Raw genomic sequence first — 284,361 nt, 5'->3', positions numbered from 1 at the left:
AAGACATCATCTCCAGCAACGAAATGTCTGCTAACATCCAGCCAGGGCTGGGGTTCAACAGTGACTCAGGCAGACGGGAGTCTCACATCTTGAGTCACCATTGACGGTGCCACTGAAGGCATCCTTGTTGCTGGGAAATCTGCCTGGGAGTGGGGGCCCGTCCACCCACTTTGACTTAAAAGGGGCAATGGCCTCACAGCCTGCCATGGTGTGGCTGCAGCAAAAAAAAACGTCACTGCACAAGCCAGCAACAGCGAGGCTTGAAATAAAGAGAGAAACTGTCCCCTGGGATGCTGACTCAGCTGGAAACTGTAGCCAACACATGCTTCCAGGAAGAGCAGAGAAGGTCTTCAAGGCAACCAATTTTGTTTAGGTATTAGGACAAGATGTGCTGAGAGTCATCATTCCAGAGTTGCTCCTTGCGACATGTGAAACACCTTCCTCTGGATTTGCTGATGATCCTACAGGAGACGGTTTTCCCTGCATGGACTGCCCAAAAGACTGGCATGACCTGGCTCGGGTGGTGCAAGCACCCAGCGGTACCTCGCCATGCTACCAGTCAGTGATGACTGGCTCTCTTCTAGCTTCACAGGATCTAGTAATTTTTGTCATCAGTGAATCTTTTTTACCCTTTGAGGTGATTTAAGGGTAATCTCTGAATTTCTTAGCCTGGTGTTTGCAAATACTTCTGTTCTCCCTGCTTCATCTGTATGGTGTACACACACACATGCACACGCACATACACACACACACAAACATGCAGGGGACTAGCTGCTTTGATCTGAAAGCTGAATTTACCATGAACTTTTCCTGCATGGGAGGAGTCAGGTTGGACCAACATTCAAATTAGGGCTTGAGCCTAAGAGATAGCGAAGAGCCCTGCACAAGAGGAGCTGAAGCCAAGGAGAAGGAGCACCGGAGACACAGAGCACTGCTGTTTTTGCCGGAAACACGAAGCAGCCTTTGGCTGTCCTGGCTGCTGTGTGGCAGGTTTGCAGGCTTGCATCACTGACTAACATACACTGTTTCCCATGCACTTTTTGATGTTTCATTAGCCTGTTACTCTTGTGACAGCTGGAATGAACATGCCATGGTTCAGCACTATTTTTATAGTTTTCAAAGGGTTTCTTTTTTAACCATTTTTTTTCTTCCTTCTATCCGTTGGAAGAGAAATTTTCCAGACATCTGGCAGAGCTGGTTCAGGGCTTCTTGGAAATGAGGCAACCTGCATCTCAGTGTCTCCAGGATGAGGGCTGAAGCAGCTTGGTTGGAGGCAGCAAGGCTAACCTTAGGGCACAGTATAGCTGAGGAGGTGGTGGGATTTCAGAGTGTTAAGGAGAAGATGCTGTAACTCCTTCTGCCTGGTTTTTGTCCTGCCCTCTTTGATCTCCATTTTGGGGTGTGGGATCTCTTTTCTGACACGTCCTTCCCTGCTGTGGTTACATAGGATGGTGTTTTGGGGAAAAGGTGTCCTGGCTCTGCTGGGCGAGCACATGGATAGGGATGCCCCTTCGGTGCTGAACCTGGTCCCTCTGCCTGGCCGTGCTGAGAGCAGGAGCTCACCTCCATCCCTGTACTCACAGCTAGCCTGGCCTCCAATGCATTACAGTTTTGGGGTGATTTGCTCCCTCTGATCCACACATGCAACTCAGTGTACTGTGTCTCCATAACCTGTCCTTTGCCTACACGTTCCAGGTGTCGTACTACCAGTCAGTATCTCTGCTCTGGACTATCCCCTTTGTTTTTTTCCAGCCCTTCTTTTCGGACACTCATCCTCTATTCCAAAACAGGCTGTTTCCCCTAATAGCAAGTGCTCAGCTGCCAGCAAATGAAGCAGTTGCTTTTACTTATGCACGAAATCTTCCACTTGTGCTTATTGTCCATGCAGGAAATGTCTGCCCTCCTGTGTTCAAAGTCCCCTCCAAAGAGAAGCAAAGGGTGCACTGACCTCACGGGGTAAATATTTTCCATGACTCTCCTCCACGTCCTTCCAAGCTCAGCACCTATAGCTGAAAGCCAGCTCCATGTTTGAAGCTGGCTAGGCTGAACCTATGGGCCCTGCCACCTGCTCCTCAGTCGTGGTGAGTGTTTGCAATAGGGCATCAGGCTGAATTTTGCCCTCTCCTTGTTCCTGTGCATGCTGCAATGCCTTTGCAAAGACAAGCCCGAAGGCTTCAGCCACCCCTCTGCACCCCGCTCCAGGGACTCTGCTGGCAAACAAAAAAGCCCACGGGCCCTTGTGCAATTCCTGAGTGAATACTGAATCCTGCAAGCTTGTTGTGATGGTTCCTCCAACACCTCCCCAGCCCAGTCGCAGGCTAAGGTGTGCTGTGTGGTTATGGGGTGCTGCCAAGCCAGCCGCGATGCTGAATGCAGCAGACTCAAAACAGGCACCAACCAACCATGGGCCAAACGTGGGCTGCAGCGGGGTTGTTCTGAACTGGGAACAAATTGGTGAACAGCTTGTCACCAGGCAAAGGAGGGGACATTTATTATCTCAGCTGAATGAGGATGGGCAGATGATTTAACAGGTATTTCCCACCTCCAGCTTCTCTGCTTCTGCTGTTGCTGGAAGGACTGTTCTTTCCCTTGCAGACTCCTGCCCCTGACAGCTAGAGCTGAGGCGCAGAGCTCTTCTCGAGGAGGCGGGGACACTAACGCCTGGTGCTGATCCCCGAGGGGTTTTGGCAGCTGGATTTACAACAGCTGGCTCTCACAGGTATTGCAGGGGCCAGGGCCCTTCAGGGACAAGGTCTGTTTAATTCGCAGCCACAAAAAGTCAGTGGTTTTCTCCTGCCACCGCTTTGCTAAGAGGGGGTCCTGTGGCTGTTCTCCTCCCCGGACTTTTCAAACGACATGCTCCAAGCGCCTGCAGTGGCCACGTCCCACACACAGCGGAGTCCCCGGGGCGGATCAGCCTGCTTCATGGTGGGGCTCATAGGGCTGGGTCTGTACCCCCCCCCCCCGTGAAGCAGGGAGAAAACACACTGCCCCGCCAGAAAGAATGACCAGCACGTGTCACACACTGGGAGGTGTCGAAAGAGCCCTGTGCGGGCCTCGCAGGCAGCCCTTGCCTTCTGCTTTGGCCATGTAGGGAAAAATCACTCGAGTAATTTGCTCTGGGCAGTCTAAAGTCCTTTATATCTAGGGCCAGGCCTCACCTACAGCAAAACTGTCTCTGCACATGAGGCCAGGAGAAAGCTATGATCTTCCTTCCAGGAGCTCCTCCTCAGTTTTTATGTGAGATACCAGTGTTTCCCAGTTCTTCTCTGTTGGAGAAGTGACATTCTTATTTATAGGTTTATTAATGCTAGAGAAAAAAAAGGTTTTTTTTCACCCAGAAAATATTAAACAACCATTCATGTGTCTGTTCTTTGGGGTTTTGTTTTCATTGCAATTTTTAGAGATCTGTTAAAAAAAAGATTGTTTTCTGGCAACCAGTGAAGTCTTCTCCACAGCTCTCCTGTTGGTAGCTTCATGGGGATGTTTAAGCAGGCAGTACCATGATTAGCTGGATCTGGGCTCACGGTGAGCCTGTGACTTCCAGGGTTCGTCAGGTACCTGCTGCAGAGCAAGTGATGGGCTCCCTCCTTCCCATGCCCTTGAAGAAATGTGTGTGTGTGTGCATGGTGCTGGGCACTGCCCTACAGCTGCAAGCTTTAGTGCTCTCTTGCAGAAGCATCAAATGTGCAGGCTGCTTGCTACAAGTGGGGAAGGAGGACAGCCTCTTTGCTTGCCCGTGCACAGAAGATGCATGTGTTGCTGGCATGTCACTGCATTTAAGATGCACCTATTTTTGTCCGCTCCTTGTGGAGGATATGTATCTTTGCACTTAGGCAAGTGCTGCGTTCCTCCTTGCAAACACCAAAATGTATCTTTGTGCTTGGGCAGTTGTGAAGACCATTAATTGTGCATCACACCTGAAGGCAGGGAGGCAGCAGCTCAGTGTCCAGGGAAATAGCGCTCTGCTGGAAGTCATCTTCCTCTCAGAAACTGGGACGGGGGTGGGGGGGGGGTTGCATCATCTGTCAGAGGCTCACTTAGCTAGATATATAAATCTTGCCTTTCCTGGAGGCCTGGGTCTTCCCTTGGGCTGCTCTTCTATCTCCTCGCATTTCTGGGGAAGGGAAGCTGCGGCTAACCTCACTGCAAACAAAAATTAGTCGGGTTTTTTTTTGTTGCTTTGGGGTTTTTTCATGCTCAGTTTGAACAATAAAACATCTGTTCTTGAGCCCGGCAGCTGGGCCAAAATGAAATGACGTTAGCATCAATTATCCTCCAGGATGGAGAGTGTGACAAGAGAATGGTGCAGACTTCCTTAGCACTGAATAACAAATGAGCACAGCGGCTTGGATAGGTATTTCACATCCCCAGACAGTGTCCAAACAACAGGACTGCTCGAGTCCCTGAGTCGAGATGCCCATGTTAGGCACTGCTGCTCCAGGTACCTGAACTGCCAGTCGTTTGTGTTGCTCCCGTGCCTACACCTCAGCCCTGGGGTCCGTGGGGGGAGACACCTGTGCAGCAATCAGGGAATAGCATCCAGGTTGGTCGAAGGGCTTGCACCCTGCGGACGGCTGAGGCTGCCTCGGCTGAGGCGCACTGACCCGGTGGTACGTGCACCTTCCCAGGGCGCCCGCGCAGAGTCCAGCTCGGATATCGACCGTGGCGGGAGCGGGCAGGCCAGCCTGGAGCCGAGCGGCTTTCGCAGCAGGATGGGATGATAAAGAATCACGTTCCCTGTGCACAGAAAGGGCTATTAACGGGGAGGCGATTTAATACAACAGCTCTGCTTTGTTGGCAGTTGCAACCTGCAGTCCCTGGCAGCACCGCGGAGCAGCTGTGCAGTGCCAGGCAGGCAGCGGCGATGCTTTAGCGTGTGATGGATTTGCCCGGCCCTGGTTCAGAGTACTCGGGAGACCAGGCGACTTGCTCTCAAGGGCTTTTCACCATCCCATCTGCCCTGAGAAGGGGCCTGGATGTCACCTGTTACAGGACACCAGGCTGTCCTGTCTGCCTGGAGGAGGGTGCATGCCATCAGCCCTATGGACGAGGTGGTATCAGGATCCAAACCAAGGACAGACTCACAGGCACTGTGGGTGTGTGAGCGCAATATCGGTGGAAAAAAAAAGAAAAAGAAATCTCATTGTCCCTCCCAAGCAAGTTTCTTTGAAGGAGGTTGTTTCTCCACACTCCAGGAGCACAGAGAAGAAATGTAGCCATGGGAAAACTCACAAAAAATACCTTCGAGGAGCATTTTTATGAATGAGCTGTCTTATACCTGTGTAGCCAGATGCCCGAATAACTTAATGCAGGCATCAGGAAATCATTCACACTGCTGCAGTTTTGAAGCCTCTCAAACAGCTTTCCCTGCTCCCATGGGAGTTGCGAATTTTTAGGCCTGACAGCTTACAGAGCCCTGGGGGCTAGATGCAGCTGATCATTGCAGAAGATCCCTTCATGAGGCAGGGTCTGGGGATCTAACCTTGCTCACTGAGAAAAAGCAGGGCTTATGAGTCTCACTAGCTCACGCAAGGCTTGCTGTGATTTTGGAAGGAAAGCAAATGTTTGGGGTGAGCAGCAGGGGAGAAAGAGCCTGTCTCAGAATAACAGCTTGCTTTGAAATGCCGACAACACCCACCCCTTGCTTCCTGTGCGATATCCGACTATTCGAAGGGCTCAGCTGGCTGCGGGAAGGCAGCTGAGCTGAAGCAAATTGCAGAAGAAATATGGGCACTACAGGTATTATATATGTGTTTCTCAGGGCTTCTTCCATGAATGTTGCAGCCAGGCACCCCATATACCTGCAGCCCATGGTGTGCTCCAGCTCTGCAGCTCTCTCGAGGCCAAGGAGCATCACCCAGCAAAGACGCACTGAGAAAACGCCCTCGCTTACTTGCCTGACCCATTTTATTCCAATCCCTTGTTGCCTTTGGCCTCCAACTTCAGTTATATTGAAAAGCCAAAGCCTCCCCAGCCATCACATCCCATGTGTATCACCTCTCTTCCTGGAGTCTGGGCTCTGCAGAAACTCCTGCACTGTCCTCTCCTACCAGAAAATTGAGTCAAAGAGGGAAAATCTCAGAAAACCTCACTCAGAAGAAACTTGGTAGAATTAGGAGGATAAGTAAAGCCAGGTTTAGATTTAAAAAAGAAGATCATTTTATCCAAAACCAACTGGAACGACCCCAGTACGTCTATCTCTCTCTCTCTCTTGTTATTTTATGTACTTTATTTTAACCTGGATTCTTCAGCCTTACAAAAGTAAGTGTGTTGTCATTCTATTTGCTTGTCCCTTCCATTAATAACATGCTGAATTGGCTATTTCAGCTAGGCCTGGGAGAGGGATAAATGCCTCACCAATACTCAGGTCCTTCTAGCTTCATGAAAGTAGGTGTCTGCACTGGATGACAGGATAATCTCCTCGAGAGAGCCGTTAGCAAGCTGGGCTTTTTGGTTCCCCGATTTCCTCAACTACTTGCAGGACTTTCATTTGCTTTTCGGTGTGTGATATCTGCTTGCAAAACAACTGATTGAGTTGGCTCGTTTAACATGGTAAAGAAATAAGCCCTTGGCCACATGTTTGGATGCAGTGTCTCAGCCAAGTGTCTGCAACGCCAGGGCAAGGGGCCGGTTGGGGAAGGGCCGGGATGTGCAGCACCCACCTATGAATCGGCACCCAGAGAAGGCTCCAAAGTGCCACAGAGGGCTGAAAGAGCAGTGAGATGGAGATGTGTGGTGTGGCCACCTGCGACAGCAGGGGAGCGGATGTGAGCACTTTGGCAGCTCTTCCCACCCTGGGTTTTCTAAGGGAAAGGAGGTGGGGGCAGGAGAGGAAGAAGAATGAGCAAAGAAGGGGCAGTGCGTTGCCTCCCTCTTGCACCTAAGCTGCTGGTGGCCTGGTTCTTTTGGGCAGTTTACAGCAAATAGGTTGGTTGGATGGGGAGGGATCCACAGGGACACACGGCTGTCCTCACTCTGGTGGCACTGGCGTGTGGCGTAAGGCATAGCTTCAGGCCAGAGCTAAAAGCATCGTAACAACATCTGTGTGCCTGCAGCTGGGCTCTGTAGGATGTTTGCTGTCCATGCGGCTCCTGCACTGCTCCGAGCCTGCCCCACGCAACCACCCCAGCACAGGGGGTCCAAAGCTGGCCCCGCGGCAGCAATGGCTCCAGGGTGACCGCAGCTCTCCTCCCACCGGCCCCTGTGGGCAGCCCCCTCAGCCCATCGTTTCAACACACACCTCCACCTCCCTGTTTGCACAGCTCAAAATGTTCTGGGCATTATCAGTGTTTGCACTTTTGCCACTGTTTGGGCTAGCTGCACTTTAAAGGCAATAAAGTCGAGCTTTGTTTGCTTACAAGGAAATGGTAATTTTCCCTCATTAGACAAACCATCACTGTCTGAAAAACACAGCATGAACCATCTCTGTAATCCCTAAGCCTGCTTGGGTTCCTGGGCCTGGATCCTTCAATAGATGATGTCCCAAGAGCAAAAGGTGCCCTATGGGTGTAAAAACACCTGGCACATGCCATGCACTGCCTTCCCCCCCCACGCCCCCCCCCCCCCCCCCCCCCGGCCAAGCTCCCTGACTGCCTTAGCTTGGCTCCTGCTGATACCTTGCATAATGTAATGGGCAGCTATGACTGAGGCAAATATTGCCTGGCTGCCCCACATCTGCAAAGAGCAGCATTGCCCTGGCCTTCAGGGAGCCAAAGACATGCTATGCTGTCCCTTGGCAGATGCACAGGCTCGCGCTAGCCCCTATTCTGCTTTTTGGGGGGGAGGGGTGTGTGTGGAAATAGAGAATAAGCAAGATGTGCTGTTGCAAAAGGAGAAACACTGCAACCTTCAGTGGCTGGTTAGCTGCACATTGTCCTTGCTTTTGGGGGAAAACCAAAGTTCTTATAAATTCTGGCCCCAGCATCTTTTCCAAATGGACTTGAATCACCACTGGCAAAGCTGCTTCACCTCGACCAAGCCCTGAGGCTTAAGGGAGAAGTGTGAGAGCCACGTGCTGCTGGCAGTGCTGAGCCATGTAGGTGCCAGCAGCAGCAGCAGCAGCGCAAGGAGGTGACCTCATGTGCACAAAGCCTCCCGCTGCCATCCACCGTGGTGACACTGTCTTTGAGTAACACCCCTCTTGTGACAACACCAGCAAGCTTGTTCCTGTCCCATGGATGAAAAATTAACAGGTTATGGCCAGCGCAATGCCAGATGAGACTCAGGGGTGGCTAAGGAAAGGATATTTTTTCTTGAGAAAGAAAGGATCTGATTGCCAAGAAAGTGCCCTTCTCTCTCTCCTGCAGTCACTGCCAGTCCATCTGCTGAGTGATGCTCTCCGACCTGGCTGCTTCTCCAGCCCTGCAGCAGTGCTGCATAGAGTGTGACCACCCAAGGAAAGCCCTCCCTCCATCATCTGCCTCATCTCCTTGCCTTCCTCCCCATGTGCTTTCTCATTCACCTTTGGGCTGTCCAGGAAGAGGTGCTGGGGTGTGCAACAAACCAACCCCTCAGGGTTAGGCCATCTCTGCAGCTGGCCCTGCTGCTCTCCAGAGCAGCTGATATTGCTCTAGTGTCCTTGCGAAGGGATCAAAGCCCATCACAGTGGGCATGTACAAAACCTGGGCTCTGCAGCCCTCGAGGCTCGGTGGCTTGAGAGCAGACTTAGTTGTCTGCTTTCCTGGAAGGGCGACTGTTCTTGCAGGCAATCATTCAATTAGCGCAAGGTGTTTTCTCCACCCTGCTGGGTAGACGTTGGCTCTGGAAAAATCAGCTGCGATGGCACGGCACCAGGAATGCTGTGCAAGCAAGGTGTCTGCTCGTGCCCCCAGTCTCGAGGATCAGCCTGGGGCTGGAATGGGCCAGAAAAGGAACAAAACACGCTGCTTTAAGGCTCTACAATTGGGTTTTAAGCTCCCAAAGCAAGAAGGGCTGTGGAAAAGGCAGAATCCATCTACTGAGCCTTGCCTAGAAATAATGGCACCGCATGGTCCCCACTCTCAGGAAATGTCTTTTTTGTGCTGTGCTGGCTTGCGTGGTATCTAACCCTGCCCTCTTCTGGACACAGGCTGTCTGGCAAGGGGCGGCATTTGGGAAATGTCCTGAATTTTAAAGTGTTTTAGAGAAAAGCAGAATTAGCTATTTGAGGGCTTCAGCTAAGGCAAGCCTGTTTGGGCCAGAGTGGCTGGGGGAAGATGATGAAATCTAGGAGCAGATTTATAATGTGAGCCATACTCCGTGTAAAAACAAGAAGCAAATGTGTTAATGCAACCTCAACATTACCTCGCAAGCACGAGGAAGCCCTGAGACAGAGCAGGGCAAGGGGAGAAGCCCTGCAGTTTTCTCAGGGGGTCCTCAGTGGGCTACTGACACTGACCACAGGGGAAGGACAAAACCCGCTGAAGCTGCTGAGACCCCGCTGGTGTGCCAGTGGTGCCGAGTTAAAAATGGCCCCTTCCCTTGCTGCTGCGGTCGTGAATTTTGCTTTTCCAACAAGGGCTGAGGAGTCAAAACACCTCATCGAGGTCTGATTTATTCACAGCACTTGCAGCCCAGAGGGCAGCCAGGGAGAAACCTCAACAGGACCATCCTTGGCAGCTTGGTGCCACCCATCGGTTGGTTGTCACTGTGTCCCCAGGCCAGTGCTGTGGGTACCTGGCCAGCATCAGCCGAACTCATCAAGTGCACAAGACTCACAGAGCAATGCCAGGGACTCAGCAGCGAAATCCAGCTCAAAGATAGCAGGTTCCCTTGTAAAAACACAGCAACACTAGAGAGCAGAGAGGCTGAGCAGCCCAGGGCAAAGAGATCCTGTTTTTTCAGCATAAGACCACAGCTCCCTTGAAACAACTCCAACAGCAAGCGATACATGGACCCCGGCCACCTCGTAGCAGGTAGCCACGTTCCTCAGCTCTCGTGTTAGACTAAGGAGACAAATATGGGCTGCTAGCTTTAATGCAAGGTGCTGAGCATGTGCATTTGGGTGCAAGGTGCTGATCATACGCATTCAGGGCTGTGCTGTTAGTAGTGCCCCAGATCTCCTGTGCAGCTCATCAGTTTGTCCTGTTTGAGGTAAAGCCTGGCATACCTAGGCAAAATGCAGAGGGCCTGTCTTCCCAATGTCTCCCGCTTGTGCTTTGGTAGCATTTTCCAGCCCTGCTGCCTGGAGATGAACGACTACCACTGGCGTGGAGGTGCCAAGAGCTGCACGGGCAAGGCGTTAGGAAGATACCTGCTGGCCCACCGTGCTTTGGCTCTACAGATGGTTTTTGCCTGGCGTTCCATTTATTTTTAATGGTTGCTGCTGTTACCTATAAATAAAATAAAGAGTGTGCCTGAGTCATCTTTAAATCCATGTACTCTGTTTTTTGAGACGGCCATGAAAGTTTGGGATCTCAAGTCAGGCCAGGGCTGGGACTCAGTAATGGGAAATACAGCTGGGGCAGGGAAGTGTGCAGTGCTTGGTGCATCCTGATCCCTCCTTGGCAAATAAGCCCTGGCAGCTCCCTGAATTTCCAATTCTCTTCTCAGAGAGGGTTTTCCAAACCAAGACTGAATGGCCACAATTTACAGTGTTGTAAACCTCCTGGGAAGAGCCCAGCCATGCTCTTTGGTCTCTCCATGTTTTTCCAGGAAAACACCTCACTCCTGCCGCTGACCAGAGGCTCCTGCAAAGCTGAGCTGGCTGCGGGCACAGCACTGCGGCCCTCAGCTTCTCGGTGAGGCAGCTGGTTATTTTGCAAGCCAGGGTGGATGCAACTTGTTGTTACAGGGAGGTACCTACTGCAGCCTCTGATAAACACATCCAAAAAGCAGCCCAGGATGTGCCCGACGCTGCCTGCCCTGCAGGCTTGGAGCACAGGGAGATGTAAACATACCTGCACAGCTAATTGTTGCCTCTAATCTCAGGATTATGTTATACTGCTCTTTATATTTTTCTTAAAGCTCCCAAGTCTGTGCCTCCCCCAGGCCAAACCAGAGCACAGCAAGGCTTGGGACCATGTTAAAATCCTCTTAATTAAATGCTGTTATGTTTTTACATTGCATTTTTAATGCAATTTGAAATACATGACATAAAAATCCTGCTCGACTCATAGTTACGCATTCTTCTGCCTCCCTTATAATGCCTCCTTCTTTCCAGCCTCCAGCATATCCCAATTACCATCAGCAGAAAGCTCCTGCAGATAAATGTCCCAGCTGAGCAGACATCCCAAAGTGCTGCGAGCAAGACAGCCCAGCTGAGAGCGGGGCATTCCTGTGCCACCGCAGGGGTAAGGGGCTGGTTTGGCCCAGGCGGGCCATGAGCCCCGTGCAAGGGTCGCGCACACTTCCAGCCCAGACAGAGGCAGCCATCTGCCAAAACCAGCAGTATCTGTCAAAATGAAGACAATATCTTGGGAATGGCCATACTTCATCCATGGCTCCAGAGTGGTTTATGAAATTAGCAGAGCTATATGAATGGCAATTTTTGTTTCAGCAGACACACTGCACTCTGGACAACCTGCAGAAAATAAACCTGGTAATTGCGTTGCTGCTCCCTCCTCCTCCTCCTTCTACCTCCCTGGCTTCAAATACATAGGTTTAAGCTGGTATTAACTCTCTGAAGTGAAGGTGGTAAGAGACAGAAGGAGAGGGAAGAGAGGAGGCAAAAGCCTTTCTGGCACGTCTTTTGGAAGGTGAGCTGATGGTCTTACGAAGCTTTCCTGAGCAATTTCCCCATGACCCCAGATGCATCCAGGGCGCCACAAAGATTGCATCTGTTCATGCCCTTCTCTATAGCTCTCCCTCCTTCTCACTTCTATAACAGACTGTCAGCAAGAGAGCAAAGCTCAAAGGGAGCCTGCAGAAGAGAAGACAGAGGGGCAACGGTCTTCGAACACAAAGGAAATTGTTAAGAGGAAGGAAATAAATATCTTGTCCACTGTGGCCAAGCAGGGGAACAAGAAAGCATTAAGACAGAGATCTGTCTGGGAGGACACCAGATCTCCAGGCTTAAAAGCAGGGAGAATATGGGATCTCTGGGTATATAAGAAAGAGAGAATCAGGGAGGATTTGATTTATGTGCAAGTTGCTGGCAATGGCATATAATATAGGCTTGTTGGGACAGACACATGGTTTTGGTACCATTGCGGGCAGCTGAATGTAATGGCCCAAGGTTCAAGCACTTCTCTAAAAAAAAAAAAAAAAAAAAAAAAAACCTATGCATTTGTATCTTTTACATAGCAGTCAATGCACGTGAGCATTAATTTTACAATCAGAAAGGCTGTTAGGGTAGATACCCACTCCCTCTTCCTGCATGTGACAAAAAAGCATTTAAATTCTTCTCATCAACTCTAATAGCCAGATATCTAGTCTTATGCTTCATTGTCTGATGAGCAGATGCATCTCTGGCAGGCATTTAGAAAAACACAAAATGAGCATGTTTTTCTGCTTCTCATATCCGTGCCATTCCTTGGTGTTTGCAAGCGCATGGTGTAATCATTTACAGCTTGTTTCTCCTGCTGGAGCTGCAGAAAGGCAACAGACAGGAACAGAAGCAAAAGGAAATTCTGCTCCTGCTGCTGAGCCCCTTGAGGAAAATGCAGAAGAGAAGGGCGCAGTTATAACTCTGTCTCCTTGAATTTTTCTCTTCTAAGCTTTTCTCTTTAGGTAACCAAAACCAAGTAGATTGGGATCATTATTTTGCAGTAGCTCTTAATAAAAAGAAGTTGGCCTTCTTTTTTGCAGCACAGCTTACAAATGGCTGTGTGTAACCTTGTACCAAACATGCTCATGTAGTCTATAGCAAGGAATGGCCTCCTTTGACTATTTTTAATTGTTCTTTGAGCAATCCTTCCTAGGGACAACAGCTTTGCACCTACCTGTAACAAGTGCCAAATGTCAAAGTCACCTACAGGTAAAATCTTTACGCTGGAGGACAATCATAGACATTTGCTATGCTCTTTACCATTGGTGAGGTCAGACTGGTTCTCCAGCTGGTTTACTTCATCGGCTAAATATTTGGCCCTCCCTGAGTTCCTGTCACCTGGAGAAGCAGTTGGTTGGGAAGAAGGCTGTATTTGCACCTACACAGAGAGCTAGATCCCCAAAAGCCTGGGAAGCATTGGCTAGGCTTTCAGATACTGCCTCCCGATCCCCCAAAACACAAGAGGGAAAGGGATGGCACAAGTGCAGGAGCACAGAGTGAAAGATTTCTTGCATGGAGAGTGCCAGTGACTGGAAAATGCTTTAAGAAAACTTGTATTTTGTTCTTGTTGAATGATTTATATAGTTCCCTTTGGGACAGGTAACAACTGAACATGGATAGAGAGTGATTGTGTGACCCTAGCACTGAGGACATAGTGCAAATATTGAAAGAGCGCAAGGCGGGGTGTCCCTCCGCTGACTAATACCTGCTCTGTTGTGTTTGCATAACACCATTTACACTGTGATCCCTCTCTCTGGATACCTATGGACTAGCTCTTTGGACCAGCTCCTCATAACCTTCCCAACAGGACTGACGAGGAATGTGCAGTGATTTGCTCGTCCTCTCCCAGGAAAGACACAGAGGACAGAGGAAGGACCAGGAGACCCATTGCTCCAGTTTCCCACTTTCCAGCTCTCGGCTTTACTTGCAAGCCCACTGTATCCTCCCCATATTAAGCCTCCTGCCATGATGCTCCCCTAATTAAAGGGTGAAGGAAAACAGCCATTAACTAACATGTCAAGCCTCTGCTCTGCCTTCCTGGGAAGTAAAAGCACTACACTTCTCTTTTCCTTCTTTTCTCTCTCCTCTGCCTTTGCCTTCTGCCCCCTCTTCATGATTTCAGCTCACTGCTTTTCAAAGTGAGCAGGATGACCAACCTGGCTTGCTTGTTCTGAGCTCACAACATGCAAAAGTTTCCTTGCAACTTCCACTAAAGCTCATGGGGCTGCAGGACTTCCATACAAAACACACTGCCAGTTAATGCACCCCAGTATTGGTCCCAGTGCTTTGCCTGCCTTCAGGACCCTAGAGCTGGCTGTCTCCAGGCTTGGGGGTACAGGACTAAAACACGGGGAGGAGCGAGCTGCTGTGATTTACAGCCAGGAAGAGGAGGGGGGACAGGTCACGCTACAGACAGTGAGTGACAGGGTCCCGTCTTGCTCTGAGCTCTTGGAGAAACACAGTGAGTGCCGGCGCTCTGCTCCCTCCAGCTCTCCACCATCCAGCCGTGTAAGCCCACCTGAGCGAGACTGTGCAATCTGCCCTGGGCAGCAGCAGCGGCTGCTGTTCAGACAAGCTTGGCGTGTTGGCGAGAGCTGAAAGCCAAGCCCTTTGCAAACACAGCCAACTTCCTTGTCCCCTGGTAATTTATCTGCAGAGGGAAAGGCTGCACTCAGGGTTGATGCTCTGCTTTTTATTGTACTCAGTCTTCCAGCTGGGTGAGCAGGGGCCCAAGAGTTCAATTAGAGTAGCCAAGGTCAGATCACAAATTAGGGCTTAGTCAGATTTAGCACACTGGATCCTCCCGTCTCAGGCTTTCTGCCTTGGGCCCCAGTAATTTATTTTTTGCCTGCTATTTCCTTATTTTTAGTCCATGTGCTAGAGTTTGTCATTAGTTCACAAGAGCTTATCTGGGGCTTCCTGTCCTCTTTAGCATGTGGGAGTGCCCAGTCATGCCGTTGCCAGGGCAGGACGGCCCTCAGCATTTGTGCAGGGCTGTGCAGCAGGGCTAGAAGATGCACAGGCTCTCCAAGACTGTCCAACAGAGATGTCCATACCTGGCTTTGCTTTTCCAACCATCACCCACAAGCATCCAGGCACTAAAGGAAGGACTGGGGCTGAGTCTGCTGGGTGTCCTGTGAGGTGCGCCTTGGAGAGCCAGTCCTCACCCTCCGGGGCTGCAGCGAGGGGAGGAGATGAGCTCTACAAGCTCGTGTGTCCAAGGTCTTTGCATCAACCATTGCACAGCCTGGTCCTTCAGGCAGTTTGTTTTGCCCAGCTTAATCTCCAGGTGGGATTCCTTCGCAAAGGCACAACTTTGGGGCGGAAGTGCCCCAGCACACCCCTATCTCTGGCCATGCACTAAAATGTGACAACCAGCATCAGCAGTTCATAACTGAGCTTTCTTCCAAGCACATCTCCTGCCACAGAGGCATTCAGCCTTGCAGTCGGGTTTGGGGCTGTACCTGGCGCTGCTTGCTGTGGCTGAACCTGTGACAGTGCTGGAGGGGTGTTATCCCCCTGGGTTATCCTCCCTGGTTAGGACAGGCAGAGCTGAGGCTTTGCCTTGCTCTCTCCGCAGGCAGGGTGCCGGCGCGACAGAAGGAGGACGGTGATCCCGATGGCCTGGAGCCCGCGGCAGGGCCAGCTGCAGGGGAAGGCAGAGGGGCTGCTGCAGGGAGGCAGCCCCAGCAGCAGCAGCAGGGCCCCGGGGTGTCCGTGGGGCACTGGCACAGGGAGCTGCTGCTTGCAATGGGGCTGTGGTGTGCATGGGCTGGGGGGGGGGGGGGGGGGGCGCTTTTGCACTCCCTTGTGCCAACCTGCAGCGTGCAGCAAAGCTTGCCCAGCTGAGGGCAAGGGCAGTGCTCTTGACAGATGTTGTGCCTTTTAAATCCCATCCAGCATGTCAGGGCCTGGGGAGGCTGAGTCTTCCAGTTCTGCTGGGTTTTGATAGCTGCTACAGCTCAGTGCCTCTGGGTTGCTCCTGTATCAACAGCTCCACAAAAAAAAACCATCCTCTGCCTTGTTGCTGAAGGAGGAACAGATTGATGAGGCTGGAGGACTGGATTTGTTTGCCTTTTTGTGCTACGTGCACAGGCATATGTGTGTGCATGTTGGGGGGGTGTCTGCGGCCAACATTAATGCAGAGCTGGCGCAGAACTGTTTTGGTGATGCTGATGGTACAGCATGACCCCAGATCCAGTGTCAGAGACATGCTGCAACCAGTCTGGCTCGTCTCAGCCTTTGAGCACAGCTTTCCTTGCACTGCACACTCTGGGGCAGCATAGCAGTGCCTCTGCAGCACAGCAAGTGCAGGGCTCCCACCTCGCTGGGTGAGCAGAAAACCCAATAGCTGCAGATTTATACTGGGGACAGCAGCCCAGGCTGTGACAGACAGCTTCCCCACATCACTGCTTCTGAAGGGCTCCAGCCCAAAGGCCTTGACCCTTGCTGGCTTGGCTACATCATGATGGTGGTGCAAAGGCAGCCAAGCAGCCTGCTCCTGATGAGGCCTGGAGATGTGGGCTGCTGGGCAACACTCTGCCTAATGGAGCCCAGGATACCACTGGCCACCTTTGCCACAAGGGCAAACTGCTGGTTCATGGGCAATTTTTGTCCACCAGGACCCCCAGGTCCTTCTCTGCAGAGCTGCTTCCCAGCCTGGTGCCTGGGGTTATTCCTCCCTTGGGGCTGGACTCTGCACTTCCCTTTACTGAGCTTCAGGAGGTTCCTCTCTGCCCATTTCTCCAGCCTGTCGAGGTCCCTCTGCCTGGCAGCACAGCCCTCTGGTGTATCAACCTCCTAGTTTTGCATCATCTGCAAACTTGCTGAGGGAGCTTTTGGTCCCATCGTCCAGGCTATTAATGAAGACACTAAAGAGTACTGGCGCCGGCATTGACCCCCCTGGGGACACTGCTGGTGATCAGCCTCCAGCTGGACTTTGTGCTGCTGATTACAACTCTGAGTCTGGCACTTCAGCCAGGTTTCATTCCATCTCATTGTCCACTTACCTAGCCCAAACTTCATCAGCTCACCTGTAAGGAAGTTACGGGAGGCAGTATCAAAAGCCTTACTAAATCCCACGGCTGTGGCATGCAGCTTAGTTGTTTCCAGCAGTAATAAGATGTTTTGAAAATGTCCTTTTTCCATTCCTGGGCTTGCAGGGACTGATGGCCTTGTCAACTACCCCCTCTTCAGGCAGAAGGGTTTAAGGCCTGCTCCCCAGCCCCATTTCCCCAAATAAGATTTCCATCTTCTATCAAACACAAGCTTGCCTCTTGGGGTGTGGGGAGGTGGGTTTGCTACTGGCTGTGCTAAAACACTGTCCTGCAGAGAGCATCCATAAGGGCCCTCTAGAAATGACAGTAGTGGTGGGTGAGGCTTAGGCTGAGCTGCTCAGCTAAACCAGCATTGCTTTATTTGGGGCTACTTCAAATTACAGGAACCAGGGCTGCAGCCCTTAAAGTTGTAACTTGATTCTGCAGCCCTATAAATACAACCAATGCAAAATAGCAACGGTAACTGCAGTAATAGTGTCCTCTAATCCAGTTAAATATAATCACTAATCCAGCAGATTAGCTGACTGTGGATGGGGATTTGTAACAACTCCAGCAGCGCATAGGAGGAAATCTCTGCTCAGTTCTCACTCAGCAGTGAACAAGGAAGATCCTCGGCCAGCATGATGCCAGAGCAGGACAGCACAGACCTAGGTTGTGACTTTTTTTTTTAATGCTATGAAAATACACTGTTGATTGAAGATGGACAGTGACTGTCCACTTAATCTGGTTCCTAGAGAGGTTAATGGGAAATTTGCTATTGGTCCCATTGGGCACAGAGTCAGTACCCACATGGGTAAAGCTTGCTCTCCAATTTTACAGTGCAGGGGTTGTCCTGTATGTGTTAAGAGCACAGTGCGTGCCGGGCAGATCATTGGAGAAAGACTTCTTTCTGAAGCAATTGTGCCCTGCCACGTACCAACCCAAGCTCGTTAGCTGCTTGGGATTCATAAAACATGCTCAGCTGGTGCCTCCCTGGCACGATCCACTCATCATGTGGGTTTCTTACTGGGAAGCCGTTTCTTCCCTTTATATAACCCGCCTAAGCATGGATTCCTAGAAGAGCGATCAGATGACAGCAGGAGCAGGGACAAAGGGCTTGCAAATGGATGTTTCAAAGCCTCTTTCTTTTTCTGCAAGAAGCAGTAGCCACAGACAGAGCGAAGCAGCAGAGAAACTACAGGCAGCAGTTGTTTTCCAACCGTAATTGTCCCTCTGTCACTTATCTCCCTCTTAAGGTCTGTGCTTGCCCCTTTCTGCTGGATTAGCTTGTGCTAAGGCTCTGACAGGCTTCTGCCTGCAAGGAGATGCCATCCTTCATCAGAGGAGTAAGGACAGACCCTCACAACCCCCGTGAACACTGGGATGGAGCAACCCGATGTATGACGACCGTTCTGCCCATGGTTTCTGGCTTCCCTCCTCCCTTTAAGGCTCAGCTTGCTGCTCCTTACCACCCACACTTGGTAGCTTCCTTAGACAGGAACTGGCAATAGCCACTATTGCTTTGCTGTGATTTTTCCCTGCAAGTGATATGCCCATGTACTGGGAGGAATTGATACCACAATGAGAGAAGAAAGCTGGGGAAGCCCTTGGCCTAGGAAGAGAGAGGCTGCTAGGAAGGGAAAGCGACTCAGACTTGATGAGGAATTGCATTGCTCAGCAACTGCAAGGCATCCAGCCAAAGATTTAGCATCCAGGCTTCCTTAGCAGTGCAAGCACAGGCACACAAGCCTGACCGCTAGTGCCTGGAAGCACACGCTCTGAGCTGCATCGAGAGTGGCTCTGTTGGGGAGCTTTGATTCTTCCTCTGGGGGTCTGAGGATGGAGATCTGCAAAGGAGACCTGGATGAGAGCAGGGCTGTCATGCATGCATAGCGGTGGAGAACCCCGACCCAAGGACCACAGTTTGGAGTTGATGTCAGTGAGGGATCGGGGGAAGCTGAGTGTCATCAGCTTCTGAAAGCTCCTGTGGGCACCTGTCTGCACTTTGAGGAGCCTAAAGACCTTTGAAAGGCTGGCTCTAAAGTATATCCACCACCCCCAAAACTGGCACCTCACAGCACTCTTGACAGATGTGTTCAAATGCCAAGTGTCCCCTTCCTGCAGCAGTGGGAAACGTTTCTGTTTGCCAGACCCTCTCCTCTGGCATGAAAACTGCTGCTGGCTCTGCCATATTTCAGTACGAGGCAGGACTGGAGAAATGCCAGACCTGGCAGTTGTCAGAGGGGCCCCTGCTGCAGGACAGCTGGGGAGGGGCAGTGTCTCCAGCCACCCCCATCACCTTGCCCAGGTATTAGCCCATTAGCAAGGAGACTGGAGAGGGAGACTAACTGGGAATGACTGGGGGTTTTGGCAGGCTTTGGCATATGTACCTGTTAGAGATAACTACATGCTCCCAGGGACGATGAGCACTTGGGGTAGCTCCTCAGGGTACGGGCATTTCTGGCTTGCAGCACAAGCCACATTTTCTCTTTTTTTTTTTAACCACGGTAGGGAATCTCATTTGGGAGAAAATCCTGGAGCACAATCCTGGACTGGCTTTACAACATGAGAAAAGCAAACAGGAGGGATGAGAGCGGCAGGCAGATCAGAGAAGAAGCTCACCTCGGACAGACTGGCAAAAGGGCTGCAAGAAGTTCTCTGCATGCCATTTGCCAGGGTCATCTTTGCAGTCTTGGAAATGCTGCTGGAAGAGAGGGTGCACCATGAGCTTTGAATGTTAGGCAGCCCTGAAGAGGCAATAAATGCATTGCCCATGCACATACACATGCCCACTTTCTCATCTCCTCCCACTTTGATACGCAGCCATGGTACTTGATCTCTGGGCTATATCATGCCCCATAACCAGATGCCCCACACGGGTCCTGTCCAGCTTGTAATTCCCAAAGTTCATGCTCCTTGTAATCTTATTACCCTCCCTGATCATCCTGCCATGCCCAGGTTGGCTCATGTCTGAGTGTCCAGGATAAAAGATAGGAATCAGGAGGATATTCCCAAGACAGGAATTATGGGACCAGGAGCAGCAATTTATAGCATACTGTGGTGGTTTTGAACTGAAGGAGTGGTGGGAAGGACAGCTTAATGAAGTGCAAAGGAATGGAAGTATGAGATACTGAAGCTGAAAAAGTACCAGCCTACCTCTCAAAAGTTTTATTTCACTAGGCATGTCCTGCAGTCTCTACATCCTTACTTCCCCTGGGTTTAATAAATCCATGTGCAGGTCACCCAGAAGAGTATGGGTCCAGCCTCACACGTCCCCCACAGTCAGGAGCAAACAGGCAAGAGCTGGCCCTAAAACCAGGTGGGTCCTTGTGGGTCCATCACTGGAGCAAGCAATGTCCAGAGAGGGTCACTGCAGCAAGGCAGGGGGTTGGAGATGGAGGAGCTGCTTGTCTGGCTTCTGAGTTGCTTTGCAAGAGAACTGGGATGGAGATGAAAAGCTGGTGATATGAAAGCCCTGTGGATACCATATGCACCTTTGGGCCAACCTTGCTGCCAGCTCCCTGAGGCAAACGGTCTGGCACACACTGATGGGGTTCCTCTCTCCTGATCAGCTTCTCCTCATCCTGCTAAGCCCATAAACTGCATTTGATCTCATAACTGCAGACAGCAGTCTCCAGGCAAATTTGACAGAGCTGACACCCCTATTCTGAGCTTTGTGTCTGCATTTGTAGGAAAGAAATCTTAGGATCCTTCCCACCTGTTTGCTGCATGAGGAGACAGGGCAGGTCTGCCCCGGGATGGGGAGCAGAGATGGTGGTGCCCTCAGTGTCCCTTAAGAGCCTGAGCAAGCAGAGGCCATTGAGCCAGCAGGCATTTGGCGTGCTAGCAGTGAGCATGGCCGAGTTCGGACTGCCAAACGCCGTGGCAGGGGCAGGGCTGTTCCTGGCGCGTTGCTCCTGCTGCGTGCCCCTTGCCTGGGCCTTGCTTTATGCCTTTGATTTGAAAAGATTTCAAAGCACTTGGCACCGCTTCTGAGGAGGCACAAAGACCGGGCCCCGCAACAGGGCTGGGATAAAAAAGCAGATGCTATATCACTCCTCTTTGCTGGAGGATGGCTGGGAAGAAGAGGCCCAGGAAATAAGGGTGTATTTCATGTCGACTTTGCTATTTGGTGAAAAGCCAGAGTATTCAGAAGTGGCGGAGGAGGGGAAGATTATCTTTGCTGCAAAGAAAATGGAGCCAATCCACCACGGAAATCTCCTTTGAGATTTGAAAACTGATGTGAAGGTCACTCTTGATTATCCGATTGGTGTGCCCGTGCCCTGCTACAAGGTACCTGCTGCACCAGAGTATGTACCCATGAGGGGATGGAGCAGTGAATTTGTTGTAGGAACATTTATCTTACCTCAGATCATCTCCTACCTAAAGACTGGGTCTATCCTCCACCCTCTGACATCGGCCTTCTTCGTAGCCCTGCTTTACAAGCCGTCTCTGCTGGCAGGGCCGCCGGCTGCTATTCTGTTACCTCATAACGTAACGTTGTCACGGCTGTAATTCAAAAGGGCTGTAAGTGCTATGAAGTCTGGGGATTTGAAACCTCAAATGCTTCTCTTTTGGCTTTGTGCTCTTAGGTGTGCAGAACTAGCAAGCAGCTGCTGGTTTTGATTATCCATGTGAGATACGTGCTTTTAAGGCCAGATACTGTGTGCTCTGATATAATTTGACCGAGTCAAAGAGAGAGAGAGATGCTGAGAAATGAGTGAGGGAAGCAGGACATAGGAGAAAAAGACCCCAGCGTCATTTCACTAAATAACATCCATGCACCTATATACGCAGGCCCTTGCTGGTGCTATCTGCCCCATCCCTAGGGAAGGAAGATCCGGCAATGGTCTGGCTCAGCGCAGCTGTGGCAAGCGGCAGTCCCGCTCCCCCGGCAATGCCCTCGCCCCTCGGATGCTGCACGACAAGGTGTTCCCCATGGGCAGGGACAGCCAGGCCCTGACGCGGCTGGGTCTGCACAACTCTGGCAGCTGCTGCAGGAAAGCTGCCACAGGACGTCCCGAGCTGTGCTGTGCCTCCAGGCCACGGCTTTCCTCACCCTGCGCAAACAGCTTATGCAACGCGTGCTGGGCTCGGCGGGGGGGTCCTGCCCAGCTGCTCCCAAAGCCAAGCACCACAAACACGCTCAGCGACATCACTCCCTTGCTTGTCTCCCACAGCCATCTCCACAGATTGGTACAACTCTGTCTGTCATTCCCCAGGCTGTCTGCAGGCAGCCTGCAAAGCACTGCTGTGCAAACGCACCTTTCCCTGCGACCAGCCTTTTGTCTGCGCATGAGTTCCCGTGAAGGCTGTGAGCTGCCCGTCCTGCCTCCCTGCGCTCCATTTCCAGGGTAAGGCACAGCTTGCACCCTCTCGCAGCAGTTGCTGTTGTCTACCCTGATGTTCAGGTCTCTTGGTGTTTGCATTATCCTCCCTTCAGCCAATACTGTGTCACGACACCCACATTGACGAAAGGATACTCCTGCTGAAGTGGCTGCAAAACACAGGGAAACATTTGGGTTTGGATGCCAGGACAATCACGCCTTGCTGGCAATACTGCTAGCACCGATTCCCCAGCAAGACGGAAAAGCCGGGGCATTACCTGGCCGCCTGCTTTCTGCCCTCTGCAACAAGTCCACTACCAGCAGCCCCCAGTCACTCAGCTCCCATACTGATTTGGTTGCATTAAGCCCAGCTCTGCTGTGAAATGGCTGAGGTCCTTCAGTTAAACCACCCGAAACCCCACCCGTTAGATGCTTTTTTCCCCACCAGCACCTACACCAGCCATCTCCCGGGGAGGCTGGGGAGGGCAGCAGGCTGGAGCCAAACTGGCAGCTCCTGCAAATCAGCTCGAGTGCCTTAGGACCGCTCGATTTACACCAGCCCAGCCTCCTGCACTGCAAATGCATGCAGCTGCTGCAAGCGAAGTCAGAGACAAGGGAAAACAGCAAAGCAAAGGGGAGGGAAAAAACCCAGGAACGGGCAAGAAAGTCTGAAAAGATCTGGTTGGGCCTGGGGAAGACCAAGCCCTGCTTTCCTTTCCCTGCCCCCCTCCCTTTCTCCCTTGTCCCACCCCAAGATCTCTGATCTGGCTTTGCTCCCTGCCTGCGATTAAAAACAAGGTTTCCTTGAGCAGCAATGAAATCTCGCCGTTTTTTCAGGAGGGGCTGCGTTACTGGGAGAGAGTGCGCGTGCAAGAGTGGGGGCTGAGTCCAAACTCAGCCCCGCACCTCCCCTCCGTCGCGGAGAAAAACAAGCAATGCCGGAGGATGAAGAAGAGCGCGCACAAGACTGAAAACATGCCGTTCCCTGCAACTCGATCAACCCCGTGCAAAGCGCCTGCCCCTTGCATCGCCGCGGCAGAGGCCCTGGCCTGCTGGCAGCCAGCAGATTGGCTGCCGGGAGGAAAGGGAGCCTGGTCCAGCGTTGCCGGGCAGATTTGGAGATCCTGGGGGACGGAGGGAGGGAGGGGGGCGCGCGCCTGCCTTGCAGAGGGAGCATGCACAGTGCTTGTTTTGTGATGCTGGATTCCAGCTCGCCTCCGCCGGCGTGCTGGGACACGGCGTCAGCTGCTTTGTCTCTCACCATCGCTATTTGGGAGACGGCGATCGGGGGGGACTTGGCTGGAGGTGGGGGGAGAAAGGGGGCCTTCTCTCTCTCTCCCTTGGGGGAACGAGCGGTTTGTGTTCAGCTGAATGTCCCCATTGTCCCGCTGGGGGGGGAGCAGGAAGCACAGCCCTCGACCCCGTGCGCGCTCGGCACCTCCGCGGCCCCGCGCCAGGCCAGGATGCGCCGCGGGAACGCAGCAGGGGCCCGTTCCCGGAGGGGAGCTGGGGGAGGGAGGGAGGGAGAAAGCGAGGGGTCAGGAAAGAGGAAAGAAGGAAAAAAAAAAAAATCAGGCTTTGAAAGTGGAAATGTCACCCTGCAGGGAAGGGGGGGGGGGGGGTGGACACAGCCCTCCTTGGCAGGAGCTGCAAGGCACAGGGCTAAAATGCCGCCTGAGATAGGTAACAGTCCTGGCGCTCAGGGGCTGCCCCGCAGGCCTGAGGGTCTGCAAGCTATGCCATGGCATAGCAGTCCATACCAAACCCTCATATATGTGCGTTTTAAACCAACCTTTCGTGCACCTGCCAAATTTTAGCTGTGCTGAAGGGCCTTGGTTCACCTTGATGATGTCTCCCTCCATCACCACTGCAGGCTGGGAAACTTCAAAGCTGCTCAGCGCTCCCACACAGCTTGACAGGATGAAATTAAACCCTAGAGCAGCAGACAAAAACTTAAATGGCAGCAGGAAAGGATTTTTTCTTAAACATGTAAAAGCCAATTGATTTGTCTAGGCCACAACCCAAGTGAAAAAGACAAATCCTTTCCCAGCTCTCTGCCAGACCTCCACTCCATCCTCCTGTGCAAGGACCGGCTCCCGGGTACCTCCGGACAAAGTCTGTGCCGTGCAGGAAAAAAAGTGCACAGGAGTTAAGGCTCAAAATAAGAGGGACTTTTACCCCCAGAAGTTGCTTTACCATTTTTTTATTTAAGAAGAACACAAAGATTTCAGAGAAACATTCTGAAGAGCTTCAGGGCCCTGATGCCATGTTACCGGGTAACTTCGGCTGCTAAGAACCTGGTGTTGTCCTTCGAGGGAGAAGGTGTGGGGCTGGCACCCATTCAGCTTTTCTTATTTCTTAAATTTGCTTGCTCATTAGAGGACAAATCAGAAAATCCACCACCCTATCCTGTGCAGAGGAAATATAAGTAGACCCAAGGGCCTGGCTGCCATGTAAGCAAGTGTGATTCATTCCATGTGAGCGACATGGGAAGCCACAGTATTTCCAGTTCCCTGGAGTTTATTACATGACTCTTGCATTAATTTAATGGAATTTTATAAGGAGAGCAGACACTCACTTCATTAGAATATCACTGCAGTTATAGCATTCTTGGGAAACCACATGCACTTTTGAACATGCTTGTGCTGAAACATGAAGTGCTTCCAAGCAGAGGCGGGGGGGGGGGGGGGGGGAGTGCCTATTTCTCCAGAGTCCAGCATTTCCCAGGTAAGTACATGGAGGGACACTACACTAGCAAGGGAAACTCCCACCTGGGAAAACATCTAGGCTGTGCTGGCAGCTTTATTCAGCAACCCCAGAAGGTCCAGAGAACCCATGAGTTCCCCAGAAGGGATATTCCACCCCCCGCCCACAGTAAGTTACTTCACTTACCTGGGCAGCTGCCCAAAGCACAGCAGGCATCACCTGCGCTGTGAGTCCTCCCCGGCAGCCCAGCAGAGTGACACCTTCTTGGAGGCCACCTGTGAGCAGAGGGGACAACAAGGTACTTGCCAGTCGGCCCAGGGCCGCTTGGAGGTTAGCCTGAAAGATGCAGCCTAGGGCACCTCTGAAAGCCAAGCAAAATCAAACACAAAAGCTCTTCAAGAGCCATGCTCATTAGAGAAGAGGGCGAGGTGGTTTTGATTTAGGTGTGATCTGAGACTTCTATTCATGGTTCCTCATTAGGACTCAAACGACCAGTGGACCTGTCCCAACTTTTGGTTGGCAGTATCTGTGCTCCTATCAGCTTGCAATCAACTGCTGGGCAGGTCACTCAAGGAAGGAAAAACAGCTCATACAATTAAAAAGTGGGTTCTACCTTCCCTGCCGCCTCATCTCAGTGGGAAGTCTCCTGGGTTGACCCAAGAGACTGACCTGGGCCTTCTTCCCACCTCTTCTTCACTCTCCAGTCTGGCCCATACCAATGATTTTAATTAAAACCTCTTTTCAGCCACAGTGGCAGGCATTTTGCGTGTTAATTGCAGAACAAACAGCTTCTCAGTGAAATAAATGACTGTCCAGTTGGCTTCTGTACTCTTCCCAAGACAAGAGTTGGGAACATTAGCACCAAGCACATGAACGGTCTTTCACAGTAAGGACATGTACAGATTGAGAGATGAATAGTGATCATCATTAGGAGCAAAAATGAGAACATTTTCTGCTGCCTGGGATGAGCAGTACTCACAGTGGAGGCCAGGCTCAGAGCCTGTGGTCACCAGCTTGAAAAACTAAGCTGGGAGAAGAACTGTGCCTGACCCTCACATCTATTTCACCCTTCGAGTGGTCAGGCCACTTGTTTTGCTTCAAAATGTGTATGTTTGCTCATGTTCTCTTGGAGGTAGGAGCAGGCTCAAAGCAGGGGTATTTTGTAGCCCAGCTCGCCTTGGACAACCCGTAGCTAACTGACCACAGGGAAGGGCCTCCTGCACATCTCTGCCACTGGTGGAAAGCAGACTGCTAGTCTGCCCTGCAACAGCAGAGACAAACGTCTCAGCATTGACCTTCCCCAATATGTGGGAAATGTCTGCTCACACTGCTGACAAAGTGTGTACAAAACCAAAGGGGATCTTCATAGCAAGAGCATTGGAGGACTGTACAGATCCTCAGTGGTGCAGAAACCTCCTGAATAGTGACCATTCTCCTCCCTGCAGGCTTACAGGTCAAAATGCGAAAGCAATTCTGTCTCACCACTTGGACAGCTCCTGGTGGGATATTGGAGATCTACTTTATTTTAAAGCTGAGTTTTAGCAGTAATGAAAAGCTGCTGACTGACCAGTCTGGAGAATTAAGCTGTGCCCAGAGTAGGTTCTCCGCAGTACAAGGAAAATCAGCACTAGCCCTGAGACCATCTCAAGGGGTGAAATGGCTCTGGGCCCCTCTAGTGCTCCAGTTTGTCTGCTCTCCCAGCTGTGGCTGGGATCGTGCATGTTTAAGACAACTCAGCAGAAGAGTCCCACACCACTTGGGACCAAGCACAGCTCTCCATTCACCTCACCACCTGTGTAGTCTTGCTCAGCACTTGCTCCAGTCTGGCTTTTCTTGAGAAAGGGTGATCAGATTTGTTATTCCAGTAGAAGCTTTGGCACTGACTATTTTAACATAAATGGAGAGGCATTGCCACAAAAGCACCCTAAGAATGCATCTGCCCTTTGCATGGGTGCATTCAGTCAGTGGCTCGTAGTCACTGTATGATCAGATGATAGTCCAAGGCCCTTCTCTGTGGCCTCCAGACAATGAAGTCCTATCTTATTTTCGGTTGTTGCTTCAGAAGCTCAAAGACCTTGTGTTTTCTCCTGCTGAGCTTCATCTCTTTGCCATCCCTCTCATCTTCCAAGTCATCCATTTCTCTCTTTGCAACACCTATAACCTCCTCTGTACTTTTGATACCTCCCAGCTCTGCCTCATGCACACATTTTACAGTTGCTCTCCTACTTTTCTGAATCATTTTTTAAACTACCAAACAAGAACTCCAGAAGAAACTTCTCCTTTGGCCTGACACTTCCCCTTGCAGCACCAGTCGTGACCACCTGCTCTTCAGTCAATCCTGGACACTACAGTTCCTCTGCCAGGCCCCACCCTATGCAGTTGCATGAGTAACTTCCCCCAGAACATCACACCAAATGCTCCACTGACATCTAAAACAGATGAAGTCTACCACAGTTCCTATCAGGTCACCAGGAGATACCAAATAATTTAGTGCCATCTGCCTTTAGCAAACCAGACCAACCTTTATCGCATGTTCCAACCACCTCCAGAGCATTCTTTCTTTTGTCAAAATCCATTCTAGAATTTGCATGCAACGATGCTCCCCTAAAGGGAACAATTTGGCTCCTCCAGCACCATCCAACCATCCACACCAAGGATGGGCATCGTCTGCATAGGAGGAAAGACTTTCCTGGGGGTGGATATGAGATCAAAGGAAATCTTCCATCTGTGACATTCCTCTCTCTGAAAATAAGCTAAGACAAACACATGATAAAGGTTAGCCGTGTTGGTTAAGACAGTACCTGGATCCCACAGCAAGGATCAGTGCACAGAAAACCCACACCATGCTCCACCAGAAAGAGCGTAACACCGTTCACTGTAGCAGCCCACCTGGGTCAGGTGCTGCTCTGCTACTAAACCCACCATCTCCAGAACCGGGTCCCTCAAACCATCCTCTCCATTACCCTGATTATAATTACCTCCCAACCTAATTGCACCCTTTCCTCAGGGAGAAGTAAGCTCGGAGATGCTGCTGATATAGAACAGTTAGAAATTTAGCAGTGCCCTAGGAAGCTACTGGTAATTAGAGAGATATTTTTATCACCTACAGAAAGTGTCTTAAACCAAGACAGTGGATCTAAGCATGCAAAAAGAGTTGGTGCATATCCAAACCGTGCTGCTCATACCCCTTGCAGATAATGAATGCCATTAGAGGCAGGAAAATCCAAGTGGCTGCCTTCCTGCTCTGGAAGGGCCATAGTTTAAAATGTGACACAATTTCACTTGTGTCATGAGTTGGTTGGTTGGGCTGCTTATTCAGAGTTCAAATCTAGCTTTGCCTATAAGCTGTAGCACAGAAAAGCAGCGTATTCTTTAATTGCATCAAAATTCACCTTCAAGATTAAAAGGCAGGCTATGTCCATCCCTCCTCTCCATTTTGTAAACATAACATCTGCTTCAAGAAGCCTTATCTCAGTCTTTTTTACCCTAAAATCATTGCCAACTTTCCCCTTGAAAACAATACTAGATTATTTGTAATTGAAGGATGTTGGCTGGAGGATGAAAACAAGCTAGTAAGAAAACAGTTTTCGCTTTCAAACACTATGGCTTTGCCGTTTGGAAACATTCACGTTCCCACTTGCAGCCAATTCACATTTTTGCTTCAATCTCCACGGCATCAGCCAGGCACTCCTATGCGGGTTTGTTGTTAGCGTGTCATGGAGAGCAACGCATACCTAAGGGCAGTAGTCAACAGCTGTTGGAAGTGGGCCTGGCTGAACTCCCTTTCCCCCCCCATTCCCAATGTCCCCCAGCTTTGGAAAAGTTTGCCTCCAACTCTGAACTCGGCTGGCCCCGCTGCTATAAATAGATGGAACAAAAACCTCCTGGGCCAAGTGCCCCGAGTGCTCAGAAAGCTTTGATCCTCTCCCGCTTTCGAGCTCGGGCCCTTCCTGCTAGCGCCGCTGGGGAGCACGCCGCGGCTCGCGGGGACCCGCGGGAAAGCCTCCCCTCGGCTGCCGCCGCCGCCGCCTCGCTCTCCTGGGACGGGGCCTCCCAGCCCGGGCGGGACGGCCCGCGGAGCCGGCGCAGGGCAGCCCAGCCCTCCCGTCGTGGTGGCTGCGTTCTTCCCCCCCTTTCTGCGGGCCGAGGCAGCTTCGCCCCCCTGCGCACCGCGCGCTGCCCGGAGGCGGAAGTGGAAAGACACAAACATCAGGGGGAAAAAAAACAGAAAAAGGGCTGCCCTTGCAGTATTTCCAGCCCGTCGAGCCCAGAGTGGGAAACCTATGAGAAAGCCAGCGCTCGCAAAACCCCAGGCCAAGAAGTTTGGATAAGCAGCCCCCATGCTTGGCTTTCCCCTTGCCCGCGGTCCCGTGTGGGTCAGCGCTGCCTCCCCCAGCACACGCGTCCCCGGCCTTCATACAGCTCCACCAGAGACTTGTCTCCAGCCGCCAACTTGTTCCCTCCATTTTGGGACCCCGAAGGCCACCCTGGCCTGGCTCAGTGCCACAGTGGGCAACCCCTGACCTTCGTAGCTCTGCATTTCCACTGGGTTATCACATGCGCAGCTCACAGCCCCCAAATCCCTGCCAGCAAAACAGCTTCTTTCCATCTGGAAGGCTTTTTCCCCTGCAAAAGTTCTTCCATTTGGGAGGAGAAGTCAGCAATGCCATCTCACGCAGCGGCAGGCAGCCGGGGTAGCGCATCTGCCAGGGGGCTCAGCATAATGCACACCTGCAAAGCAGCAACTTCGTGCTTCTTTAGTAGCAATAACATTTGCAGGGAGCATTGCTGCAGTCTAGCACTTGGCCAACGCCTTTCTCCAACCAAACGACTTCACGGTAGGGTTGCAGGAAACACGGAGCTACCATGGGCACCAGAGCAAACCCCACATGAAAAGAAACCCACAGAAGTGTTTTAAACTGCCGCAGCAAGCAGCATTTGCTCTGCCTCTTCCTCACCTCGCGCCGTGCAAAGCCGTGGTGGTGAAATCGCGGGTCTGTGGAAATGCAGGGGAGCTGGCACCCGCTCATCCTGCTGCTGGGCTAGGGAGGACCGGCCCATAGCTGCGTCCCTTGGGAGGGGGATTAGCTAATACTGCATTGGGAAAGAGCTGAGGTCAGCACCTTTGCCCTCTGCCACTGACAGGCGTCCAGCACCGGGGTGAGACAGAGTCAAAATTAGTCCATGAGGGTGACCAAAAATAAGGAACCCAGATTTCAGGGAGCAGAGAAAACCTGCGCAGGGAACTCATGGCCAAGGGAGGACGGTGCAGGTATTGCAGCGGGCTGCAGATTGCTCAGGACACAGCTTACAGGCCACGAAGGCACCGCTTGGCACCCGAACGTCACGAGCTGCTTGCTGGGGAGCTTTGGCCCTTTTTTCCTGCTCGCTCCTCCCCGCCACCAAGACGCAGCCCTCGATACAGCCGCGAGCACAGCGCCAACGCCCGGAAAAACCCCAGCTGGCTAAACGCAGCCCCGGGGGCTCCCGTCGCCGCTCTGCTTCCCAGGCCGGGGCACCCAAGACAGCGCGGATGCTGCCGCTGGGGCCCCCCCGCTGCGTCTCTCCCTTCCCGGGGAGCGCGGAGGACAGGCCGCCCGGGGGGGTGGCAGCATGGCACCTCGGAGGCGAGCGCTGCCTCGGGGCTTTGTTTTATGTTCTGTTTATCCTGCCGCGAGAAACAGAGGAGTTCAGTGTGCAGGAATCTCGCACCCTCACCCTGCTCCCCCGCCACATGAAAGCTGCTGAGCAAACAAGAGAAATCAAAGATGACTGCGCCCCACTGCAAGCCCGCTGTGTCTCCGCACGGCTGGCCCCGCTGCCAGCTTACATAAGCAGCAGGCTCAGCTCGGTGCTGGGCTCACAGCTTTTTTTCTTCCTCTCTTGCAAAGCAAGCAGCTGCCCGAGCTGAGCCTGCAGCTGCTCTGCCCCTCCGCTCGCCGGGAAAGACCCCTCTCCAGGGCCAGGCAGCTCCTGGGTAACTGCTGCCTCTCTGCAAGCCTGGTTTTTCTTTTTTCCAAAGGGGATACGAAGGTTGGGGAGCCCCATCCTTCAATACACAATGCTTCCCTCCCCATGCCAGATGCAGTAGTCATGCTGGCCAGCGGTGCTTGGCATGGCAGGGCTCGGACAGAGCGAGACACCAGAGCACGGCTGTCCCCAAGGCATCTGCGGCCCCCAGACTCAATGCTGCGAGCTGCCACCACCCCTTCCCCCAGGTTGTTCCAGCCCACCCTCTCTCAAGACCCATCACTGTAGCACCCTACCTTCTTCTGCCAGACAAAGAAGATGCTTTGGCCCAACTTTGAGCTCAGTAAAAACAGATCTTGCTTCTTCTCCCTGCCTCATACCGAGAGCGTTACATGACTGGTCACAAGAAGTTCGGCATCCATGGCATGGACATGCGCCCTTCCACCAAGCACAGCCTGAAGAACCGTGGCAAACCGCCCTGCTCTTGCACCAGAGACCAGCTTCTGTATCAGTGCAGAGGCATCTAAGTGGCTCAGAGCTAGGACGGAAGAAGTATTTAGCATCACTCACATTTCTTGAATACAGGATTCAGGCACCTGAACTGAGCAGGAGCATAGCCTCCTGCAAGTCTCTGCAGCCCAGCACAGGAGCTTCTTTGCAAGGGCACCTCAATCCTGTCACCTTCCACTTTCAAACCCAGGGCCCTGGTACGCTTAGGGCTCTGCAGTGCACACGTGGTTACCTGCTCTGCCCCTGTGCCCTCCATGGGGTGAAGAGCACCTTAGACCCCTCTCTCCATCTTCCTGGGACCCATTTTAAGCACACAAAAAGCAGTTTCCAAAAGGACACTGGTGGTGCAGGTTAAAGAGACTCATTTCCCCAGCTCTCTCTTGCATGACTGTTCAGAAGAAGAATGAAAATCCCAAGGATATAAAAAAGCACAGAAGAGAATATTAAATCCTATATGTACAGTCCCACCTCACCTTCAGGCAAGGCCTCACCTTCCTCTCCAACAGAAGGTCATTCTCTGATTTTGGCAAGCTGCTGAAGAACGACAAGCCAGAACCATGTTCTCTCTGCCATTTCTTTTTATCCCTACCCCTCGCTTTTTTTTTTCTTTCTTTCTTTCTTTGCAAGCCTTCCACTGTGGAAAAAGGAAGAGAGCAGAGTTTCTTCCTTGAAGAGGTCTGCTCTCCATGCTGCTGGGAGCCAGCTCCTAAACAGAAGCTCTCAAGGGCCCTACACTCTCCCCCAGGAACCCCACTTGGCTTTGTCAAGCTGTCACCTCATGGAGACAAGCAATACTTGCAATACTGCTCTCCAACAAAACCTCTGCAGGTATCTTAAGTGGTTCAATGAGGAAATACCTGTTTGGTAGAGTTCAACATCACCTTCTGCCATTAATGCCAACTCTCTCAGGCTCTTCCACAGACAGAGTGGATCTTGCACTTGTCCAGCAACGCAGGTCCTCAGACCATGGCATCAGCAGCTTCAGTAAATACTGCTTAGAACTGCAATCCATTGCTCTTTGGCAACACACTCTACCCAGAAAAGGATTCTTACTTCTCTAAAGATTTTTACTCTATTTCTGATTAAAAGCAATAAAAAAAGACCAAAGTGCCAGTTTCCTGCATTTTATCATCTTTCAGGCCTTTGTGCTAATAGCATGGCAGCCCTGTTCACCTGTACGCTCCCTGAGGAACTCTGAACCATACAGCATGCACAGCACAGGGATTGTATCAAAGTAATTCATACTTGGAGCTGTGGCAGAATCAGGCAAATCTTGGCTTGGCTATCTCTCCTTAGGCTACATCTTGCAACCAGAAGGGCTGGAAACAATTTTGCTTTAATTGCTTTTTAAAATGCAGCCAGCAGATGGTTTGGTAACCTGAATTCATGACTCTTTCCACAACTCTAAGCTGTTGGCCTGGAAACCAAACCCAAGCTTGACCTAGGTAGCAAGGGACACATCTCATTTGTTTACAAAGGCACTGTCCAAAACATCTCAGGTACGACTGCCCGGCTTCTCCAAGAGGAACACTGCAAAGCCGCGGGCCTTCAGCTCCTTTTGCTTCATAGCCTGTCTGAAATCCTCAGCCACCAACGCTAATGGAAAGAAGTCTTCATTTCCGGCTCTCGGATCCCAGTGCAAAAACTAGCCAAATGGCGCTGGCGCAGCCCAGGACTGGCAGAGACATGAAAGCATGCTGGTCTCCTGTCCCAAGTGTTATTCTTGGTTGAAGGAGCTCTTGTCAACATGATGGTCACTGTTGAAACAATCCAAAAACACAAAAAGATGTTACTGTCCTGCACACACTCAACATGGGAAAGACAGAAATAAGGGGCACCTTGAAAGGGCAGCACAGCATCAGGTATCAAGGCCACCATGCTCATAAACATCCAGGTAAATCTGGGGAGCCCATCAGCACAAAATATAGCTTGCACAGCTTCTCTGGAGAGCATATCATGTTCTCTCCAGAGCACAAGGGATGATTTGTCCTGCGAACACATCCCTTCATAGACCTGTGTGCTACAGTAAAGTTTTAACAAATCCTGGCCAGCTCTTCTGACCTGTCTGGTTCATTCTTCAGGGATATTCCCTACCCTACTACGAATGCCTAGGTGTCCAGTGTCCCACGGTAAGCAGCCACTGAGTTCTGCCTCCAAACTGGCCACATCACAGTGCAAAGGAATTAATACTGCCCCAAGAACCTCACAAACATCTTATGAAGCAGGCTTGTTTTTCTGTTACAAAGCAATTTGAAATTCTTGGAAGGCAATCAGGAAAGTACAAAGTATTCCAGCTCAGGACAGCCTGGGACTCATTCCTTAGAGGCACAATGGTTGTTTACTCAATCCTTCATACATTAATATCTAAAAATTCATGAGTTCAATTGTAAACAAGAAGTCCTGGCTTTACTGGGTTGTCTACTTAGCAATAGTGGTTCCAGCCTGAATGCTGATTTTGTTGTTATCTGTCTTTTAATCTTGCTATCAGTCAAGATCTTGCAAAATTGTGGGAAATATTTCAAGACCATTTATTTCTGGTTTTGAAATGCATCCCTCTGAAACCCAAGGCCAAAGAAAGACTATTTCAAATCAACATTGAAGAGTACAGGCAGGGAGAAGAGCTGTTTGTGCCAGCACTGTCCTCTGCCTCAAGAACAAATGAGTAAAAAGCCGGCCACAAATACATTTGTGCTGGAAATTAGCAGAAGATTCCTAACTACTGAGACGGAAGGTCCCTGAGGCAGTCTCCTAAGGGGACCAGTGGATACAAAATAGCCCAGACCCAACCTGTTTCCAGCAAAAAGCACAACTGGTTTCTGAAAGCACTTGTACCATGGTGTTGCCTGTGGTGAGCAGAAGTCTCATCTGCATGCATCAGCCCAGGGACTCTGCAATCCCTCCAAGCCCAACAGCCAAGGACTCTTCCCAATATTACATCTGAAGAAACCCTCTGAAACAAACATCTGCCTCCCGCCAGCAAGCCAGGCTCTCCCTCCCAGAAGGAGCCCTGGAGGACAAAGGTAGATAGTCCAAAGGATGGACATGGTCCAAAGTCCATCAGAGTTCACCTCCTCTCTCATCCATGCTGGCTGGCACACCAGCAGGACAGGCAAGAGCCTGGGGTTTGGGAGGGTGCCGCCGCAAAAGCAGTTTGGCTTTGTGCTTCACTGTGGTCACCACAGGTGGTGGTGAGGACTGCCACCCTGCCAGCAGTGCGCAGGATGGTGCTCCCAACCATGCCTTTGGATCTGATGCTTGCCAGGAGGCAGCTGGCTGAGCTGCAGTTTCTGGCTCAGGAGGTTCACCAGGCTGTTCACAGCTAGGCTGGCGGTGTTTCCAGCTTCTTCGTAGTCCTGTATATACATGCTGATGTTCCAGGCATTATTTTGCCAGGGAACATGGATTTAGCTCAGCTTTCTCATCTCTCCTCCTGAGGAACAGCTAGTTGTTCAGGTAGCCCATTATCTGGCATGGGTGAGATCTAGATAAACTCTTGCTTGCAGTGTCAACACAGAACACCTTGTCCCACCCACATGTTTTCTTGCACCTGTGCAAAGCTCAGACACCTCCACACAAGCCCTTGTTTCTACTGTAGATGCCACTCCAGGAACTGTCGAGAATGGATTACGCCCTCTCCATCCCTTACGCAGAGGGGATGCAAGTCCACAGACAATATGGGAGCATGAGGAATGTGGGCATATTTCATCAAGCCTATGTGATGCAGCAGGCACCCAGGCCTATCGGGTACCAGGCTGTGATGACAATGCCTCCTGCACTGCAAACACCAGGATACTCCAGTCTTGTGCGGGCTCTGCCTCATGTGGACTCAGCTCTCTCTGCTGGGGCTGGACTCACACAACAGACCCCGATAGTCACATTGCATGATGCTCTGAGGAAGCTGTGGCTAGAAACTTCCTGGCAACCAGTGAGGAGCAGGATTTTCTTAGGTAGGTTGTTCATTCTTGTGGATCTGGGTGGTCAAAGTGAAGAGTGAAGAAATAGTACTGGAAAGAAAAAACAGAGAGTGCTTGGAAAAAGGGCTGAAGTGAGTGAGGAGCAATGAGTCAGAGGATGTTCATGAGTGAGTAGGGATGTGTGTGAAAACCCAGGTCCTTCTGGGGACAGAGCCTCATGTCACGAAACAGCAGGCTGTATGCTAATCTTGTTGAACCTGTGCAAGAAGAGGAGAGCACTTCCTTGAGCAGGAGGTTCATGTATCTTATCTTTGGTGCTGTCAAAGGGCAACAGCAGAAACTGCCACGTGTTGGAAAGCCTCCAAGCAGATTCTCTCTCACAGATATCAGCAAGACTAGAAAGTTACCTTCACTCTCTTGATAAAAGTTTCAGTGAAGAAATGAACTCCGAGGCCCAGACAGGTTCCTAAGGAGCAACCATTACTACTAGCTAGAAAAATATTGGCTTACATTTGTGCAAAGCCTTTAGCTTGCTCAAGCCACAGGTACAGCCTGGAGACACCTGAGCCTGCTCTTCCATTCAAGGTTCATCACTGTCAGCTCTAACTTCCTGCCCTACCTTGCAGGAACCAGCCAGAAGAAGGGGTTTATGAGGTGGTCATCCAAGTCCTGCTAAACCACTATTCAAGGGCAAGAGCTCTCAGATAAGCCCAGATTTCAACCAGAAAAGGAACTGGAGAGGAAATGCTCCACAACTCAATCACACTCACTTCCCACCCTGTGAAAACCAGCGGGACATGCTATCCCAGAGTCCATGAGTCTTTGATCTTTACTGCTGTCTCTTTAACCAAAGAGGCCTCCACTGAGGACCAGTTACTCCACCAAAGCCTGGGGTGCTCCAGCAGTACAGGAGGCAGCATCCATCTCCCTGCTCACTCTGGCCCCCTTTGGGACATTTGGCTATATGTCTGTGCATGAATATTCTCCTTGGAAGAGCCTATCTCCAAAGGCAGGGTCCTAGCCCGTGCCACAAAGGAGGGCATGGTCTGCACCGAACCTGGCTGGGACCTCAGCACATACTGCAGTGCAATGGCATCTCGATTCCCAAACGTTTGCTCATGCTGGGTCAGCCTTCAATTGCATGGGAAGCAGCACCAAATCCATTCACGTCTTGGAGCATTTACAGAGCCTCCTACAGTACCGCAGGACCTGAGCCCAGGAGCAGCCACTAACGAACAAGGGGCCTGTACTGGCCTCTAGCAGCAGTGTGCTGATGCCACTCAGGCCGACAAATGTCCCACTCTGAGCAAAAGAGTTAAATCCGGCAGACCGCCTCGGGCTGTGGTGAGAAAGGCTCCTTCCCCTCCCTGCATGGTTGGGAGCACCGTCCTGCGCACTGCTGGCAGGGTGGCAGTTCCTCCCCACCGCCTGTGGTGACCACAGTGAAGCACAAAGCCAAACTGCCTTTGCGGCAGCGCCCTCCCAAACCCCAGGCTCTTGCCTGTCCTGCTGGTTGGCCAGTCTGCCCCATAATGCGTCTCCGTGTTTCTCTTGGATGACCTCCAGCTGGACTGGCGCCTTCCACAGAGCGGCTCTTCTGCGCAGCCAGAGAGTGGATTTCCTGCCGTTTGATCTGAGTTTGCCATTCATTTCCCTGAGGGCTTCCTGACTGCCTTCATCAGCCCCAATCTTTCCATCACGGAGGCTGTCCTGCAGCCTGGGGCTCTTTGGCAAGGAGCTGGCGGAGAGGCCTGGTGGCCAGAGGGCAGTTGCTCACCATGTCCCCTCTGCCCTGGAGCTGGACAAATGGAGGGGACCTTTCCTCCCTCCCAGGCAGATCAAGCACGGATATGCAGTGCCCTCTGCTGATTCAGCCATCAACGGAGACGCCGGAAGGAGTGGGATGCAGAGCTTGGCGGCTTTGCAAGCCTCTGAACGGGCAGCCAAGCCTCTGGCTCCAGCCTCCGTGCTCTCTGCCAGTTCTTTACAGGCAAGGCAGGGAAAAGACCTTCCTCTCTGCTAACAAGCTGCTATTAATCACAGCTCTTTGAGCAGCTGTTTGAAAAGCAGGGCTGGTGGAACAGGCCCAGCAGTCCCATCAGCCAACTCCATACCTGCAGGGGATGATTACCTGAAGGAACCAGGACAACTTCACACTCCTCCACAGTCCCCCAGCTCTCTATGCCATGCACATCCTGCCAGGACTGAGCAGTGTTCTCCTTCCCCATGCGATGGGGAGGATGGCAGCCCAGCAAGAAGGGCAAAGCAGCCTGACAAGCCAACTGGGAAGGCAAAGAGAGTATTAGGGACAAAGAGCGAAAATGGGGGATATTCTAATGCTCCCTTTCCCCCTTCCTGGAGGCACCCTTTACCAGGCAGATGAGGAATGAATGGTCTTCACTTTATCCTGAAATAGTGGAGGGAAGCAGGTGTATGGGGAGGACAGGCTGGTGGTCCAAACTGTCCCAGAGAGGAGAAAAGCCTTACCTAGAACAGCACAGATCGGGTGTGAAACAGAGATGCTGTCATTGCCAGGATGTCAGAATTACTGGTCATGCTGCAGAAGCTGCTCACAAGCTGTCCTGGGAACACAAAGATGGACATGAATTAATCAAAGCTGCAGAAAGGTCCCTTGTGATGTTCTGCAAGCCAAGATGCAACTCCTGCTTGCAGAACTGTATGTGAGGTTAGCTTTAGCCCAAGAGTGTTAGCTGCAAGTCCATTCCTGGTGGACCAGCAGCTGAGGTGCGCTAAGCATGCAAGTGCCTCTGCATAGCTCTTCTAAACCAGCCAGGGGAACTGCAGAGTGAGGGCAGCTTTCTGTTTCAAAGCCCAGAAAGAGCATTCCCTCCTATAACAGGTTTGACTGTGTCAAACTGGTGTCAGCAGAGCTCTGCTGAGCTGAGAGGGTGGTTGGCCCTGCGGGTGCTCACAAGCCAGGGTAGCTAAGAACACAAGAAAGTCCAGCACAGCCCCAAGCCACCTGGGTCCCCAATATCCTGGACCACCAGAGGCACCTGTGGCTGCTCCTGGAACAGCACCCATGGGGTCCTAGCAGGACACCCACAGCCCAGAGCTGCTCATGTTGGAAGAAAGTACCTTGTTTTTCTTTTCCAACATCCTGTCGAGTCCTCTTCAATTCATCTGGGTGAAAAGAACCTAAAGGGATGTTTAAAGAACATGATACAGGCAGCAAAGTCCACTCCCAGTTAACAAGATTCACTTTAAGAGATAAGGCCTAGTGGCTTCTGCAGCCTGATAGAGGTTTATGTCAGCAGTAATGTGACTGGCAGCAGGTTTACGTGACGCAGGGAGCCTCCAGAGAGATAGTCATCTCTTGATCCTGCAGTGAAATTTGCTCCTTCTCCCAACTGCAAAGACTGCACATTTCTTATCTCCACTGGAGGGAAGGGTTACCACTAACATGCAATAAATTCAGTTTTTGGTTGATAATTTTTTCCTCCCCATCGTTAGCCATGGCTTTTCTAGCACTGGCATCCCCCCTCTCCAGGTACACTGTCTCCCTGCCTTTGGCCCCAGGCTATGTACTGCCTTACCATCCTCTAGGGCAGAGACTGCTTTTGTGCATTCGCACCATGCCCCAGCCACCTTGGTGATGCTCCAGCAAAGATAAACGTCTTAGCTAAGGCTAAAAGAAAAAGCCAGACCTTTTGCACTGCCCCCCCCGTAATGCCAAAGGACACTTTCAGTGGGGAGCAGCACATGAAATTGCACATGGCATCAAGTCAGAGCCTGTCTTGAAAACCCGGCACCTATCTCAGGACCTTTTCATTCAGATTTCTCTCTCATGAACACTGTTTGCAAAGTTTCATGGCTGTATCAGCCTGGGACACAGCATGGCAGTAAGTCAGGGCATATTCTCAGTCTCCCCAACGAACAGTCACTTGCATGCTTGGGACTCTCACCCTCTACCTTATTTTCTGCATGTCCCTTATGCAAAGACCCCTCTTATTCCCCACCCAAATTTCCCTTCCAGAGGTGCCCCTTTCCCCTGGCCACGTGAGGAAAGGGGAGTCCTGGCTGCGAAGTCTCATCTGCTATGGCATTTCATCCCCTGGTGCCAAGCAATGGTTTGGAGATAGGGCTGTTCTGCAGGTGCTGACCCAGCTCTGGGATGGCCCCGGGACTGCAAGAAGGGGCACCAATCTTGCAGCACCAGTTTGGGGGCTTCAGCCCCACGGCCACAGCCCAGAAGCTCTCTCTGCTAGGACAAGGCTGTGGGCTCCCTCCTCCCTCACATGGGGCCAGCACAGTGAAACCGTGCCAGCACAATAAGGTGAGCAGGCTCTTAGTGCACCCACACTTCAGACCTGAACTCACCTCCAACAAAATGGCCAGGAATAAATACACAGATCAGAGCTTCACACCTTTTTTGGTTACATTTTCCCTTCCCATTTGCCAGCAGGGGCGATGGAGAGTAATCCAAGATGCTCCTCCTACCTCCAAAATCCAGCCACCTCTGGAGTGGAGCCTGGCAGGTGTTTAACAGATGACAGTAACATCACATTTCAGGTAGATGCTTCATGCAGGGGATGCAGCTCAGGGCTGTGACACGGAGACTCCAGACTTGTGCCCGTTTCTGTGACCCACATACCCTTTCGATAACCACCATGTATGGCCTCAGCATGCTGAGAGTGCACAGCCCGTATCGCTGTATTGTGCCTAATTAGGAGATAACGCGGCTGGGATCACCAGCACCCTGTGTGCTCATAGTGTCTCCTTGTTATCTCACACTCACTATAAAGCACTGGCAACAGAAATGCTGAATCAGGAGTGCTTGCCTGGAAGCAAATACGTGCTTTAGCACTAGCCCGTGCTGATTTGCAGCACTCTCACCTTGGGGAGCAGAGGACAGCCCAGATAGCTGGATTCAGTGCCCTCTCCCCAGGCCAATGCAGAAGTGGAAGGAAACCCCAAGGAATAGTTTCTCTCCAAACTGGGACTACAGCCAGCAACTGCAGGCACCTGTAGAGGTGCAAAGGGGAGGCAGAGGCAACCCAGGGTATAGCTTCGGGCAGTGCAAAGCCTGTTGCGGATTATTTTTTAACATCTTCTGGCCTGTCCCACAGGCCCATGCTGGCACCTGACAGGGTGCCTTGGCTGCTGATGGCAAAATATTCTCCAGCTGCAGTGCAGAATGGCAGCAATGACCCTGGAAGCTGCTGCTGCGCCAGGCAGGGCTGTCACCAGCCCCATTTCTGTGCCGCGGATGTGACCCTGGGCACGCTGCTAGCGCAGGGAGCAGAGAGTGAGCAAAGCCTGCCACGGAGCAGGCCAACAGCTCCTATTTCCCTGAGCTCAGCAGCCCAGCCTGATAAAAGATGGAGTAGAGCTGCTCCGAGAAAAGGGGAAGAAAACACCCAGCATTGGCTCTCCTCCCATCCGATTGAGAGCATGTAGCCGTGCAAAGTCCCCAAGGCACAGCTCCCAGACAGCCCCGGGACACAGCCGGTCCATGCCACGCTGGCTGAGGGGAAGGGACCGGTCCTCCATCACCCCAGGCTTGCTGGGAAGAGGCGGCAATCATGGCACAGGGAGCAGGAGACCTGGCCGACCAAGGCCCTAGCCCCTTGTACCCACCAATGCCTGCTGGCACTGCTGTGTCAGTCCAGGAGGAGGTATGGCACCCCGAGGCTCTCATCCGGGCCAAGGTGGGCCTTTATCAAGTCCAGCTGTGGCAGCAGCTTCTCTCTGCTGCTGGAAAGGAAAACAAACCAGCTCCATGGTGTCTCCACTACCAGTTCACAGGCCGATTCCCTGCCTCAGTTTCCCCAGCTGTCAAAATTCACCATACAGGACTGGAAAAAGGCCCCTGGGCTATTTACCTCCTGTAGCTACTTAAACTACAATCAGACTGGTGCGGGCAGCCCTGGGGAAGGCTGACAGCAGCCTCTGCACCAGGCAGGGAGGGAGGAGAGCAGGTAGAAAGGGGGTGTCCCTGCCTGCCCCCCTCACTTGTCTCTCCTGCCTGGGCAGCTGCACTGAGCATTGAGCTGAGCAAGCCAGGTGCCAAGGAGCACCTCTGCCAGACACCCTGTGGCTTTTGGGCCTCTGCAAAAGAAGTTGGACCCACTGCAAAGAGGGGCCTGCACCCATGCCCCCAGCACAGAGCACAGCAATTGCCCACTGCCCCCCAGGCCTCCCTGCGGGGCCCATCTGGCTGCTCCTGGCCGGGCACTTGCTCGCCAGCAGGGCGACATTGCCATCTGCTGCCTGCTGCTTGGCAGGACACGCCAGCCATGCTCTGCGCCCAGCGCTGGCCGTGCCTACCCCTAGGTGCTGGGGGCTGTCCCCAGCAGTGCCCTCGGGTGCCCTCCAGCCCCGAGTGCTGCCAGGGCACAGGGCAGCACCCACACCACCACCTCCGTGCAAAGCCACATTTTGCAGACATCTCAGATACAACGTGGCTGATGTTTAGCCAGCAGACACTCTCGGGTATCACCTACGATATTTGGTAGAGCACACGGTGGAGCCCAGCTTGCTTCGCCAGCAGGCAGAAGGGGCTGTCATGGGATAAGGCTTGCTATTGCCAAGGAAGGCAGGGAGCAAAACTCCTCTCTGCCCTGAAGGAAGCAGAAAGGGAGGGCGATCAGACACAGTCTACGCTAGTCGCAGGGTGGAGCAAAGTCCATCCTGTGGGCCAACCATGTGTCCCAGCCCTGAATGCTCCTGCTTTACCCAAGGGAGCTCATCACGCACAAGCCCTGGAGGCTCGCTCTTCCAAATGAGAAGCGGATGCTTCACGGTGGAGTCAGGGGATCATGCCTGTGTCTGAGGGGAGAGAAAGAGGAGCCAAGCTGTGAAAGTTGGTCACTCCCAGGGATGAGAGGTGTGCCAGGGTCAAGGAAGCGCATCTCCAGTGTTGGCCTAGATGGGTTCAGACTATCAAAAGTGCCCAGGAATGGCCACAGCACACCAGCCAGTGGTGATCCCCATGCCTCCCTCTGGCCTGACTGAAGTTATTCCTCTGGGTCCCAACCACTGTTGTGCTTGCAGATCTACTTGTTTAGCAATACCACTCTTCCCATGTATTTATATATTTTTTAAAACCAGGAATTCTCTTCAGAATGTTTTAAACATAAAACATCTTTCAGAAAACCACAAGGCCAGAAAACTCACCTGCAGAATTCATCAACAGTCTACCAGCACTTTTTAGGAGAAGGATAAATTACTATCCCATGCTTTCTGGCATATTCAAAACTGGCAACTAAATTTTTGCACTTAAAATCAAAAAGTAACATCCTCAGTCATGTGAATACGCTATTGCCATTCCTGATTTCCTGTGGTGTAATATATCTGCAGGCAGCTTACATCCGACATAGCTGCATGACTAGCCAGGATGAAATGATCCTTTTTGTAGAGCCTATTTTATGAACAAACAACTTGCCAAATACTTTAGCAATTGATCTGGATAAAACCCACCACTTTTGGGTCAAATCACTGCTCCAAACTACCCCAGAGCAAGACCCTGGCAGCCAGTGCTGCCCTCAGCTCTGCTCGTGACTCACCAGCTGCACGTGAACAAACACCTCCAGCTCTCTCTGCCTTGGTTTAATCATCTGGAAACACAAAGATGTTATTTTTTAACTCACAACCATACCAAAAGACACTCATTTATTTTAAACTTTAAAGCACCTACATATTGTCTCTACAGCTTAAGATAAAAGATGCCATAAAAGGGAAGAGAAAAATGGTAATTATCTGCAGTTCAGAAGTTTAACCTTTAGAAAGAAAGAATTGGGCTTCAAGCTATACTTGTTAAATGCCTTTAACCTTTTCTTTTCCAGCAGGCTATGCAGTTCGTAAGTGAGCTTACGCACCTGAGATAGGAGGTTTCCACAAGTGGGCTTGGGTTTAAAGGCCCCCCCAGGCAGACCAACATTGATGACGCCCTGACCTTCAAGAACAGAAGTAAAGAAGACGGCAAGGAAAACAAGCTGCTGGAGAGAAGCACCCGAAGAGAAATGTGGATTCCCCTTCCCAGTGGCTTCACCTGACAGTGAGGACCATCCCTGAAGCCTGGTCAACAGGAGACATCATGTGATGGGGCCTTTGCGGGGATCTAGATGGCTTCTTATATGAACATATACATACAGTAGTGTTTCTGTAGGAAATGGTGCAGCAACATTATTCCCTAAAATAATTGGTGGCGAATGCTAGGGGGAGCAAGTACAAGCATTAATGTAAGAGGGGGAGGGTGTACAGCAGGCTTAATATGCTCATGTTTTAGGATGTAGAAAGTGGTTGGATCCTAGGGATTGCTAACTATTATCTGGAACAGCAGTGTGGGCTGAGAATGGCTCTAATTCAAATGGATGGGATCTTCATTATCAGTTCCCACTAAGTCTGAAGAACAGTTTGATCTACTTAAGTGAGGACTGCCAAGATAGGGAGTAGCTGGGAAGCAGTCAAGCCTAGCAGGTCCCGACAGGCTAAGAACTGCATATGAAAATTTATGGATAGTATCCCAAACAATCAATTGCTGAGAAATACATTCAAAAAGACAAGTAATCCAAGATGTGGGACCCAGTCCCTGGACAGAGGGGCTTTCTTTGTAGGGCAGTTGCCATGTCTGAAGTTAGAAACAAGAAAGGAACTGGGACAGAGCAGGAGTGTCAATACCGTAAGAATAATAAGGAAAAAACTAATTTTAAGGTGTTTCTCCATCTCCAAACATGAGAAACTTCCCGTCAGTGGGGAAGGATGTGTCTCCTATTATCAAAAGCGAGCACAAGAAAAGTGTGTCTGCCTCTTCCACCTTTAGGATTGTGGGAAGTTATTGCTAGGGATCAGTAATGTTCACACATCAAGATGCTGAGAGTAATACTGTGCTATTGCCTGCGGTTTCTGAGCTCAGATCGTCACCAGATCCTAAATGGTATAAAAAGGCAAGATCAAAACCAGCACACAATCACCAACCTAAAAGCAGCCCAGGAGAACTTGGCCATTGGTGTCCCTTATCCTCCCTGTCATCACAAGGTTTCTCGGACAGATCATCCGGCTACAAGTCTTGGTGCCCGACTGCTGGACAGGCCACCTGGTCACACATGCCTTGGTGCTGGCAAGTAGCTGGGTATGAGCGAGTGTGAACAAGTGAAAGCAATTTTGTCTGGAAGTAAAGTCACCTTCCCCTCCTACCAGGTCTGGCACTGAGACTTGCTGCACTGCCACAATATAATTTCCTGCATTTTCTCTTTCCAAACAGCAGAGCGATCACACAGGTCATGACGCTGTTCAGAGAAGCAGGTGTTTCTGGGGGATCAGACCTGGAGACACATGAAGGTGGGGGACTAAACTCCTCCAAAAAAGAGCTGGTTTTAAACAGCCATCACAAATCCCATCTCAGCCACACACCCTGTATTTACTAAACCCTCTGTTTTGTAAATCCCAGGGCTCCCGCACTCAAGGAAATATCAAATGCTATCACAGCAGTATGGTCCTTCTGCTCCCCTAAGCACACATCCCTCACACTTTTCCTGGGGACAGGGCACAACTTGGAGGGACCATGCAAGCACCACCAGCCATCTCCACACAGCCCAGGCTGCCTAGGAGCCCCCTGATGCACATATTTCTTATCTGGAGGAGCAGGCAGGCCCCAAGAGTCTATAAGTCAGCCTTAAATAGCCAGGGGAAAATGCTGTAAGGGTCCCCCTGCTTGCACCCAAAGGCTGCCTACACCTTCTGCCTTTCCACCTCCAAATGGCAAGGGCAGCCCAGGACTGCATGCAGCTCCAAGGACCTAGGTCCAGACTTCACCTCTCCAGGAAGATACAGTGGATTTAGAAGATGCTGAGGCTTTCTGGGGCAGCTGCGACCTGTCCAACTGTCACCTCCTCAGGTCTCTGCAGGGGACACACCGTTAGGAGGGTACTGATGCTCTTGGGAACCCCCTTGACACCCAGACAGTGTAACACAAATAGGCAATGTGTCCACATTTGAGGGACTCACCAAGTGCAGTGGTTGCTGGAATTATTCCTGATGGGAGGAAGGAGGCACCTTGTCCACCCTGCTCCAGCAGCCAGGACTCTGTCCTGGGTAAGGGTGAACATAGTTGGAGAAAGCTGCAATTGGTGCAGGCTGAAATCAGGGCTGGTAAGCAGTATAAGGAAGGGGTGGATCTCCGATTGCTCCATGGACAACCAGGAGAAAGGCAGGACTCAATGAACACACCCGTACCTGTATGCTGTAAAATGAGGAATTCATCTCACACTCATTTCCCTTTGGCTCCTGATGGCCAGAGAGGCTTGGAGTGAGCAGCGAGCAGCAGCACAGCTTTTCCTCATGGCATTCAACACAGCCAAGGTGAGAAGGAGGAATGGAGAACCCCAACTGCTGCGACAGAGGAAGTCGCCAGGCAGAGAGAGTGCCCTCCTGGACACAGGCCAGCCAGGACAGGGCTGGGGCCAGCCTCATGCCTGCAGGCACAGGCAAGCTGCTGCCAGTGCCATGGGGCCGCAAGCCCAGGGACACCTCCTCCACAGCTGCCATGACAGCACTGCTCTGCTTTGCAGGACAGCAGACTTCAAGGTGCACCAGGTGCGTCCATGCAGGCAAGAAGCCCCATGAGTGCTCGTTTTGCTTGGCCCAGTTTCTCAGCTTGGCATGAGGGGCATGGGTCTGCCAGCTCCTGCAGGAGATGTCAAATTGGAGTCCTACCTGCTTGTAGTCCTCCCCCTCGTAGAGACCCCTAGGCACTGTGTGTCTTGGCTCAGCCTCTATGCAGGAGGTTTGAACTTCTAGTGTCCTTCCTGCATCCCTTCACTGCCATCATCTCCACCGACATGCTTCACATCATACCCTGCATTACAGCGAGGAATCACGCCGATTTGTTTGGTAGATAGGCAAAGAGGTGTTTATCTGCTATTTGTAACACGTCAAAGCCTTCCCGCACGGGAAGCAGCAACATGAAGTCATCACTCAGTACTTATCCTGTCTTGACATTGATCCAAATTGTTCTTTGCCCCCACACAGCGCTGTTGCAAGTCCACTTGGTACCACAACCCCCTGAACTGGTAAATACTGGGGGTGGGGGGAGGGGGCAGAAATCATCTGATGGCTGTGCCAATTCTGGCTGCAACCCATTTTGAGTTAATTTCAGAAGTTATTGTAGTAAATCAGTTAGCTGTCAGGATTATTTGCAAGAACAGCATATTTTAAATATGTTGCTGATCAGCCATGTAAAACAAATTTTAGATACATCCCTGGACACATACTATGAGCTAGGTTCCCCCAGGGAGAGAACAGGAAAACCCTGCAAGGCCGCATGTCCCCTTCATTACTCCACAGGTCATGAGTCAGGGAAAGAAATCTTGTCCATGATTCTAAAAGATTATTTCAAGAAAGCTACAATTTGGCAAGAAAAAGGAAGAGGCAAACAATTAAAAAAAGTTAGAGATGTTGGAATAACAGAACAATTGCGGGCTAGTCTGGCTTGCTAGTTGCTGGTGATCACTCCCTGCCACGTGCACCCACACAGCCCGCACACACGCAGGTCTCTTCAGCAGCTGCAGAAGGGCTGGGACGCACGGCCCCACCACCCCGCGGTCCCCACTCTCGCTGCTGGCGCAGAGACCCATACTTGCTCCCGTCTCTCCTGTTGCTGGCACTGACAGCATGGGCCCTGCAATCCATGGTCCGACTCCAGTTACTGGCACTTCGCTCTCCATACATGCAGAACAGAGAGCCCCCTGCCCCAGGAAAACAGTCAGAAATAGGGTTTAATAAAAAGGCAGGGCAGACCATGCTGATGAGGCCCAGGGTACGGCCAGACAAGCAGCAGCTGTCCAGCTACCTGTTGGCTGTCCCTTTTTTCCCCCTTATTCCTCTATTTCCGTGTGCGTATCTCTGTTGCTCACCAAGGCACCATTCACTCTCCCAGCCCTACAGGGCCACCTGCAGGGATTAGGTTTTAAATAGATACCCAGACAGCTCAGTTTGTTGCTTGCTTTCATTTCTTTCTTTTTTTTTTTCTCTCTCCTCTCCCCCAACATAGCTGCAACCCTCAGGACAGGCTCCCTAGCTGATATTTCACAGAACAGACATTAAATACTTTTGCTGCAAGACTGCGAGAAAGAGTGATTTACCCTTCCTTTACTCAGGGATTTTGTAACATCTTTTAAATCACCACTTCCTCACCCAGGGTGTTGGGCTTTGCATTTTTTTTTTTTTCCGTATATGGCATTTTACAAGGCTTTCTGCTCAGTCGCATCTTCAGTACAGATCGCTGTTGCAGTTAGAAATTAGCTCAGGAGAACTCACTACCTGAGAAGGAGGGGAGTTTCTTGTATTTTCCCCTGACAGCATGTTTGCATCCCCTCCCAGGGGCATGGGATGCAGTCAGGGTCATCAAAATTACCTTTTTCTTTTACAACATTTCCTTTCTGGCTGGCTGCAGCAGCACAGCTGCCCAGGGCAGGGACAGAGGAGGGCATGGGAAAGGGACCCATGGGCGAAGTCCATCCTGCTAGGCAGCTCCCAGAGAGACAAAGCAAAGCTTCAGTACCTCTTTCAGCAACCAGGCTTACAAAGGGAGCCCCACCTCTTGCCCAGCTCCCTTTCTAGCTCCCAGATTGGCCTCAGCTGGCCACAATGATGCTCCTCTGGATGCTGTAACGAGCTGAGCCTGTGTCCAGTCTCTGCAGCCTCTTCCAGGGACTTTCTCTTGCCCTCTGGTTTTTAAACCACCTCTTGCTTGTGTTCGGTGACAGCTTCCCTAGAGTTTTGAGTCCTAATGCTGTTTCCCAACCCACGCTAAACCCCAGTCCTACCAGACCCCAAAACCTAAAACAAAGTCCCAGCCCCTTCGACTTGCCAGATTTGGTCTTTTAAAAAGCACTAATTCTTCCTGGAGTGGGAGGAACAGGACAGAGAGGACTTGGGTCCTCCGCCATCCCTGCTCGCCGGGCTGGGTGCCGGGTGCCCCGTGCCGGCAGCGTGCCCTGGAGCGTGAGCCTGCTGCTGCCGGGGCACCTGGCCGGGGCAGCTCCCGGCTCAGCGCCCGCGTCCCTGCGCCACCGCCAGCATGGCCCAGGGAGACCTCGGCCAGGGCATGGTGAAGGAGATGGGCAGTTCCAGCCTTGCTCTCCCACGTTTTTTTTGTGGGTAAAAAAAAAAGCCTTGCACATGATAAAAGGCTTTTCAGACAAAGGGAAAAAGCGCCTATCTTTTGCTTTTCTGTCCCAATTCCTAGCAACCTTTAACACAAATAATAATCATAAAGCTGTATTTTTTTCCTGGGAAAGGCTTTCTACTCTGCAGACCACCTAGGGAGCACCCATGGAGCAAACTGACTCCTGTGGTGACATGGCAGTGAAGGGGGACTTTTAAAAGCCACCGTCCCAGAGGCGTTTCATCAGGCCAGCTGGAGCATTTGAAGAGCTTCCTTTCAATCCACTTGTTCATTGCCTTCCAGGATTTGTTTGACATTAGTTTGCTGCAGGTAACTGTGGAGAGAGCAGCATGATGGCTGGAAAAATCTCTCTGGTATCTGCTGGCTGAAAAAAAAGAAAGAAAATCCCAGGGAAGTGCGGCTGATAACACTCACGGTGGAGTCATCTGCGTCATGCTGGGAGCGAGTGCAGTCATGTCTCTCCATGCAGTGATACCATCAGTACTGCTATAATTTGTACAGAACATAGGATGTAAAAACCAAAAGTATTAGAGCTGACTGGAAATTTCGGGGTGGACTGCGTGTCTGCCGTCTCAGCTGGGGTCTGAGCTGAGCTGGGATGTTTGATGCTGGGTATTGTGGGCTGGTGCTATGAAAATGGTGGGCTAGTTCTTCACCCTGTGCAGGGCCCCATGTAGAGTTTTTTAATAAGCTATTTATTTAGTCAGTCACAGGGTAAAAAAATACTACTTAGTGCTGGGATTACCAGAGAGTCAAAGTGATCCCGCATCCAACATCTGAATCCCCAGGACCTCCATAACTCTCCTAGACCCCTTTACAACACTCCTGGCTGTCAAAGGCCTACGCACACCTGGTCTGCGGGCTCCTCGGTGGCTGGATGCCAGGTCCTCGCGACGGGCACTTGCAAGATGTGCAGGCGTGCCCGTGGGGTGGCTGGCTTCCCATCAACCGTCCTGCCCTCGCTGCAGGATCAGTTGTTTGGGAAGCCAGCTCGTTTATATTGGATCCCTGCAATAAATAATGGTTTAAGCCTCTAGGAGAAAAACTCCGTCCTGCTGAAACAGCCTGTGCACTGGGGCTTACATACACCATTGCTCGGCAGGAGACCCCATAGTCCCATTGGCACCGACTCCAGAGAGAAATGTGTTTGTGTGTCTCTGGTTTCCTGTGCATTCCTGAAACATTAATTCCTTTGAGTTACTGGATCTAGAGCACCTCTGAGACATGTGTTCTCATTTACTGCCTGTAAGGTGTCTGAGAGAGGAAAACCACAGGAAACGAGAACACGGAGAGGAGGCAGCATGATGGCAACTGCTTTGTCATGTGTCTGCGTGGTCAGTGGAATTTTGCTTTGGACCATCTTCACGGCAGTCAGTGAAGATGCTCCGAGTGGGGTGTGGGATAAGCCACCCTTCCCACGCGCTCCGTGTGTTCCTGAAAGCAGGCTCATCTTCCCCTCTTGGCAGGGATTATTTGCACTTGCTGCCAAGCCCTAATCAGCAGTGTGGGACCGGAGACTGCTCCATAATGTTGTGCTGAAATAGTGCCTGCTCTAAGGACTTTTGCAGTTTCTTTTCTTTTCCTCCTTGCCAAGACTGTCTTGTTTATGCAGCTGTCTTTGGGATTCAAGAAAATGATCCATTAAGATCCTTTATATACCAAAAAAAGAAAAAAAAAAACCAATCAGCTGCAAATGGTATGGCAGCTAGGATACACAACACGGGCCTTGGGGCAGGTTGTGGCCTCACGATCCGAGACAGGGACACAGGCTCAAGCTAGTCTCATCTTCCCCCCACCCATCCCTTCCCTGCTCCCCAGTTTGCTGCCCTGGGCTGTGCCAACACTGGGGCTCAGCACGCTCGCAGGTCACAGGGCAGCCAGTAGCATCTCTAACCCAGGCTCCAGTCTCCAGGTCCCATCCAACCCACTGCATCTGTAAAGAAAAATACCAGTGAGCAGCAGCTGGGAGATGGACTTGTTAAGGCCACTGTGGGCTGGACAGAAACATGGACTGTTTACTTTCCAGATGCAAGGCAGCAAAGCAAGTCTGCTTCAGCTAATCTCAAATAAAACAACCATATCCAGAGAGTACACAGTGCCGAGATGGTTGATGAAGTGAGTCAGCTTAGAGCAAGGAGAAGAGTTTTGGAAGTTGATTCTGATCCCAGAGGGCGGAGAGAAGTCCCCGCAATGAAGGATGGAAAATTAAGCAGTGTGTGACACAAGCAGTAAGAGAAATAAGGAGGGAATATTGCTGCGGGAAAGCTCCCACACTGAAGAGAGACAGAAACACACAGGTTGGGCTTGAAGGGAGGGAGAAACCGCTCACACAATGGCCAAGAAACAACCAGATGGGGACAAAACAAGTCTTGAAAGGGAAGAAAAGCAGTGATTTAGTGCAAGGCACCACAGTCAAACTGAAGGTCATAGAGCGATGTCCTGGGAGGAACGGGGGGAAAAGCAGCCAGACATGAGCACTATTAGCCCTGGGCACTCTCTCCCAGCAGAAGTGGAAATAGCATCTCAGAGGCAGGAGCGGACAAAAGCACGCTGGTAGGTGCTCCGGGAGGCACAAGCTCGCATGGGCAGAGGGGAGGGAGCCCAGGGCACTCGGTGCCCTCCGTCACCGGAGGCAGAGATGGGAGGAGAGGCAAGCGGCTCAGGCAGTGAGGCAGGGCAGCCCTGCTGCATTTCCCAGGCTGCTCTCTGCGATGCAGGCAGCAAGGCTGGGGAGAGGAAAGAGGCCCCACCTCCAGCAGCTCTGCAGCTGCTCCGCTGGACACAAAAGGGTGAGACATACAGGCACGCTCTCATGGTCTGCTCTGCACCAGGCCCCCTCGTCCCCTACGCAGGGCCCCAAGCGGCTGTTCCTGCCGGGGACGGCTGCCCTCCAGCCCTGCTCACCCATGCTCACCCAGCAAGGTAAGGCTCTGCCAGTTTGACCTGGGAGCAGTGGGGGAGGCAGGCCCAAAAGCGATGGGAAGTGCAGGTGGGAGATCCCAGGGAGAGCACAGCCCAGGGGCAGCTGGGGTCTATCCCCTTCTGCAAGGATGCCTCCAAAAGCCCCAGGTGTCACACTGTAGACCGAACCTGGATTATTGTCTCTGGAAGGCTGCTAGGGCTTTGGAGAACAGGTTCATCCTCGCGCTGTATGTGAGTAGCATTAAGTTTTAATGCAGGTCTTCTTCCATCCCTTTACACCATGTAACTGTGGACTGCGGCACACTAGACAGCCTGTATGTCACTCTCCATAGCTTTCCCCCGAAGAACAAATAAATAGCTCACAGCAGTCTTGGCATTTCCCAACCCTTGCAACTGCTAGCTCTAATAGCAGGCTTGCTAAGGCTGAGCCAGCTGGCTTGAAATTATCCAGTAGTCTCTGAACAAGGGAGCTGGGGAATACTAGTAAGTCAGCATCCAAAGAGGAATTCACTGCATCTCCTGTTAGTTAGAGTAATGGTGCTTTTCCCTTTCCCTTCTGGGGTTTGCAAGTATTTTTGCCTTCCTCAGAACTGACTGCTCAAACGCCCTCACCTCACACTCACCTCCTCGGCCTTGCAGCACTGTGGGGGGCAGGACGCTCTTTGCTCTTTGGACCCCTCATGCAGTATGTCCTTCACAGACTATTTTACACAGTGTTCATGAGAGCAGGTCAAAGCCCAGTGACCTGCCCATAAAACTGCAAAGAGCACTGGTGAGAATAAAACAGATGTTTTTTCAAAGCATCAGTCCATTTGACCAGTGTGCTGAGTCCTTGCTGTCCCAGCAGCACCAGGCTTGCAGTATGATGATGGGGATTGTGACAGGCCCAGCCTCTATTCCTGGGCTCTGCACATCCCACAACACCAGGGCAGTGAGCAAACCCACCACAGAGTGCTGTCTGCATCAGGCTCATGGTCAGGGTGTGGTTTTTCTTCTCTTTAGATGTTCTGCAATAAGCCGGGGAGCAGAAACGTGATTGAGCTGCTGCTTCTGTGCTTAGAAGCAGGAGGTGGCTTGGTGTGCCCACACCCACTGTCGGCAGCACGCAGGGCATCTGCTCTGCATGACCCAGCCTGGGGGACCTAGCAGGCAGCCTTCCCACCTTCTTTGGCACAGCTCCAGATTCCTCACTCTCTTACTACTTTTATTTCTCTGGAAACATTGAATGGCCTGTGACCTTTATTAAGATCACACTGTTTACACTACATTATTCTCCATTAACATCAGGGAGTTGATCCCCAGCTCTTTCCTCTGTTGGGCCTTCCAAAAATAGGAGAGGCTGCTACAACTCACCTGGCATTGTAACACATTCAGTCCTTAGCCATCAAGAGAAACAGCTGCTGGACTTGCAACCTGCCAGATCGTCAGGGCCTCTGTGATTAACAATGTCTGCATTTTGCTTCCTGGTGGTTCTGTATTTAAGAAAGCAGAAAAATAGTTGTGAAAGTGCAGAAAAAAGCATCCTTGCTTTCAAATAGGCATTGTAGCCATTAGAAGAAGGAAAAGGCAGACGAGATCTAACTGTAAATCAGTGTGACCAAAAACAAAGGAGGTTACCCTGAGAAATACTTTCCCGCTTGCTTTCTGCTCCTCATGTCTGTCCTCTCCTGTTCCAAAATCCAGGTCATTTGCATCGAGGGCCCCGGTGGTGGAAGGACCTTAGAGAGGGCTGTGCCTGATGCAGACGTGGAGCATGGCAAGCCCGGTGTGACACAGCTGGCCAGATCAGGAATACCCCTGTGGCAGCTTGGAGGAGAGGACAGGGAGCCTGCACACACCGTGTGGGAGGGAGGCTGACGGCAACACCGATGAGGAGGAGGAAGCCGAGGAATGCGACCACAGCGGTTTGGGGAATGGCTCGCCAAAGAACGGCAAGAGGGAGAATGCACCCGAGGAGCTGCCATGCCGGGAAGGCGAGGTCTTCTACGAGACCTTCACCCTCATCAACGCCAATGGCGTGGCCAAAAAGCTGAACCTGCTGGTGAGCCTCCATGCCCCGGGCGGCGAGCCCAGCTGTGGAGAGCCGCCATGCCCATGGTGCCCGCCCCGGGTGGTGAGTGGGGATGCGGGGGCCTGTGCCTGGGGGCTGCCCGGCCCCAAACCGTTCGTGGACACCATGGTGACTTTGGAGAGTGACTTCGAGGAGGCATCCGGAGACAGCCTCTCTGGCCAGGTGGCCTTCTTGAGCACGGAGACCAGCCAGCCCACAGAGAGGCCCGCGGCACTCGGGGAGACCCGAGGGGTGGCTGGCATCACCCGGAGCAGGCCGGGGTCCGCAGAGGAGGAGCGGCCCTACAAGTGCCTGCAGTGCAGATGGGCCTTCAAGAAGTCCAGCAACCTGCTGAGCCATGTGGAGACGCACAGCGGGGCCAAGCCCTACGCCTGCGAGCTCTGCAGCAAGGCCTACTCGCACCAGGGCACGCTGCAGCAGCACCGCCGGCTGCACACGGGCGAGCGGCCCTACAAGTGCCCCTTCTGCGTCAAGGCCTACACCTGGTTCTCGGACCACCGCAAGCACATCCGGACCCACACAGGCAAGAAGCCCTACCGGTGCGCCGAGCGCAGGAAGGCCTTCGTGCGCTCCTCCGACCTCCGCAAGCACCAGCGCAACATGCACTGCAACGACAAGCCCTTCCCCTGCCCCGAGTGCGGGCGCACCTTCAACAAGCCCCTCTCCCTGCTCCGCCACCAGCGGAGCCACTTAGGGGCCACGCCGTTCCCCTGCCCCCACTGCGGGAAGGCCTTCGCCGTGGCCAGCCGCATGGTGGAGCACCAGTGAGTCCACACCGGCGAGCGGCCCTTCGCCTGCGCTGTCTGCGGCAAGGCCTTCGCCAAGTCCTCCAACCTCTTCGAGCACCAGACACTGCACACGGGCGAGCGCCCCTACAAGTGCCCCGAGTGCGGCACGGCCTTCGCCCAGTCCTCCCGCCTCGCCCGCCACCGCCGCACCCACACCGGCGAGCGCCCCTTCGCCTGCGCCCGCTGCGGACGGGCCTTCGCCCGGGCGGCCACGCTCAAGCAGCACCAGCAGGTCCACGGTGGGGAGGGGGCCCACGGCGGGCCGGCGCACCAGCCCGCCGCCCACCGCCACCTCCACCAGGCCCCTGGCAAAGGGCAGCCCCGCGAGTGACTCCGCCGGCAGCCCCTCGGTGCCCACCGAGCCCTCGATCTGGGCTGCCGCGGGTGAGCGGGTGCAGGAGGAGGAAAACCCAGCTGGGGGACCAGCAAGCAGCCATACTCCCCAGTGGCATCTGCAGCGGGCAAGGAGGAGGCAGGGAAACTTTTACACCCTCCGCTGTCTTCCCAGGAGAGCCCCTTTCCAAAGCAGAACTGCACTAAGTGTTTTTACTGCAATAAGCTGCTTTCTGAGACTAAGAACAGGGACTAGACAGTTGGTAAAAACAGCTTTTCTCAAGTACCTGATATCTGAGGCAATTAAAAAAAAATTAAACTCACATTTCTAACTTGCCAAGTGAGAGAAATGTGCAATGGTGAAACAATTAAAAGTTAGTGCTGAGAACATGCTGTTCTTACCAGTTTGTTGCAAAGAACAAAAGGACAAAAAGCATCTCGGGCCTTCTTTTTTCTTTTTTGGATAATTAATCAATAGTTATTGCTGCCTCCCCAAACGTTGGAGCCCAAAGGTTTTCCAAATGAGGGCATAGATATTTAGTGGTCAGTGTCCGGCTTATCAAGCCTCACTAGTGACAAACAACATTTCGCCAGTCAGATCCCCTGCTCAGTTACTCACACGAAGTGCTCAGAGCTTCCTGTTTTGGTTTACAAAACTTACCTGAAGGGTCTTTTCAGCGCTTGCCAGGAGCGGCCCCATGACGCAGCTGCAGTCCCATCCCAAGCTGGCTCTCACGGTTGGCACCCCCCGGTTCCCCCATAGCACTGATGTGCTACGGCGGCTGGGGCCAAGGCTCTCGTAGGCCAGGGAGGCATTTGGCTGAGCGGGACCCAGTTCAGGCGCACCCTTGTGCTGCTGGGGCTCGTGCTAGTGTCTCTCATGCTGAGCGAAGCTGAGGATGCCCTGGGCTGGCATCCAGCACTGCCCTTCTGGAAGGGAGCAAAGGGCGTATTTTAGGATGAGCATCCCCTTTCCACACAGCATGAGCAGGTGAGGGGCAAAGCCCAAAACGGTAGTGGGTTTATGTTGCTCCAGCCTCTGTATTGCTCTGCTTCATCTTCTCATCTTCTCCTACCTGTAAGCTCTCCTAGGAAGGGTTTTGGGGTCAGCCTGGAAAAGAAAGGCAAGGGCATGCCAAGCTGACTCCAGTCATTTCCACTGGTAGGGGTGGGGGTCATGCTTCACAGGTCTGTGCACAGCCAGGAAAACCTTTACAACACAAGACAGATAAGTTGCTTAAAACTCTTCCTCAAGGGAGTCTGCTGATGAGGGAAGCAAAAAAACAATTAGAGCCAACTGTGAACTAAAAAAGGAAAGGTCAAAAGGCAGGACAGTTCACAAGGCACTCAGCATCACTCAGTCACTCAATCAGACTCTGCACTGGAAATTACTAAAATCCCCCCAGGTTTCCTTTCCCCTTTTGAGAGTATAGATAAAACAGATCGAATCAGGCTTTTTCTTGCTCAGAGCTGGCTGTCTTCCAAAGCAGGTCTTGGACCTTCTTCCCTTAGTGGGTCAGACCTTTGCAATAATATTGCTGCTCACGTTATACCCCTGTTCTTTGGGAGGATGTCCTGCATAGCTTGGATGTTGCTTGTGGATTTTTCATTGTCCTTCACAGTGGTGAAAACCTGCTGTAGATCTGAGCCCAGGTCCCAGACTACCAGACTGTGCTGTGCTATTGAAAGCATGTAAACAGATCTGTAAGTGATATATAAATGTGCTTGTATTGAATAGTATAGCAGCTGCCAAGGACTGACCAGGCTAGCGAGAGTCTACCTTTATTTTTCACTATTGCAATGTTTACTATTTGTGATCATTACAAATTGGATGCTGTGTTATACTATGTGAACGGAGTAGGAAATAATGTATTTAAAATTGGGGATATTGCTTTGTGTTCACATAAACTCCCCAATTCTGGAGCTATTTTAAAGCTGCTGTTACGTCTCAAGTGAATACACTGGAAATAAATACTCTATATCTACTCATGTATGCCATGAGACATCTAAAATTAACAATCTCTAGTGCTTTCAGTTCACATGTGCCACTTTGTGCATCTTGAGTAAATACAGGTATCTGTACAGATGCAGTACATTTTACTGCCTATTACTGTATGCAGTGGGTGTGAATCAACAAATGTCCAGAAGAGAAGCAGGACATGAAGTCCTGCAACTACTCAGAAATGTCTTTCTGTGTTCAGAGGCCAAAAACCTCATCCCAAGCCTACAAGTATCGCTAGAGCTGGGGTTTGGTATGCAGGATGCACAGGTCTGATGGGAGGCCGTCCTGCCTCAACACGGGTTTGGCTTGTGGGACCATCACCACATTCTACTATGAAAGTACCAGGGCATAAATATTAGCAGTCTTCCTAAGAGGTTCTGCAAGGAAGGCCAGTTAGATTACACTTCAAATTTTGGGGCAGGGGGATTGAATGCCATGTCATACCTTCTGATTCCCTTTTCCAACCCATGGAAACAGGTCATGCATCATCACAACACTTACCAAACAAAAGTCTTCAGACCAAGTTCCTTAGCTCTGTAGTAACTCCTGACACTCCATGTTTTTTGTAACCCTTCTTTCCAAATCACTGTCAATCCACTGGGCAAACCAAGTGAACCCACTCAAAAGTCAATAAAGAATCCCTGCAGTGGCTGCCAATATCAGCAGTATTTTCAGGATAACAACAACAGCGAAGATCTGAGGAAAAAGAAAATTGGCACAAGCTCTTTCAAACAGGAAAACAGAGGCTAGACTCCATCTCAGTAACCAGGTCCGTAAACCACGCTGACTCTCTTGGAGTAAAACTTCTCACACTTAACAAAGAACATCTTTGCATTGAGGAAGATGTCTCTTTTTAAAAGGTGCTAAATAGCTGCTAAATGGCAAGTTGATGGCCAAATTACCTTGTTGCTACCTGTGCATGGCTCTGAGCCCAGGAACCTATTTCTTAGTGTCCCTTGCAGCCAACAAGACCTGTGCTGTTAGCTTGTACAGAAACAGACCCACACAGAGCAAATTACTACTCCTGCTTTCATATTTAAAGACTCTAGATAACAATTAAGATACAAACCTTAATGAGAAAAGCAGTTGATAGCTGTGCTGTTTTCTTCTACCAGATAAACAAGAGGAAAGGCATTATATCTGAACTGCACAAGCACATTCACTTGAGCACACTCTCCCCTGGGAAACAACGTTCCCAAATGGTTAAGGGGTGGTTCAGAAGCATGATCACCCTACAGCGAATTTATAAGCGAGTTGCACTCTTGCAGAGATCTGTACCTTTTGTTTCACAAGCCAGTTCCCATCCAGTGATTGTTCTTTTAAGGTGACTCTAACCTTGCACAGGCCCACAAATTCTTAACTTCTCCAAGTATCTGACACAGCCAGAATCATCACAATAAAAATACCACTTCCTTTCTGCTTCCGTTACCCTAGTGAAATGTTATTGATCTGCTGTTCTGTTGGTGAGATCTCAGCCTCTGCTTGTTTTCAGTCTGCAAGTGGGAAAACTACAGTAGGGGCTCCTTATGCCAACAGAAACTTTATTTTACAAGATCAGAGGCAGACCATCACATGATGAAGCCTCACTTTAAATATAAGGTGCCTGCTCCAGAGATTTCAGTCCCTTTTGCTGCGATTAGTTTAAAGCTGATGGATTGCTTTGTGCTCCCTGCTTATATCAAAGGCTCCTGCTTCAGACTCCTCCACACCATGAAAGGGCAAACACTGTAAAAGGAAAAAGATGGTGTGCGTAGGAGCGGAAAGACGGTTCAGAACTAGCCTTTCCTTTGTGCAAGGTGCTACACCCACCCACAGCCACAACGGCTCCTGGTGCTTAGCACACTTCAGCAGATGGCAAAGGTGTAAGGCCACTTTTGGATTTCACTCCAAAAGCATGGGAGTATTTACCGTGCAACACATTTGTTAACAGAGTGAGAAAACAGTTTTGTAGCTGCCAAGGGCTGGCCGGTGACTCCAGGTGAGTGAGTGCAGGACGCCCCAGTGCTGGAGCTATTTTAACTTACCAGTCTTGTGATAATTTTCCTATGATGGAATGAGCTGGATGGGGAGAGGACAGGAGAATTAGCAAAGGATACTTTTACATTCCACCGTTCATAAGCACTAGCTAAAGACCAAGAGCACTTGCATGATCAGGATCCCCTGCTGATCTCGGAGCTCCAGCCCTGAGCCTGTGTCCATGGTGCTTCCATGAATGCCCGAAGACGAAGACTTGCGAATGAGTCCGCCTCACAGCACAATATTAGCAAAAGGAACTGCTTCTTCCATGGCTTTTAGGCACAAGTGAGCTAAGAGATACCGTGGCTAATCTGCACAGAGAAAAATGACTTCTGTTGAAACCACACGTGTCAAAACGTCTCTAAGGAAGCATGGCTGCAGACAAATTACATTTGCTCATTAGCTCCCTTCCCATTTTAGCTAGCTATCATCATGACTGGCTATGTCTGCTGTGGTCCACCAGCAACTCGGGCTGCCACTATGACACACTCAGGGCCTGGGAGAGGCTTCCAAGCCTTCTCAATTTACATTAAAAACATAAGGTGTATACTGCAGAAGGGACGATCTCTGGTTGCAAGGGATTTCCTGTAGCTTGTGTAGGAGTTAGTGGAAGTTTCTTTGAAGAGAGTTCAACAGCCTTTTCCTAGAAACCATCACACATTTTAATTATTCCCTTCACACATTCAAGCACTTTACATCCAAGTCAACCTTCCAGGCAAGTATCTTTTTAATAACCTTTTAGTTAAGCCTAGTAGTTTTCATTTCACCAACCATTTAATCTTCCCATTAAATAAGCCTTTGTTCAAAACACTTTCAACATTATGCTCTTACAGGTATGAATTCCACCAACAGCTAACCCCAAACAGCAGAATACCTAGATGTCCCCAATTAGTGGAACTGCCTAATCGGAACAGTCACACAACATAAAGGCGTGCATACTGGTGCAATTTAATTGAGTACTAAAACCCCCTACAGGAAGAACACTGAATATCCAAGGGAGAAGGAAAGGGGACTGCTGGAAAGTGCACACTGTAGCTAACGACTTCAAAATGGGTTTAGAGGACGAGGGTGAAAACTGAGCACACGGTAGCTTTGTCATTGCGCTATTCACCGTCTCTCCAGGTTGTTAAAGATTATGTCGAACAGCATGGCCCCTGCAGAGCACCACTGATGACCCCTCTCTGTAGATCATTTCCTTTTGGCCAGGAATTTTTCCATGTGAAGACTTCCCTCTTAGAGAGGCTAAGCATCCCTCAGTTAAGAGCCTCTGGTGAGGGACTCAGTCAAAAGCCTTTCGGAAATCTAAAATCATACTGGGACTATGAGAATGGTCCCTCACAGTGGTAATAAATGCACATGACACGCAAGGTCCAGAGCTCCCGGGCAGAGGCACTGGAGTTACAACAGCACATCATTTGAGAGCCAACATAACATTTCCCTAAGAACCGGCATACAGATCAGTTCCCTAATCCAGAGACTCCTTTGTGGAATGAAGTTAAAACGATCCATTAGTGAGGCTGGGAGAGCTGGCCTTCCATCCATGACAAGCTAAACTACTGCTGAGGACAGTCATTCAGCTTGATTTGAACCAAGGTCCTCACACCACATACTACAGTGACCACACTTGTAAAACACTTGCTCCACTGTTGCACAGATGGAGGGTGCTGAGCAGACATCACCCCACCATTAATCCAAGTTCTGAGACACGGCGCTTGGATTTTATCTCTGCATGGGAATCCAGGGGAACGCAACAGTTATTTTTTACTCTATTAAATATGCAAACACAGTCAGTACTTTACATTAAACAGCCCGGTACTAAATGTAAAGGTACATTACCCCCAATTTTAACATTCAGTGTGCTGCAGAACTTCATGCTGAAAAGGCACAACTCATTAGAAAGAAATTAGTGAAATTATGGTAGCTGGCAGCGGGAGGAAGCAAAGTTTTCTGACACTGAAAGGAAACCAGGGCTGTGACTTAAGGACAAACTGGTTGATTCTACTACAGTGATTAACTGTAGACTATTTTAAGTGTCATGATTAAGTTTCAAATGTAAAAATCCCACTGCCATAACTGAGGCAACACATACGTCTTCAGAAGCTATAGTCTGGGTATTTGGCAACATCTGCCCAAATCTGGAGAGCTAGTTTCTGAGGGAATCCTTCTCCACTAACTGTTTGAGTCCAAATTAAAGCAAAGAGTCCAGCAGACACTTTGGGTAGCACACAGACACCTGTGTACACATCACAGAACATCTGAATCAAACACAGTCCTCCTACGAGATATTTCCTTATCTCTGAGAAAACCAAAAAAACTTTTAAATCAAAAAGATTCCTATAAAACGATTAGCAAAAGGTGACTTAAATTTCATCTTTTTCCTGCTCCTTGTGTTTTATGTTTTCAAAAATTTGCTACTGTAATACTCAGCTGGACAGAGTTAGAGCACACAGTTCCCTCAGAACACAAATCTGTTCAAATCCCCCACCTCAACAACAGGCACTATCATAGCCAAAATAAAGCTCTCTTTCCACCATTAACAGTCATTCAACTAATCACATGAAGGTGCATAAGGGATCAGTGCACCCTTAGATAAAAACATTTATGAAATACAGCTGATAATGGTTCAATTTATTATGGAACTTTTTTTTAAAAAAAAATAACTAACAAGATACTTCCCCTTCAAATAAAAATACCTACTAAAAAGAAAAAACTCAACAGAATGCGTGGACAGAAGGGATATGTGGTCATCTCTGGACTGTTCTGTCTTAGCAAAGACCTGCAACAACAGGTATCCAAACCCAGTGCTGAAGAACAATCTTGCTCCAGAGAGCAGGGACAGTTTGTTCGGTGACCAAGACTGCAGAGGAAAGCCCCATGGCCCACACATGCCTGCAGAAAGCTCAACCTGATGCACCTCCAGTTCAGCTAATAAACACAGCGGTAATGAAGTTATTTCTTCATACAATGCCAGTTTAAAGCCAGGTAACACAATCTCTGTCAGTACAAGTTGCAGAGCTCCCCACGATGTAGCATTCCCCACTGCTAGGAAGTGGGATCCAGGCTGGCTGTTGCGCATGCGATGGAGTGCTCTCTTCAGCCCAGCTGGACAGGCCTCATTCAAGTAAGAAGCAATCAAGGCGACCATAATCGCAATGAACTAACTATTAAGATTTGTCCAGTTTGTGCGTACGCTCGTGCCTCCGTAGGGTTCCAGACTCAGTGAAGGAATGACCACAGTAAGCACAAGAATAGGGCTTCTCTCCAGTGTGGATCCGCTGATGGCGCTGGAGCGATGCCAGCCGGGTGAACGTCCCTCCACACTCCTCGCAATAGAAGGGGCGCTCCCCAGAGTGAGTCTGCTGGTGTCTTTTCAGCCTGAGCAGCTGGACGAATGCCATGCCACATTCTTGACATTTATAAGGCTTGTCCTGTCGGTGGATCACCTTGTGTTTGGAAAGCAGGTTAGGTTTATCGAAACCCTTACCACATGTCGGACAGGCGTAAGGTTTATAGTCTTCTTCCTCAGACTTTTGGTTTTCTGCACAAGGCTGATCTGTGTACTCCACGCTGTGTTGGTTACGGTGCACTACTGACCACGGGTTCCTAGCCATGCCATTTCCTAAGATCACCATGGAACGCTCTATCTTGTGTACGTTGCGTAGGTGCCTCCAGACATCAGCTGTGCGGATGAAACCCTTGTCACATTCTGGACACTTATGTGGCCTGTCACTGGAATGAATGAGCTTGTGCATTCGCAAATTTGCAGCACGGAAGAACTCTTTGCCACAGACAGGACATCGGTAGGAGTTTTCCACGAGATGGATTTGCTTGTGTTCCTGCAGCTCACTCCTACCCTGGAAAGAGGCACCACACTTCTTGCACAGATAAGGCAAAGGTTCCCCAGAGATGGGCTCCAGCTCCTCACCAAAAACATCAGTAAGAACAGTGTTTTCAGCATCATCACACAGCCTGCTCTGTGGTTTCTTGGAGCACTTAGAGGAACTGCTCTCTAAATCCTCATCTTCACACTGCAAGTCAAAGTTGGTACTGGAGGTGACAAATATCCCAGCTGTAGTCTCACCTCGTTTTTGGTAGTAGGTCTCACAGGTCTCTTCATCTTCACACTGCAAATCTACAGGAAGCTCCTGTTTACCTGAAGGTCCAGCAGGGTTGCAATGAGGAGTGGATCTCTGTGAGTAATTCATGTCTACCTCCTTCTGGAGGATAGATTTGTAGCCCACCCGTTTATTGGTCTGTCTGAAATAATTTGAACGTTTCTCACCTGTTTCACACATGTTATTCTCAGAGTCCCAGTCCGCCTTCACATCCATCTTCTGATGTGTATGCTGTGTTTATCTGTGTATACCAAGATCTTCAGGTCTTTCATGGTAAGTACATCTCATTCTCAGATCTCTTCAGTCCTCCCTAGAAAGCAACAAAAAATTGTATCAAGTGATTTTCTGATATTAACAGAAAATAAACATATATCATCACAGTAAAGACTGTGTTATGATTAAAAGAATGGAACAGATTATTAGTAATGCAGTGGGAGAAACAGAATCATCGTCTATCATACATGTAGAATACGTACATTCAGCATACAGAATACACACAGCATACGCTTTAACAAAATTAAATCCTCTATTATAATCCAGTCTTTGCTAGAAATGTGAATTGTTAAAGAATTTCCATTTAAATTCACCTAAAGACGAGAAATCTTAAAAACTTTGGGATCAAAACACTTTAGGCTAAGTCCTACACTTATCCCCCTAGCTGACTCACGGCAGGTCTTTTTCCCAACAGTTCACTTCTAATCCTTGTTTTTAAATGGCTATATATGAACTAAGGGTAGCAGTCACAAGGTGTTTTCTTGAAGGAGCTGGTAACGCATTAGGTAATGCAACAAGACCCAGCGACTGTGTTAACCAAATGGCCAAATCCAGAGCAATCAAAGGCTCTGTATGGAAGGTGGGGGGACGGCTGATTTTCATGTGTGGCTCACCGGGAATGGGAGCGCTGTGAATGCCTTTAGCCTCTCATCCCAACCACATTATCATGAAGTTCACAGGGGTCATTCAGGTTCCCGTGCAACCATCAGCTGGCACCACACAGTGAAGAGAGATGTGCTGGAGCCATATGTAAGCAAAGGCTTAAAAGAGCAGTCTAGTAAACTCATTGGTCAACCTTCCAGACTTCAAAGCACAGCTAATAACCCGCCACGGCTGACCCAGCAGAAAAGCTTCAAATTCTCTGGGTAAATTCCCTTTGCAAACCAGCTTTGCTAGCAGAAAATATGAGCAATGGTAATTGCTCAGGAACGCCTCTCTGAGTCGCAAACTTTCTTCTGAGGAACATGCTTTTGCTTATGCATACCACAGAGCAGGTCTGCAAGAGGTTTCTGAGATTTGTCCCAGCAGCTTCTGTTGACAGCAGATCCACATGGAGCTTTCAGTCACCCAGTTTTAAACCTGAATTTGGCTTGAATCGCTAGCCTAACCTTAGAAAGTGCATTTTACCCGTCCTGCGTTCTGACCACCATCTTTCACACCCACTTTTTTATATTCCCTTTACTCCTACTCTGTCTCCATTTTCTCTTGGCTGCTTTTGTTTGGGTTAAGACATCTCTGAATACAAGCACATATATATGTATATATAACATGTGTGTGCATGTAAATATGTAGGTCTGCATATATTTCTGCGTTTACATGCGTATGTAAATATAAAGATTGCCTATTTATTTTCAGTAGGTTTAACTAGCAATAAGGACATTACAGCAATGTACTTTAAGTGAAAGGTCTTATTCACATCTCAGAAAGGCCAGTTTCATTCAAGATACAAACTGAGCTTTCTTCTCCTGCGGTATCGAAAACAAGTCTGAATTAATCTTCTTCATTAGTCACTGTCTGGAAAACAATGGGTCAAGTCATCCATGAGCTTCAACTATTCCCATTAATTTAGTACAGCACCTGCATGACAAGAGGAACTATTTTTCCCCGCCAGCACGGGGCTGAGTACCGCCAGGAGAACGCCTTCAGCTTCCTAGCAGAGTAACGGGTCGGTTCGCTATTTCTGTTGCTGAAGATAAACTTTTCGGGGAAGGCTTGGCTTAATAAAACTCCCTGAGAAAGGCCATTCATTACCAGCCCAATGCAAGAGGACTCGTAAGCGGGAAAATGTTTAAATGATGATGATGTAAGCTGAAAGAAGCGGCGGTTTTTCAGGCGAAGACAGACAGACGGACGGACAGACCGACGGGTAAGGCAAGCCCCCGGCCCACGAGCCCGCCCGCTCCGCGGCCCCCCGCACGCCAGCTCACCCGTCGCGCCGCCGCGGAGCCAGGCGCCCGGCGCGGAGGCTGCCGCAGCGCCGGGGCGGCCGCCGCCGCCCCGCGGGGGACGGGACGGGACGGGACGGGACGGGACGGGACGGGACGGGACGCGCCGCCGCCCGCGCTGGGGCTGGGGCTGGGGCTGGGGCTGGGCCGCCCCCTGCGCCGGCGCTCCCGGCCCGGCGCGGCGCGGCCCCGGCCCCCGACGCGGCGCAGCCGCAGCGTCGCCGGCAGCGGGGCGGCGCCGGCGCCGCTTTGCCCGCCGCGCTGTGCGGCGCCCGCGGCCGAGCGGGGGTGGCGGGCCCCGGCGCCCCTCCTCTGCTGCTGCAGAGCCAGGCGGGCCTGGGGAGAGGAGGAGGAGGAACCCGGGCGACACAGGGCAGCGAGGCCGACAGCTGCACAGAAACATGCAGATGCACCGAGCTGTTCTTAAAATGAGCCGGTGCCCTCCCCGCACACACTCCCACTTCAAGACTTCCAAAACCTCGATCCTCCAGGGGCTAGAAGCCGTACTCCAGTTCACAGTAATTCACAGATTTCCCCCTCCCCAGCAATAACTCTTCTTCCCATGGAAGCTTAGGCAGCCATTGGATTCCCTTTGAAGCTGCGCTTGGTCAAAAGACATAGGCTCAGCTCCTGTCAGGCTGTCTTTCCACACCCCTGACTTCTCTGCTTCACTTCCAGCTTGAATGATATTTTCTTCAACTTGAGTGTCCACAATCGCACTCAGGCCCTGGTGAGACTCCACCAAAAATACTTGCACCAATGGCACTATTTCTTCACTCCTACTGGAAACCCTTTGCCTGCAGCATTCTAGGATCCCCTTTGCCCTTTCCAAAGCCACAGCACAACAGCAGTCCCTAGGCATTCTCAGGCTCTTTTCCTCCCCCAGGTACAGCTGATAAGCCACCAGTTTGGAGTATGAATTTCTATCTTTTCTATACCAGTTTCAGGAGGACCTCTCACTCTTCTTCTATGGTTCTCCAGCCCTGCCTTCTGTTCACACTCCATCTTAGCACATTTCATTCCTACATATCCATTTCTACATTAGCATCATTAACATAATCATTCAACAGGAAGGGTCCAAAGTCCAATCTTCTGGGAGCTCTGTCACCAGTCTCCCAACAGCTTCTGTTCCATGACAGCTAGTGGTCCCAGTCCCCTTTATGCTCTGCATTTGTCCTCTAGTCCTTGCACTGACCAATGTTGTACTTGCTGTGGTTACAATTATTCTCCAGGATTACTCTGCAACTTGAAGAGCAGAGATTGCTCCCACTTTTAACACCATATTTACTTTGCACACTGGACAGCTATGTTGTTGCTGTATTCTGCTAACACAATTCTCAAGGATTTTGAAAATGAGCATCTACCAGTAACAGCAAATATAGAACTGAGATTAAAAATCAATGGAAGAGTGTACATTATAGCATTTAAATACGGTATAGGAGAAGGCTCAAAGTTCCGCTTTTATGTGATCTTACAGATCTTTAAAAATAAACATGAAACCAGAAATTACTCTTCTGGAAGCTGAGAGTGGGGAAAAGAAACATAACTACTCCTTGTTCCTAACTGAAAAGCAAATTACCTTTGAAAGCACAGTAAGTGGCAGTTGAGTTTCTTCCAGTTAGCCAGTTAAAAAAATAAATTGGTAACACCTCCTTAAAAATGGTCCTTGAATCCAGTGAGAAATCTACACACGTTGCTTAATATGATGAACTTGGCAGAGAAAGAACCATAATTCCAACTCTCACAAACTGGGGAAAAAAAAAAACTCAGAAGATTTTCACCATTTTTATTATCATTTTTTTCTGAATTTAAAATTCTTAGACATCTCTTACAGTAATGCAGTAGAAGGCCAGGCTAAAGGCTTGCTTCTACCTCAACTCAGGATGCACAGAATCACATACTCCTTCCTCACACATTACTGGAAGCCAAGCACACAACCCTCTCTTCATTCATCAATATTCATAAGGAAAACTCTAGTAATATATATGCACATGAGGGACCAATACCTCCACAGGCAAGTAACAATTGCATGGGGTACAGATGATAAATGGCCACTTAAAAAAAAATCCAAATCATGGATTATTACAATTAATACAGTAAAAGAAGACAGCATGTATGGATGGAAGGGATGGATGAATTGTTCTGGTCATGTGGGCTGGGCAGCCTATCAGGACAGTTCTGCAAAACCAGCCCCAGAGGGTGGTGATAATCTAGACAGTAATATCATAATTTGGAGATCACATGTGCACAAGAGCTCTAATTCAACATACTTAGATGCCCCAGATGAGTCCAGCTAGTCCTGACAACGCTCAGCAACTGTGCATCTCTTGACTTCAACCTGATACAATGGCAGTGGAAGCATTTCCTCTTGCAGCTGCCAAGGAATGGTGTACCACCAGCAAACACTGGTCTTCCCTGCAGGGACCAGAGTTCCTTAAGAATCATGTCATCTAGCCAGAGTTATACTGGCTGTCTTGCAGACAGTGACTGGGGACAGACCTTTTTGCACCTCTATTTATGAGCAGAATTTTTCAAATCAGAATGTACAAATTATGTCAAAAGGAAACAATGTAGCCACCAGTGCGCAGAGTTCCGGAAACTACGGAGTTTTCATTTTGTGTGTGCGCTCATGTCTCCTCAAGGAACCTGACTCAGTGAAATCCTGAGCACAGTAAGCACAAGAATAGGGCTTCTCTCCAGTGTGGATCCGCTGATGGCGCTGGAGCGATGCCAGCCGGGTGAACGTCCCTCCACACTCCTCGCAATAGAAGGGGCGCTCCCCAGAGTGAGTTTTCTGGTGTCTTTTCAACCTGAGCAGCTGCACAAAGGACTTCCCACATTCGTGACATTCATAAGGCTTGTCTTGCCGGTGGATCACCTTATGTTTGGAAAGCAGGTTAGGCTTATGGAAACCTTTGCCACACGTTGGACAGATGTATGGTCTACACTCTTCCTCTCCAGGCATCTGGTCACCAGAACACTGCTGATAAACATCCTTCCCACCATTCTGGTTCCTGTGTACCGAAGACCACAAGTTCCTAGCCACGCCATTTCCTAAAATCTTTGAACGCTCTATCTTGTGTACGTTGCGTAGGTGCCTCCAGACATCAGCTGTGCGGATGAAACCCTTATCACATTCTGGACATTTGTATGGCCTGTCACTGGAATGAATGAGCATGTGCATTCGCAAGTTTGCAGCACGAAAGAACTCTTTGCCACAGATAGGGCACTGAAATGAGTTCTCCACGAGATGAATTTGCTTGTGTTCTTGCAACTCACTCACATCCTGGAAAGAGGCATCACATTTCTTGCTCCTGTAAGTCAAAGTACTTCCAGAGATGGGCTCCAAGTCCTCTTCCTCCTCCTCCTCAAAAGAATCAATAAGAATGATGCTTTCATCATCCTCGCTTATCCCTCCTTGAGGTTCCTCAGAGTGTTCAGAGGAACAGCGCTCTAAATCTTCATCTTCACACTGCAGGTCAAAGTTGGTACTAGAGGTGACAAAAACCCCAGGGGTGGCTGAGTTACGTTTCTGGTAGTAAGTTTCAAAGGTCTCCTCTTCTTCACACTGTAGTTCTACAAGGATTTCTTGTCGGACAGAAGGCCCAGCAGGGATGCACCCAGGACTAGAAGGTGGTGAGTAATCTTCCTCCACCTCCAGCTGGAGGCTAGTTTTGCGGCCTACCCTCTCGGAGGTTTGTCTGGAATTACCTGAGTATTCCTCACCTGTGTGACAAGCGTCATTAACAGAAACCAAGTCCACCTCCATCCTATGGTATCATATAGTGCTTATTTGTTAGTGTTTGTGGAGGCAGGCAGTACAAATTCCTGTGACCTTTCATGGTTACCTTCTTTCATCGCAGCTTCCTTAGAAAAGAAACAAGAATTTCATTAACTGCCAGACAAAGGTAGCATTTGAGATGTTACTTTAATTGAAGAGAGTTAATTAGTAATACATAATGCAAAACACTCCAAATAGTAATTCATGGGTTAGATTGAGGATCTAGACCAACTCTATTCAGTACACCGTGTTTTCTTTGTTGGTTTGGAAGATACAGAAAAGGGTTTGTGTGTCAGGGGAGTAAGACCAACATGCACACGCACCAACACTCAGCCCCACAAGTTGTCAACACACTCATATAGTCCATGAGTGTGGTCCCAAAACTAGCCTCTTGCTCTCAGTAATGAGAAGTGGGCCACCTACTAATATTTCCCCTTTAATCCTAAAATAAAAGAAAATAAAAGCCACAATTCGGAGGTCTTATCTCACACATTGGCCTTCCAGACTCTCATACTGGACTCTATCATGTTCTGCCATGTTAATACTTCCTCCTAATACTGAGGTACTTCAAAATGCTGTCTGCCTTCTATTTCATTCCTACATATGTTGTATTTATGAGCACATGATTTCATTAAATTCTAACCCTTTTCCATCCAGCACACAAAAGAAGCTCTAATTCTCAAGGTAAAAGAGGCAGAAAGGTAAGTGAAACACGTTTCTTTACAACATATGGTACCCATTAAAACTGCATTATTGAGGCTGTAACACCCGTCCCACATTTATATTCCCAACACACATATATTTATAATTTTGCAAGATAACCGGACAGGACCAAATCAACAGAGAGATTTAATGACTTACTAAATCTTGGAAAGGAAGTCTGCATGAAGCAAGACTCGATTCCAAATCCTTCTCCTTCTTTATGCTACCTCATTTTTATACACTTTATATGTGAAGAATCTGTCAGAACAGGTAAGTAGTTGTAATTTGCTATTTGTCAGTTAGATCTGCTTTGGATTTATCTGCTGGGGGGGGGGGGAGTTATTTGTTTAAGGATTAGACTCTACACTCTCATGTTTCTGTTCAAGTTCCCTAAAAGAGACAATCTTGCCTGCTGTCACAATGGGGGCTTATGTATTTATGAAAGGTTTTAGATCACATTCAATCAAACTTGACCATAAAGGTTTTTCCCCCAAGTCTTGGCTACTTTCTGTTAGGACTGTTATAAATACTTCAAACATCTGAGAGCTCCAGACTCTTCGGGGGGGGGGGGGGGAGGAAGAAGGAGAGGGGGGAGTTTCTCTTCTAAGCAGGAGCAGAGTCAAGACAAACCAACTGATATTTGACTGCAGGTTGAACCTTCAGTTCCTCAGGGAAAGAGAGGCTCCCTTTAATGCACAGAGCTTTGCTGCAAGACTAGCAACAGCAATTTACTCTTAAGAGATGCTGAATTTTGCAATAACATCATCAAGTTATCCAAAACCAGGTACTCTCCTACCAAAGCTGATTATATAACACATGCTGCATGCTACAGCCACAGTAAGGGAGAGAGACAAGCCAACCCTACAGCAGTACACAGCTGAGAGTGCAATGCAAGAGAGTTCAGGCCCTTCTGACACCCTCCCTCCGGTCACCAGGAGCAAGGAGCCTCTGTCTCTAGCCAGCTCCAGCCTGGTGTCGTAGCACGCTCTCCTGTGGAGCTGTCCAGGAACTTCTAGGTCTTTGGACCCCAGTCAACTGGCATCTCCAACACAAGACATTCAAGAAAGGAACATGTTGAGAAAACAAGTCCTAACCACAGCCAAAGTCAGATAGAGTCACAAGGTCTAGAGACAAGCTTTAAAGAACATGGGACAATTGACTAGGGGAAAATAGGTGAGGACTGCAAAAGGCACGTTAGTCCATGGCCGTTCTGGTACACCCTTGCTTCTCAAACTTACATTTTCCATTTCAGACACTGATCTGGATGGTCTGCAGCTCTCTGTGTGAAACCCTCAGCTGGTTTTGCCAATATCCCCAGTCCACCTCCGCCCCATGAAGCGCCACATGCACGAGGGGCAGCAGAGCAACCAGCCCAGCTCCCCAGCCTTGCGGCGCAGGGAAGGGGTGCCCGCGCGGGAGCACCCGCACCCGATGGCTGCCCGTGGCCACGGGCTGCACTTCCAGGGGGACGTTTCTGTTACCCGCACATCCCACAAACCTTAGGCATATTTAATTTCAAAAACCCGCATAAAACACATACACAAAGAGAGCTACATGAGAAAGTTGGGCCGACTGGACAGCTATCGCAACACCCTTGACCCGTGCTTGTTTACTTTCACTGCAGCTGCCGGATGGATCGGCTGACTCAAATAACCTACAAACAACCGCACTGCCTAAAGGATTTTTCCGAAGCGCCCGACTAAGCGCAAGCGGGATATTTTTAACGGTGTCCCAAGGAAACAACCACTCTTCGCAAGGGTTGTTTTTTTTTAAGCGCTCAGCCGCACTCACAGCAGACGCGATGAGACCGGAGGAGCAGACCGCACTTGACACCGCGCCTCCCTCCAGCAGCGCCGCGCCCTCTCCCGGGGCTGCTGCCCGCCTCTCCGCGCCGCGCCGCGCCGCGCTGCCCAGGCCGCGGGCGGCCGCCGGCCCTGGCGGGGCCGCAGCCCCCACCGCCCCTCAGGTCGCTCCGCGGCCGGCGGCGGCCATGTTGCGCCGGGACCACCTGCAGGAAGGAGCAAAACAAACTGCGCCGCCGGCGGCCCCGCCCCGCCCCGCCCCCGCCGGCCGCGCCGCCCCCCGCCCCCGGCCGGCAGCGCCCGCCGCCAACCGCCGCTGCCGGCGCCCGGGCCCAGCCCGCACCCGGCTGCCCGGCGGGGCCGGAGACCGCCCCTCACCCCCCGCGTGCCTCGCGCGGCCAGGGACCGGCCCCTGCCACACCTTCGTGTGACTGACACGGCCGGGGACCGGCCCTCTCACACACACCGCGTGAGACTGACGCAGCCCGGGAACAGCCTCTGTCACACCGGCTGTGTGACTGACGCACCCAGGGACCAGCCCCCTCACGCCCCCCCAGTGACTGACACACCTAGAGACCTGCCCCCGTCACACCCTCAGCGTGACTGACACAGCCAGAGACCCGCCCTCTGTCACACACCTCAGTGTGATTGACACAGCCAGGGACTGGCTCCTCTCACACCCCCAGTGTGACTGACACAGTCGGGGACCAGCCTCCATCACGTCCCCTCTGTGACTGACACAGCCGGGGACCGTCCCCATCACATCCCCAGTGGGATGATGCACTCCTGTGTGACTGACACAGCCAGGGACCCGCCCCTGTCACGCCCCTAGTGTGACTGACACAGCCAGAGACCCACCCCATCACTCCCCTCTGTTTGACTGGCACAGCCAGAGGCCAGCCCCCTCACACACCCCCAGTGTGACTGACACAGCCAGAGACCAGGCCCTGGCACACCCCTAGTGTGACTGACACAGCCAGAGACCCACCCCATCACTCCCGTCTGTTTGACTGGCACAGCCAGAGACCAGCCCCCATCACACCCCCTGTGTGACTGACACAGCCGGAGACCAGCCCCTGCTCCAACCCCCAATGTGACTGACACTGAGATCAGCCCTCCCACCCTGCCCCCAGTGTGACTGACACCCTTGGAAACTCGCCCTGCCACACCCCCAAGGAGACTGACACAGCTAGGGACTGTGCCCATCCCACCCCCAATGGGACTGACACCCGGAGACCAGCCCTTGCCACTCCCCCAGTAGGACTGGCACAGCCAGAGACCGGCCCTTGCTACAACCCTCCAATGTGACTGACACACCCCCATCAACCCGAGTCCTACCCTGATATGACTGACAGTCCAAGACCAGCCCTCATCCCACTCTCAGAGTGACTGACACCTGAAGACTGATACCTTCCCACAGCAATAGCACGACTGACACCCAGGGCAACCACCCGTTAGCACCCCTCTGTGCAGGCCTGGGGAACCTGAAGGCAAAAGACACCTGCACACCCACGACTCCTTCCTCTTACCGGTACCCTGATGGGGATGAGCTGCTTCCCGCAGCCCTGCACAGTCGCTGCAGCCCGTTGTCCCCCTTCTCTTGGCACAGCCGGTGCACGGCTGACCCGGCCAGCCCAGGCCTTGTCCCTGCTGCCTGGGCTGAGGAAGTCAGAGAGCAGCCTCAGCTCACAGGGGGCCTCACTGGACATCCAAAAAACACAGCAGGAGACAGCACCACCGATCCACGGGAGGAGCAGGCTGGTCTGTAGGGCCCTTAGTCATGGGTAATGCCCCCTCAGTAACACCACAGTGCAGAAGAGCCCTTAAAATGAATAAAAACGTTTGCCCTACCTCTATTTTGTGCTCAAGACCACCCGCTCGTTCCTGCTCGGGAACACACACTCATCAGATGGGAAGGGTATTTGCTGGAGATCTTTTATGAACATCTGACTTTGCTATACACTGGGGCAAAGCTGCATCAACGAAAAGCCACATAAATGCCCACTAATTCCTTAGCTGCTGGGTGAAAATCATCAGCATGCAAATGTAAGGGGGTTAGAGGCGCTGAGGCGCGGTGTGACACAGCCCATTTTCCTGCATCCCAGCTTTTCAAGATTTTTTTTTTTTTCAGGAGTCTTGCATTGACTTAGTAATTCTAGGGACAATATGTCTATGGTTCATGAACAAAAGTCACGGTATTTGGAAGATGAGCTATTAAACCCCTTTTTTGTGGACATTTGTTCCACCAGTTTATCGCTACAGTCTTCACCACTTCATTGCTGTTACATCCAGCAATGCAAAATTTTTCACATAAAGTTTTCTGGGCTGTGTATTAACACACATATTTAACAACGCGGGCAGCAGGGTGTTTGGATACAGGGAGCTCCAACACCAGCGCTGAGCTGCAGTGAGTAATCCCCCAGGTGCACTGAGCCTGGCTCCCTGCATAGCCCCCCTGGGCCGGTGATCCCAGCACCCACCTCCCCGGGCAGGAGGATGCAGACCAGCTGCACTCCGTCCTGGCAAGCGCAGTGGAAACCGCTCCGATCCTCAAGGCAACGTCCTCGAGCTGGGGTCCAGCAAGCCTGTTCAGATCCTCCTGCTCGTATGCTGTGATTTATTCATAGATCACCTGAACTGCCCACAGATAGCGGAGAAATGATGGTGCGAGAAAGTGTGAGCACATACCGTGTGTGCGTATATGAGCAATCCCCTAAATATATGGGCTATATGGGAGAAGCCTGCAGATCCAGGACTCTGCTAAATCAAGGCAGGGGTATGATGCCTGTACTATGCAGATGAGCTGTCATATTCTCTCCCACACAAGAGCGTCTCCAAAGGAACCTACACCTACTACAAATATCCTGCAACATATGGACATTTATAGGTCAACCTGGAAAAAGTGAGAATAATGGTTGTCCAAAAAAAGCAGGAACCCAAATAATTTTCAAATGTTATTTTGGAAAATGCAGACATGGAACTGGTTGTATCAAACACACCTGAGAGCCATTAGAAAATGTCAGGTTGCCTTTAAAATGCATTAGAAGAAAAAATGCCTAGCAGTTACTTCTGCAGTAAGAGAAGGCAGTAGGTAAATAAGATTCACTAATAAAATCAGTGCTGGAATGACTTAGCAAACATACTCGACAGAGGCAGTCTGGGGTCTAATCCTAACAGCCAAAAACATCATCAGGCCAAAACTCTGACAAAAGATCTGCATCTTCACTGCAGGAGCCGCCGTGATGTATAATAGAGGAACTCCTCTGGTAACAATTTCAGAGCAAAGCCAGAATGTTTGTTATCCTTCTCTAAATTGAGCTAGAAAAAAATAACTTCTGCTGCCAACTCTGTGAAAACAACACATGTGTCTTGACAGCATAGCATCAGATGATTTAAAAATTAAGACTGAACAACAACACAATATTCTAGGTGCTGGGGTGGGACTGGGTGGCAGACCCGAAAGTCATTTACATACCCAGACTCTCCGTGACCACCTCCGGCACATACCTGCCACGTCTCCCGGTTGTATGCACCGTCCTCAGGAGAATTTCCAAAACTTCTGTCTCTGAAAAGAGCCAAGTCCTCTCTTGACTGACACTTCAGCTGGAGAGCTGAGATTTCTATAATTAGCATCATAGGGAATTTGGGGAGAGAGTTGTATTTTCTTTTATTTTGGTAAATTTGGATGCTGCACGTTAAAAAGAAATTTTACTTACACATCAGAACATCAGTCTGTAATTGCAGAGCTGGGGAAGCAGAGCACGTCTGCAGCTGAAAAGACATTAGATTTGCAGGGATGTGACTGAAGCAATTGCACAGAAGGGGGCAAATGGAGATAAGACAGGAAGCTTTCTGCCTGCATCCAGCTGTCAGTAAACTCGGACAGAAAAGATTTTTTAAAGGGCTTGGGGTGGGGGTAGGAAAACTATAGAAATGCCAGCTTTTCCCTTATCTCATATCTGTGTGATTTAGTGTGATCTGTGTCTCTCTCATTAGATGAATTTTTGCACCAGGCGAGGTTGATCAACGGAGGCAGTCCCTTACCACCAGAACAACCCCCTTTCACGTCTGTGTTGGGAGCTGCCCACTGAGTACAGTCTGCAGGACTATACTGGGAACGGTGTTGGCAAGGAGTGCATCTCTGTAAGGCAGGTCCAATGCCTCAAACGTTCTGGTCACTGCTGGGGTGACCAAGGCTCCCGTCTCTGCACATTTGTATGAATGCCCTTTCATTTCTCTCCCTTTGGGCTTTCCTTGTGGTAATCCCCAAGAAGAGTCAAGGCATAAAAATCCCTTGCCAATAGGCAAGACAGGCCATTTTTTAGCTGCTTCAGTCTGTCATCTCCCACAGAAGAGACCTGCAGTGAAGACAGTCGCATGGGGCTGGGCACCTCGGGAAGTGCCGCAGAAGCACGCAGGGCATGGGCGAAGCCAGACTCACCGTGGGGCTTTGGCAGAGTGGCAGAAACACCGAGGGGCTACCAGTGACCTGCTGCCATCCCCGGAGCCACAGGGCACGGTGTGGCCCCACGCGCCCGCCAGCCCCACAGAGCACAGAGCTGCTTCTTTCCCTCGGCAGCACTGGCGCCAACCAGACCTTGTGCTGGAGAGGTTACTCACATCTGCCCCTGGGCACCACGCTCTGCTATTTTATAAGTTGTTTCCCACGGGGTTTTGTTAAAGGTTTCCTTTGCAAAGACCCTTCATCTTAGCACTCTGCCTTCAGCTGTGCAAGCCCTCCACAAATGCCCTTCTTCGACAGGGAGCTGCGGCTGTGTTGTCCCACTGCTACAAGGTGGCCATGGCAGTACTGGCAAGGTTCGTGCCAGCATCATAGCTTTTCAGGCTGGATTGCCCAGCAAAATCCCTTCGTACTCCCCACAGCATGCTTCTGAATGGAAAAGAAAGACATCCATATATATTTAACACACGAGCATGCCAGCAAAACCCCTCTAGCCTATGAGGCACTAAGGGTCTGCTCTGATTTGCATTTGGCAGAATTCCCACCTCGGAGATAACAAATGCAGCATCATCCGCTTACACTGGGGAGATATCACAAAACGCTTACCTGAAATAGAGGCATCTATTCTCCATATGGTAGGAAAACAAGCCTAACATTTAAAACTGTCTGCAAACGATGTCTTGAATGAGTGCATAAGGGAACAGAAAATAACGAAAACTAAATGGATAACCACTGATAGATTATCTGGAGACACATGCTAATGCAAAACAAACCAGAAGAGATAGCTTAAAAATAAATGATAGCTGACGCATTGCTCCAGTACAGAGTGTAGTAACAGGCAATCTCATTCTTCACATCTACTTATTTGCTTTTTTTGAAACTCTGCAATTATTCAAATGTTAAAAATCACTTGCATGAATCCAACTAACATTATTCACACCCTTTTACACATATATCCTGTACAGATGCTGCTGTGACTTTGCATTGAAAGTAAACCTTATTTTATATAAAACAATGAACTTGCCAAGTAACATTTAAGTTATATATTATGCATATTTTATGTTTTTTTTTTCTTCTTGGAGAGTTGAAACTTGGGCTAAAGAATCAGAAAGAGTAAAATGATAGAAAACAGCTGGAAAAAAAGTTAAAATAGCTCTTCTTATTCAGCTGAAGCATCTATTGGTTATCTGGCCTAGATTTAATTAGAGAAAATCACAAGATTGTCTAGCTCAGCACAAAGCTTCTGACTTGAGCCAGTTTCACGTTTGACAGGATAAAATACTGCTACTTATAAGAGGCAGCTATATAACACCTACTAAGTGTGCATGCTGATGAATTTTCAAAGGGGAAATGGCTTCACAAATCCAGCCCCATTTTGATGAAAACTATTTGAGAGATTCATCATATGTGAGAAGTAAACAGTGAGCAGCCTTAAAATTAAAATGGCTGGTTGCCTTTAAGTACCCAGGATTTCCTAAGTTCTGGCCGTTGTACCCTTTTGGGTGACTTCTAAACCAAAGGACCACAGGCAACACAGAGCAGCTAACACAATCAAAGCCACTGCAATATGTAATAAGTTCCAGCCTTTTACAAGTACATGGCAACCACATAAAAATTAATGACCCAATCGATTGCAACCAGCAAAGCGCAAGACAAAACCAGACTTGTTGATGTGCCTATTTGCCATTCTCTGCCTGTCCTCATGCTAAAAATGCTTCTGGTAATGGTTACTGTTAATCACTGTTTATCTTACAGCGGAGCAAAGAGGTTTCAGCTGAGGCAGGGGCCTCACTGTGTTAGGCAACTACAAAAACACCAAAAGCATAGAAAATCCCTGCTCTGTAATCTAAAGAAGTCAGAACACGTAGAGTTCCCTCAGTCCCAAAGAGAGGTTTCTGATTTGGAAAAAAAAGTCTGAGTGTCCGAGGAACCATCAGGGAAGGTGAAAAAGTGAATCACTGCCTCCTTGTGCTTCATCTGCTACAGCCCACAGATTACAACTACAGCTATGGTTGCCTGAATTTTAACCCACCGACAGGAACACACAGAAGCATTCTATTTCCAAACACACCACCTCTTCTGAAGACACTCCTCCTGAGGAGGGCTTCATGCGCAGTGTCATTATCTCTGACAGATTTGCTTTGGAAATTTCCTCCCAGGGCTCCTCCAAGTTGACAAGTGAATTCTTTGCATTGGAAATATTTGTTCAGAGGCTGTCAGGCTCATCAGTCACTTCCCCAGGAAGAAGGGGTCCAGGTGGGATTTTTCTCCCCCCCCGCTCCCACCGCCCTGTAGAAACAACATTATTGAGGAGACACTCACCATGGAGATACACCTGGAGCCACTTGTCTCTCTGTGACACAGTTCATTTCTCCATCTGCATCCTTGGTCCTCACAGTCAAATAACAAACACGCCGAAGGCGAGAGAGTAACTAGGACTGGCCTGAGCAGGACCTCCATTTGCTAGGGACTCCCTCGCTCTGGGAACCACGAAGGATAAGATGGCCTTGCTGGCTGCCATCCACTGGCACAAGGCAAATTATTTTAGACCTATGCAGCCAGAAGTAGAAAACATACATCCACCTCTGCATGGGAATGTTTAACGCATACCTTTGATGTGATAGTATTTCCCTGTAGACTATCCCTGAGTAGCATCACGGATGGACCAGGAGAGGACAACTGGATCTCAGAAAGCATCTAGATTGGTGGGTCACCAAAGGACTCTGACAGCTCCTGATCTACTTAGCAGAGAGCTGTTTCCTACAATTCTGACTGCTGCTTCATCATTCATTATTAACAAAGCACTTATGTGTCTTATCTCTGAACAGTGAGATTTCTTGTGTACACATAAATCAGCTTTTCTCTAGCAAGAAATCTCAGCTTTCACTTAGCCAGCTCTTTTGAAAGTGAAGGCTTTGCCACAAGAAGGAAAATACCTTCACATTTTCATTCTCAAAGAGCTATGCTACATTCTTTTCCCTTTCAAGTATTATTGACTATTTTTCATTCCATGTTCACCACTTATTAAAATGATTTTGCTTAGACAGAGACAAGCAAAGCACAGTTTAGCTTTTTCATCTTATTTTTATCTTCTGTGTTTTTGTCACACAACTGTAGATTTGATTTGGTCTCTTTGAAAGAGAGCTAAGGACTCATTTATCATAATTATTCCACTTTTAAGCTTGTGCTATTCTGCTACGCATCTGAAACCGGAGAAGGCCAGTGGTGAACATGTCAAGTTTTGAAAGGTGCCACAAGAGAAAAATTCCTATTACTTCATCCTGCTAACAAAGGTATCATGCTGGATTTTCAGCCTCACCATTACTGCTGCATCTATTGTTTCTGAAGACAAAAGATGATAATTCATTAATCAACAAAAGAAGCTGAGAGATAATCTTGTGATTAAGGCACTGCAGTGGGACCTGGGAGAACTGGGTTGATCTCCCAGTCCTGGACTGGTTGCTGTGTGGTCTTATTCAAATCACTGCATGGAAATAGACACAAAATGCTGGTAGGTGCCAGTTCCTCACAGACTGCAATCACTGTGGCCAGGGGCTGTTTCACTTTTTTTTTTTTTTAATTATTACCAACCAGAGTCTCTCAGTTTTGCTGCAAGACAAATGGGAATAACCCCTAAACTCTAAATGCATTTCATGTTCTACAACTGGCCTTTTCTCAAGCTTGCCGTTTCTCCAGAATCTCCTGTGATTGACGACATCACTCCTTGTAATTTTTTTATCCCTTTCTTCTATTTCCTAGTGAATCTTTTTACCTTCTGTCTGTTGCAAATGTGAACAGTTTTAATTAGGTGCTGTTGAAATGTCTTTTGCAGTTTGGCATCCTGTGCGGTTTCACTCCTCTCGTTCTCTTTGCAGTTCTGTTCCTTCCCACATTGCTTATGTTTTGTTGTTTGTGGAAGCTCTTCTTTATATGCATAATTTAATCATGCTGCACTCCAATTTCATCTCTAATAAGTATAAATAGGGAAAAGGCCATGTGAATCTCAGTTCTCCAACTGCTCCCTAAATAGGCCTCCTTTCCTACAGCATGTCCCTCAAATGTTACAGGGTTTCCAGTTGAATTCAAGGACAAAGCACCTCAGCCACTAAGTTCAATAGATTTTTTCATGCTTTCAACAATTTTCTTAAATGCCTCCATTTCTTCTACTCCTTTATATATCATTCTGAGCCTACATCAATGAAGCAGGAAACTGTCCAACAAAGTCAACAAAAAGTCAAACCCCTGGGGTGGTGTGTTAAAGCCATTCCCTTGTCCCCTCCTTTTACTGCTCTAGGGTGAAACTACTGGATTTCATTTTTGCTCAAGTTATCCTTGTTGTTTCAGTAGTAAATCTGCATGTTCTGCTTCCCTCACACAGATGGACTATCGTCCTCTTGGCACACCATCCTCAAGGCTCTGATCTGTGAGCACTGGGTATCACAAGTCATTTTTCTGTACTAGTCAGATCCTTGTTGATCTAATTACATCTGGATTATCTAGGGAAGCCAGTAATTTCAGTGAGGCTGCACTATGCATTTGCTTTTGGGTTTTGTAAGAGAAGACGAGTTCCACTTGCATACTTGCTTATCTCCAACCACAATAGTATAAAAGGAAACATCCTAGAAAATAGGGCTGAAGTGAGCTGGAGAGGTCAGGCAGCTTGCCTCTCTGACACTCAGGCATGGTCACCCATGCCTAAATCCACTCTTGACAGAGATTTTCAGGAGCGAGCTGTGCAAACATGAACCTTTTTGAAGCAGCATCTGTAACCTCTCAAATAATCTATTCCAGCATTTACCCTTTACCTGTCATGACAAGGTTTTCATCTCCTCCTCTGTCATGTCCAAACTGCATCTGCCTTGTGATGATTTAAGCCTACTACTTCTCCTAGCCAGACTGGGTGTGGAGAATGTGACTTTTACAAATGTGAAGCTTGCTATCAGACCCCCCCACCACCACCCCTCACACTGCCTTCCCTCGGGTGCTAAGCTAGGGCTGTCCCCTCTAGTGAAGCGGCAGAGGGCAGGTGATGTGCCCTCTGAACAGCATAGATTTGGGCTGTCAGACTCCCCAAAACATATTTGAGAAACAGGGATTAGCACACTGCAGGCTGCGAGAAATGACATGGATGTTTGGAGAAGAAAAGATGACTTTTACAAGAAGTGGATAAATTAGTAGTGACACTTTAAAATTCATTTCTGTGAGGTTTGGCATGAGCTACTCACACAATCACCTCCTATCATGTTATCAGGGATGACTGCTTTGCTGTGATGAAATCATTTAGTCATGTGTGGAAAAACAGAGGATTAGACAGAAGAAGACCCAGTGTGTGATGAATGGGATTTACAGGTGAGCACGCAGCACTGAACAGTCCTTGTCCTACCTCCATCCATGGGTGGGTGATGGATATGATGCTGATCCCTGGGGTGTTTTGTCCTGGTGCTGATTCTGATCAAAAGGCGAATGATACTGCCAGCTTCTCCTTTCACCTTTGAGGTACCAACAAAACCCTTTGAAGATGCTCTGGGGTGGGATACTTGGCTTTATCCTTTCCGTGGGGAAAACACAGACATGACTCTTCTCTCATTCCTTCTTCATGGGAAAACAGGCTGCTCACAACTAACCGAATGCATTGAATCCATCTGCACATTTAGCAATTCTGTTTTAAATCTTTCAAGCACAGGTAAAGAAACTATTTTTACTCTTGTATAGTCAAATAAGCTGAATGAGGACACAGAAAATTAGTATCCTGTAGCTATATTCCTAGCTTTTCCTTCAATGGGCAGTACCCTATTCATCAAGTGTTCCTAATTTCATCCTGAGGGGATACTTGTTGAATTCAATAAGATTCTGCTTTTAACAAGCTATTGGAAAAGCAGCCGCAATGCACTAAAAGCTTAGCGATCTGTTTTTGGCCCACCACAAAAGACTACACCATTAACAAGTAAACTTTCAGTTACAGCAGATGCAATCTGTGCCCTAAAATCAATTTCTTCAGCTGCATTTTTTTAGGCTCCTTTTGGCCACACTGGAGGATTCAAAGCCTTGCTCTGATCTGTGGTTTGAGTGCTCCTTCCCAAACTCTACACACGATCTTTTCATTTCTGGTCTCAGGCAGAGACAAGAGATGCCAGAACACCAAGAACTGCTCTACGGATGAGATATCTCAGGCAGAAGCAAAAATCTTTCCAAGGAACCCTCCTCTGCACAGCTTCCTGCCCAGGTTTTCAGAGCAAGCATTGAAGAGACTTCTGAAAATTACTTAAAATGTTGTTTATCTAACACTGGCTTTGACACATTATAGGTTTGCTCATGCTTAATTGAAGCGAGAGAAGCCCTGAGTAACTTAGAGCTCTGACTAGCACTATGACATTTTCCTTCTACTAGGGAAAACCTCGAAGACATTCATGCCTGATAAGGTCTGACTGTATCCATGGTTCACATTTATGAAGAGAGTAAGTAAAAACATCTATAGCTACTGGAGAAGAAAAGGAAGTCTTTTTCTGTATGGAGTGGAAACCTAGCTTCAGAATTAAGGCAGCAAAAATCACTAGTTAGTTTTCAAAATCCTGGCCAAACAGCTGCTCTTTGACATTAGTGTGAGCAAAGTTACCACACAAAAAGGAGGAAGGAGAGATGTGTTTAGAAGAGCAGCAGTAGCCATATGCAGAGAAGACATGTGTCTCCTTCCAGCCTGGACTGTGTCATTTAGTATACGTCTGGATGGGGGATTTGAAGGAATCGCATCGGACTTGCTCTCTGGCACTTGAAAAAACACCAGAACTGAAACAGGGCAGTAGCCTTAATGCTAACAGTGGGGGCTGCTGAACTACACTAGCTTTCGGTCATCTCACGCACCTCCAGTCGGTAGAGGAAAGCTCAAGAGAGGGTGTCAGTGTGGTATGGACAAGTCTTACAGCCTTCTGGTCCTGGGTCAAAGCCAGGGCTCCTCCAGCCTGTTTGGTGGGTCTGACCAGCACCATCACGTCTTCAGGACTGGGTTCATTTGCAGCAGCATTTGTGCAAAGAGTAGGCTCTAATCTGATGGAGGCCATGAAATGTTGTGCCACAAGGAAATCCAAGACAAGGGTGGAAAGGAGAAGGATGCTAGCAGTGTTAATATAACGGCCAGAAAATCCTTATAGGTGAAGGTGACATGGTTAGATAAATTCAGGGTGGTACTGCAGATGAAGCGCATGCCATGAAGCTAATGAAAGTGCAGCTGATGTCTAAGAGGGCCTTTCTGCAGTGTCAGCAATCAGTTCATTTTTCTGGTAGCCAAGATAATGATAATGATAGGGCAGCTGAAAATAAGATGCCAGCGAGCAAGAAATACTTTGAGAAATGATGCTAGATGATTTCAGGAGAGCCTTAAAATAATGCTAAGGTATTAGAGCCGGAAGGGATGTAGACTAAGCCATTAAGCTGACCTGTTGGATCAAGCCCATTCTCCACCATTGCAGTACATCCTGCAGTCACTGAGATGTTCAGCCACAATGAAATAAATGTGATAGGAGCTTAATTAGAGCGAAAGATGAGGAAAAATAATGGATGAAACCTTTTAAATGGAAGGACAGCAGACCCCAGCAAGTAGGGCCTCTAAACCTATGCAGGAGAGATAGCAGGCACTGCTGAACTGGCAGTGGAAGGAAAGCAGAGGAAAGGCAGGCAGGGCAGAGCTCTAGGTACTCTAGACATACCACCACCTTGCGTCAGGCTTTTGCTGCTGCATTCCCCAGGATATCACATACATTCGCCATCAGGTCCGGGACCGGGGCTTGTCTTGGCAATGGGAACAGTGTGATGTGACACTCCAGCCAGCTGGGCTGCGGGCTTCTCCCTTCCCTTAAAAGTTATCCCCATGCTGCCAGCTAGAAACCAGACACTGCAAACTCCTTAGCTGATTCACCTTCATCAATATTTTAATAGATATTGGTTTTTACTGTAAGATACATCACTTCTTGTTAATTTGAGTGCTGGAATGGCACTGGCAGGCAGAATACCTTGGCTCCAAACAAACCCTGAAGGGAAAAGGGAAATATATTCCTAAGAACAACAATTGGAAAGAATCTAATTCAATAATAGATTTCGTTTGGTATCATTCTGGCACCAGCAGTCTTCTTCCTGTTATTTTTAGGTTCCGATGACGCTAACAGGGTTTTTTGTGGGGTTTTTGTTTTTGCTGTTATGAAAAAATCCCAAGGAGAATTTTTCCATAGTTTAATCACAGTGAATGAAAACAGTATTATTTCTACAATTCAAAAGTTTACCTCTCCAGATCCTTTGCAAAATATATAAAGGTTTGCCTGAGTTGAGGGAGGAGGACAAGGACCTCTTGGTTGGCATCTGGGGAAGGATGGAGGGATGAGACAAGGACAGAAAGCAAACACACATTTTCCTGACAGGATACTAACAGGGTTTTAGATGAAGCATATTACACAGCCCAGAAGGCAGAATGTAGGTTTATAAATACAAAACAAACATCAAAATCACTTACTTTCATGTGACAGCTTCATTCTTTGGGCTTTTCTTTCCAAGGGATTAGTCACAGAAGTATTTATTTGGCAATATTAGCTCCAGTAGTTATACAAACTAGATACCGAATATTACAAATGCCTGGTCCACTATTGTTTGTGATTTCCACCAGGTCTGTAAATTCTTGATCTGTAAAAAGTGCGTGGTTTGAAGAGCCTTTTCCTGCGACTCCCTTTGCTTTTTGCATCAGAAAGACTTATTTTCTGTGTGCTAAGTGACTTGATAGCAGGGGACTTGATAGCAGGGCGCTGAGTGACTGTAAAGCTAGGTTAACTCAGGAGGGGCTCCCAAGGAGAGAGGGTGAAGGGGAGAGTACCAGCATCAGCTGGGTGCTGTGGTGGGGAAGAGGCATGCCTGTTGCACCTTTCCCAGCCCCCTTACTGTTGTGGCCTGAAGAGCTCCTGACTCCAAATTCAGGAGCTGTTGATGCCTCCTGCAGCTGGACACAGCCGATTGACCACGACAGGGCCATGACACTCCAGCAGTGTACTGCCTGGCACACAAGCCCCTTCACCGGGGTGCAAAGGGATGCTAACCTAGCGGTGAGTACACATGCAGCAGAGTTCAGGGTCATGGTCCAGCTGAGGTATCTCTGCCTTTTTTCCAATAGCTGTACATTTCTTATTCTTAGATGGAAATGCCATTCCTCGTGTTTCATTATTTCCCACTGTGGTTTTGGGGAAGGGACCAGCACAAACCTGTTAAATTGTTATCAGACTTACTGGTAAACATGAAAGGGAGCATCTACCAGAAGTGGGAAGGCCTTTTAATGTGAAAAGGCATGAGGCAAGGAGCAAATGGCAGGGGGAGGTTCACTGAACCTCTCCCTCTTCCCAGGAGAGGAAAGCAAGAGGGAAGCAAAGATCATCGAATAATTCACTTGGGAGCTGGATGTCCTATTTCAACAACGACAACAACTTCCAGACCAAGAACGAGTGTTTTTGTTCTGGGGGTGGCCAAAATGCTAGTGAGACCACAGCCATTCCAAGGAAAACAGCCAAGACTTTAATTTGGTACGTCAGGGTCAGAGGGAGATGGGAAGCGAGGGGACCTCAATTCCTCACTGTGACCAAGTCACCGTCCTTTGTGCTCTCGTTCAATGCCTGGAAAAGCAAGGCATGGCTCCACCACAGGCTTGGCAAGGGAATGAGCGTTCTTGTGTAGCACAAACTGCTCCACAAAATGGTCGGTATTACAGCAGCTCCAACGGCAAAGCACCTGCAGGTGTCCATGGCAGTACTGATAGGGGATTACACCACAGAGAGCTGAACACAGCTCACAGCAGGCTGTGGCCTCTGCTGCCCTTTTTACTGCCCAGTGACGGGAGAGGATGACGACTGCGTTGGTGGAAGAGACAGACCATCCCTCCAGTGCAGGACGCCCCTCCGCCACTAGCCCTGAACAACACTCTGCTCAAACAATTGCTTCAGAAAAATGAGTATATGACATCAAGCAAAATCTTTTGTAATAGCAAGGCTGTGAAGCCAGAGCCTGGTTGGGGAGTGTTTTTAAGCGCGCATACTTTTTTAAAGAGTACGACCCCCCCCGCCTTCCCATCCCCACCCCAAATAATTCTCCTTGTGGTCCCTCTAAACCTGATTTTCCCATTCACCCTCCAGTGCTTCTTAGTTTTCTGTAAGCCCTGAGAGTCCTGCGCTCCTGAAGACGTTCGACGTGTGGGAAGCCAGAGAGGGTTACTCATTCGGCTTTCTCTGGACTACACGCAAGCCTGCGTACACTCGGCATTAGCCGCATCGTGATCAGAGCTGGGTCGCTGAGGAGCCACACTAACGCTGCCTTAACACCAGGCCAGCTCTGAAAACAGAGCATTTTCCACAGAAACACTGTCCCCTGGCAGCTATGCTTCCATCCCCAAGCGTTTTGGAAGTCATATTTCACAATACAAGGCAAGGGAGACCTTCAGTAGCAGGGAAGGAGGTCTGCTTAGGAGCATCTGCTATCCGAAATTGCTGGGTTCCTGCCCACACCTCCTCCCAGTTGCTGGGTGCCTGCTGCCCAGCCTTTTGCTGCTGCCATTGCCCCTCTGCGAAAGCCCTCGGATACGGCAAAGATGACGCCACACCAAGCCATTACGAAGAAGAAGCAAATTTGTACTTACAGACAGTAAGGTCCATAGCCCCTCGTCACATTGACTCCTGGGCCTGAGGCATTTTCTGTTCTCACTTGAGCATTTGGGCTGAAGAGACATTGGCTATAAAAGTGCTTAGTTATGAGGAATAAGATACAAGTTATAAATTCATATTTTCTAGAGTTTGTTTAGCTTACATTTCACTTCTCTGAGTTATACAAGATGCCTTATTTTCCAAAGGTTAAAAAGAAATAACTGCTAAAGTCTCCTTCTGTTTTTTTCTTTTTCTTTTTCTTTTAATTCTTACAATTACAAAAGGTATTTGCAAAACATTTTTTTTTTCCGGATAGCTTCTGGCTGCTTTCAAGCTGAAATTTGGCAGTCGGCATGCATTTCTTATTGAATAACATACACAGATTCTGCACTTTAAAACTTGCAGTGGGTACAGACCCAAGAGATTTTTTTCTTTCAAATCTGCATTAAAATCACACATGACTTTTTTTCCTTTTTGAAAGCAAAAGCTACAAGTGAAAACCCTAGGAAGCATATTCACAACATTCAAGTTGCCACACGTTGCCAGGGCAGCTCCTGCAGAAAGGGCTTTATCAACAACAAAGTCCTGGAAGGTGATGGATTTTACAGGGGGATGATTTTATATTGGGGAACTGAACTGCCTCAGATGCAAAACCGAAGTAAGGATACAAGGTTTTGGGCACCTCTGGGGCACTTGTCCAAAGCCAACTCATGTCAGCTCTGCCTGGCAGCTTTGCTGTTTACCAGCTGATTGGGGTTTGATGACTGGTCCTCACAGGCAAAGGGTTTGGGCGAGGGACTCCTCACTAGCACTGCCAGAGGGGACCTCTTCTCTGATCCCGCTTGGAGGAGAGCTGCCTCGGGGCTAACGCATTCATCACCTTTTTCCCCAGCAGGAGTTACATCAGCGAAGAGGGAAATGTGCGCATCTAATTTTAACTTTGAAGTGGGGGAAATAAGGTGGCGGGTTTTTGCCTGGAGTGCCTGCTGCTCCCCCCTCCCAATATCTTCACAGACTTTTTTAAACCTCCTCCCATCGGTAGCTGGTTTGAATATGCACAGGCTTTTTAGTGTTTGCTCGGACCACTGCCTTTGGGTAGCTTTTTGAAAAATACGAGAAATTAGCATTTGAAAAGGTATTCCCACACACTCTTTGAGCAGGAAATGTGGCTTCCTTCTCCACCCACTTCAGCACTAAGCAGCGCTGAGATATATTATGGAGGCTTTCATGGCCGTTGTGGTTAAAAACCATCACCCAGGCTAAGATAATCTCTCAAGTGCGTCTTTGCTGAGCAGAGCAGTTGGACAGGGAGCACCTAGACAGCTACATATTGTCTCTCAGTTATTTCAAATGGTCTTCCGTAGACCTCTGGTTGGAAGATGGTGAAATGGAGGATGAAGTCAAGAAAGCTAGCTCCAGAAACACTCACCTTTCAGCCAGTGCCAGCCCTGCCAGGTCTTTGTCACTGGACACTGCAAAGTCACTTGGTGAGGCTGGAGAATATGTTTTGTTTCCTAGCAACCTTTCCTTCTTACGTGCATTTTCGGGTTCAGACTCACAACGAAGTTACGGCAGATTTCAGCTTCCTCCTGGCACCTGTATGGGCAAGTCTTACCTGCTCCAGGCAGGGCAGTTTATTTTAAACTACCATCCCTCAGGACAGCGTCACATGAACATGCCTAGCATGAGTCTTAATCGGCCTGTATGTCCCTTGCTGAGAAACTAACTTGCACAGAGCTAGCCTAGGATAGTAGGGGGAAAGGACTAACAAGGCGCAGTAGGAGTGACATACCTTGACACAAGTTCAGAAAAGGGTCATCAGAAAGTCTTACGGGCAAAATGCTAGCAAGTGTTTTACTGCACCAAACATGAAAATGAAACTTAAACTGCGAGAATGCAATAACTAGGAGTCAAATCCCTCCTGAAGGGCACATTTCAATGCAGCAGTAACCAGGTAGCTGAGAGCAGCACCTTTGTAGAAAAAGAAGGAAAAACAGACCCTATTTGCCATCCAGGCCTCAGTGTTTTCTTGCCCATTTTTGCATGTGCACCAATCTGCCAAGCCAGATGTACAAATGTTTTGTGTGGGCAAACAGGCACTCGTATGGGCAAACATTGCCTTGACGCGCGCGTTCTTGTGGGCATGAAATCAGGCGGTGCACAAAGGCGGCGAGGAGAAATGGGACCGGCCGCTCTGCCTGGGCACAAAAACCCTTCCCCTATTCCCTACCACAGACACTAACCAAAAGGGCTAGCCCTGATTAGCCAGGCACCACAGGTCCATGCTTTGAAAGGTGGGCAATGTCACAGGAGATCCTTCTCACCAGTTTCCCCAGTGGGCTGAGCCATCCCAACTCACTCCATGACAGCATTACCATAGGGTTTAACAAACTCCCACGGCTCCCACAAGAGCCAGGCTTGACTCAATCACAGCCATGCAGGCTGGTGAAGAAAAAGGAGTTAATGTATGAATTCCTGTTCTCCCCAGTCTAAAAAAGGATGCCCAAGGAAGCAGGAAAGTGAGATACGCAAATCACTTAATATCACATACATAATGGTTTATCTTCTACTATCTATGAATAACCTTGTACAAGTCATTAAAAACAGGTGTGAAGCAATGCATTTGTTACGCTTTCACAAGCTAATTGGGAGCATTACAACAAATGACTAGGTAATTAACCAGTGTTTCAACCTCAGTAATCATGTATTGTAATTCTAGCAGAGCTACAAAAACTCTGTAATATTGACTCCTTTTGGGAGAAAGTGCCATTAACATTATATCTGGATCCCTGTTCTCATTACAAATATCATTCTCCCAGAAACAAAAATGAGAAACAAGCACTTTCCATGCTCAGTGCACTTGAAGTGACTTGGATCTGGAGATCTCCAAACATCAGCCCTGACAACTCCAGCTGAGCAGCCCCTGGGCTCTGCCTCTTGCTGGAACATCCAGGGAAACATGCTTGAAAGGGAATTTGTTTGAAGCAAGCGCATAGCTTCAGAGCAGCTGCACATGGCTTGTTTGATCTGAACAAAAAGAATTACTCAGAAAAAAGTGGGGAGAGAGAGGGACCTCTTACAGCATGCCCTTCCATCCTCCACAGGCCAAGGAGCCCCTGGCCAGCACGATCTGCTGGGTACAGCTCTGGATGAGAAGAGGTCCCCATTTCCTGGTCGGAGTGGAAGACTCTCCCTCCAGATCAAGAGGGACAGGTGCCAGTGTGGGCTCCTCTTTGCGTCAAAGCCAATTTACAGCCACTTTAAGGCCCTGTTCACTCTGTCTGGGCAGAAAAGAGAATAACAGCTTAGAGTGTGCTAAAAACACCCAACATCCAAGTATTAATCAACTGCAGATTCCTCTGGATTTCAGAGACACACCAGATGCCAGCCCTTGGCCAGTGCACCTGCCTGAAGGGCCCAGGTATACTGAATATCAAGGGTGATTTGCAGCTGAAGGCACTGATAAATACAACTCCCTCACCCTGCAGCTCTGAGCACACTTTGGTGTGCTGCTCTGTGTGATACAAAGAAGATGCCAATCTGGCACCAAATTCCTCCTTTAAAACATTCTTCTCTCAGCTCCTTAATCAACCCCCTCCCTCCCAAAAATAAACAAACAAGTTAAAAACCCCATGAGCCTGGGAATGGGCTGCAAGCCGGAAGCTCTCCGCGATGATGGAGACCCTTCATCCCACGACGGTGGGGGCTTGTGCATCCTCCTGCCTGGTGGCGGTTTCGGGCTCCTTCCTGCAACATCACCACCTGCGACTCCTGCTATCCCAGCACTGGAGCTCGTGCCATGGGCACACCACACGAGCTGCTTTCCCAGGACACGTGGCACCTGAGGCCGTGCTGCCTCTGCCACGAGCCATAAACGTACATTGGCCCTGTCACTCTCACTCCATGAGTGCTGCTGGTACACAGAGAGGGAACTAGTCCCCGTGCTTGCATTGGTGACCTTCTCAGCAGCCGGGGTGCTACAGGGACAGCAGCTGGCTGGAGAAACAGTAAAGCTATGTTACTAATTCTGGGCAAGAATGTTTTTTTTTTCTCCCCATTTAGCACCACAATGCTCCCCTACGTATTACTGGGACAGAGTCAAGGGCTGTGAGAGCCAGGCAGTGAGTCCTCCCCAAAATCAAGGGAGCCAAGGAAGTGCCTGGCTGAACATAGTCACCATCTCCCACCAGCAAGGGCAGGCCTGGGGGAGGCTATGGCAGCTCCTGCCTCAACCAAGGGCAGCAGCAAGGAGGAGCTGCAAGTTGAAATGTCTCTCCTCTCCTGCCTAAGTCTCAGCTTCCCTTTACAGGTCTTGCCCTCCCCCTTCCTCAAGAGCAGCAGAGCAAAGCGAAAAACAGAAGATTATTGCAAATAGTACCTGTTGCCATAGAGATTTACTTAGAAAATGCAAGAGACAAGGATGGAGGTTAGCGAGGAAAGCACAAGGGTTTGTCCCTGTGCTTATAAGGAGACGTTGTGTCAGCCTGATACATTCAGCAGCTGTGAGCAGGGCTGAGCACGGACGCGTAGCAAGACCCCCACGCCATCCTCTCTGGCCCCTGAGAGAGCATCCTTGCAGCTTTCCCTGCCACAGTGCATGTGCTGGCGGGTCCTGGCACCCACATCCAGGGATGTCCCCATCAGCCATCTCCAGATTGCAGGGGTAAACAAGAGCTCAGGTGTGCAACAGCAAGAGTAGAAAAGGTAGCACAGTCTTCCCGAGTGAAGGAATGAAAGCAAAAGGGTAGGAGGCAGCTGTCTTCCCACCACCCCATGAGGGGCACAGGGCAGTGTGAGGCCTGCCAGTCTGGCAGACCCCACCACTGCTGCATTGCCCTGTGACGCATCAACTGCTGAGAGAAATCTTCTTCCACCCTTATCCAGCCAACATCGCCAGCTGAGCAATACTCATCTGGTGATTCACCGAGCCACGCTTGCTATTCTGCGTGGGACGGGACCGCACAGCGCTGGTGTTGGTGGTTGTCTCTGCTGAGCTCCCCCTTCATGGCGTATCTGCTGATGAAAGGTTTGCGGATGTCTTCTCACATGCTTGGTACAAACCAGACCAAATTCAGCCCTGGTGCAACTCTACTGAAGCCAGCTGAGTTATCAGCACAATGAATGCTGCCTCTTCTATCTAATGAGGGAGATCAGACAAGTTTCCTTGACCCCATGGAATCCAGGATTTTCTTGTTCCTCCTGGCAAATCATGATGCCTTGGGAGGAAATAAAAGCATGGATGCAATTAGATTCTCCCCTATTTGCCTTTAATCAGCTATCTGAGGAAACAGGCGTTCCCTAGAAAATTGTTACAAACTCTCGATTCTTTCCACAGCTTTCCAAATTAAGAAAAGGGTTGCAAGATGGGCAGACAGGGCAGCTGACCCCTTCTGAGCTGACACACAGATATCTGCATCCCGTGCATTAGAGGAATCACAAGGAAAGAATTGGAAAGGGGCAGGCTTGCAGGATCCTACACCAGTTCCTACCACCAGTACGTGATATTGGCTCAAACTACTAAGATGTGGCTACTCCCCTCATAAGGTAGAGTGGTAGAGAGTTACAGGAGTCCCACACATTCAGTAAGGTACATAAAGCATGCAAGAAAGACAAAATAGATCAAGAGGCTTTGTTAGACCACAGGATGCCATCTTGAGGAGAGCACTGCCAGGGCTATGGCAGCTGGGTCAGGCTTGGGAAGGCTGGTGTCAAGCTAGCAAGGCTGTGAGGGGTTGGCTCGGCCATAACACTTTACACACATGGGAGACTGGATTTCGGAGACACCAGCCTGGGACAATGGAGAGGGGCATTTGTACAAGGACGGGGTCATAAACTACACTGCTTTTCATCTCCACACCTATCTTTCTTAAGACCAGAGCACAGATAGCTCCCCTGTGCTTTCGCTGAAATTTTGGAGGCCCATGGGATGGTGTAAAGGCCTTGAAAAGTCCCTGCTACTCTGATGGAGAACCAAAGGCCTGGTGTCATGGTCACACTCAGCTGCTCAGCTGTAAAAGCATGAGTGGAATCACACACGAACACACACACACACTCATACGCAAGCACACATCCATCGGGCTGACCCATGAGAGAAGGTGTAACATTGCCTTGCAATGCTAAGTCCCTGGGGAGAAGCAGCCATTTTTACGAAACAAGGGTATATGAATGGCTCAGCTTAAAGAAACCCACAGATTTACAACAGGAAAAATACAGCAGCCTTAGGAAGGGGAAAGACCGTTTGAGGGCTAACGAACCTTCTCCTTGAACAACAGCAATGACTCAACTCCATCAGCCAAGGAAAGCAACTACACAAAAATGGGCATTTTGTCCGCACAGGAAAGCCTCAGCATGGAGGGTGCGGGAGGCGGCCGCGGCTCATCTCCAGCCTCTGCAAGAAGCCAAGTGGACAGCTGTGTCTTCCAGCTGTAGAGCGGTGGGTCAGCCTTCACTGCCACAACAACAACTCTCTCCCAGCCGCCCTGGAGCCATCCCTGGAGCCCTCTGTGACCCTCAGATCACCAATCCCAGCAGACAGAGTGGCCCCAGGGTAAGCCAAACCACTGCTAGCACTACCCTCTGCCAAGCATGTTCCCAGCCACACACCACCCACAGAGCCAGGGAAAACAGTAGTGTATCAGCCTTTCCCAACGGGGCTGAGCAATTAAAATGCAAACAAGATTATTTGGTATTATCTTAGCTGGGCATAAAGCGCATTGAGAAATCATCTGGCTTTTGCATTCCTGCAAAACAGGACCTGCACTCCACTGGCAGGGACTATCAACTGCCTCTGCATAGCTTCTGTTTAGAAAGAATGAAAGTCATCCCCCCTTAGCTCCATCTGCAACATCAGTGCCCAAATAGACATGTAACGATAAATACCTACAGAGTGATTGAGCATCACTGGGGAACAGGTAAGGACAAGCCACTCTGCACATCCGCACAGTCTCTGGGGACACTTGGTCCCCCCTGAGAGCGCCTGGCATTCCTGAGGGATAAGAGCCATGGGCCTGCGTTGCAGCAGTTCTCCCCATATGGAGTCCTGGCACTTAATAGACATGTGGGGACAGCTGGAAATGCTGAAGAAACACTACTGAAGAGCCATTAGGGATCCCACGGGAAAGGCTGATGTCAGACAGCCGTGGCTTTGGCTGCTGCACGGAGAGTTTAGCAAACACTGGAAGGCCCTTCTGCAGAGATGCAAGCTGCACCTTAGCCTGTGGCGAAGGCAGCAGATCCTTGTGCTGCTCTGAGAAGGCACCGTTTGGTATGCTGATGTGGCCAGCCACAGCCCTGCTCCAGCACCTCAAGTCTCCTCTTTTTCAGCTGAGAGATGTGTGCTGCAAAGCCACTGCAAGGTGGAGATGAGAGACATCTGCTTCCCCTGTCAGTCCCTCACAGCCCTGGTGTGATGCACAGCCACAGAGCAGAGCTCTGCAGCCCCATCCCTGCTCTCTCTGCTTTGCTAGCGAGGATCTGCCCCTTTGGCTCCTTAAGTGACATATATGTGCCCTCTCGACCTCCAGTCTGCTCATCTCGTTGATGTCTGGAGAACCTGCTGAGCATGGCTTGGTGAGCAAGCGCTTAGTAGGTCTCTCAGGGAGACAAAAACCACCTGGGAGGCCTCGATGGGGAGTTGGGAAGCCAGGCTGGAGCAGGCAGTGTGGGATAGCCAACACGTGCCCAGGCCCCGGGGCGGTGCGCGAGGCAGAGCAGAAGGCTGGCCACGGCAACCGGCAGATGTCAGTGATGCTCTGCTGAACTGGACCAGTCCCTAAAGTGGGGTGCTGGCCTCTCCCCAGCACTGCTGCTGCCTGCCTCCGGCTTTAGCCTCTGGGCATAGCCTCATCCCCCCACTGAGCCCTGCTGGCTGCTGAGCCCTTGCTGATGCTGGCTGGGGTCAGGGCAGGAAGCACACGACTGAGCGGTCCTTCCTCGGACCCACTGTAGCTTTTGGCCCCAGGGAGCCAGGCAGCTCTGCGGCACCTCCCTGCCCACCATCTCTGCCAAAAGGAGCCAGCAGCTCCTGTTCCCCTGAGCGAAGTAAACAAGAGCTCAATCCCACACCCACAAGGCCCCAGCGGGTGCCAACACCAGCTTGCAGCCAGCGACTGACCATGAGCAGAGATGAGAGGGGAAATGCCAGAGCCAGCAGCAACAAGTTCCTAGGCCAGGTGAGACTTGGCTGCTGTAGCAATGTGGGGTGTCTGGGTATGCCCAGTACAGGAGGTGGAGATTATACCATGTGTCTCCAAGGGCTGGTCTCCATGCACCAGGAATTTCTGTGACACTTCCTTGGTGCCCTGATTCCCTGTGGTGAGCCAGAGGCCAGGATCCGCCCTGAAATTCAGGCTGGAATGTGCCACATGCAGTCGTCCTGAGATGCCAACCTCCATGGCAGCCTGGATTCAGTGAAATCATGCAGTGTGGGCTGAATCCTGTGAGTGGTTCGATTATCTGTGGAAGGATTTTTAGACTTCATCAAAATCTCTGCAGACGTCCTCTCCCCAGGGAGCATCGCACCAGTGAACACAAGGCACAAGCAGCCAACCACACATGCAAACCACCCCGGTCTGCGGGGTGCCAGCTACGTGCCAAACGCTGTCAAGGCAAGCTAAATCTGCAACAGGCAAGCGACACAGTGAACCACCGCCTGTACAATGAGTGAGCAAGCTGCCCATGGACATCTGCTGTCTCCACTGAAGGTGCAGTCTTCCCTCTCCACTGCCAAGACCTCACATCACTGGGTAACTCATGCTCAGAGCCTGGATATCCAGGACTCAAATCCTATTTTATGGGGGCTTTTGTAGCTGCACTGAAGTTGGAGCAAGGAGGCTTTGCTAGAGATGGATATTGTCTCTCCCACCCCTAAATGACATGTTTCAGGGAGCAAGGACTGTCTCCTCCTGCATGCCCAGATGGTACCACTCCCCAGGAGCCCATCTCTGCTGAGACGCAGGCTGTTACTGTAATGCATGGCAGCGGCAAGCTGGCGACATGGTCGACATTATCGGAAGAGCAGTGAGGGAGCTTTTGGTACAAAAGTTACAGCACCTTGCAGTTGTCTGTCAGTGCAGCCATGGGAGCACTATGCATGGCCCTTGCGGGTGCTATGAAGGAGCGTGAAGGGGTTGCAGCTCCCTCCTTTTATTTTCTCCATGAGCGGTTCATCCTCACTGCCCTGTGGATTCTGTTTTTATTAGGACAGAGTCTGCCCAGGTCACTCTAGCCCTACTGCCTTCTCCTCCCCATTCTGCATCCGACCTCCCCGTGTCCATCACACATCTGATCACACAGTGACATTTGACTCTGCTTTGCAGCCCCTTCAACAAGCAGCACCGAAGAAGTCAAGCCAAGCTGAGGTTTAGAGAAATGGTCTGAAACAGACTAAAAATATTCCAGCCTGCTGGTGTATCCCACTGCTTCCTGAGCCCCTGCTTGAACCCAGCACCGCTGTGTTAACCCCAGGACAGCTACGAGGCCTGCCAACTGCCCAGATTGCCCCAGCAGGTCGGCAATGCAGAAACGTGAGGCCATTTAGTGCATCCACTGCTGGGTGCTCCACAGGACCCAGGTTTCTGCCAGAGCCCTGGAAATACAAATTAAAACATCGCAGTTCAAGGGAGGTTTTGCTATTCCCACACTCTAAATGGGACCACATTTCACATCCGTCCACAGTACCACGTACTGCAGCATAAGGCCCAAAGCATGGTGATAAGCACAGGATAAAATTCAAGATACATCTTGAAGTAACACCCTCTCCATTTTTACAACTTGCTGCACAGTTGTTCCCTTGATCCTGCTGTGGACCATCCCACTTCTCCTACTGCCAGAAATGAGGCCAGATGGTGGAAACTGCCAGAGAACGAGAACCGACCGTGTTCAGAAGTAAATCCAGTCCCAAAGGGTGCCAGCAGGGCTGCTGGAGCAAACAGTGAGGAAAAGGGGAAAGAGGCTGGCTGAGGAAAAGGGACTCTGGGGACTGAACTGAGCTGGGGGAGGAAACCCAGGGTCGCCTGCTCGGCCCTGCAGCACAGCCTGGATGGGTGCCCGGCACCAGCACCCAGCCAAGTGATGGCTCATCATGGCAGGGGGGTTGGAGCAAGCCCATGCCAAAGCACATCAGACAGCTCAGTGGGGTCCCAAAAACACAAAAGGTAGGGGGCAAAGCGACCACCTCCCTTCCACAGGCTCTCTGCCAACACACACGCACTGGCAAGAGCTCCCTGCTCCAGCCCCTCTGCTGTGGCCTCTGCCCCATGGCATTTCTAGAGGTGATGCAGAGGCAGAGCATCCAGCAAACGTTTTAGTTAACAGCCTCCGTGGCTCAGAGACAGCATCACCCCAGGAGCCCGGCCCAGGTGCTGAGGCTGCTTTCTAGGCCAGGCCAAGGCAACCCATCCAGCAGGACTGCAAATTCTGCTGTCAGGCTCTTGCTGAGGTTCAGGCAAGGATGAGACAGAGGCCCTGCTCTTTTTCTGCAGCTGTGGGAAATACCTGTGAAACTCGGGGACAATTAAAACACCGTCACTGGCAGGGAAGAGCCATGCAGACCCTTCTTCCCCCCCGACCTCCATCCTTGCTCCAGCCAGGCCCCCTGCCCACAACGGTGTGCTTCGGGCAGCCACGGGGGCTGCCGGGGGTCAGCTCTGCCCACGCGGAGGCCTCCCGCTCAGTCAGGCAGAGCCAGCTGCATCCCACAGATCTCTGCCGCGGTTTCCATGGAGCTGCCAGGGAAGGACAGCAGGAACCCGGCTCTCCTGGCATGCGAGAGGGACCAGATGAGAGCAGCAGAGCTAATCCCCTTTGGCAGGCGCCCAGGGCTGGGAATAGCAGCTCTTTCTGCCCCAAGCCCCAGGCAGCGGCTGGCAACCGCTTTGGGGTAACACCTCACAGGCTGCAAATGGTACTTGCAGCCCTCCAGAGCCTCCAGGCTGGCAGTTTCTCCCCTAAATCTGAGGGTACAGCTCCTCCTCACCAAATCGAAGGTGCTCAGTGTTGGACACCCACAGGACACTTTCCAGTGACCTTCTTAAAGCTGTAGCGCTGCAAAGCACAGTCAAAAGGAACAGCAAATTCAAGCAGGAGGAAGAACAAGGGCTGGGGTCTGAGCTGCATCCAGGACCAGGCAACCCTTGATCCTCCCAGCCCAGATGCCCTACAGAAAAATCACCGCCATCCTCTCTGCCCACCCGCCCACCCTCCTGTGGCTGCATGGCAGGGATGCTAACCCAACATTGCTCCATCTCCTCCGCTGCCCTACCAGCTCCTTTGGTGAAAGGACTTGCTATTTCTGCCATGCACACAGGAGCCCGAGCTTTGCTTGGGATTCTGGAGGTTACTCTGATCTGCAGAGGAAGAGAGAGAGAGAAACTCAAATTTATGGAAAAACACAAACACTAGAAGTACATCTCCCCCTCCCCCCCATCCCCGTCTAAACCCCTGATTTATATGCAAACTATTTTGACAGGCATTTGTCAGGAACAGAGGATACAGTGTTCCCTCTTCCGCAACATGGCAGTTCCTTATGGCAGCTCTAGTAAAATCAGCTCCTTGTTCTACTCAGGGCTGTGAAACTTTCCACCACCCTGGGAGGTCTGTCTAGCCCTCCTGACCTCTGACTTCCCAGCTAAAACGGTTCTCACTGTTGGAAAAAGCACCATCCCCCTCCCCAGCATGCATCAGATGAGAACCTGGTTCCAGTGGCTCCTCTGCCCTCGCCTGCTTGCTGCTGCAGCAGCCGCAGCAGCCGCCCCACCTGCTTGCAGCACATGCTGCAGCACTGCATGGGGAGGGGGCTATTTAAGGCTATCATGGCTATTTTAAGAGGAGACTGATAAAAACACACCCAGTGACAGCAGCACCTTTCCCCTGCTGGGTGCAGAGCCTCACCCCTACAGCCCTGGGAACGGGCGTTTGAGGCCAGAGGCGGTACCAAGCCCTCTGCAGATCGCCTCACACGCAGCCCTCGGGCACGCTGGACACCAGCAGCTCCGCTCCGAAGCCGCGCGCCCTGCAGACGGCACGAGCCTCACAGCCGGCTGGCCACGGGGCTGCACCGGTGGGAGGTGTGGGCCTACAGCAAGTGCTAACGGGGGGGTCTGGAGCGGCCTTACCCCAGCAGGGGCAGCAGATGCGGTTTGCAAAGGCTCCTTCTCTGGCTGGTCCTACTTGCTTTGGCTGAATATTTTAAAGGGGGGTCCCTCTAGCCACCAGCATGGGGATGTCATGGAGATAGAGAGCCAAAGCGCAGCAACGGCTTTACAGGCAGAGGTGATAAACATAGAACAACTCCACACCAACGTTAACCGACGCGTGGCAACCAGAGCTAGCTGCTAATGCCCTGCTTTGGGCCAGCGATCCCTCGACCCCTTTGATCCTCTCCTCCTAAGATTCCCCCTCTTATTCAGCTGCAAAGAAAGAGCTCAGGGAAAGAAAGAAGAGGAAAAAAAAAAAAAGTAGGCAGAGAAAGAGAGAAAAGGTTGGCAAATACCCAGTCGCTCGGAGATCAGAGATTCCCTTCAGCTCAACAGAGAGGAAAGCCAGGGTGAGAAACTGCTTGTGTCAAGCATCAAATCGGTGCTGCTAGTGCAGTCTGAAAAGCCACTCAAGGAGAGTTAATGTGGGGAAAAAGATGGATAAAACAAGAAGAGAAAGGCAGCACATGTGACTGATAATCCCATCTGCCTATTTCACTGTCACGCGTAGGTCTTTATCCCCGCTAGCACTGCTGAAGCATCACACCCGCGGGAGAACAAGGTGCTCCTTGCCAGTCTGGCGTTATCGTTCTCAAGTTTTCTGAAAACACCACGAAAGACGAGGCCCACAAGGCGCGTGCCTTCCTCTGCCCACGCGGATGCTCTCAGCTCAGGGCAGCCGTGCACAGGCACCGACGAGCCCTGAGCCGGCTGCGACCAGGAACCATCTGGGACACAGCTCGCTACTCCCTCCCAGCTCCCAGCGGGCATCTGCCAGGCGAGCGCGGGGCAGAGGAACTCCTGCGGCTTCACCTGACACCCTGGCCAGACCTTCCTCACCAGCCCCTATCACGAGCATGAGGAAGAGGACGCCCCACACCCAGGCCTGGGGAGAGATTGTCACTTGCGTGCTGAGCCAGTGTGTGTCACAACAGCTCTGTGTCACATTTTAGGCTATTCAGGTCCACCCGAGGACCACGGGAAGGTGCTCCTGGCTCCTGCAGGTGCATCTGCTGCAGTCCATCTGGTCAAGGCAGCTATCAAATCATCGGCAAGTTGTGAACTGGTCACTGCAACCGCTTCTTACACACTTGCAGTGTGTGGGTTCAGCTGGTGTTTGCACTGGGGAAGGAGCCCTCTGAGCCTGGTTTTCCAATTTGGTCTCCACAGCCTGAGCTAGCACGTCCCTTTGAACAGCAGGGGAATGACAACAGGCATCTTCTCTTACTGGAATCAATCCACATCGCTACAGGTGAGATAAAGGCCACAGGGTGCAGAAGAAACACCTCACACCTCTTCTCTACTACTACATCTCTACACCAAAGCTCTTCTCACATCCACCAGGTCTGCCTGAGGAAACTCGGTGGAAAACCAGCAGCAAACGTCTACCATCCTGAAGTGTTGGCATCACCATCCTGTCCCCTGTTCCTTGTCCTGCCCACAGCTGGAAGTGCACACCTAGCTTTTTATCTGAGTTTGCTGAGCTTTGTCTTCTGCTCACTGGATAGCATCTTGCCTTCACCTGTCTGGCTAGAGAGCCAAGGCCTTGCAGCCAGCCAGCCAGCCAGCCAGCTGCCCTGGGGACACAGAGCCCAGGACGGGGACAGCTCTGCCCGGGTGGGAGCCAACACTGCCTCCCCGCCTGCACAGCTGCTCTCCTGGCAGAGTCCAAAAATAGAGGGGTTTGGTCTCCAGGGCTGCAGAGTGGGCCCATTTTACTGAAAATATCTTCCTTCCATCCTTTTGCAACAGGATGCTTTCAAAGGACTATCTCCTGGCAGGGACCTGGGGGAGAGCAGCCCTGCAAAGAGAAACCCTGTGGAGAAACAGCGGCCTCCCTCCCCCCCTTTCAAAAGCCTTTTCGTGGCTCTGACTTCTTTTTCCCCTCGGCTTTCTGCAGGGCACATGTGTGGCTTTGCCCCCAGGCTCTCCACCATTACCTTCTGCTGGCCACTGACTCCTCTGGTTTCAGGTACAAGGTCTCCCCCCACGTTTCTCTCTTTCAGTGCCCAGCTACCAGACCTAGGAGGACATCTTCCATCCATAAGTGACCGTACAGCCCTGGGGGCAGCTCATCCCCATGTTCACTCATGCACGGTGCTGCTGACAGCAGCTGTCCTTGCAGAGGGTGGTATCTCCACCAGCTGGGACGTGCATGACATCAGAGCCACCAAACAAGTTGGGGATGTGGGGGCTCACACCCAGGCACAGCAATGCCCTGGTCCCAGAAGCAGTGTCAAGAGCCAGGGCTGTCGATAGCAGATTAGCTGCGACCTGAGTTTTAACTTGAGAGGATGCAAGGATTCACAGCTTGTCTGGTCCTAGCCTGTCCCATTGTACCCCTCTGTCTCACACTCAGCTGAGTGACTACTCACTCCCTACCTGATCTTTCAGCATTCCTGGAGCTCTTCTCCATGCTGAGGTGGGCAGGAGACCAGCTAGTTTTTAGTAGAAAATCTTAGGGTCTCAGCCAGCATCATGCAGAGATGTCTTCTACCTGCACCCGTCTGCTCTCACTTCTGCCACAAAAAGCAGCTGTATCTATTCCTACTGCAAGGTGTAAGACAAGGCTTTGCCAAGGGGCAGGGGGGAGATTTGCTAATTCACAGCTCCTTTACATAGCTCACACTGATTTCTTAATGCGTTCCTAGCTGCTAAAGGAGGTGAGACTTGCTGATGCATCATAATATCACATGCTGAAGGAATAGAAACCCGAGCTGGGACAAGTCTTCAGAAAATTATGCCTGTGTAAATGAAGCCCACACTTTGACCAGTCTTAATCTGGTGAGAAAAACCCTAAAAAAGCTTGATTGTACTTTTTTCCCCTTATTTTAGCCCTAAAATAAATTAGGAATGAAATGTTAAGGCCATCTTGCAAGTCCGTGTCAACATTTCAGAGGCCAAGTGAACTACATGCAAGCTCATCATCTCAGGTCCCTTCAGAGTCAACAGAGAGCAAACAGCAGCTGCTTTGTCCTAAAACCAGGAGCTGGTTTGTCAGGCGTTTCCCAAAGCAGCTGTCTGCAGCACAGGCCAGCCCCTCGCTTCCAAAATGTGCCCGTTTCTCCCTAGAATGAATGACATCAGCAGAGGTGTCTCAGACTGGTGAGGTGAAGTCAAACACGCTAGGGGCTTTGGCCAGCAATTCTGGGCTGGAAACCTGATGCTGCCGTCTAGCCCAAAGGCCGGTACCTGTCAGTGTGCAATCGCTCCCCAGGAAGAAAACACAGGACAGGGCTAAAGCCCTCCTCATACTATTTGCAGAATTTAGCACAGGATTGAACTGCACCAGAAGGCATCACCCTTGGACTCATTTCCTCCCTCTGCTCCTCCCCTTTCGGAAAGAGGAACACAGGCTTCATGATGTTCATGATGCAGATCTGTGAAAATTGATCTGTAAATCACATCATCCATGGCAGATTGCTCCATAAATTGACTGACTGGGTCCCAGGGGGAGGGAGCTTGGGAGGGAGCACTTGCACAGATAGTCTTGCTTAGGCCCAGCTTTAGCAAATAACGGTGTGTCCTTAACCCTTCTCCCTTCCCTTCCCCTCTCCCTAGAGCCCAAAGCCACAAATCACCCCTGCTGGGTTCCCACCTGCTGAGCCGGCTGTCCCGACACCAACATGGCCTGTCACAAGAGGGGACCCAGCACCCAGAGGGCTTGAAAGCCCCAGTTTGGCTGGCTCTGTGCTGGGTGGTAAGCTGGAAGAAAGATAGAGGCTCCTCTCCACCGCATGTCCTGGGAGGAAGATGCTAGCTGGGGAAGGAGAGCAATTAATGCTTTCTGCATGAATTTACAAGGCAGATTTGTGTTGTTTTTTGGGTTATCTGCACAGAAATAGCAAAGGCAAAAGCACAGTGGGCTCTTCCCTGCTCTGCGATATTTAACCGGGAGACGAGGAGGCGGGTGCCAAGACAAGCCAAGCCCACGGGAGAGGCAGGGGTGAGACCAGCTCTGCCCTTCCTTTCTCTCACTGCTACTTTTGGGGGCTATAAACCCAAGGTGACACTATCAGCTCCAAGAAGAGTTCCTGGAAGACAGTATTACCTGGCCTGAACTTCAGTGTGCTGAGATAGGCCAATTTCCCGGCAGCCCATGGCATTTCACCAGCTCTCGCGATGCGAACGCAGCCGGCTCTGGGGTGGAAGGCAGCCGCACAGAGCTGCATCGCAGAGCAAGCGGTGGCAGGGAAGCAGCTGCCGAGAGAAACAAATAAAAGAACAAAAAGTAAAGGTGCTGAACCGGGCCAGGCTGTTCGAATCCTTTGAGGAGGACGAGCCTCGCTAGCGCATCACGCTGCCCCGGAGGAGCGACCTCGGCACTGCCGGGCCCGGAGAGGAGCAGTGACTGTGCAGGCGCTCGCCCGTGGGAGGGGCGCTCGCCCCCGCAGCCCGGCCGGGAACGTGGCGCTGCGAGCCGCACGCCGGCAATGCCGCGCAGCTCCTGCCGTGAGTAAGCAGCAGCCCTACTTAAAAGCCCACACACATCCTTGGCACTGGGAGACCGCGTTTGTACATACGATCGGGGGAATAAAAGGGAAGGGGGAACGAGAACCACCCACGGCTTCTCCCCTCCCAGCTGCTTGGAAAAGACTCTCATCTGCTTGGGAACTGCCACAAAGCCTTGCCGATGAGCCAGAGAGATGGCCCAGGCAGCCTGGGATGCTCGCAGCCACCGCTCTCCTGATGGCACTTGGCAAAGAGCCTCTGTCTTGCAGCTGCAGAGCCCTGTGCCTCCCCCGTGGCAGTACTGGCTGCACTGCTTGACACCCCCCTGGCCCCAATTTAAGCCCCCTCTGCAAGGTATGCACTGCTCAGATGTGTCCCCATAGAGAACAACCCCCTGCCTGCTCGCCTCTCTACCTATAGATTTGAACACTTTGCTGGGATAGGAAAAAAGAGGACAAAAGTTTTTGTTCTTTACAGTTTCCATCCCAGTCCCCCTCTCCCCTCTGTGGGTGCTTGGTTTTAATTCCAGCATCATCCCATCCAACTTGCCTTTGTTTTCCTGGAGGCTTCAGACGGCAATGCTTTTTTTCGGCTTAAAGACATGAGATCATTGAATCAATATCAAACTGCCCTCTCCCAGGTGATCTCCAGGTGTTCGACTGACGAGGTGCTGGAGCGCCCCAGAAACAGAGCCCCACATCTCGGTCACGTCCCCGTTTCCCTCCCCAGCCTCCAAGTCTGGCTGGTGCCTCTGTCACCGGGATCACATAACTGGCGGTGGGCGGCATCCTGCCTTAAAAGTTATTCAGGGGCACCCACCTCCCCAGGCCTTCGTTTGGCCGGCTTTGCGGTGGCAAGCAGGGAGGAAACATGGTGGGGAGAAGGACTGCTCCTGTCTGCCCAGCACCTGCCTGCAGCGACGGACTCTGCGCACCATCACTGTGCTGCTGGTACTGCGGGCAGAGGTGGCCTCCACATCCCTGCAGTGGTCCCAGACAGGGCTAGGGGCGTGAGGGGCCCCCGGGCTGCACCGCAGAGCAGGACGGTCCCTGGTCCTTGTCCTGGGGCTGAGACAGGCCCCCGAGGACTCGCAGCCCCTGGCCGGCTCAACTGCTGCTTGGGCTCCCCGACCGCCTGCTGGGGCATGTCCTGGCCAGGCCTTCAGTACCACAGTGGTGACCACCTTTAATGCCATCAAAAAACCCACACAGGTCACTGCAAGGAGCGGAAAAAAAAAAAGAAAAAAAACAAAACAAAACACATTTTGGCAACATCAGGAATTTTGTCTGACCCATTTTGTCTTCCAAAGGCATTTTTGCAATGGGGGAACAAGGAATCTGGGGGAATAATTGGAGAAGGGCTTCCCAGAGGCAGGCGGTCAGGCCAGGCTGTGTCCCCAAGGCTTTGCTCCCCAGGTGGTGCCGGCCACGCAGCAGCAAGCTGGGGCAGCCCCCGGCATGGCCAGGGGAGATGCCTCCTGCCACCCCGCTTAGGGGCACCGTGCACCCTCGGAAAACTCCAGTGGACGTGCCTTCTCCTGCTCCACCGCCGAGCGAGAGAGGGGGGTGTCAGGAGAGGGGAGAGGAGCGTTGCGTAGGCCATGTTTTGGCTCTGCTAGGGCATCTCTCCCACAGCTATTCAGGCCTCTCTAAATTGGGAAGAGGCCCCCAGCCCTTCTGTGAGTGGTTTTCTAGCAGGAGCTGTATCTGGGGTACTTTTGTTCCCGATTTATACCCTGTCTCCCGGAGCTATTATAAGCAGGTACAATCTGCATTGCCATTGTTATTCAGATGATGTACAGATAATTTTAACCTTTCTGTTCCATTTGTCAAGGGTTTTTTTTTAGCCTCCGCGCCTGGCAGGCAGAGCGCTAGCTCTCAAACAACAGAGGCTCTGCGTTTCGCAGCACCGGCTTCACTTGCTAGGGTGAAGTGTCGATGGGGATATCTTCCCCATGGGCCTCGCCATGCTGGAGGGCTCAGGGGAAGGCAGTAGAGGCTGTTCAGCACCCTGTTAGGTGCTGCCCAGCCAGAAGAAGCCTGGCTTTCCCTCCAGCCCAACTCTTGGTCCGCCCATCGCTGGGGCAAGTGGCCTCCACAGCTTGGCCAGCTCCTCCGCTAGGTCCTTACAGACCCCTTGGGGCACCACTCTCCTCCCTGACCGGCAAAGCAGGGCTGAACCTCTCCCACAAAAAAACACGTTTTCTAGCACATTATGACCAGACTGGGGGGGGGGGGGAAACCCAAAACTGATAGCAACTTAGAAGTTATAAAACAATATTTCAGATTGGTCTGCGGCAGCCGTTGGGCAGCAGAGGCACCAAGCAGCGTGGGGCAGCAGCCGAGCGGGAGAAACGCGGGGAGGGCGGCCCGTGGTGCCTGCTGCTACCAACAAGGATGGGCAATCCCTGCCCTTTTCCTAACCCTCTTCCTATGCCCTTCCCATGTTCGCAAATGTTTAGCGTATCCTCCTTAGGCTTTCCCTCTCTCCCCTCTCAGTGTAAGCTCAGTCCAAAGTGGATCAGATGAGCAGAGCAATTTCCTTGATCCTTTCCTGAACTCCTTCTGGCACAGCTGCCTCCCTCCACTCCACCAGTAAAAAGGAGTCCCTTCAAAAAGCCATAAAATGCATCCATCACCCACCCTCAGCCTGCAAACCGCTGCAGGCTGCCGACTTGCAGCCACTGACTGCCTGAAAACTTTTTTGCTTTTTAAATAGTTCTGCAAAAGGGAAAAGACCTGACTCAGCATCTTTGCACGACCACTTACCTGCAAGCTTCCGGCCCGGCCACAGCTTCCGAATACTCTCGGTGTCCACATCTTCTGGGTGCAGATGTGGAGGGATGGTCCAGCCCAAACTGTTCAAATCCCCCAAATCACCCGGCTCCCAGCACATTTTCAGCACCTTCGGTTTACAGATTGGTGGTTGTTTGTATGTCTGCAGCAATGCAACACCATCATGATGCTCTCAGCTTCCCCTGGTCACTGCGTGCCGCTATTCACAGCTCTTGCTCCAGCGCCAGCCACCCTCTCCGTGCCCCGCAACGCGCACGGCCTTAGCAAAACCCCTCCACGAGGCAAAGCGTGCCACACACGTTCCCCTGCAAAACCCTGCATGGCTGCCCCAAAAGCCATGTCTGCCACTGGCACCGCAGGCATCGCAGCTGTCCTGGGCAGTCCCCTCCCCTCGAAGGCACTGGTACCTCCAGGTCCCGCTCCCGGGGCCACAACGTGGGGTGAGCCAATGAGACAGTGGCCCGCGGCGGTTCTTTACAACAAGGTTTTATTTTTCTTTCCTTTTGACAAAAAACATAGAAGTTGTACATCGCCGTCAGTCAGTTTGTTTCCCTGGTTGGGTCTGAACGAGCATGTTATGTTACAGAAATCTCCACTGGCCGGCAGGCAGTGTGGAGCCCGCGTCCAGGGCCGGCATCCGATGCACCGCCGGGGTGAGCCAAAGGCAGAGCATCTCCTCCTTGCTCGGCTCTGGGTGCCCGGGAGCGTCGCCGGAGCCACCGGGCTCCTCACCGAGATTTCCAGGGCTGCAGCACAGCGGAAATGGCAGGAGAGTGGTGGCTCTTCAGCTCCACCCTCCCTCCAGTCTCCTGCTTGCCTGGCCGCCAGTTTGAGTCCAGTCCCCAGCACCAACTGGGAACCAGTTGCACAGGACTGGCGAATTTGTGCCTGGGCGGCGGTTTGTCCCAGAGCACCAGGCCCATAAGCAGAAGTTGAAACACGTCCCCATTTCCTCATCCCACCACGGCCAACCGCAGTCAACCACCTCCACAAAATGCCCCTTTACGCCTTCCCGAGCCCCATGTCCAGCAGAGTTGTCTCCTGACATGGGTACAAGTCATCACCTGCCATGCCGGAGCAGCCGGAAAATCAGCACCCAGTGCCCCCAGGGTGCCTGAGAGCTGAAGTCCCCTTGGTGTGGACGTGCCGTCTCCGTCAGCAGTGGCCTGACCGCAGGTGGAGGTCTTAGCAGCAGGATCCCCTTGGTGTCTCCGAGGTGAAGGAAAGGTCTCTAGGTCCAAAAAGCCTCTTATGTCATGGAAGAGACATTGTACAGCAGCAAAATGAGTCCAGCGACTTAAAAAAGAGAGATGCAGGCTGCAACAGTGCCTCGGAGCCTGGTTTTCTCCCCTCTTTTCCTCAGTCCTCCTAGGGGCTGATTTTGGTTTTACAGGCTTGCTTTGGAGGTGCCACCATGTCCCCATGGGTCCCTGGCCTGCCCTCCCGTCTCCAGGCGTGGGAGCAGGACTACTGGGTACTGCACAGTAGACAGGATCAGGCCATTTTCAGGGGATCACCAGGAAAGAAAGGGCTCCCAACCCCAGGGTTTGGTTTTGCTTCATATACACACTTTCCGTATGTTAGTAAAACACAGATCTTACAAGAAGAAAAGCTCAGGTCCAGCTCAGGTCGGGTTTGACCCACAGCTGGTGTTCAGCGAGATGCAGGCGAGGAGGCCGCTCCACGGTGAGCACAAGGCCCAGGCAGCTCGTGTCCTGCGCACTCGAGCCAGTCACCCAGCACGCGTCGGGTGGCAACACCACAGCCACGCAGAGATCTTCCAGCACGGCACAGGTGCAAATGCTTCGCTAGCTCCCTCATACCCACGTCAACCCCAAAACTTGGTCAGGCTTCGAAACTGCTCCAGCGTTGGGACCCCCACCCCACCTCAGCTTCTCCCGAAGAGCCAGCACATTGCAGCCCACTGCTGCAAACCAGTCCCTCCCAGTACGTCCCAATGCACCGGAAAGCCAACCCTGCACCACTGCTGCACCCAATCAGTCCCACAAAAAGCCTGGAAACCCACTAAATAACCCCACATCCCTTCTGATCCCCTGTACAGGCAGACTGTGACCTCAGTGCTGAAAGAGGCCAGCTTTCTTTTACAAGATTTGCTAAGAAATACTGCAAAGCATCACTGCACGCTACTTGCTGGCCCTGTTCTGGGTCAGAGGAAAGCAAATGCCCAAAGCTTTGAATCCACATGATATCCCCTCCCCGCCGGCCTTCTCCCTGCCTTTGAGAGCTTCCCGCCCACCCAGCTCGCACAGACACAAAAAGCCACCTCCTCACCTACCCTCAGGTTGTTACTCAGAGCACGGCTTATTGTCAGGCACCTTTCTGCATTTAGAAGCAGACGATGCAGCCTCTTTATTTATAGCGCGTACGGCATCTCCTCCCCCAGCCTGCAAGGCCGCCTCCCACTCCATCCCAGTGCCTCCACGCAGTCCCACGCTGCCTATTGGGCCTGGCTGGAGCACCCGCGGGAGCCTGGTGCCAAGCAGCCTGGGGTTCAAAGCATGAACCACATCCCGACGGCTGGAAGGGGATGGGCACTGTCCATGCCGCCAGCCAGCACCAGGGACCTTCCCCACAGCTGCATGGGGCATGACTTGCCCTGAAACATGGGATGGGGAGCACAGAGGCTGGGTGAGGAGAGCAGCGTGGAGAGGGTTTCCTGGGGACTTTTGTACCATTTGGCAGATAAAAGTGTCTGTCCAGAAAGAAAGCGAAGGGCTCGTGTGGGGGTTGCAGGGATGCGGGTCCATCAGCCAGCAGGAGAGCAGAGGTACCACCAGCCAGGAGGGACGTTTCAAGACAGCAAGAGGTTTTGGCCCATATGAAAAGCCCGTTTTTTTGGACGAGGAGAGGACAATTTGGCAATTAGAAAAAAGACATTTGGTTCATGACTAAACCCAGGAACTGGGCAGCTTTTGGAGATGGCAGAATTCGTTTCTCACAAAGCAGAGCTGCTTTTGAGGAGCTCAGTAAGTGATTGGGAGGCAGCAGCTGAGCTGCACATGCAGGATCAGGGCAGGAGAAGCTGGTTATCTGGGGGCAGGATGGACTAAAGCATTGCTTGACCAGAGCTCCATTCAGCTGGCCAGAGGGCTTGGAGACAGCCAGGAGGAAAGGGACCACAATAACCCTCAGCAGAGCAAAGCAGCCGGAGGGAGAAGGACAGAGACAGGGGCTGCATTGTCCCCCTTTGCCTGGCTCAGCCGGCTCATGGTGCAAGCAGGCTTAAGGCCATCTCCCACCTCTGCACCTGGACGCGCACAGTCCAACTACACTGACCAAACCCACCGCTGTCCCGACCTCCAGCTCCCAGAGTGAGTCCTTCCCTGAGGCACCAAAGAGCACAACGCTCTCCAGCTCTGCAGGACCACCCTCAGGCTCACGACGTACAAAACTCACTGCATGCCCAGCAGAAACATAGCTGATCTCTACAGTGAGAGGCCAACAGCCACAAGTCCACTAACATCTCCCCGTCCTGGCAGGTGAAGTACCGCACCCACAGCCCAGTGTGTGTGCAGAGGAGAGAATTAGAGTTGACAGCATGTAATTACCAGATTAATTAATGACTGGAGCTGGAAGTTGGCCCTGCACTGCATTTTCAATATTTGCACATTAAGTAGCATTACCAGCCAGCTTAACCTCAGGAACGGCTCGGCTCTTATGGCACTGCGCTCTGCAAGCAGGCACAGCTGCGTCTGCCCCGAGCTGGCACCCCAGCGTACCCAGAGCACAGGGCGCAGACCGTCCACACCGACCCCAACCGCCTTGGAGGCTCGAGCTGAGCCCGCCGGCGCATCTGCCCTCCCGGAGTGGGGCACAGCAGGGCAGCCCCTCTCCCGGCAGCCCCTCCATCCCCGTAGCCACCTGAGTGCCTGCTCTCTGCCCACGGGCTGTGCTCCCCTCCGAAAGCCACAGCCGGCTCTCAAACACCCACCAGCCCGCAGAGGTCCCCATGCTGGGGCCAAAGGGTTTGCAGATGGCAGCAAAATCCTCAGCCCCTTGCCCATCCCTGCAGGGGCAGCAGCTCCAAGGAGAGGGCAGCAGCAAAGGCCGCAGGGGAAACTGAGGCGGGGAGCTGCCAAAGCTGGGCTCTGCTGCCAGCAAGCAGGGATCTTACCGCAACATCACGCACACACGAAACCTCTCCAAAAGTTGTGCTCTTCTGTCCGTAGTGCCCAGCCTGACCTGGACAGGACCAGGGTGCTGGGAGGGCACACAGGCCTCTCTGCCGTCCGCCTGCCCCAGCGGGCACCTCCGTGCAGCAGCCAAGTGCCGCTGACACGCAAGGTGCAGAGAGACCCCATGCAAAGCCCTGCCGGAGCTGGTAGGATGCCTCCTGCGCTGGCTGCGGTTTTGCCATCACAGCACAGCGGAGAAAGAGAGGCTTGTGCCAAGTGAGCCACACCCACGAGGGACCGGGAAACGGCCCTGCCCTTGTCCCTTGGGCTCCCCGCTCGCTGCCCAGGAGCACAGCATGGCCAGGAGAAGATGGGCCTGAAGGCAACACAGTGAGGTCCTCATGCCTTGCTCCAGCCAGCTCTAACCCTGCAAACAAAATTAATGCTGCTGCAAACTTCTGAGGTGGGGGCAAGAGGTCAAGGGGAAATTTCTACTTCTCTTTCATATTGACTGATTTCCAGCAATTCCCCAGAGAGCATGAGAGACTCGGTCCTGCCCGCACCAAATGGGGTACAGGTAATAAAAATTCCCACAGGCCACTGTAACCACTGGCTGGGGGCTTCCCAGGGCAAAGGCGGCCCTGGGCAGCTTAATGTGTCAGATGACTAAAACAATTCCATGTATGTGTATATCTTTATATATACAGCATATAAATATATATACACACACATACTGTATATACACACACACACCTAGAGTTCTTGGTATATAAATAAATATACGTTGGTGCGAGATGGGATACATTCAGCAGCACTGAGCCCCCCTTCCCTGCTCCCATCTCTCCTCCCTGCATCCTGTGCCCCAGTACAAACCAGTCGGTTTTGTTTTTTCCCCTCCCGGCAGGCAGAGTTGCTCCTACCTGCCCACTGGCCCCCAACCTGCTGGCCCTCCGCAGCCCACCTTAACAGCTTGCCCCTTTTCCGGGCTGGCGTGAGACCCTCTGGGAAGGAAACTCAAAGCCACAGGCAGCATGAACCAGGGTGACAGAGCATAGGATGCCCCCGACATCCCCTTGTGGAGACGCTCGAGGAGCAGGAAGCCATCACGACGGCCGTTCCTGGGGGTCCTGCGTCGGCCTGCACAGGGTGCCCCGAGGGGCAGCGAGCGAGGAGAGGGGCTGTGGCCGCAGGGCTGTCGCTCACCCCGCCAGCACGTGCGCCCGGCTGGGCCGCCGGCTGCTCCGCCTTCAATCAAATGCTTCTCTGTGCAGAAAAAAAAAGTGATAGTAATAAATGAAAGTTGACAGATTTTAATTTTTTTTTTGCACAAAGACTTTTTTTTTTCCGTTCTGTTTGGTTTTTTTTTTTGTTTTGTTTCCCCTGCATTTGATTTTGGTTCTGTTTCATTCCCAGGCGTGGCGAAGAGCATGCATTGGAGAGGGCAGGGCGGAGGGGGCTAAGGAGAGGGCAGCTTCTAGCACTTATCGTCTTCCTCAGTGTCGCTGAGCACGTCGATGCTGGCCCCGCACATCATGCCCTGCCCTGCGCCTCGCCTCCTCCGCCGGTAGTGCCCGTTGGGCATCTGCCAGCTGTGCCGCAGCGGCGGTGCCGAGCCGATGGTGTTGGAGCGGCCGAGGCTGGTGGCGACGGCCGCTTCGAAGGTGAGCGTCTCCTCCTCCCCGCAGTCCGAGGCATGCGAGTCGTCGTGCAGGGCCAGGTAGGGCTCCGAGATGTAGCGCTGCGGGGTGGATTGCCGGCTCTGCTTCCCCTGCGGGGAGCTGGAAGACTCGGTCAGGCAGGCAGCGTTGGGCTCCAGGGCCTTGGAGAGCAGCGGGGACCCCCCCTCGCTCTCCTCGGGGGGTGGCGAGGCGTCTCCAGCATGCCGCAGCATGGAGGCGTAGGAGAGGAGGGGACGTGGCTTGGGGGGCACCGGCGGGAGCTGGCGGCGGCCTCGCCGGGGGGTGCTGGTGTCCGAGATGGAGGGGATGGAGCTTTCGCTCAAGGAGCCCGTTCCCTGCAACGGCACCGAGACAGAGGCCACAAACTCAATGCAGGAAGAGTTGCTAACTGTTCTCTAGCTGCTGGTCGCTCTACAGAAAGCTCTCTAAGGACAGGTCATCTTCATGGGCTTGAAGCACGCTCAAGCACTTGCATGTCCGGGTTTTTGTAGCTGTGATGCCTTGACCTTGGCACAGAGGAGACACTAGTGGTGGGACCAGCCTGAGGCTGCAGGATCAGCTAGAGACCTGCTTGTTTCCCAAAATGCACTGCAGGCTGCCTCAAGCAGCCCTAGCCCTTGCAAGGCACCAGCACTATGCTCAGCCCCACAGGGGACATGGACGGGGAATGCCGTAGCAAGGAGAGACAGCGGGAGCTCCCAGGGTTTGGGTTTATCTCCTTGCCTTTGGCAGGGAGCTTTTTCTAAGCCTCCTTTTGCACTCAGACAGGGCTTTGTCACCCACCCGGGCTCCCACAGTACCTACCTGCCTGTTGGGTGTCTGCGACCTGCCCTCGCTGGGTGACCGGGACTCACGCCGCCTCTCTGGAGATTCATCGTGCGCCTGAGGGCTCCTCTCCTCCGAGTTGCAGCGGGAGATGTCCGGGGACAGCAAGTGCTTACGCTCTTTGGATCGCCCCCGCTCCCTGCCACCTGAGCGATGGCCATCAGACCTGTGGCCTGCAGAAAACCCAAGTCAGGCCCTGTACCCCCTGCCCAGAAACAGAAGCAAGGGGGAGACGAGGCTTTGCTCATTCTCTGCACTGGCGTGGGACCACCGGCAGAGCACCACAGGCCCATGCAACGCGTGGCCTCCAGGCAGCTTAGAGCTAGGTGCCAAAATAGCCTCTTGCCTGACTGCCCCATCCTTGTCCCACTCACCCGAGTCAGCGTTGAGGCGTCGGGCGGAGAGCTGGAGCGAGGAGTGATAGCTGCGCCGGCGGGACTTGTAGGTGTTCTCGCTGCTCCGCTCCATGGAGAACTCATCCAGCCAGGAGCTGTTGGTGTGCTTGTCCCGGATGGTGGAAAACGATCGCCGCATGGAACTAGTGTCTGTGACCACCTGCAAGCAGGCCCCGGGGCCGGCCGGGGCAGGGGCATTAGCGACGGGGCAAGGGGGCTCGGAGGAGCTGCTCTGCAGGAGAGTGGTCAAGCAGTTATCAATTCACCCGTGATCCCTGTCACACCAGCCACTGGGTTAGCTCTTTAGTACGACGGGGAGATTTGGGGGGCATGGGGGCCTGGTCCAGCCCTCCCCAAACAATCTCGGCACAAATGAGTGGCAGGATACTGTGACAGGAGGAGCCACGATGTGTTTTAGCTTTTGTGCTTACAGGTTTCCCTGCCCCAATCAACTGCTAATTGTGCTCTGAAAGCAAAGTGAACAACCTCACTTCAAGCCAAGGCACTGAGTTTTAGAGCAAGACCAGCAGCACCAGGCAGGGAGGCAACGGGGGCTATAAGACCGTTGCCCCCAGAGCTATCTCAGCATCACTGCCTACTTTGAAAACTGGGGACTGAGCAGTGCAAACCGAGAGATATCTAAGATGAAATCATTAAGCGGGGGAGGAGAGGGCCTTGGTTCTTCCAGTGTCTGAAGCCACTTGCTTGGTGCTTATTTTCCTGGTTACTACCGCTTTTTCAGAATCCTCCCTGGCCCTTCTTTCTTCCTGAGCTGCCTTCATCCCCCTTGCTCTATGACCCCTTTCCCTTGCCTTTCCCCTGTATTCATTCCCTCTTTCCTTGCTCTCACTGTTGTTTTATTGTCCCATCAATCCTTCCCTCTCCCTTTCTTTATCTCCTCCATTCTTCTCCCTTCTACCTTCTCCCCTTCCCTAACCTCCCCTGTGTCCTCAAATGTTTTGCACACATCACCTCCTTATATATTTCCTTTTGTTTTATTTTAGCAGCTTTTCCCCTCTCCAGCCTTGGGGTCATTCTCTCCTTCCTCCTTCCTGTCTCTCCCTTCCTGCCTTCACATGCTATCTCCCTTCTGCTCTCATCCCCTTTTTCTGATCATCACCCCCATTGCTGATTGGTCAACAAAGTCCACACAGAAAAGCTTCTCTTCCTCTTCATATTCCTCCAAAGTGCCATTACAGACAGGCAATGTAATGCTGCACCAGCACAGATGCAAAAGTCTGGTGCTTGCACCACCACCGCTGTGAGAAAAGAGACCTCGAGACTTCACAGCAAAAGGTTGCAAAACCGAACCCCATGAAAGCTTTTGTGTCTTGGTCAGAGCTGTGTACAGACAGAAGGACAGAGAAACCAGGCAGACAAACGAGGAGGTGAAATGTGGCCTGGGTTCCCCTGGACAGACTGTCCAAGGGCACAGGCAGAGATGCGCGTGTTGGGACAACGGGAAAGGAAATAAAAGGCTTCATCACCCAGGAAATCATCTGAGAGCTGGGCAGGGACTCTTCAAACCTGTGTCTGCAGTATGGACCGATGAACCCAGCCAGCACTCAGGGCTGGAGGAAAGGAGGGGTGTCCCACAGAGTGGGGACCACACAGCAACATCCCGGCAGGGCCCTGCTCCACCATGGACCTCCTGTGTGAGCCTCCCCTTAGCTGCTCTCTGCTGTTGTCCCCACCATAGAGGGGGACAGCAGCGCTTTCCTCCTTGTGAAGCAACCCGAAGATGGAAAGATGCTCTGATAGCAGGGCAATGAGGATCCAGGGGGCTTGGAGGATGTTCTCAGCATGGAGAGAAGCACCAGCGTTACCTGGTAGGCTTTGCTTGGACTCAGCATCCATGGGGGCTTTCCTTGGTTTTACCTGGGGATCCACAGTGAGACGAGGCATGGAGGAGGCCCTCCCAGATACAGCGTGGTCCTGAGTGTCCACGGGAAGGTAGCTGCCACGGTTAGAGGGCTGCACTCTTTGAAACTCCCTAACCTCTGGCTCCTGGAAACAAAGACACAGCCAAACTCTTGGGATTGGGTTGGAGCAGAACAGCATGCTGCTTCTGCCGGTGTCTGCAGAGGACAGCCCAGGTCTCTCTCAGCTTGGCAACCAGGGGCAGATTTGAAGTTGGCCAAAGAGTAACTCTAAGAATTATTATTAGTCATGTTGTAACTGAAAAATAATTTCCATTTCACAATCCATTGCAGGCGAGCCCAGAAATGGAGTTTCAGGCTCTTTCCCACCTGATGTTCAATTCATCTTGCACTGTTTTCTTTCTGCAATGATACTGAAAATCCTGCCTGGATTTTGGTAACTCCACAAAGGCCTAGGCTCTAACTCCTTCCCTTTTTTCAGAATGGGATCACATGGGATTTTATCTGAACCTGCTTTAAAGGCTTTCTGGCCACATCCCAATTAAAAGAAAGAATGCCGATTGTGGCATCCCTATGTTTTGGTTAATTCCCAATTTGAAGGACTCTTGATCTAGTACAGAAGTGATGCCAAAGAACCATAGAAATTAGCAGGGCGTGACATCAGGTATGTGCAACTTTGCAGGAAGGCTGCGCTATGAGGGGAGATCTCAGCATCACTCCTCCCTGCTGGCGTGCACCACGCCAGTGGGCTGCAGTCACCAGCTTGGCCGGAGGGAGGGCGAGTGCTCGGGGCGGATGGGGCGAAGAAACAGCATGTGTGTGTGGTACACAACTCACAGAGAGTACTACAGACTCCAGGGGACACAGATCGGGCCAGAGATGTACAGTGATACAACACTGCAGTCCAACAAGTGTCGGGGTGGTGCATGAATGCACACACACAGACATGGAAATATATATATAGATATGTATATATACACACACACACGCACAGAGACACTACTGCTGCCGACCAGCAGGTGTGTGGGGCTGTAGGGCTGTGCTCCCACTGGTGACACAGTTTCACAGCTCAGTTTGGATCAGGGACATCAGCACTGACAACAAAATGAACATGAATCCAAAAACATCAGATACCATCACTCAGCATGGGATAACCCACTGAAATGAGTGCTCAGTGAAAAAAAGAGCAGCCTGTGAAGAGAAGGATATTTTACTGAGAAGGACATCAAACCGCGGTCACAGGTCTCGAGGTTGCAAAAGCACTTGCTGCTGTTTGGTGCCAGTGGCACAGAGCCAAGGCCAACCCAGGGCTCGCCGCGTTCCCGTTGCTCAAGCAGAGGCAACGGGCAGGAGCCACAGGTGGGGAAACCAGTGAATGTTTGTCCCCTGTTTGGATCTGTGCGTGACCCGAAGGCTGTCATTACCGCTGCTGTGCTCACTGCCCCTCACCCTGTCCATGCCAGAGGAAGCAGCACTTCGCCTCAGTGTTGATAGACCTAGACCTCCCCCTGCCCACCAGCATCCTTGCGGGCACCACAGGAAAGCACTTGTGAGGCAGTGCGTGACTTTACCAGGGACTGGTGCTCCTGGAACTGCCCATGTGTTGAATCCATGCATGCCAGCTGGAAAATCTCCTGCGGCGAGAGCGGGCTCAGCGAAGGGAACCCACTACGGCTGCTCCTGCAAAGAGAGGCCAGCTTCAGGGAGACCACAAGCCTGGTGCCATGATCACTGGGTAATGCTTCTCCTGCAGCTGCCCTTGCCAACCCCCTACACTGTCGAGGCCAAGAGCCCCAGGACAAATATCACACTCCTTGGAGAGCTGAAGGGAGCTGGGTGACAGTGTCTAGCCAGGAGAGGGCACCAGCCCCTCAGAGCCCATGGCAAAAGAGGCCCAAGCACCTGTGCAGCCAAGGTGGTATCCCAAGGTGACTGCCAGCGGCTAGTGCTGGCTCCCCTGCCCACCCTGCACCACTGTGGGACCTCCTGCTGAACTGCTCCAAAGCTGTCTGAGGTTCAAGAGCTACAGTTTGGCCATCCCAGCTTGTTAAGAAGGACCCTGTTTACACAGTGCAGTAGTTCATGTGAAAAGTGTCCACCTCATGGGAGGATGGGAGGAAGAAAAGCCTTGGTGTTGTCCTGTCAGCCAGCATTTAAATGGGAAGGATAGGGGAATTCAGAGACAGACTCAGAACCACCTGCCATGTGCTTTGCACACTCATCTCATGACCAAGGAAGGACTCCTGGGTTCTGGTATGGTCCTGCAAGAGGAGTGTCCACGCAGGCATCTAATCATCCCCACCTTTGGTACCTTTGCTGCTGCTGGTGATGCTGACACAAACCACCTATCCTGCCTGCAGCAAACAAGAGCTTTGTGCTGGGAGATTCCTGCTCAGGGACTGGATTTCCTCTGCTCTAGGTAGCTCTACTACCCCTCACACATCTCCAATGCCAGCTCCAGAAAACAAAATGAAAGCTGCAGGTACAGAAAAGCTACAGGAATACCTCTTCTATTCTCAAGGCAGTACTCACAGACCCGAGAGGGTGTCCTGCTGGAGATAAGGCAGAGCCTTAGCATTTGAGATGATTTCTTGCGGCAAAGAGGAAGGCTCCATGCGCTGAAACATCGGAGCATTTTTCTGTATTGAAGAAAGGAAGAACCTGAGGCTGTATAAAATGTAGAAGAACATCCAGTGCATCACCAAATAAGCCCCCTCTGCTTGGAAAGGTGACAGTGTGTTCTTGCTCCCTGTTGGTGACTGTGGATGCTCTGCACATGTCTGTAGTCACCTATATGCCCCAACCTGCACTGACATCCTTGCCCCTCAAAGCAGCTATCCAAGCCCACTCAGCCAGCAGCCCTGTGCTTTGCACTGTTCCCCAAGAGCCTGGGAGAATCTGATGGGAGGTGACACCACATTAAAGCACCTGAGACCTTGGTGTGGTCCAGAGCTGGATGGCTTCATCTCTCCAACTGTCTCCAGCACAGCGCCAGCGAGCTACGTGCTGAGCATCCATTTAGCAGGGAGGTAGTATGGAGCAGCACATTCCCTGCAGCACCATCCCCGTGAGGATGCCTTGAACTCACCCATTCTGCCCACTTTATGCTGCTGTTGAACCTCACCTGTTCCTCCAGCTGCTGCCTCTGCTTTTTCGCCTTGCTCTGCTTGTAGTAATCCATGATCATCATGGCTGCATATATTTTGCCAACAGTCAGGTCAGAGGCTGAGGGCATAAAAGGGAAAGAAGAAGGGATACTTCTGTTTTAAGAGAAACAGTGGGTCTGAAGGCATCAGTGCTGCCTGAGGAAGAGCCCTGACACTAGATATCTTGGTGACCCTCAAGCTCTGCTCTCTGCTCTGAGAGAGAGAGAACTAAACACGGAGACACTCTAGGGGGAGATGAAATGGATCAAGATGGCTTGAAAGCATCATAATAAAGCACCAAAATGCATATTCTTGTCACATCATCAAATGTAATGGAGCAAGCACTTCTCAGTCTCCTGCCCCTACATGCTCCAGAGATGACTTAAAGGAGACTCTGGATTTGGCAAGAGGGGAGTGCCACATTTTTCAAGAGGGTTAACAAGCAGCCAGGCAAGGCAAGGAAGAACTAAGCTTGTATCAGCATAATCCTTTCCCCTCTTCCCCTCCAGCTGGGGGTTGGTCTGACTGCTCCCCACCTTGCTTTGGGAAGATGCTGATTCAGGTATGACAGGAACTTGGCAGCAATGACAGACCATGGGGAGACTCACTTTTTGGCATGGGTACTAGCAGGTCAAGCACTTTCTGGGACAGATGAGGCCAAATGGTCAGGATCTCCTTTTGAAGCTCAGAGTCCAGCTGCTGCCAGTCGGCACCACCTGGAACAGCAGGGGACAAAATGCCCATGTATATCAACGCCCAGCGCCAGGGCCCAGCTAAACATATCCCTTTCCAATCCTGAAGCTAGGCTCGCTTGCATCAACAAGCAGCAACCAACTCTTTGGGCTGGGAGGGCCATCTTGCATCAGTGAGCCCAGCCTCCTGCTCTTGGAGGCAAACTTTCCTATCATCCCTTCCATATGTGCCTCCATCTCCAGTCCCTTGCCCTCCCACTCAAAGCTGCCATCTTCAAGCTCTCCTTGGGTCCGTCTCTGCAGCTCCAAACCCACTCCAGCCCACACACACCTGCTGCTGCCCCACTTTCTCTTTTCTAGTAAGTGGATCATGTGCTGATGAAAGAGCAGCTCCGCTTGGTTGAAATCCTTAAATTTTCATCAATACTGTGTAGGGAGGAGAACATAGCTCTCTGGCCAGCAGTGAAGGGATTCACCAAGATGTGGAAGACCCAGGCTCAAAGGGAGAGACCCAAGCCCAGAGCAAGGGGACTTGGCTAAGCTAAAAGAGACCCAGGTTCAAATCCCTGCTTTGTCTAGATAGGGCTTGAACTTGTTTTTTTCTAAGATGCAGGGAGTTCTCTGAGCACTGGGATTTTGATGATCTTGCCCTAGATTGGATTTTCTTCCAACAGTTGAGCTTTTCCCAGGGGAGACTTTTTGAAAATTGGATGTTTCCAAGAAAGCTTTTGCTTTGATGAATCAGTTTTGCCAGCAACAACAAACCAGGTCTTCCTGCTCTGAACATTTTATCTTCCCTGCAAGATGGAAGTCTGCTCCTCAGCCAGAGGAGGCCAAACATACATGATCTTTCCCCTCCTTGGTTTACTTCTGTAGATCTGGAAGAAGGGAAATTCTCCATCTCCCCTTTTTCACATTTTATGCAGTGGATGTTAAGTTCTGTTTCTGCTTTCCAGGCACAGTAGCTTCTAGTAGAAAGCTGGCCAGCTCTTCCACAGAGAAATGGATTTTGACTTGTGACAGAAGGCGGCAGAAATTCACCTTTCTGGGTCAATCACTTCCAAGCACACTCCTGGTTCTGGGCAGCCAGACCCAATTTGACTGTGCATATCCTCAGCTTGTCCAAAGGGACCGAAGCACAACATAATGAGCTGCCTCCCTTTAGCCAACACTAGCAGCTCTGAAATCCTGCTACTCCATCCCCTCTCTATGCCACCAACATTACCTTTGGCAATTTTGATGTCCAAGGCTGTGCGTATCAGTGCCATCAAAGTGGAGGTAAAGTGGACTGTCATGTCCTCAGCCACTGGCATGTTCATCAGCACCAATCTCTGCGCAAGAGAGAGAAGAAAACAGCGGACGGAAAACAATATCGAAAAACACATCGACCAGGCTGGAGAAAAAGAAATTAAACATCAAAAAAAAAAGGGAAAAAAATTAAAAAATAAAAAGCAACAAAGAGTGTCAAAACAGCACAGCCAAAAAAGAAGGGCAAGGATCACCCCGCCCCCTCCCCCCCGGCTCCTTCCACCCCAGGACACCGGCTCACTGCCTTCCAGGGCTCCTCCTGCAGCCCCCCAGGAACGGCCCCTGAGCCCCTCTCTCCGAGAAAGCACCTGGCACAGGGCTGTCATGGCAACTCACAGCACTTTTGGAAAGACACTCCTGATCCATCAGGGATTCGGCATCAGATATGCTCAAGATGGGGAGATGAGGCTCAGTTTACCGTTCCCAGGTGGTTTGGCTTTCTGGCTCTCAACCCTTCCCATCTGGGGCAGGGGAGAGGAGGGTCCCTAACCTTCAGGGACTTCAGATCAGCTTGATTCCTCTAGCATGCTACATCCTGGCGCCCCCTTTTTGCGTCTTTCAGAGATGAAGTTTGCCAGCACATGCACAAGGTCCAAATTATCCGAGGGTAGGGAAGGGAAAGGGGGGGTAGGAGAAGCGCAGATGGAAAAAGAGAAAGGCAACCAAGGCAGGTTAGACACGCCATGCTCCTTCCCCACCCTGGGCAGGTGGGGTGCAAACCGAAGTGACCAGATCCACTTTCCAGAGAGTATATTTTGCTTTGTGATTACCTTGGATCACCCCTTCCCCACCCATTCCTTTTCTCCTGGCTTCTCATGTCCTTTCCCTGCCTTCAACTCTCCCTGGCTCTCCTGCACAAGTGCAATGGTGGGTGTATGCATGTGTCACCAAACGTGTGAAATCTGGAGAGGATGGCAGTGCATTTGCAACTGTGCAGAAATCACCCCTCAGCTAGCACCTTTGCCCACACTGCTAAAAGGTCCACGGGCTGTGAAGGCTGGCAGCCCACTGCCAGGAAAGGCTTCAGTTTGCTCCAGACCTGGGCTGCAACCCTGGAAGCACATTGCTCCACACCTCTGGGTCTTTTCCTAGTGGCTGCTGCCCTCAGCAGAAGTGTGGGCCAGTGGCAAATCACACATGGCTCCCACCCAACGTCCTTTAGGGCTTCATGCTGCTCCTCATCTGCAGCTACGCAACCAGAAGAAAGCTGTGCAAGCACATGCTCCACAGATGAGCTGCAGGGCACCTCCTGCAAAGGAGCAAAGGGGTAAAACCCAGAGCCTGCTTTTAAAGGCACCTCGTTTTGCCTTGGTGTCCACCTTGTATAAGCCATCCTAGGGACAGCCTGTGGCAGTGTGCCACTCCAAAACTGGCTCCTCACATACTGCAGAGCTGTTCCTACAGAACATGCCCTCAGGGGCCCACCTCCTTCCCACCTCCATGAGCTTTAGCCAAGTTTCTACACTGGCTGGGACAAGCATGGTTCCAGGATGAGCAACCCCAAAGCCAGCTGGGTCAGTGAGCTCATGAGAGATGTCACGGCCTCCTGAAAGTGCTTTGGGGTAACTCCTCACCTCATCTGCTCCAGCCCTTCCACTTCTCCACTCTCTCTTTTGCTGATCCCGCCCCCCCTCTTCCACAGTGGTCATCTACCCCAGAGTTCCCAGGGCTTGCGAGTGACCATGGGAGTGTCACGCGCACAGACAGCAAGTGTGGCTGAGACTCTTCTGTACACACCATGCTATTCCCAGGAGCTAAAAATTTGTTGAAAGCCCCCCAACCCCTCCATCTGCCCCCCAAGCCCCACCTCCCACAACTCCCTTGAGCCCCAGCTCCTGCTCAGCTCTAGCCCGCATAGAAGGAAGGGTTGATCTACCTTATAGGCCACTTTGGAAGGACATCTCTTGCCGAGGCCTAGCGGTGGTGACATAAGAGTCAGCATTTCATACATCTCAGTGTAATGGATTCGGCCACTGCTCATGAAGGGGGAGGGGGAGGGAGGGAGATGCAGAGAGAGAGGAGGCATTCCCAGAGAGCAGAAAAACATACAAACAAAATAGTACAGGAAACAGGAGAGAAAAAACAAACGGACAAACAGGAAAAGAACAGGAAACCCGTTAATCAAGGCAAATCATACATGAGAGACTGTCCTGATGTGGATTTATAGCACTACTCACACAGACCCAGGAATGCTGGCATAAAACAACTCACTCCTCTCCTCTCTGCTGCTGGCCTCAAGCACCTGTCTCGCTAGCAGTCTGGGAGTTCTCGTCTTGTCTCAGCCCCTTTCCTAACGCCCTCCAGAAGCCCCCAACTTGTCCCACAGGTTCCAGGGCTGTGTGCGAGTGGTATAAATCAGATACACGGCACTCAAGCCATGGGTTATTTGAGATACGGTGGTTTGTACCACAGCGACTCAAAGTGTACTGTGGCCTCTGTAGCGTCTTCCCTCCCGGGGGCCTGGGTATTGCTTTACATCGCCACCTAACCCATAGCCGGAAGGCTGTGTATCCCCATCTCATAATGTCTATGCAATTGGGAGGCAGCATCTTGCATAGAAGGCAGTGGGCCAGGGTCACTTGTCAAAGGAAGATGCCCAGTTGCTTCCGTCTGGCTCTGCGGATGGACCACTTTCCCACCATGCACCAGTGCAAAAGGCATGCTGAATTGGCTGAAAAAACAAAACCAGGAGGAAAAGTTGTACATGCCATGCTCCCGCCCTGGCTCTCTCCCACATGCGGCTGCAAGTTCCACCAGGATGGAGTTTAAAGAGTCTCAGCAGAGGCAGCTGTTTGGGCCTTCCAACATTGGGGTTCGTTTGGGTTTCCCAAGTGAGACAGCTAGGATGGACCCCCACCTCGTGCTCCTCTGCTTTGTAAGAACCTGCCTAGGATTGCTGCAGTGAAGAACACTACCAAAAACAGGTCACCCGATGATGCCCTGAGCTCTCCGCCAGGCTGAAATATTTGGACTGTGCCTCCCTCTCTCCACACATCCTGGAGACTGTTCAAATATCTCTCCCAGGGATCCTAGGCTTGGCCACCTCTTCTTCCCCTCGTACCAGGCTTCCAATCTGCACTGCGACATTCAGGATGGTTAATGGACAAGGCCAATCTCACAACAGCAAAGGCATCAACCATTACAGATGGGCTGGGGAAGTGGCTGCTGGAGAGGAACCCATCTCAGCTGAAGCTGCCTGGGAGAGAGGGAATTGCTGAAAAATAAAGCTCTCTTTGCAGGATCCTGACCTCTTCCCTAGCCATTTGCTGAGAGCAGTGTGGAAAGGGGAGAAGAAAATACTTCCTCTTCTCAGGTGTACGAGCTAGTTTGAAAGAGCTCCCTGATCAAAGCGGCCCCCACCAAGATTAGTCTTGAAGTTTCCAGTGTGAAATAGTGATGTTGATGAATAGTCAGCAGCCACTGTGCAACAGGAGCTGTTCAGGGTGCAGGGTGCAGGCACAGAACAGACTGGACAAGCTCCATTCCCTTTGCAACCTGACAGATCTAAATGAGTTGGAAAGAGGATCGATAACAACACTGGTGGCTATCAGGCGGGATGATCAGGAGAAAATATCCAGAGAGGCAGGTCCACCGCTCCATAAACACATCTGTGTTCATTTCTGCAAGTCATGATTGTTGCAGTGCCTGGCAGGATTGGGCTGTGGGCTCCTTTCTCACATCATTTTAGAAATTATGGCTCTTCCTGCTGCTAGGAAGGTGAAGCTGTACACTGCAGAGCATGAGACAGGCTCACCAAACTGAAAGGTGAGCGAGTGCCTCGGGTTTGCATTTCGGGTTCTGGTCCATAGTGGCAAGGTGTGACCATCATGTGGGTTTTCTTTCTTTTTCAGATGCTTTTCAGGAATATAGTAGGAATCTCTGAAAGTCTCTCATGTCCTTGAAATGCCCCCTGCTCAGGGAAGGAAAAGACCAAGGTAGAGAAGGGAGAGAAGGCTGGAAGGGTATGGCCTCCTTCATATGACAGTAGAAGCTAGTCTCGTGCTCTCTGTCTCCACTTCCCCCTTGAGTTCATTCATCTTCACTGCTCTCTCCATCCCACAGAGGCACAAGAGATTCTGCAGAGCTCTCTTATCAGGAAGCATTACAGGTACCTTCCTGAGCACGTTTCCTCACAATAAACATAAGCCATACCTTCGTCAACTCTACTGAGCATGAAAATCTCCTTCAGGGTGTGCTGATGTTTTTCAGCACATCCTGAGACTGGGGAGGGACCGGGGAAAATATACCAGGAAAAAACAAAGCTCCAGAATATTCATGCTGTGACTTCTTCCGAATCAGTCCTTATGCATGGGAAGCATGGGACCCACAGACAAATCTGTCCTGCTGAGGACTTGACTGCTGCCATAGTGAACAGCATTTGCCTAGAATCTCTCCCTTCAGATCCAGAGAAATCTATGCCAAGTAGGTCACTGCACCAGATGATATGGTTTAGGAGAGCAGCCTTTGCCAGTGAAGCCCTGATGGCAACCGAAAAAGACTAGAAATTCCTCCTGAAGGAGTCTTCTCTCTGCAGGGATCTGAGCAAGTACTCTCAACAAAACCCTTTGTCCTTTACCAGGAATGCAACAGAGAAGAGTGAAAAGACTGCATGGACCCCTTCTGTGAAGGGATGAGTGATTTGAGATTCTTGCAAGAAATTCCCACCTTTCTGTAAAGGCTTCTTCATAAAAGAGATGATGGAGCATCTAGGCCTTGCCTCACTTCCTCTGGTTTGTTAGTGTTAGCCTGCCTCACAAGATTTCAAAGATGGGCAGGAGAAATTTTTAATTCTCAAATATACTGGAAAGCAAAAAGCACTCCCATGATGTGAGGGAGGAGAGGAAGCTGCTCTCAGGGGGAACCTGCTGGTTCCTCTCATGACTTTTCTTCCGTGTTTCTTGCAGTGACACATGGACATGAGCACAGGTTCTTAGGCAGACCTTAGCTCTCTTGCTCATGGAAATGCACTGGGAGAATACCGGTGAGAAGTGCCAGAGCATGTTTGCCCCAAAAGGAGTCAACTGCAAAGTGAGGCAGATTCTTGCCCTGAGAATTGGTGTACTCTTATGAAGCCATGGGAAGGCAGGGGCCATCTTCTCTCCCAGAGCAGACTCTGGGATTCATCCCCAAGACCAGCTGTGGAGGGCGACAGACCCACTTCAGTGATGCTGTCCTGAAGAAGCATTTCTGATGCAGCAGGGAAGATCCGGAGGCTACATCACACCATGAAGAGGAACCGTCTTCCTTTCCAAAACAACAATCTGCAGAATGGGAATGTCTGAGCTTCCCTCCTATATCTTCTGAGAGGCTGGGAGAGAATAAGAGGGAAGGAAGAGCTCAGTGGTCTTGTGCCATGGACAGGGACATGGCCATTGTGACACTTTGGAGAAGGTGGCAGGTACAGGATTTTGCTCAGCTGTCACTCCAAAATAGAATTTAAAAGAATGTGCAAGCTAAAGATATCTAAGGAGGCCAAACTGCTGCCTCAGACTCATGTCTAGAAGCCAAAAATTTGGCCCAAGCAGAGGAAGAGAAGCAGCTGAGCTCTGGAGAGTTGGGACAAGTTTGAATGGCTGCTGGTATCTGTAGCAACAGGCACAGCCCAGGCATTGCAGATGAAGATGGCCAGCACAGAGCCAGCGAGCCTGCTGGCTCGGTTCTTTGAAGTCCCATGCTCCATCTCTTCACAGCAGGTCTGGCAAACCAAGTGCAAGATTAGGAAGAGTCTTGTTCCCCAGAGAAACAACTGTGTAGCATCCAAGTGTCACACTTAGAGCAGGTCCTGTCCCACTGTCTGACATGGCACAGAGTCCCTTGGATCTCCTACGGGGTCACCTTGGCCTCTTCTTCCTCCCCCCACCTCACTCTCCAAATCAACGACAAAACGCCCAACATCCTCCTGCCTTTAGTCTTCCCTTCCTTTCCAGGAGTAAATCATATCTGAGCCCCATTCACCAGCGGGGGAAAAAAACTGCTCCCACTGAGGCCACTTTCAGAAGCAAAAAGGGAACAGAGCCATCTGGCCCGGCAGCCCCACAACTCCATTCCAGGCAGCGCTCGCTCCCTGCCAGGCGCAGGGGAGCAGGGCAGCGCAGGGGCTTCCCGTGCCGACAGAGCCAGGCGGGGGGCTGGCAAGGCATGAAATTTGTTGAAACCCACCCCGGGAGGCTCTGGGCCCCCCTGGACCCCATTCACGCCTCCCCTGCGGGGACAGCTGCTGGCTCTGGGAAGGCGCGGACCTCTTTAAACTCAAAGGAAAGCAACATAAGGGTTCCCTCGGGAGGCGCAGTGGTGGTGGAGCAGGGGGGGAAGGAGGGGTGGATGGTGCGTCCCGTGGCCAGGTTGTGGCGGAGGACTGGGAGGCAAACCTTGCACGCCACCCTGTAGGGGCAGTTCTCTCCTAGGCCCAGAGGAGGCGAGATCACCCGTACTAATTTGTACATATCCTTATACGAGATCCTGCCGCTGCAAAGGAAGCACAGGTGGGTTAATAGGACACTGAGAGGGTGGAGGAGAGGACGGAGAGCTTAACTAGGTGGCAGGGACCGTCTCTGGGCCAAGACCCCCAGGGGTCCAGGTCTCTTCTCCTTCTGGCTCTCTCAGACCCAGAGAGGAGAAAGCTGTGAGCTTAAGCATCGGCTACTGCCTCTCCAGTGCAAACCAGTTCATACCTCCTCATATGGACACACACTGGAAGGGACGGTGCCCCTGGAGAAACATGGCTTTGGCGGTGAACACTGCCCCCATCTCCCTTCCTCCTAGTACCCCTGGCCACCTGCACCTGGTGGGAGAGGGTTGGGATTTTAGACAGGGTGAGGTTGCCACTTGTTTGGGTTCTAGAAACAACGAGCCCTTTCGATGGACTTGTGTCCCATCACACCACGAGAGAGCCTGGCCTTGCACGGCCAACTCTCTGGTCCTCAAAAGGTCTCAAGGAGGTTGGTAGCTGAGTCAATTGTATCTCCAAAATCTGGGGAACCTGAGACAGGGAGAGATAATGTGACCAGCTGGTGACTGGTGGGTCTGGCACTAGCACCTAGGTCTCTTGAGGTTCAGTCCTGTGCTCTGACCACCAGACCATGCTCTGCCAAGGGTACACATTATTAGAAGCAATCCCTCCCATACACACACCCCTTCTCACCCACAGAAGCACATATTCCCAGACCCGATTGCGGTAATCATGGAATACAGCCCATATCCCTCCTTTATCAGCAGAAATAGTTAAATAGTCGAGGCCGAGAGCAGACCTATAATGCAGATGCTGAGCTCCCGACACCAGATCGGAGTCCTTCAGAAAGTGGGACTGTATTGGGTGGAAGTACTGAGGTGCAGAGTACTGCAGACCTCCTGGGCATCCTTAGACAAGTTTGGAGGGAAACTGCACAAGGAGGCAAAGCACAGCATTACCATTCTGCCTGGCATCTTTGCCTCTGGTTTCTCCTCACCCTTCTCCCATCCCCACTCCATTGCTGGCCAGAGATAACCCAACCATCTGGCGAAAAACAATCAGTGAGCATTCCCGGTGTCAGACCCCACACAGTCTCCTTGCGAAACCTTTCACATGACATTTTGGTTTTGGTGTCAGGATGCAGAACTGCTGCTCCATTCAGGTAGCAGGACCCATTCAGATCTACTCACCCATTCCTCGGTCAGCGGTGGGGGCTAGGGCTGCCCCCACAGCCCCAAAGACACTGGCTTCTGTGCATATTCCTTAACAACTGACTACATATCATGACAAAAGAGCACAGTTCACTCTGACAAATCAGAGGGGGCCATGGCACCAAGCTGTACTCTCAGCGACTATCCTGGAGACCCAGGCACCAATGTGGGGGATGAGAGAGTGAAATGTTTGGTGTGAAGAAGTCCTTCCCAAAAGTTACATGTGAGAAACCCCACATTCAGCAGCTGGATGCCTTATTGCTCTCACTTCTCACATCTGCTCTCCCCGCTCTAGAGTTGATGGACAACTACTTACATGTGCTGAACTCTTCCTCTTTTACAAGGCATAGTCACCTGCTAACAAGCAGAGCAACCTGCCTAGCAGGGTCTTTCATGGACAGTGAGACTGCCGGTGGGTGCCACCCTGGGTGGAATGCAGCCAGCACTAATCTGAACTGGGTTGTACAGAAATGGTGAAAGAAACTATGTCAGGAGCTGATGGTATTAGGCATAAAAAAAATCTTGGCTTGAGTTGCCCTCTCAAGATGCAGGAAATTAGCAGTGGAGGCAAAGAGTCTCCAAAGGGAGAGCATGTGGCTGCCAAGAGCTCCAGAGCTAAGATCACCTGCACTCTCTGGCATGTTGATGGGTGGGATGTGGCTGTCCCTAGGCTGGGGGAGGAAGGGGCCACACGAGACGCCCTCATGGTGTCGGAGCTGAGTGGAGGGCAAACCTGCTCCCAAAAGTGCTAAGGGCTTCATAACAGCCCTAGGGATGCTCCAGACCACCCTGGGACAAGTAGCTGAGAGCAGCTCCTCTGCAGCCACGTTGGGAGTGGAGCCAAAGCCCTGCAAGCCAGGGTACATACAGCCGCTGTGAGCCCAGCCCATCGCCAGGAACACACTGCTGTCTGCAAATTGGAGCCCTGTTCACTAGGGCCCTCATCAGTGAAGGAATGAGTGCAAGAAACAAAGTCTCCCCCATCTACAGAGGGGCGACTGGGCTGGCCAGAACAACAACAAACCAGTCCTCCAGCCTACACAGCTCCCAAAACACATAAAATATGCTCCAAACAAGGCCCTACATGGATGACTGAGCAGCAGCCCAGCAGTTTCCCTACCATCTCCCCACAGCTAGGAATAAGTCATGCTCACCCCTGCTCTGACAGGGGACTATGAGGGTTCAGGGACCAGGTGATGGAGAGCTGCTGTGTGCCTGCCTCAGGGCAGAGGCTGGTGGATGAAGACAGGGAAGGAAGCTGAGAGGGTTCTGCCCTCCTCTAAGCTGTATGGTGGGATGGCAGGGCAGTCCACACGGCCGGAGAGGAAGCACAGGAACTTCCAGCTCTCAGGATAAACACCATAGCAAGCCATTAACATCTCTGGAGTTTCACCTACTGCTTAGCACTTAAGACGCCTCTGTCACCAGGCGTTGTAGGAACCAGCTGCTATCCTTGTAATGATCACAAGCAAAAGCAGCTCCAATTCCCTTCCCTGACTGTCCCAGATACCACAGCCAAAGTTTCCAATAACAGAACACAGAAATACACATTTAAAACCAGTTCTGGGAGGTTACTTGGGAGAGAAGGAGCTGACTACATACCACGCTGCTCTGTCATACTCTGCCCAGATCCGGACAAACTCATCTAGATGGTGAGGTCCCAGGATGGAGGAATCCCGAGTCAGGTATTCAAAATTGTCCATGATGACCGCCACAAACAGGTTGAGCATCTAAGTGAAAGGGAAAAAGGCAGAGAGGAAGGCAGAGGGGAGAGAGGGAGTGGAGAATGAAAGAGAGGAAGAGAAAGAAGAGTAGTTGCGGGAAGACAGAATTAAATAAGAAATCGACATAGAAAGACCCCAGGTTTTCAGGGAGCTCCACCATTCATACAGCTCCTACTAGACCCATGGGAAACTCTATGACAAGCTCCCACCGAGTCGCACATCACATCAGGAGGGATCCCTCAGTAGAAGGTGCCCAGCTCTACAGCTTTACTGCTCGCCGGGGTAGCAGTGTTCACCGAATGTGGAGAGGTTAGCGCCAGGGGTGTCACAGCAAGGGTGGAGGGACCCCTTGGGAGAAACAGCGTGAGGTTGGCTGAGATGGTTGGAGCCGCTCTCCTCCCATGGCTGTAGCAGGGCTGCAGGGCATCACAGGTGCTACAAGCTCACCCCAAAGTGGCTTCCCCAGGCACTGAGCATTTACTGAGACCTGTCAAACCCACTCAAGGAGTTGCTGAGCTCCATGCTGCCTCTCTTGGGGTCTCTGTGGGCCAAATCCCTGCCAGACTGGGTCACAGGAGGGGCCACCCTGCATATCCTGGCCCCGGGGAAGATGCAGCCAGCGCATTCATGACAACCCTAGGGCTGGGGCATGGGTTAGGAGATCTGATGAGAAGGGGTCCTGCAAACTGAGGGTTCACAGAAAGAGGGAACTCACCAGGAAAGAGCAAAAGAAGATGAAGGAGACGAAGTAAACGTAGGCCAGGTCAGTGCCACAGTGCTCGTTCTCGCTCTGCCCAGATGTTGCTGTGGTGTCTGGCTCACAGCCTTTGCCCTCCAGGCAGGACAGCATGATCTCCTGCCACGCCTCTCCCGTGGCACTCCTGCACCGAGCACAGCCTCGCTCAGCAGCACGCAGCAGCGTGGGAGCAAGCCAGGGGAAGGATGCCCCCAGGAAAAGCCAGCTGCCTTAAAAGAGACTATGCAACCCCCTAGCTGACTTAGACACATCTCCAGCATGCAGTGGAACGAGGCACTGGGTTGGGAGAGACTGAACTGGACCCACAGGAGTGGAGCCAGGCCAGCATGGTGCTGAGCCCCTTCGGAGGGGCACGATTTCCAGCACAAGGAGAGCCCCCGAGTCGCACAGGTGGACTGGTCCCAGGCCCCTACACCCCATCCCGCGTGGGTCCATGCAGCAGAGCTGCCATGCCATGCGCATCTCTTGTTCTCTGCCCTGACATGCCTTGCAACTCCACCCCAGCTACTCGGTCTGTTTTGCACAGGGAGATGGTCATCTATTTTTTTTCAGATGGTTTCCTCAGCTCCTGCAGCCATCTGTTGCTCAGCTACTTTTTAGCAACTCCAAAACCTGATGCTGCTGATCTCCACCAAACAGCCGGCAGGAGCACAGCGCTCAGAGGGAGGTGGGCAGCCTGCCCAGCTTTGGTCCTGGCATGTCTGGCCCCAAGACGGTGCCAAAAGAGTCTCCTATGGGTCAAACACTGTTTGCTTACCTGAAGAGGAGCATCAGGGAGCCCAAGAAGCTGCGGAAGTTGTTGTGCCGGTTAATGTGGCTTTCCTCATCGAGTTTGATATTCCCAAAAACCTATCGAGGGAGAAAAAGGGATGAAAAACAAATCTGGCATGAGAGCTGCTGAGCCAGGACATATATTGGCCCCCTCTGCCAGAGCGACAACAGCGATAGAAAGCGGTTACATCCCCCCGCACCAGACCAAGCTGACAGCCGCCGGCAGCGCCCCGGGCAGCACGCAGCACGGTGCTTTCACCTGGAGGAGCCCATTTGTTGGGCAGCAGCTCTGCTCCCAGCGAAGCAGTTGCACATTCAGCTTTGCCCAGGTGCACGTGTACCCGTGTGCATGCTGTGCTGCAGAGACCGCTCCCAGCAGGCGTGCCGTCCCCAGTGCAGTGGGCCCCAAAAGCAACTGAAAGCTCACTCACTCTCTCCAGTGACCCCCCAGCAAACACCCTCCCTGTGAAGGCCCACTGGTGCAAACCGAGCGCGCCAGTGAGGGGAACTGGCGATAAGCGGCAGTCAGGGAAGGGAGACTCTCCTCTTCTCAACAGAGATTTCTGGTACACGGTAAAGGCTGCAAGAGGCCAAGCTGCCATGGAAACAGGAGCACAGAGGACCTGGGATCAACCAAGTCCAGCCGCTGTGCGTTTCACAAGGCTCCACATACATTCGCCTCCTGCATTAACAGGAGGCATCTGAACACCGCACAGCAGCCAGGAGGTCCCTGGTTTCTTGGAGGCACAGGAACAAGCAACATGGTCACTCAGCGCTGGGTTTCAGTCCTGGAGCACTGGCAGGGGCAGACGGAAACCCCGAGGCATGTGCCAGCGCGGTTGGGCACAGCAGCACAGACAGGGGTGACAGGTCTGGTCTGGAGTTTGGGTGACTCCTGCACAGGCAAAGCTTGCAAATGACTGAAAAACTTCTGTCAGATCCATCCGGATCCTCTGCAGCAGCACGGGATAGACCCACCGAGCTCAAATGGTGTAGCATGTTCTCTGCTTTGGGAGCCCTTTTCCTCCACTTTGTAACAGCCCCACGCTGGCTCACTGGCGCAGACCCAGAGAGGAGGCCAGCAGAGACTATTGCAGTGGATTGCATGAAGACAGACTGACTGCTAACCCACCAAGGACAGACAGACAACTGAGACTGGTGTGCCTGGACCCTACCCTGGAGGTCCTCAGGGCCAGAAGAGGCAACGAAGCCCCAGACTTGAAAATATCATAGTAATGACCCACAGCCAAGGCCATGGAAGGACATAAAAAATGTTTGTAAAATGACTTATATAGGAAAAATGCGCTGTTATTACTGTTAAATATTTATTCTACTTTCCATGAAACTAAAAATACACTATCTGCAGAGTATTTTTTTCCCTGTACAGGTTTTTGGAATGTGTAATTGTAGAATATTTTCTGCCTCCAGCTATTTTGCTCAAATAACGCCCACAGACTTTACTGCTTGGGGATTTGTTCACAATGGTGTTAAAAAAAATAAATCAAATACTATCACACCGCAGGGAGGGGGGCTGAGTCAGATGGCAGTTGTTTAGAGCAGAGAACACCTGGAGCTGGTGCCGAGATATGTAGGACAGAGTGGCCAAAAACAGCCACTCGATTTTCAGGGCGGGAGAGAGGGGGTGGAAGAGACTAAACACCAGCACTGCCAACCAACAGAGGGAAGCCAGATTCTCTCCGCGTCTGAGCAGGTGGCAACTAGGCTATCCACTGCCTCCCCAAAATCTACTTCCCCCACCCAGCCCTTCCTAACTGTGAGCATCAGGCAATCACATTAGTTATTGTGATGGCTCACTCATCAGGCAACTCAAAATCCCGAGTATTAATAGTCAAAGATGCTTTGTCAGATACTCAGCGTGGGTCTTAGTCATCACACTACAAAGCCAACCCTGCGAGGCATTTCAGCACATGTTCAACTTTAAGTGCTTTAACTCACGTGCTTATCTTTTACTGGACTGGAGTCTAAAGCTCACATTTTCCAGTGCTTTGAGGACCACCCCATCCTCCACCCCCCAGTAAGTTCATTGCAGGTCCCTAAGCTCAAGATCCCAGGCAGGTTGTCAGCAATGTGGCTACCAAATAAACCCTTCACAGAGGGACAGGCAGATACTAGGCTGTAGGGAACAATACAATTAACTATCTGTTCAGATGGAGAACACAGAAGGCTGCTCACCAGGTCTCTCAGACATGAAATCAATCTCTGGAGGCTGGTAGGGAGAGGGAGCTGGAGATGACATGTAATTTCTAAAATTGAAATGGGTTTTGATTTGAAAGCAGCTGTCCATATAGGCTACCTGGCTGACTCCACAAGGACACATCTACCAGGGTCCAAATCACCCTGAGGATTGCCTCTCTGTGCGCCTGTCCCTTTGGTGACGTGGGGAAGGCCAGCTGGGGGACTTGACCAAACAAGCAGGCAGCAACCCCACACGGATATTCGCTTCTGCAGCTCATGAACAAACTCTTCCACCCTCAGACAGGATGGGTGTTCCACCAGATGTTCCACCTGGATACCATGACCTAGTAAAGCAATGACAGGCAGGCACTGGGCTGGCTCTTGCTCAGTGCAATGCAGAGGACAAGTTCATCCAGCCTGTCCGCTCCAGAGAGATGCAATCCTAGCTGTCAGTGCTCACCTGCATCCCAATGATCGCATAGATGAAAAAAAGCATCGCGATCAAGAGGCAGACATACGGCAGGGCCTGCAAGAGAAACATATGAATCATCTCATTTAGCACAGTCCAATTTCAGATGAATGCAGAGAACACAGCGAGCAGGTAAACAGTGGCAACCCCCCCACCCCCACAATGCAACAGGTTGGAAAGGCTTTGGGAACAGCCTGTGTTTGGGAGCTTCACCCCAGCCCTGCAGCCCAAGAGGAGAGCAGGGCATGTGGGGTTTACCTTGAAGGACTGCACAAAAGTCCAGAGCAGGATCCGGATAGTGTAACCCTGGCGGAGCAGCTTGATGAGCCGAGCAGCCCGGAACAGCTTCAGAAAGCTCATGTTGAAGCTGCTGGTGTTCACCAGCTGGGAGGAGATAGAGCGTCAGAAGGAGGCAGAAACCCCCACCCCTCGTCAGTACGCCTCGCCACTCCCAGCCCTGGTGCAGAGGCAGACACAGCACGTGATCCCGCACGTTTTCACCTTGGTGTCCGTCAGGATGATCTCTGTAATGCTGCCAATGACGGTGATGAAGTCAAAGATGTTCCAGGTGTCCCGGAAATAATTCTGCAAAAGAGAGGAGAGAAGGAAGATGGATTTGAGTACGGTGACAGCATGTCTGAATGGCACTGGGACATGGGCCAAGTCTGCTCACAGGCAATGATGACAGCAGCAGAGATCTGGCCACCTATTTGTATGCGGCCAGAGTCTGGAGCACTGTCCTGTGTCTGCAACAGTGACAGACCAGAACATGTTTACAGTGAGCTGCTTTTCCTAGGAGATGACTCAGGCATCGAACAGGCCACCCTGGTGAAAGGGAGTGCCAAAGCAGCGCAGCCTTCTCTCACCTGCTCTGGAGGAGCCTGAGGGGCAGGATCTCTGGGCTCAGTGCTGCTTATCCGAAAGCAAGGGGGAGATGGGGTTAAGTGCTCGATAAATCAGCCCAGAGCCGGGGACAGCACACAGGTTCCCAGCTCCTGGCCCCTTGTTTGATCAGCAGGCTCTGCAGCCTCCTAAACAGACCCACGCTTTGCTACAGCAGCAGGTCCCTGCTACGCTCTGCCTCGCGAGCATGCAAGCTGCTCCAACCCTCCGTCTGCTGGCACCGTGTTCTGGCCTCATGCTCCCGGAGGCACTTGCAGATCACTTCTCAAGCACCAGAGGTGAACAGGCCCATCCAGAACTGGGAAGCCCAGCCTTTCAGCAGTCACAGTCAACCCCAGTCAGGCTGCAAAGGTGCTGAGGCCCACAGCTTGTCACATTGACATTACAGCCATGTGGCTCCTTTATCTTCTTCCTTCAGGGCATGTGGACCCATCTCAGCCCTTGCTGTGCAAAAGGAGCTCTTTGCGCTGCACCTGGCAGGTGCAAGACAGGACTTGACCATGACTGGGGCTGCTGGGAGCAGGGAGGGGGGCTAGAAACCCTCCTGCTGTTAGATCTCATCTACTGGGTCAGAAACAGAAAAGAAACTAAAAAAGAGCAAATCCAACAGTTGCTCATAAGCAACAAATGCTGGCTAAAGAAAAGGAAGTCCGCGACTGCAAACCTTAAACAAGCAGCTGGGGACTTGAGGACTGGGAATTAAACAGGAAGGCCTCACCACTGGTCAAATCTGGTTTAACGGATACAGCCCAAAGACAGCAACAGACTGGCATCTCGTGGCCTTAGTCCAGCTCCTGGAGGCAAGCGGTCACACAACTGCTGCCGCCAACACAACAGGCAGCAGCAGTCATTTAGCAGAATGACTGTACACCATACGGTCCAAACAAAGTACCACAGAAATGAGGCAAAAAGCAATGGTGTGGTTTCCCCCAGCATGACATTCACGTGCAGTAATGGAAATCTGCTTAAAGTCACAGCAGTGCTGAATTTTGATTCTGGCAGGGACCCCTGATGGCACAGATTACACTGATTCCTTTAGGACAGCGACTCCACAACCCACAGCAGCTCTGTCTAGTGGTCTGGGAACCTAGAAAGGTCTATACTGACCAAGAAATCCAGCAGTGGGAAGTTTAATGAGAACCAAAAGAGTGATTCCAACATCCAGCCTAAAAGCAGCCCTCAGGCTGACACCCAAAATAAATAGCAGCTACTTCACTTTACTAACACCTCCTTCCATGAACCAAGGAGTTGAACTGTGCTGCCAAGGCCCAAATTAACTGCAAGCTTGTCAAGAACTGGAGCCACTTACCAGGAAGCCGAAAGCAATGATCTTGAGGATGCACTCCAAGGAGAACACCATGGTGAACGCAATGTTCAGGTACTTCAGGGCCAGCTCATAGGTGTACGGAGCAGAATAGTACTGACAGAAAGAGAGAGATGTTACTAGCTAGCATAGGGCCTGCCATCATCTTGCTTGTTGACTTTCCCAGGGAAAGATCTGCAGTGGCCCATGCTTCTTGCCCTCAGTCTGGAGACTGTCTCCTCCTTCCCCTTTCCACCCCTCTCATAGGACTGTTGCCACTGCTTCTAAGGAGGAATCACAGAATAGGTCCTGATCTTTCTGCAATGGCTAAGAGGTCTGAAGCATCCTCTGGTTTGGGGAGGGTCTCACCTCCAGTTAGGGGAGGGTGTCATCTCCATTTTTGAGGTATGTGGTGTTTTGAGGGACTATGCCAAGGGAATATGTGCTGGGACAAGTGTTAGCAGGTAGTGAGCACTCCTGAGTGATCTTGTCACTATTCCCCACAGGCAGCAGAGATAATCCTTTATAGAAAATAGGAGTTTCCTTACATCCTCTCAGTACAAGTTTTGAGGAGAGAGATGTGGTTGGAGGGTGGAATAGAGCAAGTTTCCATGTGGGAGAGGTAGAAAAATCCCAAACTCAGACTTGGGAGAGAAGAACAGTGTTTGGACAAGCAAATTACTTTGCCAAATACTTCACCTGGACGTGAAAACTTGCAGGGATCTTCTCAGATCCCTTGAAAAGCTACCCTGGTGCAATGTTGGTTTGATTACCATTCACGGCCATGGAGCACTGTATGCTAAAGACACCACTGCAGAAGCTCAGCTCGTGAACCCCATCAAGCAACAAGATGATGCACAAACTCTGTCTCAAAGCATCTCCTAGAAACAAGCAAAATACCCTCTGATCCTGCCCTGCCTAATCCTCCTTCCCTCCCACCATCCTAACCAAGGCAGGCTCACCCTGAGCAGCTCACCTTCATCATCAGCACCACGGTGTTCAACGCTATCATGGCCATGATAGTGTACTCAAAGGATGGGGAGACCACAAAGTGCCAGACCCGGTACTGGAAGGTATGCCGGTTCTGTGGCATGTAGCGCGTGAGGGGCTTGGCACTGATGGCAAAGTCAATACAGGCTCTCTGGAATAAAACAATGTGCATCAGATCCCGAACAACACCAATGCGGAAGACAGTGACCGCCACACTCCCTCCTCCACAGGCTGGACAGGCAACTGGCTCATGGGTTTCTTACACAACTGGCCAGGTCCAGGCGCTCAAACTGTCTGCTACAACAGCAAACACAAAAACACCCTCTTTTCCCCTCCCCAGACTGTACCTCATTCTTCTCCAGACTGCACTCCTCCATCATTTTGTCTCCTTGCTCTTGGAACGTGATGATGATGAGAGCCACAAAAATGTTGACAAAGAAGAAAGGGAAGACCACAAAATAGACGACATAAAAAATGGACATCTCCATGCGGTTACTGCGGCTGGGCCCACGGTCCTCCTCCGTCACATCCACCGAATGTTGCAGCACCCTGTGGGCAGACAGGTGAAGAGAAGCAACCAGAGATATGTCCACCATGACTGCCACCACACAGCACTTTTCACAGGACAAGCATCACCCACACTGTGCAGTCACCTCAATCTGCCCACGCTTGTAACAATGACAAGATAAACGTTAGTCTTAATCCATTTTGCAAGTATGACCCTTGAGAGTGGCTATAGCTCATTTTATGGTGCTCTGCCTATGCCCCTGATAGAAAATGGATTTTCCAGTGCTCTGCACACAGAGACAAAAATTGCCCAAGCTCTCTTTAGAACAGAGAGAGGGCTAGTCCTGTAGTTATCTCTAAAACAGACCTAAAATATACTTCAGGGCCACACAGGAGAATGGATTATCCATCATTCACTTCCTAAGCAAGGAGCTAACTGCAGCCACGGTCCCAGCCTCATAAGGGGGCTAACACTCTTTTGTTCTGAAATTATTTTTCATTCTTCCTCTCCTTCCCTGCTCAGCAGTTCCTCTCTCAGCTCTGCATGGATGCAGCCAGTTATTAACCCTACCACGCCAATGGGGCTGTGCCCAGCTCTATTCAAGGAAAGAAGACAGAGCAGGATACTCACTGGGGCCAGCCTTCACCAGTGGAGACCGTGAACAGGGTGAGCAAGGCCCAGATTATATTGTCATAGTGAAATTCATGGCGTTTCCATTCCCGGCACTTCACTTCCATCTTGTTCTTCTCGTGGTCCACATAGTTTCCTCTGTAAGGTTGGGAGAGAGTAATGATCTTGCTTTACATTGTCAGTCTATGAAATGGTGGTTTTAAACCATGGGGCAGTGTGCACGTGCAGTGGGGTGGGATGCCTCTCCTCCTGCAGGGCTGGAGAGAGAAACATGGGGAGGCTGGATAACAAAACTGAGGGAAACAGAAGAGACCAAAGGAGACAGAAGGCAGGAAAGAGAACAGGAGCAGAGTATAAGGCTCCCTGTCCTATGCCCGCAGAAAATGCACAGCTGCTGACACAGACAGCAGTGGGAACAGGGCTCAGCTCTTGCTGTCTGCCCCAAGAAACTACAGCCAGGAGCGAGTCACAACCAAGGACTTAACTGGGAACCCCAAGATGACATTACCCAGCACCCTGCTTTTGCCAGAGGCGTCAGCAGCATCAGACCTACTGAACGGGGCACCTACATGCAGTCTTTCTCCGTGTCCTTAGAGCTGTCAGTACAGTAGAAAAATTTCCCCTTGAAGAGCTGGACAGCAATGACAGCAAAGATGAACATGAAGAGCTTGTAGACAATAAGGATATTGAAGACGTTCTTCAGCGAAGTCACAACGCAGTCAAAGACAGCCTGCAGGAGAGGGCATAGCTCACCTTGGGGAACCAACACACTCAGCAAAGGGCAGGACCAAAACCTTCCTCAAAACTGCCATGTGAAGAGACATTTCCCACTCCTGGTAGGAAAAGGAGGCAAGAGCCAGGCCTTGTCCCAGGCTATTTTGCAGATGAGTAATGTTCAGAGTACCCCTCAAAACACACATGCACACACACACACACTTAGCAGCCCCTTGGGGAAGCAGCAGTAATGCATATTTATATCCTCCAATGGTCTCCACAAACATGGCAGCAGACAGGAGACCGTGATGCAATTAGCAGCACTCAAGACCAGTTAGTAAGTACTTCTTTGTTTCGTGTCACCTCGAATAACAAGGCAGACTGCATACCTCTGCTTGCAACAGCCGTAACTCCCCAGGCCTCAGAGGCTGCTTTTTCAGCCCTAGTTCTCAAAGCATTTTAGGAAAGAGAGGAATATCATTATCGCTGCTTTATAGCAAAGACAAAGGTGCCCAGAAATGAACTGACTTGGGCTGAAGTCCATCCACTGACTGGGGGGAAAAGCTAGGATGAAAAGCCACTTCTCCAGGGTGCCAGCCTGGGCCTCATTCATCGGCCCATATGCCCTTGTGAGGAAAATTCAGGGCTTCCTGGGCCTCTTACTCCCTGCTGCCTCTATATTCTTGATGGCTACAGTAGGGCAATCCATAATCCTACTCACATTGCACATAGAATTCCACTGTTCAGACAGGAGATTCCCCTCTGGTGTAACATGATGACAGCACAGCACAAAAAAAAGAGTTTTGGCTCTGGTCGGAAAGATAATGATCTTCAAAAAGAGATCTGAGCTCTCCCAAAGCTGGGGCAGCCTATCATCAGGAGAGCATATGGGCTTTGCTGTCTTGTTTTCACTCCATCTCTAATTTCCCTGACAGAGGAACTAATTCTGATATGTTGCAGATATCCAATTTGAGGGCAAGCTTGCTTTAAATGGCTCATTGGATAGCCAGATGTGAGACGGTTTGAAAGGCACTGTGTTTGAACACAGGGCTCATAAACACTTCAAGTGCTTTGAGAATTGCTTGTCTGTTGCTCATGAGCACATCAGCCCACATGGTGCATCCATGGGGCCTGAGGGCATCATTCTGCTACAAACCAATTAATGCTGGAGGAGACAGAAATAGGCACAAAATGGGAAGCATTACCTTGAGTTTGGGCAGTCGCTTGATGGTTTTCAGAGGCCTCAAGACTCGCAGCACACGGAGAGACTTGATGGTCTTGATATCCCGGCCTTTGTTGGTCCTACCGTGTTGGAGAGAGGTGCATGCACCCAAAAATGAAATGGAGAGACAATAACCTTCCAGACACCAGGCTCAACTCTCTGGGGTTTTGCAACAGCATGCAGCTCCTTCCCAGTACCCATACGGACAGACATGGGAGGGCCACACTCAGCAGCAGGGGGGCAGGAACCACAAATGTTGCTAATAGAGCGCTCAGCCCACCTAAATGAGTCTCCTTAACACACACTGACAACTATCATAGCTGAAAAGTAAAGCAATCCTCTCCACCTTAGGATTAGCACCTTTTCCCTTCGCTGGGGATCAGCTGCCTTCACAAATCCCCTTACTGTGAGAAGCAGTGCGATGACAAGGTTAAGGCAGGCAATGTAACGCTCTCTCAGAGCAAGGCCGTCTGCTTGAAAGGTGGTGTGTCATGCCACACTCCTCTGTCCCCAAGCCACACAGCTTGCCAGAACCAAGAGGTTTGCTTCCCTAATGCAGGCATGAGCCGTTTTCAAATGGGGTTTTGCAAACAACATTGCAAATTGTTTTCATCCATTGCTAGTGGCCAGAAGAAATTTGCAATAAAATAAGGAAGATGCATGTTCTCAATGGGGGTCCACGTACAGGTTGCTCATGAAGGGTTGTCCATCACTGTTTAATCTGAGCATTCATGCTCCTTACATTCACCTAGGTCAGCATTTGCTCCGCGCTTAGTTTGCTTGCACAAACAACAAACTTCTGCTCACTTTGTCCTATAGCTGCCTGTTGAACTATAGAAGGGTCTCCCTGCTGGAGGCAAGGGCTGATGGAAGAATGGCAAGGAAAAGGAGCATTGCTGAAGTGGGGCTGTTGCCCCCTTCTCCATTAGCGCTACCCAACACAGCCTAGTCCTTCAGCACATGCAATGACTCAGTCCTCTCTTCCCCATTTGGATCAGGACGATGCTTGCCTCTACCCCAGGCCAGCTGAGGGAGGCAGAGGTTAGTAGCAGGGCTATTTAGAAAAGAAGTATAAGACCCCTCATGACCCTCACTTTTTGAATGTGGTGATTAATCCCAATGACAACGTCAGTTTTTTTCTTGTCTTTTAGTGAAAGCCCAGGGGCTGCCTGTGGAAACATGATCTCAGGATGATCAAAATCATCATTTGCACTGATGGAGCAGAGAGGTCTTGGCAAATGTGGCATGGTTTGTACCCACTGGGCAGCCTCAAAAAAAGTCAAGGAAATGACTTACAGCAACAGACACTCCAGATAGCACAGCTCCTTTGCAAGGGTTAATGCAGCAGGGAACACAACGACAGGCTTACCCATTAAGAGATGTGAACAAAACCACTAATCCTGACTCCTCCACAGGAGCGCAGCCCTACAAATGCACAGGAAGCAACTCTACAAACAGCCCCATGGCCCCAGTTCTCACCTCCCTTGCCTCCTCCTCCTGCTCAGTAACAGGCTGGGTAACTGTCTGACCTGGGTCCCTGGGTGAGGATTTCAGGCCAACATTCACCTTGCATAAACTGCCGCTAAGGGCAACTGAACTGCCAGGATTTACATCTGCTGAGGATAAGACCTCTTCAGACCTAGTAGCAGGAGTGCCAGGAAACCTGCTGGTGAAGATGTGCTTGAGATTCAACAAGGATATGGATAAAGGACTCGATTACACTTGGAGGCAAGTCTGGCCTAGCTATATCTAGGGGCGAGGATCAGTTCTGCCCAGAGCCCTGAGCTTGGCACAAAACACTTTTCTCGCCCTTGGGAGGATGTCAGGACCAAAGTCTCTGCAGCGTTTCAGCACAGGCAAACCTTCACACTGCCAGGACCTCATCTAGCAGAGCTCAGGAAGACCATCCTGCCTTCAGGTCTCTGGACACACCGCTTTCCCCATCACCTGCTCCCTTGGGTGTGCTCCCCACCCCGTTCACACACAGGGTACTTCACAGAAACTGTGATCAGCAGTTAAAGCACCCTGGGGGAACAGCAGGATAGTGCTCTCCTCTGAAGGAAAGGAATTGCATTGCCTTTAAAGAAGATCTTGTCCACTTTTTCATTTAGGGACTAGAAATTAAATGTGCTGATTCATCCAGAGTCTGCAATTCATAATTTTCCTCCTGTCCACAGCGCAGCATCCTTGAGCAGTGGAATGAGTCTCAAGATGCTTGTTTGGCCAACTCAGCTAAGGACACATACTCCTGTTAGTGCTTTCTGAGCAGAACAACAAAAATAACCAGGGCTTCTTCCTGCACTGAGAGAGGGGTGCATTCCCTGACCTCCAGGGATTCACAAATGCTGCATGCCCTGCCCTCTAATTCAGAATGAAGTTCCCTTCCTTTCTGCTCAAGGTAGCTGCCCTTCAGGGATCATTAGTCAAGGTCTGGCATAGAGCAGGCCACCTTTAATACATCCCAGGGCGATGCACAGGATGCAGACTAGCACGTTCTGACCTCTGCAAACACAGGCAGCAAGGTGGGGAGAAACTCTGCTAAGAGACGGCACAGATGCACAGCCACACGAACCAACTCCCCCAGCAGCCCATGCCCCCCCAGAGCCAGCAGCCTGAGGAGAAGCAAACAGCATAGTTACCCCAAAGCATTCCTGTCGGCGATCCAGTCAGGCAGCCACAAACCAGCAAAACCAAAAACACAGAGAGAGAGAGAAAAAAAAAGAACAGAGAAAGAAGATAAGAAAACTGGCAGGAGAGAGGAGTCACCAGGACAGGACTTATCTCCAGGCATATCTCCTTATCTCCAGCATAAGTCGGGAGCCCCTGACCCTCCTTCCTGGAGGGCTTGGGAGAAGAGGGCATACAGAAACCTGTTTCAAGAGGAACCCGTGGGCAGAGGGACAGTGGGTGACACTGTGAGCGTGAGCATGACCCTCTGATGCCCAGAGTTACAGGGGAGACATCAAGGCTTGCTGCAGCCAGCCAGAGGAAGGCACCTGAGAGGGAACCTACCTGCAAGGCCACAACTCCCATTCAAACACTGCTTAGCTCTGGCAAGTCACCTCCCCTGTGAAATCCACTCAAAACCCAGGAACAGCCAAACTCCCCTGACCTGCAGTGCTGGTTGGACTGGATCTCCTGCCAAGCAGCAAACCAAGAGGACTCAGATGAGACAAGCAGCAAGGGAAATCCAGGAGGTCCCTAAATGTGACCAAAGCTCCATTGCAGCTTGAACTGAGTCTCTGCCATGTATAAGCTGAGTGCTCAGCACTACAGGGATATGGGTCAAAATCCTGCAAAGCAATATGCTGCTTAAAAAGCATTTGTATTAAAATAACCCCAAGCTCTACTCGTGGACTACCTGTTGATGAAACAGGTGAAGATACAGTTAACAAGCAATAGTTTAACTCTATAGCATTTCCCTGATGGAACAAGAGGCCTGTGTCCTGATCAGTCTCAGATCAGGTCTATTGGCTTTTTTTTTGTGATACTTAGGGTGCTCTCTTGCTTCCAGACAAAACTGAAAGGTTTGTGGCAATGGGTTCAAGGAAACTCTGCTTGGCAAAGAGAAAGAGGCAGGTCTGATGGGTACCTCTGGATGGAGAGACTCCTGCCCTTGCTGATCAGGTCACACTAAGGAGGGATATGCACTGACCACCCCACTCTGCAGAAATGGGACATGGTCAACCTTTCCTGCTACTGCAAATCCACAGAAATAGGTATTACCACCTCTTGGCAGCTCTGTAAAGCTGCAAGTAAGTGCTGCTTCTTTGTATAATGCCTCATCAGAGGGTGCCATGGGAGGCAAAAGCTAGCAGGGTCTTTAGTTATGGTTCTGGTTATTTCAGCTAATTTAATTTGAACTCTTTGGAGATTTACGGTTTTATATTGGGCTTTTTATTTAGGCTGCATTTGGACTGACGTATTAGCTTTCCACACTGAGAGCTACAGACAATTGGAGAGAAGAGATGGCCTCTCAATCATGATGTACAGACTCCGAAGGGACAGTGGGCAAGCCACAAGGTCACTGGGAGACAGGGCTTTATGGATGGAAACTTTCTCATTTTTTATTTTAGCCACAAGCTGACAGAGGCTATTTCTGTGCCACCCCTGGGGCTCCCAAGGACTGCCGACCTGCTTAGGGCAGTACTGTGCCATCAGACAGCAGGCCAAATCATAGGCTGGCAACCTATAAACCCAACATGTGGCCCAGTATTCACCGTTGGTGGATGATGCTGGCAGCCACTGGATCACCTCAGAGATCTGCTGCTGACCAAGGCTTTGGAGCAGCACTGCGGGAAAATCTAAATGCAGAGGGGAGCAAACCTAGCAGAGAACTCAAACACCACAGCACATCCCAGGCTTCCTTCTTCTGGGAAGCGCAGGATCCCTTTCACAAGTCCCTCTTCATGTCCAGCTGGCAGTGCAGTCCCTCCTGCTGCTCTGCAGGCTGCGTTTTGGGCACCACTCAAGGCAGGCTGATGAACACTGCCGCTGTTAGAGGTCCCTCTCCAGCCCAGTGCTCTTAGCCACCCTGAGGAAACATCAGCCTGAAGCCCCTGCCTTGCAGAGAGCAGGTCAGAGCACTGGTTAGATGGACATATAAGCCAGAAGGGCCAAGGCAGTGTGCCATCGCTTTGCCCACCCAGTGAAGTGGAGCCAAGGAGGGAAAAGGGTGTGCAATGCCTGGGAAGCAGCAGTGGAGAGGGAGGACGTGCACTCCTGCCCCTCTGACTGCCCGTATCGAAGAGCTCCTCAAGGGAGGAGAAAAAGAACAAAACGTCAGCCGCGAGGGTTTTCCTCTTGAAACCGCAATGGAGGGAGGGCGGCAGGTTCGGACATTTATAGATGGGGAACATTCTGCGTCTCCGCGGGAGCCGGGGGCGGCAGCTCGCAGCCGAGCACCGCGCTGCTCCCGGGCTGTGCTGGTGACGGGCTGCCAACAGGAGAGACAGGTGTTCTTATAAATGCTTTATAATGTAAAAGCCCATCGGAAACTGCTGTGTTTTCTTTGTTCCCCTCACCCCCGAAGTTATGAGATCATCTCCTCCAACAGGAGCCACAATCGGACGTGGGGGGCCGAGGGAAAATTTTGCAGGTTTACATTATAAAGAGCCCTTGTCCACGACACAAGCAATTCAACATCTATCCAACTATGGCCACGACAGAGGGCACGCAACATGTTTGCTGCAAACATACACGAAGACGCAAGGGCCTTCTCTGTGTGAGGGGTTGCCGGCATTGCAGTCGATGGGGGGTGTTTCCCCATGCGAATTCAGCTGCCCCATGCCAAGGGGGCCCTTGTCCTTCTTTGCGAGGTGAGTGGTGTGGAGGAGGCGAGTAGGCTGGCTGGGGCAACGCCGTGACGCTGGACTCTGCCAGGGCTGCTGCCTGTGTGGCAGTGTCAGTGACACCAGCCCATTCCTCCTTGGGACATCAGCGGGGCTGGGGAGGGCAAGGTGGGCTCCTCGCACCACTCAGTGCTAACGCCCAGGGACCCTGCCATCTCCAGAGCCCACCCCAGGAATCAGGTGCCGTTTTCATCCTTTTGGGGTGGGAACAGGGGAGCAGTAAGTGCCAATTATTGCAGTTAGGGAAGGTGTGGACACCCGTCCACTGGGGACCAGGCTGAGCCATTGACCTGCACGACTTCAGCCACCAAGAGCTTCCCACCAAAAAGTCCTGATGAAAAACATATTGGAAGCCAAAGCCTCCACTATTCTCCCACAAACCCTTGAACCACTCAGCAGGTCTCCAGCTGCTGATACCTCCAGAGCTGCAGAGTCCGAGGGGAGCTGTCTCGGCAGAGGGGCACCGTGCAGCCCCAGAGGGCTCAGCCTTTCAAAGTGGTGGCAAGACTACAGCCTCAGCAGCCTCCACATCTCTGAGCGGCTCTCAGGGGTTCAGGGCAACATCCCCAAGTGCAGCGGTCTAAGATGAGTCCTCCTGCTGCGGTCCAGCCCATCCCAGTGCCAAGCAAGCTGAATTCCCCTGCGCTCCTTGCAAGGGAGAGTGGTGACCAAATGCACCAGGGAGCCAGCAGGAAAGGGGCCGGGGAGAGGACGGGGAAAGGCATAGCACACAGATGAGCCAGGGAGGGCGCGAGGGAGCGAGAGCAGGGGAAAGGAACTGCCACCTGGGGGTGAAATGGGAGGGATGGATTACGGGCTGTAATCCATCGAGCGCCTCTGGGGCTTGGGACCCCAGCGACCCCGAGACCCTCACACAGTACCTGAGCTGTGGACAAAGACAGGGCTTCAGTCTCCGCAGCTGCCAGGCCCTCCCCTTTCACCAGCACTAGTGCCACCATCGCGAGTGTCCAAGGCACAAAGAGAGAACAACAACATGACAAACCCACGGCACAGGGGAACACGAGCCTCTCCTCTCCCCTCCTCAGGTGCCACCAATGTGCCACGGCCCCAGGAACCACAGGGGCTGTGCTCACCACGCCACAGACCTCCAGCTGATACGGTGCGCTGCCACATGGCAAAGCCCAGTGGCAATGCAGAGCATGCATCGCTGTGGTGCAAAGCGCCTGGCTCTCAGTGGCAGGCTGTGGACAACACAAGGCCAGCGGGCTCTTTGGACAAGGCAAATGCTGCTAGCTGTCTGCCAGGCCCTGGAGGGCTCCAGAGAAGCACTTCCCTTGGGGTGGAGGGGATGCCACTGGCTGGAGGCACCATCTCCACGGTAAGTGCACGTTTGGAGGGCAGCTCCACCTTGCAGGCAGCTGCTTTCGCTGTCTATGTGCCCAGGGATGCATAGCAGCTGCATAACTCCAGCTTGGCCACCCGTTAGTCTTTTTTTCTGTCTGAAAGGCCCTTTCTGCTCTCTTCCAAGTCCAGTTTCACCACCAATTTCTTCCTAGCATCTACAGGGCTTTCTTCTCTTTACCCTCCACCTCCTTGCTCGCCAGCTAGTCATTTGACAAACAGGGAGAAACAAATCTCTGGGGCTATACTCGTTTTGGAGTGCCACCAACACAACCGGACTTTGCAGGCAGCCCCGAGGTGCCATGAGGAGGAGCTGATTCAGGAGCAGAGCACAGGGGAGCAGGGAAAGCCAGAGAAAATCAGAAGTCTTGTAGTCATATTGCACAGATGCATCCTCCTCCCACCCCAGCCAAGGAAAGGTTGAGAGCTGAAAGGGAAGACAGCCACTTACGCCAAGGCGAAAGCCACCAGTGCTCCCACCACCACAATGAAATCCAGAATATTCCAGAGGTCTCGGAAGTAGGAGCCGTCCTGCAGGATCAAGCCCTGATCGATCATCTGGGGGAAAGCGGTGAGAAAAAGAGGCAGGAAATCAGCAGCTCAGCAGAGTCAAGGGAAAGCAGCTGCAGGTAGGGCACGCTGAGGAACCAGGGACATTGCTGGAGAGCAGCAGGCCCACCCTCGGACCCAGCCACACTTGCACATATATAAGCGAGCATCGCATTTATGGGGCTAATGCAAGAGCCCTGCAGCTAGAGGCCTACAGAAGTGGTGCCGAGTGCGCTCCACTCCCACTGCCGAGAACCAGGCCTACAAGTTTCTATCATCCAAATTTTGGGACCAGAACTTAAAGACTGAGCTATTTCCCATGTGAGACACTCCACTCACAGTAAGGATGTTGCCAGACTTGTCACCACCTTACAGCCAGCCTGCAAGGGCCTCTCACCTTGATAACCATCTCAAAGGTGAAGACACCAGTGAAAACGTAGTCAAAATACCTCAGGACCTGCAGAGAGAGGGCACAGGCAGGATGTCAGTCCAGAGCAACTGCAGCCACCCAGCAGACAGGCTCGCTTGTGCCCACCCAGGCGACGTTTTCACCCTACATGCCAGCACTTGCCCAGTCCAAGTGCAAACGGAGGGCCTGTTTGCTCATCCCGAGTCTCAGCCTGTCACCTAAGCATGCAGGGCAACCATGAATCTAGTCTATGCAGATGGAAGATAAATATTTGCTGTGCATGGTGCAAGCTGCTCTGGAACCTCACTGCGAGCCTGAATCATGCTCTGCCATACCAGTCCCTGCACGCATCAGTATCTCCCCACTTTAAGCTACTTTACTCTCACTCCAGTGCTCTCCTTCTGGTCTCCAGGATCTAATAAGTGTAGGAGGCTGAGAGTGATTTCCAGGCTGGGCTGGGTTTTTCAAAGAAGTCAATGGAGCAGGAGGTCAGACCCCGCAGTGTGGTGCAAGTGCTTCAACCAGCAGCTCTGATCCGGGTGCTGCCTGGGCTCCCCTGGCCCCAGCAACTGCGCTATCTCCACACAGCTCTCTGTGCTCACCGCCCCGAATTCTCGCTCCCTCCCTCTGTGTTTGGATAATGGGAAAGGTGCTGGCTGCTGCAGCACACCACCACCACCACTGCACCTTGCAGGAAGGAGAGAGCAACCACGAGGCCCCATGCAGCCCTAAGAGCACATGTTATCTCATCTCTAAACGACAGCACTATGAGAAGAATCCGATTTTGGAGGCAGTCCCTGCGTGGGGGTCCCTCTCGGCTGGGGTGGTCTGAGTGCTGGGTGGGGTGGGGGAAGCAAGGGAGATTTGCAATCACTTTGTTGCGATCGGAGTTGGTCAGTACGGGATCCTCTGCTGCCAGGGCGATGCTGCTGGCCGCAATCACCAGGAGGATGCACATCTCGAAGTAGCGCAGGTTCACGATGTAGTGGCAGGCCCTCCGCACCCTGCCAGGAGACAGAGCACACCCGGCCCATCAGCCAGCAGCCCGTGTCACAGCCCGCATGCAAAACCCACCCCATGTGGCCAGCTGCCAGGGCAGAAAGATGGGCAGCAATGATCGAGGAGCAAAGAGAGGAAGCCCGAGGCTGGCTCAGGCTTGCCCATCCCTTTGCTTTGCTATCCTACCCCCAGACACCGTGCACCCAGCCAGAGTGAGGTGGTGATCAGTCAGTGCACCTATCCTTCCAGCCTCCCAGAGCTGGGCAAGTGCTAAGAGCAGAGCAGAGTAAAGCTCAAAAAATGCAGATATGTGCAACAAGCATTGAAGAAAAAATCACAGCTTGCAATTAACAACAGAGAGAGAACAAGAAGCCTGGGTGGAACAGCAGGAGAGCTCTCCTGGGGTTTGGGGAAGGACACTGGTGTTAATCAGGTTGTCTGGGAGAGTTTTATCTCCCTTCCCAGGAGGATCTCCTTTTTCCAAAGGTGATGTGTAGAGGCTTTGCCCCATCCAGCCCTCCCCAGCCCCAGGGCTGGGCTCCTATGGTACAAGGACAAAAAATGTCTCACGGATTTGTCGTGCTGAAGATGAACATGGAACTGTGAGGCACCATTGCTTTGCCCGTCTCACTTTTCTCTTTCTTCCGTTTCTTCTTCTCCATCTCCTCCTCATCTTCTTTGGTCTCTGCCTCCTTTAAGGGGCTGGCTTCTCCGTCTGTCTTGTTGCTAACTGCAAAAAAAACCAAGAGCCTTTGCCTGGCCTTGCATGCAGAAAGCAGCACAGGCCATGCGCACAGGCAATGGGAACGTGGTGCCAAGCACCATCAACAGCTGCTCTGCCGCAGGCACAGACGGCAGCCTGCCCTGCCTCCAACCATGCCCCGCCGTGCTCCCCCCAGGGCCCCCGAAAGAAAGTCTTGCAGCTACAACAGCTCCGGGCTTCTCAGCATCGCTATGGTTGCTGCAATGCGAATGCAACAAAAATGAATTATGCACCTCCCAAGCAGCCTGAGAATGTCACTTCCACGCAGGGGGAGGGTGCGCACATGCAATCCGTGAGCTCTGTGCTTTACATCCCCACGTCTAAGTTGTGCTGTTACAGAGAGAAAGATCAGAAGGGAAGAAAAGACACTGGCTGCTAGGATGAGACAGACTGAAGGGGTTTTAACAAGGCCAGCTTTTGCAGTGCTGTTTAATTAATAACAGTTTAAGGCAGCTCACCTTGACAGCAAGTATGCATTTAGAGGGTTTGAGTGGCAGCAAGCTGGGTGGAGGCTGCTGATGTGTTAGGAAAAACAGGGGATTCAAATGTTTTGCCCAAGCATTGGCAAGGGGAAGCGGGGGGCAGGGAAGGAAGGAAGGTGGAGGGATGCATTAAATGAAGAAGGAGACAGGAAGGAGGTGAGAAAGGGAGAAGGAAGAAGTACTCTAGAGGAAGGGGAGAGGAGGTGAGAAAACAGCAGAGACAGTAGGAGGAAGAAACAAAAAGACAGGGATACGAGGCCCAGCATGAGGGTGAGAGATGGTGGATGCAGCAGGTTGCCGTGCTCTGCTGCAACAGCCAGGCCTGGCTTTCCAGCACAGCATCTCCTCGGACAGGCTTCCCGGGGAGGGCTGCAGGCTCAAAGCAAAGCCACGACCACCTCTGGCTCAGACTGTGCACCTCAGCTTACTCCAAGCCCAAGTGAGCCGAATCAAACTGGAGGTCACTGTCTCCACCAATGCCAGCACTGATGTACTGGAAACAAGCTAGCAATGCCCTGGGCCTACAAGGGCCGGCTCAGACATGTGAGGAAGGGAGGATCAGAGCCAGAAGACCCGAGTGGAGCTACACTAGCCTTTGCCCTGCGGCTTCACGTTGGTGCCTCAGCTCTGGGTGGCTGCAAGCCGTCCCCCCTTGCATTAGCCCAGCCATGCTCACAGCGCGTTAGCATGGCATTCAGGCTCAGCTGGGAGGCTAAGGGCACCGCTTGCCTCGGCAGGGAGCAAGGAGCAGCACGAAGAAGGCTGTCCCACGTCAGGCTATGGATACGGATGGGAAATGAGCCACGTGAATGACTTTCCAACCCCTCCAGGGAACGATTAGGGCACCCCAGTCCCCATGGGCCAGAAGAGGAGCTGAGACGCATGGGCTCAGGAAAGAGAGATGGGTCCTCACTCTGCACCACAGTGGAGTCTTGGACATCGATCATGATGGTGGTGCTCTCCGTGGCCTTCTCAGTGTTGGCGGTGATGGAGGAGAGGTCAGGCTCGCTCCTGCTCACGGCACGACTTGCCTCCAGCTGCAGGCTGCCCAGCAGGGCTTGCTCGCTGGTGTCCAGGCTGCTGCAGTCCTGCTCAGTGAGGCTGCCATTCTTCCCCTGGCCCAGCTCGGGCACAGCTTGCCGGGGGCTTCCCTCTTCGGTGGTCCCAACCAGCTCGGCAGCAGGGACCCCGTTTGTCCTGCAGAAGAGAGGCGAGGAAATGGAGGGAAAAAAAGAGAGGGTAGAATATAAGGGGACAGCAACAGCAGTGGGAGAAAATGGGGTAAGAGAAGAGATGAAGTCAGGAGAAGAAAGATAAAAAGCACAGGGAGCAATCAACTCCTTTGGACTTGTTCTTGCATTGCATCAGCCAGAAACACCAAGTCACTGCCCAAAAACCAGCTCCCACTCTGAGAAGCATGGAGAGTCCCTCTCTAAGGTTTCCTGTGCTTTTCTTTCTGCCTCAGTCAGTCTTTCTCCAGTCCTTCACGTGGCAGATTGGGATAAGCTCACCTACAAGTAGCCACAAGAATACAAGATCCCTTCCTCTGACTGCAAACACTGAGGGCAGAAATAACAGCATTTTACAGAGCTCATCACCTCCCTGAGGCCTCTCAGCTCCTCCAAAACACAATGCATGTGTGTCCCTCAAAACCCGCTCCCAGCTGAGAGGCTTGGAGGAGATGGTTGCAATCCAGGAGGAAAGGTCAAGGGAGCTCCCTCCTGCTTTGATGCTCTCCAGTGGCCAAGGACATGCAACGTGCTCCCAGGCTGCAGAAGCCCCAAAAGCAGTAACCTCCAGAGCACAAAGAGGGAGAAATCATGCCTGTTTCACTCACGTGGGGTCAAATGGGGATACACGCTGGACACCCTGCGGGGAGGAGGGAGTCACTAAGGCCCCAACTTGGGAAATGGGGAAATTCAAAGAAATGGCTTCGACCCTGGTTCTCATTGCATGATGCAGACCAGCAGAGATGGGGACACGGGCTGAAGGGACCCTGGGACAGGCTGGGGGCAGGGCCGGGAACGTGCCAAAAAGGAAAAATGGCTCCACAAAAAATAGATGTAGAAGGAAGAGAGAAAGAACAAAGGAGAAAGAGGAAGTGCTGAGAGGCAGATCTCTCCCCCAAGACCGATTCCCACATAACCCCTCCACCTCCTGCTCTGCCACCCTGGGGACAGGGTGTCTGCAGGAAGCAACCGGGGTGGCAGCCGGTACCTTGCAGTCTCCTGGCTCGCCTCCGGCTCCCCCTGAATCAGGTCCTCCGTTGCAATGGCAGCCCCGTGCCGGTCTCCATCCTGCACCCCCTCCGCGGGCCCGGCCTCCTCCAGGCCCGTTTCCTGGCTGGCTGAGCGGCTCTCCAGGGCCCCGGCAGGCTCCTTCCCATCGGTCCTCACTTTCCGGTGCCGGCTACGCCGCTGGCTCTGTCTCAGCCGGGCTCTGTCCTCGATCCCTCCTCCGCTCCCATCCTGCTCGCCTGGCTCACAGTTCCCGTGGCACGACTTCTGGTGCCACGGCTCCTTGTCCCGCTTGGCCCGGGGCGATGGGCTCCTCCTGTCCTCACCAGGGTTGGCCCCCGGGGCCGGCTGCTCGGGGCCTTCGGCTGGCGGCCGCTCGCCCTTGCCACCCTGCTCCGCCTCGCACTTCTCCAGCCCGGCGCCTTCCCCGGGCTTCTTCCTGCGGAAGATGCTGGCGTGCGGGTTGATGAGCGGCGGCTCGTCCTTGTTGATGCCCTCCTGGCTGGACATCTGCATGTGCCGCCGGAGCTGGCTGGTGCGCTGCTCCCACACCGACATGTGGTGCCGCCGGCGCCGCTCCCGTCTGCAACGGCGACGGCAAGGGGGTTGGCGTCCCGGCCACCAGCACGCGCCCGCCCGGCCCAGCCACCCCCCGCCGCCAGCCTTTTGCTCCCCTGCGCCCCAGCGACGAGACAGACCCACAGGCTGAGGACATCAGGGATGTGCTCGAGCCCCCGGACACACAGAAGGGACACGTGCCCACCCCACGGACGTGCAGCAGCTCAGCTACAGAGGGGATGGCCGCCAGCGCCAGCTCCGTCCCCACCCTGGCCGCGCTGAGGCTGGGCTGCACTCGCTGCACCAAGGCCCAGCTTCCCCTCCAGCTCAGGGTGTGGAGAGAAGACCAGGGTGAGGATGGTGCTGAGGCATCTGGCCCCAAATCCAGAGAAGGGTGCAGGGCCAAAATAGATTTATTGTACAGGTGGAATGAAATGCAGTCACCAGGTCTATGGGCTTGGCTTCTGCTCGGTTGCCAGCCCTCGGGCATGCCTTTTGTGCTGGAAATTAGGTGGGAATTGTACTTCCACCCCTTCAAAAGATTTCAAGGTGAAGGAGGACGCCCTTTCTGAAGATCTACGGCAGTGCCTCCAGCTCACGAGGAGCAGGACGGGGTCCTGGCCTGCCCCATCTTAGGCGAGTGGAGATTGCCTTCATCATCCCTCGCTCGCGCACCCACGTCCACCTGCCCCACGGCCCTGGCACGGGCTTCCTGGGGGGCAGGGGGGCAGCACGGGGCGGCGCTGGGCTGCCTCCCCGGGAAGCTGCACTGGGCTCCTCTCTGCTCCCGTGCTCACAGGGAGGGCCGCGTTGGGCATTTTAAGATGTTAAATGAAACCTTTAAGTGTCACAAACACAAGCGCCCGGGAGAAGACAGACATATCCTTCCCAACAGAGCTAGGCACACAGAGACACGCACAGAGGAGCACACGCGTGTGCATCCGCACACCCTGCTCGCCCTCCGCGCACACGCGCTCGCAGGCGGCTCTACGCAGCTGCGCGCGCTGGCTGTACAAACACACACACAAGTGCAGAGAGGCTGGGCACACACAGATTCACAAACGCACACACGCACACAAACGGGTACAGAGAGCGCACTGAACACGAGCACACGTGCCAAAACACCCACGCCGAGGAGCGTGGGGGCAGACACACACGGACCGGAGCGCTGCGCGCGCCGGCCCCTGCTCCACACAGACGCGCGCACGAGAAGCACACGAGCCACACACAACACGCAACCCCGTGGCCCACATACAGGTGGCTGCTGCGTGGCTCCCACATCGACATGTGGTGTCTCCTTCGCCTGTCTCTTCTGGGGAGGAAAAACAGACCGGTTCAATCCCCCTCGCCCCATCCCTGGATGGCCAGACGTGGCTCAGCAGCACGGCCGCCCTCCCGTCGCACCCGCACCCCAGGGCGGCAGCGCCTGCCCATGGGCAGCCCGGGGCTCTTGGCGTATCAGCCGCTGGCTGTTGGGATGCCAGAGCACGCAAGCCGGCAGCAAGCCCCCTGCACGCCCGCACGCACGCCCGCACACGCACACTGCCGAGCCGATCCGCGCAGGGCTGCCTGCACCTGCTCACACACACCCTGCACCCCTTGCTGCATTTGCACACCCCGCGGCTCCCACCCGGGGACACACACACACCGATGCTTGCACCAGGGCTGTGGCTCCTTCTTGCTGATCGTCGCTGCCATGCAAGGGAGATGCGGCAACGGAAGCTGCCCCGCTAGCTTTACTTGGGCTTGCCAGGTGAGCAACCACAGGGCAGAGACAGCGGCGCAGGCTTCAGCCACACACAAGCCCAGGCTACCTCGCTGGGTATTTAACAGCTCTTCTAAACTGCTCCGATGGCAGAAAGAGGAGCTACTCGATTCACTTTTAGTGAGCCACACATGCTGACTTTACAGAGGAAGCCCTGTGTCAGGCCAGCCAAGAGCTGCTCAGAGCCATCACCACAGGGTGATGCAGCAGTGTCTGTTCCCCCGAGACAGCAGAGAATGGAGAGGAACACAAATCTCCCCAAGAAAGCGAGGTACAAGCAGGGCTAAGATCCCGGCAGAGCCTCTTTCATCCAAGTAGCCCTGACACGGAGAGATGCCTAACATGGCTGTCAGTGTCATTTACCCCCAGCCTTCAGGCAGCTCACAAGATTCAAGACTTTATCCTCAGTCTCAGCACACAGAAGATTCAGATATGCGCAGCTCCAAGTAAACAGCCACAAAGTATATGCACATGCACACACAGGGATTTACATCTTTTGCTGATCCATATGTAAATGGCATATGTGTGTGCAAGACATGCAAGCAAATACGCTCCACACACGTGAACAACAGCGTGTGTGTCAGAGCTTGTGCCTGCAGGACAGGGCATACCTAGCTGCTTTCGTGCAACTGCAATGCCACCTTCAGCAGCCGGGTCAGTCATGCTGGCTATTGCCTCCATAGGGCCACGTTACAGCTACGCGCACAGGAATAGCCCAGCACCACGCTCGAGGCATGGCATTAGCGACCGAGAGTGCACCTGCACGCCCTTCTCTGTGCAGACACGATTCACATGCAGGTACCCTCCGCCTGGCGCACACCACCATTCCTACAGCAAGTGGCCAAGCCTTCAACGGCGTCAACGCGCCACAATACGCGTCAACACATTACTGCGTCCACATGCGTCCATCTGGACACCCACTCATCAAACAGCCCAAGCCATCTGCACCAACGGTGCCCATGTACAAATACAATACTCCAATCTGCACCACAGCCACCCACGCCAACCTGGCCATGTGGGAGCACTCGCACTGAACGCAACCGGACCTCTCCGCACACAGAAACCCATGCATCAAGCCTGCCTGCCATGGGTACCCACATACAAACGAAACCATCTGTGTCTGCACACACCCAGCCGCAGAGACCAAATCTGCTTTCTGACTGGAGTTTCCAACAGCCCTTCCGTACCTGCTCTGCTCTTGCTTGCCCCTTGCTGCGATTGCCCACCATCCCTGCCCTGGCTGCTAACGAGCGGTGGTAGCACCGAAGGGACATCAGAACTGGAGGTGAAAAATGTCACCCTTGCACCTTTGCACACCCTTCTCTGCCCTGGAAATTACTGAGCTTGACGAGGGGGAGGAACTGGAAAAAGATCTGCAAATATCAATACCTCCCATTTCAATGCCACTAGAACAAAAAAAATTAAGGTTAAAAAATCCATTTTCTTAACTAGCTGTGTTTGACAATGGCTATAAAACTCTAGCAAGGATGTGCAGCACAGAAAAATCCTTTATGTGCCCGAATATATTCCATCTTCCCCCTCTTCTCTCATATGCGTCTATTCGCAAGCCTTTACTGCAACTTAAATCCTTTTATTCCCTCCCTTTATCCAACACGTCCACATTGGCAGCTGGAGCCAGCCACAACACACAGATTCTAAGATTTCAAACCTCCCCCCAGTATCTTCCCATCAGCCTGTGAGGAAGAGCCAGTGGCCAGGCACAGATTTACGTGTTGTTACAAAAATCACTTCACCCCCCACAAGCCAGGGCTGCGTCTGCAGCTGCTTGGAGACTAGGCAGGTCTTAGAGATATCTCTGGCCCATGCTGCCATTCAAAATGCCAGGCATGCCCACAAGCTCCTGGCCTTGGACCATCGCAGCCCACTGCTGCAGAGCCAAGGAGTTTGGGCAGTTCCTAGCAAATGAGATGAACTTCGACGATTTCTCTGACCCCGCTGATCAGAGCTCATCTGAAGACACCAGTTTCTCTTGGCAAATTTGCAAGAGATTCTGCAGTGTAAAAACTTGGCTTGGTTTCAAAGCATAATGAAACCCAAAATTCCCTGGGAAGGGATTCTATATAAAAAAAAAAAAGTCCTTTCAGCTGTACTGAAATGTACTGTTTTGGAAAACAAATCAAAACGCCTCGTTCCAATGTTGACTTTGAAAGTTTTATGTGATTTAGACCATATGACAGTGCAAAATAAAGGAAAAAAAAGCATCTAGAAAGGAAAAAACAAAACTTTCTTCTGCTGAAATGCACAGACAGGGCTTTTTAACACTGTGTCGGGGATTTTAAGTGGTTTTGGTTTTTTCTTCCCCAAATCAAATTTCTGTAAAATCAAATGTGGTTTTGCAAGCCTGCTCCATCTCTCATAACTGCATTTGCTATCAGGGAAGGAGCCTGGGGGAGATTTCTGACACTGCTACTCCCAAGACTCCTTTCTTTCCCCCACATCCCTGGCTGGTCTCCTGCACCTCTGCCACAAAAAAATGCTAGATGGGAGCAAATGTCACCAGTGTTTCTTCTTTATCCGCAAGAAATGACTGATCTTCCCTTCTCTGGCCTCCTTCCCTATCCCTAGCAGCAGCCCTGACTATCTGAGCTTTGTATTTGGAGCAGAAGGGCTCTTTCAGCAGACTTCTTCCATACACCAGCACTGAGGCTGCTGCTTGAGGCAGCAATTTGGCAGCCCCAGGACCCTCCTGGCGGCCTGGTCTCGCTCACTGCTCCAACATCTCTCCGAAAGGCACTGCTGTCTGGGGGGAGCCCACTCATATAGCTACCCATCCATCCTTAGAAAAACACCCTGAGAGGGAGTCGGCCCTTGCAGGGACTCTTTTCTCGCCCAGGGGAGCAGGCAGCCCGGCAGCCCACTGAGGCTGGCCCAGATCTAGGGGCTCAGATTGCATCTCCGTCCTTAGGGCAGCAAAACTCAACGTGCCCACGCTGGGCTCAGGGGGCACTGGGGTAGCAGTGACAGGGGAGGGTCACTCACTCGATAGCAGGCATGTTTGGGGCGGACATTGGGCTGACTTCTTTGGCTTTCTGAAGGGCGTGCTTCTGGTTAAAGGCCTCCTCTTCCTCCTGCTCATCCTACGGAAAAAACAGAGGAGTCGCTTAGCGGGACGTTGGCATTTCAAGGAAACACGCACCCATCAGAGGTAGCGAGGGGGGTGCGGGGTTACCTTTGACACCACCAGAAGACCCCAGGCTAGGCTCGGGGGAGAAGTGGGGAGCAGCCACCTGTATTTCCAGACACAGCCTTTATTTTCCTCATGCTACAGGAGCACAACTTCCTCACTACAACAAATCCTTCTGAAGGCGTCGACACTACTTAAATAAGTGAACCCAGCCTACTCCAGGCAAGAATTGGGGGGTGCAAGCTAGACAACCCCAGATGGTATAGATCAGCACAGCTCTCTCCTTCATAGCCACAGGGGCGAGACAGGCATCACCCTGATGGAGTGGGAGGCAAGGGCTCCATGAATGACCCCAACAGAGAGCGTATTACTTTAATGAGCACAGTTGTGTCACTGAGTGAAAAAATTTCATTAGGAGCCATTAGTGCTCATTCAGTCTTTTCAAAAACTCAGCGTTCTCTTAATCGATGCTTCAGAGCCACCAGGCGAGGTATGGCACATGAAGGACAGGCATGCAATGCCTGCACTAGCTGCAGGAGGCAAGGCGCTCCCCCCCATGCAACCCCCAAAGACAAATTAGCACCACAAACTCTTTCACTCCATTTCCTCTGCTGCTAATGGGTCAGATTTACACCAGCATGGAGGCCTCTTGGGGAGCCCCGAGGACATGCATAATAGGCATGGGCTTTGCAAAAAATGGGCAACGTGGGATCTCTGATCCTATTCAAAGAGCAGCGATGATGCTTGCAGCTTACGCCTACTCACCATTATCCAAATGGTGGCCCAACATTTCAGCATTCCCCAAATATTTCCCAGCATGGCCTTAAAAGCAATCAAATCCAATAACCTTTTCAAGCACCACCCTAAATTGCATCCTAAATCATATCCACTGCCCCACAGGCAGATGGGGAATAAATATTGACACCACTGAAAAGCGCTTCACACTTTGCATCTCCAGAGTTCTTGACAAAAAGTCATCCCTGCATCAGACCCCATCAGATAGATGAGGGTTATCTCAGTCTGGCCCGAGGCAAATGAAGCCAGCAAGTTTAAATGGAGAAACAGTTTAGCCACACTTGACGTGAAGTGTGGGTGTTCCTGGAGAGACATGAGACAAGCAGGTTTAAGTACTTTCCTGAATCAAGGTCTAACTGACTTTGCGCAGCAATAGGGGCTTGTGTTTCAGGAGAGCTCCCTGTGTACCCTCCTGGAGGAAGAGTCCCCACTTCCATTTTGACATGACCCCTTTCAAGGCAGTCTGAATTTAGGGAGAAAATGGCCTTGGCTCTGAAGTGACCACGGTCACAAGCACTGCTCTCGGTGCCTTTCCTGCTCGCCCCATCCTTCGCAATCTTCACACCAGCAAGAGAACAAAACTGAGCAACTAGGACGTACCTTGGTGAGCTCCTGAGCATTGGCCAGGTTGTCCACGGCAATGGCCAAGAAAACGTTCAGCAGAGTATCTGTGAGCAGCTAAGGATGCACAAGCCATGTGCTAAGGGCACAGCATCCACGAACGCCCAGGGAGAAGGAGCCCAAACCCTGGCTCTGGAGGCTCCTGACCAGCTCGGTGAGGAGCGGCTGAAGGGACAAACTCCTCACACATGCCATACACATAGCCCTCAGTGTGTGGGGGCACAGGCATTTCCTGACAGCCTCCTCCTGTGCATCTGGAAGGTCTGGGGCTGCCCCACATGTGATGGGACTCCCTTGGCTGGGAGAGCTACATCTCTGAGGAGAAGTAAAGAGTGGGTGGGCAGGGTGAATGCCCTCAGAGAGGGAGATGAGATGGAGTTGTCTCTCACTAAAAGCACAGCAGCCAGGTGGATACAGTTTCCAAACAAGGTGAGGACAATGAAATAGATGGAGGACCACATGCCTGAGCGAACACCTCCCTGGGAGCGGATGCCATTGTACATCACCTCGTTCCAGTCCTCACCCGTCAGGATCTGCACAGAAACAAGACAGCAGCTCTATCATCATGTGCTTTCTTGTGACCTAGACAGCCCACTGGATCCATCCCACTCGTGCACAGGGCAGAGACCCCACGCAGAGAATAACCCAGCTCTGCGGCTACAGTACTTGAGGGAGAGGAGATCAGACTCTCCAGTGAGGATTTAGGTCTCATCAGAAGTGTTTTGAAACTCTTCCACCTCGCGTAACGGAGAAGAGCGCCGTATCCTTTGTTATATGGGAGGAGACAGAGGAAGTGAGTTATACTGTGACAGAGGGGAGCTCCCTTGCTTTAAAAAGCCCCTTCCAGACAGGGGTCAGGATATGACATCTGGGGGGAACATTAAAAAGCCCCTTTCAGACGGGGGTCAGGATATGACATCTGGGGGGAACATTAAAAAGCCCCTTTCAGACGGGGGTCAGGATATGACATCTGGGGGGAACAAGCAGATGGTTCCAACCTATTTGCTTGCTGTTCCTGTGCCACCCAGGTCCTACCTGGAACACTGTCATGATGGCTGCAGGGAAAGTGTCGAAGTTGGCTGAAGGTGTCCCATCAATAAAATTAAACCTGGAAGTGGAACCAAAAGGAGGTAAGTAAGCTGGAACAAAGAAGTCATCAAACTAGAGACTGCTATCCTCTCAGCTCTCTTGTGCTTAGGATGACTTTTCCCAACTTTAAGGAAGGTCTCCTGAGCATTTAGTGACAGAACCCAAAATGTATCCTGGACAGAAGGGCCCATGCAGCCCAGAGGGACCCCCCTGCACTGAGCAGGGTCTCTTACATGGGAGAGGTACCGCTGTTAGCAGCATGCTGAGGTGCAGGCTGCAGTCTTCCTAGGCACTCAAGAAGGCATCATCACTTGGCTTTGAAAACACCCAGTGATGTTCCTTTTCCCCAGACCTGCAACAACATACCTGCCTCCGAACAGCTGCATTCCCAACAGGGCAAAGACTACAATGAAGAGGAAGAGGAGGAAGAGCAGGCTGATAATAGATTTCATGGAGCTCATCAGTGAGACCACCAAATTCCTCAGGGATGCCCAATACCTGGAAAACAGAGGCATTGCTGGAGCACGAACAGTGAGGCTGCCATGAGAGCAGGACGGATCAGATCTGGGCCACAAGCCAAGCTCCAAGCAGGAAGGTGACAGGCACAGATGTTTGGTACATACTTGGTTATTTTAAATATTCTCAGGAGCCGGAGGGCTCGTAGGACACTGATCCCAAAAGAAGTCCCTGGTCTGAAGATAGCCCAAACCACTTCGAAGATGCTTCCCACTGTGACCTGAGAAGCAGACACAGCCATGAGAAACAGAGCACGTGCACTTTGAAGAAGAGCACAGAGAGCTCGGGACAGGCTGTCACAGGAAATCTGCTTCCTATGCCTGAGGATGAGGCACCAGCCACCCTGCCCCAAAAACTGGTGTCTCAACTCGGCAAGAGCAGGCTGTCCCAGGAGAAAGGGCTCTCCTGACCTCTAAGAGGGCTGTGCAGCTCTTCTCCCCGTTGGTGCCTTATGCTCTCAGCAGCATGTCAAACATGCCCCTAGCCTGCAGCATTTTGGGGGCTGCTTACCCCACAGTCAAAGCAGTTGAACGAAGAATGGAAGTAAAGGCGCGGCCCCATCCCATACATCTTTAAGGACATCTCCAGGAGGAAGAGCCCAAGGAACAGGAACTCTGCATAGTCTGAAAGAAAGAAAACCCAGATGCATGATCCTCAGGGGCGCAGAGCTGTACTGAGTGCCCCATTTGCACCCAACAGTAGCCCACATAGCACACCAAGAGGTGAGACAAGTCAAGGACCGGGCTGCTTCTCCCAGTTTGCTCAGGCCAGGGTATGAGCTGGAGGAAGCCTGTCTGTGAGGAGCTAATTTGCAAATGACAGAGCACCAACCCCACAAGTTAATGTTTCGGGGTGGGTGCACTGGTGTCCCAGGGGGTTCTGAGAAGACCAGAGATGGCTGGCATGGAGCAGAGCAGCTGTTCAATGCTATACAATAGTGGCTGGGGCATCAGCAAAGACATTAACCACACTACACTGTAGGAGAATATTAGCAACCTGGATGTAAATCATTGCACAGCTGGAATTTGGCCAGCATAACTAAGCCAAACAGCCAAGAGCCAGTGAAGAGCTCCTCAAGCTATTTCATGAACATTAGTAGGCAAGGATCTGGCTTTTCACCTTGTCCAAAAGATGCTTCTCACCATGACCAGCTGCCATACCACAGTGTCATGCTGGGATCCCAGCAGGCCTGAGCATGCAAATGCAGATTTGGGCAGGCCTGGTGCTTGACGGGGACATTCTCAAGGTGAAGTAAGAATAACACAGCTGAGAAGCCAGCATTGTCCCTACTGCAGCAGCTCAGGACTTATACGTGACTGTCATGGGGCTCTGCAATTAGCACCACACTAGAATGAACACAGATATACCACCTCCAAGACCCAACTTTGTACCTCGGCCCACAGAGGGCTAGGGGAACGTTTCAGTAACTGGCATCAACCTCGGGGATCTCCATGTCATGCTCTACCAGCTGCTACTACATCAAAATTTTAACCAGGAGGTTTTCCCATGACCATTGCCCAAACCCCACTGCAAACTTGCACCTTTCCAGCTTGGCCCCCACAATTGTTTGTGGGTGTTTAGAGATGGATCTTCAGCAAACTTTCCATAATCACTGTTGTAATTTTAGGATAAATCCAACTGGGACTCACACTCTGCTCCTCTTTTTTTCAACGAACATGTCAGATCTGAAGGGCACGGAGCCTATAAAACTCCCCCATGCTTGCCCACTGGGCTGAGAGACTCAGCAGCAGCCACGGGGCCAAGGGCAATAGCAGGTGGCTGTTCACAGCCCTTCTGTTATCACCAGTGAACATAATTCAGGTTATTCCCTTGATCCTCACCCCAGCTTTATACCAGCACAGCTGTGGTGGGATTCATTCCCATGCCTCCTGGGGCAAGAAGCCAGCCAGTCCAAGAGCATGCTGCAGCCTCCAGGTGCTGGAGGTGCTGCACAGTCACACAGCTTGCTGGAGACAAAAGGTTGGCCCCAGGCCCAAGACTCTTTTCCTTCCCTTTTGCACCCATGCAATGCTCTAACACACCTACACAAAGACCTGGGACTCACAGAGGAAGTGGGTGAGCCAGGCTGGCTGGTTGTGGTGGACGATGGCCACACAGGCAGTGTTGAGAGCCACCAGGCTCAAGACAATCCAGTAGAAGACCTGGGATTTCACCATGTGGCGGACGGAGATGCGCAGGAGTCGCTCTTTGTGTCGGAAATAAGAGGCACCGCTAAATCTGGCACCTTTCATGCTGGAGCGACTCAAGGGGTTACCTGAGGGGAAAGAGGGGGGATGCCAAGGTGAGTGAACTTGTCAAGTGCTCATGACAAGGAGAGAGGGTGGATGGCTCACAGACCCTGCTCTCATGGGACAGGACTTAACCAGACAGTTCCTAAATGGCACAAGGCACAGTGGATGGCTTGCCCCTCTTTGCTACCACACTAGCAGAGAGAGGATCTCTGACAACCTCCACATGCTGGGTGCAGCCCTCTCAGCTTGACATGGTGTGCTGGTGTAGCAGAGGCTTTGGGGAAGGAAGCTTCAAATTGCACTGACCCATGTTTGGATGAAGAGGTCTTCTCTGAGCCAGCCTCCGCTCACCCACAGAGGCAATGTCAACACAGTGCTCATCACTGGAGTCGCGATTCATGGCGTCTGTCCGGTTCCTTTTGATGGTTGCTCGCCTGAGCACTGGAAAGGAAAGAGGAATGGAAATAGGAGCTGTGGTTGCCCAGCTCTGCCAGCAGTCTGCTCATCAGACTGGGACCTGCAAGTCAGTACTTGGCTAGCTCAGGTCTGGTAACAGGACAGACCCATGACCTGCTTCCCAGCTAGTCCTTTGGGCAGGACCAGATGTCCCCTGGGTTCCATGCTCTCCATGGACTTGTGCTATCCCCAGTCCCACTAGGCTGCTCTCAGTCCACTTCCCCCAGCCCTTTCTGAGGCCACAAACCCCTAGCCAGGAAGAATCCTGAGACCATCCCTAGACCTCTCTTCCTCACATCATAGCTGCTTCCTGACCTCTAGAGATTTCAACCTCCGGCTGCAGGCAGGCACAAGGAAGGACAGGCAGATACTTGGGCAGGGCATTTCTCATCTTACCTTCTAAGGCTGAAGTCCCAGTGTTTTTGTTCTCTTCAGCCAGCATGACTTCCTCTACACAAAACACACAGTTTAGCATCAGCATCAGGAGACAAGACACAGTCGGTTGAGGGATGCCGTTAAAGTGCCACCGAACGTTATTGCCTTGTACCTAAGCATTTTGCCCAGCCCAAAAGTGGCCGCTGTAGGTTGCAGACCCTTGTCAAGTACTAGCAAAGTGTGCAAAATCAAATTCTCAGGGGTGTCAAGGGTCAGTTACAGCATGTTATATTGGAAAAAAAATTAATTCTAGTCAAACCTTCTTCCTCCACTATAACCTCACCAAATAGTTTGAATATAGTAGAGAGGAAAGCCTGTTTCTGTGTTATGCCTTTGGAGGAGAGCCCTTCACATATCCCCCCAATGTCTCTGAAGGGCTCCTCACCCTGTCCTAACTCCTCAGAAAAACACAGCCTTTCCACACACATTTGCAAACTAACTTTCATTATGGATTCACAGTTTCTAAAGCTGGTAGATTTGTCTGAGTCTGTTGTAGATCCCACAAAAGCTGGGTCATCGGGCTAGCCAGTCTAGGCGGAAAAGGATCTAACTAATGCATGCCAATCCAGATCTGCATGTAGATAGTGCTACACTCATTTTAAGAAAGTAAGATGGGAGCCTGCAAATTGTCAGCTTTCTGGAAAAGAGAAAAGTGCTGAACTTGGAACAGCCTGCAAGTCTGGCTGGGACAAGCAAGGCAATCTTGGATGCACTGACTTATCAAAACTATCCCACCCTGCAGGGATCAACCTGAACTAAACCTTCAAATCCAAACTGCCCTGAGCAGCAGAAACATCTGAATCCAAGACCAAAGCTGAGATCTATGGCTCAGGCCTTGTTTCAGATTAACAGTGCTATAAGTCTGTATTTCACATGGAAGTGTAAGTCCTGCTTCCCAGAGCAGGTTGACTGAACTGATCCCCACAGCCTAGCAGAACCCTTTGGGTAGCTCTTTCAGTAAGAAGCTAGGAGGTAAGCTGCATGCTCATGACAGGTTGGAGGCCAGCACTTGCAAGTGGAGCTGGCCCCACCAGAAGTCAGCAGAAAGCCAAGAAGCACCTCTACCACTACCTATGTTCTCCCGGGTCAGGGCAGGAGCCCTGAGCTGGGCACCAAAACGCCACAGGGACAGATTTAACTGGAAAACCACCGACACCATACGAGGGCAGAGGCAGACAGGGCTCTGGACCCCGCCACCTTTCCAGCACCCGGCAGCAGCAGCCCCGGCCAGCAGTCGGCCAGCCTTTACCTGCTTTGTCTATCCAGGCACGATAGCCGTTCAGCTCCCGCTCGATCTGCTGCTGGCGCCGCAGCTTCATGAAGGCTCGGCGATTCTCCACTCTCTCTCGCTCTTTGGCGAACTCCCTGGAAAAGGGCGGAGAGGGGATTTTGGGAGCGCAGCCGACGAGTGGAGGGGTGCACAGGGGCCCGGTGCGCTGGGTGGGAGGACGATGGGCACTGCCAGCCGGGAGCCCTGGGCAAGAGGCAGTAACCAAGGGTGAACGCAAGCCTCAAGAGCAGAGGAGGGAAGACGGGTGAGACAAATGGCCACCCCCAGACAAAGCGCAGCTAGAGAATGGATGGATGAGACGAATGAATGAACGAATGAACAGAGAAACAAAAAGAGGTGGAAGGAGAAAGAGGCTTCTTTAGGGGAGGAAAGATGCTGATGCACGTGAGCTAATACACCACTGCTCTGCCATTTGGCCTAACATGCCCCTGGCTAGAAGCTGCTGCTGCTGTTCAAGGAGGACGTTCCCACAACCCCACTCAACTCCAGCGCCATCTTGACTTCTCTGTGCCACTGCTTTGGGGCACAAAGGCAGGATTTCTTCTTCTGCAGCCCTGCTTGGAGCCATGCTTGCTCCAAGAGGCCCAAGGAGAAGGGGCAGAAGCAAACGGAGGGGAGCACAAGATGAGGAGGAGCATGGCTTGGCCCCCAGGCTCTCCTCTCCTCTCTTTTCCCTTCCCTGGGGCCCTTTCCATACAGCAAGACCTAAGATGCCCCAAGCATATCAGAAGAGACAGTGCCCAAATGGAGGAATTTACACTCAAGAGAGAGAGAAAACAAACACAGAGGGAGAGAAGAAGTGCTATGAAGCCCTTCTTGTAAAGGGAAGGACAAGGTGCATAGAGAAGAACGAAGGCAATGCCCCCATCCAAGGCTCACACGGTCCATTTGCTTCTCTGACAACGGCTACCAAATGTTTGCCTAGCTTAAAACCCCGTCATGGCCTGGTAACCCAGAATTTACCCTGGACAGCTTCCTGATCTCCAGTAAGGCACTGTGCCTGGCGGCTTGGTGCCCTTTCTAAAATCTTGCTCCCTACTAAACCTACAAGAGTAAGTTTAATAGCCATGCAACAGTCACACAGCTTTTCACTTCTGGCTGCCTTGGCCACACCATGAGCTCGTGGGTTTCACAGCTGTGTGTTGTTGCATTATTGTACAGTTGTGGTTTGCTGTCTTTGCAGTCCATCAGGCCTTCTTCTCTTCTCATGTTGCAAGACAGGGAAGTGGAAACTCTTAGTGATACTTTGCAAGGTCATTCACTAGGGTGCACAGTTTTAGGCTCGGATTTGCAATCTTCCTTTCTTTCTCCCTCTTTGGAGGGTTTTCCTGGAGCTTCAAACATCCCTGTTGTCCTTCTTTGCACCTCGCTGTGTCCCACACTTACTGTCAAGAAGCAATGACCGGTCCCACCCCAGCTTCCAGCTGAGATCCCACCACCAACTTACATGTAGACCTTCCAGCATTTTCCCCTATTACTCACCACACACCTCCTTACGCAACCTGACATTTTGCACACTGCTGCAGAGGAATAACTGACACACAGGGAGCCTGGGAAGAATGGCCAGAAAAAGCAGCCAGCCAGCATGGGTCAGGGTGATCACAGCTCAGCTCTCCTAAGCCAGTGTCCACCCTTACAGGTTGGCTGGACAGAGACCCACCAGGAGAGGGCTGAAAGCCTGGGAGATGGAGAGGCGAGAGCAATTGAACTTGCTGCGGCTCAGGTGCTTCCAAGGTAGCGGGACAGGCTATGGGTCTGGTACGTGGTTTGCCAATCCCAAATGCATGATTCAGGCAGGAACTGGTCCCTCTTCTCTCACCCGCCCTCACTCCCATCCTACGTTCATGCTGCATCCCAAGCTGAGCCACCAGTCCCTGCAAAGGGAGGGCTGCAGCCAGGTGCTCCTGCCGTGAAAGCCACTTTGCTCCAGCACCCAATGGGCCACGCAGCTCCAAGCTGGCACCAGGAATGCTCTTCACCAATACTGGGGCTGGCACTATTGCCATGGGAACCCCCCCAAACCTGGTGGGTGCAATGTTCAGTCACCCAGAGCAAGGTCACGCGCCTGCACAGGCTGAGCACTGAGTAACACCAGCCAGTGCTAGTGCTGTATCCACGGCATATGCAGATCCACGCGGCCTCTCACACACGTGATGCATGGATGTACTAACATCCCCGTACTGACACACACTCCTAGGCACAAGCATAAACACACTCCTAGGTACGTATGACGTAAGATTTCACCTATATCCCAGCCAAAGCCACGTAAAGATGCCAATATGCAGCTAAGACTACGTACAAATTCACACATTCAGTTAAAATACAAGACCCTGCTGACAAGCGTGGTCTGCTTTCTCACACGCACACATCCATGGCCATGCGCAGAAGGCCTGTTCAGGCTACTCCACCGACAGCAGAAATTTTCACCCACCCTATCCAAGAAACACACAAAACCCTAAGCATTTATGCAAAGGCCATCATACACAAACAGAAATGGAAATATTTGGCAGGAAATACAGGGGTGAAAATGTAGGCAACCTCACACGCACACGCTGTCTTCACATCAATGCTGCGTGTTGTACATGAGACAACACATTTGGACCTGCGTCTAGAAGGTCCCACATCCAGCATTCACACACACCGAGTACCTGGAACGTCTCAGCCCACGTTAAACCTCTATTGGCAGACACATTCATGCACAGTGATGGCATCCCACACCAGACATCCCCTCAGCACATCCTTTCTTTCTTGTAAATATATTATTTGGATGGAATTTGCTGGCTGCAGCTTCCCATCCAACACAACAGCCTAGAGATCCCAGCAGCAACAGCCACGCTCCAGTCCATGTGGAGACGGAAGTGGATGGGTGAAGGCCCCATCCTGCCCCCTGCTCAGCACCCTGAGCTCCCCACACATGCGGGACCGGCCTCCATTCCAGTCACAAACTTCCAGCACGTCCAAAGCCCAAGTTGCACAGAGCAAAAAAACCACTGGGAAATTCAGTTCATAGCCTGAGCCCCCTCCCGGTCCCACAGCACTCTAATTATGCTCTGAAAGAAGTGTGATTATGAAGAACAAATGGCACCACGCTTTTTACAAGACGAATGTCTCCCTCCCTGGAGACTAGCAGCATTCTCCATCCTCAAAATATTCAAAGCAACCAAAAGAATTGGCCTGTCTGCTGCAGAAAGAGTTCAAGTGCATTACCCCAGCTGAGCTATTACACCCTTAATGCTGTGTGGGCTTGTGCGTGTGTGTTTGCGCGCGTGTGTGTGTCTGTTTGTGTGAATAACCCTAAATGTTCCCTACACCTCTTGTTTAAGATCCCCAGACAATTCAAGCGTTTTTAATTCCACCCTAGGAAGGTTAAGTTTCCTGCCGTTCTGGCATTAAGCATCAAATGACTCTCCCCCTCCATCTCTGGATTTCAGACTGAAATGAGACTTTTTCTCTTCCTAGGGTAGAGGAGGGGGAGAGAACAAAAGGAAAGGAAGAGAAAAACAACCTAAATGGAAGAAAGAAGGGCAGAAGGAAAGCAAGGTGACAGGGAAGAAGAAAGAACCCCCTGTAACCAATGGGCAAATACACTTCCCATTTTAGGTACCTTATGTGAAAAAAATATCCTTGCACTACATAGAGAGAAGGCAGGACAACTGCAGCTGTGCCTTCGTCCCTCAAACCCCTCACCAGCCTTTGTTCATTAGCAAATTTGGGGCATCAAGAAATGACAAGATGCCATTTACAGACAGAGTAAGTTGCCTTTCTCCCCCTGGCTTTGCTCAGCTGGTGAAAGCTATTACCTCCTGCGCTTAGAAAGTTGGTCCTGCACAGGCATAACCTCACGCCGGAAAGTTTCTTAGCAGAAAATTTGTACCATTCATATTCCACAAATGAGGGTCCCTGGAAACCTTCCCACTAAGGAAGCTGTGAGTTTTGGACCCACTCACCTGGCAGGTGCAGAGCCCAGTGGGCAGGTCTCTACAAGCCATCTGGGACTAGACTGCTCTCCTCCGATTACAGTTCCCTGAGTGTTGCCCTCTGCGGCTCAGGAGAGGCACCTCACAGGCCAGATCCTCAGCTGGGACATGTCAGCATGGTTCCACTGAAGCCAATACAACCACACTGATTTACACCAGCTGGGAGCATGGCCTCTCTCGCATGCCTCCTGCTCGCCCGTCCCTCCTGCTTTGCAGACCGCTCGGTAGCTCCTGGTATGCTGAGGCTGGTGCCTTTGCCTCCTTTCACTGCAGGTGCTGCTCAGTGAGTGAAGCTGTCATGATGCGTCCACAACGAAACACAGCCAGAAGGACCAGCTAAGCCTAAAAACATCCTTTCTCTAGGAGGGAATGGGAGCATCTCTTTCGATGATCTCCTTACGAAGCCCCAAGTTTGCTGTGCACAGTTAACTTAGGAAAGTGCCCAGCCCATTGCCACTGAGGGAACCGTCAGAAGCAGCTGGGCACATTACAGGCAGGGACATTTCCCACTACCCAGCCATTTGCTTAAGGAGCTCTAATTTCCAAGCAGCAGGTGCTCAACACATTGAGCGACAAGGTCCATTCAGCTGCCGCAGTGTCTCTGAGGGTGACACTTTCCAGATTACCAGTCCTTAATAGAGTCTAATTGCTTTTGTCCATTAGAAGGAGGAAGGAGTGGCAGAGATGGAGGGAAAAAAAAGTTAAATTCAACTTAATGAATTATTACATTTCAGAGAGACACGTTACTGAGCAGGGCAGCAGCGGGGGCTGGTGACATCTGAAAGTGGGTAGGCGATGCTGACAGATCAAGGATTGCTCAGAGCCAATTTACAGCAGCGGGTAGAGATAATACTGTATGTGAGTGAGAACAGGGCCAGCAACGCTGACTGACAGCCGTTTGGGAACGCTCCAAATCAGAAGGAGGGTGGCATCGTCGAGAGAGTGAGGCGCCTAACTCCCATTGAAGGATTCTGATCCCTGGTGTATTTAGCTTACCTTGCCAGGGATGTCCCATTTTTGCCTTGCAAAGAGCCCCGACCGGATAGGCCCGGCCAAGGACAGCAGGGCACTGCTCCTCTGATCAGGGCTGATGTTCTGGGGTTTTTGGCATCCAAACTCTGTAAAGCCAGGCTGCAAAGCACTTGGTTACAGCCAGAGCTGTGCTACCTGCTGGGATCCCTGCAAGGAGGCTTAAAAGACCCCCAGCAGAAAGCACAGTACACACCTGCAACATCTCTCCAGTCCACCTAGGTCTCCTGGTCAGACAGCTTCATTTCTAGCATGGGAGAGATCAGTCACAGGAGCCTCGGTGCTCAACAAAGCACAGCCAGACTCAGCAGGGCCTTCAGCATGGGAACATCCACCCATGACAGCCACGGTCCACCTGCGCCAAGCCTGGGCCACATTTGACCCCTCTGTGTCATTGCAGCCCCTTCTTGTTGGGCCTCGTAAAGCCACAGGCACACATGAGTGATGGAAGAGAGAATTAAAGGTTGTGATGGCAAGCAGGAGAGCTCGGTGAGCTGGAGCTGGGGAGAAGCCAGCCATCTGTCCTCCTACACACAAGGGCACCATTCAAACAACATGCCCAGCCCATCTGGGCAGCTGGAGCATGAATGATTCGTTCCTTCTCTAACTGCAAATCCTCCTCGCTGCCCTCCTGTCCAACCTGGACATTCCCCCCTAGCCACATAAATGTATCTGCTACCACCAGGCAGACCTCAGGGGACACCACCATACTCTGGCTTCTTTCTCCCAGAGCCCCACGCACTCTCGCTTACACCAGGGCAGCAACACTTTTCCTAGATCAGTGCACTCCACTCAAAGGACTGTAGGGCCCAGGTCAAGCTTTAATGGGAGAACACCCCACATGAAAGCATCCCACCTGAAAATGGGCTCTCTTTTTGAAAAAAACAGCTAAGAGAACAAAAATATCACAGATGCTGCAACCCGCTTGTATCCTTTCAGGATCTTCTTTGAGTCTGGAGTGGGTATACAGCTGCTTGGGGGTCACAACAGCATTGCTGCTTCCATTCTTTGAAACAAAAAGCCATCCATCCATCTTCAAACTCCTTAATCCACTGCTTTCTGACACCATTAAACATGCTTGACACAAACCAGTTACCAAACAGGTCTTAGAATGATAAGAGTAGGCAGCAGAAAGGATAGGGTAGGTAGAGGAGAAATATTGGATTATGTGCCAAAGATGAGGCAGCAGTATCAGGCTGCTGTGAAAAAGCCAGTTATAATGGGATGTACAACAAGAAATACCATCTGTAAGACATCAGATAATACTTCTGCTCTCCTCAGTGCTAGCAAGGGCTCAGCTCATGGATCATATTCAGTTCTGAGCACTACAATTTGAAGAAAAACACCTTCCTTCCAAGAGGGTGTCAGAAAAGGTTATGGGACAGAACTGACAACAGAAGGTTTGGAAAACATGGATCAAACAGTAGCAAATCAGTGGAATCAGATGGTATTTACCCAAGAGGTGTAATGGAACTAAAAGAAGAGTGTTGAACTAGCTGTGCAGTGTGTAACCTGGTACTTAAACAGAAGTTGGCAAACAGACAATAGAAATGAGGTAGGGAATTGCAGACCAGAAAGTCTGACTACTGCACTGAAATGACAATAAAGACTAGAACAGGGAGTACAAAAAGTACAAAAAGCTTCTGTAGAGGGAAGCTGTGCTTCACAAATCCACCTTGAATGAACCAACAGTTATGTGGACAAGAGCAATCACTTGATTTGAGTTCACCTGAATTTCCCCAAAAGGTTTGAGAAGATTCCTTAAGCAGAACTGTCATGAGAAAGTCTTCTCATGAAGTAATAACTGGTGAAAAGAAAGAAAAAAAGGAAAAAGGAAACATCCTACTTCTCATATTCCCTTCTAGCAGTGGCTGTTGGCCTTTGGCTGTTCCTGTGCTCTTAAACAAGAGTTGTGTGCTCACCTTATTGTGAGAAAGCTGTAGCAAGAAACAGAGCATAAAGCTGACTATGCTAAAGAAAGAGAGCACATTTATGGAGTGCCAGCAGACATATGAGTTGGGGAATGAAAAGCTGACAAGCTGTTGGTGACATGGAATGATAAATGGGGAAAAACTATGAGATACTAAGCCTGACATTACCCATTACATCATTGTCCCATTTAAAAAAGGGCAGGTACTGCTGGTACCTTTGAGAAAGCTTGTGATTTAAACCAAATTTTCTTATAGATACTACCTGATGTCTCTCACTTTCACTAGGTCCTGAAGCCCTAAAGGGGCTTGTATTAGACAGGATTAATATGAAGCTTCATGAACAATTCAAAAGACCTTGTCATGCTAGTTTGCACTGACACCCCACGCTAATAAGAGAAGACTTTGCTGTGAACAAAAATAGAGGCAGAAAGGAAAGGGAATGACAACATGAAAACACAGAGAAAAGGCAGCCCAAACGGGAAATCATCTCCGTAGATGGGGAGAAAACAAGAAGGGACTCCAGATGAGGAACCAGAACTGAAGTCAGGATTCTTAGCATGAAAGAACCCCTTTTATAAGCCAGTCCCTTGAGGAGGTTAAGGCCATTCTGGCTCCACATGGGGCCCAAGGCAGTGGAACATGGCCACCCTCAGCTGGCAGGGTTATGGGACATCACACTCTTTCTGAGGAGCGACACTGGTACAGGCGCTGATGACAATGGGCAACAGAAGAAGAGATCAAACAATCTGAAAATCCCTTGGGTCCAGCCTTGGACAGCTTTGAAGATGAAGTTCAGGGATTCAAATAATTGGTATTTGGCTCTCCAGAGCAGCAATAGAGACACCAATATGACATGTTCATGTTGAACCACTCAGGCCAGTGGGCAAATGGCCACACATTCAGAGCCAGCTGGAGTTTTCCAAGCTTCATGTTTCCTTTTGAGGTATAGTATATTGCAGTCATCAAGTCAAAAATTCCTAGATTCTCATAGCTAAATGAGAATAAAGCAGATGAGTTGCAAATCTCCCAAATACCTGGAAGTGGCAGGGAGTCAGTTCAGCCTCCACTGTTTTACTGGTCCTCAAATCAGTGAGAAACATATGAGAACCCTGCATCTGCTGATGGCGTACACAGTCCAGTGAACAGGCAAAGACTTTTAATACCTCCCCTCTTCTCTCCAGTAATCTCTATTTCTTGTCTACAACTAGCTTCAGTCAACAGGATCTCATTCATCCAAGAGCAGGTTCATCCATTGCTTGGGAATATGGTTGGGCTCAGCTGCATATTGCTGCAAAGCCTGTCCCTCACTGATGAATCCTGGCAGAGATGCAGGTGTCCAGCCCAGCCTCTGCATTTTGGGGTGCGATCAGCTTCAGGCAGTTTGATACCTCTCCGAGCACTTCATGCATGCTCTCCAAGAATAAGAAACACTTTGTGATCAAAGAGAGAAAAGCACGTGTGGATGCTTGCTTTGTGTTCAATTCAACCCTGCTGTCTCAGCATTGCTACCTTTTAGAAACAGGTAAGTTTCCCAGGACACATGGGCTCTGAACAACCAAGAGTTTGAAGAGCTTACTGTTTTGAAGTAGAGAAAAATAAAGAACAAACAGGATAAATATCACTTGGTAAAAGGAGCCACCGACATTCCAGCTGTGGAGTTCCAGTTTCAACATTTTTCAGAAGGTCACAATGCTGTGGCTTGCACCTCTGGCCCCGCTCTGCCACTACGTCTGCTGGTCGTGGTGTTGCACTGGAGATAGCAAAGCACAGTCAATCTGTGCTGTCTGAAAGCTACAGAAAGGTGACGGAGGGTCTTGCAACTGCAGCAGTAAGAATTGGAGACGGAAGCTCTGAATTTTATTTTGTGCCTTTCAGGCCAGTGCTGGTATAAGCAGCGCAGCTTTACTGCTTCAAGAGCCCCGGGCTTTGTTCACAATCACTCCCACTGTCTCATGCAATGCTGGGAAAATGTCACTCCTCCCCTTCCCTCTCATGTTCCATGCAAACGGAGAATAATTTTAGTCCCCCTTTGCAACAGTGATCTGCGGATGAGAGGTGTGGGGCCAGTACTGCAGGTGAGTTACAGAATGAAAAACTGATGATTTCCAACATTTCAATACGTTAACTTCCCAGCAACTTTCAAGCACCCTGATTGAATCCTTCAACAGACAAATACAATGAATTCAGAACTAATCGTCAAGTGTGAAATCCAGAATGCAACTGCTAGATATGTCACTGTCACTGCAAAACAAACAAACAGCTGCCCACGATTTACAAAGAACTGGTAACATTATGTCATCCATTTTGGGGATCCTGTTTAATTCACCCAACAGAAGAGCCAAACACCCCCTTGTAAGCATGGAGTTGGCCACTTAAGAATTGGACATTTCCAAAGCCATCAATCAAGTCAAAGAGTTATGGCCACATGACTGATAGAGCTAACCAGAATGACAGAAATTATGAAGATCAGGAGCAAACAACTCCAAAAGCAATCTGTAGGCAAGAACTATCTGCCGAATGCTTTTGTGAAGAGAATCGAAAACATGCCTTTCACCCACAGTCTACAGACTATAGGAGGTCCACAGAACAGATTTGCAAGGAGACATGAATAACAGCAAAACTGAAGCAGTTGAGACCTGCTGGCAAGTAATTTGTACAGAAAAATCAAAGGGGAAAGCCATCAAATCATCTCTCTGTTGTCGGGTTTTTATCCTGTCCAAGCTGGCTGTAAGAGGAATCACTATTTCCCATATCGCTGGGGGATACGGCACACCAAACACGCATCTCCCATCAAGCAGATTGTCTGCAAAGGGCTTGGAGGCCCTCAGCAGAGCGTGGCAGAGTAGTGAAAGGCAAAGAGGCCCTATTGAATATGAATGCCCACCTGGCTACTGCATAAGGCTCAATAGCTCAAAGGCTCCTTTGCTTCAGTCATGGAAGGTGTTCAAATACCATGTCGATGACACAAGAGCTTCCCCAGCACAGAACAAGCGTGCCCATTTCTTGCTACACGCAACTCAAAAGAAGGGGTCAGCTTCACAGGTCACCAAAACTACCGCACATCCCATGACACTGCCAGGGGACCTAGCGGGAGGCATGGAGACAGTGTCATTTCTCCCCCTTCTCCTGCAGCTCCCCTCTCGCCTCCCTTCCCTCGCACTCCCCTTCAAAAGTGGGTTAAACTACTCCAACTATCATCTTCACCAAGCACAGAGCAGACACAGTCATCAAAAGCCTCAGAGCCACTCATAGATACTATATCCATTAAAGAAAATGCAGTGCTTCCAAGGTTTACTACACCCAATACAATATTTCTTGGGTTATGTTGGTCAGCATCATGCTATCGCTCATAATTTCCGCACAAGCCTTCCTGTATTGTGGCAGCATGTCTCCTCACTTTCCCCTCCACAAACTGCCTACTTCCAAGGCATTAATCCTCTTCCCACCGTTCGGTTGCAAACTACCTGATGCAGCTCAAACACAGGGCCCAGGTTTTGCGTAGAGAGCCAGAAGAAACCCCTGCCTCCATTGAAAATGTACACTTGTTCCTTTAACGTCTTTATTATTAATTGCTAAAACTTAATCTTATTCATCGTTTGTTATGCCTCAAAATTGGATAGGAAAAAAATTCAAATTAAGTGAAGTGAAAAGATTTCAGAGATGGTACAGAAGGCTCCTGAAGGAGCTGAAGAATACTCTCTGGAGACTGGGAACGCTGCACTAACCCAACCTGAAAGAAAGAAGATCTTAAGACAAAGAAATCTTGCCAAATTGATCCTTTAATTACAACATTAGTCGTTTCTTTCAAAGGCTTAGTGCTTGAGCTGGGGGTGGGGGGCAGAAAAGACGTAAAGGGAGAAAAGACTTAACATCACCAGGATGAGTGGAAGCAATTAGGAGGCTTTAAATTACTCTCTTGTTTGGTACAAGGCAGATGGATTTCACTTTTCTTGCCATCATGCTCAACTTCTTGTTCTGCCATCAGCTTCAAGACTTCTCTTCAGCACTACATTGGATCCAAAGACCTGGCCTTTTAGGTTGGTCAGCCCTACGGGCAGCATCACCTTCCACTCTGGACACACACAGCTACTGATCTGGACTGGGAATATTGGTGATTATAGCAGCTTTTCATCCTTAAAAGGGGCGGGAAGTACAAGACTGTATAGGGGAAAGGAATCTACCAGGGCAACTCTGAACAGGAAGACAGACACTGCAATACGCCGAGGAGGGCTCTACTGCAAACCTCATTTTCTTTGCAGAGGCTGGAGAAGGGAAGATGGAAGAGAGTCAAAACACAACCTGTCTAGTCTCAGAAATTCTGCATCAGTCCTGAATGTTATACCTTTAAATACAGCTTATTTTTTCTCTCTGCTCTTTAATCTGTTTTAGGACAAGCTAGACATAAACCGTCTTCTTACCAGGAGGTACAAAGCAAACAGGATCTCTGCAGTGTCTGGCTTCGATGAGGCCAGTCATGAGTTATGGTCCTCACCCAGCCGAGGTGCTGGAGAGAGCATTTCTGCTGCTTCTTCACCATGCAGGCCACAAGCCAAGGGAGAACGGGCAGCACAACGCTCAGCCAGATCTATGCTGCCAGGGAGCACTGCTGCTTCGGAGGTGTAGCATGAGCAAACAGATCCAAATTGTTTCACATGAGAAAAAGCTGAGCAAGAGAAAAAAACCCTGCTGCACAAAGAAGGGAGAGTAGAGCTTTGCAAATCTCCAGCATGGGGGACATGCAACTTTGGCATTCCTCTGATTCAGAGTCCATAGCCTGACCTACCTCAGGCACCGCCTGCAAAGGATCAACAGCAGCAGGGTAGAAGGAGGTCCCATCCACACTCTCATCCCTCCAGCAGCAAAGAGATGGCTGTGGCATAAGATTATCTCTCTGCACAACAGCAGTTCTCTCTGGGAAGAGGTGCACAGCTGTAGGTATATCCTGCCCCCACCGCAGGAGGGTGCTGGACTACCCTAACCTTAGAACGCACAACAGTAGTAAGCAACACCCAATGAGAGTGCTACAATCCTTCCCAACTCCCAAATCCACAGAGTGCTACATGCCAGAAAACAGGCCGTTTTAGCTGATGCTACATCCTCGCTTGCTTTGTCCAGCTCTCTTCTGCCAAGATTACTTCAGTAGCTTTTGTAGCTTTAAAAGCTGAGCAGTCACATCTCCTTGGGCTTTATACCTGCAAAATGCTCTCAAAGTGGAACAGGGCCAATTTTTTTCTTCCTGCTTTCAATTAGAACTAATTGATCCATAATTGCACCCATAGAGGGGAAGAGTTAATAGGCACAGTAATAAATGCCAAATCCCCAGAAGAACTGGCTCTCCAGGCCCCTGCCTGGAGCAACTCCATCTCCACTTAATAGCGTTACAATATAATTCCAATGTATGTGTGTGTGTTAATATTTAGAGAGAAAACCAAGGAGAGTTGGTACGATGGAATTCATTTCTCTTTCTCTCCCACATACTTTGTGCTTAGGAGCAGATGGATTCAGGCTGTTTACATCACGGAGGTCATGCCACAGTTTAACAGTTGGGGAACTGACTGTTGAGAGAGATGCGCATCGCAATCAGAAGACTGCTAAATCTGGGCTCCGGCAAACTTCTGATGGTGGCAAATTAAACATGCAAATGTCCTTGTCACAGCCTCTTTGCATGCTGGACTTACCTCAGATGTTTGATTGTTTCCCTAATGAAAACAGCTGCCAGGATAAAGTAAGGGCAGAGAAGCAGCTCTGCAGCAACTTGTATGTGTGAACTTACAGAAGAAGGATGGAGATCCCAAATGGATCTCATTCTTAGTCAGTGCAGATGGCGCAGTTTGCAAGCAGTGTGTCCAGGTTTCCATTCTTCATTGCAGATGAGCTGTGTCCGTGTCATACAGATGACCTTTGGGTTAGGCCAATGTACAGTAACATCTCTGTAATCCTGTCAGCTGAAGTCTCAGTAAGCAATGCCATGCTGGAGGGCACAGGACGTGGTCTCCTTGGCCAGCAGTGAAAAAGACACTTTTGTCCCTATAGGTACCACCACGTTCTACATCATCTTCAGACGTCCTCCTCTCTTCCCATAAAAGAGCAGGAGGGACTAACACCCGAGCAAGAAGGCTACCAGGACTCGGTGCTCACTACAGTGCTCTGCGTTAAGTCACCACATCTCAGGCGGGCCAGGTATGACTTTTCTGTGCATGGAAGGGGTGTCTAGAGAGCAGTTGACAAGGTTGCTCATACCAAATTATGGTTTCATACACAGAGACCAGGCCAGTAGCTGTTCTGGGGTGGTTACAAGCACCTTAAGAGCACTGTGTTGCTATTTTAGTAATACCACGTCAGACTCCACCAACCATGGGGACAGCAGCCAAATCCCCACCGCTTTTGGGATCTCTGCTTCTGCCACTGCTGGGGAGGAGAGCTGATGCAGCTCCTCTCCTGAGGGCCTGAGTCTGCTCCCTTCCAGGCAGGGACAGTCCTCTGCCTCGCTGTTGTTCAGACTAAGACTCACCGCGTTGTCAGAGGAACCTTCCCCCAAAGTAATGCCGAAACATTTCCTTTACATGAAGGCGTTTCCATGGAGCCCACCACCAAAGTGACCTTCACCTCCAAGCTCATTTAAGCTGAGAGGAGTGAAAAGGGAGCACAGATGATCCAGTCAGTTCCCTGGGTTGCTCATCTAACTAAGAGACACGGGAATGGAAAAGTCATGCTTTGGCTCCTGGAGGAGAGCCAAGTACTTTCCTCTAGCACAAAAGGAATACAAGAAGTGTTAAAAACAATAAAAGCTAAACAAGCAAAGCAAGGAAAAAAGCCATTCTTACTGACACCTAATCTTCATGCATTTTCATTCAAGGACCCATGTTGTTTGTGTGCAGAAGCACCTTCTGCCTCCTCGCCTCACTCCCCTCCACTGGCACGCACCACGGCTCCGCCAGCCATGCTGCCAAGAGGACGCCCAGCTTCCCCGCTGCAACCCAGGTCTCTGAGGGTGGCACATCGACGGACACAGGTACAAGTGATCTTGGTGCACCAGCTGAAGCTTTGCAACCGTGGCCAGGTAGGAGGGAACATGTGGTCAGCCGCTCTAGTGCTGCTCATCCAGCTGCCCCAGGGCAGCGTGGCGCACAGAGGACTTGCACCCGGGGTCGCAGAGCACAGCTCACCTCCTCCACTCACCTCGCTCAGCCCTCTGGGGAGCTGAGCAGTCGTGCTTTTCCCTAGGTATCTGGCACGCCACTAGAGCATCTCCATTGCCAATTAGGCCACCCACCCACTTGCATCCTTCCCCAATACAAACCCTATTAGCAATAAACAAACAGTCGAAATGCCAGCCGGAGCCTGGGAAGAGCCCTAGACAACTGCATCCAACTGAGCGAGAGCGGGGAAGAGCTGCCTCATACAGACCCAGGATGGGCAAGCACTGAGTCTGAGGTGTCTGCCGATCAGGGCAAGGCCGGGCAGCCCATGGTCCTCCTGCCGGTGCCTTGCTCAGCTTGGCCAATACCTGGCTGGTTTGCAGGTCAGCACGGTCTTGTCTTGCTGTGTTTCACATCCCCAGGTTATTCTCAGCATCACACAGGCACAAACACCTCACAGTGTCTTCACAGGACACATCATCTTGGCAGCCTTCAACACCACAGTAAAGGGCTCTTCCAGCTGCCTAGCCCCAAGCTTCCTAACATTCCTTCTTTGGATGTTTGCAGGAAAGGTCCAGTGTGATGCTGACGTCCAGCTGGACTTTGCTCAAATCCCCTAGTTGGACGCAGCATAAGAAACGCAAAAGCCGCCCAACATTGCTCAGATGTCTTCATAATCCGTAACACCTTCCTCCCTGCAAGGCAGCCTGAAACCCTTACTGCAGCCTGTTCCCCAGAGCCCCTGGGTTTAGTCAGGGCCAGAACAAGACCTGGGGAAATTCAGTCACCACAAGATCCTGCCTGCCACCCCAGAAACGCTCCCGAAACCACCACCACCACACCAGGACTCCCCAGGTCATTTAGGATGGTGACAGAGGCCAGGCTCCACATCAATCCCCGCATCCTGAAATATTCACAAACATTTCCCCAGCTGGCCAAAACGGTGTTACACCAGCACTTTCGTATTGGTTTCCCTAAGGGGCAATTAGGAAAAAAAATCACCTGGCTTAGCAAGCCAGCTCCTGGCTACAGCCCACGGCCTCACCGCTCACCTCCGCGAGGGAGCAGAGGGGGCCGCCTGCACGGAGGAGGGCTTGTCCCCTCCGTGCTCTCCCCTCGCGCTAAGCCCCTGCCAGCGGTTCAGGATGTGCTGATGCAACCGCAGTTCATCGTCATGGAGACGAGAAGCCTTTTTCCCTCTCCAAACTCAGTGTAATAGCTTGGATTAAAATCTCATCTTTGCTCTGGGAAGAGCAGAACAGGGACAGTTGTGTCGTCCCCACATTCCCCATGTCTCTGTGTGCATCCCAGGCACGCCGAAACCTCCCCGCTCAAGGTAGCACATCCCCCCCCGACGCCAGGCATAGCCACAGAGGTGCCCTGCCTCGCTCCCCCGCGTGCCTCACATCCCTCCCCTGCATCTGCCCTCAGCCACCAAGTGCACCCCTTTTTATACGCATCCCGACTCAAACGCATTTCCGTAACGCTCTCCCCATCTCTCCCCCCTCCACCAGGTCGCAAACAGCCAGGAGGTTTACACTGACCATGTCCTGCAGGTGACCAAAAACATGAGCTTTCCAGCAAGGTGGGTAACCAAAAAGCATCTTCAACAAGGGGGATAAAATAAGTGCCCCTTCTTAGGCTAGCCTCGCTCGGAGGTGCAGAGACAACAGCCACCTGGACGGCGGGCAGGAAGGGGAGACACACCAGCTGCAGCCCTAGCACCCCTTCGCGTTTCCAGATTTTATCACCCGCCAGCTCCTGCCGCTTCCCAGGCTCCCCGAGGAGCTGGACTGACCAGAGCAGGGTGAGCGCTCCCCAGCAAAGGAGGCTCCTGCTATGGGGAGGCAGCCGTGGAGGAAGGAGACGGGACCTCGCTGCTCCCCAAAGCCCCGCGGCGCCCCGAGGAGAACGGCTGCACTGCCGTCCTGCGGGCCAAGCCACAGGGCACAGAGGCACACGATGGGGACAGCGAGAAAAGGAAAGTCTCTGGCTTACCCTGACAGCACCCCCAGAACAAGGTTGAGGACAAAGAAGGATCCAATGATGATGAGGGGGATGAAGTACAGCCAGTTCCAGGTGGCTCCTAAGGCATCATTGGTCTGGAAGGGAAAAGAAAGAGCGTGCATTAAGAGTGTGCATTACATTCAACACTGACACAGCCACGGGGAACCAGGGTTGATGCATCTCAAGCCAGGATGAGATTCACAGGTGCAGAAAGGATGGTCTTTCCCCCTTCACACCAGCTATTTATTACTGCTTTTATCCAGGGGATGGGAGGCTCAGCTCCCCTCACCTCCCCAGGACGGGAGAAGGAGTAGGCTCTGCTTTGCACAGACAGTGCAGAGCACGGCGCTCGCAGGGTTTCTGCCCATCCCCAGCGGAGCGGCACCCAGCAGCACCCTCCGTGCCCCGCTCCCCGGGCAGAGGGCCCCGTGCCTCAGCCCAGCCAGCACCTCTTGAGCATCCACATGGGTGGCCGGGTGAGGACATGGGGTGCCTTGTCCCCACGGCCACGGACAGAGGCACCTGGGTTCCCTCCCAGCATGTCCCAAGAAGCTCGATGCAGAGCTCCGCCATGCGTCCCGCCAAGATGGGAAAAAGTGGGCCCGTAGCACTTGCATCCGCCGAGCAGGGAACAGGTTAAGAGGGAGAGGTTTATACGCTGTCTTACAGCCAGGGAAGCTGGCGTCTGAATGAGAGGTTGCCAGCGCTCACCCTTCCCCGCACAGGGGACAGGGGCTGTCCCGGGCCACCCACCCGCACCTCCGGGTGGGTATTTTGCTAACGGCTCATTGACACCCCTCCCACCCCAGGGATGGCACCCGGCCCTGGCCAAGGCGGTGAGGGGCTGGGAGTCAGCGCGGGGAGAGCTCCAACCGCAGGGCAACGCCTGACGGCTAAAAAGGCTCCTGGCAAGCCCTGCTCAGTATCTCCAGACAATTACTCATGGAGGCTTTTAATAAAGCAGTGCCCCTCCGTACCTCCCAGCCGCTTCGCGGGCCGCGTCCGTCCTCCCGCGGCAGGCGGCATGCGCACAGCGCTGGGCCGGGCGGCGATGCGGCAGAACGTGACTGTCTGGGGGAGGTGGCATCAATCTTGTTGCGATGAAAGACTCTTTCTTTCTTTTTCTCCCCCCTGCTTGTGCTAATTAAGCCCTCATTTTTGTCTGAGTCACTGGCACCACGTCTCCCCATCGGCCAGCGCAGGAGCCAACTCGAGGCGTTGCAAGAGGAGCAGCGCACCTCTGAGGAGGGTTGAGGGCTCCTGCGGATGCCCGAGCTGTCAGCGGAAATCCCGGCTGGTGCCTCTCTCCATGCCCCGACTGTCCGTGGCCACGGCAGCCCGCGGGACCCACTGCCGCTTGAGACGGGAGGCCAGGGCAGAGATGCCAGGCGCTGCATGCCGGTCCTCTCCTCCAGGCACCGCAGGCTGGAGCCTTCCCTTCACCTGTGCACGCTGCAGCGGGCGCCGCGGGCCAGTCCCGCTCACCCCAGCTCACTGGCAGGCTCCTGCTGCCAAGCGCGGTGGCGGGGGGGGGGGGACTGGGACAGACGGCATGGTGGCACAGCCGTGCCGGGAACGCGCTCGCAGCTCCCAGCCTTCTCGCCCATGCCGCGGTGCCAACGTTTGCTCTGCAAGAACCTGCCTGGCCGGGGGCGGCACCGCCCCCTCCGCCAGCAAACAGGCGCACGCGGCAATTAGCGCATTAGTCCTCGGAGGGAGAGGGCCAGGCGGAGGTGGCAGAGCCGGGGTTCGAACCCGCGTCTCGCCCGGCCTCCCTGGAGATGGGAGCTCCAGCAGCGGAGGCTGCTGTGCCGTCGTCCTCTGGCTCAGCATCAGCTTCCCACCACCCCGAGTGGCAGCCCGAAGCAAGTCTGGAGAGACAGGACGATGCACGGGAATGCCAACAGCAGGGCCGACGCTCATCACCGCCCTCCGGAGGCACTGGGCACTGCAGGACCCCTGGCTGGGGCCGGGGCACCCTTCTCCAATCGCACCAGTTTTGGTGGCAATGGTCTTCAAGGCATTTCTGACTCCCCAGCCAGTGCTGAGCATTTCCAGCAGCAGGTGGTCCAAAGGGAGCAGAGCATAGCGTAGCGGCTCTTGCTCCGAGCTGCTCCGGGTAAGTCACGCCACGCTTGCACTTTCCCCGCACATTTGTCCATGGGGAGCTCTCCCCCCACCCGGGTTAGTGCCATGCAAAGGGGCTCTGATCTGAGACAGGGCCTTGAGCAAAACAGTCGCAGTCATCAGCCCCACATCCTAGAGATGAGCAAAGGGGGCAGGAGCCCCCTCCTACAGCCCTCTGCACCACCGCATGAGCAGCAAGCCTCTCCCCGAGCGCAGAGCAGCCCTCTGGCCACGCGAAAGCCTCTGCCCCCCTTGGACCCAGTGCAAGCCAGGCTCCAGACCCCACCAAGACACAGCCAGGTACCTGTCACCCACTCTGGGACCATTCGCCAGCAAAACCAGCCCCATCCAAAAGCCACAGGCTTCCCCCAAGGTCTTGGGCACCGGGGACGCAAAATAGATGAGTTCCTTCCCAACAGGTGAGTAAGACAACTTTCCCCAGTGCTTGGACCACCTCCCACGCTTCTTTGGCCTTCTCCCCTCCAGCTGTGAGGTATCTCAGCGGGAGAACGGGTGGCAAAAGGGGAAGAGATGTAGGAGGGACAGGAGCAGCAGCGAGACAGAGGAAAGCATTGGGAAGCAGGAGCTGGGAAGCGTTCTACAGCGATAGCCGGCTGCACTTGTGCATGAAATACATTTGAATAAAGAGCATGGAGCTAATCCCTGGGTGGAAGGGAGGAGAAATAACAAAGCCAGAGAAAGAAAAGAGAGAAGGAGGTGGTGGTCTGCTGAGGCAGACAGCCCATGCTGCCCCCAGACAGGCTGGGAGAATTGCCATCACTGGAAAAAGCCATCAAATCACATCGCGAGCGTTCTCGCTGTGAACACGCCGTTCGCGAGACTCTGGGAACAAAATCCAGGCGCTGCTGGAAAAAGGGAGAGAGCATGTGTACGGGAGCAGTCAAATCACTCCAAGGAGATGTAAAGAGAGCTTCTGAAGAAATTAACACCCTGCAATTTCTTTCTCTCTGCCCACCAGCTAAAAGAGAGGTGACCACTTAGCAGCAGATTACAAGCAATTTCCCTAGGGTTATCAGCTAATGACACCAGCAGCAGCTCTTCCCAGCTGCACACACCACCGCACTTTACAAGCACAGCCAAAGCTTGCACCACCTGGAGCCCGCAGTTGGGGAAACTGAGGCAGGGGCTCAGCGGGGGCAGGCTGATCCTGCAACCAGATCTGGACACTGCTGTGCCAGGCTATACATTAAACTGGGGAACAGCCCTGGCCATCATCCCTGCTCCAAGCAGCCCCGTGGGTCCCCCAGCTGACACTAGCTTTGCTGGCATCCCCCAACCACAGGATGAAGGTTCCCAGAGCATGTCCTAGGGCTCCCTACAAAGCCATGCACTGAAGTTGCCCAACGAGGTGGCCTGGCTGCAGCCAGATAGCCAGGAGCTACTCAGCCATGACAACCACCCAGCTTTGCTCTTTTATTCCCCAAAGGGTCGGAGACCTGCTCCAGCCCCTTTGCAGTGCCCCTGTGGCACTCAGGCCACCGTGGGGGGCCACGCACTTGGCTAAGCAGGCTGCGGAGGGTCCCCACCGGGGAAACGAGGGGCTATTTGGGGGCTCTGGGAAACCCATGGGCTGAGGAGCTCGGCGTTTTGCAGGCCCTGCACTTTCAGCGGCTGCTCTAGCCCTTCGCAGAGAGTGAACACAAAAGATCCAGTGCAACAGGACATCAGCATGCAGAACAGCATGTGCGCATGTGCGTATATGTATATTTATATGTATTTATATATGCACATGTATATGTATGTATTCCCATCTTTCCACACTCAAAGCTAAAGCACGTCTGCCCAGGAAATCAAAGGAACCATCAAGCCTGACTGTAAGTCCTATTAATCATGACACTCTGACACACGCTATGCTCCTTAGCTGAAGTCCAACGGATTTGCCTTTGGGTGAGGATGAGGTCTGCCAGGGTCTTGCAGAGCTGCTGAGTCCAGACCACTGCCATCTCACATCATGCAATCTCCCCCAGACTCTTTGCAAGCCCTGCCTTAAAAATCCACTGTTCCCAATGGAAGGCTTATTCTCAAGCAGACACTCTAATGGTTGCCCTAATTTTCATCCTAAATTTATTTGTGGCCAGTTTATACCCATTTGTTTCTTTTGCCAGTATCAGTCTTCGGCTTAAATAGCTCTTCTTCCTGTTCCCCAACCATATATTTATAGATAGCGATCATGGCCATTCCCAGCCTTTACTTTGCTAGCCAAAGCAAGCCAGCTTCCCCTGGTTTTTTTTCTTCTGTGACAGGTTCTCCCCCCCTAATTTACCAACCAGCCCCTTTCCCACTCCAGCCCAGGCTCAGTTCACCTTCCTTGGACACTGAACACCAAAGTGAGTGATCCAGATGGGGCCCCACTACCCTGGTACAGCACCACTAGGACTTCCTCGTGCCACCTGCACATCTCTGCTCCTGCACCTGCAGCTCGTTGCATGGTACTGAGGGCGTACACTCACCTTGCGGTCACTAGCTTACTCCCATCCTTCTCCACACTGGTACTTTCCAATCAGGAGGGCTTGGGATCCTAGATTTGTTATTCTTCCCCAAGTCCATGGCTTTGCATTTTTAACTACATGCCATGCCTCTTCCTCCAGACCGTGATTCTTCCACCCAGGGTGATAACCTCCATACCCCAGCTCAGGAAAACTAGCCAACGTTGTAAGCTTAGAGAAGCAACGTCTGCAACCAACCCTGAGGAGCTCCCCCGGCCGCCAGCAGCCACTGCCTCCGCTCAGCACCACCCAGTGCCATCTCCATGCTGCTCACTTCCTTGCCAGCCTCACAACTCCTCTTCCACTTCCCATCTTCTCTTGTTCATTAACAGCTTCCCATACCAAATGCTTTACTACAGAGAGGAGCTCTGCGCTTTTCCTGTGCTTAGAAACCAGTTCTCCGATGCCAGGTTAGCCTGGCATGACCTACCTTTGGCAAACCAATGATTCATTTTCCTCTTTTGCCTTCAAAATCTGTTCTGAAATGGCATGCGATTGAGGTCAGGCTTACAGTCTTATTCCTGCCTGGCTTACTTTTTTCCTACTCCCCCTGCTTTTAAATATAGGCATTACATTCGTTATTCTCCAGTCAGATGGTGCCTCCCCCAACTTGTTGGAGTTGTTAAAAATACTTGTTACCAGACCTGCCATTTCATGTGCCAGCTCTCTCCAAAAGCTGAGGTGGAGCTAAGGTGATCGCCAGGTGGATGGGCACAATGGTCTTGGCACTTTACCGCCAGCTCGGCTGTGGTCATGTCCACTCCCTCCTGCCCACTACCCAGCCTTCCCCTGCCTCCATCTTTGTGCATGCCAAAAGCCAAGGTTAGGCATCCATCCAGTGCTGGCTCCATGCTCAAATCTCCCCACCCTTCACTTCACCTTGCCCTGCTCTTATTTGAAGGGGTGAGGAACTGCCAGCTACTCCTTGAGCACCCTTTGCAAGGTCCGTGCCAGCTTGACTTCTGGCAGCTGCTACATCACCTCCCTACTTCTTCAGCACTAAGATGTAGTTCTCGTTACTGAGCAGCCCCTTTTCCCACCCCTTGTTGGCACCATTTGTTCTTAATATCCCTCCTTAGGCAGTTATTCAGTGCCTTGGTCCACAGTGCCTTCCAACAGGCTCCTTCCCCCTGCTTAAGACAGCAGTACGTTGCCATGCAGAGAGGTCAGTGTAGACAGAGACCACAGCTAATTTAATTCCCAAACTAAATGAATGCTGTAACTCCTTTAATGAAAAAATCCCTTGTTCATGTTCCTGGACTCCTTGCAGTGCTTGGCTCCATGTGCTAGAGACCAGGTCCCTTTGCTAATCCAAGGCCTTTGGGAAATTCAGAACCTGCCTGACAGGCTGATCTTAGTTTATTCTTCCCTTCAGTGTAAGGCAATTACCTTCCTGTTGTGCAACACACAAGTCTAAAACACCACTACCCATGCTCTTCCATGGCCACCGGACCAAAAAATACATTGCCTATTGCATGCAGAAATAGCTGAGCTCCCAACACAAGCAGCCTGAGCTTGTCAGTGAAGATGAGGGAGTTAGTTTCCCCGAGGGACAAAGCACCCAGTGGTATTTCTCCTGCTCATCCCACCGCAGAGATCCCAAGCCATACCCAGCGGGAGCCAAATCACTGCACAGCGCTGACCTACTCGCAGTGGACACGGCTTGTCCCTGCTGCCCTCACGCACACTGTGCCCAGGGGCTGAGCGCTTCAAGGAAGGTTCATGGCCTAAAAATGACCCAACCCACCTCCCTCCTCACACTGTGCTGCGGAGACCTGCAAAGGAGCGGGAACGGGACCTCACAGGGTAACAGAGCCAGGAGGGCACACGCCGCCGCAAATCTCCAGCTGGTGAAAGAGCTCCTTCCAGCTCGCGGCAAGCACGCGCTTCTCAGCAGTGTGCTCAGAGGAAGAAATTGCTGGTGCCGGGGAGAGTCGGTGACCGCGGCGACTGATTCCCAGGAACCTGGAGCACGTCTATTCTTTCTGCAGCTCTTGTGTTTTCCAAGGGCGGGAAACGCACGGAGAACTGCAAAAGAAGGTCTCACTCGGGGGGCTAGAAATCTAAAGAAGTCTAAATATATACGTAAGTGGAATGCAAAGCACAAGCTTGCAGCCCACACGCATCCTCCCTCAGGCTGCACTCGCATGGGAAACTTTAGGATTTCTTTGCCACAGGAAAGGGGGAAAAAACCCACAAACTCAGTCTCTCCTACCTAAAAATAAACATAAAGCATGTTCTGCGTTTGCAGCGTTCCTTTAAGCACCACCCATTTCCTGGTGGCTTGGCGAGAGGAATTAGGATCCTGCCAACCAAGGCAGCGTGCACCCAGCTTGTCCTGAGAGCAGCGAGATCTAGGAAGCCGCTGGCCTTCATTCACACACCTATTCTCTCACTTGGTGATTCTCCAATGTCTAGTAATAGGGCTGAGCTCCTACTTCAGGCTTTACCTGAAGGGTAAGTGCACAGGAGGGAGTTTTCTCCCCTTTACCCAGCTGCCTGTAGGAACTGTATCCTCGAGATCACCACAACCAGCTCAGGCTGAATTTGGTCAACAGGCCCAAAAATTGCAGAGGAACAAAAAGAAGGAAGAAAGATGGATGGATAGACAATCGCCCAAACCGTGCAGTTACCTACTGGGAAGACCAGGCACAGAGGAAGATGGTCCCTGCTGCAAAAGCATTAAGGCCAAACTGCTCCGAGCAGGGACAACAGATCCGTCTGCCCCCTCCAAGCTCTAGCAAATACCTCTTTGCACACCCTAATGTCCTGTATTCAGTTGAGCCCCCTGTCAAAATTCATCTGCATTAGGATAGAGCCCCTGTGATTTCTGTTTGAATCCAGACCAAACAGCACATAATTAGATTGGTGTAATATACAATCATTACTGTAACCAACTGTCCGTGACTTGCTCGGCGAATAGATAGCATTGCACTAAGAGGGAAAAATCCAAACACATGCTTAACCCGCAGCTGTGGGCATCTGCCAGGTGCGGTGAAGGAGAAAACAGCCTCTTCTCCTGGGACGAGGGCTGCAGGGTGGCCCCCAAACCTGCTTTAATTGCTGTCTTCCTGCTACAGCCTTGTGCATCTCCCACCCCACGGCAGCACCACCCCACAGGGACCCACTGCCAGAGCTGGGCTTGTGCTGCCCAGGGCTGCAAACACTGCCACGCTGCTCTGCACGTCTCGGGCAGTATTTGGGCTGCAGACAGGCTTTAACAGGCTGAGACGTGGTGTGCAGACCTCCACAACTGCTGCAGCAGGGCAGGAGAGGTCCGTTTGCCCTTCCTTTCTGTGAATTGCAACAAGAAGGTTTGGGGACAAAGAGAAAAGTTATCATCTCAGGAGCTTTCTTCTGGCCCTGCACACTGTGTTTATCCTCTCCAATGCTGGCCTGAGGCCTTCCACCTGGCTTAGGGGGAGATCAGACCTGACGAGACAATGGATGCAAAATCCATCAGTGTTTCCGCAATTTGCAGCCAGACTCCCAACTTGGCAACTCCTGCTGCTCCTACCTCAGCAGCAACACGCACCATGCCCCAGCCCAGGGCAGAGCCACTGCTCACTGCACCGCCTCCGACTGCTTCTCCCTGCAGGGCACGGCTGCATCCGGGTTAGAAACATGCACACGGACCAGCAGGAACAGCATCAAAATCTCAATATGCCAGAAAAAAAAAAAAAAAAAAAAAAAAGCCTACAGCAGATTCCCTGGCCTAGCCAGCCCCTCAAGACCTTGACACCCGCTGCTGCTCTCCCCAGCACAGTAACAGATCTCTTTCTTCCCATTAATAGCTGTAATTTGATCTCCTGCATGCAGGGCCATGCTTCACTCCCCGCCAGCCGTGCCTGGTATCCATCAGCGACCCCGGCACTGTACAAGAGCTGAATGAAAATGCTTTTCTTTCCCAAATTAGGTTAATGAGGAAATTGGTACATTTCCTTTGCAGAAGGTGGGCCTGATCCTGTCGGTCAGGCCACGGGCCGCAGCGCGGGATGGCAGTGCCTCGAAGCCAGGGTACGCTTTTGCTGTCGGACATCAGTCGACGGGAGACTGGGCTCAAATCCGAGGCCGCCGGGGACCTGCCCCGCGGACGCGGCGGACCGCCGAAAGCCTGCTCAGCAGGTACCCGGTGCTCTTGGGGAGACTCCCCGAACGCCAGCCGCAGGCATCCACCGCCAGCGCGTCCCCCAGGCACCACGGCCACAGCCCGCTCGTCGGGCAGAGGGGGGTTGGCGGCGCGCAAAACCCAGGGGTGCAAACGGGCAGCGAGAAGCCAGGAATCTCCAAAAAGGGATGCTCAAAACTCAGGAAGGCCCCAAGCGTGCGGAATTCTGTGTGTAGGTAAGACGAGGGAAGGGGGAGAACATCCCCCCCCAGGACGACCACACTCAGCGGCCTCCCAGCGGGACGAAGCTTTCGTTAAGCAATACCCGTGACGTCCTGCGGGCTGCTCGGCCTTCGTTAAACCCAGCGCTCGGCCGCGGCGGTGCCCGTGTTCCCTCGTTTTCCTTGCTTCTCTTGTAGGCCCCACCACCCGCGCACTGCACAGCACGAGGGCTTCGGGCCGGGGTGAGGAACCACCTCAGAGCGAATCAAGCATGTGGATGGGCTTTCGCTGCTGGTGGTGAGATGGGGAGGCTTTTACTCACAGGGCCAGACACCCGGCCCGAGAGCAGAGCGACCTCGGCCGAGGACTCCAGCTCGTCCTAATATCCCTCGATATCCTCGACGCGCTGCCCATGCACCTGGGCAAGGCAGAAGACGCAGAAACGGCTCGGCGAAGCCTCACTGACGCACATCGCTTCCAGCACCGAAGCTGCTAACCAAATTACAGGCCTCAAGCTTAACGAAGACGAGCGGCGGAGGCCTGGCAGAGCCGAGGCCCCTGCAAACGCCCCTCGCCGAGCCCCTGCCTCTCAGGCAGCCCCCGCTACCCCCCCACTGCTCAGAGCCGCCGGGCCAGGAGGGACGTGTCCTCGTGAGAAGGGGGCAGCCGCGGGCAGGGAGCTGGCGACAACGTGCCTTCGGATCCATGGATCCAGCAGACACAGTTTGTTTCCTGCTGCGTCATTTCAGCGCACACACGAAGAAAAGGCAGGAACATTTGGCAAGCTGGGGAGGGTCTGGCTTTGCCGAGCGCTGAGAAAAGGGAAGGAGCCAAGAAGGGGGAAAAAAGCCCGCTCTGCCCCCGGTCCTTGCACGCGCGCCTCTCCCCGTGGCCCCACGCTTCCCTCCGAGTCAGGTTTAAACCCCTCCCCAGCCCTCGCCCGGCCACGCTGCAGTCCCCAGAGGACGGCACGGGCTCCGTCCTGGGGTGCAGCAATGCCGGGGAGATTTGCCTGCCCTCACCCGCACGGCCTCGGTGCTGCTGGAGCGGCTGCGATCCGACAGAAATAGCTGCAGAGGTAATAAGATCTGTGCTTGCTAGCAAGCTGCTAAGAGCGCTGGGTGTTGATTAAATTTTCATACCTCCCTGACAGGATTTTTTTTTGTTTTGTTTTAATTTAAAACACACAAGAAGGGACTTCTTTTCCCTGGGCAAGTGTTCCAGCTCGAGAGCCTGGCAACGTCCCAGGGCACAGAGGATTAAAACGCAAAGCGGTCCCCTGCTTCTACACGTCCCTCCCATCTCCTTCAGCCACCTGCCCCTCTCCAAAGACACCCCTTCTCTTTTTGTGCTAGGAAAGGCCATGCTAGCCAGGCACATCTCCTTGCTGGGAATCACAACAACCTGCTGCTCCCTCCTCTTTGCACTGCCACTTCCCAGCCTTCAGCCTCTGCACTACATCGAGGAGCGGCAAAGCGGCCTCGGATACCCTGAGCCGCCACAGCACTGCTGTACCGAGCATCTCCAGGCTCTGTCCGACCGCATGCCTCCTGGGCAGCTGCTCTTTTGGGGGGACCTTAGCGCCGCTGGTGCACCGGGTAGGCACGCAGGCACAGCAGGACAAATGACCCCCTTGGCAAGCCAGTGCCAGCGTGTTTGGCACCAGCTGAAAACTCTCCCTCGTGCCCCGAAAGCAAAGCATTCAGGGGGCACAGGGGTGCAGGCTGGGAGAGAAGAGCAAGGCAGATAAATGTCGATGAGGCTGGAGAAAGGCGCCTAGGAAAGCACAGGGGTTAGCACGAGCCGCCGGCCCCGGCTGCAGAGCCCCCGCTCCTCTGCAAGCACCCGTACAGCCACGGCCAGCCAGCACCCCTGCAGCTTTCACTGTCAGACCAGGGACGCCGGGGCATCAGGCACAAACACCCAACGGAGAGATCACGACAGAGGAGCTGCGACAGTGTTGTCCGAGAAACAGCTATGAGCAAGTGGGAAGGGACACAACGGAGTCGAGAGAAAGCAAGCGAGCAAGGAGGAGCAATGATTCAGAGCATCCCACCTTCCAGCTCCCGAAAGCACTGGCTCTGTGGGAGATTTCAGCCAAGTGGAAGCTGTGCCAGATGCTCTGCTCCAGCTCTGAGCACGCTCGGGCAGAAGCAAACTCCTCTCTGCCATTGCCGCCTGGCCTCACCTTGGCCGAGTCATTTAGTTTCTCTGGCCTTTGGTTGCCCCACATTAAACCAGGGGCAGCATTGCCCTCTTTCAGGACAGGAGGAAAAATGCACTCAGACCTGTGAGATGCTCAGGTCCTGCTTAGAAACACGGCAGAGAGAGATGCCACTCGATGGAGGTGCTTCAGGGACAGCAGCTGAGTGCTGAGCATCTCTAGCAGTGACTGTGAAACCCCGGGATTTATGCCAATAAGTGATCGGCAGCCTTGTACATACACACATAGAAAAATAACTGCTCTGCCTTTAAAACAGATTTCTCCTCCGAGTCCCTCCAAGGCCACTAGACTATTGCAACTTGAGAACTAGCAGGGAGCAGGAGAGCCAAGCCTTGCACACATCTCCGATCTCTGTGCTCCGGCGTGACCGGTGATTTAACACACCTCCCCGTTCCACTGCATCAGTCAGAGCTGCCTAAACATATCCAACTTTTAATGGGTGGATGCTTCACCACATTTTAAAATCAGGCTCCAACAAAAGATCTCACATTTGGTGCTTTATGCCTAAAACTACCCAAGTCACTTGAAAATCCTATCCTCTGCTCAGCAGCATGAAACTCAGACTTGTGCACATGCCAAGATTTATCTTACATATAAACTGGTAAAAGGCTGCATTCAGTGGCTTCTGCGGTGCTTTTGTACCCCGCGCTTATCGCGGATCCCACGTGCATGCCTTCTCTTTGAAGGGAGCTCTCCCGCCTGCGGCAGAGCTGCTTCCCCGGCACAGACGTCATTAGCGGGGAATTGCATCTCGCCTTGCCGCGGCCGCACCGTGCCTTGCGGCCCCACAGCCGCGACCGGCAGTGGAGACCTGAGCCGGCAGCTCCCGGGCCAGCGGGCCGGGCTCCCCAGCCGCCTGCCCAGCCGGCGCACGTGGAGGGTAGCCTCCTCGCTGCAGCTTGCCTGCACACGCGCTGGCAGCACGTGGCTGTTGAGTCATTTACTGCAAATCCCCAGCCCCGCAGCACCTCGATTCCCTGCTTTTTGCAGGTGCTCGGCAGAGTTTCTGCTGTGACACTCTCCATACGCGGCTGGCACTTCACATCTAACAGGTACGTTTGCAACCACCTGGCCTGTTGCAAGCTGCGGGGCAGCTCAGCCCGGCGGGGACCCCCGCAGCTGCTGCTCCGCACAGAAAGCTCCCAGCGTTTGGCCCTGGCATTTCCAAATGCTCAGTGCTGAGGGAGGCTGTGTTTTGAAACCCCCGTACCTTACTGCCCTCCAGCTTCCCAGTCCCAGCCTCATGCCATGAGAGTGCTTCAGGGTTTATAGCAAGCAACCGTGGCCTCGTCCCCCCCTTTATGCTTTGCCATGCATTTTTAATTATTGGCATGCATGCTTTTCCAATGCTGCTTTAATGCTTGTGTGCTTCAGAGGCAAATGGTTTTACACATCACTGCTAATATCCATCACAAAATCAGCTCCTTGCACTGGCCTGGCCGCAGCTTGGTTATCGCCGCCGTGCAAACAACCCCAGCTCTCACGAGCCTGTCTGCCGATTGCTTCAGCTCACGTGGCTTCACTAGGTCTGTGTCACTATGATCAATAGTTTACCTGGCTGCTAGAGCCACATAAAAAAGATGCTTTCCACAGACAGCGGCCGCAGCGGTCCCCTCCAGCGGCGTGCGCTTGTGCAGCGCCCGAGCCTCTCCTGCCGGAGCCGTGGGCACCCCGTGGTGCCCAGCCCTGCTCCCTTCCCCGCTCCGACAGCGCCCGAGGCTCCAGCTGCGATAAAAGGCAGCTTTGTCCATACACCTACATTAGTTTTTGCCCTGGACTAATCTTAAACCAATGCCCGACTCCGGGGTACAATTCAGAGGAATCGTGTATCGTGCGGCAAACGCAGCCGGGCAGGCGGAGCGCCCTCGGGCCAATCCCCCAGCACGCGGCCGCGACGGGTGTTTTTCTTCAAAGCTCAGCTCCTGGCATCGCGGGGGAATGAGAGACTGACAGTTCCCTGAAAAGCAGGATGCTCCGTGCTACCTGCAAACACGGCAACCGCACGCTTCCGAATCAGGAGGCAAATAAACCATCTCCAGGAATAAACACGGTCCTCGCGGTCAGCGCCTCACGATTTCAGATGCCTTTCCCGTTTTGCCCCAGGGCTCGCCGAGCCTCGCTGAGCACCCGCAGCCGACGGCGTCGCCCATCACCACGGAGCCGGCGCCGGCCCGCGCCACAGCCCGCAGCTCCTCGCAGCCCCAGGGCAGCTGCCCCGACTGCAGCTCTGCTGTTTAATTAAGAAACTGGAGCCTGGACGCTGTCCCGCGCAAGCGAGCCCAGAAGTAGGGCAGCAGTCCTCTTTGCCAGCGTTATTTCTCTCTGTGGTCTCTACAAAAATCAGGTTTAATCTAAATCCAGCCTGGGGAAGAGGTATCTGCTCTAACAGGAGGAAAAAAAAGGAAATATTTCCTAGCCTTCGGCTTGCACTGCGGCAGGCAGGCAGAGACAGCCAGAGGAACCATGAACCTCAAACTCCTTCTAAAAGGAATTAAAGTCCCTCCGGCTCCCAGGAATGGGAGCTGGAAAAGACACAACATGCCTTGGTTTGAGGGCTTCAGTTTATTGTTATTTTTTACCATATTGCGATTTCTACATAGCAAGGCAGCACTTCATGCTGGCGAGACCGGTGAAAACAACGGGAAAGCAAAGCGCATCCATGAAATAACACACGTGGAAAACACCACGGGGCTGATTATCTTCTCATGACGCTCTCCGCAAATTCCAAGAGCTGCGTTTCTCGACCTGGTAAATAGGGGGAAAATGGATCTGAAAATCACGATACAGCTACACAGGGGAATACTATAGTAAGCAATTTCTTTGAGAGGCTGCTGAAACATTTGCCTCTTTCCTGCAAGGCCTGTACTGCTAACCTGAAAGGAGTCGGTCTCCGCTCCTTTACTCCGGTGAGATAGCAGAGCCCCCGGCTAGCCCCCGAAACGGGCAGGCACAAGCGCAAGCACGCCCCGCCTGAGCTCGGCGCACAGCGCGTGCACGGCTCCCTCTCTTCTTTGTCACACGTCTGGGCGTCACAGCTGCGAGAGCTCTTGGCCGGACAGCCTGCTGGCCCCGAGACCACACCAGCAGCCAAGCACATCCAGGAAACCCATGCCTGCCGCCGGCCTGGGCACACCACGTCATTCAGGCCACTTTCCGACGTGGCAGCTCCTGTGCCCAGCACCACATCCAGCACCATCGGCACGAGCCACCTCCTTCCCCCCGGCAGGCTCTGGCCACCCCCAGCTCCCCGACACCACTTTACCACTCTTTCTCCTTCCACATCTTTTCTGCAAAAGAGTCAGAAACACATTTTGTTGCCTCTGGTCCCAACTTCTCCACTCCGGATGCTGCCAGGGGGCCAGGAGGCTCTCCAGCTGCTCTCCAGGGATATCTAGGCTTTTAACAGCCAAGAGTCTACAAAAGCAGCCAGGTCCAGCCAGGCAGCCTACGCACTTCTGTGGCTGCACCACCCAACGTAGAGGGAAAAGAGAAGCCACCAGCACAGTGTCACCTGCCAGAGCTAGGAGTCCCCAGGGGAGCCAGACTCATCAGGAGCACATTTGTGTCCAGGGAAGGGAGGGAGGTGCAGCCAGACAGCCTGAGCAAGAAGCATCTAAGGGACGGCGCAGGAAAAGGTGGGAGGTAGAGAGGGATGAACGGCAAAGTGAATCAGCAGCATTTTACTACCAGGGCTCAAATCCTCATTCAATTAAAAGCAAAGAAAGGTCCCTAATACTTTCAATTATAGGTAAGTAATAGCTGCTACTTTGCAGAGAGGAACGGGAAAGGGAGGTACCTTACGGTCCCAGCCATTGGGGACATCATGACAGAGAGCATCTGGCCAGCGTTGCAATAGATGCTGGGAAAATCATCTGGATATCCAGGTGGTCACCTAATTTAATAGCTACGGGGTTAAATAGGGGGGAAAAAAAAACTGCTGAGGCCAGCTAAGTCCTGCAGTGTAGTGGCTTTTGTAGCATTTCAGGTCTGGCTAGATCTTGGGAGGTGCTGGAAACCTCATTGGTTTAGCCGTCCAGCCTGATTTCTAACCTGATTCAGTCTGAGAGAGCAAGGTAATATTTGGGTTTTCTCCAGCTAAATGTCCAGGCCTTGGGAGACCCAGCCATGCCCTGCTGCAGCTGGACACCAGCAGCGCTCGCAGCCTGCGAGCACACACATCCACCGCCCCCTGAACAGCCTCCAACAGCCGCCACGTTAGCTCCTCTCAGATGCGCGTGGGGAGGAAGGGCTAAGCGCCTGCCTGAGAGGCAGGGCCACGCAGCGCTTCCCATGCCAGCGCTGGGCATTCATGGGCTGCAATTCAGCGACAGGAACAGGCATTAGCTGCCCGGACACTTCAAAGGCAGGGGAAGCATGCAGCAGGCAGATCTGTGGGGGAAAATCACCTTCCACGGTATATTCAATTATGCCTCAGGAATACACACTGCAGTTAAGTCTCTAATCTCATTGATACACCAGAAGCGGCCAAATGTTCTTTTTTGGACTTAATTCCCAAGTGGTTCATTTCTGCCTAATTCCCCTGCCGAAGCAGCGAGCTCCAGACGCCAACCGTCTCCTTTAGGATGAGAAAGGAGAAATTCTCACGGCGCGGTTAACCCATTGCCACGAACGCTCCCCTTTTCAGCCTGCTCCGGGTTTCTGCGGTCCTTTCCCTCCCTGCACGCTAGGCAGCCTGTCTCCTCCGGAAGGACCCTGGGATCTACGGAGAGGATCCCAAGGCTGGAAGGGCAGCACCTTCGGTCTGGAGGCCTAGAGTTAAAAATCAGCCTTTCCGCTCACAACAGACAAAGTAAATATCCAAGAATGTTTCCCCATCACAAACAATCCAATTTGCCTCTCGCAGAGCAATGCCACTCTGCAAGTCTCTGGGCATTATGGGAACCAGGGTATAAAAACATTCCTGGTGCAATGACGCTGGAATTGATGCTGAAATTAGGCTGGGAACAGGACTGATGTGGTTGTTTCTAGTCCATAAACTAAAACCTACTTATATGGCCAATCGCCCACAAAGATATTGCACTTTGTGATAGCCTGTATCTTTTTCCTGGTTCCAGCTTACTCCCCAAGTGGCTCCCAGCTCGCCCTGCGGGCTCTGGCATTAGAAACTTCATGCAACAGCTCCCTCGTGAGCAAACCACAGAAACACAGCATAGCTGCTCCCCCATCTCATCAGTGCAGACGGGCATCTGCAGCGTGAACGCCAAAGGCCCCAGATCCCAGCAGGACACCAAAAGCCTGTCCCTGCCCAGGCGCGGACACCGCACACCTCACTCTGCCCGCGGAGGTGGTCGGGGCTGAGCTCTGAGGCCGGCACAAGCTGGCTGCCATCGCAGACCTGCAGCCAGGACAGTCCGTGACATAGGCGCAGCCCTCGAGCATGCTGGCGCGTCTGCTGCGTGGCCCACAGGGAGAGCAAATAAACAGTGCCCAGAAAACATGCCCACAGTTATTAAGCTGCCCTTGGGGAGTGCAGGAGGCCAGCACAGGCAAGGAAGGATGTCTCCCATGCTCCCCAGGGACAGCCCCTGAGCAGGAGGCTTGCTGCAGCCCCTACCCACAAGGTTTCTCTCTCTGCAACAGGTTGCAAAACCAGCCCAGAGATGGGGCCAAGCCCTTTGCCCAGGGGACCCAAGGAGACACTTAACACATGCCTCTGTGTTTCCCTGACATCTCCTGCCCAAAATGGAAGGACTTGCCCCATCTCCACCGCTAAGGAAACTCAGGATTTCAAAGGTTTTCAGGACCTGGAAATACTGTCTCTGGCTCCCCACCCTCCTGTCCAGCTGCCCAGAGAGACCCGAAGGCACGTTACTCACATTGTACAGGACTGTGGTCCACCCTTCCATGGTAATGCACTGGAAGACGGTCAACACAGCAAAGAGGATGTTGTCGAACTGTGTGATCCCGTCATTGGGACCGATCCACTCCCGGCACTCGTAACCTGGGGGGCAACCCTGCACCCCGCATGGATGAGGGGGGTCCAGCTCCTCTAGTTCACCTGCGAGCAGACAGCAGAGAGCCAAAGGACAAAGAGGTAAGGGAGAAGCAGAAGACAGGAGATGGGAAAAGCCCAAATGCAGATGGGCTTGAGACAGAGCAGGGGGCCTCCATTGGCACTAGCCCTGGCTGCACACCAACTGTCCCCGTAATGGAAGAGAAGAAATTGCTACATCCTTAACACAACTGAGTGATGCCCAGTGTGCACGAAGCAAAACGCAGGCTGTTCTCAGCCCTGGGCTTCCCAGGATCGCAGCGGCACCGGTATTTGAATTGTCGGGGCAACGCGCAAGCACAGCTTGCCCTGGCTGTTCTCCACTTGCAGGGTGCAGAGCAGGGAGTGGGGACCGTGTCCTCACCTGAATTGTTTGTGTAGCAGGCCCGGTGCAGTTTCCCACTGTAAAACTCCAGGCCGATGATGGCAAACATCAGAATAGCGAAAAAGAGCAGCAAGCCAATCTGGAGAAGAGGCACCATGGCCTTCATGATGGATTTCAGCACAATCTGTAGACCTGGAAGGGAAAAGAGACAGCACAGCTCAGCAAGGTGCTGCAGCCCCCCTGCTCAGTGCACGTCTACCCCACATGTGGCAAGACAGACAGTAACCGTGGAGGAAGAGGAAGGGCAGTCAGATAAATACGACAGGCCCAAGCATAGACTAGAGAATCTCTGGACAGCTGAGGACCATGGAGGAAAATGCTGTCCCACAAGAAGGGCGAGGGTGCAGAGCCTGGCTCCGAGGAAGGGTGGTTTCTGGATCTGCCTCTGACTCACTGAGAGACACTAATCAAGTCCTCCCTCCTGTATTCTGCTTTCCCTCTGTGCTTTGCCTCTTTTGAATAAAAGCTCATCAAGGCAGGAGCCATCATTTGCAATACATTATACGGAACCCAGCACCATGGCACCCTGATTCCCACGGGATCGCCGAGGTGCTCCGGCGATGCGCTAACCACCACGTCCTCCCAGCCTGCTGCCTGACCAACTAGGGCTGACCATCTAGGTGGTACCTCCAAGGGACACAGCAAGAACCATAATCCCTCTGGTGTCCCCCAGCAGCAGTAAGCAAAGGCACATGCTCAGCAAGGAGGCCCACACCTACCCAGCAACCTGCTTGTCAGGGCAGGTTTTTTCTTCCAAGGAACCTTAACTCTGACCAGTTCTTCCAACACAGAGCACTTTCCAATGGGAGTCACACCAAACTGGGCCTGAGAAGCGTCTCCTGAGCAGCAACTGGTGAAAGGGACCAGGCTGAGACAGCTCTAGCTAGCAAGTGAAGGGACACCTTCCCCTCAGGATTTCTCTGTTGCTTGCTTTCAGTTCTGCACTGCGGACCCTGAGCACTAGAGGAAAGGACCACACAGCCCCATTGAAGAGCTGGTGGGTGGTCAATGACTTGCTGCCACCACCTGTCTGGAAAGGGAAGGTTTCACATGCCACAGCCCAACCCTAGTAGCCACTGAAATTAAGGGATGTTTTCCTCCTAGAGGAGCTTTTGCTGGGGCTGCCTTCCAGCGTTCCTTCTGGTCCTGCTTGCCAGGAAGGGCTGGGAACAAGCTGCTGTTGCCAACAGCACAAAGCCACCAAGTTCTCAGTGCCCCTGGGCTGCACCCTGCCCAGGACACTGGGTTAAACTCCTCACAGCACCCAAGTGCAGGGGAATTTCCTAGGGTCTATAAGGCAGGTTTGCTTGCCTACATCTGCAGCAGGTCACAGTTAGCTTTCTAGGACCATTTAGGAGCCTTCTGGAATAAATCCCACAACATTTCCAGAACCTAATAAAGCTGGTGCTGCCCTTGATCTCTCCTACTTACAATTATGGCCCTCTCTGCAGGGCTGCAGCTTGGTGCAGGGCTCCATGAAGATCGTGAGAAAGCTCTGAGCATCCAGCAGAGCATTTTTTACATGGCAACAGCAAGTGGCTGGACTCAGTGACCAGCATGACCCATGTTCCTCTCTCTCCTCCTTTCTGTCTCCAAGTTATGGATCCAGCATACTGCATGTTCAGTGCCCAAGGAGGGAAGGAAGGGAGGATCAGAGATACCAGCAGCCTAGTTTCTTTATTTATCCCTATTCCTGCAGATGAAATCTTGCAAAAAACTAGATCTCCCCTGAATAAACCTCAGTCCTTAAAGGATCCACCCACTGCCTTCTGGCCAGGGAGCCGAACCAGTCTGCGGGTCCTGCCGATCCGCAGTTCCCTACCTTGTTCTAGCAGAGAGGGCTAAGCCTCAAGCTGGCTAGTAAGGAGGAAATGCCACCCAGGGACACCAAACATTTCCACACTGTGTAGCTACCTCTTTCTTTTAGTTTACTGAAGGGACTGCTGGGAAGATCACATGTAAGATCTGCCCTGATCTGTTTGTGATCTCCCCCACTTCCCTCTCAGAGCGATTCCCTCATAGAGTGATTTTCACTCTACGTCCAAGGTGGCACAAAGACTATTCTAAATCTGAAGGATGTCGGAAAGAGATGTGAACACCCTGGGAGGAGGACCAAGAGCACCCAACTTACTAGGAATGCCTGAGACGAGCTTCAGAGGTCTGAGCACGCGCACGGCCCGCAGGGTCCGCAGGTCCACGTGTGTGTTGAAGTGCGTCCCAGCAGTGGCAAGGATGCTGCAGCCAGACATGGAGAAAGCAGAGTTACTGCAGGCAGAGCCCTCAACTAACCCACAGCCCTGCGAGCATGAGGCACCCCAGCTGGGTGCCTGGCAGCTGGAGCCAGTGAGTCCACCCTTCCGGAGTCCCCAGCCATCTTCCAGCTGAACATAGCAGCCCCAGGCGAGCAGCTGTGAGAAAAGTCACACCGAGTGTGCCACTGCCAAAAGTCACATTCCCAAGCCAGGCTTGGGGAGCCACATGGAAGAACGTGCCCTGCTTGGTGCAGAGCCTGGGATTCATCCGCCGGCAGGTGCAGAGAGGACAACTTTATGCTGACCTGATGCCTCCCAAAGCCCATAAGCCACCAAGCCCTGTTGAATGCAGACATAAAAGCTTACAAGCCAAGCTGTTTGGCCAGCCAAAGTCGCCAGTGAACACCCAGCCCTGCAGTCCCCCACCTATGCCCCATGCGTCAGGTGTCAGGATGGATGGCTTGGGGGATAGCCCCACGCCACAGTGCTAAACTTCAACCCATTCCACCTCATCATGCTCTGGGAGTTGAACACCATTGACATGGCGTTCTTCACAACCGCAACTTGCCTTGTGCGATTGGTTTGACCTCCCTTCTGGATAGGAGCAACCTGGACCAGAGATGGCACTCCAGAGATGTGGGTCATCCCTCTGATAACCACTGGTGCTCCTAAAGCCCAAGGGAACCTGCTCCTTCAAGCTGCCAGCCTTACTGCCCAAGAGAACACCACCACGAAGGGCTCAACCACCACAGGCAGCAACGCAACACGTGGGGTGAGTGTTTGCAAAAAAATTATGTTTCCCTTTGCCCCAAGCAGAAAATAGGGCACGTACACCCAGCCTCACCCTGAGCTGGTCATGGCAACCACATTTAAGTTGTTCAGGACAGGTAGCATGAGAGAAGGTCCACATGGCCATGACCACGCCTACAGACAAGATGAGATCCCAGGCATCTGTCCCATACTGAGCCAAAGGGACATTAGCAGAAGTGTCCAACTAGCAGGCCACTGGCTCATGCAATGAGCCCCATGATGACAACGCATAGCGCCGCTCAGTGCCTCCAACTATCAGCTGCTTTGCGACTTCTACAACACATGAAGTTTCCTTAGAGCCCCACGTCTGGGATTTTTGAGAATAAGCCAAGAATCTCATATGCATTAAAAAATATATAGTAATGAAAGTTTGATGACCTTGGAAGGCAACCAGCAGGCAAAAGAAGGACTCCAGAGGTTTTCTTTTAAAACACAAAGATTTTTAAGCCAATCTCTGGAAAACAAACTGGGGGAGAGGGGAGCCAGTGCACACTTTGAGTCCTGCAGGGGAGATATTAGAGGCCACAGCACACGCAAGGGGGACACTGTCTCTGGACGCTGGGAGCAGCATGGCTCAGATGCTGAGTAGAGCTGCGGCAGCATGGCCAGGGAGCGCAGATCCTCCTCCTCCTCTCTGGGCTCAGCTCTCCTGGACTTTGCTTGCTTTACCACCAAAGCTCCTGGCTCCACAACGATCCCACCCTTCCTGCCACTCACCTCAGGGACTGCACCTGGCTGCCCAGCCGGGGTGGCCTTTTGGGGGGACAGACTGGAGGGGTCAGGCCACATGCTCCCAAGCAGCCCTGAATCAACCTGCTGCAACTGCTCGCCCCTCTCCGGCTGCAGCAAGCTCCCGAAAACAACTTAGGAGAACTGGTGACAGCTCTGTCCCCAGGGTGCTGCACTGCCAGGAGGGAGGAGAGAAGCGGAAGGGCTGCAATGAGGGAGGAGAGCAAGGGAACAGGAGGAGGAAGGAGACAGGGAGGAGAGCGGGACAGGGGGAGGCAGCAACCTCAGGGCTGTTTGCGGCAATCCAAAAACTGAAGGAAATTGGGTCATTGTTCCACTAATTCCTCTAATTACAGGCCAGAACAGCTCTCAGGCGTGCCGAGCAATTAGCACTCTTTCTCTCCTCCTCTCCCGGAGGTACAGCAGGTACAAACCTGCCCCTTCAGAAACACGAGTTCGGTTTCCTAGGATACTCCGACAGCAGAAACTATCTCCCACCAGCAAACCAGGTTGTTACAACTCATTTTCATATTCCCCCTCTTTCTGCCTCCCCCAGTTTACAGCGCTGTTTGTGAAAGGGGTCAGATGAAAAGCACCCAGCGCGGAAAGCCCCTCTCCCTTTCCTCGGCAGCGGGACGTGGAGAGGACGGTACCCACCACCCTCCTGCCACCGCTGCACCGCCAGGCAGCGCGGCTGGCGCCCGAGCCGGGAGCGGGTCTGGACCCGGCTGCGGTGCTCACTCCGCAAAGCCAAGGCTGGCTGAAGGGCCAAGGGCAGTGAGAGACGTCCTAGGTGCGTTATTTAACTTTGGAAAAAAAGTTAGCCGCCTGGTGTGGAGGGGGCTGCTCCCCTGTGCAGCTCTGCGTCCAGGGAGATCAGTGGGGGAAAGGGCTCCTGCCTGCACCATGCTGCCCCCGCAACGTGTTCCCACCGCCCCGGGGATGCCCCAGGCCACCGCTGACCCCAGCACCACCGTACAGTTCCTGCTTTCCTGCTGTCACCTACGTCCAACACTGCGCAATGCCTGCACGGCACCCAGGGCTTCACCTCTCCTCCCCTCTCAAAACACCCTGGAAAAGGACAGGGCAGCAACCAGGGATCAGATACGCTCGAAGGGGCAAAGAAGAGATAAAGGCAGTCTGTAAAGAATAAATGATAAAGTTGGGGAGTCCAGGGTGCAGCCATGAGTTTGAGGGAGGCCAGGAGCAAGGGATGCGGCGGCGAAGGACTTGACAATGGAAATGTTAAGCGAGGGAGGAAAAAAAACAGGAGTGGAAAGGGGGACAGACCTGCCATGAAGCAACCTGCACGGGAACAGAGCAGGGCTCAGAAATGCAGGCAGTCAAAGGACTGCAAGGCGAGCAGAGAGGGGAGGGGACAGAGGGACATGCTCCAGGGCCAGAGGGATACCTCCCTCCCACGGCAATATCTCCTCCCTCTGTCCCCAGCTTCTTCCACTTCTCGGCCCCTCACCAGGTCGCCTCATCCCGCTGTTCCCACAGGCTCCCGGGCAGTGCCGGGGCTGCTCACGGCTCTCTCGAGAGGATTTCTGATGGCACGATCCCCACAGCACCTTGCAAATGAACAGATGAGGGGGTCGAGACAGCCGAGACCACCTGGCAGAGGGAGACCACACAGCACCAGGGAGGTGGCAAGCCCTCCAACAGCTTCTCGTGAGAATATCATACAAATGACCACACTGGCAGAGGGACACGCAGAGACCTGGCTCTGGCAGCACCAGGGCCACCTAGGACATACCGTCCCACAGATCTTCCCAGCACACTGGGCACCCTTCTAGGTTTGAGAAGGATGGGATGTGGCAAAGGGAACCTCTTAGGCAAGGGCTGATATCGCCCAAACCTCCTCTCCTATCAGGCTGCTTATCCCATGGCATGAGCGCATGGGGCACGCGGTCTTTCACCCTTTATGCCACTCTCCCCCACTTCAGCAGGGTCCTTCTGCTGGCACTTCAGCCCACGAACAGCCTCAACGAACCACCGTGCTGATTGGAGAGCAGAGAGGGACTTAATTAAGTCAGGAGCACCTAGGGGCTCAGGAGAGCTGCTTTGTTAAATTGGTTGTAAGATCAAAATCAATAAGTATGATAAAGCACGACCTCTCGGTAGCACGTGGGAGAGAGAAGAGCACAGACGCTTTCATCTCTTTCACGCCTTGTGCCTGCGAGAGCTGTGATAACCCAGCGCTCCCCAAAACAGCAGCACAGAGGACACCCTGCTCCCAGCCATGCCAACGCCACGTGGGAGGCCCCCAACTTCCCTTCAGCTTCCTTTCCTCACGTCCCCACCCTCTGGTGTCCAGTGAGCTTCCCAAAGGGAAGCAGAAAACACACTTTGCACTCTCTGAGCTGCTTCTAACTCGGACTGAACACTGCAAGTGTCTCCAGGAGAACGACAGTCCTTGATCGGACATCAGCTTAGGCCCTTCTCCCAGAGGATCCATGATTCAACACCAAGACGGTGAAAAGCAAAGGCAGAAAGCTCCTGGAGGGAGACTGGGATCAACTGTTCAGTCCTCCAGGACCTGGGCCATGCATGGGGAGCAGGACGGAGGGGGAGCTAGCGCATCCATCCCAGCCTCCATCGCGAGGGCCGGTCCAGCCAGCCTCTGCCGGCCCACGTGCAGAGCCACCGGGGCTGGTACTGGTCTCCGGGCTGACACACCCCAGTTGGACACGGCAGAGAGGAGCAGAGCCAAAGAGCAGAGTGCCTGGGCTGCAAAGTCCTACGTTAACCCAGATTTGTTTGAAGGGCTTGCGTTGAGCCTCCAGGCAAGGTTCACACAATTTCAGGGCAATACTTCACGGCGCTCTAAATTAGCTGCTAAGAATGGGACTCCTCTGTGGCAAGGCGACATGCTCCCTGTCCTCGCTCAGGGACAGCGGACATCACGAGCTGCCTCAGAAGGGTGTGCAGACAGACCACCAAAGTGGGAACGTTTGCGCTGCAGACATTTCTCCTGGCCATCAGAAAGACGACCAGCTGCTACGAGGAAGGTGACTGCACCCCCTTTTATAGCCACAGTCTCTGTTTGCTAAGAGAAACGACATGCTGGGCGCAGCACGACGGCACCGGGAAGGCAACAGCTCTGCCCGCAGCCAGGGAGCAAGCACTGCCGAAGATGCAAACTTGTCAACCCCAGAGCCCCAAAACACCCAAGGACCTCAGAGCAGGGGCTGAAACTACCCCAGACTACCTACAGACAAATTGAGGTGGCTGGGAAAAAACCAAGCAAGCTTTCCGGCATGCAAGCCTGGCTTCTGCCTGCTTTTTCCAACCCCTTCAGTTGCTCTAATAAAAGATACCATCTCTCCTGCTGGCCAGCCTTCGCTTGTACGCACAGACACCACCGCCACAACGCTACTGCTAATAATAAATTGAATGCTTAAAACATACCCTCCTGCTCTGGACTTCAGCATCTCACCCAACACCAATTAACTGCACATTAACCCTATAACTGTGACTTTTTTGCACAGTGCGACCCATATCGCACAGTGCGACCCATTTCTGATCTTCTGAAAAGAATCTAATTTGTTTAACGCTTCACTCTTTGTTTCCTGCAAGGCAAATTGCTCAGGGAAAGACCTGATTCTGAAATCACACGGGAAAGAGCCTCTCTAGACAGTTTTCTAGCCCTTCTTTTTCCCTTAAAATTAAATGTTTGCTGTGAGGGAGAGAGGCATTTTTAAAAGCTTAGTCGACTATAACAAACAAACCAAAATGAAATTGGAAACAAGCATTAGAATCAGAAATGTGAAAAGCAGTTTGAGGCAATGGAGAAAGCACACCAGGACCAAACTCCATTTAAAACATTAACTCCTTTATGTCGGGATGCAAGTCTGCGGTTAGGTAAGAACATCTCCTCTTCACTAATCCTGTACTCACGTTCTCGAATGTTTTTACACGTTAAGGTTTCTTATTCCTCCCTGTGAAGCGCTGTTTAGAGTCAGGATTCAGGGTCCGACATCCCTTCTTCTGACACCAGACAGCAACTCCTGCACCCATAGAAAAAAACTAAATCTTATCGAACACTTACAATATTCACGTCTGATGTACTAATACTTATTCTCTATTTTTAGGCAAAGACCCAAACTAAAATTACATCTCACTATCCAAGTTATCTAAAAAAGCTGGCGGATTGGGCTATAAAAATCCCAATGATCTCATGCTTTTCATCATATGTACTGGAGGAAAAAAAAGAGTGAAGGCGTTTTTATAGGTCACACAGGCAAAGGGGTTAGTTCTACTTCTTGAGAGGAAAGGCAGAAGAGAGATTTCAGGTGGAGAAGAGCACAGAGGATCTATTGGAAGAATGCAAATGAGAGAGGAGGCAGGATGGGAAATATATGCTAATCCACAAAGTATAATTGAATAGTGAGCAATCACCAGCAGACAAAAACATGCTTTGGAAAAATCTGATGCTTTGTGTTTGCAACCAGGATGATTATTTTATTTTATTTATTTACAGCATCTCAAGCGAGCGGTGAGCTCCCACGGCGCCTGCCGCACCTGCACGCTTTCGGGGCCAGATTCTGCCTGCGTCAGGAGCGAGGCGAAGCCCTGGGGCTATGCTCCAGACGGCTATGCTCCAGACGGCAGCCAGGAAAGCGTTCGCTTTTGCCTTCAGCTCAAGACCTGCACCTATGGATTTCTCTCTCCAGCATTCACGGGGGGAAAAAAAAATCACGTCTAAACTGACCAACGAACGACTCTCTGTTCACAGGGCAGGGTTGGTAGAGGGAAAGCAGGACGGAAGGAGTGACGTGCACAGAATAAACTGAGAGCAATCCCACAGCCCTGTCCCATGCAGAGCCATTTTAGCAGTACAGAGCATCCTCAGCCCTTCCCTTCAGAGACCTTCGCTTTTCGGGATGCAGAGACGCGCACGCCAGCGAGCTGTCCCAGCGAAAGGCAGCTCTCGGTGCACCAGGAGGAGAGAGGATCGGCCGAGAGAGACTAATCTCAGCTCAAAATCTGGGGCAGGGAGGGCGCTGGCTGGATGCTGAGCAAATTAATATTTATAATTAAGTGGAAAGGCCCCTCAAGGCCTGCACTGCCACCTGACTCTACGAGGGAGACTACTTCATAATTAATAGACTGGTCGAACAACTCACAAAGTAAGTTACCTGATGAATTTACCCCACTCTTCCCCCGTTCCTGCTGGTCAATCACCCCCCTCCTCTGCAAACATCTTCATGATTAGCAATGTTTGCCTGGACAAACACCTCGCAGCCCTCTAGGCTTTCACCGAGCTTTGTCTTGCAGGCATCCCGCCGGGCTCACCGAAGGCACCCACGATTGCTCCGGCAGTCCTGCCCCAGCCCTGCAGCAGAGCTGCGCTCCCGGGCGCTCTGCAGACAAACACCCCATTCACCCTGGTGCTCACAAATAACGCAAAAGCCAGTGAAGAAACACGGTCGAAGCAAACACCCATTCCGTGTGCAGAAAGATGCATGTGAGTTTTACCATTAAGTAAGATCTGCAGGATGTCTCTGTACTTTTAGTTCAGCAGACTCCAGCACGGGTCAGTGCTCAGAGAATTGCAGGATACAGGAGGAACGGGGCATCCAGGGGTCTCGGCCCCACTCAAAGTGCTCAGGGCCTCAGCCACGCTGAGGGTGCCCCATGCCAGTGGGACGGTCCTGCTTTGAAGGAGAACGCCGGAGGACAGGGACACAAAGCAGGCCCAAGTCCTGCCCTCGGCACAATTTAGAGCAACCTCAAAGCTGTCATCATTTCTTCCTGCGCTTTCTAGGTTTCGGGGCCGTGACACAAGTGAATTGCAGTGCCCACATCCTACGCAGCAAGGTAACACTGAGCTCGGGGACCTGCCCTCAGACATGCTGCCAGCCTGCTAGTGGGGCTGAACCCCCCCGAGTCGCAGCACACCATCCTCTACCTCAGGATGCTCCACCAGGCCCAACAGGTCCATTTCCTCCTATCCCACAGCAGCACGAAGAACGTGGATATTCACATTTCCTTACACGCTTTTCCCCTCTTTGCAGAATAGTTGAACTAGAGCAGCATAAAAACACCCTGGACGTGGAGCGGCGGGATTGGATTTGCTACCTGCATCGTGGAAGGGCTGTGCAGGAGATGACGGCTTTGCTCTGAGCACCCTCAGGGCTCCTGGGCACCCCACGAGCATCCCTAAGAGTCAAGCGTCTCCATGCCAGGAGCTTTGGGATCCTCTTCCCAAAGTCTGCAGTGCTGCAAGTCTGCTGATCCTACCATTCTCCATAGCTTCGGAAGTGCTGAACCGGCTACCACCAGCTCCCTGCGAGGCTGTGAGGAAGCACATTAGCTCCCGACTCTCCTTCCGACCTGCTGTTTCACACCTCCAAGCGGGGCTTTTCACTCGCTGCTTCCCCTCCCGGCTGTCAGGAGGCAGCGAAACACCAGAGTCTCCCCACTGCCATTGAGGCTCTGGCTCGGTTTCGCATGGTCGAAGGCACCCACAGGCTCCACACCTCCATGCCCAACCCTTGTTTCCAGAGGTAGGGAGCCCCCAGAGCACCCTCTCCGTGGGGAAGGGTCCAGGGAACGGAGCAATCCTGCTGCCGGCTCCGGCAGCGCCCCTGCGCGCCCAAGGAAGGGTTTGGCAGGGGGAGACCATGTTTGCAAAATTGCAAAATTTGCACAAATGGGACCTCGGGGAAAGGTAAGGGAATTGCCAGGGAGGCTGGAGCCAGCCCCGCTGCCAGTGGGCACGGACGGCCGGAGATGCTGCCGCCCCGCACGAGGACATGGTTCGGAAGAGCCCCTTTCCCCCTCCCTCGAGCCTGGCCGCGGGGGGCAGCCCCTCTCCAGAAGCGAGGGGGCATTGGTGCATGGAAACGGCTCTCGGGGACCCCGCAGCTTTGCCCCCGGCCTTTGCCCTCGCTCAGGACCCCAGGGCGGGAGCCTTGCACCCAGCAGTGCGGAGCGGCCGTCCCCAGCGGGCTCCGGGCACATGGCGACAGGATCTGGGGGGGGGCTCTGGAGAAAGCACAGGGCGATGGGGGGCCTGCCAAGGAGCGGCGATGAGCCCGGCGCCGAGCGGCTGCGTGGGAGAGCCTGACTCACTCCTCAGCACGGCGGCTTCTGGAAACCGCCGAAAGAGGAGCTGGGAAGGACGGGGCGAAGCGCGTGAGCGGCACGCGGGCCGCATCCTGCGCCGGGGACAGCAGCGGGTCTTCCCCTCGCCGCAGCACCGCTCCCTCTGCGAGCACCACTGAGCCGCCACCGAAACACCAGGAACCCGAGGAGTCCAGCTCCCACTGGGTGTAAAAATAAGCACACGGAGAAGAAACGCAAGGCTCCCACGGACTGCATCGACGCTGCACCTCCCCGGGCCCTGCCCTCTGGACGAGGTGCTGATGTCAGGCACATCCTGCTGCCATGGCATATGGCACATGAATCATTCACAAAGCTCGGGAATTAATTATTCATCCAAACGAAAGACCAAACACTTTACTAATTGTCCTGGAAGGAAAGAGCCAGGAAGGGAGGAGAGAGAAGGAGAAGACATCATGTTGGAGACTGGCTCCGTTCATGAAAGAGAAAGGAAAGAAAGGAAGAGGTAAAAAAAATCACGTCTGATGTGATCAAAGAATTACTCTGTTTCCAGGCTCCAGGGTGTCTCTTTGCCTGACTACCCTGCACGACAACCCTCCTCACCCTGCAGCGATATAGGCTCCACCATAATAAACCTGTTGGGTGCTGCCATTTGTGTTCTGATTCAATGCTTGTTCTCCAACCCTTCTAGCCACGTCCTCAAACTTTCTTGCCAGGAGATGCCCTCGGCCACATCGAGCCATTCGTAATTTGCTGCATACATGCTTGAGGTTCAAAATACCCTCCTCTGCTCCTCTGGTTCCTCCCTGCTCACCCTGGGCAGTGGGCAAATGCGTCCATTGCCACTGGCAGGCGTGATGGAGCCCCGCTGGCCAGGATGGCTTGCTGGTCAGGGATGAGTGCTGCCCACGGCGGTGGGATCACGCCAGGAGAACCCTGCTGTCCCTCCACTGGGTCCCGCGTGCCCTGCCCCAAAGGGGCACAGGGCCCTGGCAGGCGGGCCGAGAAAGAGCCAGCACTTGGGGACACGGCGTCAGCCCAAGGAGGGACTGGCTCTGCAGCAACTTGGATGAACAAGAGACCAAAGAGACAGACTCCTAACGCTTGTTTAGCCGCAGAGAAAAGGGTAGAAAAGCATGCCCCCGGACACACGCGTGCGCACGCGCACCCGTCAGCGCCGCACGCGGACAGCAGGTCTCCCGCTTTCGGCAGGAAGGGGAGCAACCGCCAGCGCTGCCTTCCCCGCTCCCCTTGCCTGCTGGGCAGCTCCGCGGACGCATGAAACTTTAATGGGCTCATTTCTCAGCAGTGCACAGGCCGAATATAGAGAGCAGGAGACAAGGCTCAGCTGCTTCCTTCCCACCTGAGACAAGCAAGAAAGCCAGGCTAGCCGGTCGCACGGTGCAGGAGGCTGGAGCTGTGCAGAGCACAGATATAATCCCTGGAGGGACACCTGAGCTGGTCTCACCTGTCTCCTAACCCCCACATCAACTCATTTCTCCTCCCCAGCTTTTTTTGCTAGACCTCTAGCAAATGCTAGACCATTGCTGTAATTGCTTTCAGGAAGGGCAACATCCTTAAATCTGGCCGGGGTGAACAGGGACTGTACCTTGCTTAGGTGTTCGGAGAGCTGCAGATTTCCCTGGAAGGAAGAGGCTGGGCCAGACCCGCTCAGCGCTTTGCAGTTTGGAACAGTCCCCAGACAGTTGGAAAACACTGTTCGCTTTCAGTTAGGAAAATGCAGATGTCAGCCCTGGGGAAAGAGCCTGTTCCCAGTCCCTGGTGCACGCGTGCACGTATCCATATGTGCGCTCTCACACATGCACGGGTCCTCAGGCACACAGCTGCCAGCAAGTCTCCCCCCACCCAGAACTGCACACACAAGCAGGCGCCGGGTACCCAAACCATGAGGTGATGCAGAATATGCATATCCCTGCACAGAGCTACTTCCAGCACAGCCCTAGAGCTCCCCTTCAATCTCTGGACCTCTAAGACCAAAAGACCTTCCAAGCCGTGCAGAACTTGGGTTGCGAGAGGTCCATGAAATACCACAGGACAGAGCCTCCTCTCCCTCCTCGCCCTACCCTCTGCACTGAGGAAGCCCAGGGAAGCTGCAGAAGGGGCACCGCGTGCTTTCCAGGGGGCTCTTCCTGAAAGCTCGTGCCCATTTCCAAGCGGCACCATCGATAGCAAGCAATCAACCAACTTGCCTTCCTCTTTCCCATGCTCATGTTGCAGCTCTGCGGCAAGGGAAGAACCAGCCTCCGAGAAAGCGGTCATTCCTGCGTCACCCCAGCCAGGACAGAAAGCCAGAGCACTGAGCAGGATTTCACCGGGACGGTGGAGGGAGAGGTCATACCAATGCTTGCTGCCTGCCTTGGCAAGGGGAGGACCTTGGTTTCCAAGCCAGCTGTCAGGGCTTGGAAAAGCAGGGCTTTTCTCCCACCGGCATGGGTTGGAGCCCATCTGATCGGCTCCAAGTTTGCTAACAGTAGGGCAGGCGCTCCAAAACAACCTGCGAGGCAGGAGGCTCTCAGCCGTATGGTGCGGCCTCCCGCCAGGCACCGCTGGCGATCGTCCCTCCCCTCATCCCCTTGGCCACCTTCCACCTGCAAAATACCTTAATGAAAGCCACACAGCCCGAGGGGTTCACAAAGGCTTTCAGGTGCAGCAGTTGTTATTAAACGCTCTGAAAAGCCCTGACGCTAGCGCTCCTTTTTATTGACCCCAGTGTATTCGGCATGGTTTTACACTGTCAGTAACTCATCGCTCCTTCCTGCTGCTCCTGCGCTGGCGAGACAGTGGGTGCAGAGGACGGGGAGACCTCGCTCCCACCCAGCCCCACCTCCACACGCTCTCCCAGGCAAATCCGTTCTCTGCATTTGACGGGGGTAAATGTCAAGAGATTGGGTCCAGCACGGCCATCTGAAAAGCAGAAGCTTTTCCTAACCTCTGCAATACAAACAGAAGAGCAGGAAGGCAAAACACACACTGGAAAAGACAGAGAAACCCACCGACAAGGAGTAACAGCAGGCGAAACAAAAAAAAATCCTTTTGTAACAGCATTGGCAGGCAGCAGCCAGCCTGGTCCTTGCACAACTTCACAAGGCCTTTTCATTTTGGTCTTCTTTTTTCTCCATTTTTAAAAGCCCCCCCAACCTCTCACATAACATGTCATTGTATTACTGCTGTAATTGCTATAAAAAAGCCAACACAGCGCTATAATACTCAGGCATTCGAGTGTGTGCAGCACACACCCACCTGGATATTGTCAGAGGGAGTTTAACCCCTCTTCTTCTCCATCACCTTCCAATACGGTGCAGGCTGAGGAGGGAGGCTTTTGGGCTGGCACTGTCTCCGGGCCGGTGAAACGGGCCCATCATGATCAGAGCAGGAGGAGCCTGGGCACATCAGCTTCGCGTGCTGGCAGCAGAGCATCCCCAAGCCCCAGGGGAAACACGCGTTTTCCCCCTCTTGCAGTTCTTCCTCAAAATGAGTGAAGGTATTTTATTCACATTTTCCGAGAAAAATATTTTTAGCCAGGGGAGAATAGGCTGTTTTTTCAGGCAGCGACAATGATTTGGAAACCACAGGTTATAAACAGAGCTGGTTTACCTATGTAACTATTAGTACCCTAGCGGAAGCTTTAACATTAGGGAGTTTTAAGTGGGCGTTGATTTCCACCAACGTGAAAAATCTGGATTTATCGACATGAGAAGCAAAAACCAATTGAATCAAAGTCTGTGTCATCCCTTCCCGCACAGGATCCCAGGCAAAGGCTCACATTGGCACCCCCTCGTTACGGGAATTTATGCCGAGGAGACCGTGTCCAGGAAATCCTGCTGCTCACAGAAACCCCAAGTCGGCATCCAAGCCAGTGAGCACACGTCGACCATCTCCACTAGTCTAGAGCAGGTCCCTGATGCTCGCGACATCCTACCGCAGCAAGCTTCTTGCAGCCACCAGCTCTGAGCCCTGATGAGATCCCAAAGACCATTAATTCTCCCAGGCTTAAAGGCTTCTCTCCAGACACACACATTAATCAAGAGCAAAGTTTTAGTCTGCAAATACAGTCACAAAACCCAGACCTGTCGAGGGCCAGCCACACATACGTCACCCATGGAGAGGACAGGCTTTGCCACCTGACTTATGCAACCAACCTGGCGTGAACTGCAAAGCGCAAATCTCTTCCACAGGCTGTTTGCAAGCGATTTGCCATCCAGCGATATTTGCTGAAGAAATTTGCCCATAATTTAGAGGCTCAAACACACGCTAGAGTTTCCTAGTAGGGAGATGCAACCATTACACTGAAGAACAGCTTTTTCGCAAGCCTCTCCACCACTGCATGGCAAAACCGAGTTGAACATGGGGCTGAGCAGCACAAAGAGTCCGTGACCTGGTCCAGCTGAGCCCCCAGTTACCTCATTTCTCTTAGCCTAGATCCCTAAAAGCAGTATAGGACAAAAAAAGAAAAACACGGGTTGTCTCCTCCATCCATCAAACGACAGAATAAGCCTGGAGAGCGCGGTCTCTCCCATCGGAGATGCCAGCTTGCCACGCTCCCAGGCGTGACGAGTGGGACGCCAGCAGCTAGCCTGGCATGTCTTGGAAAGGCATTTTTCCTGCTGAAGCAAAAATTGGTAAGGAAGGAAGGAAGGAAGGAAGGAAGGAAGGAGACAACAGCTAAACTGACCCCCAGAGCGCACACACGCCGCCGCCTCCGCGCCCGGCCGCTGGGGGAGACCGGGGTACCTCTCCGCGCTGGCTCGCGTGGCGCTAACAGCCCTTCACGGACAATTGATTCCCTGGCAGCAGGCCCAGCGCGCGGAGCAGCGCCGAGAGGAGCTGGCAAGGCGCTTGCGAGTGAGTAATTGCCGAGCGCTGACTCAGCACCGGATCAGTTACAGCCGGCTTGCCCGGACCCGCGGGGAGGGCAGGGAGAGGTCTGCGGCGAGTCTCCTCTTCCAGCCCAGTGCTTCCCCTTGGCCCAGGCCCCAAAGGATGCCTGGGCCGGGAGATGGCAGATGGCATTTCTCCGTAACCTGGCCCCTCGCAGGCTTTCCGCAGAGCCAACCCAGCATTGCTGTTAATCCCCCAGTCCTGGGGAGGGCCTTTCCCATCCACAGCAAGCTGCTGGGCCAACAGTACCCTGAAGCATCCCTGAAGCAGCCATGCCATCAGACCAGGGTGATCCTCCTCAGCCAACAAGGCTGCTGCCTGGAGCAGCATGTCTCACGCTGTCCTCAGAGATGTGACTCACAGAAGACCTGCCCCTGGCCTGGCCCACCCCCTTCCCCGCAGCCACACCAGGTCACCCTCACGCACCGTAGAGGCTCTGCCCAGCTGCTCTGCCCACAGCCCCAGGCCTCTCTGCCTCAAAATCCTACCCCCAAGAGCCCCAGCCCTTGCAGACATGGAAGAGCCAGCAGCACCCTAGGCGAATGCTGGACCTCCGCTACCAGTCCACCCGCACACAGATGCCAGCCTGTTTGCTACCCACTGAGAAGTGACACCTGCAGCTAGCACACCAGGACACCCCCCCTGCATGGGCAAAGGTGGTCCCACTCCCCACGTCGGACCAAGGGAGTCGGACATTCGCGGCCACGGTCTCTCAGCCATTCTCTCAAGCAGAAGTGCCCGATTTGCACCTCTCCACGACTGAAAATAAATGACCATAGCCACATCCTTGGCAGCACCGGGATGCTGCCAGCATCAACCTTCCTCTGCAAAACACCCAAACAAGCACCATCTCCCACATGGAGAAGTATTCAAACCAGGAGACAGGATTGTGTGGCAAGCTGTGGTTCCAACTCAGGAGACCCCCAGCATAGCTCGCCTGGCTCCCATGCCTCAGTTTCCCAGTCTGCCCTGCAGCTGGCTAGTCTTCATTAAGCAAAGCTCATGAAGTGCTCAGAGATCCACAGATGACAAGCACCACCTGTTTGCACACATCAAATCAGCTGCCCTGAACATGGTCTTTCCGTGAGCACACAAAAAGCAATGGCCGTAATCTGGGTGCTCCGTCCCCAGGGCTCCTTGGTGGCTATGGACACCCACCTGCCTTCCACAAAACAGCAAGAGGCTCTTGCCCATGGTGGGTCACCCTGGGGTACTTCCGCTCAAGCCAATTACCAGTGTTCGCTAGCACAAGTCCAGCAAATTTACCCACTCCTTTGTTTTTATGTCACCAGCACACCTCATCACACCCTAGACAGAACTCAAATCTGGGTCACATCCCTGGCAGGCGACAGAGCCAGCACCTGCAAAACTTCGCGTGCTGCCACCTCAAATATCACTGTTGCGTGCTGGGATGCTGAGTGAGCATCACCTGGGAACACGTCCCCACCAAGACCTCATTTCCCAGCCCCTGGCATGAAGCTAGGAAAGCGCCTGGGGAGGCCAGATACCTGCCTCAGACCAACTTACTTGCCAGGCCATGCTGCCTTGCCTGCCTACTCTCTCTCCATTCCACTTATCTTCCCCCCATCTCTGACGGGTGAGGGACACCAGGTCACGAGCTCAGGAAAGCTGGACATGATATATTCTGACCAACCCTCCTTGCCTGATGGAGAAATGTGTCCCACCGCAGGCTGCCAGCTCTGCAAGCATGGTGAGCAGCCAGGAGCAAAGCCAACCCGCGACTCTCCAGTGCCGGAAACCATCCTCCCTCCCCTCGCTGTGACGTAGAAACGACACTGTCAATCACAAAACGGGGCCTTGCCCCAGGTCCTGGAGCTCGTGTCCTCACAGGGACGAGCCCCGTGCTCCACTGTCCAACTCCCCAGTGCCCTGCGCCACCGGACTCACCCGCTGAGGACCACGATGAAGTCCATGACGTTCCAGCCGTTGCGCAGGTACGAGCCCTTGTGGAAAACGAATCCAAGAGCAACAATCTTAATCCCAGCCTCGAAGCAAAAAATCCCGATGAAGTACGGCTCTGTCTTCTCCTGCCAAAAGGGAACCAGCAACACGGTGAGCAGGGGGAACCGGGCCAGGGCAAACACCACACCTGCCATTTTGCGTGGGGTGGCTTTGCCTTCTGTCACACCCAACTTGTGTCCATCCCACCTCCCACCAGCCCTGTGTCCTCCCCTTTCTGAGCTTTCCTCAGTCCTTTCCCAGCCAGCATCAACCTTGGAAACAAGAAGGCAGGGGTCTATCCACACTCAGGATGTCCAGTCCCCCTTCCCTGCCCCACTTTCCGCAGATGAGGAGTATGTGACAGCAACACACAGACACCCTGCAAGGCTGGAGGGGGAAAGTCCCAGAGCAAGACTGCTGTACCTCCTGCCCTGCCCAAGCCTACATGGCATCAACAGAAATCAGCCCGTTAGGAAGGGTCACTCCCCTCGGCTAGTCCTGTGCTCATCCCCGGGCACCCTGACACTGGGACATGCCATGCAGCCCGCAGCCCCTTCAGGGGCAGAGAGGAGAAGACGGAAGGATACTTACTAATCTCCGTGACATGGGTGTCTTGTCATCCTCCGGAAGGTGCTGCTCGAGGGCCAGCACGATGCAGTTGGCAATGATGGTTGCCAGGATCATGTACTCAAAGGGAGTGGAGGGGAGTTAAGGAATAGACAAGAGGTGGAGCACATCTCCAACCCACCAGCTGCCTCCCTTCCCCACCCCTCGTTTTATCTGTTCGTTAGCCACAGCTGCTTCCCTGCATGAGGGAATGCGCACAGCTTCCATCTCCCTGGCAGGGGCGGGAAGCAGATCCTCACACTGGCTGGAAACGAGAGAGAACCAAGAGCACCAAAACCATCAGGGCCTTCCTCTCCAGAGATCGGTTGAGCTTCATCACCTCCTTTCTGAGGTGAGGCCAGGGCCAGTTCTGACCCACAGGAGGCCGTGGGGAGGAGGTATTTAATCCATTGCCCTGGCTGGCAACTGGACCTCCTGCTCCAATGCCGCCTTTCCCAGCTCAGCTGCAGGATCTGGGATGGTTTGGCTCTCCACCCTGCTGGAGGCAGCACTGCCTGCCTGGACTAAACCTATTGCTACCATCCCACTCCAGCTCCGCCAGTCTCTCCCGCTTGCCCGGGCCCTCACAAAGGTCTTGGCAACAGACAGCGAACACTTCAGCACTTCCCTCTCTGCAGTGTTTTGGGGGATAAAGATGAAGGCAGTCAAGGATGTCCCCCCCAGCCCATCCTGGGCTCACATGTTGAACACCCAGCCCCGCAGGGCCCCGGCCAGGCATGCTGACCACCCTTTGGCGGGGAGCTCGGCAGGCGAACGGGTGAGCCTAGGCATGTGGCCCTGGGCGCTGCGCTGGGCGCTGCCCTCCTCCTCCATCAGGGCTCCCGACGGCCTCCTGGAGCACCAGGCAGAGCGTTTGCAACTCAAGACACTGATGGCATCTGGTCCTGAATCTTAGTTAAAGCAGGGTGGAAATTCCAAGTGGGAGATGTCCAGTTTGGCCATGCTTCAAAGAGACCTCAATGGGGTAGCAGGGCCTAAATCAACAGGGTTTTGTTGGGCCCTTAGGGGCATCCCACACCCTACAGGCTCTGTCTAGAGAGTACAGACCCTCACCTGGAGCAAACCGACACCAGGACAAGTTACAATGGATACTAGCACCCTAGGAACAGAGGGAAAGGGAAAGCACCACAAAGCCAGCTCTCTTGTGCGTTTTGATTTCTAGTGCCTACAGAGGAAAAGGTGGATGCACAGAGCTCCCTGCTCCCATCTGGCCTGCTGCCAGACAGCGAAAACAAAGCATTTACAAGTTAAAAAGACATCTACATCTTTTGGGGTTCCCATCTAGCTTTACCATGCCTTTGCAACAAAAGCCCTGTTGTCCTCAGTAAAGATAAGGCGAGAGTCATCACCAGGCAGTACCTTTTCCCTTCCACTCCCTCCCCACCAGAAAATCACAAATACATTACTATCATTGCTGGCATTAGCAGCAGCCATGGGAGGGGACTGGAGCCCTCCCAAGCTTCGTTCCCTTAGCAAGGCAATGGGATCCCGCCAGAGACGGATTTGACTGAAAAGAAATCACGCCAGCTCCAGGTTTTTACTGCTTCAAGCTGGTCTCTGCATCACATCACAAGCCACCACCGAGAGCAGCACAGTGGCTAAGGACCCACCGTGGCTGAGCTAACAGGCTGCTCTTCCCTGCCAGACCTGGCTTTCTCAGACCCTGTGGTCTCAGCCCTGGACACACTGGTGTGCACTGCTCAGGCCAGGAGGTGTTGAACGCTCAGGCCTGGGGCATCGACCCTGGGAAAAGAGATGGTTTTCTCTCTTCTTACCTCACCTTCTGTCATCTGCCAGCCAGGCAAAGCTGCTCACCAAAGCAAGATGCATTAAAACCAGTGGCCCTGAGCCCACGAGATGAGACGTCCCAGCACTGGCTGTGAGCACGGGAAACTTGAAACCGCAAAGCAGGGCGACGGCGGAGGCCAGCCCCACCAGCTCAGCACCGCCGTCTGCGACGGGCAAGGTAGGAGCAGAGATGGGCTTCGAACCAGGTCTCTGGAGAGTGGGCCAGGAGGTGAAGCCAAAGCAAGCCTACAGGAGCTAGGATTTATTTAGCCTGGGAGGGAGAGGAGCCAGACAGGATTCAGCCAAGGCATTTAAAAGGCCACTCAGTGAAATTAATGGTTGATAAATTAAAACCAAATCAAAAGGAAAGACCTTTGCAGCACACAGGTCCCTTGTGGAGCTCACTGCTGCGGGTTCAGGCCTTGGTACCAGCCAGTTGCAGGGGCTAAAAACACAGGGCTGTGCACCGCAGGTCGGCGGCACGGGGTGGGCAGATCTGCCTGCCAGCGCCCATGCTCGTGGCCAAAAGCTCTGATGGGACAATGGGGACAGCAGTGACACATCCCGTCCGAGGCAGGGTGAAGCACCAGGCCAAATTCGAGCTCTGCGGTGCTCAAGGGAAGGCTGGAGGAGGCTGGTGCACAGACATTTTCCTCTAACACTTCGTACAAGTGGGGATTTTATTTCACGGCTCCTATGAAAGCCACACACTTTCTCTGCTTCCCACCAACAGCCACAAACTTCAGCTAATACACAGAATATAACATTTGGCCACAAGCCACCGGCCTATTTGGGGTCTTTTGTTTCATTTTCCTGAAAGTCTGCAAGCAATTAGCACAGGCTTAAAAGAAAACAGTGCTTTAGCAGGGCGGATGCTGGGAGGAAGGCAGGTCCCCAGGCGCTAGGCACATTTGCCTAGATGAGAAGTGTGGGAACAGCGCGTGGCGAGGCTGTCTGTCAGCCCCTGCGTGTTTAACCCTGCTCCCCGCCACTCCAGCCCTCCCCAGCGTGCCAGGAGGGAGGAGGAGGTAGTAAATGCCTGAAGTCTCTAAAATACAACTGTCCCACAGCAGGAACATCCAGGTGGGAAAATCCAAACTCCCCAAACACAGGACAGACCAAGCCCATGGCATTAACATGGGAGTCCTGCCTGGTAGTGGGCTGAGGGTCTCAAAACCACACATAATGGCTCGACTCATCCCTAGGCTTGCTTCCTGGCTCAAACAGCTGGATCAAACATCTGGCTCCAGGTGCAGTGTGAGGCCAAAGCTCATCTGTTACAGCCACTCTGCCCCACGGCCTGGCTACGTCCCTGCTGCACCTCCTGCGAGCACATGCCAGCCAGGCCAGCAGCGAGGAGGGCATCCACGGGCCCTACCGTCACCAAGGGCTTGGTGTCTGCTCCCGCCTGCACAACCCCAGCGTGGCCCCGAGGCCAACGGGCACCGCGCTGCCCCAAAAGGGCCAAGCTGTGTGTTCCCACTGCCATCAAGTCACAGGAAAACAGGGGCAAAAGGGAGTGCGAGGAGGGGTCTGCCCCATCCCCACATATCACTCCCATCCACCGCAGCATCTCTGACCTTCCCCAGGAGGGTCTGGCCAGGACTTTGTGACTCTGCCCACCAAGCAGGGTTTGCATCGCCGGTCTCAATCAGCTTCTCAGCAGTTTCACAGGGATATGGAGAACGCTCATTTCCGAGGCCCTCAAACACCATTCCCCGCCCCAGCTTTTTCTCCTGAGGCCAAAGCACCCCAGTTCTTTCTGTCTGCAGCCCCAGGCTGCTCCCGGCAGCCCCAGGGCCCTCTGCTCAGTCCCTCCGTGCGGCCATGCCGAGGCCTCAGGCAAAATCCTGTGCAAGGAGGCAATGTGGAGCCGGGCAGCGCCCTGCAAGCCCCCCACCTCACATGCCCACACGGCTCCCTTCCCAGGGCAGCCAGGCACCACCGCGGACTCGGCTCACAATGCCTGGGAAAGGCCTGCTCCACGGCGTGCTCCATGACACCCGCTGTCGCAGGGATGGCCACTCCCTGGGGCGTGTGGGTCCCAGTGCCCATAAGGTCACCTGGGTCAAAAGTGACCTTCCAAACCCCACTGGCCCAGTTTTGCAATGACCTGAGCCTGGAGCATTATGTTCCAAGCCATCAGCGCCACAAAAACAAGGACCCCAGTTTTCTCTCTAACTCCAAATGTCCCAGGTCCCGATTTTGACAGTCCAAGTATAAAGAAAACCCCCTTCAAGGGAGAGCAGAGCTGGGTAAAACTAGCTGGACACAGGGGGAAATCATAACCACAGGGAAGTCGCACACTCCACTTCTCTACCAAGGCAGCAAGCATCCTCTGAACTCAGGGTTTGAGACCACCAGAAGATGCTCCATTATTTTGTTTCCTCTCTCATTAGGTGTCTAATTACATGAACTTCCAGCCACCCAAAATGCAGAGTAGCACTTGCCTCCCTCTGAGCCTGGTAATGAAAGCCTGTCTCTCTCTAGCCTTTCTCCTCCTCCTTCGTCTAGCTTCTCATGTAGGATCATTAGGGAGCCGATAAAAATAGGTTTTCTTATTGATTTATCTCCTTTATCCAATGCTCTCTCCCTTGAATAGTTGACTTGTTTCCTTAGCAACTCAGCTAATCCCAGCCACACAGCACACCTGCAGGATCCTCGTTTCCTTCCCAGTGCACCAGAGGAGGGGAAAGTACCCCGAGGCCGCGCAGCCCCGGCCCGTCGTCCCCCACCCTCCGAGCCAGGACGCTGTGTGCTAACCCCACGCCTTGTGCTCCACCGTGGGTCTTGCAAGACCCCAAAGCGAGCGCCGCAGCAATCAGCCCATCTCCCCTCCTGCCACCACTTTCAACAGCAGTGCAAAAGCAGCAGGCACTATGCCACACAACAGTGACGGCCAAGAACGCCCAACTTGCTGTATTCTCCCCCAAGAGGAGCAGTAAGCCAAAGAGAGGTGGCTTTGGAGAAGTCCATGCACTGATGGATCCTTGCTTCTAGCTTCAAGATCTTAATCTGACCCCCTTCTTCACCTCCCTCTGCCAGTCCCTTCCTCACTCCTCACAGGGAAAAGACTTTGGAGCTAAAAACAGATCCACACAGAACATATTGCTAATGCAGAGAGTGTGCCCAGCTCCAAGCCCTGAAGATGGATTTACGATGCTGATGGCACATTGATGCAACCTCTCCAAGTGGCTGGATGTGATATCAATCACTTCCCAGGTCTGGATGAGGGCTGGCATCTGTAGAGAGCCTCTCCCACCTCACCTCCCCACCCAGGGCTTTCTGCCCAGAAAGCCAGAGGACTGCTTCAGCACTCATGCCTCCTCCCCACTTTTTGAATGGCAGGCAGGTGTGGAAGGAGCAGAAGAGCCGGAGCCAGAAGAGGATGCCACACGGGCATCTCCAAAAGGGTCCAGCCTATCAGAAAGTGTACCTTAAAGCACCAGCGAGAATAGCAGGAATGATTTACCTCCTAGCCCTGTCTGCACCACCCAGTCCAGCCCTCAAAAGCTCAACACGTCCTTAAGACTCCGTCTTCCTCAAACTCGCACTTTTCCTCCAAGAGATGCTGCACTAAGAGACTCCCTGCCCCCCCAGATGTGACCAAGAGGAAGTTCAGCTGCTACATCTGCTGACTTCATCTTTCAGGCTCCAAACCTGCCGCAGCTGCCTGCCCAGCACAGACCTTCCCACGCTCCTCCATCCAGGGCATGAGCGTGAACAAAGACCATCTCTGCTACAGCCCCTTCCCCAAGGACACCTCTACTCCATCCCCTCAGCTCCATACCCCAGCAGGAAACCAGCCTCCTCCTCTACAAGGCTGTTTTGCAAGAAAAATCCAAAATACCAAGTAGAGCAAAGAAGGTGAGGGGCCCTAATTCAACTCAGGGTTTCCCTAGACTCTCCATCATCTGCCCTGCCTGTCCCCGGGGCTCTTCCCCGGCACATAAAGCTGTTCAGCATCCCGCAAACTGGAATTCACACAACACTTCTAAAACAGCCACAGAGCTGCAGCCCCGCTAGCTGGATACCTGGCTTGGTGGTGGGAAGACAACTGGCTTCATTTCTAGAATTAGCGCCGCCAAGCCCTCGCCATCCCACACACGCCAATTGTCTTTGGGGAACCAAGCCGGCAAATAGCACGCCATTATCCCCTGCGCTGACAGCGCGCAGCGGACCCCCTACCCAAAAGCATTATCCAGGCGTACGCGCCGAGCGAGTCAGCCTCCACGCGCGGCAGTGGGATAGATTCGTATACCCAGACGACGGGCCTGATCCCACTCATCGGCGCCACACAAAGGAACCATGGGGCACCCAGTTCAGACACTTGCTCGAGGGGCGCCTGAGGGCGTAAGGTCCCCGTCTCCTTGCAGGGACCCCTCTCGGGAGGGCACTCGCTGAAGGTGTAAATCCGGGAGCCTGGAGGATGCTTTCAGCCACGCAGCAAGCCACAGCACCCCAAAAATACCTGCAGGGCCACTGCTAGGAGAGGCAGCTCTACCCACCGCATACCTGCCCTGCACCAACAGCGCCAGGGGCTCCTCCTTCTCCCCCACCTAACCCTGCACTAAAAACTAGAAATCAAACCTCTCTCCTCTCGTTTGGTGTTTTTTTTAAAAAAACAAAAAAGAACTACATCATGTGATTTTCCTGCCTTAACATCAGTTTTTTAACTTTGGTTGCCACAGCGACAGGATGCAACTTGGTGTCACCATGGCAACAGCTGCCTCTGTTTAAATTCACCATCTGACAGGCAGCCTCTCCCTCTTCGGCTGTCAAAAAGATGGACCTGCCATTACACCTACTCGCCCCTCCCCAAAAAAACATTTTAAAATCTGATGAATGAAGGGCACAGAAAGCAGCCTTGAAGGAAGAAAAAGGCGAGGAGAGATTTCCTTGGGTAGCACAAGGAGGAAGCTGCCCAAGGGCAGTACAACGTGGTGCAGCTCTTCCCCCAGGCAAGCGAGATCTGCAGAAATTCCGGCTGGGCAACAGCAAAGGGGCCAGAGAGGCTTCTCCAGGCACCGCATGATGCTCCACTGTGGGCCTTCCCCATGCCGGCACAGCCAGCCTGGCGCTGGGGACACAGCCTGGCACACGGAGCTGGGGCAGGGCACGTCACTGCCACCATCCTTGGCAGCGGTGCCAAAGCAGCGTCAGAGATGTGCGGGGTGTGATTCACCGCGGGGGTAGCCACTCGCACCCAGAGAGCTGGCACGTGGGGTGTATGAGGTGCAGAAGCACAAATCACTCCCAGGACACGGCAGGGATGAGTCACCCTTCCCTCAGGATCGGGGTGGGTGCTGCCGTGACACAGCCACAACCAGATACCCACCTAAGAAACACTCTGGGTGCTGAGAGGTCACGTTAGAAAGAGCAGTGCAAGCACAGAGAAAAGCTTTGGGGCAGCCAGTGACAACTCAGACAGAGACCTCTATCCTGGGGCAAGAGGAGTGTTGGGTGGTCACTGCCTGCAGCTCAGCCACCTCTCCTTGGGCAAACAACACCTCCTGACACCTCCAGGCCACACGCAGGCTCCCCTCCGCAGCCACAGTTGCCCTGGCCAGCCCACATTTTGCAGTTAGACCCCTTTCTGGCTTTTGCTCGCTCTCAGAGTGAACACAAACATGTCCTCTGTTTGCACATGGCCATGAAGTGGAAGCCATCATGAGCAAAACGATTCAGACACACGTGGCTGTGCTTCCCACCAAGTAAATGTGTGAATCCCACCCTGGCCACAAAGGATGGATGTGAGGTTGCAACATCCTCCAGCTTTACCAGGACATTCTGCCTTGCCTGGATATCCTGAACTGGTGGAAGAGGAACTGGAGATAACCGGCAATGCTCCCACGTACGTGGCACTTTGCACACACCCCTGCTGCTCTCAGCCAGGCCAACTTTCAACTTACTACTCAAAGCAGCTGAGATAGGACAAAACCATTGCTGTAGAGAAAGGAAAGGCTCCCAGAAGGCTGATGGATGTCCCTTCTCCTTTCCAAACAAGGTGGACAGGTACGAGTGGTCCATGTGTGTCTGCAACAGAAGGCTGTCCTTGGGGACAGAGCCAGAACCACACAAGGTCATCTGGCCTTCCTGGGGCGGGAGAGGGATCTTATCCAGGTCAAATATGATTAAGCAGATGAAGAACTAAGCAGATCTAGATGAGCTGCAGCCCATCTCATGTGCTAACTGAATTGTAGCTTTCCAGGCAGCCAAACAAATGAAATCAGGGCTGGAAGCCTGGCCATCAGCTGCTGATCCCTCAGCAGAGTAAGAGCAGGCAGGAACAAGGGTTTGTTGAGAAGGAGAAGAGAAGGAGAAGAGAAGGAGAAGAGAAGGAGAAGAGAAGGAGAAGAGAAGGAGAAGAGAAGGAGAAGAGAAGGAGAAGAGAAGGAGAAGAGAAGGAGAAGAGAAGGAGAAGAGAAGGAGAAGAGAAGGAGAAGAGAAGGAGAAGAGAAGGAGAAGAGCAGCTGCTGTTCCTACAGCCAAAATAACAGCTGTCTCCTGCCTCATGTTTTGAGCATGAACATTAAAAAAGCAGCTCCACCAAAGGTAACAATGCAGGTTTTCCAGTGCAAAATTCTGCAAAGACCAGATCTCTACAGGAAGATGAATCCCAATCCCATCTTCTCGTATTTCTCCTCCTTCCCCTACATGCATCATCCCTATTTACACTGGGAAGCCAAACTGCAGAGGCTGCTCGTTATAATTATACATTTACCCAGCAGATATACAGGCCTGAATCACCAGTTATTTTTAGCTCTATTACCTAGTCAACTGGAGCTGGATGAAGAAGAGCCTCCACTCCTCCCCTAGCTCCATCCCAGCTCCTAGCTTTGTTGGCTTCCCTTGGTGTCATGCCTACTCCAACCAGCAGCACTGACATCGGCAGGCTTCCCTTCTAAGGCCAGCGACTCTTGTTGACTGTGGCTGAGATCCAAAACTCACCTCCACAAACCACGCTCCTCACAGCCCAGAAACAATGCTAGGCTTCACACTGTGGGCTCTGGTCCAGACGGCTGAGATGCTCACAAAATTCCCTGGCCCTGCCGAAAGGAGCTCACAGCATGTGCCAGGCTACAATTACAAGGAACAGAACAACTTGCCTGGTCAACCTTAGCAATAATAGCCTGCAATGACAACGCTCCCTCCTTAGAAGACCTTGCTATAAGGCTAATATTGCCCGAAGTTACACCACTTTGAGCTCATCAGTCTCTGAAGCAACAGTATAACTAGCCTGGCATTTCGGACATCTTGTAGCACAAGATGAGGTGGTGCTGAGGTCTCCTCCACCAGAAGAATCACCCAGCCTTATACAAAGAAAGATTACTCTGCCTGTCCCTGGCAAAAACGATCAGCTTCTAAAGGTCTCTCAATTCCTTTTTTCAGCACTTCACCCGATCAGTACAGATTCATCATCAAAAAGCCTTGTCCGTGTGCAAGACCTTGAGAGCTCAAGGTGAAGGGCTGTTGTGCAGAAGAGCTACACAAAGCTCCAGGGTAGATGAGTTTCTTGGAAAGAGAAGGCACTCACGCGTGGGAGCGGACATAGAGCCTTAGCTCCTGTTCCTGGAGCAGACCCGGGTATAATGTTTGCACAGGAATATGTCACTTCTTTTGGAAAGAATGAGCAAATCTTTCTCATGCATTGCAAATTCCAGGAAAGAATAATGCTGTGGGATTTTTACAGTGTGGTAGCAAAGCACTAGTCTCTAGGAGACAGAGGCTGTTTTAGATGATATGTCATGCAGCACTACAGCAACACGGGACCCTGACCCACACTGGGAAAGCTGGGCCATCAGCAACACACCAACTAATTATTATTTTAAATAAAAGCTGAACAGCGAGGGCCCACCCACACCGCACTGAAAAAGCACATGAATAATTTGGCATATTCTGGAAAACAAGACACGCTGGTCTGGCGAATGCCCTGCAGCGCTCTGAGCGGAGCTGCCCGTGTGTTTCTGAGGCCAGCTACCCACGTTGCTGCACCGGCACTCCTGCAGGCTGCACGCCGAGCGGGAGCACAGGCGCTGCCAGGAGGGGAAGATTTAAGCGTGCTCCGAGGAATTTAGCAAACCAGCTCCCCCCGGACTGTTCCTTCCCCCTCAGGCACACGGTCAACTCCCTTAGGGTCTTCTACGGTTCCCTAGGCAAGACCAGCCCCTGCTTAGCAGAGGCTTGACCCCGATGTGCCAGAGCTACCGGGGGGCCTCAGCACTGGCAGGATGACTTTCCCGATGATGTTGAATACCGCAAATGACCCATCCCATGACCCCCCCACCTGTTGCACCAGACAAGCGCATTTCTGCTTTGCACGGGGGCAAGTTCTCCTGTGCTCAGCGCAGGAACCAACAACTTAACCAACAAGTTGCAGGGAGAGAAAGCAACAGCAAGAGCTGCACGTAATCACCACTGCAGAACACGGTTTGGAAATGGCCCTAAAGCCAAAGTGTGGCCACGCTGAAGTTTTCAGGCTTATGTCTTTGCAGTGGCAAAGCCCAGGAAGGTCTTGGGGGCCAGCAGGGCAAGCAGCAGAGCTGAACCCAGGCTGACAGGAGGGCGCGAGCTGCCAGCAGCAAGGAGCACGTTGCAGTACTGGGCACCAGGACCTGGCCACAGGGACAACTCTGCTGCCTGGGGGCGCCTGCAGGGTGGGGGGAAAAGAAGGGGGCGTTGCGGGTGGAGGGTTGAAAGGATAAAGGAGTGGGATGGGGGGAGATGTGGTCTCTCCACCCAGCCCTAGGCGGGGGTCCCCTCTTTGTGACTCTACAGGATAAAACATGGTCCCCCGAGTTAGATCTCCCCAAAGGGCTATGGGGGAAAGTCAAATTTTCAACATCTTTCCCTCTGCCACATGGAGCAGGAAGCTGGTCCCCATGGCTGCTAGTGGAGGCGACTGAGGCTGGAGGGTGAGGACGGCTGTGCCCCTGCCCCTGCCAGGAGCGATCAGGAGCCAGCGGGGGCAAAGCAGGCACACAGGCACCTGCAGGAGGGGAGGAAAGCCACCACAGCAGAGTCCGGAGACTTGCAGGCTCCCAGGGGCTCTGTCTCCATCAGGATGGGGGGTCTATGGAGGGGGAAAGTGGCAGGGGAAACTCCAGCAAGACATTGAGACACAGAGGAAAGGCCACAACCCCCAGCCACACGGACATGGGGTCAGTGAAGGGTGCCCTGAAGCATGCAGGACCAACCCAGGCTCAGAGATCTGCTCAGCACCTCCCTCCTTCCCTGGCCACCAGAGAGGACTTCCAAATCCACATCTTGGGAGAAGCTCAGGTCCCCGAGTGGGGTCCCTGCAGGGCCAGCGGGCTCAGCTCCCCACCACGCACCAAGCAGGGGAAGGAAGGAAGGAGGAGAACGAGCACCAGGGAGAGGCAAGGAGCAGGGGAGGAGGAGAGCATCCCCGAAGGGGATGGGATGCCAGGGCACCCTTCTCTGCATGCTGGAAGGAGAGCAGAAGGCAGGCACTTACCTGCCAGCTAGTGCCACACGCGTGTCCAGGAAGGCCACCAAGACAAATCCAGGCACGGGGAGCAAGAGGGAGGTAGCGAGGGGTGCAGAAAGGATATGGCCAGTCGATGAGCTTCTTGGCGTATTTCCTGACTATGTTCTCTTCCCCAAAGAGGAACAATGATCTGTTGACAGTGAAGCAGTTCTGCCGGACAGGGATGGGGTTGTACAGAGCCATAGTCCGGGCTCTCTGCGCTTTGGTTTGCTTGAAGGCTCCCGGGGTGCCTCCCGCAGGGGCAGGAGCTCCTTGCCGGCTCCTGTTCTGGTCAGACCCTCCATCTCCAGAGCCCAGCCTGCCAGCCACCGCCTCCCCAAAGCGAGCCATCCTGGAAGAAAGCACACAGGTGAGCCAAAGCAGCAGCACCAAGGCAGCGAGGGAGGGGGGCTACAGGGTGCAGTCCCAAGCACAGCCCCCTCCTCCTCCTCTCTCAGTGATGCTCAGCTCTTTCTCTCCTTCATCCCTCCAGGGGACCGCGGAAACCCAGGCGGAGCGCACAGGAGAGGCGGCAGCGTGCGACACCAGCTCAGCATCTCCAGCGCGGCCCGGGGGGCAGCTGGCTGCCTCCCGCGCGGAGCTGCCCACTCGCCCAGGGAGCAGGCAGGGAGCCGTCCCAGCAGGTCCCGTGTGCCAAGCGGAGACCGCACCGGCTCAGTCCCTAAGCAGCCTAGGCACCTTCCACCGTGAAGCAAGCGGTTAAAATCAGCCACATCCTTCCCACCACTCTGCCTGCAAGCCCATATCAGCCTTCTTTTAACCCCCCCGAGCAAGAAGAGCCCGAGGATCGTCTGCCGGCAGAGCTCAGGCAGGGAAAGGGCTGGCATCCAAGTCCCTCCATCTGCCCACCGCAAAGGAAAACGCAATTTGGTACAGCACCCAGCAGAGCCGAGGGGCGGCAGGGGAAACAGGTTGCAGCGCGGTCCAGCCTAGTTGGAGCGAAGTGTCCAACTTCCTCCTCCCGCCTCCATCTTCGGCAGCCTGCGGGAGCCTCGCCGGCACTCTCGCTCCCCGGGGCGGCGGGGCAGAGGTGCTCGGCGCCAGGGCACGCGCCCGCCGCAGCGGGGACACTCAGCCCCTCACCACCGGGAGAGCGCAGGCGGGCAGCGCTGGCTCCCCGCAGGAGCCGACGCGGATTAGAGGCTGCCGCGCCTCTGCAGCGCGCGGAGCGCTCCCTTTAACGAAGGCGGTTGCAACACGCGCGCACACACGCGCGTGCACCCGCTTGCTCCATCCAGCGCGCTCGCTCGGCGAGCGCAGGAGCTGCTGCAAGGCAAAGTCAAAGGCAAGGGGAGGGTCTGAAGGGAACAAAGGCAAGGGGGGAGCCCCCGCAAGAAGCCCCTTCCCTGGCCCCCAAGGGCTTCCCAGCAGACTGGGGCTCCTAGGTGAGTGGCTACCACTGGAAACCGGGGTGGGGAGGCAAAGGGGGGCACTGCCTCCCCCTTGCTTTCAGGGAAAGAGAGACACTCACCCCAGGCTGAGCCTTCCTCCAGCCACATGCACTGTCCCCTCCCTGCCTCTGTGCCCTGGGAAACTTCAGGGCTCCCTTCCGGAGCCACCCTGATGCCGGCACTGCCTGGGGAGAGCCCTCCTGCCCACTCGCATGCAGATAAGCCTCCCTCAGCCCCGCTTGCCGGTGTCTTTCTGATGCTTGATTTTGGCCAGAAGGAAGAAGAGCTCATGGGAGACAACAGGCTGGGCTGGATTCGTCCCCACCGCGGCCCTGAACCCCTGACAAGGAGACCAGGATGTGCTGCTGTGGGGGCTGGCCCCAGGGCCGGGCTGCCCCAAGGTGCCCCCCTGCAACACCGGGGCAGGGCACCGGGACTCGGCGGGCACTGCGCCCTTCCCGTCGGGTGCACACTGGGGTTCCCCAGGCCACGCTACGCCCACGGCACTCGGTGCCTTCCCCAGCCTTTGGGGGAAGGTGTCCTGCCCTCCGGGACACGACAGAGGGCTCGCAGCTCCCAGAGAGGCAGCCCAGGTCCCCCATACCCAACAAGCGGGGGGCCCCCACCCGCACGCCCCCGAGCTCCAGGCCTGTCCGTTCAACCCAGTCGCCAACGAGCTCTCCAGGCCCCACGGCCCTCGCTGCCTGCCCTTTCCTTAGGGCAGGACCACTCGCAGCTCCAGCCGGCCTCAGAAGACGCCCCACGTGCCCCACGGTGCCAGGCCACAGGCGATGAAGGGCAACGCTCCCGCCTGGCCCGCCTCAACCGCAGCAGCTTGCCTGCAAGCACAGCAGCTGCTGCTCAGCCCTGGGCCCCACAGCCGCTGGGCAGCGGCCCCCAACACATAAGGCTACTCAAGAAACCAAGCCCTTAACCATGTAAATAGTAACCCATCTGGGCAAGAGCCATTTCCCCATGCAGTCTGACTGTACTCTAAGCAGCAGGCTGGGCTCGCTTCTTAGCTTTCTGGACATTGCTTGGAGCCCTCGGACCAGCTGGGTAAGGAGCATGAAGGATCAGGCTCTTTTCAGGAGGATAACAGAGGGGTAGGTGTAGAAAGGTGGTGGGATGATTCCCTCCAAACTCAGCCAGACACCAAGAGCCCACCAGCTCTGAGATGCCTGTCTGCAGGGTCGCTCGTCACCTTTGCTCCTTTGCAAAGCCCTATAGCAGATAAGGCTATAACCAGGGGGCTCAATAAATCCCATCAGCTACACCAGCACGAGCCATGAAGCAGATCCCTGCGTGGTGGAGATCGGGGGACCCAGGTCCAAAAACACAAACTTTGAACACCATTCGGGTCAGTGGGGCTTCTCAGCAAGCACAGCCACCGCGCTGCACGGCCGCAGCTCCGAGCACCCACGCAGCTGGACAGACCGCCACCGAGGCGGGACGGGGCCCACAGCACGCTCCAGCCTCGTTTGGGGCTTTCGTTCTGCTAACGATGGGTGGTGGAGAGGATGTGCCAGCCACCAGGTAATTACAGCCCCATGGATTCATCCCAGGAAGGATGCTGCCCTGCACGACTCAATTACGATTTGCAGAGCCTTCCCCTTGCCTCCTCTTCCCCAGCAGCCCCACATTCCTACCTTTCCACCCACTAAGCCCCTGGTAATTAAGCCTGGAGCCTGGCAGGTCTCCAGGCATGATTCCTCAGCCCAGCAAAGCTCCCAGCTCAGCCCCGGCTCTGGAAATTTGCCGCAGCCCTCCAAGCCTTTTCCAAGTCCCACCAGGGCTGCACTGTTCACCTGCACCCATGGCCAAACATCTGCCCCAGCATCACCGCTCAGGCTCTGGCCACCATCCTTGCCGCCCAGCTTGGGGCACCGTGGCAGGCTCCCACTGCGGGAGAGGCGCAAGGGGCCGAGGTCGGGCAAGGAAGACACAGCCTTTCTCCTCCCTGCTCGAAACGAGGATGTGCATCTTACCTGGATGCCTCCACTTCTGGGCCGGCGGGGTATTCCCCGCTCCCAGCAGAGGTTTGCTCTCTTTTCTGGTTTATATTCACTGCTGCAAGCACAGCACAGGCTGACCCGGCTGAGAGCATCTCCCCGGCTCAGCCAGTGTTAAAGGATGGGATATTTATGAGAGTGCGGCTCCGTGAGAGAAGATTGAAAGCAGAAAAGGCCCAGCTATGCCAAGAGATGCAGGCTCTATTTCCCAGGATGTTTATTGCCATGCTCATCCTGACCCTCACCCCAGCACACCGGGATTAGTGAGTCAGGGAGAAGCGTGGCTGATGCTTACATGATTCAACACGGCAAAGAAATTCAGCGCCAGCTATGTTTTCTTGTGAACAAAGGAAATCCAAGACAACAGGGCAGTTGGGGGTGTTGGGACAGGAAGGAGCTTGGATGGATCTGTCTTTTACAGCGGAGGGCTAATTCCTCATCTCCTGCTGGGCTGGAGCAGTGCAATACAGGAATGCAGGTCCCCCCCCTTGCTTTTTCTCCCCAGCCATGCCAATACCCCATACAGTGAGGCCACCCCACACCCCTGGCAGCAATATAAACAGGCTACCACTTCCCAGAGCAGGGCCTGGCCCCAGAGTTGTCACCAGCAGCTGCAACACCAGGGCGCTTCAAGCATCACCGCAGCCTTTCCAGCAACGCAGCCAGAGAAACCGGCGTCAGGGAGATGAGATTTGCTCCAAGCCCCAGCAGACCACAAAGCCGCACGCGTCCCGCCACGTTAAACCCTCCGCGCTCTTCGCAGCCCCGGGGCTTTCCTGCATCCTCACAGCTGCACGGGGCAAGGGGCGGTCCTTGCCACCTCCCCCTAACTCCGCACGGGCTGGCACGCCTCTGAACGCGCCTCTCACCGTGCCGGGGCTGCCATCTAGCGGCCGGATGCGTTTCACTGCAGTCCGAAGGGCCGCGCGCTACCAGCGCAGCGCAGGGGTCTCCGCCCCACGCCAGCCCCACATCGGCGCATTTGGCTGGGGCCAAAAGCATGCAGTGCTTTCCTGCTGCTGCAGACAGCCAACCCTCAGTCACAGAAACTTGCTTTCCCTAGCTGGAATCAGGGTAATTTCATCCAAACTCCCTGCCTGCCCTTCCCATAGGCTTTGAGCTGTTTTGAAAGAGGCTCGATGGACCCAAGTCACACAAAGCCACCATGTAGCTACTGCAGTCCTTTGTGCATCTATTGCAGTCCTTTGCCTGGCTTTTTTCTTGCATGCAGGAAGCCCATCACACAAGGCAGTCACCCTGCTGCTGCACCCAGCTGACAGGGCCCCTAAACCACCTCAACTCTCCCACTTGCTTGCTGGGTACAACCTCAGTGGGGACCAAAGGGGAGAAACAGCCTGAGAAGCTCCCCAAAGGATGGGTGCTATCATTAGCACAGGTCATTAGGTGCATCCTCTGCTCAGCCCTAGTTTGCTCAGCAGGTTTAGAGGCTAAAGGCTGCAGCGTGACCCCTCCTCAGTCTCACGCAGGGGACAGAGTGCTAACACAGCCCACACAGACACGTTTTGGAGCCCAGAGGGCCTGGGGAGCTGGGGCAGGCTCTGCTTTGGTGAGTGATGATATGCCTAGCCTCACCGATGGGCTGCACTCATATTAGAAAGTGGCTTTTGGCATCCTGCCTTTTTTTTTTTTTTTTTTTTTTAAATAATGCTTTAGCTATATTGGAAAAAATAGGATCAAACAAGAATCATCTACAGTGCTCTGGCCAAATTTCAAAAGGGGACTGGGTAACTCTGACTCAGAAGCATGTTTATAACTGTGCAGGAAGAGAAGTTTTTTCCAGGAACAAATTTATTACCTGCAGGATTAGGGAAGAAAAAAAAAACCCACATTCCCCACTTACAAAGGGGAAGAGGCAAGCCTGCCAGGTCAGCTGCCTCCACAGCTGGGAGGCAGGTGTCCAGGGCCCCTGATTCGACGTGGCTCGTGGGTGGCCAGTGAAGCTGGGACACTGGTGGAGCAGGTCTGAGCAGCTCGAGGACAGTATCTCCAGAGGAGGGTACTGCTCTCGGCAGCGGGGCTGGACCCTCATCCTCCTCCTGGCACCGCATGGGGCGGTTTTGCCAGCACAGCTGCAGCCAAGCGGAGGCCGCGGCTTCTTCCGCACCCAAAGCTGACACAGCTATTGGGACAAACCTGCAGAAGGGACAAGCCAGAGAAGCCTTTTCTGGACACATCCTCAGCTGAAGCAAACCCAAAAGCATCCCTGGCCTGTGGACACAGGGCCCTGCTCTCTGTCTCTGCTCCGAGGCGGCACAACGCACTCGCCACCACCAAAACCATGCCGACCCCATCTCCTCCCTGGAGGATTAGCGCTGCCCAGTCCAGCCCAGGACAAGTATTTCCTTTCTGCCGTCAGTTCACCAGCACTTTTTTCGGGATCGGTACTTCCCCCGCCCCGCTCACCCCCAGGACTGCCCACCGCGTTCAGGACTTGCCTTTCTCAGTGCTAACGACTGAGACGCAGCATCTTCTTGGATAAGGTCCCGGACACGTCACCCAGGCAAGCCTGAGGAGCTGACCTCTCAAGGCCAGCAGCATCGTGTACGCACAGAGAAATTAGGCAGCTGAAAGACTAGAGAAAGCCAGTAAATTGCATACCAAACTAAAATTTGGATGCATAATTTATAGCAAGTGCCACCACCCCAAACTCCTTCAGGTCATCCACATGAAACAGCTGTGCCAGTGGCACAAAGCAGCAGCAGAAGGAAAGCTTTAAACCACTTTTAATTTAAAGTGTAATTTGCTGCATAATGGCATAAAACGCACCAGTAGTCCTGAATGCTGCTGCTTTTAGTCACAGAGACCCAGGAGCCCAACATCCGATCTCAGCATCTTTAAAGTCAATGGGATAAAAATCCTGTAAAGACATCTTTCCTGGGATGGAAGAACAACACTTGGGAAGCAGGTTTTAGTTGTCCACTCTCCAAGAGGGGATGAGAAAGGGGCACCACCACAGCCCTTGCCCATAGCAGCCTGCCCCCAGGGCTGCCGTTTGGGGTGGACAGCACAACCTTCATATCCAAAAGATAGGCTCTGCAAGCATTTGACTAAGAGAATCAGATTTTTTTTTTTTTTTAATAATATTTGCCACTTCTCAGCTGTCAAGGAAGATTCTTGCACAGCAACGCAAGTGTGACATGAGAAGGTCCCACGCGATGACCCTGAACCCAGGACGTTCCCCAGCACCCTGCGGACACACTCGTACCCAGCATTTGCAGAGGTGAGATGCCAGAGCTGACTGTGCTTTTCAGCTATGGGTTTTCAGGCCGCTCCAGGCAGAGCCCGCAGGCAAACCCGCGCGCCTCCATCTCTTCCTCCGCCCCCCGTGGCACACGCTTGCGCACACACACACAGAGGCTTCCCGGTGGCTGATCTGTTGTGACATCCATCTTTACAGGCAAAGCGGAGACATGCTGAAGGTGTCTCCACCAGTCAGGCAAAATATCAGAACAGGAATCAAGCACTATATATAAGCTGCTTTTTATGCTCACCCATTCATGCTCTTCAGTGTAGTGCACTAGCTTGGAAGGGGGAGATATATATATACATATATATATGTATGTATGTATGTATGTGTGTATATATATATATATTTTTTTTTTAAACTCCTCCCAGAGCTCTTGAAGACACCAACAGGGGTCCAAACACAACACAAAGCCCTGAAGGAGGATGGTCCCCCATACTGCATTGCTGTGCAACTGGAGCATCTCATCTATCAGAGCCTCCGACCAAACAGGCAGATGCTGCATCTTCAATCACAGGGTGATTCAGCAACCAAATGATCACAAGCTGAAAGAACTGGAAGAGGCTTATGGGGCAGCCAAGAACACCTACAGTCCTGGGCGTTTATAGGAACATGGCTGGGCCATGCTTCCCACTCAGGAACAGTCAAGGGAGTCAATTTTAGTGTTTAGCCTCACTCTGCTACAAACAACCTCTGTGTTTCCAGCATCAGGCTGTGCTCAACCTCCCCACAGGTTTTTTCAGTCCTCCGGGCTCTCCCAAAAGCCCCAACCAAACCGCACAGCTCCAGAGGTGAGCAGGGCCTTACTTAGGCTGAGCACAAAGCCAGCTCAAGCAGGGCCCACGTGAGATTTTAATACAAACTTCTCTCACATTACGCTCTTACCCTTCTAGAACATAAATACAGATAGCAAGGGGAAATAGGAAATTCAGAGCTCTGCATTCGTCTCGGGGCCGAGGTGAGTGTTCATAGCGTTCCTGCTCAGCGCACTGCCTCGTGGCTGTATCCGCTGCCGCACAAGCGCAAGGTTTGCTGACAGCTCAGGTGAGACTGCGTCTGCCCCGACCCATCGCAGCCAGGGACCGGGGCGGCAAAGGGGCCTCGCTTCACACTGCTTGCACTTGCATCCTTATGCACTGCGGCACGCCTGTCGTGTATTCAGAGAAAGCAGAGCAGCTCACACACCAGCCCCAGTACACTGGATGGGGAGCATGCAGGGAGCCCCCGAGTTGCCACCATTTGCATTTTGCTGGGAACGTCTGCTGCCCGGCCCCTGGGCAGCACCATCCCCCTCTCCGCCAGGGTCACCCTGGGTCCCGGGAATCACTGCCGCCAGCCTGCGGCATGCAGGCAGCTCCCGAGCTCACCGCTCTCACGTGGGCTCACTGCAGGCAGGACGGGGCAAGGAAGAAAGCTCCCTTCCCTGGCCTGCCCCTTCCCAGCTCTCCTCCTTCCTCACAAAACCCTCCACACCAAACGCAGGCTGTGGCTCCTTGGGCTGCCTCTCTCCGCCTGAGGCTAGGAGGCTTCGCAGCTCAGCTGAAGAGGTGCAAAATAATCACCTATTAATAAAATGCCTGGAGTGCCCCGCTGCTTTATTTAGCCTTGCAAGGCAGTCACTAATTAGCATTCGCAGCCACATCCCTGCTGCTCCCGGCGGCGCACAGCCATCCCACCTCCTGGAGAACGCTCTCCGCCAGCCCCTACATTTCCACCACGTTAGCAAAGCCCTGTCCCTGTGTCCCCATCCTCCGAGGTGCTGTGTGACCCATCCTACCAGGCTGCGACGTGAAGGGCCAGGGCCACCACCTCCTGCCTGCAGCCCCATGCAGACAGCCCTCGCCAGCAGCCGCCGAGCTGGCGGTACGCAAGACATTACCCTTGTGCCCTACCTGCTCTCAGCTGGGTCTGCTCCTGGGCATCACAGTTCCAGAGAGACAGGCTGACTAGAGAGGGTCCAAAGGCAAAAATTAGGGAGAAGGGATATCTCAAAGCCACCTGCCACACTGAAAGGAGCAGGGTTGGGCAGCCTAGAGAGAGACAGCTGAGGAAAATTCATTTGCGATGGGGAGAGATGCCTGGCCCCACTGAGGAAGGTGACCCAAGTGCGTGGGGCTGCTGAACGCCACATGTGAGTGAGGACAAGGAAACTGTTCAGAGCAGACAGCCCCACAGCCAGCCTTAGATGCCCAATAGGAGAAAGCTTATTTCTAGACCAAAGGGCTGGATAGGGATTGAAAAATGCATTGTTTCAATCTTTGCGCTACCCAGATCAGAGGAAATCCCATACTTTCTCCCTCAGCATTCCTCATGCCCCACTTTGCCAAGCAACGTTATCTTCTGCCAAAGCCAGCAAGAGATTTTCTTCTTCTCAGATCTCCTCTTTCTCCTCCCAAAAGGCAGACGAGCTTTTGGCTCTCCATGCCCGAGAACCACACTGCAATCTCTTTGATCCTCTATCTGCCTCACAGAGTCAGAAACACAGCAACCGAGATACCAGCAAGCAGGAAGACTGAGGTGTCTCCTGCCTTTGGGCTGTAAATAACCTCAGCAACAAAATGAAAACAAGTAGTTGGACCAGAAAACCACTAATCCCATCCTCAGTGTAATGAAACCAAACTCACAGGCTTAGCTTTCTCAGAAGCAACCGCACTTGTCTGCTAGCAAACAGGGTGGCTACAGCAAAAATTATATTGTCAGGAGCAGAGCCAGGAAGAGATGGAGCTGTTGAAATTTTCCTGCAAGTCTGAACTTCCATTGAGTAGCTGATGCTCAAAGAGCCACAGCAGCACCATGCCTGGATTTCTGCCAGGGAGGAGACACTGCTTACGTGCTCCAAACCTGCGAAAGAGAAGAGGCCAAAGAGCAAAACCTCTCCTTGCAAGCTACTCAGTGATGGGAGGTGTGAAAAAGTCCCTCTTTCAGTTCCAACAGACAATCAGCTAGAGATCCTTCACACAGGCAAACACTCGCACAGGTCCCTGGATGAGCATGGCTGAGCACATCTTGTCATCTTTTTGTGCAATTCTTCAATGGAAAAGAGTTCATTGAGAATTTGCTAGGCTCATTTCCACTTGAGCAAACGCGTGGAGAAGACAGTTACAGCATGTTAGCCACTGTTTTACCAACTTCTGAGCTGCACTGGAAGAAAGGTCACCTCTGTGGAACTCCAACCAGGGAAAAAATGGACTCGTTTTGTGTAAGAGCTCATGAAGCCGATGCATGTTTTACTGCCACAACATCCATCACAGTGGCATGCTCCAAGCTACCAGGAAAGCTGTTTGCTGTCAAGCAAACCCTCCTGCAGCTGGTTAGCTTCAGCTGTGAAAGATCAGCCTTGTAACACTGACTATCTCAAGTATTTTTTTTGACAAGATGATGCCAGCCATGCTGATCTCCTGCACTGTAATCTCACAGCTGAGGGCAAGCAATGGCATATTTCCCCCCCCCCCCCCCCCCCGCCCTTAAAGAGCAAGGAGCCTTGCTGGTGTGTGTAATCAGCTCAAAACTAACAAAGCAATGGAAATGGCACAGTTTCAGTGACCTGCTCACCTGCAACACTGCACTGAAAGGCTCGGAGAAGGCAACGTGTGAGCTTTCTGATCAAGTGTGCCCAGAGCTAAGTAAAGACAAGAAATGCATCTTTTCTTTCTTCTTTCCCAAGACAAACTCCCTTGATGTTTCAAAGGCTGCTTTTGGAAACAGTGCCACGTTTGAAGGCTGTTTTGGTACAACTTCAGGGACCTTTCTAACTTTTCAGACTGACTTTTCCAGCTACCAGGCAGAGCAAGTGGTCAAAGTCAGGCATTAATGTTTGTCATGCACAAATGCAAACTCTTTTCCAACCAGAAAGGGCTGACTGACAAGTACAGAAGAAAAGGTCTCAGCCTTTCAGAAGCTGAATTGAGATCATTTTCCACACAAACTAGAAATTTCACCAGCTATTGTGTTTAGTTGTACAGTTATGTAGAACTGCAATTTCCATGATAAAAAATAAGCCTGCAAGGGAGAAGTTTCTCTCACAATGGCTTGTGCACTAATCCTCAGCTGTTTTTTCCACCAAATTTTCAAAAACTTTTCCCAAGTTTGACAAATAATTAATTTGAAATTGATAAAATTCAAATAAATGTAATTTTAGGAGTGTTCAGCAATAAATCACTTTAAAATGAAAAGCAGTGCATTTACTGAAAAATAAGTTAGTGTGGTTGGACTAGATGACCACATGCACTTCAGAGGCTGGAAAGGAATTAGCCGGGGCTAGCTGGAGCCTGCTGGGGACAGGCAAACAGATTAAATTTTTCCAGGGGAGAGAAAGGGAGAAGGTGCAGATAGGGGCATTAAATACCAGAAGTTCCTTTGCATGCATGTGTCCCAGGAGCTCTCTTCCAGACCCTGTCCCTTTGTGTGCTGCACTGAATCCTGCACACAGAGCATGGCATGGGGAGATGAAACAAAACTGGAGGAGTGACTGATACACCAGAGGGCTGTGCTGCCAGAGGGAATTTGACCCACTGGAGAAGTGGGCAGAGAGGAACCTCATGAAGTTCAACCAAGACAAATGGTCCTGCCTCTGGGGAGGAATAACCCTGTGCAGCAGTACAGGCTGGGGGCTGACCTGCTGGAAAGGAGCTCTGCAGAGAAGAACCTGAGGGTCCTAGTAGACAGGTTGAACACGAGCCAGCAATGTCCCCTTGTGGCAAAGGCAGCCAACCATATCCTGGGCTGCATTAGGCAGAGTGTTGCCAGTAAGTCAAGGGAGGTGATCCTTCCCCTCCATCAGCACTGGTGAGGTCACATCTGGAGCACTAGATGCTCTGCAGGCCCCTCCAGAACAAGACACATGGATTTACTGGAGCAAGTCTAGCAAAGGGCCACAAAGATGATTAAGGGACTGGAACACCTGACATATGAGGAAAGGCTGAGAGCACTGGGATTATTTAACTCTGGAAAAGAAAAGGCTCAGAGGGAATCTTATCAATTTGTATCTAAAGGGAGGGTGTAAAGAGGATGCAGCCAGACTCCTTTCAGTGGTGCCCAGTGAGAGGATGAGAGGCAATGGGCATGAACTGACACACAGGAAATTCTGTATGAACATAAAAAAAAACCAAAAAAAACTTGTTTCTTTTTAATTGTAAGGGTGATCAAGCACTGGAACAGGTCACAGGTTGGAGTCTCCATCCTTGGAGACATTCAGAACCTGACTAGACACAGCCCTGGGCAACCTGCTCTAGGTGACCACGCTTGAGCAGGGGGTTGGACCAGAATCTCCAACAATCCCTGCCAACCCCAACTGTTCTGTGATTGAGCCCTGATCAGCCCCAGGCCAAGGGAGAAGCTTTCACTGAAGGCTGATCCCTGGGAAGCAGAGAAGACAGCCAGAATAAGAAGTCCCTGATGCCTCTGCACAGGACATGGCTTCAAAACAGACCTGAGATGTGCTAACGAAGCTTTCTGACACCATGACCAGCAGCTGAGGTGCCAGCAAGGGAAGCAATAATGAGATGTGCCAGGAAGCAGTGAAAAAAGCTAGGCAGCAGCTCCTGAGCTGAGGCATCCACTGGGAGCTGACTTGTCATCCGCATTCAGCAACCAGTTACTAATGAGCCAAGCTCCCTCAAAGAAATGCCTCAGCAGTGCAGAAAGGCAGGGAGTGACTAACTGCCTGTGCTGCTGGTGGATCTCTGAGTGCTCCAGGGTCAGTGCCCACCGCCTGGAGATCCCTGCTCCTCACAGCCCTTGCGAGGTTTACAAAGTCACTTGAATTAACTTGCAAAAAAGAATTCCTCCAGGGTGTGCCAGAAACCCAGACTGAGGCAATTCAGGGGACAACACTGCTATTTCCACGCTATTCTCAGGACAAATGGAATTAAACTTGATTTGGCTCAGAAAACAGAACCTCCTCCCTGTGCATCAAAATCTTGATCTTTATCGAAAGGAGCAAGGGGAAGGGAAGAAAGAACATGGAGGTCCAGGATAGGTATCTCAGAGAAATACACCATTCAAACATTGTCCAGTGTCAAAGGCCAGGCTACCACAATCAAAGCTGTATTTCATTGCCCCCTATGTAAGCAACAGATTTAGCACATCCATGGCCCTTTCTGCCACCTGCATTGCTACTCTTACTGGGTGAAACATGAGCAGGGAGAGTCGTCCCAACCAAGAGACCCCCTACTAGGCTCTCAGAGAGGTTAAGGACTTGGCCTCAGGTTGCACAGGACTTTTGAGAAATGTATATAGCTCCCTGAAGGATGCTCTGAGGCACCCAAGCCCCAGCTTTGCCTGTTACTGGCATCTCGGGGCCTTCATCTGCAGAGCCCCTGGTAGCTCCTGCCAGCTGCTCGTGTTGGCCCAATCTTTTTGCTCAGCACCCAAAGGTTTTACTGGGCAGCCCAGCTGAGATGTCCGAGCAGGAGCACACAGTGGTGGTGGACCTGGCTAAGCCACCTCAGACAATGAGAGACAATGTACAGGTGCTAGAAAAGAGTCCTCTGCTTGCAAAGGCAGAGTCTTGGAAAGAGGAACTAGGAAGGAGGGTGACAGGCACTGATAGAGAGAACAGAGCATAACATGCTGGAGAAGAACAGGAGAGAGCACAGAAAAGACACCAGCAGGTGAGCACAAACAGCAGAAGATGACAATGCAAGTCATTTAGTCCCCAGGTGGGCTGGGTTCTATCATGCTATTGTCACAGCTGTATTTCCTCCAGGAACATCAAGCAGTGGTGAAAAAATCACATATAAAAGAAAGGGGAAACAAAGCCCTGGGACTTCAACTACAGAGCGCCCACAACTTACAGAGCAAGGCTCTGTAATTGAGAGGAGCCATGGCTTGCTCCCCAGCCAGAGTTGTCTGCTGTCTTTCTCATTTTATTGCAGCAAGAGGGACTTGCCACAGCAGGCCTGGACCAAGCTCCACCCCACCCAGCAAGGTGTGAGGCCTCACAGAGCTGGCCCCAAGCCTCCTGCTCAGCATCACCAGGCTGAAACGAACTCTGCACCTGAGCCTGTGCTCCAGAAAGGCCCCAAGATGACAACTGCAGCCTCTCCAACTCAGACACGACACCTCCAAGAGAGGACCTCCACCCTCTCAGTTGCTGAGCGTCTATGTCCGTCCACAAGCGAGGCCACAGGAAAAGTCTGTCATACAGGAGAAGAGACCTGCATAATCCCAGGATCTGGGGCTTTAAACCTAGGAAAGCAACTCAAAATCCAGTTACAATCAATTCTGAGTTAATCAAAGGACAAGGCATCAGTGCACAGCGGTCAACTCTCGCCACTCCCTGCCAGTCTCAGGAAATGACTGAGCACAAACAGAGCTGGCTACGTGACAAACATACACAGAAAGAGCTGCACTCCCTGACTTCTTTGCAACTACCAAGACATCAAAAGAATTAAAGAACTATACCAGGGATCTGGTGGATCATGGTCAGGCTGAAGTCCTCCAGCATACAGCTCTGAGCCAGAAAGGAGTGACAAGAGAGAAAAGAAAATATACCGTATATTGTAAAATACACATATAGAAAAACTCAGCAGGTAAGCTAGAAGCCCCACAGCCTCAAGCCTGCACACAGCAGGCACTGAAGACACTAAAGGACCATTTTAATGTAGGCCAGGTCATACCCCTCTAGCTGTATATTAATATGAACCAAAAGAGGGGTTCTAAAATTTGGAGATTTTCCCAACACTTTCCCCTCCAAGAGCTTACAACTTAGGGGAGGTGATGAGAAGCCAAGGCAAAGCATGCACAGACATGAAGACAGTTCCTTGTGTCCTTTAGTGAGATGAGATCCACAGCGATCATACTGAGCAGCTGGGAAAAAAATACCTCACTGCCTCCCTCCTCCAGCAGCTGGTTGTCCAGATTCAACTCCTCAGAGGCAGCCGATGCCTGGCTGTTCCTGCACTGGCACTGCTGTCACGTAAATAGCTCTTCTCAGTCACAGCATCCATCCCCCCAGGAACTCAGAGGCACCCCCTCTCAGAGCAGATGGGGAATCTCTCCGAGTCACCTGCTCCTTGGCCCCTCTGTCCCATCCCCACGCTGCCTCTCCTGCAGGACAGCGCAGGCACCATGCAGCCTTCTGCTGAACCACACATGGGAACCGATCCAGATGAGAACAAGCTGCTGAGAGGAGGAGGAAGCAGGGCTGCTTCTTGCAGCAGGGAGGCAGTGTCCACCAGCTCTGCCACCTCCCAGAGCTGTGCCAGAAAGCCACCAGAATCTGTGACACTGACTTGGCAGAGACATTTTACAGGAGCCATCCTGGGGCTTGTCCACTCCCTAGCAGAACAGGCCAAAGAAGGGCCAGGGCAACAGACACCGGACCAGCCTGGGTCATGCTGCAGCAAAACCAGGCCCAGCCGGGGAGCAGTTCACAGGCAATGCACCAAGGAGCGAGGCGTAGGCGTGATGCCCTCGCGTGCTCGTGGCCTCTCCCAGACGCTGCAGTGCACTGACCCGGGGAACACGCTGCAGGAAGCGGTCCTAGACTTGCCTGGTCTAGCCCGGTCTAGCCCTGTGATTTACAGGACAGACCCCATGACAAGAGTTCACCAAGCAGCAACTCTTACTACTGACCAAGGTCAAAACGGCACCTGTTTCCAAGAAAATGACAGAAGAATCAGAAACTAGGTAGAGCTGGCAGCTCCGTGCACACCGAGGGGCCTTGTCGCATTCAGCTCCAAGGGGTGGGGGGACAAAAACAATTGCTTCATTTGTAATCTGGGATGCAGAGTGTGCACGTAACCAGGTGGAGAATACCAAGTCATAGAGAGCCACTGAGATCTGTTAGCTACACACTGTTTTCACAATTTCTTCTGTTCTCTGCTTCCAGGATAAGTGCATGAAGCCAGATGACACTAATATTAAGCTTCCATCCTAACAGACTCCAGGTGGTCTATATTTGAGGTGCAGATGTGGAGTGAGCAGCAGAAAGCTCTCCTGTCCAGCTTCCCCACGGACCATGGGCACAAACATGCTACCGAGATCTCATTGCAGATTGTATCACACAATCTAACAAGTTTCAATAACTGAGATGCTACTGACATTGCAGAACCTATTGCAGGTGCAGCCAGAACAAGCCAGTTGCCTTTCCCCAGCATACTGCTCTGCTTACCCATGACTTTTCCAGCTTTGGGGAATCCAACATCACTTTAAGGCAGTACTCTGGTGATTTCATTAAGCCTTGGAAGGCACAGGCAGTGAAGCGCACCATGAATACCAGACGAGAAAGGATATGGCTCCAATAACTTTTGCTGCATGAGCCAAGGAGAACAGTCCAAAGATTGCAACAGCAGTCTGCTGTATAATTAGATCACTTATAACAGCCCTATCCATTAGGGCTACTGTACTGTAACGTGAGCAGAATACACTTTCCACTGGAGTCTGAAACCTGTCATTCCTCACTGCCAAGCATCAAACACTCCAGGACCAAAGTACAGCACCTATGTCCACACAACCACCACTGCACGGCACCCTCCAGCACCAAGACCCAGCTGCCTCCCCTCTGGTCTCCTCTGCTCCTGCACTCCCTGCCTGTCTTCTGGGAATCAGGCTCTTTGCTGTGTCCTCGCTGCAGCTATCGTTCCAAAACAAGCGCCTTTTTGAGCCCAAATTATACATGCTAAACCCAACAAATATGTTTATAGCATGGCTTTAAGCCATGCAAGGCTGGTTTGGGTCCTGTCCACCAGAAACTCTGCTTGAGGCTTTTTCAGGCTGGGGACATTTCCAAGGTGGGTCTGCCTATCTTTCTTGTCAGATAAGCAGCAGCAGGAACTGTTTTGGAGAAAACAGAGGAGATTTTCCATTTGCATATTTTGACAAAGGAAAGAGCTTTCCTTTGGGCTCTCTCAGCCAGACGTAGTCCCAGCAATGCTGCCAGGCACATGGGGCAAAGACACCAACAATTCCCCCACGACCACATCACAAGGCAGCATCGCCCCAAGCTCCCGCTAAGCCGCTGCAGACGCCTCTGTGTGCCTCCATCCCTGATCCTATCGAGTAAGCAGCACAATGGTGGCTAGCACCTCAGGCTGGGACTCCAGAAAACCTGGTTTAGCTCCTGCCTTGGGCTCAGGCTCCCTTACCTGCCTAGATGGGAACAAAGTGGAGTGATAAACATGCCCTTCACTGAGTTCAGCCTCCCACAGAGCCACTGTCCTGCTTGTATTTGAGTAGCAGATAGTCTATGTGCTTTCTGGGGGGAGCCTTCTGCTCTCTGCCTCAGTTTCCCTATAAAAACTGGGGACAAGAGCATTTCCCCCCCTCCCCATTCTTAGTTCCTCTTAAGCGGAAAGAGGCCTTTCACTTTCCCCCCCCCACACTGTCAAAAGGTAGAAGAGCTGAAAGGCTTGATAGGGATCAGGCTTGCCAGCACTAACACTAGTAAGAAAAAGGCTTCTCTCTTCCCTTATCTTCTCTCATTGCAACCCAAAACAGAAGAGTAGCTGTACATAAACATCTGGTGACAAGCCAGAAACACTGCATCTGCAAAGATGAAGGTACTTCGGGAGAGAAGTTGTGCAAAGGAAAAGCACAGTGTTTGCTCTCCACACTCACCCCACTGCAGGCAACCAGAGGCTGCAAACAGGAGTCACATCAGGCCTCCAAAAGCTCCTGAGTCGCTCCTGAAGCCCTGACAAAGGCGACAGATGTCCACAGTCCAGCTACCAGCAGTGTTAAAAACAGATGTCAGCTTCAACTCATGCAAGAGAGATGCTGCTTGTAACAAAAGTTTAACCAAAAGCTCCCTAGAACTGCATTGCCCCTACGAACAAGGTGCAGAGCTCTCAGAACAGCCCTGAACACGCTGGTTTAACTCATCATTTTGGCAAAGCAGTAGGTGGAGAGGGGAAAAAAAATCATTCTAGAAGGGCAAAGCTTGAATTTTGCAGCCTCTCTGAAGGCCCCACTCCCTTTGCAGGAGACAGAGAGCAGAGCACCAGCTGGACAAGGTCACCAAGCCACCCTGCCAGGCTGTCCCAACTGCAAAGGGGAAGGCATGGGGGGCAAGCCAGTCATCCTGCGCTTGCACCCACATCACACAAGGTCTGCCACAGACAGCTGAGCAATCTGCTCTGCTTCAAACCCTGAAAACCCATTTTCCAGGTTCCAGGTGATGTCTGGTGCTTTTTTGCAAATTCAAGTTACAGAAAAAGCCCTGGTGACCCTTAAGCATCACCCTCCACCCTGGCAGAAGATGGACAATCGCTTTTCCAGTTTTCCAGTCATGCCCTCTCCTGCCCAGGTATCTGATGCTTCATTCTAAGTCATGGGGGAAGGGGGTGGGCAGAATTCCCTCCTCTCCTTTTGCAGTGTCCCAGAAGGATACCTGGCAATTTTCTACTCCAACCACTTGTTGATTCCCCCTCCTGAAAGCCCGCCAGCATCGCAGCCATGCAGCACACCTGCAGCCATGTGGGAAAACACAGCCCCACACTGATAACTGAGCTCCACACTCAGCAGCTCTCACCAGGAGATTTAGAGCCAGACCTTTCAGACAAAAAACCCAGGGCAATTCATTGCATGCCCGCCTGTGAGATGGGCCCTTTTGAAAATTAAATCACAGGGAAATTGCATTATTACAAATAAAATTATAGATAAGGAAATTAATTTGATTTTTCTCCCTCACATGCTATCCATCTAGTTCCAGAGAGGGTCTGCAGCCATGAGGTTACTGGCTCAGCACTGCATAAAGGCCTTCAGCAAAGTTTTTGGGTGAGCACCACTGGCTTACAGCCCTGAGGTTAAAGCAGGGGTCTCTGGTACACATTATCGCTGCCTGCATGCTCAGCCCCTCCGGCACACAGGGCTGCACCAGTCCCGGCGTCCCTCTGACACCAAGGGCTCCTGCAGAGCTCCAGCACCTCCGAGCAGGCAGGCAGCTGCAGCAGTGTGGCTACGGAGCTGTGGATGTAGGGATCTGCAAGGAAAGAGCCTCTTGGCCAGACCCCGAAGAGCAACAAGCCTGGGCTGGTAACAGGAGAACAGCCCCCAAGACGGCATGGGGAAGAGGCTCGTCCCGTATCTCCCATCAGCCTGCCCCTGCTTCCCAGGACACGGGCGAGCAGCAGCAGAGGGGAGATCTGTGACACGAACAAAAAAGTATTTCTCCACCAGAAAGGCTGCCAGGCTGGAGGAAAGGGAGACGAGCACCAGGCCGTTACCACCTGGATCCAAGGCCACAGGGAGAACTGCCCAGACCTCCCACTTGCTCCCAGCCAAGGCAGACATGCAGGACCTCCTGGTTTACACGCAGTTCCCCACGCATGCCCACAAAACTGCTTTAAAAGCACCCTGAAGTGACAAAATCCAGCAGCCAAGAGTTCAGAAATACAAAGATGGCTAAAAGTCCACCTGCAGGTATCAGCACAATACAGACCTTTCAGCCCTGACCTTGTCCCAAAGCCCCCATCCTCTCCTCAGCCCGCGTTCCCACCACCGGCGCTGCGGACCACCACCCTGCCCAGCACGACCCACGGCGAGGAGCAGAGAGGGGCACGGCAGGGCCCAGGCTCAGCCAGGCGGGACGGCGGTCCCCAATTCCCAGCCACGCAGTGATACTGGGACCCCGCCAGCCTGGGGAAGCGCCTAGCTAATAGGGGCACACGGGGCAGCAGAGGCCGGGCCCAGGCTTCTGCGTATCGCCATCGCGTTAAGCAAAGGCGGAAACATCAGACTGTGTTCGAGTTACTGCTAGATGGAGAAGCCGACAGCAGTGAAAGGGGCATATCCTGCACAGCGCGAGCAGGAAGGACTCCGGATTCATACCCCTGCAATGAAATAGAGCTGTAGTCATCAAGGCAGCTAATTAGCCAGCAGCCGTTAAAGGAACTCGCTACACCAACCGACAATTAACAAGGCCAGCCCTCCGCTTCCTGCCTGGCCATGATTTATTCATCTGGCATCCCTAGTGGGTCGCAAAAGATAACAAGGCACTAAGCACTTGCAAAGCCCATATGTCAATTTATTTCCCCTGCACAGGGTTTTGTGAGTCACTCTCCCAGCGCTTCCCCAGGTTCAAACACACAAGCTCGAAGCTGAGAAGGGCTGGAGAAGACCTGCCGAAGAAAAGCACAGCTGGCCAGCAGCAGCACAAGTTTTATTGCAGGCAAAGCCTCACTGCTGTTTTATCATGCAAAGTACCTCAAAAAAATCCTAAGCACTCCAAATTAGCAGTGCACTGACCTGGCTCTCTGATGCAGCATGCCATGTCTAATGGAGGGGCTCACAGCTCCTTCATCACCCAGGTAATTTTACAAGTGATGCACAGTGATTATTCCCAATAAAGTGCCTAATGCAGCGAGCTGTTCTGCACTGGCAATACTGAAACAGCGTAATCTGCAGCAGCTCATCCCAGGCAATTCTGCTGAGCAGACACAGAGGGGGAAAGAAGTCTCAGTAATTTAAATGCAAAATTGAATGAAGCAGCTGCAGTCTTGCATGTGTAGTGAGTGCTGGGCAAGAGAGAGTAACCCATGACTTGGAGCTGGGGGGTTTTCTTGCAACACCAAGGCAAGCTATGGAAAGAAGTTAATTACAGGAAAATAATAAATAAGATGAGCAGGCTCTAGCTCTGCCACACACTTACGTTTTCTATGTTCATTAAAGCCTCCAGCTTGCTCTGGTTTAGGAGATGACCACCACTTCCTAGGATTAAATACAAATCCCCTCACAGCAAGGCTCAAGCCATGGCAAAAGCAGAGGCAAAGACCCCAAATGCATCCAAAAGCCCAGCTGCAAGCAAGGCAGACTCCTTCCTAGCTGAACATCAGCAAGCAGAGGTGAACAGCGCTCTGTGGTGGCCCTTATCTCCTGCGAGGGAGAGCCGCTCGCCAGGCAGCGGCAGGCAGGGATGGGATGGAGACACCCCAGCTCAACATCTGCAGCACGCAACACGGCTCTGTTCCAACACACACTGGCAGCTCCTCGCACCCAAAGGCAAGACAGACAACCGCCCTGGTCTCTTTTACAAGGAGCTGGAAACAGAAGACTTTTTCATCCATAATCGCACAACTGATGCTATCAACTGCAGTTTCAACACCAAGGTGCAACCTCTGCAGGCATCATCTGCCAGCTGCTGTTGGAGTTACAGTCCACTGCTGAGCACAAGAGCTGATGTGCATCAGCTGTTACAGCAGTCCACCACTCACATAAACAGGAGCAACTAGGAACTATTAGCCAGAAATCACCATCTCCTCTTTCCTACACCATTGCTTTCCAATTCCCAGCTCAGGCAGCTGCCACTTAAGTTATTCCCTGACTTGTGTCTCAAGCCTTCAGTACCGGACCTTGGAGATGAAGAACTTTGTAATTTTCTTTCTTGAAGCTATCCACACCACTAACAACTCTCTTATTGAGGATTTAGGAATCCCCCTCATCTGCAGAAGCCTTTTTGCACCATTCCCATCAGGCGCTGTCCTCCAGCTCAGAGCCGAGACATCTCTGACTGCTTTGACCGACGAACACTCACCTCCCGTACGCAGCACAGTTACCTCGCTCTGTCTCCCCAAACTCACCCCCTCAGGAAAATAAACCAGATGGCTGAGAGGAGCCCCGGCACCGCAGGAGCCTGCACAGGCCTGCTGAGCCCCAGGGCGAGGGCAGGAAGAGGGCCAGAGGGTGACAGCGGGAGCAGAGGGGACCCTGGCAGGCACAGCTGCAGGGCAGACCAGCCCTGGCAGAGGGGACCATGCTTGGGGCACACTTTGAGAGAACAAAAAGGACCCAGAAGAGGTTGGGGGAAGAAGCCAGCTGGTGCTGGCTGCTCCACGCTGTGACACCTATCACCGCAAGCTGAGTCGGCTGCCCCACGCGCCCCCCCAGCTCCGCGAGCCCGCAAAGCCACCGCCATAGCAAAGGACCCGGAGCAGGGATGCTCCCACTGGCTGCCCACCTGGACCGGGCCTCTCCGGTACTTACTCCCACTCCTTCCTCCGCGCCTGCGGCGTGCTCTGCATCTTGTGAGCCTCGTGCGCTTTGATGATGTCCCTCTGCTCAATCAGCCCGCCCCGGCGGCGCTTGATCACGTCCGGGCTCACGGGGACGTACTGGCCGAGGCCCAGGTCGAAGGTGCCGCCGGCCTCGGCATCGCGGGGCCGCGGCTCGTAGAGGGCGTCGAAGCTGGCCGCGCGCGACACCAGCGCCTCCGCCAGGCTCTGGGGCTCCAGCAGGTTGCAGGACTGGGTGGTCTGCATGAGGCCGAGCCGGTGCTTGCGCCACGTCTCCTCCTCGGGCAGGGCCAGGACGTAGCGCTGGGAGCCGGCGTCCGGCTCAGCCGCCCTGCCCGGCGCCAGGGCGCGGGCCTCGGGGAGCGCCTGGGCGCTGAGGGAGCACGTGCCGAGTCCCAGCATCTTTGGCGCTGTTGCAGTTCATCACTCTGGAGGAGCACAAGACAGACAGGGGAGGCTCAGGGTTTTACTCCAGAATCGCACACCCCTGCCCTCCTCCTCCGCTCCCCCCGTCCTCCCGGGGCCTGCCCACGCCAACTGAAAGCCCCTTCCTCATGGCTCTGCTGGGCTAGGCCTCTCGAACCAGGCAAGGGAGACCTGGGTCAAACCCCTCTGCTTTGCACCTCTGGAGGTGTGTTGGCCTGGTGGGGGGGAAGAGGAAGAGGAGGGACAGCAGAAAGGCAGGGCGGTGCACCAGCCACCACGCCGGGAGCACGAGCCCGTAACCCACCACAGCACAGCTTCCCCCACCAGCCCTGCAGCACAGCCCGCTGCAGCCCCCCAGCTGTACTCCCCCAAAGGCAGGACGCTGCAAGAGCCACCCTCGCTCGCACGCGGTCGGAGGCAGCGGCTGGCACAGCAAGCGGCCGAGGGATGCAAGCGCCGCGCGTGCCGGCAGATGGTGCAGTGCCCTCGCACGGTGCCCGCTGGTGCTGCCGCCCAGGCAGGCCGTGCCAGCACCCACGGTGGCCACGCGCAGGGCTGCCCGAGGCCCCGTGGGCCATGCAGGCACCTGCTGCAGTGACACGTGGGGCTGCCCAAGGCCTCACACACCATGCTGGCACCCGCATGGGCACCCAGCACCAGCTGCCACCATGGGAGCATCTCCTTCCCAGGCTTGGCAGTCCCCCATGCAGCACCCCGCCTGCTCCCCGCTCAGCAGCCCCTGCCAAATGGGGCCTTGACACCAAACCAGCAAGGGGTGTTTGTGAAGGGGGCAAGCAGGGCTTTTTAAAGAGACCCTGTGCCTGAAGGGGCTGGATGCACTCACAGGAGCTACCCCTCTGTCCCCGCTCTGTGCTTTTAGAGGAGGCAGAGCTGAGCGGGAACCAGCCCGACAGCTATGGCACACGGACCATGATGGTGAGCATCCCCAAGGCATTGCTTTCAGCTCGAGAGGTGTCTTTTCCCACTGAAAACCAGCTCTGTCCCCCCAGAGCCTTGCACAAACCCAAATGGAAGAGCTGGGATAACAAAAAGCCCAGGAAGCAACCGGTGCTGGAAGCAAAAACCACTGCAAAAAGGGGGTGGCATTTCTACAGCTCTGCCAGGGTGCTCCACAGCATGGGCTGGAAACATCTGTGCAATTCAAGCACCAGCCTGTCCACAAAGTGGGCAAAACAAGACCAGGCAGTGTCCCATGCTCCATCTCACACCAGGTGAGAACACAGGCGTATCTGTACCATCCTCTGGCCCCTCATTCAAGCGGTAACCATCAGACACGCTGGCAGAGGCAGCCACCCACCCCTTGGCTGCAGCAGGCGCTTAGGAGACGGTTTACGACAGCCATCCCCTCCTGAACACAAAACCAGCACACTGGATGTCAGCAGGACCAAAATATCAGCACAGTTTTGATTTGGGAGCCATACAACAGCGAGAAAAGGCACAGGAAGATTGCCAGAGAGGCTGCTCCTCAGCTAATCAAAATAGCACAGCAAGATGCTGCTGTCTGACAATGTGCCCCAAGAAGTCTCATCACAGTGAAATGCTGTATTCTTGCTTGGGAGAATGGAGAAATTCATTCAGGATGCTATTGCTACAGGACATGCTTCGTTCCTGCAGGCCATGAGGAACCAGACTACTCCTGGCATCACACGTGCTTGCCCGGGACCAAAGAAAGAGCAAGAAGGGGGCCAAGAGCAAGGCAACACCTTCTCACCATGGCTTACAAACTCTCAACACCTAAATCACCAAAAAGAGGTGGGGGCAACGACAGCTGAAAGAGCTAAAGGAGGAATTAAAACCCCAAACATGGCATTAACCCAGCAAGTTAAGCAGCTTACCACCTTTTCAGTGCGTTATTTGGAGACTTGCAGAGATGCATCTCAACACCTCGCTCACAGCAAAGCTGGCAGGAGCACGCAGGAAGCCCAGAGCAGGGACAGTCACAAGAGCACCCAGCAGCGAGGTGGGGGAAACGGCTGGGCAAAGGGGGGCACCTGGGTGCATCCCTCCCATCATCCAAAATGATCTTGCTTTCTATGTTAGACAATGGATGCATGAGAAATGAAACCAAGGAAGCCTCACATGCTAGCGTGACAGCAGGCTCCATGCCGGAGGGAGAGGGGGAACATTACAGCAAACCAAACCCTCCAGCATCATCCTAATGGGATGGGGCTTGTCTGTGATACTGCAGCACAAATGTGGAGTATCTAAACGTACCAGACAGCCCCAAAAATTAAACTTGCCTGGCCTAAAGGATACTCGCCCTTCGGCAAGCTTCCCAGAAAAAAGAAAAAAGCAACCACCATTAAGAGCTTCAGCAAACCAGTTAGCATATTGATAAGACAACTTTGGCTGCTCCTAGTGTAAGCTATAAAGAGTGACTTTTCACTGCATCACTTTGCTTACCCCCCCTTTCTTTAAGGGCATTTTATCAATTCAGTTCTGGGTACCTTTGTAGTTTTTCATTTTCCCACCTTAGCTTTTTCTTTCTATATTGCTTTGCTCATTTTCTCCCTCCCCCTGCTCAAGTGAAGCAATTAGTCCAGCTGCTGTGGTTTGTTATAGCTGCTCTGCAACCCTTTCCAGAGCTTTCGCTTGGGCAGGGGGGAAATGAGGGTAAGAGGCTCCCGCAACAAAGCGGCTGCAGCCGAGCAGCAGCAGGAGCAGCAGGGCGCCGTGCCAGCAGCAGCCGGGTACAGGCAAGGGAGGAATTGCCTCCTGAGTCCCCCCGGAAACCACGGGCACCAAAACAGCTCTCACAGCAGAAAGCGGCAGCACACTGGCTGCTGGCCCCCAATGAAAGCGGATGCAAGAGCAGCCTGTGACAATTCATCTGTGCACAAAATAACCCTGGCAGCAAAGGGAACAACGGCCCCTGGGGCGCAGGAGAACGCCTGGTAGTTCAATTTTTGTGGCACAGTTAACCAAGACCATAGAGGAGACGCCCTTATGGCCAGGTCAACGTCTGCGGACAGGGGTTCTCCTTGCACCTCCCAGCAGGCTCGAGTAGCTCGAGGAACACATTTCAGAGCTGCATAGCGGCTACTCCCAGGCTTGGAGACGAGCGAGAGGATCAAGCAGAACTACCAAATTAAGTGCTGAGAAAGTTTGAGGAAATAAATAGAAATAATTAGTTCTGCCTTCGCACAGCAAACAGGGCTCACGCTGCCAGTAGAACAAGCCACATTCCCTTCAAAGGAGTGACAAGCAGAGACGGGAGGATGCCAGAACATTTTGTTAAGGAAAACCGACGAGGCTACGCACTAACAAGGGTGCTTGCAGGATGCCATGCGCAATGCGTGAAGGCGTCTGACACAAGTGCATCTGCAGGAAGGTAGTTGCCTTCTAGCCTTTGCTTCCCCCTTCACACTGAAAACAAACTGACTATTTTTGCATAAAAATCTGAGTTAGCAGGAAAAACACCACACTTGTCCATGCAACTCCGCTTCTGCTGCTTAAATGCGAGCCCTTCCGCCCACAAAAACGAAGCCTGTGTCAAGCCAACATGTGGCCAATTTTGAAAATACAGAGCTGTTTTATGATCTGCCAGTGGAAATCTACAACTTGATATCCACTAGAAACCAGCCAGAGTAGATGGGGAGGACACATTTTCTTCCCTGCTGCATACAGAAGCCGCTGGCGCAGCAGCCACAGCAGGAACCGGGACTGCACCTGGGGTGACAGCATTGGGCTTTGCTTGACAGCACACAGCTCAGGTGTACTCCCATGCTTCCCAACCCTGCTGGCTGCAGATTGGCATTTGTGTACAGATAAAACTGGCTTTGTCACACAGCTCCCTGTCAATAAGCAGGCAGAAAATGCTTTTGCAGCTCAGGGGTTTCCAATTCACACAATTACACTCCTCAGAGGGCTTTGCAGGTTCGGTTAAAATCAGACACAACCACCTGGAAACCAGAGACAGACGCTAGCTGCCTCAAACATCTGGCAAAAGCGCATCCCTACCTCTAACGTGGCAGCGATGGCTGGCTCGTTGTTGCTGCAGGACAGGGCTAACTCATCAAGACAGGCACAGGGAAAAAAATTAATGGCAGTTAATAAAAATGCAACAGAAAACTGCGTGGGTAGAGAAATTATTAGCACTGCTTGGGAGGACCATGTGTCAAGCTACCATAATCAGTTCCCTGTGCAATCTGGGGTTGGGGAGAAAGAAGTTAACTGACTTTCTCAAGGATGAGCCGCCTAACTGCTCTCGTCCTCCACGGATAAGAGGCACTTGTGCAGACTGGCAGCACACTAAGTCACACAAACCCAAACTCTCAGCACGCTTTGGGGTCTGCAGGAAGCAAAACTGCGTTTTCCCACCACATGCCCATCTCCGGCCTTGCTAACAGCAGCTTCTCAGCATCTTTGCAGCACCCTCGTAGTATGGGGCCATATGATGACCAACAGGCAGTTTTCCACCCAGTGACTCTGTTCAGGCACATACACCCCCTGCATTGGCAGCAGGACCTAGACACACACATGAGCACAGGGCCTACAGCCCATCGGCACCAGGATGGGGACAGAGCGTGGCTCAGATCAACACAGAGCCTGGGGCAGCCCGCGCTGCCGCCTGCTCGCCCAACTGCACCACGAGCAGTAGGAAAGCTACAGCATGAAAGGACACTACTGCATAGCAACAGCTCATTAATTTGCTTTAATACACAAAAGTCAAGAAACAGCTGTTTTTGTGGCACAAGAGGTTTTCATTACCAGACAATGAAGTTTCTAGAGGCTCTTAACTCACAAATTTTGGTCCAAAAGTAACAGGAGCCAGGAAATTTACTGCCTGCCCCTGAAACAGTAGTCATGTAGATAAAACCACAGCTGCAGCATTCTGGGAGCAACAAAACTGAACTAGAAAGACCACATATTCAAGTGCTAAAGCATTGGCCCTTGTGCTTGACTTGCCAGGTGGGGTGCAATCCTCACAGCATGCCCCAGCCCCATAGCACCACGCTCAGGGTCACAATCCATAAGATATTTGAGGACACAGAGCATCCAGCTGTGACAATACCCAGCCAGAGCTCACAACAGCCTTGGAAAGCCCCGTTTAATGGAGACCTCATTAGAAGTGGCTGCAGATTACGCTCAGCAAGCTGCCTGTCCCACCCCTGTGCCAGGATTACCATGATGTAAGAGGGACGACAGAGCAAACATCTGTTATTTCCCCAGCCCTGCCAGGTATGGCCTGTACATCAACATGGGCTGAAATCAGATGCAATCCGTGTTAACCCCTACCCTGTGAACCGCTGAACAACCTTTCCAAGATCAAACATCATGAAAACATTCAGCTACCTAAAATGGAAAGATCAACTGGAGGAGGCACCTCTGCAGAGTGAGGACACTGTGCAGCTAAGGGACTAAACTGATTTTGCTCAGCGAACGAGCTCTGACCTTCCATAATAAAACGCATGTGCCGAGATTCACCAGGAGAAGGTATTTGCTAGAGATGGGTAGACCAGCTGGCTTTTGGAGAGCAGAACCGCAGTTTGGAAGGCTCTCCACACCTCGGTGATGGGGTAAAAGTGACAGAAGACACAAGCCTGGGTCCTTCTGCAGCATCCTTGAAAGGCAACCATGCCCTGCCAGGTGACTCAGCCCAATTATTTGAGGTATCAACCCAAACTGCATGCCAGGGTCAAGGGTGCTGCCTCTCCAACAGAGGACACAGCCTCTGCAGATGGAAGACAGTAGACTTTCACAACATACCTGAGTTTTATTTTTAGTGCCAGATTAAATAATAAAGAGCTACAATGATAAATAAGCTCCCAGCAGCACTGCTGACCTAGTAAGAGGAAATTCCTTTTAGGGGGTTTCTCTGTGTATGTTTGTGTTACAATGGCAGCAATCAAGTCTTTAGCCAAGTAACTATGTGTTACCTTAATAACTGTGCTGAGCACTTAAAGAGCTCAGCAAGCTCTTTGCAACCATTATCTGAATAATCTTCGCCAAACCCTGAAGAGTTAGAGCAGCAAATGCTTAACGCTGCACAGGCCAGGCAAGGGCTGATCTTCCCCACCTGCCGTCACAAGTCTGCTGCATCTGGCAGAGTGGGACAATGACATCCAGGAGGCCCCAGGGTTAGGTTCCCACAACACTGACCTCCAGCACCTCCCACAAGGCACGGAGAAGGGGGGAGAGGGACACCTCTTCCCACGCTGCTAGAGAAGACGGAAGGCCTGGCTTTGGGTCAGACTCAAACTTTGGGAGCACTATAAGCAATAAGCACAAAACCTGCAGACCGGGTTAGACCGAGGCCCATCACAGCCCAGCAGCCTTCCTCCAAGGCTTTCAGGGATGATTTCTACAGCTGCTGACGAGGGGCGTCTGGTCTCACTCACAACAAGGAGTCAAAGACCAAAGGCAAGAGGCAACTCTGTCTTGACACCACCACTGTTATAAGTGCCCATCCCACTTGTCTCCTGAAGAAGCAGGAAGGAGAGAACAACAGGAACCAAAAGCCTCAGGAAGAGCATCTAAGATATGTCCTCCAAGAGCACTCTCTGTATCCTCAGCAATCTCGTTGCATCCTGAGCCACACAGGGTTTCTCTGCTTTACCAGTCTGTGAACTCATGTGCTTGGACAGCTCAGCCCCCTTCCCCACCCTTCCTGAAGGATTTTGAACCCAAGTCCATCATGCACTCCCTCCTGCCCCACTCCCCTGCCTCTCCCCAGCTGCAGAGGCCACTTGGTTTTTGGAACGAGCAAACAGCATCTGCCTCTCTGCCAAGCAGTGCTTACCAAGCAGTGCTTACCCAGAGCTGCAGATTTAGTCCCTGGTCAAAGGAGGAGAGAAAAGGGAAGGAAAAAGCTCACTTGGCAAGGCAAAGCACCACAAAACCTCAGAGCAATAGGAAAGGTGCAGCATCGGGCCCCAAAGAGCAACAGATGGGCTCCAAAAGCAGGTGATTCATCCTCACACCTCTCCTATTGCCTGCTTGTTGTTGCCCTGCTTCTCCTGCCACATGCGCTTCCCCTCGCAACAACGAGGCAGCAGTGGGGGGCAAGCATAACTCGGGCCGGCTTGAAAACCAAGGTCACCTTCCCAAGCCTCTCCACCCCGCTCCCGTCTCTGCACCGCAGCTCGGTCCACGCAGGGCAGGGATACCAGCATCGTGCCCAGGTGGCTGCAGGAGCTAAGCTAGCTGTTCCCAGAATAAGTTTGCTGGGACTCAGACTGTCAATACACTGAAGCATCCCCAGGTGCGGTCCGGCTGTAGCACCCTAGGGAGGGCACAGCACCAGCAGCGGGGTGTCAGCAGGGTAAAGTCTCTGCACCATGCAGGCGCGCAGCACTTAGACCATTCCATCGCCATAAGCAGGTCTATGCCAGGAGCTTCGGCAGCAAGAGCCGGCATTGCACCCTGTGCTCACGTGAGTGTGTTACCAGTAACAAAGAGACTTAAGGGGCAGGGGGGAACTAACAGTCAAAGGCTCCCTGGCCCTATCCTTACACTCAGGAAAAGGTGCAAATGCCAGAACTACAAGGGTTAGGTCAAACACCCTGTTATACGAGAGTCAGAGGAAAGGCAGCACTGCACACAACCACGTCAGGCAGAGGCACCAGGCAGAGTCAGAGAAGGGCCTGCAAGGGCCCGCTTTGCTTGTTTCTCAGGGTGCATATTAATTTTTCACCATATATTCACATATAAACTGCTTTCTAGCCTGCATAACAAGACAGTGCCAAGAGACTACCACAAAGGGTCCTGGTGCCATTGCAAACAGATCAGCTGGAGGAAAGGGCAGCTCTAAATACCCCAGGCTCCTTCAGGCCATAAGAAGCTCCAGTGCTAGACATCAGACCACCTTTTGTCTGGAAGATGGCTGCAGTTCTGCCACACCAGTGCTTTCACATCTCTCACATGACGCTCCTGCGGCAGCAAGCCAGCAGACAGCTCTCTCCACAGCCACCCGCTCCCCTGGGCTGAGCACCACTCCTGTTCCTCAAGAAATGCTGCACTGAGCCCAGTCCCCCCAGAGGGGACCACCAGGCTGCTGCTTGGACCCATCCCAATTAGGGGTATCTCACAGGGAAACAAGCCCGTTGGAAGAGTAGCCCATGGTGGGTAGGAGGGTATGAACAGCAGCAGGGGGATGGCTCTGCCCATGCCCAGCTGGAGCACAGGGAGGCCACAGGGCAGCAGAGCCATGAGCAGAGCAGAGACCCAGGTCCTCCTGCGTTCCCAGGTGAGAGGTGTTAGCAGCAAGTGCAGAGGGTTCAGGAGCAGCCGAGCCTCCTTCCAAGGGATCCTCTGGCCTGTCTCTGAAACAGGCAGATTAAACAGCCATAATGCTCCCTTGGGGTCACTGTCAGCAAGTGCTCCTGAAATCACCTTTTTCCCAAGCCACAATAAGGCCCTTATTTGGTCATTAAGGCATCTACCCCATCCCCATCCTTAACACTTGAGCAGCTGCCTTCCCTCTTGCAGCACTCCTGCGGCTGCCCGTCCTTCCCAGGGAGCCGAGGCGCTGCCGTGCACCGCCAGAGAAACGCTCGCCCTGCAACACAGTCCCGCAGAGCACCACTTTCAAGGGAATCAGCTTTAAGAATATCAAAACATGAAATTATCTCATCTTTCCTTTAAGAGCAACTGTTAAACAACCCCACTATTATTTATATAAATGTATGTCAAGGAAATCAGCCCTCCGTCTCCAGCACAGAGACACAGGAGAGCCAGAGACTGCGGGGGGAGCTGACACCCCGTCTCAAGAGCGGACAGGTTGGCTGCGGGGAGCTCAGCCTCCAGCAGCCCAGCATGCTTTCAGGTCAGGGCTGCGAGCAGGCGGGGGGCTGCTGGAGGAGGCAGCAAGGCAGGGCTTCGGCTGGCCTGACCCAGAGGATCGAGGACTGGCGAGTGCCACGCCTGGCCAGCACCTGGGAAGCCTGCCCTGAAGAGGCTTTTCTTTGCTGCAACGAAGTTGCAACATAATCTTTAGAGATCATCTCAGCTCTTCTCCTGCTGCTCCTGACAGTCCCTCAGTGGCAACAGACAGGCAGATACTTCTGCATTTCAAGGCCAGGTAGAGCTGCACGTACGCCCCATTGCACTAGTGTCACACCTGCACAGCTGCAACCCACCACCATACCAGCCCCATGCAAACTGACCCCATCAGGTACCCCACATCCACCCAAAAGGCAGAGGAAACGTGCACTGGTAGACCCGAGAGCAAGTACCCAGCCCAGCATTGCTGCTCTGCCAACAGCCCAGGCCTGAGCCCATCACCAGGAATAACATAAGGGGGACAGGAAAAAGCAGCAATTACATGACAGCAATGCCCAGAAACCATTGGTGCTCAGAGCTATACGTGCACCTGATCAGAGAGCACACCCCCAGGAGTTCGCTTCCCAAAGGGGGACAGAGCCAGGACATTGAAAGGTAATTTCCAGCTGTAATCACAAGGCCATCCTCTAGGAACACCTCTGCTGCCGCACGGGAGCACAGGCTGTAGCCCTACCAGCAGCCAGAAAATCATCCTGCCCTCCTCCACACAGCTCCCAGAAGAAGGGGGTTTTCCTTGGAAAGGCACAACGACCCTCGCTGGGCTGTCACTTGCATGACGCAGGGCAGACGGCTGACACTGTAGTAACTGATATTCAGACAGCCCTGAACACACAGGGGCCTCAAAATCTGCCCTTCTCCCAGCTGTGGGCACCAGGAGAGCAGCCTCTCCACGCCACGGCCTGTGCTTCTCTGGATATTCAGCAAGCCAAAGGCTGGCGCATTCAGGTAGTCACAGGCAGAGCACCACCAGCTCTGAGGAGAGTGCAAGTTTATGCTTTAATAAGCAAGCAGCAGCAGCACCGACTCAACATCTCACAGCTCTCCTTCTGTCAGCTGCCCCGACACCCCACCTCGAGGACTGCCTGCCCCACGGCTGCAGCAGGAGCACTGGGAGCCTGGACTCCAGGAAAACATCTCCACTCACGGGGCTGCTCTTGCAGCCCCAGCTCTGCCCTGTGCCAGCAGGACAGTGGAAGTGGTTCAGCTGAGGATGGTAACTCTGCCAGAAATACCTCATTTCAAACCAGAAAAGTGACTCCAAATGACAATGGGTTTGAGCATCAGTCCCCATCATCCTCATCTCAAAAACAAGTGCAAAAATTGCCAGGGGGGCGGAAAGGAGGAGAAGACAACAGCCTGGTCTGGGGTATTGTAGCAGAAGCTGCTGTGCAATAGAAAGCGCAGGTGAATCTCAAACACCATTAGCAAAGTCCAGCCCAGCCAGGCCTTGCTACTCGCTTCTCCCTAAAGCACCTGAAACATGAAGGCACTCAACAAGGGTGCTGAGAACAAAGCACTGGATTTACTGAAGGAGATAAACTCGCACTAACCTGATACCACTGATACAAAAAGTTTTTAAAGTAAACAGAGAGGCAAAAAAAAAAAAATGAGGAGCCATGGAGCATCCAGGCCTCTTGAGCACCCCCACAGAAGTTTGTTCCCCCCATGCCACAACAGGCTGAACACATGTGGTCCCAACACAGACTATGAGACCTGGGAACGGGTTGGTCCGAGCTCCTCAGAGAACAAGTCATGGGTCCAAACAATACTTGAAATATCCCAGGCATTGCCAACACATGACCCTTTACGCTGGCTCTACAGTACATGTCTGTAGAAGTCTCTGGCTTCACTGGGAAGTGCCTGACACGTGCAGAGCCCTGCAAGACTACAGCACTGACAGCAGGGCAGCATCCCACAGATACAGCCATCTCCCAGGGCTAGCTTTCTGGGTCTCCTACTTGCATTTCATCTCCAGTGGGATCTGCGGTGGCTCTTTTTTGGACTGCCTTTCTTCCTTCCAAGCCATTTACCATGACACTAATAAAATTAACAATAATAAAACCCTTGTTTAACCTGGCAAAGCCATGGAGAATAAGTTTTCATTTCCAATGGTGCCTTCGCCAAAGGTGACTCACAAACTAATGTGTCATTACTTAATAGACCTGCAAAGGCAATTGTAAGATCATGCAAACATCAAGTTCATGGCAGAAGGAGTCAGAGCACCCCTGAGAGGTTAAAACAATGGGATGCTTTAAAGGTGAGCGACGGGAGGCTTTATTCTTTCTTGACTTATTATTCTTATGTACAAAGACTTGCTGAAAAGGTCGTATTGCATGTGCCAAAAAGAACAAACTGGATTTTTTTCCTCCATTAAAAACATTAGATCTTCCTTTCTCCCTCTTGGCTGGGACACTCTGGAGGGACCTGGGGTCCCAACACCAGGACAGCAGCCTGGTCACAGCTCTGCATTCAAGCCTTCACCCACCTGAGCAAGAGGGCACAACTATCACTTCCCTCACCAGGAGGGGGAGAGGAACAGACTTATCTTGAACAGAGAGGGGGATTTTCTTGCTTATCCAGCCAGGTCCTGGAGCTGACAGGCTTGGGAAGGGCATACATGGCCTGGGTAAACAGTCTGTGCCTGCCTTGGGGGGGGGGGGGTAGCAATGCTTATTTTGAACAGGAAAGAAGCAAGATGCTTGAACAAACTGCATGGTGAAGAAGGAAAGGGGACAGAGCAAGTCTGTCCTGCCCTGCTCCCGCTGTAGGAGCTGACATGCAGCGCTGAGGTCCTCAGGAAGCAATTCCAGCCTGCAAGCACAAGGTCCAGGACAAGACAGAGCCCCAGGCACAATCAGCATCACAAAATCATGCCAGATCACTAAGGAAACAAAGACCTTTTGATTTAATCTTGAGGGAAGGAGACATGTTTGCCTTTTGTTCCTTCACCCAGATCCTCCATAACACTTTCCTGTTTAGCTTGCATGCTGCAAAGAAGCAATTACATTTACATCTTACCTTATCCTGACTTGAGTGATTTCAAGGCAAATGGATAATAAAGTACTTCTTGCCTATCAACCTAAACACACAGACCAGGCCTTGAGGACCCTTCAGCAAGTGACCAACATCCCCACAGTCTTCAAAGGGTAAGGCGCTCGGTGGCAAAGGCCTGGACTGGTCTCTTGTGGAGCTGCCCTGCCCTTCCTCCACTTCCTCTTCCTCTCACTTCTCTAACCTTCCCCTGCCACATATCTCCTCTTGGGAGCCAGGAGCTCTTTCTGGCTGTCTCACACACAGCTCATCCTCCGAGCCCAGTTTCTCACCAATCCCTCTGCCTCCTGCAGCATGAAAGACAGCAAGACAGATAAATATTTATGAGGAGCAAAAAACAACATTTCAGCAACCCCCCTTTATTGGCAAGGACTAATAAACCAGCTCTACCAGTGCCTAACCCACACTTCCCACCCACAGCACCCCAGTGCACACGGCCAAGGAATCGTGGGGACCCAGGCGAGCAGAGGGCCTCTCCGCTCATTAGGGGACACAGGCAAATTGCTCAGAACAATCTGGCTATTTCATGACAGTGCCTAAAGACAGCAGCACTTCTGAACCCCGTGGGAAGCAGGAGAAGCGAGCCCAGGCACGAACCCAGCCACTTCATTAAGGCGCCAAATGAGATGTTAGCGCTTCTGGAAATCATCTGGCTGTGGGCAAAAGGACAACCACCGAGTCGCACAAGCCTTCACATCCCTAAGCCACTAGCTCAGCCTTCACATCCTACCTTTGCACAGGCTCAGTCCCGTCTGAGTGGTCTGGGCCAGGGCAAACCTCCGGGGGCTGAGCATGGCCACGGGCTCACCAAGGGACCGGATTGCCCACGGGAGACTGGAAGCACCACACCACCAACCTGGTGCAGCAGCATTTCCCGCTGGACAGACCACGATGCTGCAACAGCAGAAGCCAGCACAAGGCTGTGCATTTTTTTTAAGCTGGAAATGAAGGTCTGCCCCAACACACTGGGAATGCAAGAGGTGGCAGGAAATGTTTTCAGGCCCTGCTCTTTTGCACATGCCTGTTTGCCCTCAGCCACGTTCAGTGGTCTCCTCTCCTTCCAGCAGCACTTCATCTCCGCAGAAGTCTCTGCTCCCACTTCTGCTCTCCCTGGTGCCAATTCCCCACCATAACCCAGCAGCAACAGCACTTACCAGCCCCTTCCTGCCTCACTGTTCACAGCACCAACTCCAGCACTTCGATTTGGGAGCAAAGCCACCACGCTACTGTCAGAACCCCTCTCCCGCTTCAAGTGTATTTTCTTTCATTGAAAGCTCATTTAGCCCTGTCAGGCAGTGAGCTCTGCTTTCGCTCCCTTCATCGCTTCGCTACGATTGCTGACATCAAGCTGTTAGTGCTGCTATTGCCTCTGTTCTTCTCCTGGTTTTTCAGCATTATTTCATAGCTGCTTTTTCATCCCTCAAGCAGGTTACTCAAAATAACTTGTACCCATGTAACCCTCCTGCCGGACAGCTGCTTTGAGGGACCCCAACACCTGCGCAGTGCCTAGGTGTGCACCCCAAGCACGGGGAGGGGGAAATCCTGGAGGAAGCCCATTTCTGAAGGCTTTAACAGCCTACTTGCTCTGCCCTGCACCCGTCCCATGGTCCATCCAGCCCACGTCCCCTCCGCAGCAGCGGCTAAGCCACCAGACCGGCCACACAGGGACCAGACAGCAAGCGAGAAGGAGCTTCGCTCTCACCCAGCGCGACTGTTTCATTTGTCATCCACGTCTTCCAACTGAGCCGAATCCTGATGGCTGAATTAGCTCATAACTCTGTCATGAAATTGGCCCTTTTACAGCACCACGCGTGTGTATGTAGCGTTTGGACTTTACTGTATTTGCAAACATGTGCAATCACGTTGCAATTGCACATTGTAAAGTGCGTAAGCAACTGCTAATCATTGGCCCTACGATCAATCCCTCACCATCGCCAGGAAGCCAGACACGGAGCTGCCTCGGGCAGGATGCAGCTCTTTTTACACTCGGAAGCTGCCATCTGTAATTTTTAGAAATCTCGAGGATGTCTGAGTACTGGCAGCGTGAGACTGGTGGCGTATGTCACCCAGCCTGCATCTCCCTGATAAACCCAGCCAGGGGTTTTTCCCTGCCAGTGCTTTCCACACCAGCCACCGGTGCTGCAGCGCAAGCGGGGTCTCGGCCCTGCCACCCGCCGCCGCATGCATGCTCCCGCTGGACACCAGCCCCTCGGCCAGGGATACCACTTGCTGTCAGTCTCAGCAACGGGCAATGCTATTTCTGCCAGCATCCCTCCCCCTCTCTCCTCCCTAAATAGTTTATAACCATTGATTTTACCACGCCAATCATGCACCATCTCCCAGCAGGCTTCAGCAGGACCAGCGAGCTCGAGCAAGACATTTCAGCACTGCTTGTTTACCACAGGGGCTCCTTGCACCATGAGAGGAGCAATTACACAAATCCTTCCCTGCGAGTCCCTTGGTGCCTTGATTAATCCTGCCCTCAGCACCTTGATCTGGTGCTAGACCAGCACTCCCAATCCTCATCAGGGCTGGTTTAACAGCTTTCAGGCCAGCCTGTTCCTCCAGACCCCCTCAGCCAGAGGAGACTCCCCAGACAGCTTCCCAGCCCTACGGGAATCAAAATTCCTTCTGCAAAAGGCCAAACTTGTGAAGTCACACCATGGCAATGAGCAGGCATGCTCTCCTCAAGCACCCCTGCCTCCTCCAGCCTCGCTGCCCACAGCCTCTGCCAGAAGAGCACACCCTGCACAGGGAAGGGCGAGGACACCCATCACTAGGCTCAGCAGGGCCAAGATGCATTTTTGCCACATACATCTTGGCTCCAAAAGCAGATGTGAAGCTCAGCTGATAGCTCCATCAAGAGCTAATGACCCTTTGTACCCAGGCACTCCTCAGCTTGCAGATTTCTGCAAGACAGGGGGATCCAAGAAGTTCTCTAGGGGACCCCAGCTCTCCACCTCCTCCCCATGCTCCCCTTACTTCAGTGTCTCCCATTCAGGAGCATCTCCCTCCCAGGAGGGCTCCACACTAACATCTGCCCTTCCAAGGCCAGGGCTGAACACAACTCCCCTGCAACATTTGGGTTTAAAATCAGTTCATCTTCTGAGTTTCCATTAGTTTGTTTTCCAATTTTAAAACCACGTGCATGCACATGCATGTGTAGCAGACAACAAAATCACTTGTGAGAGTTACCGCTTCCCCTTACAAGCTTTCCTCCAACGTCTGTTGGTCTATCTGCTGCTACATTAAAGCCTCATCATTCAACGCACTAGCACAGAATCACCACCTGGGAACACGATGTTTTTCTTCCCCTCCAGCAGCCTCATTTGGCAGCAGATTCCTCCCGGCTGCACGAGGATGCATCCCTTCCTTCAGGGACACGGCTCCGCTAGTCTCCCCATTTTGGAGCGGAGCAGTGGTACCCATCAGGACACGCACGGGCTAAGGGCAACCTCGCACTGCTGCGCATCGCGTGTGCAACTGAAGGCATCTGGGATGCAATGGTGTCCTTTCCGGGCAGAGGCTGCTATCTGGGAACAGCTCCTGGAAACAGCTAAGCTAGCCAGGACTTTTCAGCCTGCAGTCAAAAAACACAGCCGTCCTGCTGCCCCCACAGGACTAAGACATCATGCTACGGCAAACACCACATGTCACCTGCGCCTGGGGAGGGACAGGGTGGAGGCAGCTGCAACTGGCCGAGCAGCACGCACGGCCTCCTGCTGTCACCAACAGGCCGGACAGTCCCTCCCGACAAGGCTGGCATGCCACAGGCCCCTGGTTTGTTACGGTCCACATGGCTCTTTATTGAGCTGCCATCTGTGCGTTGAAACGCACGGCCCGCGGGCCCGGCCAAGCTGCTCTGGGGATTGCCACTCGCTCTGCCAGCTCAGCGGTCCCGACGCCTTGCCGAAGAGCATCCGCGGCCGTCCACCTCAGCCGGCACGTCCCAGGTGGCACGTCCCCCCGGTGCCAGCCCCGCACGGCCGCTTGCGTGGCAAACACGGCGCAAGCGCAGCCCAGAGGGAAAGGGACTGGGGACACGGGAGCAGGGTGCAGCAGGCCTGCGCTGAGCTCCCTGCGGGCGGTCACTGGCTGCTCTACAAACTGCTCTTACTGGCAGGGCCAAGGGGGTCTCCAAGGTCCCCAAGCTGGAAATTGGAGCTGTTTAAAGCCTGTAAACAGCCAGATGGGCACAGCTGGGCTCACAGGGTGCCCAAAACCTTGCAACCTCCAGCTGCCGGGCTGGCTCATGAAGCCCCGGCACCACACAGCCGCCCAGCTCGGGCACCCCGGGCCGTGCAGAGCTTTGAAGTGCGTGGGCAACCCCTGCGGCCCTGCTGCTCCAGATGGGCAGCACCGAGGTCAAGGCAGTTGAAGCAGGGAGCAACTCTCCAGCAACACCAAGGCTTCCCCAAAAGCAGCAACCAAAGGATAACATTTCTAGCCTTCTCCAGCTGCACAGCCAGCCCCAAGAGCTGTTTGCTGAGCACCAGGTCTGCCTCGCAGGCCTCCAGTACTGCCACCCCCACCACCAACCTCCTCTGACCCTTAACCTGCATCAGCTTCTGGGCAACTGCAACAGGTCTGACTGCAGGCTGCACTTATCCCAGTCCTCATTCTTGCCCAAAACATATCTCTTAGCAAACTCGCTCTAGAGCCCTGACAGAGGAAGGCAGCTGTGTGTCCTGCCCTTCCCCATGCCCTTCCAGTTCTCAGAAGGTTCCTCAAGGAAGCCGCGGTGGTACAGGCTGAGATAACATGGACACACAGCCCTGTCCCTTCCCTCCTCACTAGCACCCTTTGAGTTAGGGCACTGAACACCTTCAAGCCAAGCTGCTTCTGGATATAGGTTGTCCCTTTGTTCACGAACATACAAACCCAAGCAGACACCCCGCAAAGGAGCTGCCTACCAGGCTGACCAGGCACAGCCTTGGGAGGTCTCCCCAAGTCTCCAGCATCTGGCCTTGCACAGACATCTATCTCCCTCCTTGTGATACAACCCGATCACTGGGGACCTGAGTCAGCAGCACTTGCAGGATTTGCCCTTTCTGTGACTCCTGAAACATCCCACATTAGCCAAAACCAGTTGCAGTCACAGCCACCCAGAGAAGCCATGCAAATCCCAGTGCTGCTCCTCCCTGATCTACCCACCCGTGCCTGTGGCCAAGTATTTTACACCATTCATTTTTATTTTGACTAGAAAGCCTGTCCCCAGAAATTTAACTGTGAAGCTTGTTAACACCAGCAAAGCAAAACAAAGGACTGTCAACCCAACCACGAAGAAGTTTCCAAGCAGTCAGCATCTTTGCAGTGTGGGGGAGTGATGCAGCTTAAGACCTGCTGTGGATCACACTCAGCCACAGGTGGTTTTCTAGACATAAGATTCAACACAGCCTAAGTTACCATTTTGGAGAAACTTACTTCAAGTAAGTGTAGACCACAATATTTTTAGGCTCCTTCTAGCCACCTCAGATCTCTATCCAGAGTGTTAAATCACCTGTACCATGTCTTCTGGTGCGGGTCCAAGAGCAAGCCATCCATGCAGAGGCAGGTATTTTCCCTGCTGCCACATCCTAGCCACAGCTCCACAATTCACACAAGGCGCCATGCCACATGCACTGCACAAACCCTCATCGCCGATGCAAAGACTCAGAGCCAAGGCAGGTCACGTAGAAACACTTCCCACATCGTTATGGCAAATACCTCCAAGCTCACTTAACGGAGTCAAGCCAACATGTTTAGGTCAAGCTTCTTCTGCCTGCTGACTTTTTGACCACATTTTAAATCAAAGCAAATGATTCAGTAGGGGACTGTAGCACTAATCACATGGCTTAGCACACTCTTGATCCAGATGCATCTCCAGCAAACATCTGGAATAGGGGAAGTCAGGACACTGTTCCACAGGAGTGGTAAAGGGCTCCACTGTATTGCCCAATTCCCCGATTACCCAAGGTTTTGACCAGGGATGATGTACACCAAACAGTGAGATCTCAAAAAGTTGTCCAAGAGACTCAGCTGCTCCTCTGATGCCCACAGAAGCCAACTGGAGTTTCGCCATAGGAATGAGCCAAGGCCAATACACAGTTTCTAAAAAATCCCAGTGTACTGGGGAAGATATGGGCTGCAATATATACAGCATGCTTGAAACAGCTGACAGATCATTTATTCCAAGCTTGCTACTTCCATATGCCAGGGGGAAAAGTCCAGAACCAGAACAAAGACAACAAATTTCTAGAGCTACTATAGCAAAGGAAAAAAAGCACAGAAGAAAAATCCTCATGCCATCTTCCAGAAACTCCCCGCTCTGCGAGTGCCAAATTACTAAGTCAAAAGGAAGAAAAAAATCCCTTCAATAACAGATTGCTATTGTGTTTCCTTTCAAAAGAACACCACTAACCAAGTTCCCTTGCTGCTGCTTTCATACCTAACATTTGCTTTAACAGCTTGTTATTTAAGAACTCAGAAGTAAAATCCGCACCTTTGCTCTTTGGTGTGGAGCGTGTGGGAACAGGGATGGTCCCCGCGCTGCACTCGCACGCACCGGCAGACACAGCCCCGAGACACTGGCCACGTGTCCCCGTAGCAATAAGGACTACATGCCAGCAGGTTGTTACACCCGCTGGGCAGCCACCTAAAGGGACTTCTGCAGGGCCGACTGTAGGGACCACCCTGATGCTAATAGGACCTTTTCTTTTTCCACTTGTGCTCCCATTGCTGTCTTCAAGGAGAGAGCAATGATAAACTCTCCTTCCCATTTCCACCTGCCCTGCTACCCCGGTTTTGCTGTGCTTCACACTGAGGCAGCACATCCCACCTCCGCTGCGCCCCCATCCCCACGGCACGCACCCAGACAGGCGCTCGGAGGTAGTGCAGGGACATCTCCCCTTTGAATCCAAGGCACTTAATAACAATTCTCGTTAAAAATAGGGCCTCTTCTCCCGGTGACTCTCCCGCAGGCGTCATCGCCTCAGCGCGCTTCCCATCGTGACTAATGCCAGTGGTGTGTGACTAACGTCCTGCACCCCGCAAGGGAGACGGCCCCCCGTGGCATGGGGGGGCCTTCCTCTCACCTCCTCCAAAGCTGGGGTCGCAGGTCATCAGGGCAAAACCTCAGCTCTGTCAACAGGAAAAAACTGTCTAGGTCCCAGCCCCACACCCCCAGCCAAGGTGACGCAAGCCTGCTTAGCTCTAGACAGGCAGGGGAGTCTAAAACCCCCAGAGCAATCCCAGTCCCTAAGGCTTTGAGGAAAACACTCACGAAGATGCAGATTTGCTGGAAAGAGTCCAGAACACAATAGCAAGAATGAGCACAGTCTAGAAGACTCCCAAGTTTGGAGGAAAAATAGGAAGAAGTGCAATACTTTGGCATCAAGGAGAGGAAACGGAGGCAATAATAGGACTGTCATCAGCCATGCCAAGGATTGCTAAAAGGCACAGAGTAAACTGTTCTCCAGCCAAAATTGGACAGGACAAGCAGTCCCTTCCAGACCTATCTCTTCTCACTCTTTGATCCCGAAGTTTCAGAAAGCAGACAGACCTGAAACATTAATACAAGAAGTGCCAACATTAAGCTATTTTTTTAGAGCACAAATCATGAGTTTTAAATATTTCTATGTTGCAAAGTGATGTTTGCATCTCCTTGGCTGGAGATAAGATGGCATGCTTAGAAGTCTATTTTTCTTTCCTTTTAAATGAAAGGTCAGGTCTTCCCTAATCACTTGACTCTTGGATCTGAAGCTTTGCACACAAATGCAAATAGAGAGGTTTGCAAAAAGCCTTTGAGCTGGCAAGGCCTTCCCAGCAGCATGAGCAGGCAGAGGTGCGAGGGGAAGGACAGGGCAGAGTTGGGCCATAGCAGACTAGAGCTTGCAGCGTTCAAACTTGAATCCACAAAACCAGAAACAAAAAAGGAGAATGGGGCTGAAATCCAGGCAAACATTCATCTCATGCAACCAGCACACAAGGAGACCTTTTCAAGCCACCCATACCCTCCAGCCCTTTGGAAATACATTAAACACTCCTAGAGACAGCTTTTATATATTGGACTGGGAAGCCAGAATGGCTTGAGGGAGGTTATTTGTCTTCTCCTCCCAATGACACACACTAATAGCCACTGGCAGGCTGGGTAATTTAATGGCAGCAGTGCAGTACGTGCAAGACGATGCCAGCATCGAGCATGTGAGCAGCCCGAGCATACCACCTCTCCGTGGGCAGGACACATCTGTCCATCGCATCTTCCAGGCTGACAGCCTCCACCATCTCGCCCCTATGGCTGACCATGCAGCTCCTTCCCTTTCCTGCAGTTTTGACAAGGCTGGGAGACTTTGCACAGGCCACAAAACAACAGGCAGACACTTGGCACTGGTCTAATCAGAGTGGTGAGAAGAGCAAGACCTCCAGGTTAGGGCAGCTGGTGCATGGGAAGACTCCCTGCCCTTCTGCTGTGAACCCAAGAGAGGGCACTGAACAGACACGCTCCACGCATTATCCTCCAAGGATCCAGGGTTTTTTTAAGCACTTTGGTGCTGCCTGAGCTTTGCAAGAGTGCCCACAAGCAGGTTAAGGGCCCAGCTCTCCTAGAGTTCAGCACTTTCAAAAGTCACCCTCAATACTTGTTTTCTTTACACTCAAATATCACTATACAGATTTGGCCTCAATCTGCATTTCTGAGCCAAGCATCCTCTCCATCCCAGTGTGTCAGTGCTGTTTGCACCACCACAGTGATGCTATTTCATCTGGTCAGATCTAAGTATTTCCCAATGAAATCTCTTAAAGCAACATCAATATTGATGTGCCACAAGAGCATAAAACAGGGTGATCAGTTACTGTGGCAGCATATTCATGACTTCTAATAAGAACAAGAATTCAGTATTGCCTAGAACAGAGGACTGCCAAACCTCAGTACTTACCCTATAGTTTCAGGAGACACATTTTGCCTATTTACCTAGTCTGGTCTCCTCTAATATAAAAAAGCCTCTGAATTATAAAAGGAACTGATGAATAACAGAGCCAGGTGGAAACACTGGAAATCATATCTGTCAGTCTTGACTTTTTGAACTATTTAAACCTCCCTTTTGACATCGCACTCTTCCTACTGCACAGATTTCCTAATCACAGTACAAACCTTTTGTTAATAAAATACATACTTGATCCAACAGGTCAGCTTAAAGCTTTCCTCTCATCACCTCCTCCCAGCTCTCCGGCACTGGTACTGTGGGTGAAATATTCCTCCAAAGAGGACGGGATTAGAGTATTACACATGCATGCGCACACACACTTTCACTTCAGGCACAAAGGAAGAAGGAGCAGCTTCCCAGAGTCATCCCCATCGGTCTTGCATACCAAGGTCTATGCTTTCAGAAGCAGCCAGTGATGCCTTCAAGACAGCTGGGTTAAAGCAACACTTTCCTCCCTCTCCTGCACCCCTGGGAGAAGCAATGCGCTTTAGGAGATCCAAAATGCAGGAGCCAGTCTAATTACCTAACGCATCTCCTGAAGGCCTGGGCCAAGCAACCTGCCTTTCTGCAGCAACCGGCCACCAGCCCCGCAGAAGCAGCATGCGAGCTCGCCCCCAGGAGCTGCCACTCTCAGCAGCTCAGGTTTCATGCCAGCCAAGTCTGCATCTTCAGCTGGCTTCCTGGGGGTTGTTTGAACATTACACAAGATGGGAGCAGGAGAAGAAAAATCACATATGAGAGATTTCCAAAATTAAAAATGAACAAAATGGCCTTTGGGGAAGAGTTCTAGATAATTAAAACATTAATTCAGATTGCAGCTTTTGCTCAGAGCAAGCAAGCTCAAGTCACCCAGAAATCCTCACAGGCAATGATGGCAGCAAGCCTGAGCGAGGCTCCGGGGTCTGAGCTGCAGCCCCCTCCCCGAGCGCACCCATGGGTGCGGAGCCCTCTCCTCCACCATCACCCAAGCAGCGCAGCGCCTCCAGGAGCACCGTTAAACTCGTGCTGGAACAGGCTGCCCCGCAAACCCTTCCCCTGTTGCTCCTAGAAGAGATGCGCCAAAACTACAACCAGCATGCCCCGCACCCCAAGGCCTGCTCACATCAGCCTCACTGCAGGTAACACGTGTTTCCGAAGGTCTGTGGCCAACTGTGCTGCCAGCAAGTGAAGGCACAAGCAGAGAAGGCAGGCAGGGCCTGGGACACCTCAACACCCTTGCCTGTACCGGAGAAGCAAAGTTGAGGTCTTCTGCTCCTGTCCTTCATGATAGGCTCCCCCAGGCTGAGCACCCAAGGCTAACATTTAACCCTACCACCACAGTGGTGATCAACGCGTTTCCCAACAGGGCCAGTGCTTTCCGAGAGAGCAGGAGAAAGGGAGTTTAAAGAGCTACCCTGGGACAGAGCACGACATGCTGCTTCGGAGGAGACACGTGCCAGGAGCCAAGCTTGAGGCTGCCCTCTGCAGAAGGGGACAGCAGCAAAAACGAGATCAAGCTCTCCGGGAGCAGGAGGAAGATCAACTGGCTGAAATAACAAGCAGGAAACAGGTAATAGCTTCAAGGTTAAAAGCTCCCTCTCCCCAGCAACACTAACACCTTTCTGCATGAGCAAAACAGATAAAGTGACTAAAACAAAGTCACGACAGTCACAAATAAGTCAAGTGAGACATGCAAATGACTAAGTTTTGGCAATTTGCTGTAAGCAGTCACCAGGAAAGAACTCATGGAGAGCCAGCTGCAGCATCCCTGCGTACCCAGCTCCATATCCACGGGTAACCAGACAGACTGACTTTCCAAGAAGCCCAAGCATCTCCAAACACAGCAGGGTCCTGTCAGCAGGACTGCAAAGCCACCTGCTTCTGCTCCGCAAGAAGCAGGCAGCACAGAGATGGATCCCTGTGCAACATGGGGGGAAGTTTCTATGCAAAAAATAAGGACTAAGGCTAATATTTGGGCATTGCCATAATTCACTAGCACAACAAAATCCCACAGCAGCATGAGAAAGTTTTCCCTCCCAGACCTTTAATGCCTGCAGTTGCTCACAGACACGGATATAAGGGAGAGCCACGCAGAGGGCTGAAGAGTGCTACCGCACACAGAAAAGCATCCGTTTGAAAAGCCTCCAGAAAAGAAAGTGCCAAGGGAAAAAAAGTCATTTTTAGCTAGTGGAAACCGTCTACTCCAACAGAGCAGACATGCTTCATTTTGATTCTACTTTTTCATGTCACAGCCACCAAAAGAAATACAACACTAGAGACAAAATAAATAAAAAGCATTCAAACCAAAAGCCTCCAAGCATTCAGCTTCCCATCCCAACACACAATGTAACATATCAGCGTTTTCAAAGCTTCTGCCCTCTCCTCACCCATCTCACTTTTCCCCCTTGAATCTTTTCCAGCTTTGCTCCACAGCAGCATTTCGACCATGGCAGAACAGCTTTCTTCGAGGCCAGGGAGCTGGCTCTGCCTTGCCACCAAGCCAAGGACACAGGGACGCTCCTGCAGGCCATAACCCAAGCAGCTCGCTCCCGAGCCCCGACCAGCAGGACAGGCAGGCACTGCTCATGCTCCAGGGCAGGAAATTCATCTCCCAAAACAGCCAGCGCCAGCTCCAAGCAGCATCTCCTCCCCAGCAGTGGGCCAGGAGCCGCACAGCAGAAAGACACCTGCAAAGCCTTCGAGGGTCACACAGACACAGCCGAGGCGCGAAAGGGGCCAAGACGGGGTCATTGCAATGCGCTGCATTGGTGCACAGCACTGCTGCCAGCTGCTGCCCTGCGAGGAGCAGGCTTGCTTCTTTCCTTGCAAGGTCTCATCACGACACAGGAGGCAGCATTCGAAGGCATCCCTCGTGGCATCGCACTCTTGTTGCAAAGGGCTCCAGCATGCAGCCGCGTTTTCGATGTCAGCCCACCCTCCAGAGCAGGGCTTTGGGGCACCTTCAGCCCAGCTCCCAGGGCAGCACAGGGAGTTTTCCCGCGCTGGTTCTGCCAAAGAGACGCTCCCAAGTGCAACTGGGAAAGACCAGACTGGAAGGGGAAGCAGCCCAAAGTCCCAGAGCTCAACACCTAGCTGCAATAAGGTGAGAAAGCGAGGATGGGAGGGGTTAAGATAAGTTGGGCAGTAGCTGTATAGTGCGGCTGCTGGAAAGACCAGTAGCCTTCTGGCCTGTGCCAGAAGCAGGTGAGGCACAGAGCGGGTGGAGAGGCAGGCACGAAGGCAAACACGGGAAGAAAAAAACACACTACTGCCAGGACAAGCCATGAGCAGGTCAGGCTGCAGGCTCCGGGCCCCTTCCAGGGGCCGCATTGGCTGTTCGCACGCCAGGCGCTGCAGGAGAGGAGAGGAGAGGAGAGCGGCCTGGCAGGGACAGGGCAGGACCGCCAGACCAGGAGCAGCCTCCAGCAGAGCTCGGAGAGCACCAGCCACTGCATACAGGAGGCAGCGATATCACCAGATGCCAAGCAAGGAGGAGCAGGCAAAAGGAAAGGCCAAAGTCTGTAGAGCCCTTCAAGACAGGCAGAGCCACATGGGCACGCTCTCGCCAGAGGATGCCGATGAGAGAAACAGCTGTCACGAAGCAGCACGCAGCGAGCGCTCACCCCAGGCCCCTCTCCCTCCTCCCAGGAATCCGGCACCCTGGAAAAACCTGCCCAGCATTTGCATTTTTCAAACCTTGGCTCTAAAAATAGACGCCGGTGCAAGTGACACATTTTGAGCAGAGCCAGCGAGCGGCAGCCCACAGACCCAGACTCAGCATCAGCAGAGATGTGTTTTGTAAACAGTTTCTTTTTAAGGTTGCTTAGTAAGCCACCGAGCACCAAACAGCAGGAGCCCATGTCTGATGTGGCAGAAATGAAGAGGGGAACCGAGGAGCAAAAAAAACCTGTAGCTGAGAACAGGGCAGGAGGAACTGCACCAAACAGCAGGAGCCCATGTCTGATGTGGCAGAAATGAAGAGGGGAACCGAGGAGCAAAAAAAACCTGTAGCTGAGAACAGGGCAGGAGGAACCGCAGGGAGGCCCCCCCTACCCCAAGCACCCCCCATGCCCCAGCTCAGGCTTTCAGTTGGGGTTTCTCAGCCTGTAACTCCACCCATGCCCATGGCCACTCCTCTGGGGGAAACAGCCCCGCGCCGGCAACGGGATGCAGCGAGCAGGGTCGCTGCACCCGCACAGCCGTGTCGGGGAAGGAGCCTCATCTGCACAAAAACCAGCAGGGTAGCACGGGCCCAAAGCATCCCACTGCCAGGGCACATGAACGCCGATTCCTACCTTCCACCCCAGATCCTGCCCAGGCTACGTGGCCAATCCAGCCCGCCCTGCAAGCGCTCCTCCACAGGGCGGGATGGGCAGCAGCACACAAAGGAGCTGAAGGAAGAGTCACCCAAAGCGCTGCTCGGTTAATCACGGTAATTAGCTGCCGTCTCGAGCAACTCCCATTAGTTGCAGCCTGATTTTTGCAGGCACAGCCAGCGCACAACATTTTAATTAAATCGAACCAGACAGCAAAGTGAAGTATCCGCACTGGCCCACTACAGGGCTCCGGCAGGACAGGAACATATGGAAGAGACGCTCCTTCCCTTAAAGAACCCGGCTTAATTAATTTTAACTGGGTCTTAGTTACCAGACCTGCTCGCAAAGCCTCAGCTAACGCACACCGGCTTTGCAGAGCAGACACTGTAGGTTTGAGGGGAGCCGCTCGCGCTTTTCACACCCAGCGCAGAGATTGGAGCCATGCCCTAACCGCAAAGTGGAGCCAGGGTTTTTCGCTGGAGCCGGGCCGGCATGCTCCCCCCAGCGCGCGAGCCCCCACACGCACCGCTTGCCCCCTCGGTGGGCAGCCGGCCCGGCAGGCGCCGTGCCTGGCACAGCCCGCGCTTCCCACCAGCACCTGGCTCCGCAGGGAGCCGACGCAGCCTCCGCGCAGCCCTTTTGGGGAGCAGGCACTCCGCCTGCGCGGAGGCACGTTTCGCAGCGTGCCTGCCTGCCTGCGCCTGCCGGGCTGCAGCCCTGCGCTCCCCGGGACTGACCAGGTACTCGCAGAAACCCGCTCAGAGGGAACAGAGGCCCAATACAAACATTTTGCTGATGCAGAAAGACAAAAAACCCTACTTAAAATATTAGCCACAGCTTAATTGGCCTTCCTCAGGGACTCAGCCTCCTCCCCATTGCCCAGACCTGCCCACGCTCTGGTGCGTTCAGGAACCCTCTGTGGCTGGTTTTATACCTATTTACAGGCACCGGTCCATGGAGACCTGCAGGAGGATGTGCAGCTCAACCCCTCCGAGCCTCCCGCCGCCTCGCCAAGCAGGGCAGGGGGAAGCGGCACGCCAGGGAGCGGATACAGGGCTCCAGCCAGGCCCCCGGCTGCTCAGCATCTTTAGTGCTTGCCTGCGCGGTCACAGGGGACTTTGCACACTGAGCCAGGGTTCAGTTTAAACCACAGAGGTGTCTGAGGCCAGCACAGGTAACCCCCCGTGGGAGCTGCTAAGGTAACACTGCTCCATGCCCAAAGGAAGAAACATCCCTCCCAAGCTAATAACTGGTGCATGACCTGGACGGAGGAAGCACCTTCCCTCAGCCAGCGCCACCTCTAGCTTTTCTTTTCCAGGAGCCCTCGGGCCGCTCAGCCTGGGGGACCCGGCACCTCATTTTGCAGGTGGCTCACGTTGCAGGGGAATCACCAAATAACTCACATTAGCAGGGACCCCGGAGGCCTCCGGTCCAGCTCTGCTCAAAGCAGAGCCAGCGAGCTCAGGATGACACCAGCTATCAGAGAAGAAGAGATTCCCCAAGCCAGAGACGGGCTTCTGACAAGCCTTTGCCCCAGCGCGGAGCTCCTTGCGCAGCCTGACAGAGCTCCGCAGCCTCCCCCCGGGGCATGAGGCCTCACGGCTGTGACTAATGGCATGTTTTGACATCTCTGAAATACTCCAGCACTTCGTTTCAGCCACAGGGAGCAGGAAGGAAGGAGGGGACATGCTGGGGGGAGCCGGCACCAGTGGGGGGGTGAGGGGAGGCAGGAAGAGCTTTTGCAAAAGCAACAGGCACCAAAAAGCAGAGCAGAGGCACCGCAGGAGATGGACAAGGGGTGGGTCAGGACCCGGAAGGCACCTGGGAAGCCCATCTGATCCACTAGTCTCTGCTGGCCTTGGGGAATCCAGTGCCTTGCACCTCCAGGGAGCTCCACCACCACCCCCCCAAAATAGGGGCAGAGCCCCCAGAAACCAGAGACACCAGGATGCTCCACTAGCTCCTGGGGAGCCTGTGCTCAGCAGTGAGGCCCCCCACTGGCCCTGACCCCCACCCAGTCTGGCTCACTTTGGCCTCTCCTGCCAGCCCAGGAAGGAGAGTGAGGTCCCTGGGGAAGTTAATTAACCACCACCTTTGTGCTGAAACCACTGTCTCCGGTCCCAGGGCGGGCTGCGTCTCCACACAGCCTGAGCCACTAGCAGGGAAGCAAAGCATCCCCGCCACCAGCAGAGCTGCTGGCCTTGGCCATCTGTCACCCAGCAGCGTGAGGGAGGAGAGCAGCCAAGAGCACAGGGTGTTTGGCTTTTGTTTTCCTCCCAACTCCCGCTGCTGTCAGCCCCTCGGACTGGCTTTCCAGTGCTCTCACTGCACCACAGCAGGCCAGGGGAGAGGACAAGCACAGTGGCTGGACAAGGCTCCAGATCTCCCTGCTCCATCCCCAGAGGGAAGGATTTTGCAGCTAGACTGGAACAACACTGGTAGCTCCTGGGACACCTGACCCAAGATGCCCCCTGCGCAGGCAGAGGGCAGGGGAGATGGCTCATGCCCTGCCCAGCGCTCTTGCAGGCTTCTCCCTGCAGCTTGCAAGGGGAGGCCCCTTGGCACCAAGCAAGATGCTTGACCACGATGCAAGACCATTCTCCAGGCTGTGCCACCCTCACGCCCAGCCATTCACATTTGGATGTGTGCATCCCTGGTGGCACCCACAGCCTGGCTCAGCCACAGAAGAGTGAGCAGACATGCCAGCTGCTGCTGCCAGGGTGCCACACAGCTTCCTGGGGTCACCATGAGCAAGGAGCCCAGCAGCACTGATAGTGGCAATGGGGACAGGGAAGGGGGTGATTGTTTTCTCTTTTCAGCTGTCACTAAAGTCATCAGTGTGGCTGTGTGAGTGATTCACACCAGTGTATGAAAAGCCTGTGACTCACAGTGCTGGATGCAGCGGGTGGGTGGGTGCATTGACTCAGCTGCTCCAGGGGAGGGGGCCCAGGGGGCTGCAGACTCAGACCCACAGGGGGGTTGTTCACAGGGTGTCAAAGCCAGCACCAGCCTGGAGACCTCCCTGGGAAGCAGTGGTTACCACAAAGCACGTCTGCTCCCCTGCAGCCAGGGAGAGGTTTACTTTGTCCTGCGTGACAGCAGAGAAGGAAGCCTGGAGCTGCTCAAGGGATGAACATGCATCCCAGACTACCGGGAACAAACTTTATGGGCACTGTAGGATCTCTGAGGAGCAAGGAAAGCCAGCCAGGCTCAGACTCCCAAAGCAGTGAACAGGGAGCTCGGCTCCCCAGGACAGCCTCCACTCCCTGAAGCCAGAGACAGGCAGCAAGGGAAACCGAGTCCCCCCCACCACACCAGCCCTGCTCCGCAGCTTTGCCGCGACCTCCTGCACCATGCCATCAGGAGAGCCATGTTGCCAAGACCCTCACACTAGCAAATGACCAGAGGGACCTACCACAGCTAGTTTGGGCAAGGGAACCCTGGTCGCAAGTGCCAGGTGCTCCAGCCACTGCTTGGTACCAGCAGCACTATGCAAACACGCCAGGGAGCAGGAGGGAACCTCTCCACAAGAGGCTCCTGTTTGGATGGTGCTCAGTCTCCAATTACTCAACCAGTGGCTGCACGCCCAGGGCTCCGGAGCAGCGTTGCCCCGGCCTCACCAAAGATGCCGTCAGCAGGGCTGCAAACACGTGTCTCATCTCGCTGGCAGCGCCTTCCGCAGCACCATGCCTCCTCTGCCAAACAGCCCCGGCACAGTGGATCCGGACCAGCCTGGAGAGCGTCACCACATCCTACAGCATCCTGAGCCAAGGCCTCCCCATCTGCAGCATGGACGAAGGCTGGCCTCGCGTCAGCACCTAAAGCAGGATGAGATCACCTACCCAGGAGGAGGCGGCACACGGAGCAGGCAGCATGGACCGGGGTGCACAGTAGCACATCTGCTCAGAACCCCTGTGGGAGAATCACCTCTGCCTCCCTCCAGCCATGTAAAAAAAGCAGAGCAAGCCAAGAGCACCTCAACACACCCTCTGCAAGGAGCAAAAGCAGCCAGGAGAGCTGCAGGAGCAAGACAAAACGCAGTTCCCTGATTTTGGGGTCTGCTCATTCATCATTGCCATCACCACCTCCAAGGTGGCTCTGCTGGAAGACCCAAACCCCTGAGTAGCACATGGACCCACAGAAAAGTGCAGACCGGGTGGAGGGGAGATAGCACAAGCCAAGCAGGAGCCCAGGGCTGTCAGGCAAGGAAACCTGGGGGGAAGCATGCAGACTGCACACTCGCAGCAGAGATCCAGATCACCTCAGGGAAGCCCGGTGCATTTGGGAGGCCACAGGGGTGGCAGAGGAGGAAGAGTTGGACCAAGCACACTGCCAGTCCACCACTGGACAACAGATCTGCTCCAGCTTCCAAGGAACAGCTTCCCCGGTGGAAACAAGGGTCTCTAGTGCCCAAGGCAGGAGGAGAGATGACTTGCACTGCAAGGGTTAGATGCCCTGACCCAGCTTAGCCCACCTCACAACCCCCAAGCCCTCAGGTATGAAGCAAGCAGCCCCTGTCCAGCACAGACCCACCCCAAGCCCCTTCCTGAAGGCAGCCAGGGCCATGGGGGGACCATTCTCCCCACAACCCAGCAAACACAACCCCCAACATGAACAAGCCCGAGTTTGGCATCAGCAAAGCAGGAGCCAGGACAGCGGGGGGAGACCATCACGACCAAGCTTTAAGAGAGAAGCAAAGGTGTGATAGCTCCAGCATGGCTGTGCTGCCTGGTCCCCACACACCTGCTGATCCCACCAGGGTCTCCGGCAGGGCCACCCGCTCCTCTAACCCTCCCACCGCATCTGCAGCGCTACACCCCAGCCATCCCCGAGGAGCCAGCGATCCACCTTAAAATAACTGAATAGCCTCCACACCCTCATAGGCTACCTTAATAAAAACTTTGTCAAACCAGAGCTTTTCTCCAAAGCCCAGCCAAGCCCCAGCGATGCAGACAAATCCTCTTTAAAAAAAAAGAATATATGCCAGGAGTCCCTCTTGAAACTTGAGTCCCCCAATAGAAAGCACAGCCCAATTCCCCCGTGCATGGAGGGGGCAGCCCCACGCCGGGCAAGGAGCCCCTCGGGGCCGCGGAGGGCATGGGAAGGCACCGCACCTTGCTCTCCGCCCCGCTGCTGGCTCCTCTCCCCGTAGGTCTCCGACCAGCAGCTCGCCCAAAGCGGCGGCACAGGAAGAGCCCGGAGCATCCCTGCCAGCAAAGGTACAACAGCAGCCTCCGGAGAAGGGAGGCGGCGAAATGTCCACGGAGACAAAAAAATCGCTGGAGGAGAGGAAAAGGAAGGAGACAGCCCCAGCTGACGGTGGCGGGAGGGGGGATTGTGTCTCCTGGAAACACCGTGGGAAAGGAGGGGTGGGCACGAGAAAGCCGGCCGTTCCCCCAACAGGTAGCAGCGCGTGCCTGGCTCCGGCACCAGGCAGGGCGCACGATGCCAAGGCGGACGGAGCCTCGGCTACTTTTCGAAAGGGAGCGAGCACGCACCATGTCCACCATCTCCGGCGGCAGCAAGCAGAGGCAGCGCTTACCTTGCGATGAAGGCATGGCTCCCGCACGCAGAGCCCGCCGGGTCCCACTGCTACTCCCGAGCCATTATTTGCAATAGAAAGGGAGACAGGGGAAAAAAATAAGAGACAGAGGGAGGGAGGGAAGGGGGGAGGGAGGGAGACAAGGGAAGGAGCAGAGAAAGGAAGGAATGCAAGAGGAAAGGGGGAGGAGGACGGGAAAATGAAATAAAAAGAGGGAGAAAATAGAGACAGTTAAAATCTGTCTCCTGCCCACACAGTGGAAAAGAAATTTCTGACAATCGGAGAAAGAGCTCGCGCATACGCCAGAGGGGGCAGCCGGGGAATAACAAAGGAGGCGAGGAGATGAGCGAGCGCCGCCGGAACAGAGCCGGAGCCGTCCGGGCACACACACGGCCACCGACCCGGCCCGCGCACCAGCTGGCTCCGCTGCCCCAGCTCCAGCCGCCTGGTCCACTCCCAGGCTGCAGCAGCCCCAAAAAGCCCCACGGCCAAAAAGCCCCAACCTTGTACCAGGTTTAACAGGAACAGACCCCTGGACCAGACCCCCGTGCCTTCCCCACCCGTCTTCAGGTGGGACCAGGCACCAGCTGAGCACCAAGCACCCACTGGCCGCATGTCCTGTCATCCCAGGCAGGGGCTGGCACTTGCACAGCTGCCTCGCTGCGAGCCCCCAAGGCAGCACAGACCTTAGCACAGCCCTGGGAATTAAAAACCAATAAAGCAAGTTTGCCAGCTGCCAGGTCTTTGTGCAAACAACCCCCCCTGCAAAGGGAGCAAGCTCCCAGCCCCTCTCTGACCCACTGGTCAAGTTGTCTCACCAACCGGCTCCACTCCAACCCACAGCCCAAGAGGGGCCACAAGGCAGGGGGGACACAGCCTGCCATTCACCCCACAGCCCCAGGGGCCACACTGTAGGGCCCCTTCTTACGCAGCCCAGCAGCTCCACCATAGCTCCCCGGCGCTGTCTCTTTAAAGCCTTCCTTGCTTGGCCTGGGTGAAGCTAAGGGAAGAAAAACCCCCAGGCAAGTGCTTCACTTCACTGTCTCCTTCTTCAGCACTGGGGCTCCAGGCACTGGAGCGCAGGGCTGCCCCGAGGCCCTGCAGACACCCATCCCCATGGGGACATCCAGCTTCAGCGCCCAAACTCTCAGCCAGGCGGGACACAGCACAGCAAGGTCCCAGCCTCAGCCCCAGCACGGGCAGAAGGGAAAGTACTTTCCATGCATGTGCCCCATGCAAATCAGCACCCCCTTCCTCAGCATCCCCCACTTCACTGCTACAAGCAGGCAACGGTATGGATGCAGGGACACTCTTGGGCAGGGCGCCCCTCCTGCCAGCACAGCAGCATGCCCCAAGGCACCCCCTCCCATCAGGGATGGGCACAGGGTCCTGCTGCACACACACATCCATACCACACATATCTGTACAAATGTTGCTAGCTGGGGACTGGTGGTGCTTCGCATTAGGCTGTCGCCATGGTTACCATGGTGGTGGGAGCGGGGGTGACTGAACCCTCGGGGTGCACGGTGCAACACGTGCCTCATGCTCCTGCTCCCCCACCGATCGGCTCTGCTTTGCCTTTCCAGGTAAAAGCCGAGGCAGCACAAGCTTTTTGCTAGTTCAGCAGGAGGAGGAGGGAGGCTCTCCCCAAGAACTCGTTACATGTGTAATTCTGCCAGCTGCACAGATGATTAGACACAAATGCAGATTAGCTTCCCCATCCCGAAAGAAAAGACAATCCTGATCCACGCAGAGACGAAACCAAGCTTCTCCTCCCACCACCCCGCGCGGCTCCGGCTAGACAGCAGTGAAATATGGTGAGATGCAGTCAAGATCGACGCTGACATCCGAGCTGCTCCTGTCTCCAGGGAGCGAGCGGCAGAGGCAGCGGCGCCCACCGCCGGCGCCTCCCCACGCACGGCTGCCGCGCTCCCACCAGGCAGGCGCCCGCGTCCATCCCGGGAACCTCCGGCCCTCGCCTTCCTCGGCCGTGCAAACAGCAGGTGAGGTGCCGAGTGCCCTGGGGAGCCCCGAGGCACTGTCTGGAAAGGCTTGGGCAAAACTGCAAAGCAACATCCCAGCAAGGCACAAGCATCTTCACTAGACACACGAGCACCCAACTCTGCTCCACCAAATGCAGCTCCCTGGGAGCACCCATGCCCCAACAGCATGGCCAGCTGCCCCAAACCCAACCCCACACCATTTTGCAGACGCTTCCTGGGCTTGATCTGTTTTCAGCACCACTTGCTGATCTCATTCCTGTGCAGCAGCACCCGTAACCCAAAGGACCTTGAGCCTTTCTAATAGCATTTTTCTTCCTTGCAAGCACAAAAGCCTAACTAGCTCTCCTCCCCACGTGTACAGCCACAAACACTTTAGACACAGACTAATTGGAGAAGGTTCAGAGGGCAGAGCGCTGCCCAGGGCAGCAGAACTGCCTGCTGGAAAACAGGGAAGAACCAAGTTGGTTTAGCTGGAAAATCAGGAGGCAGAAGACAGACACAACAGCAGCCTCCAATTATGTAAAAGGTTGCTACAAAGATATATGAATAAATTGTGCTCAATCCCCACTGGGAACAGGACAAGGAGTAATGGGCTGTAAATTGTGAATTAGACACTGGAGACAGAACTAATAGCGAGATGAGCTGAGCATGGGGAGCGGCTGCCGGGGAGCTGCTGGGTTGTGAGAGCCAGCCAGCCAAACCCTGATCAAGAATGGTCTGGATAAAGCAGGTCCCACCTGGGACCAGGGAGGGCACCTCGCAAGGTGCCTTTCCTGCCCTGCTTCGAACTCAGTGGCCAGTTTGGGCTAGCTCTGCTTTGGCTTCTGCCAAGTGCTACCAGACTTGCTGCTTTACAGTGCCCCGACCCATGCCCAGCTCTTTCCCATGCCCATGCCTGCACCAGGCCTCTGCTCCCCTCCAGTGGCTGCCGTCCCCCTCCATGCACAGGGCCCCCCAACAAGGCACCTCCACCACAGAGGAGGACTCGAGCAACAGGCAGTGCATCTCACTCAGGCAAGCAGAAACTGGCCATCATCTCAACTCTGCCAGGAGCCCACACACCTGCCCCGCTCCCTGCATCCTCCATCCTGCACATGCACTATCCCCACCAGGAAGAGGACAAGGAGTAGTAGACCATAAGTTGTAGATTAGACACTAGAAAACAAACCAATAACTCTTAATAGCAATATTATCTTGCCTGCCCTGAGAAAAACCAGATGAGCTCTGGCCCGTTGCTCAGCAGTCCCCGACATGCTGGCAGTGAGCAAGCACCTCTTCTCAGCAGCGCTGAAGCCAGCAGACCCTCTCCTTTTAGAGAGCAGGTGGTGATCTCCTGATTTCCCTTAGAGGAACTGGTTTTTGTGGCATAATTCTGCAGTGCCTCTGGGTCATCTTTAGATGACTAAAGATATTCTGTGTCAGATGTTCATTTTTCAGTTAGGAACAGACGTGTCTTGTCTAAGTTTCACACCTAGCATTGCTTTCCAGTTGATCTGCTTATCATTCTGCCAAACAGGCACACAGGTATTTTTACAGAAAGACAAGAGGATGCTAGGCACAAGCCAGCTACAAGCGTTCTTAAAAGTGAACAAGTCATGGATATTTAGCAAAGCCTCAAACCCAGCAGAGAACTGCTGCTGAAGGTGCAAACACACGAGCTAGTGGATTGTCTTCTGGTACCACCAGGGGCTGAATGGAGAGCCCAGCCGGGAAGCCACATGATCCCTGCACACAAGCATGCCG

At 52.7% G+C, this 284,361-nt stretch overlaps 4 protein-coding genes and 2 long non-coding RNA genes across 10 annotated transcripts in view; 2 read left to right on the top strand and 4 right to left on the bottom strand.

Moving 5' to 3' along the window:
- Positions 1-3,370, top strand: part of LOC135329005 (uncharacterized) — an 8,903-nt gene extending 5,533 nt beyond the window's left edge. Inside the window, exon 2 of the long non-coding RNA XR_010390124.1 lies at positions 1,889-3,370. This is a non-coding gene — a long non-coding RNA (uncharacterized LOC135329005). The remainder of the gene's footprint in view (positions 1-1,888) is intronic.
- Positions 3,371-32,354: 28,984 nt separating this feature from the next.
- On the bottom strand, positions 32,355-38,313 carry LOC135329103 (uncharacterized). Its single transcript, XR_010390320.1, has 3 exons — positions 38,252-38,313; positions 37,640-37,734; positions 32,355-32,995 (listed from the first exon to the last, which is right to left on the bottom strand). It is a non-coding gene; the product is annotated as an uncharacterized LOC135329103 (long non-coding RNA).
- A 12,606-nt stretch (positions 38,314-50,919) lies between these two features.
- Positions 50,920-56,402, top strand: ZNF648 (zinc finger protein 648). Its single transcript, XM_026101037.2, has 2 exons — positions 50,920-51,224; positions 52,908-56,402. Exon 2 carries the CDS (start codon positions 53,401-53,403, stop codon positions 54,061-54,063), a length of 663 nt encoding a protein of 220 aa, XP_025956822.2. The 5' UTR covers positions 50,920-51,224; positions 52,908-53,400; the 3' UTR covers positions 54,064-56,402.
- A 3,768-nt stretch (positions 56,403-60,170) lies between these two features.
- On the bottom strand, positions 60,171-71,466 carry LOC112983737 (zinc finger protein 501-like). Of its 3 annotated transcripts, XM_064515653.1 has the most exons (3): positions 64,751-64,929; positions 62,717-62,859; positions 60,171-62,587 (listed from the first exon to the last, which is right to left on the bottom strand). In XM_064515653.1, exons 2-3 carry the CDS (start codon positions 62,763-62,765, stop codon positions 61,599-61,601), a joined length of 1,038 nt encoding a protein of 345 aa, XP_064371723.1. In that variant the 5' UTR covers positions 62,766-62,859; positions 64,751-64,929; the 3' UTR covers positions 60,171-61,598. The 3 variants fall into 3 exon arrangements, with proteins under 3 accessions (XP_064371723.1, XP_064371722.1, XP_064371721.1); XM_064515652.1 differs by lacking the exon at positions 64,751-64,929 and adding an exon at positions 71,043-71,466 and having other exon boundaries at positions 60,171-62,859; XM_064515651.1 differs by having other exon boundaries at positions 60,171-62,859; positions 64,751-64,930.
- Positions 66,540-71,573, bottom strand: LOC135329004 (zinc finger protein 226-like). 3 transcript variants are annotated; one of them, XM_064515650.1, is made up of 2 exons: positions 71,520-71,573; positions 66,540-68,635 (listed from the first exon to the last, which is right to left on the bottom strand). In XM_064515650.1, exon 2 carries the CDS (start codon positions 68,535-68,537, stop codon positions 67,368-67,370), a length of 1,170 nt encoding a protein of 389 aa, XP_064371720.1. In that variant the 5' UTR covers positions 68,538-68,635; positions 71,520-71,573; the 3' UTR covers positions 66,540-67,367. The 3 variants fall into 3 exon arrangements, with proteins under 3 accessions (XP_064371720.1, XP_064371719.1, XP_064371718.1); XM_064515649.1 differs by lacking the exon at positions 71,520-71,573 and adding an exon at positions 71,475-71,493; XM_064515648.1 differs by lacking the exon at positions 71,520-71,573 and adding an exon at positions 70,490-71,025.
- Positions 71,574-106,083: 34,510 nt separating this feature from the next.
- On the bottom strand, positions 106,084-280,908 carry CACNA1E (calcium voltage-gated channel subunit alpha1 E). Its single transcript, XM_064515647.1, has 49 exons — positions 280,616-280,908; positions 249,508-249,964; positions 227,982-228,248; positions 216,583-216,688; positions 215,938-216,077; positions 200,397-200,500; positions 198,245-198,397; positions 197,705-197,886; positions 180,671-180,774; positions 164,555-164,670; positions 163,267-163,320; positions 162,721-162,855; positions 162,228-162,437; positions 160,673-160,785; positions 160,270-160,382; positions 160,013-160,144; positions 159,593-159,665; positions 158,973-159,090; positions 158,537-158,604; positions 156,997-157,094; positions 153,487-153,543; positions 151,654-152,256; positions 150,350-150,633; positions 148,762-148,921; positions 148,067-148,196; positions 147,181-147,240; positions 146,686-146,792; positions 139,505-139,601; positions 138,155-138,315; positions 137,586-137,723; positions 136,795-136,996; positions 136,434-136,598; positions 135,464-135,574; positions 133,753-133,836; positions 133,510-133,635; positions 133,243-133,308; positions 130,573-130,664; positions 129,774-129,939; positions 128,937-129,064; positions 126,044-126,140; positions 119,593-119,698; positions 118,284-118,391; positions 117,654-117,754; positions 117,062-117,168; positions 116,101-116,209; positions 114,528-114,656; positions 112,629-112,809; positions 112,234-112,427; positions 106,084-111,764 (listed from the first exon to the last, which is right to left on the bottom strand). The coding sequence occupies exons 2-49, from the start codon at positions 249,936-249,938 to the stop codon at positions 111,225-111,227; spliced, it is 7,326 nt and encodes a 2,441-aa protein (XP_064371717.1). The 5' UTR covers positions 249,939-249,964; positions 280,616-280,908; the 3' UTR covers positions 106,084-111,224.
- Positions 280,909-284,361: the final 3,453 nt, after the last annotated feature.

Source organism: Dromaius novaehollandiae, chromosome 8 (genome assembly GCF_036370855.1).
Source record: "Dromaius novaehollandiae isolate bDroNov1 chromosome 8, bDroNov1.hap1, whole genome shotgun sequence".
Taxonomy (NCBI): Eukaryota; Metazoa; Chordata; class Aves; order Casuariiformes; family Dromaiidae; genus Dromaius; species Dromaius novaehollandiae.
The sequence above is the reverse complement of the archived record's forward strand: the minus strand, read 5'-3'. Positions and strand labels throughout refer to the sequence as shown.

Coding starts and splice junctions, on each gene's coding strand:
- ZNF648 (XM_026101037.2), top strand. CDS start 53,401: ATGGTGACTTTGGAGAGTGACTTCGAGGAGGCATCCGGAGACAGCCTC.
- LOC112983737 (XM_064515652.1), bottom strand. CDS start 62,765: ATGGATGTGAAGGCGGACTGGGACTCTGAGAATAACATGTGTGAAACA.
- LOC135329004 (XM_064515650.1), bottom strand. CDS start 68,537: ATGGAGGTGGACTTGGTTTCTGTTAATGACGCTTGTCACACAGGTGAG.
- CACNA1E (XM_064515647.1), bottom strand. CDS start 249,938: ATGCTGGGACTCGGCACGTGCTCCCTCAGCGCCCAGGCGCTCCCCGAG. Junction 129,065..129,773: donor TCTTCTTTTGCTCTTTCCTG/GTGAGTTCCCTC, acceptor CCTTTCACTTAG/ATGCTCAACCTGTTTGTGGC. Junction 114,657..116,100: donor TCCAGGAGCACCAGTCCCTG/GTAAAGTCACGC, acceptor CTTTGTTTCCAG/GAGCCAGAGGTTAGGGAGTT.